General features: G+C 38.3%; 8 protein-coding genes and 2 pseudogenes across 9 annotated transcripts; 5 read left to right on the top strand and 5 right to left on the bottom strand.

The window, feature by feature from the left end:
- Window positions 1-19,773: 19,773 nt before the first annotated feature.
- On the bottom strand, window positions 19,774-47,969 carry LOC127646260 (coiled-coil domain-containing protein 85A-like). The gene is made up of 4 exons (XM_052129760.1): window positions 47,366-47,969; window positions 42,373-43,360; window positions 24,723-24,780; window positions 19,774-20,636 (listed from the first exon to the last, which is right to left on the bottom strand). The coding sequence occupies exons 1-4, from the start codon at window positions 47,600-47,602 to the stop codon at window positions 20,618-20,620; spliced, it is 1,302 nt and encodes a 433-aa protein (XP_051985720.1). The 5' UTR covers window positions 47,603-47,969; the 3' UTR covers window positions 19,774-20,617.
- Window positions 47,970-51,566: 3,597 nt separating this feature from the next.
- sec23b (SEC23 homolog B, coat complex II component) lies at window positions 51,567-62,691 on the top strand. The gene is made up of 19 exons (XM_052129755.1): window positions 51,567-51,702; window positions 53,053-53,284; window positions 54,947-55,004; window positions 55,108-55,194; window positions 55,707-55,943; window positions 56,064-56,146; window positions 56,238-56,382; window positions 56,870-57,028; window positions 57,136-57,251; window positions 57,593-57,716; window positions 57,824-57,904; window positions 58,043-58,132; window positions 58,244-58,350; window positions 58,814-58,967; window positions 59,536-59,613; window positions 60,236-60,397; window positions 60,484-60,570; window positions 60,738-60,959; window positions 61,071-62,691. Exons 2-19 carry the CDS (start codon window positions 53,064-53,066, stop codon window positions 61,158-61,160), a joined length of 2,301 nt encoding a protein of 766 aa, XP_051985715.1. The 5' UTR covers window positions 51,567-51,702; window positions 53,053-53,063; the 3' UTR covers window positions 61,161-62,691.
- A 13,194-nt stretch (window positions 62,692-75,885) lies between these two features.
- LOC127646127 (D-aminoacyl-tRNA deacylase 1-like) lies at window positions 75,886-78,882 on the top strand (annotated as a pseudogene).
- A 3,105-nt stretch (window positions 78,883-81,987) lies between these two features.
- Window positions 81,988-138,091, top strand: LOC127646253 (ras and Rab interactor 2-like). Its single transcript, XM_052129750.1, has 12 exons — window positions 81,988-82,131; window positions 93,038-93,120; window positions 97,098-97,210; window positions 104,203-104,374; window positions 104,911-105,022; window positions 108,504-108,576; window positions 109,578-109,669; window positions 123,785-124,993; window positions 130,648-130,956; window positions 131,610-131,741; window positions 134,190-134,353; window positions 136,360-138,091. The coding sequence occupies exons 2-12, from the start codon at window positions 93,061-93,063 to the stop codon at window positions 136,639-136,641; spliced, it is 2,718 nt and encodes a 905-aa protein (XP_051985710.1). The 5' UTR covers window positions 81,988-82,131; window positions 93,038-93,060; the 3' UTR covers window positions 136,642-138,091.
- Window positions 138,092-145,382: 7,291 nt separating this feature from the next.
- On the bottom strand, window positions 145,383-147,593 carry LOC127646272 (protein FAM186A-like). The gene is made up of 2 exons (XM_052129779.1): window positions 147,546-147,593; window positions 145,383-146,468 (listed from the first exon to the last, which is right to left on the bottom strand). The coding sequence occupies exon 2, from the start codon at window positions 146,131-146,133 to the stop codon at window positions 145,624-145,626; it is 510 nt and encodes a 169-aa protein (XP_051985739.1). The 5' UTR covers window positions 146,134-146,468; window positions 147,546-147,593; the 3' UTR covers window positions 145,383-145,623.
- A 2,351-nt stretch (window positions 147,594-149,944) lies between these two features.
- Window positions 149,945-202,116, top strand: LOC127646251 (rap guanine nucleotide exchange factor 4-like). Of its 2 annotated transcripts, XM_052129748.1 has the most exons (30): window positions 149,945-150,091; window positions 160,492-160,634; window positions 160,818-160,906; window positions 162,096-162,242; window positions 180,789-180,861; window positions 181,279-181,343; window positions 182,928-183,034; window positions 183,563-183,684; window positions 185,245-185,428; window positions 186,197-186,281; window positions 186,435-186,495; window positions 186,611-186,687; window positions 186,932-187,078; window positions 187,267-187,373; window positions 187,462-187,547; window positions 187,671-187,749; window positions 188,989-189,139; window positions 189,277-189,365; window positions 189,484-189,514; window positions 189,681-189,759; window positions 190,064-190,210; window positions 191,546-191,643; window positions 196,575-196,700; window positions 196,787-196,965; window positions 198,514-198,604; window positions 199,238-199,288; window positions 199,425-199,512; window positions 199,666-199,730; window positions 199,845-199,899; window positions 200,940-202,116. In XM_052129748.1, exons 1-30 carry the CDS (start codon window positions 150,024-150,026, stop codon window positions 201,065-201,067), a joined length of 3,018 nt encoding a protein of 1,005 aa, XP_051985708.1. In that variant the 5' UTR covers window positions 149,945-150,023; the 3' UTR covers window positions 201,068-202,116. The 2 variants fall into 2 exon arrangements, with proteins under 2 accessions (XP_051985708.1, XP_051985709.1); XM_052129749.1 differs by lacking the exons at window positions 149,945-150,091; window positions 160,492-160,634; window positions 160,818-160,906; window positions 162,096-162,242 and adding an exon at window positions 167,982-168,147.
- A 1,178-nt stretch (window positions 202,117-203,294) lies between these two features.
- On the top strand, window positions 203,295-230,029 carry LOC127646259 (mitogen-activated protein kinase kinase kinase 20-like). The gene is made up of 12 exons (XM_052129759.1): window positions 203,295-203,428; window positions 208,989-209,173; window positions 211,189-211,276; window positions 213,798-213,899; window positions 213,996-214,061; window positions 214,164-214,192; window positions 214,293-214,430; window positions 216,551-216,637; window positions 219,194-219,268; window positions 219,998-220,104; window positions 225,403-225,544; window positions 229,220-230,029. The coding sequence occupies exons 2-12, from the start codon at window positions 209,015-209,017 to the stop codon at window positions 229,565-229,567; spliced, it is 1,341 nt and encodes a 446-aa protein (XP_051985719.1). The 5' UTR covers window positions 203,295-203,428; window positions 208,989-209,014; the 3' UTR covers window positions 229,568-230,029.
- Window positions 230,030-233,393: 3,364 nt separating this feature from the next.
- Window positions 233,394-236,792, bottom strand: LOC127646258 (tubulin alpha chain-like). Its single transcript, XM_052129758.1, has 4 exons — window positions 236,650-236,792; window positions 235,129-235,351; window positions 234,794-234,942; window positions 233,394-234,541 (listed from the first exon to the last, which is right to left on the bottom strand). Exons 1-4 carry the CDS (start codon window positions 236,650-236,652, stop codon window positions 233,564-233,566), a joined length of 1,353 nt encoding a protein of 450 aa, XP_051985718.1. The 5' UTR covers window positions 236,653-236,792; the 3' UTR covers window positions 233,394-233,563.
- A 7,844-nt stretch (window positions 236,793-244,636) lies between these two features.
- On the bottom strand, window positions 244,637-247,131 carry LOC127646257 (tubulin alpha-1A chain-like). The gene is made up of 4 exons (XM_052129757.1): window positions 247,018-247,131; window positions 246,528-246,750; window positions 246,217-246,365; window positions 244,637-246,115 (listed from the first exon to the last, which is right to left on the bottom strand). Exons 1-4 carry the CDS (start codon window positions 247,018-247,020, stop codon window positions 245,135-245,137), a joined length of 1,356 nt encoding a protein of 451 aa, XP_051985717.1. The 5' UTR covers window positions 247,021-247,131; the 3' UTR covers window positions 244,637-245,134.
- Window positions 247,132-248,937: 1,806 nt separating this feature from the next.
- Window positions 248,938-287,187, bottom strand: LOC127646273 (myc box-dependent-interacting protein 1-like; annotated as a pseudogene).
- Between the last annotated feature and the right edge of the window lie 1,171 nt (window positions 287,188-288,358).

Genomic DNA, 288,358 nt, shown 5'->3' with positions numbered 1-288,358 from the left:
ACTATCAACATCTAATCTAAATATTACTTTCAGATAGTTTCAGTTTGAGCCAGAAAGTTAGCAATGCTCATCAGTTTTGGCTGGTAGCAACCTGGTTAACTCAAACTAATGTTACCTTACATCCATGGTTGAAAAATACTAATCTAAAAAGCAAATGTGCATTTTATTATCATCATAATAATAAAGCAATATTATCAGAATAGTGTAAATTAACAAGAAAAGATGAAAACTTTGATGTTGATCTCACCTTGCAACTTGCACGTTTTTGCAGAGCCGGTATTATTATTTTGTTTCTTGCAGGAATCAGCAGGGCTCTGGTTGATGACATCAAAAACGTTGACTGGCTGAGGCAGTTGTTGTCCCAGGGCTATCATTCAAAATGTTGGTCTCAGGACAACAACCACTTGGCAAAATCAGGACGTACGGTCCGGCAACACGCCCTTCAGAACACAGGTGGTTCAACTTCAGGTCTTCTTCCCTCCTCCATTTTATTTGGATGAGGAACAATCATTGCATTTGTTATGTGCTGTGTGGGTATTACACGCATACTTTGAGCATACACGCCAGTTCAGACTGTCTGATCAGATCTTTCTATGCTATGGAGGATGCACAAAAGGAATGTCCATCTCCAAGCAAAAGCTTTCTCACAATCTATGTCGATGCCATTGCTCTGGCTCATGAGTCACAGGGTAACACTTGCCCAATTTGTGTTAAAGCACACTCAACCAGAGGCAAGGCCTCCTCATGGGCATGGACGAATGGTGTGTCCTTACAAGACATATGTTTTGCACCAGGATGGTCCTCTCAAAACACATTCGCAAGGCTTTACAATCTAGATGTAACATATCTCTCTTCACAAGTCCTCTCTGTTTAGAGCACTTGCTATTCATTGGCCAAAAATATATACTTATGCTCCTCCCTTTTAGGATGAGCTCCCCATCTTTTACACAACCGCCTGCATAAGGCAGTTGTAATTTACCATAAGTCACAAGCACTTACTTTATAAATAAACTCCCTTCACAACTGGGTTCATGAAGGAATTTATTCACACTATATGACTATAGTTAATTTATTCGTCCAGAGCGCTCCCCTGCTGGCCAAACACAAGGGTCACTCACTGCGGCATACTCATGTCAGTCGCCGTCCCACGAGACTGCGGCATCATGCTTCCTTTCTGGGAAGTTATGTCATGTAGTACGGCGTGATGGGATTATTTTCCAAATATGCGTTAATAAACTCAATGTCAAGTGTACTGAGTTGTAAGGGAATGTCTCGATTATGCCTCGGTTACCTGAGACGAAGGGAACGAGACATTGCAAACGCTAGCCGCACAACAAGACTCAGAGTTCTTGAGTTACGAGTGATGCGCTCCTTGTTCTCAGTCAGAAATTCTGAGGAATGGTGTTTGTGCACCTGCTTTTATAGTGGACAGATTCGTGCCAAAACGGGCAGGGCTCAAACACCATAGCCAATATTAAAATATTGCCATTATTGCAGAGAGGTTTCAACTAGGTCGTGTGGAAGGCACTCCACATATGCGTTAATAAACGCAATGTCTCATTCTCTTCGTCTCTGGGAACCGAGGTTACGAATGTAACTGAGACGTTAAATGCTGCTGTTCACCACTGTTTTTTTTTTTGTGTTTTTTTACATGGGATTGTTAACATTAATACTCCTGTGTAGTTGGGCCCTTTTGTTACTAGCTTGTTGTGTAGTAACTATTTTTTAAAAGGGAAGCTTTAACTAAAAATTGCTAAGGGACACATTTAGTCAATATTTTAAACTTATACATTATACAATAATTTATATTATTATTTGAGTTAATTATATGCTGTTCATGTTCATTTCCATGGATTGTAAGCAAATTTTAAGAATAAAATGCCCTGTCCTCCAGCGACTGAGCATAACTTACAGTGAACAATCACTGATGATGTATTCAATATTACCTGTAAGAGACTAAATTATTAGACTTTAAAAATAACAACATGAACAAGTCACTTGTTTTTTTTTTTTTAAATGATCGGTTTTAATTTTGCAGTATTTAATTTTAAAACCAGGTACATTTTAGTATTTTAATGGATGGCTTTTACTTAATACATTTTACTTAAGGATGGAAATCTAGTAATTTTTCCACCACTGTTAAGAAGACCACTGGATTACTTTTGTGCCTCCTTAATGTGATTTTTGGAGCTTCAAAGGTTTGGCCACCATTCACTTGCATTTAAAGGACCTACAGAGCTTAATTATTATTTTAAGAATATTTGTTTGTGTTCTGCTGAAGAAAGAAAGTCATACACATCCGGGATAGAATGAGGGTGAGTAAATGATGAGAGGATAAAAAATGTGGGGTAAACTATTCCTTTCAATTCTGCATTGAAGTTTAAGCATCATTTTACACCGCCATATACTATAATTGACAGTTTAAACAAAACTGTCATTTCATTTGTGTGTGGAAGCTTACATTTTGGGTGGCATTTGCACACCCTGGCACATCCGTGGCTATGCCACTGGTCTATGTTCTCATGCATCAGACAGAATTTTTTTGGAGCGTCTCACTAGTTATCAGTGCCTCTAATGAATAACGTTCATTTTAAAATGACAGGGCTCTCTGCTAATGGGTGGGTGAAATGGCAATTACAGTGTTGCCAGATCTCGCAAGAGAAATAAGCAACCTGGACTGAAAAACAAAATCAAAATATGCCACTTGCCTCACCAAAATAAGCATTATTTTCCTGTGTGGTGGATTTATCGGCACAGAAATCATAACAAGCAGTTCATTGACAGTTCACTATAATTGTATATACAGATTTGCTTCTAGCCCTTACAAAAATCTAAACTAGCCAAAAAGTTGCTGCTCGTTATTTTCACCAGCATTTAAAAATAAAGTTTTCACTCCGGAAACAATTGAAACTCACTTTGTTCTGGTTTCGGTTACGTTCTGCTAAAATTTTTATTTGTTTTTGGTTTTTGTTCCTTGAACCGTTTTTAGTCCCTTGTTTAAACTTTGAAAAACACATCTCAGGATCCTAGCTCAGTCCTGTCTTTAAATGCAAAAGTACATTTGTGGAAGGCTGAGCCAAGTGTATCTGTCTGCGTTCCAAAAGAGGACAAGGAACACCCACTACACCACATGCCCACTCCTAGTAACGCCCCCTTGGATCGCAAAGCAATTGTATTGGCTGAAAGAACTTTTAAACTCAATTGCTGTATTTTTGATGTAAACATGACAAAGAATAACTTTTAATTTGTCTCATATCATAGTATTAAACTGGAGTTTTACATCAACATTTCTCTGTTCTGTTTTCTCCAGTTAGCCTTTTAGCTTAGCATAGCAGCATCGCAATGAATGCGTTAAATAGACAGCCTTAATAAAAATGTCTACCAAATGCATAAAAGTAATGTGAATTTACTGTTTTTCGTGCATTTGTACGTGCCAAGGGCCAAAATTATTGTCTGTGGTAATCAACAGCATGCAACAGATGTGATAGAGAAACATTAGGTTGTAAATTATCTGGAATATTCCTTTAACTGTGCTTCAAACAATCCCTGCAGCTCAGTCAATCAGCTCTGTTCCACAACCCTGCCAGCTCATCTGACTCTCATGATGTGCACTCAGGAAGTGCCAGAGGAAAAGGCCTGACACTCACACTCAGAATCAATCATTCACACTGACTCTGTCTGATTCAGATCAGCCCATGAAAGAGTCGTGTGACTCAATGTTTATGCATTATGCACACTTTACTCTGCAGACAGAACGCACAGCTGCATGTTTAATGAGTGAGCGGTTACTACTAATACATTTTGTAAGATATCGCTGCCTCCCTGATCTGTTTGTTGTACCTATCTACTACCTTATCTACGCATAACTGACACTAACACCAGTAAACTTCAGTAAAAGTAATTGCAAGCAATGGCTCAGAAAAGTTACGTTTTCTGTTGTTGTATTTGTAGATGCCACATACAGTAGTTTCATATTTTGGCTTAAATGAATAGAGGATAGTTCACCCAAAAATGTAAATTCTCTCATCATTTACTCACCCTCATGCCATCCCTTCTAATATTTTCTACATCTGAAAGTCACATGTGGTGCCTGTTTATTTTCACTTTCACATCTGAAAGTGAAAGTGGAGATTTAAGAGCAAAATAGGACTTTGGATAAAAGGATATTGGTTTGTTTCTCACACACACCTATCATATTGCTTCTGAAGATATGGATTTCCCCACTGGAGTCATATAGATTGCTTTTATGTTTCCTTTATGTGATTTTTGCAGCCATAAAGGTCTGGCCACCATTCAATTCATTTTAAGGACCTACAGAGCTGAGATATACTTCTGAAAAACTTTGTTTGCGTTCTGCTGAAGAAAGAAAGTCAAACACATCTGGCATGGCATAAAGGTGAGTAAACGATGAGAGAATTTTCATTTTTGCATGAACTATGCATTTAAGTGTCTACATACTCCTTGGAGCAACTGGATGCTTCTTTGTCTCATCCATTTCCTGTAATATTGCTGCTATAACATATGCATGAGAGCCATATGATTTAATGACATTCTGCTATTTCTTCCCATCAGAACTCAGAAGTCTCTTTGGCAGTGACTATAGTAACTCTCACCCTTTCTGTCTGATTGTGTGAATTACTGGCCAAGAAAATCCCTATGGATTCATTCATCGCACTAGCATAAAAAGCTGCATATTCAGAATCATTTACAGACAAGGGAGTTCAGTCTAATGTGTCATGTGAAGAGAGCGTATCTATTTCTATTTTGTAAGCTCACAGCACCTGGTATTCTTAGAAAAGTGTGCAATAGTAAAAGATACAGTGAAACGCATGGAACAGATTTCTATGATTCTATGACACTGTTTTTCTGGAACACCGTAAAGGGCATTATATCGATTGGCATTTATTGCATTTGTACTGATTTCTTGCACTTTTATTTTGTTTGGCAAGTTTTATGGCTTCCACTTGCATTTTGAGGACCTGCAGAGCTGAAATTTTCAGCAGAAGATAGAACGTAATACAGATCTGGGATGGCGTGAGGGCAAATTTACATATAAACATTATGAGAGGATTAGCATTTTTGGGTGAACTGTCCCTTTAATGCGCTATGAAGTCAAACGGCTAGACAGCCCGACATTCTAACCAGAAACTGACAATGAAAACAGCTACAACACTTTGCATATGTGTCTATGTTCTCATGCATCAGACAAAATAAAAGTTATTTTTTTAAATACACTTTATCACCCTTACTTAAATTTAGTTCTAATGATGTTTGATATTGGTGGAAAAAAAATTGCCATATTTGTCTACAGATATTCAAATATTCTCTACAGAGATGACTTTTAAGAGCCTAATGTGGTGTTTATTTTTGTTTGATATTTTAGTGTAAATAATACTTATGCATTATTTTCTTTGTTGCATTGCTTTTAGAAGATGTTGATTGCAGTATAGATAAAGTTTATTATAATAATAATAATCCAGCAAAATATCAGACTGAAATTTTGCGTTATGGAAAGGTTGATTTAAAACCAAGTTGAGGGTTTTGACTATGTTTGTCAATTTTCAAATAAAGTAGTTTTCATTTATAAAGTTTTTAATTAACTGACTGGATTATTTTTTTAAAAATTGGGTTACGATACAATTTAGAGAGGCAAGGACTCAAGTGCAGAGTTTCAATGGGCTTTATTAAGCTTTAAAAAATAATTTAAAAAAAACCTGGGAGAAACAGATATCCCAAAAACAGTCTGGAACCGGGTTGGCTGGACAGGAGAAGGGAGAGCCTCTGGATCCGGCTCATAACAGGATTCTCCTGAACCTGCAGCTCAGACAGAATACAAAACAAGACAGGTAGAACATCCACGTGAACATTAAACAATGAACTGGGACAGGACAGGGAGAACAGGGAGATTAAATAGGGATGGAAATAAAGTGGGTTATGAGGGAAGGCAGGTGAAGCAAATTAGCTAATAACCAGGTAAGGGGGGGGGGGGGGGGGTCATTTTTACAAATTTCCTATATCGTGATATATATCATTTTCGATATATATCATTAGAATTAGAAGATTTTGCTCATATCCAGTATTGGGTAAGTAATTAAAGTAATTAATTCCTAATTACATCTTCTACAGTGTAATTAGATTACTGTACTAATTACTCTGCCTGAAAAGTAATTGCATTACTTATTACTAATTACTTTCTAAAACCCATATCAACCTCGACCAGATGATGTCTGTCCTTGTATTGTTCTTAACTCTTTCAAAGTTATTTAACTCTAGACGTTAAATTTCGATTTTAAATTCACTATTGTTTTATGTTGAATTGTTCTATATTCTGTGCCGTATTTAATGCAATTACATCAGAAGTAACTGTAATTCAATTACTAAAAATCCCTTACTTTACTATTTCAAGGAAAAAGTCATTTAATTACCGTAATGCATTAGTTAGAACTCCACACTAATCCTTTTCTAGTTTGAAATCACCGTTTTGCAAAGTATACGGTTTTACGCACATTTTCGATCTGTTTTTGGTGGAGGAAAATGCTCTTCCAGTGTGAGGCATAAACACATAAAAATCAATGCATTTTCAAACAAAAACGAATTAGTTCGAACATATTGAAACAAAATGAGGGTGACTAAACAATGACAAATTATTTCTTTGGTGAACAATTCCTTAAAGGTCATTCACTAAAGTTGGAGTTAATATTCAGTTGGTGAACGAGTTGCATTCACATTCTGAGCTGTCTTTGCAGGTCACTGCACAGTCATGAAGTAGAACAAAGCTTTGTGTTGTACTCCTTTAAAGCTGTCAACATCTATCACAGTATACTTCAAAAACATTCACTACACCCTCTTAAACCTCTGCAAGAGCTTGCTATTTCCCAGTGGATGGAGACAGTTATCATTTAAAAAAGTTTAATTGGCTTATTACATAAACCTGTAATAAAACAATACTTGTTAGTTTTGCACTACATCTTTGAATGATAAGTGTGTTATTTCTCAGCCACTAGCAACAACACCAAATACGTATTTTCCTGTTCTATTTTTGGCTGCTTGGACAGAGCAGATAATATAAAGGCCGGTAGGGTATAAGGCTGAGAAATTAGAAAAGGTCTAATGGCTGATGCTATCTCTCTGCACAATTAGAGCTGGTAAATTAGACCCAATGCAGGCTAAAGACTTTCATTCACACAGTGTTTATGGAGCAGCTCCTAAGTGCCTTATCTCTGGTTTCTCTGATCTCAATCTAGACACTTTATTCACAATTATGATGCACTATGGTGCATAACCCCTGCATGGAAAATTCACTATGCTGTAATTTATATATATATATATATATATATATATATATATATATATATATATATATATATATATATATATACACTCACCTAAAGGATTATTAGGAACACCTGTTCAATTTCTCATTAATGCAATTATCTAATCAACCAATCACATGGCAGTTGCTTCAATGCATTTAGGGGTGTGGTCCTGGTCAAGACAATCTCCTGAACTCCAAACTGAATGTCAGAATGGGAAAGAAAGGTGATTTAAGCAATTTTGAGCGTGGCATGGTTGTTGGTGTCAGACGGGCCGGTCTGAGTATTTCACAATCTGCTCAGTTACTGGGATTTTCACGCACAACCATTTCTAGGGTTTACAAAGAATGGTGTGAAAAGGGAAAAACATCCAGTATGCGGCAGTCCTGTGGGCGAAAATGCCTTGTTGATGCTAGAGGTCAGAGGAGAATGGGCCGACTGATTCAAGCTGATAGAAGAGCAACTTTGACTGAAATAACCACTCGTTTCAACCGAGGTATGCAGCAAAGCATTTGTGAAGCCACAACACGCACAACCTTGAGGCGGATGGGCTACAACAGCAGAAGACCCCACCGGGTACCACTCATCTCCACTACAAATAGGAAAAAGAGGCTACAATTTGCAAGAGCTCACCAAAATTGGACCGTTGAAGACTGGAAAAATGTTGCCTGATCTGATGAGTCTCGATTTCTGTTGAGACATTCAGATGGTAGAGTCAGAATTTGGCGTAAACAGAATGAGAACATGGATCCATCATGCCTTGTTACCACTGTGCAGGCTGGTGGTGGTGGTGTAATGGTGTGGGGGATGTTTTCTTGGCACACTTTAGGCCCCTTAGTACCAATTGGGCATCGTTTAAATGCCACGGCCTACCTGAGCATTGTTTCTGACCATTTCCATCCCTTTATGGCCACCATGTACCCATCCTCTGATGGCTACTTCCAGCAGGATAATGCACCATGTCACAAAGCTCGAATCATTTCAAATTGGTTTCTTGAACATGACAATGAGTTCACTGTACTAAAATGGCCCCCACAGTCACCAGATCTCAACCCAATAGAGCATCTTTGGGATGTGGTGGAATGGGAGCTTCGTGCCCTGGATGTGCATCCCACAAATCTCCATCAACTGCAAGATGCTATCCTATCAATATGGGCCAACATTTCTAAAGAATGCTTTCAGCACCTTGTTGAATCAATGCCACGTAGAATTAAGGCAGTTCTGAAGGCGAAAGGGGGTCAAACACAGTATTAGTATGGTGTTCCTAATAATCCTTTAGGTGAGTGTATATATATATATATATATAGTCCCCAACAAATTTAAAGTCAGTTTTGGGCTTTGAGAGTGAAAACAACAAGTTTTATTCACTTTTACACAAATCACGAAAAAAATGGCAGATCATCAGTTCATAAACACTTACTATAGCAGATGACTTGTAAGGCGATGTATTTTATTGATTGCGTTTCATAACCAATTATATTTACAAGCTTGTTGCGAAATTGCGTGCTGGTGTAACGATAGAGCGTTGCACTTGCGAGTCCTGAAAAGCACAGTCGACAGGTGAGCAGAAAATGTCATAGAAATAATTGCGGTTTCATCTCACATTTGCCTTTATGCAGAGACTATTTAGCAGAGATGGGTCACTTATATTTAAATGAATGGGAGAAATTGGAACGCCCAACCAAGACTCTCTAGCGCCCAACAGTCAACGGATGTAGACCGGATGTAAAGGAAGTCCTGCCTTACATGTAAAAGAGCAAATAATCTTTTAGATACAGACATTGCCTGTCAATCAACTCGCTAATGCGCATCGCATTAGCTATACAAGCCGGGAAAATTGCATGACAATTTAGCATAATATGTGGTAAAGAAGCACAATTTATAATTTATAATTATAATTTGAAATGTTCTTTGATGGTAATCTTGACCAACATTTTTGGTGTCACCCAATTCAAGTAGATAGGAGCTGCACTTGCATGACTGGAAATGGCCTCCCGATAGCATTCCAAAGATGGCCGTCAATGGACTGACTTGCTAGAAAGACTTTGTCAGTTAGGTTTCAGTTTAAGGTTTAGAGTAAGTAGGTCGGTTTTGTTGATGTAAAACTCGATAGATCATTAAAGGTGCTGCAAGTGATTTTAGCCGTTCTAACTTCCACGAGACTGAGCTGTTGATTTAGCCACGGCTTCTCTTTCCAAAACACCACAACGATACCGTTGAGCCGGACACAAACCATGTTCCTGCTGTTGTCAAACACAACAGTTGCAAAATAGCACCTCAACTGACATATTGTAAATCAGAATATGGCATTAAGCCTCAATTCGCTACAACAACACTATGAGAACGTGCAAAATGATTGACAGGCAGAAGCGTCAGAGACCGTGGCCCCAGGACAAATTTTTGTTTGCCGCTTACAGAGTCTAGAGCTGTCACAGAGACTGGTGAGAAATCTCATGACACTTATTTCAGTGATATCTTTCAGGGAGAAGGACATTTTTTGCAAACCTTTCCATGAAAAAATCGCTTACAACACCTTTAACCTTAAAAACCTTAAGGTTAAAATTGTACTCGCTTTTAGCGCCACTTAGTGGACATTTCACCCTGGAACTGCCGCGATACGTGTAAGGAGCCACGTAATATTTTGCAAAAAGTTTGACATCAGACTGGGGGGAAAAGTGATGGCCTGTAATTGTTGCATCAAGGATCTATTTCTACTTGTTCTATCAATTCATTTAGACGTTATCACATGAAGCACATTTTTACTTGATAAAACATATTTTATATAACAAAAGTTTTTACAAGTCTGGCTAATTTGGCAAGCAGCATCAGACATTTCCACATCAATTCAAGTGTGAAGCATTTCACCCTAACAACCTCCAAGACATGGGTTCGCAGGAAGTAATTCCATTCACATAAACGATGAGTGCAATTCAAAGGTTGCATTTTTGCTCTAAAATTACATTTTTACACCTCTGACTGTTAGGTTTAGGGTTGGGGTTTGGGTTAAGGAGTAGGGTTACTAAAGTATGCATTCCTGTTGATTGTATTACATAACTTACAACAAAAAATACAACTCACTTTTTGCGCCACCCGGTGGTGATTTTACCCAGAAATTGGAGCTTACGCTAAATTTGTATCTGACAAAACATATTTTACAGTGTTGAATGCTATTAGACCTTTAATTTGAGTAGGTGAAAGGTGGGATGTTGAACTTCCTGTTGGACAGGATGTGACCATCTGAGATATATAATATTCCATGCGCTAAGCAATTCCCCACATTGCTGTATTGCTTGAGTTATATAACAACAGTTTTCACATGATGTCTGGCTAATTTGCATGACTAATTCATTTGTAATTTTTTTATATACGTTTTGTTTTTTGGTGCAACTTTTTGTTATTAATTACACAGGAACAGATAATTGAGGTACAGATGATTCTGACCTTAGGAAAGATTTATTTTTTTGTACATTTAATAAAAATGAGCTCTCTGCTGTAAAAATGTGACGTTTAAAACTTTTGTTAAAAATATTTTTGGAAAGTTTCATTGATATAGTAAAATGTATTGTTACATTTAACCCTTAAATAATAATAAAAAAAAAGTAATTATTCATGCGTTTGTCCCAGTTAAATTTCTAAATGTCTTTTTCACTTTTTAGTTCCCATAAAACAATCTGCCTTTTAAGAATTTGCCATATCTACTTAAATGTCACCATCTGATAGTGGTGTCTCTGCAGACTGTGACTTTTATCACACTTATTAAAGGGATAGTTCAACCAAAAATGCCATCCCAGATGTGTATGACTTGTTCTGCTGAACAACAGAGTATCTCTGCTCTGTAATTCCATACGATGCAAGTGAATGGTGACCAGAACTTTGAAGGTCCAAAAAGCATATAAAGGCAGTATAAAATAATCCATATGATGAATCCAGTTGTTAAATCCATATCTTCAGAAGAGATATGATAATTGTGGGTGAGAAACAGATAAATATTTAAGTAATTTATTTTTACTTTCACATTCTTCTGTTTTTGCCGATTTGTATTATTTTTACATATCGCCACCTACTTGTCACGATTCCCTTGTTGTCTGCCCCGTGTTTTCTGTTTCACTTGTCACTGATCACATTCCATGTCATGTTTTCCTTGTTGTCTGCCCCGTGTTTCACTTGTCTGTCTAAAAACTACACTTCCCACAATTCCCTGATCTCATCACTGCCATCTTTGCATCATTGTTCTCACCTGTGTCTCGTTTTGTCATCATCATGTCTCCTGTGTATTTAAACCCTGCTGTTTCTTCATTCCCCTGTCGACTGTTGATGTGTATGGATGTTTGTTCTTCGCCCTGTTCAACCTGTTCTCCCCGTTCGTGGTCCCTTGATGTTTTTGTGCTTTTATTTTTATTGTCCCATCGTGGCTGTTTCGTTTGTTCCTGTTTTTGTCTGTTTCCACGTTTAAAAAAAACCTACTGCATTTAGATCCTCACCCTCGTCTGCCTTTACCTACTCATCGTAACAGAACAGTCGACCAACAATGGATCTAGCAGGGTTCCTCACGGAGCTGACACAGGCGGACTTGTCTGTCCGGGAGTTCTCCCACTTCTTCACCAGCGTGGCCAGTTACACCGGCTCGGATGACCACACTCTGAAGGTGGCGTACCGGTTCGGTGTTCCCAAACACCGGTGATGGGAACTGCCGGAGACCGGAGACTGCACCTGGCGGGAGTATGTGGGACTCATCGTGGAGGAGTTCGCTGCCGGGGAGCCACCTCTCCTGATCCCGGCTCCCGCCTCTGGGATTTCCTCGCCAGCCACAGTGAGTGAGCCAACCCCCACGCCTGCCAGAGCAAGCGCATCTCGAGCCTTCCAGGGCTCCGCCTCCTGAGCCTTCTAGGGTGCTGCCTCCCGAGTCTTCCAGGGCTCTGCCTCTCAAGTCTCTCGAGCCTCCCAGGGCTCTGCCTCTCGAGCCTCCCAGGGCTCCGCCTTTCAAGTCTCTCGAGCCTCCCAGGGCTCCACCTCTCAAGTCTCTCGAGCCTCCCAGGGCTCCGCCTCCCGAGTCTTCCAGGGCTCCGCCTCTCAAGTCTCTCGAGCCTCCCAGGGCTCCGCCTCTCAAGTCTCTCGAGCCTCCCAGGGCTCCGCCTCTCGAGCCTCTCCAGCCTCCCAGGGCTCCGCCTCTCAAGTCTCTCGAGCCTCCCAGGGCTCCGCCTCTCAAGTCTCTCGAGCCTCCCAGGGCTCCTCCTCTCAAGTCTCTCGAGCCTCCTAGGGCTCCTCCTCTCGAGCCTCCCAGGGCTCCGCCTCTCGAGCCTCTCGAGCCTCCCAGGGCTCCGCCTCTCGAGTCTCTCGAGCCTCCCAGGGCTCCGCCTCTCGAGCCTTCCAGGGCTCTGCCTCTCGAGCCTCTCGAGCCTCTCGAGCCTTCCAGGGCTCCGCCTCTCGAGCCTTCCAGGGCTCCGCCTCTCGAGTCTCTCGAGCCTTCCAGGGCTCCGCCTCTCGAGACTTCCAGGACTCCACCTCTCGAGCCTTTCAGGGCTCCGCCATCTCCCTCGGTTCTGCCTCCCGAGCCTCCTACGGCTCCACCTCCCTCGGCTCCACCTCCAGAGCCTTCCAGGTCTCCGCCTACCGAGCCTCACTCTGCTCTGCCTCCTGAGCCTCCCATGGCTCCGCCCCCTGAGCCTTCCAGGGCTCCGCCTCTAAAGCCTCCTACGGCGCCACCTTCCTCAGCTCCGCCTCCTGAGCCTTCCAGGGCTCCGCCTCTAAAGCCTCCTACGGCACCGCCTTCCTCGGCTCCGCCTCCTGAGCCTTCCTCGGCCCAGCCTCCAGAGTCTCCCTCGGCTCTGTCTCCTGAGCCTCCCACGGCTCCGCCTCCTGATTCTTCCTTGGCTCCGCCTCCTGAGCCTCCAGGGCCTCCCTCAGCCCCGCCTCCTGAGCCTCCAGAACCTCCCTCAGCTCCGCCTCCAGAGCCTCCCTCAGCTCTGCCTCCAGAACCTCCCTCAGCTCCGCCTACTGAGCCTCCCTCAGCTCCGCCTCCGGAGCCTTCTACGATGTGGTCTCCTGAGCAGTCCACGGCTCCGCCTACCTCGGCTCCGCCCTCGGAGTCCCCCATGGCTGTGGTCCTGAGGCCGCCTCCCAGGCCTCCTGAACCTGTCTTTGCTCTGTGGCCAGCTTCCAGACCACCTGATCCAGTCCTCTTGTTTCATATAACACTACTGGACAAGGAGGAGAATTTATAGAAAAAAGGACTTAAATATTTATTTGTTTCTGTTATCATATCACTTCTGAAATATATGTATTTAACCACTGGAGTCGGATGGATTACTTTTTTGCTGCCTTTGTATGCTTTTTGGACCTTCAAAGTTCTGGCCACCATTCACTTGAATGATATGAACATTACATACAGATTGATGTCTACATCATGTCACAAAACCTTGATCAGTCTGTCCTTCTTCATCAAAACCAGACCCTGTGCTGCATCTCCTCAGTATTTATAGATTCTGTGCTGGACTGCTCGATGTTCAGATTGAGCAATTGACCTGGTCTAACCTTGTTAGGATGCCCAGACGGCACTGGTGCCCTTCCCTGGTGCAATGCCAGAGTGCCACTGCTTCACACCTGCGATATTCCATCTCCATTCTTCTGTCCTTCTTTATGGCTCGAATGCTATGCACCTCCTTTGCTCTTATAACAACTCCTCTATTGCAGATTATACCATATTATCCAACATGATCAAACAGGAAATCGACACCTTGCTTCCGAAAGTTCACTTAACCTGAAATCAACCCTATTCGGCCGAATTTCTGGCCAGCAGCATCACACATTTCTGCATCAATTCAAGTGTAAATGCATTTCAATCTAACAACCTCTAAGACATGAGTTGATAGGAAGTAATTGCATTCACATAAACAATGATTAGTGTTATTCAAAGCATAGGCATTGCTAGACCACATTTAGGAGGGCTTCAGCCCCCCCTTCATTTCATCTCAGCCCCCTAAAAATCTATTACTTTGCAATCAGCACACAACTGTGTGATTGCCTGTTGCAATCTCTTTAAACAGCAGCAGCACTGCACTAGACAATGGCACGAGCCAATAGCATTTGTGTATGAGCTGTGATGGAGCATATCATTGGTTTGACACACTAAAAACCCTTCATGAATTAGTTCCATAATTTAAGTTTCAATGAGACGATTCGTGACCAAGCGAGGATCAGTGTCTGTTCACTGACTGAAGGAAAGGAGGAATGTTGTTTATTTAATTCGGTAATCATGTTTAACATGTCTTCATAGCTTCATAGGCATACACAGCAGTTCATAGATTTGCTTTGTTGTCATTTCTGGAGAAAAGGCTTATGATGCTTAAAATCTGCTGAAGTCTTTGAGTAGATTTGTATACAGGCAAATTTTAATAAAGTATAATAAGTTTTGTTTCAGTCATGAATGACTCTGTGCTTCATCGATGGTTTAATGACTCACTCAAAACACATAGAATATGTGCATTTGTTGTCGTTTTTTCTAAACGTTACTGAACAAATTATGCCAAAAAGAACAAATAGTAACTAATCTTTTAAACAGATTCAAAAGAATAGTGTAATGTGCTAATGACAGACAGAGAAACATCTCTGGAGATAAGTCACTCCCCTATATAAAGAATAAGCTAAGTGTGACATTTATTGTAATAAAAGATTTTTGCGGTGTGTGAAATAACTTTAATCTATGGAAGTTGAGAAATTAATTAATGATCTATTATTTTTTGAGAATAAAGGAATGATTTGGACAGATGAAACATGTTGCCAATAATTAGACAATTACGACAATATATATATATTGTCTATGGCAATGTTTCTTTTATTTAATATAGAAAATGACAATGTTCTGAATGAATAGAAGCTGGCTAGCTTGAATGATGTAAACACAATTTAAGAAAATAAAACACTATTTAGCAACAGATTGGAATACATCCATCTTCTATAGCCACTTGTCCTATATATGGTCACAGGTAGTGCTGGAGCCTATCCCAACTGTCTCTGGCCAAAGGCAGGGAAACACCCTAGACAGGTGGCCAGTCCATCACAAGGACACACACAGACATACACATTCACACTCTCACTCACACCTGCGGGCAATTTAGGGTCTCCAATTAACTTAACCTGCATGTCTTTTTGGACTATGGGGGAAACCAGAGTACCCAGAGGAAACCCACGCAAAAACAGGGAGAACATGCAAACTCCACACAGAAAGGCTGTGACCAGTGCTACCAACTGAGCCACCAAGCCGCCCCACATAAAATGTGCAAATATTATAGTGTCATTGGGGGTTGAGACCAAGATTGAAATTCTAGAATCGCCCCTGATTTAAAGGTAACATTTTTTGCTCTAAAATTACATTTTTACGCCACTGACGGTTACGTTTAGGATTAGGGTTTGGGTTAAGGAGTAAGGTTACTAAAGTATGTATTCTTGTTGTATGCATCCCCAACTCGCTTTTAGCGCCACGCTGTGGTGATTTCACCTGGAAACTGAAGCTCACACAAACACTTCCAGCTTTGGCCACTGGGGGCAGGGTTTCGGTTAGCACAAACCATTTTCAGCTGCAAAACTTTCGACCTATTGTCACCGCATTCACAGTGATCAGTCTGTCTGATCATAACTCTACCTCACCTACTTCATTATAATTATAAATTATCTGCTCCTTATCCCACTTCTTCCCTCTGACTCATCACCTCCCCTGTCTTCCTCTCTGCCCTCTCTCATCCCTCCTTCTTCTCCTCAGTTCTCTACCATTCACTCTTTTCCTGGACTGTACTGCAATGCAGTAGAGCGGAACTAGGCGCAGCTCAGGGAACCTGAGAAACCAGTCCTCTGTCAACTCCCCTGCTCTGGCAAGGATGCATCTTATTCACACTGCACTGCCACTCTCTTACTCTCCACATCAGACAAACAGTCTGCACTGAATGAGTTTGTCTGAAACTAAGACTGATACTGATTCACAGTTTCTTCATTAACACGTCATTAAAAAAAAAGTTATTTAGCATCACTGAACCAACCTGAATACATTAGGTAACACCAACTAAATTAATATTAGTGGGATACTCCTTATGGTAACAATTGGTTGTTCCCACTATTTACAATGTAGTAGAGGTTATGCACAAAATGTATGAGCTTTTCTATATAAGCACAGAGGAATTTTCCACATTAGCACAGAAGAAGACATCTTTATGTTATTGAATATGTTGTGAAAAATGTGGCTGTAAAATGGGTGCAAGCCGCCGTGAATTACTCTCTATGAACTCTAAAAAAGCATAAATGTCTATGCAGCTTTGTGATAAAAGGCCTTTTTAAGTGCATCTTAAAGCACAGCACAGTTCTTATTTCTTGCATCGAAAAGAGGATCAATTGATTTCATAACTGGCAAATGCTTTGAGCTGACCTCCCCCTGCTTGATGAATGAGGAAACGGATTGAGGTCGGCCCAGAAGCTGGATCTCTGAACCAAAGCGAAAAGCTTCAGATTTCATAGTATAACAGCCGAAATTTTTTTAAAGATATCTATGAACCAAAAAACAACTATAAAGGCTTAAGGGCGCTCATTGATGTTATGCAATGATAAAGAACACAGATAGAGAGATGTATGAACATTTTAAAGGAATAGTTCACTGAAAAATGAAAATTCTGTCAACATTTACTCACCCAAATCCATAGGCTGGAACTGTATGTTTTCTGTGGAATATAAAAGGAGAGTTTTTCGAAGAATCTTCATACAGTTCTTTTTCATACAATTATAGTTCATAGTGGCCACAGTTGGCAAGCTCCTTTAAAAAAGTATCACGTCTGACAATATCGATGTCAAAAACCATTGGTTCTCGCATGTGTGGTAACTTAATGCTTTAGGGATATGCACGGCTAATTGACTAATCGTGTACTCTTTCTGCTCTAGTCGTTTAGTACTAGTCGACTATTAAAGACACTACTAGAATATCACAAACAGGTTTTTCTTTGCGCATTTGCCTGCCATGAGCAGTGCTGAATACTGTATTTTCCCTCTGAATCTCTCACCAAATCTGACAGTTACAATTGAGTCCACTGGGGGGCTCTCTGGATGTGTCATGGAGTTGTTGGTAGAGACAAGAAGATTTTTTTTTTTTTTAACTTTTTTTACATTTATGCATTTAGCAGATGCTTTTATCCAGAGCGACATCAGGGTTCCCACTCTTTTTTCAGGACATTTTTCAATATGTGTCCAACAAGTGTAATGCGTAATACTGCGTGTTTTTGATGGTAGATTCTCACCTCCTGATAAGGAGTTCGCCACATGGCCCAGTGCGATTAATAATCTCCATAAAGCTGTGATTTAATTAAATAAATACGTAGTCTGTATGTGCAGCACACTTTAGGGTGTTATGCTTTCTGTCACACACAAGAGTGCGCTTGATGATCATGATGAGGTGTTTTCAGTGTATGAGCATACATTTTGAAGCACGCATCACTTCCAGATGATATATTTATTCAATTAAATCACAGACTTTTGCAGTTTATATAACCATAACCCTGTCACTAGGACATGTCACAATTTTAATTTGAATAATTGTGCATTCACACATTCATTTTCATTCAAATACTGTATGTGACATTCCATGATATTCTGTGTTCTATAGCTAATGACATTTTTATGACAAGATTTTGTGATTCCGTCTGTGTTTTCTGCATACTACATGTGGTTACCGCGGTATAAACAGACTCCGATCATTGAATTGTTAAAAATTAATTCACATGTAAAGGCTGAATCACCATGCTACCAACTCAGGATGTGAATTCATAAAAATGTTAAAAAAAATTAAATCAGTTGTCCAACTGTTGTCTAAAGTTTATAACTCAAATGTTTTTGTGGTTGACACAACAGTAATGTCGTCTTTGGTACTCTATCAATCCTTAAACTACTTTGTCAGAGCAAAGCAGAGATGGCAGCAGATGAGCAGAGAAAGCACGTGACAAGGATTTGTTAATGACAGTTAACCGTTGATATTGTTTCACAATGCACAGCCGGCGGCAGTGAAACAATGATAAGAATTTGTGCGTTTGACCTAATTCCCAATCAAGTCCCAGTCATTACCGTGTTTTGTACATGTAAAAACAACCTCATTAGCACTTTATATACAGTTCTATTAAACTGAGATATTTTCAGTACAGATAATTTATTTTAGGTTTTTTTAAATTTTCCATGACTTTTCTATTACTAGAAAACTACAACTGAAATTTCCAGGACACATGGGAACCCTGGACATACATTGCATTCAAGGTATACATTTTCTAAGTTTGTGTGTTCCCTGGGAATCAAACCTGTGATCTTGGCATTGCAAGTGACATGCTCTACCAGTTCAGCTGCAGGAACCCATATATGATGGTGTCTGTGCTTTTGAAATCAAAGCCTAGTGTAGTGCTAGAAATACTTGTAATATTTTGATTCTCATTGAATTCTGTTCTATTGATATTCAGTTCTTGTTGGAGTCATGCAAACCAACAGACGAGGATCTGCTTTTATGAAGGAAAGAATCTGCGAAGCGGTACGAGAAACTCGGAAGATTATCAGACCAGTATGTGTGTATGTATGTGTATGTGTATGTTTTTCATTTTTTTTCCCCAAAAGAAAGCATAGTGGGTAGAATTTACCTTATTTTGAAATAGTTTTATTCACGTTTTTTAATAAAACAAAATATAAATTTCACATACATGTCATACTTGTTATTTTTAATGTACATTCTAATTTATGAGTAAACTTAATCGTTTATTTGCAGGTTGTAGTACTTGACTACAAAGTTATTTGAAAATGCCCATCCCTAAAATGCATACAGTTTGAATATGGAGAATGACTAATGACATTTGAGAGCAAAGAGAAGATTTTCTGTCTAATGTCATTCTGTATACAGTATATCTGAATATAGTGCACGAGTCACATGGTCTGCTTTTATTATGTTTTTGTTGTTGTTGTTGTTGTCACAATAAACTGTTGTTGTATAGAAAAGCGCTGTGTAATGCTTTCTTTTTTCTTTTTGTGTTCCACAGACACAATATCATCATACAAGTTTGGAACAACATGAGGGTGAGTAAATATTCACATAATTTTCCTTTTTGGGAGAACTATTCTTTTAAACTACTATTGGATGTTTTCACTCATCCTGTATTATCCTGATTCTGCTGAAAACATCTCATTTACATAAACAAACCAAATGAGCAACCTGGGAATCTAGCTGTACTTTGTTCCTTAAATTAAATCCTTATATTAGTGAAACAAACAATAAACACCATGAGTAAGTAATGAAAATCTTTTAATGTTTTGCACATAGATATTTTCATATTATTGTTGTTATAATAATAACTACCTCAAAAATAATAGTTATTATATGCATATAAAACTAATCCATTAATTTACTATATGTACTATGCTGTACTTCTTTATATAAAACAACATGAAGAAACACCTCATCAGCTTATATAGGAGCTTGAAGGGAGGGAATAATAATAAAGCCAATAAACACACATACATACACACACAGAATCAGTGCAAGACACTGATGAGGTTGTTCAGTCACTGACAACATGTACATAGTCCGTTTTGTATTCATTGATGTCCATAAAGCAGACACACACTGGCATCAGTCATGTAAAGAATGATCCAACATATTAAAAACCTAGCAAACATGATACTGATATGTCTTTGTAGAAGTCTGGATGAAAAATGAATATTGAGTTCCACAACATGGCCACTTGTATGTGAACACCCTTTTATTTAATGGGTTTGCCCATTTAATTCTATGCAATGAAATTCTAGATAATTGTGCATCTTGTGTAACTCCATATTAATGCCAGTGATTTTGGTCACATACTGTATTATAGATAGCTTTTGTGGAAAATGAACTGCATAAATAAACATCAAGGGCAGGTAAGCACCTTCAGAAAGCCACAGCATCTTGTTTCATGTGTCCTATTTCTACTTAGAATGACACAGAGAGATAGAGGAATACAGAGACACAGATATAAAGAAGGGATGGTTCTAGTGTTTGATTACCCAAATGCATTACTTTTAAGCCTCTGTAAACCACAGTGAACATTTAGATACTCATAGCTCTGTGTATGCGTATATGGGTATGTTTGTTTCTGTGGTTTGTGTGAGCGTCTTCTTACACCAGAACAGAACTGCAGAGAAAACCTCCTGTATCAGAAATGGGGCCCTGACTGCTCGGCCCGGCGTACGAGATGAAAGAATTGACTGGTGAGAGATGGGCCCTTAGGGCCCCTGTGTCACCGCTGACCGTCCAAGCAAATACGTCAAGAGGACCCATCAAAACTGTGAAGGAAACAAAACGTTTCACTGTCAGTGGTCACAATTAAAAACATTGAAAACCATGACCGTGTTTAAAGGAATAGTTCACCAAAAAGTTTCATTATTTATTCAACCCCACAACAGGATATCTATAGCAGAATGTCTGAGCTTCTATTTTCTATTCAAGGCAAGTGGATAGTGATTTGTAGGACTGGGTAAAAATATAGATTTTCTGATGCATAGCAATCATGCCTAGGCATAATTTACAGTTTGTACAGGTCTTTTTGCCATTGCTAATTTTGTTCCTACCACTTTATGAAATAGCGTTCATCAGATAAGTGTTTAATGCAGAATAAACATTTTCACAAGTTCTTGAGCAGGAGTTTGTCATTTTTTATGTTATGATGAGTGCTTCTTTTGGCTGTTATCTGTGCCGTTGTGTGACAGCAGGCAGCGATACTCTCTCGTGCATCCAGTCACGCAATCTACTTGCTCCGCAGCTCATGCCCCTTTCCAATTAAATCGCAAAACAAAATAGAAACAGATCTCATGAACCCGAACCTCCTTGTAATAGAGGCGAAAACTGTCAATCAGTCATATTGGCTAAAGTTTACTGATCCATGTATTTATCAACTGTCAGATGTACGAATCAAAATATTAAATCAGTTATGTGAAACAGTGCCGGCCTTACCTATTAAGCAACAAATGCCGCTGCATAGATTAACACAGGTTCACTATAGCCAAATAATTATTTGCAATAAGTGCAAATAGCACTTGGCACACATCCTGCAAACTATCAAAACTATTATAATTATTGCAAACGCTTCAAAGAAAAGACATAGAGAGATAAGTATATGAATTTGACATTCCTCAGCCTAAGATTTAATGTAGCGACACTGGTAAGATTTCACAATTCTCCCCTCATTAATCCATGTGCGTGAAGACAGACAGTGGCTATGCATGCCACCGGAAAGTCAATTATTTTAAATAATAATGAACACGAAGGTGTAAATGGGGGGGGGTGGGCGGGGTATTGATGTTGTGTGTGTTTGGATAGGTATACTTGTAGGTAGGGGGCCCCATTTTGAAAATCTTCTTAGGGCCCCCAGAACGCTAGGACCAGCCCTGAAATTAAATATTTATTGGAGCACTTGAATTGGACATTAATAATGACTTTATTAGAGCTGTCAAATTAAAGCATTAATGCATGCGATTCATTAAAAAAGTTCAACTTGTTAATATTCTTAATCGTGATTAACGCATTTACCGTTAATACAGCATAAACCAGCATAAACACATTTACATTTACATTTATGCATTTGGCAGACGCTTTTATCCAAAGCGACTTACAGTGCACTTATTACAGGGACAATCTCCCCGGAGCAACCTGGAGTTAAGTGCCTTGCTCAAGGACACAATGGTGGTGACTGTGGGGTTAGAACCTGTGACCTTCTGATTAACAGCCCTGTGCTTTAGCCACTACGCCGGAACCTTTTCAATGTGTCCATCCGGAGTCATTACACCCCAAACACACACATCAGTGATTCAATATCAGTGATGAAGTGATGGGAAAAGGAGCTCTTACCGCTGTTTGTTTGTACAAAACAAGCCTAGATGGAACTTGTGACAGAAATCAATAATTTTTCAGCTTAAGTAAGGTGTATTTTAATTGCCACAGAAGCACAGTAAACTTTACCTATTATCAAAATGCAGAATGAGAATTTTTTTTCTTAAAGCGCTTTTCATGTGGAGTTTAAAGCGGTGCTTGACGCTGGCACTCGCCCTATGACACAAATCATGAATGCAGCTTCACGATTGCTGTAACAAAGCAGAGAGCCACAGTCTGCCGGCTAATTCATATTATGGAGGATGAGCATTTAAGAAATGTAATGCCCAATACAGTGAATATGCAACCTATGTGGGGACTAGTTCTTTCAATTAGTCAAACTCCCACTTAAACATTTAATGTTATTGTGGCAGGGCGGAGGGCGGGGCAAGGTTGTGATTCCACACACCCAGCCCTAATCAGGCTAATCAATCCTCAGAGAGGGAGAAAGGCCGGCTGGAAGCTGCTGTGTGATAGAGAGAGAGATTTATGGGCAGCTGTCTGACACCTTTGTGTGCTTGTCTTTTTGTTTAAGTTTCAAATTAAAATATTATTTATATCGTCAAGCCGGTTCTCACTACCTCCTTTCCATTAATCCCTTCACACTGGTGCCGAAATCTGGGAAGGAGGAGGGATGTGCCGTAGTAGAGTCCTCAACACTACCATCCACCCCAATGGAGCAGCAGCGGCCATCTGCCAGAGGAGCCCAGCCGCTGGAATTGGAGGAACGGCCGCTGACCACGAGGGGAGGAGGGGCTCCCAACCAACCGCCTGGAGCGGTTACCGCTGCCAGGGGCGGGGGAGACCCCTACCATCCACAAAAAAAAACACTGCGGGGCATTCCGTCCACCAGGGGGCGTAGGTCTGCCTCCGATCTGTCCAGGATGACTGACAGCAGTACAATTTATCAAAATTATCTGGACATAACCAAAAGAATATTCATGAGTTTTGCCACTTTGTGACTCCACCGATCCAATAGTGAGAAAGTCCCCTCTATATTTAACAGCATTAACTGATAAATATACAGGGGTAATTTATAAACTGATAATTTAAGCAAAAGGGACAGTATAACTGAAATAAACCCATATGACTCAATATCGAATCAATAGGAATAGGAATCGAATCGGTAAATCAGTATCAATACAAGCCCTTATGATTCGTGCTGCCAAGCCCCAAAAATAAAAGCGCCATAAAAGTGCTATTAAAGTACCACATATGACTTGTTTACAGGAGTCAATATTTAGGTGAAGATTTATAATGAACAAGGAGTAACAAGTTTTATCAGTTTCTCACACCAAAAAGTTTGTATTACATCAGAAGACATTTATTAAACTACTCAAGTCACATGAGTTTAAGACGGTTTAAGGGAGAGTAAATGATGAGAGAATTATAATTTTTAGGTAAACTTTCACAGTGATTAAAGTAAAAGTTTACCTAAAAATTATAATTCTCTCATCATTTACTCTCCCTTAAACCGTCTTAAACTCATGTGACTCGAGTAGTTTAATAAATGTCTTCTGAATGATGAATGATTTCTGTAATCCTCTATTAAATCATTCATGAATGACATAGTAGTGGTTTCCCTGTCTCCTCAAAATAAATAAATGAATAAATAAAAGAAACTCAAAATGAGGGGGAAAATCAGCATCGGAATTGTTGATTATTCCTTGAGGATAAACGTCTGCCTTTGAGCTATTAAATATTAACAAAGCCATTTTCTACCCATGCTGGGAAGCTTTACGAGATCATGGATAGACAGGGTCACCTCTGCCTTTGTATTCACACACACACAGGGATACAATGACTGTACGTATCAAAGTTTCAAATGAGAGACAAACCAGAGCAGAGATTATGGCTTTGTTCCAAACCATAGTAAGCTGCCATGCTGTATGCTGTCTACATACTCAGTTCCCTTCTATAGCAGCATGTAACTGTAAATTTTATATGTGCAGGCAGCAACTCTATTAAAATACATTCATGTTGCCACAAAAATAGCACAAGGCAAACAAAACACCCACCTTGTGTGAAAATTCCTGGAAAAAGATACATTTACTTGAGAAGTTTTTTTTAGAATATGTTATTGCATTTTAGCTTAAAACAAGGAAAAACTATTTGCTAATGGGTTTAAGATAAATTAGCTTAGTTCAAAGGGAAAACAACATTTTTGTACTGTTGGCAAATTGCTTTTTTTTTGCCTGAATACAAGACTTGTATAATGTTATTTTGCTTCTCAAATTGTTATATATTGTTTTAATGATATTTTGATATTTTTACTGTAAAACAAGACAAAAATCCTTATTATGGGAATTCTTTTTTTGTAGTTTATATGATATCTCCAGCCATAAAAGCATTCAGTTGCCCGACGCCCAGAAGACGACATGTAAATAAACAAAATTAAGACTAGCAAGTACAACCCCACCCCTCACTTCATAATAAAAATGCTGTATAAGTAGCTATCACACTAGGGTTTGGACCAGAGCCAAGTAATTTTTTGCAGAACTCACCTGTCCCAGATCTTCACATTCCTGCAGTTGTTGCTGCAGCAGCCTGCTGATATCAAAGCTGTGAAGAAAAATAGAGAATGTTTGTGAAACAGAGAATAGTCGGTACATTTTGTGACGAATTAAAATAGGAATAACAGCACATTGTTTCAATACATACTTAAACAGCAGATACAGGATGTATTTTAATTTGGTGTGAGGTGTTTGCTGGAGGTGTGTGTTTGTTTGTTTGTTTGTTTGTTTGTTGGTTTGTTTTTTTGGATGTTCTCCCCTTTTCTCCCCAATATGGCATGCCCAATTCCCACTGCGCTCTAGGTGCTCATTGTGGCGTTGTGACTCCGGGTGGCAGAGGACGAATCTCAGTTGCCTCCGTGTCTGAGATAGTCAATCCGTGCATCTTATTACGTGGCTTGTTGAGCACATTACCGCGGAGACCGGGCATGTGTGGAGGCTTCACGCCAATCGCTGCGGCATCCACGCACAACTCACCACGCGTCCCACCGAGAGCGAGAACCGCAATATAGCGACCACGAGGAGGTTAACCCAACATGACTCTACATGGGAGTCACTCAGCATGCCCTAGATTAGAATTTGCGACTCCAGGTGTGGTAGTCAGCTTCTTTACTTGCTGAGCTACCCAAGCCACCTATAGAGGTGTTTGTTAAAGTTTTATTTGGTTTGTTCAAAGTAAAGTCAACCTGAAATGTAGCTTTTTTGCTTAAAACATGTTACTGGTCTTATTGTGCTCGATATAGAAATAGCTTGCTCCAGGTAGGCCTATTATAGACCTCATTGCTTGTTTAACTTGGAAATATGTCACATTACGAAAGTAAAATGGGTAACGGACAGTGTTTCATTTTGACTTTAGAATTTCTGTTGTGGTTTACAGCAAGCACTGCTACAGACATAATTGCTCCCCCAGCCTCACCGTGCTTGAGCAGTTGTTTTCTCTTTTTAAATGTCATAATGTTTAGTAGCACCCAAAGGAAGACCTTATTATTTGCCTGCAATATTGAGCCTGGTGCTAAAATGTTCTCCTGCGTGCCTGACGAGACTAACCAACTGTGAACTTGTCTGCTTTTCCCATATGCCATCCCATCAGACCACACACACACACACACACACACACACAGACAGAGAGACACAGACAGGCAGACATAGTGACAATCCTTCCCAGAGAAACCTCAAGCTGTGAAGGGTGTCATCTGTCAGAGTAAGAACATACTATTTCACAATATTGCGTCTACATTCTCAGGGGCATTTTCATTAATGGTTGCAGCACTTTTACTCATTTTTGAATTTCATTGCAAAAACCTGCGTCTTGTCCACTAACACCCCACCACAATTTTGGGATTCTATATAAAAATGCTGGATGGAAACACCAAGTCAAAATACACATAAAAATAACATCCCTTACGAAAATTGAGAGTTCACTGCAAATATACCAGAAACAAAATTGTCTATTTTTGCCAAAGATTTGCCAGAGGTTCACCACTACCGGTGAAGAGCTGCAAACATTAGTGGCGAATCAAAAGCTCATTTGCATGTGAAAATACCGAGCAGCAAATTTTGATTTCCAAAAGATTTATTTTGCAAGGCATAGCTTGAGGTGGATAAATGTTTTAATTGATAAGAAGACATGTGCATAAACTACAATGAAAACACATTTTCTGAAAAAAATTCTAAGATGTGCATCAAAACAATGTCATGTGACTGAATAATTCACTCATAACTGGAATAACCAGCAGACTTATATTGTCGCATGCCATCTCAAACGTTGCTCTGATCGTTCTGAAATGCCAGACATCAAAATTCCTGTCATCAAAATGATTGGCTATACAACCTCCCAGAACTGCCTGACATGCTTTTATTTCCAGATATAAGGCATTTGCTGCCAGTCGCAAGCAAACATGAGGTTTGTTAGAGCGTTTTTTCTGCATGCTCTAAAGGGCAAGTCATTTATTACATTGAATTAAGAAGCCACAGTTGCTTCCCCAGTGACAACATCCATTTTGTGCCAATTTCCCTGGTAGTGACGATTTGGTTCTCTTCAACAAACATTTGCAAATAGTTTTTGCAAAATTATTATTTTTTTTGCTAAAGATTCAACTTGGATGGAAGCATGATTATGTATTGAATTTCTTTTCAGAGCAAACATGCCTCCTTGTAGTAGTCTTGTTATTTCGATAAGGAAGACTTGCAGACTTGAGTGAGATTTAAGATGACATTTATTTGATGAATATAAAACAGAAAAGTAATGTCTCTCTTTGGCGTAGGCCCCTGCTAATAAAGGTGCAAGTGATTTAGAAGCACACATTAGCTCTGCGAAGCATAAAGTGTCAGCAAAAGGTGAAAGTTCATCAGTTCAATTCTGACTACTTTTAGCAAACCAGGTAAAATTGTTATCAAATTGCTCCATTTTCCATGGCCATTCAAAATAATAGTAATAGTAAATGAAAGTACACTCATGACATCAAATATTTTATTCAAATAGAATGTTGGGAATTGTCCTCTTTTTGGAAAACCAGAATATGTTTATCCTAAGAAACACTGCCACAGGAAATCAGGTTCTAAAACTGCATGTGCAAATAAACTATCAGTGGGAACAATTTAGTCTTTTGAATTCCCCCTTTTCCCCTGTTCTAACTAGAAAAAAACATGTGTGCGAGCACCTGTCATTGACAGGCTAATCTTGTTAACCAGCTTTCCTGCACTCTCACTGTTCATTCGATATTCATTCAGATAAGAGTGACCGCACATCCATTCTGTCTGAACTTGCGTCCATTAAGCTGGCATCAATAGTGCTGCATGTTTCATTCACTGATCCAGCATCCTGCTTCAGTTTTTTTCATCTCGTTATCACATTTGCTGCAGGCATGCACACGCAGTCAGCCATTAAAGATTCATGCCACTCAGTGGACTTCTAACAAACGTTTTAGAAGGCTTAAACAGACATGCCTGTTTATCCGCCAGCATTCAAAATTTAAACACAGATTAAACATGAAACAATGCAGGAACGAGAGAGTGATTTGATCCTACAGAAGATAATAAGAACGTCAAAGAGGTTTAAGAATCGGCTCCTCAAATGTTAAATGGATAAGCATCCGATTAGGGCTGTCTGGATTATGTAATATGACGATTAACTGTCAAACAAAAAATTCAGATTATGTCAATTAATTGTCTCGTTAAGGGCTTTCACGATTAATTGTCATAAAGTGTCATATTTTTTAAGGGGTGCTTTTTTCTGCATGTGTGCTTCATACACCTTAAGAGGTCATTTTTACATATTTAACTTCAAATATTATACAGTACATCAAATATTAAAATAGGAATAAACTATGATTTCCTTTCAAGGCTTTAAAAACTTTTGAATGATGTGAAAATAGTTTTAAATATCAAAATATCCCTTAATACTTAAAATATGTCTCTCCTTTTGGACAATTACATTTTTGGTACATTTTACATTTACACTTGTTTTTTTAACTCATATATTTATAATTTTTTTTAATAAAAAATTATATATACTTATATATATATATTTTTATTTATTTATTTATTTATTTATTTATTATTATTATTATTATATTTATATTATAATTTTATTATATTATTCAGTAGTAAAACATTCCTTTCCTAATTTCTTCACTTTCACACGTTATTTTAATGCTCTGATTAAACCCACAAGTCCTTATTTGTCATGAAGCAAAAGCTATGAGATATCCTTCAATCATTTTATCACTCCACAGAAATAGAGTAAGTGTGTGTATCCTCCTCTTTGTCACTGCGTGTCATTAACACAGCATGCATGAACCAAGAAAATTGGACATTACACGATCGTTTAAAGTGAAACCGGAGCACTTTGCGTTCACTATCAAAGTTTATGCTTTGGAGTTTGGCGCAGGCCGCTGCTGACAGTGCACGCATCAGAGTGCTTCAAACGCTCTTCAGGACAGGAGCTGGATGACGCTCGAACTCAGAGTTCAACTGAATGACACACAAATGTGCCATTCAAGGCATTCATATATACAGTGTATTCATTCTTTCATTAAAATGAGATAGGAGTTTGAATACCCAGTAATCGCGGTTGTCTCAAATAACCGCGGTTAGATAAAATAACCGAATTGCGACAGTCCTACATCACTTGGGGATGAAACAAATCTGAAAGCAAGGATTCCCAATAACACTCAAACAAGAGAGAGACCTATTACTTTACTACAACTAAATATTTGTAAAATGGTTTTTAAATGGCTATTTGTACATATCGTGGCAGTTTCCTGGTGAAATGAACACTAGAGTTACTACAACACCAATGACATAAACAAAAATCACAAGTAAAATGGCAGATAAACACTTTCTTTTCCCTGTTCCTCACTCGATGCTATTTTACGACATCAAAATACTTTTACTAAAGCATATGACTTTGATTTTAAACATGATCAAACACGGTCAAGTTGCGAGGTAGCTCAACTGATCGAGCATTGCCGTTGCGATGCGAAGGACTGGGGTATGAGTACTGAAGTGCACGCAAGTTGACACATGAGCCGAAAGTGTCATAGACGCACCACAAAATTATGTGGTTGCTTCAGCAATTGCATTTTTCATCTCACTTTTGCTTTTGTTATATTATCGGTTAGGTTTAGGGTAGGGAGTTTGGTTTTGTTGATTTAAAACTCAATAAAGCATAAACCTTAAAAACCTCATCTGTTTGGGCGAAATTTGAACTCACTTTTAGCACCACTCAGTGGACATTTCACTTAGGAATGAAGAGATTAGGTAGGGATTATCAGGGCTGCCACTTAAATTCTTGGGGCCTTGGACAAAATTATATGGTTTCAAGGATACCAGACTCACCTAAAATTCCAATTTAACACATGAAAGTATGTGTCTGACAGTTTAGAGCAGAACCGCCGCTCCCTATAAGCAGACTACGCAGTCTGCGTAAGGCACCAACTCCCTAGGGGGGCACCATCTTACCCTAGGAGGGCGCCAGAAAGTCCACCAGCTGCCCTTAATCGCACGTTATGCGTTATTTAAAGACCCGAAAGCAGTTGCGGAACACAGATGATCTCTTTGCGCTCATATCACGTGAACCCACCTGGAACTCTACGTAGGCCATCAATTTGGCCAACGCCGGCCCTGAGAACGAGTTGTTTTTGCAGCTTAGTTTCAATAAATTGTCTTTTTTTCACTGTGGACTGGGGAGGAAGTTTCGAGTTCTTAAAAGACACATAATATTTCCATAGTAGAATTTTTTTCTCAAAACATCAAGGAAAATTTGATATGACCCCTTTAAAAATCATTCTGCTAAGCATCACATTATTGTAATAACCTAAGTATGCATTTAGCTCTTGAGCTCTTGATATTGAAATTGCATTGTGTAGGCTTTTATGATCTCATGTAGATACAACATGCATTATGCAGCCCATCCTGAGAGAGGCGGTGTGGAGGTACAGATCTGTGATCTCGCATTTGTTCATGTTCAAAACTTCTGTGTACATCTCGGTCTCTGTCTAACAGACACAAACGCATCTACCACTCATGCAGAGAATTTACACGTTTCCATTATCGTAAAACAGGGATTACATTAAGATTCAACTTCATTGTCATTGTGCAGAGCCATATGTTTACACATATCCCAACTAAGCTGGGGTCAGACATTAAACAGCACCCCTGGAGAAGATAGGGTCAAGGGCCTTGCTCAAGGGCCCAACAGTGGTATCTTGGCAGTGCTGGGGCTTGAACCCCCAACCTTTCAGTCAGTAACCCAGAGCCTTAACCACTGAGCAACCACTGGCCTCTTATGGAACATGATATTTTCAGAGATCAAAGGAACGCTTCAGCTCTAGAGTGATGGAGGCAGGAATCTAGTTGCTCTCCTATGAATTATGCTGAAGAAATTAATAAATAAATAAAGTTATAAATAGACTGGCGTCGGCAAACATCCCTATGATGTAAACTCTCACACTACAACTAGGCACATTTTTTTACTTTCCATGAAAGAAGTAATTAGCTCAACACATCTGCTTGCATCATATTTGTAGTGTAATTTCATTATTAAAAGGCATAATTTCATGTAGGTTCATTCTGTTCTATAAAACAGATATGTTAGTTTGTCCTAATTTTTATTTTCATGTAACATCTGCATAAAATAAATGACAGATGGGGTTCTATATGCATTATAAACACTTAAAAGGTCCTATGAAATCACAATTGTAATGTTGTAGCTTTTAGTACATCACTGATAGCTTTAAAGGTAGCTTTTATGATATTGTACTCTTAAAAGGCAACAAAGTTAGCAAATGTATAAAATTTACACTTTAAAATGTTACCTGAACAAATATGTTTTTGACTAGCAACAAAGTCTTTCTAGAAAGTCAGTCCACAGGCGGCCATCTTTGGAATGCTCCCAGGGAAGCTATTCCCAGTCATGAAAGTGCAGCTCCTATCTACTTGAATTGGGAAATCTCCAAAAAGGTTGGTCAAGATTATGATCAAAGAACATACAGTATTTCAATTCAGCAGTAAAATCTGCCAACTTTGGTATCATAAATTGGGCTTCTTTACCTCAGATTACACAAATAAACAACATTTCCCAGTTTGTATAGGTGATATCTGTATCTATAAGGTTTCTTTCTCTTTTACTTGTAAGGTGGGACTTCCTTTCTACATCAGTTGACTGTTGGGCATTCCAATTTCTCCATGGCCCATATCTGCTAAATTGTCTATGCTAGCAATAGCACATTTCAAATTATGGTTCACAGCAGTGACATAAACCAAAGACTACTGGTCCTGCCCCAACTTCCTGTTTCAACACTGGAAAGAAAACTGTGATTTTCCATTTTGTGGGGTCTTTAAACAAAACATATCATGCCCTTATGCTGCCATACTCTACCATCCAACAATACCCACAATGCCCCTCACAGAGTGTGCTGAACTGGAGATCAATGCCTAATAAACCTCAATAAACATGCATGCATCTATGACTGTATTAACCCATATACCTTCATGCAGAGTCATGGTTAGTTCAGTCAGCTTCAGTCAGCTGCTGGATCTTTTATAGTGCAAATGTTGCTGTCTTAATCACGGACCGAATTCACTGTATTTAATAAACACAAAAACAAGAGCAGTAACTAATGATTCCAGGCAGTGTTGTGTAAGTTCCTCAAAAAAAGTAATTAAATACAATTTACTTATTACTACTTTAAAATTGTAATCAGATTACAGACTTTACTGATTTCTTCCTTCAAAAAGTAATCACATTATTAATTAAGTTTACGCTACTTTATAAAATACTTTTTAGAGAAAAGCTTTTTTCCCCACTCAATTAATTCATTAATTTTCCTCCTTGTTGCGCATGTCTTTAGCTGTAACAGGAATGCAAACAGACGTACATATTAATGTCATTCGTGTTTTGTATTCTCTACATATAATACTGTTTTAGAAATATGTGTAACCCAACTAAAGTAATTAAAGGCAATTAAATTATTTGAAGGTCAGTAACTGTAATCTTATTACAAAGAATTTGAAATGTAATTTGCTGCACCATTACTAAAAGTAATTAGATTACAGTAATTAATTACTTTGTAATTAGATTACACCCAACACTCTTTGCTTAGTTCATAAATTGTTCAAAGATGTCGTTTGCTGAATTCCATACAATGGCAGTTGATAGTGATTCAATGTAAAGTTTAAAAAAAGAAACAAAAAGTGTCATAGAAGAAGTCCATGCAACTCATGCATCTTATTTCAAATCTTCTTAAGTATACAACAGTCTTTGGTGAGAAACAATCATGAGGTAAGCTTGTTCATGTGTTTGAGCAACAACTTGCATTGTTCATGCAAGAACTTGTGCTGTTTATTCTTTCCCAAGGTGTCATGTCATAAGAAATAGCATTTTTCTTGATATTTTGACAAATAAGAGATCATTCTACAATAACAACATCTATAAATTTCAGAACTCAAAACGTAATCCCCAATGCAATAAAAGCATTTATTGAAACCAAGCAAAAACACCTAGTTCTCTACATCCAAAACTTCTTTAAGTCACTAGGGGGCCCATTAATTTATCTACAGTGACAAAACATCAATGCCTACTTTACATCACTGCACCCTTGGCCCCGCCCACTGGTGCTTCATATCGTAAATTGAGAGAGAGCAGGACAGACAGGTCCAAAGTGGACTCACTATGCCTGAACACCAAAAGGGAGCCCTCTGGACTATTTTGAATAATTTTTGTATATAAACATGCACTAGACAGACATCTTTGACCATTGCCATGTATCACACGCCACTTTTAAAAGACACAGAGCAAAGTTACAACTCTGAAAAGGAGACCCCATTCTATTTCATCAGCTGCTCTGGATCTTGCTCTTTTGAGCACAAACACGTTGTGGATGCTTTCTTGAGCTCATCTGACTATTTTTTATTTAAAGTGTATGTAAACATTCACTAGAAGGACGTCTTTGGGCATTTTGATGTGTTTCCAGCGATGTGATACTGTATGTGTGCATTGGACTATGTATGTGCATTAATATCAGCGTAGATTGTATGTTTTCTCGACTCATATCAGCGTGGATTGCTTGTAAACCAGTCATAATATGATTCAAGTTTTGCAAAGTTACTGTTATTGAAGGATGGGGCAGTTTAAAAACACTGGGAGCCAATTGCAAACCACTAAGTAAACCGTTTCATTCATTAATATTTCAAATGTCATAACTGTTTGATAGTTTATGGTGCTGAGTGTTAACAGTTCTGCTTGAGATGAACAGTTCAATATATTCAGATGCAATCTGTTGGATGTGCATTACGTGAAAACCCTGCAATTTTGTTTTATAATGTTGTGGAGCTTGTTCATTCTCTTCCAACTGTGTTTCAAAAATGGCTGTATTTAAGGGGCTGCGCGATGTTAGCCAATCATAACAGTGGGTGATTATGTTGAAGTTTTCAGGAGGTGCTTAGGACAAAAGAGAGCATTTCAGACAGGGGGCCAGAGACAGGGTGGAAAATGATCATACATTTCAAAATTATGACTGTTTTGGTGAAAAAATAAACTCTAATATTATCAGTGGACCTTAGAGAAGATAATACAATTATATATTTTTTTTTAAACAGTATGCCTGACCCCTTTAAGATAAGCTTTTTTCTCAATAAAACCTATCGTATACCTTCAGATGACTTGGAATATGATGCTTTCACGATACATTAAGTTTTAAAGTGAGTCACTACCAACTGGCAATGTATTGAAAAGACAGACATATGCATTTTTGTTCAAACCCATTTAAAGAAAATCAATTGGTTTGAAATAACATGAGACTGAGTAAATTATGACAGAATTAATATTTTGGGGGCAAAACCTTTTTGAATAGGAAACAAATTACATAGTGCTCTTTAAAGCGACATGTGTGGACAGAGCTGCAAAGCAGAGTTTTTCGTGAACACTCACAATCCTCTCATAACGCCATGACTCAATAGTCTGAGCTGAGCCCGCTAAATCCATTAGAGGACCCGTGATTAAGAGCTCACTGTAATATTCTTTCCCAGGGAAACAAAAATGCTCAAATATACTGTAGTACACAGGACAAAGGTTATTGGATATTTTGTTCACTTACCAGATCCTGTTTTTGTTCATTTAATTTAAACCTATTACACTCTATGGCATTTACATCTGTTTAACACTGCTATAGGTACCACAAAAATCATTGCATTAATTTTGAATTCTGGTAATTCTTTTTCCATTTCGCATATTTTATTTGGGTTACATTTTTGTGTTAACCTCATTATTTTCAGCCATTTTATTTTGGGTTTAATTCACTGGTTATTAAGACTATTAACAAAATAAATGATATATGTATACATTTGTGAGTTTTCTTGTTGGCAAAGTCACCATCACATTTCTGAAATGAGAAGATTGCCAGGTTGCTCGGTCTATCCTGAGACATTTCTGCTCTCATGTTAGTTTTAGAAAGTCTTAACTTGCTAACTGATATTTACACAGGGTCAAAAATGTCTGGCCTGGGTATTGTTACAGGTTTCCTGATTCTAGGTACAGTATATTTTGGTTACAATCTCCATTTAACTTAAATATAAAATGCATTATTTCTCAGCTCATACTGTTAACTACGAAGGGACCTTCTAACCTTCTAGGTACAGTTTGAAAATATTACTTGTATTATTTTGTCAATTTGTCATCATATTGGTTGCATTTTAGCTTTGATCAAAATGGTCAAATTCATTATATTACATCAATATATGTCTTGAAACTGCATTTATTATTTTGCATATATATTTGTTACATGTTTATTGTTTACATGCATAAATTGTCCCATTTACAATTATTTACATTGATACTCAGAACACATGCTAAATTGGTACTGTCTCTTTAAACAGACAAAAGCTGAGCACAACAACAGGTGATATTGTTCCTCGCATATTTTTGGGTGGCTTAACGTAAGGAAACTTTCACATGTATCTAATGGAGTTCTGGAAAAAATAACAGTTAGGCATCATAGATAAATATCTATTGGTAAATGTTGCAATGAAGTAAAATATGTTTATACAGTAAATGCGTGAGTCAGTTTGATTTGAATTGTGCACGTCACTTTATTAAGCAAGCATCTGATTGTTGTTCACTGTTTAATTAAAAGCGTGTAATGATGCAGTAATAATGTTACCTACCACCTGGTGAATATTTCCATTTTATTTCTCACCAAAAGCATTTATTTCTCACGTTTGGCGTGTGCTAAGTGTTAATTTTGGAACATGTTACATCAATATCAAACAAATATCCACCTAAGTAGCTATGTTGACATGTATGGCTCACTTCTCTTCTGTAAAAAAAAAACTCTTCTGGTTTCTTCTGGTGCCCCTGCACCTGTCTAGTGTGACTAATTTGGATTGAGGGAGTATTTGAGCATTTACTCACTCATTTAGGTTTTTGCCTACTGTATGTGTGGAGGTAAAACTGAGAAAGCCGGCAGCTTCAGAGCTAAATTTAGAACACGAGTCAGAGGGGGGTATCTCCCAAGGTCACCAAAGAGAGCACACAAAACATCATTTACACTGGCACACAAACACATGAGATACAGGTCTGCCTAAACCACTGGCTTCCTTGGGGACCGGAGAGTTTGAGTTTGAAGAGGTCTGACTTCTGTAGTATCAGGAAATGGCTTTTTTTTTCTTGAGTTGTGTAATGGCCCCTTTGTCTCCACTTTAAAAGCCTCGCTCTTATCTGTGGCAAGGTCTCGAATTTGCCTCGGCTTAAACCGAAGTGAATGTAGCTGAGAAAGAAGGCTCACATGCTTCTGAGTTTCAAGAGGTTTACTGCGCATTTAAAGGGACAGTAGGCTACCACCCAGCACCCCAAAATTAAATCTGCCTTTGTGTTCTCTCCCTCATATCGAAAACAACAGTACAAATTTTTGAAGAATCATTAAGCAGCTCTTTTCCATATAACAACAGTTTATAGTGACCACATTTGTCAAGCACGTAGTACACATGATTTGTTCTTTGTGCAGGTAAAAGACGCAAATTACGGTGTTATTTACTGATAAACTTCCCGTCACTGATGCTCTTAAATAATAACATTTTATTAAAAATTCTATGATCATTTACTCACCCTCATGCCATCCCAGATGTGTATGACTTTCTACTGCATTTTTTAGAGGAATATCTCTGCTCTATAGGTCCACACAATGCATAAAAGTGCAATGCACAATGCACTTCAGTGGTTAAATCCATATCTTCTGAAACAATCCAATCACAAGTTTTGTGAGATGACAGGTAAGAAAAGAACAAAAAACTACAAATCTGGACATCTGCAGTCTCCTTGGCAATCATGATTTCAAACTTGATTACACTTCCTAGCACCGTCTAGTGCTCTGTGCATGCGTCAAACATTAGGAGGTGTAATTGAGCTTGAAATCATAATCGTGTATTCGTCTCACCCAAAATAGATTAAATCACTTCAGAAGACATGGATTAAACCACAGGAGTCAAATGGATTACTTATATGCTGCCTTTATGTGTATTTTGGAGCTTCAGAGTTTGGGTCACCATTCACTTGCATTATATGGACCTACAGAGCTGAGATATTCTTCTAAAAACAACAACCACATTTCTGGCATGAGCTGACAGCATAGCTACACTACAACATGATTCCTTTAATTTATAGCAGCCCTGTGTCTTAATCAGAAAAGAAAAGAAAAAAACTAGTGACCAAATACAGTATTGAGATTAGTTTTTGGGAGGTCAAGAGGAGCTTGTCTTGATTTGGGATTTCTGCGAACAATGTAAAGGGATTTTGTTATGGGCAGTGCCAAGAGAGCATTATTTAGATGCTCATTTATATGAACTTTGTTGACTTAACCCACTGTGATGTTTATAACCCTGTGATTTGTTTCTCCGAATAAGAGTCAGTAGGAAGCAGAAAAATTATAATTCTCTGAAAACCTCTTATTGGATTATCCAGAGCTTTGGTTCGACTGCAGTACATCACTGCATCTATGCACAAGTTTAATTCCCACAACATATTTTACATTTTTTATTTTTAATGACTGCATGTACTGCTACACAATGCAATTTCTTTTGATACATGAGCTTAGATACAGTGAGCATTTTCATAATGCCAGTCTGCAAATAGACAACCAAAGCTCTTATGTCACAAACTGTGATATAAGACTGTGTGTCCTAACCAAGTGTGATGCAACAGTTTTCCAGCGACAAATAATTTGTCCACACTGAAAGTGAAACTATTGCACTATGTGACACAATCACAGCCAATCAGAAGATATTTCATGTTCAATATTTTGTGGAGCGTGATTTTGGACCAATTAAATTTGATGGAGTGTGGAACTACCGCAGTGTAAAGGCCACGATATACAGTAATTATGGAGAAGTTTGTCTTTGTTCTTTGTTCAGGGGTAAAAATTAATTTTAAACAGTCAAGCAACAGTTTACTGTTTGCAAACATTCAGACACCTGCCATACCGCTGTGGGAGGCGTTTAGAATTACATTTAAATGCCTCATTCTATGATTTGAATTCACATGAGGTCAGTAAAAGAAGCAGTTTTAACCACTCGATGATGATTTAAAGTAATATATATGCAGTAAAAAAAAAATGTCTTGTTTACATTCTGATTTCATGGAGCTATTGAGCTAAAATGCTATACGCGGGTATAACATACGCCGATTACACGGTTATTGTTACTGTTATAGTCATTTATGATGACATTGATACGGCTGCAAAGATGGATGTATAAAAGAGCGTCAATGGGCAGAATACAGACAAATAAATTATAAGAGAGGCATTTCTTACTTTAGGCAGATGTATAAATAGCTTTCGCTGCAGATGGCACATGAGTGAATACGCGCTTGATTAGTGATTAGTTACTAGATTTTATTCCTTTTGTAGACTAGTAATACGATCTTACTAATGTAGGTGTAACAGGGGATGTTAAAATGGGAAAGGAGGCGGCGGGAACCGGACTAACCTTCAAAGTAATATTTAATGAAAACTTAAACAAAAAGACACAAACATAAACACACACACGGCAGCTGCATGTGGCTCTCGCTCTCCCCATCTGCCGCATGCGGCTCGTCTTTATCCCTCTCCTCGACTGATTAGCCCGATTGGGGCCTGGGCATGCGCACTCAAGGCCTGGTCCCACCCTCCTCTTCGTCACAGTAGGTAAATAAGCACCAGCTTGCTAATAACTCTGCACGGCGATGTGTTCATGTTGACTGATCTTGACTGACTGAACAACTTAAACAGAATTAGCTGTTGGCCTCAAAGTAGGTGGGGCTTCAGGTCACACCTATTGATGATGTGGACCAGGGCCGGACTGGGACACAATTTCAGGCCGGGAAATCCTACACCCATCCAGGCCATCCTATGCACCCAAATAAAATTTAGAAACACGGACAACCTTGTTGTCAAAATTACATTTATTTCACAGTATGACCATAACATAAAAACATAAACAACCAACCTAGAAGTAAAGCAGTCCTAATATCAAATAGGTCTGCACATAACGTCCTGTGCACTGCAATTACAACTGCAATAAATAATGCTATGAGATTGATGTTTTAAATAAATGTTTGAATATAAAAAAAATGCAATACTTCAACATTAAACTAAACCGCCAATAGGTGGCGGCAAGTGACCGTCTTAATTAGTGAGTCATTCATACAAAAGATTTGTTCAAAACCCTGAATCATTCAGTAACAAAACACTGCTGTAGCTTTCCTTTGGAACTATTTTAGTCGGTGAAATAGAACAAAAACAGTTAATATGGTTTGAGTCTAAAATGTAAGTAACTTAATAATAAATATTAACTACGCTACTTGTTTATTGAACAATAAATTCAATGTAACATTTTCAATCGTGATAATATTCAGCAAAACAGCTCCCTTAGTTGTGTTATGTTAAACGAAATCATATGTTATAAATAAAAAAAAAAACAACAATTAGAATTTTTACCTCCGTACATTTCTTCTGTGAGTTTTCTGTGTGCACTCATTTGTTTTGATTTCTCCACGAATGTAACGTTAGACGGGTGCTGCTGGCATTTTCTGTTTAACCGTTTGTCTGAGCCGTAAAGTCGAATCGTAGCCTTGCCAGTCAAGACTAACAGATTCATGATTTAATTTTTATTGTTATTAATATTAATAATAATTTTATTGAATGACGAATTCAAAAATGATCACTGGTAAAGGTAGTAATATAAAATAATAATAATAAAAAAAATTGTTTTAAAAAAAACGCTGGCTGGCAGCAGGCCAATTTAGTCGCCAGGCCAGCGGGAATTGTCCCGGTGCTCCCGATGGCCAGTCCGGGCCTGATGTGGACCAAAGGCCGAAAATGTTTGGAGAGCTGTGACGAACCACCAAATAAAATAAAAAAAATTATCTTTGGACAGATTTTGTTCTAAATGGCGTCACTCCCATATTTGTTAGACAGACAGTTTGGTAGTGTGTTGGGTCTTTATGTCCAATGTAAAATCTGGGTGCCGAAGCAAGACACGTTTAGGAACACTGTTTTACAGACTCGGCTAGTTCATAAACACTATACTGAGCATTTCCGAGCTGCATTTTAATAGTCCAGGGGAAGGTAGTGATGTTCTGGAAGTGTGCATGGGTCAGTGGACATGCAGTTTCCCAGTGGGACCAACACCACAACAGGCTCTGACAGAGACAAATATTTACAGCATTATTACAGACATGCAGGACAATGCTGAAACCACAGTGTCCGACAACAACAGTTATCTTCTTAGCAATTACCTTTTATTGTTAGCATGACCTGAAAGGCATTCATGATAGAATTTGCCATTTCTAAAGCTAATATCTCGGCCATTATTGTCCAATAAACAACTATTATTGATTTCCGTTTGAGTTTGTCAAGTGAGAGGACATTATTCCGACAGCAGGGAGGTGCCACCACATTCTTAATTAATAAAATCTAACCACAAAGATTAGGCAAACCAATTCAACACTTCCTGGAGTAAGTATAAAAGTTCTTTGCTTGTTTTTTGAGTTATTTAAAACAGGGTATCACTCTTTCTTGTTTCTTATTTCATCTTAAGGCGGCATTTCTAGAAGCTAATGAATGCAAAGTGAGTCACATCTTTCACTTTGAGGTGAGAGTTTTATGGACGGTGTGCACTATAGGCTAGTCAACATGATCTCCTGTAGAAATCATTATCTGCTACTGTGGGATTTTCACATAGCTGCCTGGTGCCTAGTTTGATTTTCACCATTTGTCATAAGTAGTGTGTGTGTGTGTGTGTGTGTGTGTGTGTGTGTGTGTGTGTGTGTGTGTGTGTGTGTGTGTGTGTGTGTGTGTGTGTGTGTGTGTGTGTCCTTTCTAAAAAAAAAAGAAAATTATAAAAAAAAAAAAGTTAATACATTTTTTATGGGCCTGTAGCTTGATTAAAACGTCAATAACAGAAAAATAATCAGCTACATTTGTGATTTAACCCTGACCTAGTTCACTTATCAAAGTTCATATTCTTATTCTGCTGCTGAAAATAATATAGATTGTATAGGCTGCCGTATAGAGTGAAAGCCAGAGGTGTCTTTTGAACATGCAGGTTAAAACTAGTAGTCGCTTAGAAACAACAATGCCTTGCTTGACCAATCAGAATTCAGTTTGTCATTATATGCTTTTGTTCTCTCTGGACAATTAATATTTTAACTCAGACAAGTGAATCACCAATTTACATGACAATGCTTAATGTTGAGTACTTTCATCTAACAAGATTTGCTTTCAACCATGGACATTTCCCCGGAAAATGGAGCTCACATGTGCCCATACGCCCAACAACAGTTACCACTTTGGCCACTGGGGGCAGTGTTTCAAATTTCGGTAAACAGAACGATTGCAGCTAAAGAAAAGTCAACTTGCTGTTTCCAATTTCACTGTGTCTGGACCTACGCACAGCTGGTGCAACCGTACCCATGAAGCAGAAAGTTCTGTAAATTTTGTGAATTGTTTTGTAAATTAATTCATACACAAATTGTCATAAATTGAATCCAACAATTTATGTAAGAATATGCCTCACGCATGAAACATGAGCAGAACACATTTGTGAATAATTTTCGTGTGACAGTTTGCATAATAATGATTTAATTAGCAATTTGCATAGAAAATAATTCCACGCAATGGTATTCTAAACAATTAAAACTAATACATTGTTAATAACTAAAGTTAAATTGTTTTAATAATGATTTACATTTAAAAACTATATTTGCATGTTTTGCAATGTGTTTTACCATTCTTAAATCATTCATAACCATTCTATGTAAGAAGTACAGTTAGTTTAGCACAGAAATGTGTTATGCTTATTTTCATAAATAAGGCCAAATTTGTGGAAAATAGGATACTGTCTGTTTGGGGAAATCTTACACACTGTGTCCAGTCACTTAGGTTTGATTCTCAGCTATGGCATTCATAAGTCTTGTGTCACAAGGTAAATAATTAGCTGTTTTAGGATGGATGAGCCAATTATGAGTAACTTCTACAAATTTTATAGCAATCTGACTGTGGGTTGCAGAAAAGTGTGAAAATGCATGGAACTCTACAGGCTGAACATGTTCCATATGATATGACTTATTGGCTAATAATACATTGGTTGAAAATTGGATACAAATTGAAAAGGAGAAAGATCATAAAAAATATTTTTCTTTTTATTATCATTATGATTTTTCTCCCCTTTTCTCCCCAATTTTTGGAATGCCCAATTCCCACTACTAGGTCCTCGTGGCGGCACGGTTACTCACCTCAATCCGGGTGGTGGAGGACAAGTTTCAGTTGCCTCCGCTTCTGAGACCGTCAATCCGAGCATCTTATCACATGGCTTGCTGTGTGTGACACCGTGGAGACTCCCAGCATGTGGAGGCTCATGCTACTCTCCACGATCCATGCACAGCTTACCATGCACCACATTGAGAGTGATAACCATTTAATTGTGACCATGTGGAGGTTACCCCATGTGACTCTATCCTCCTTAGCAACCAGGCCAATTTGGTTGCTTAGAAGACCTGGCTGGAGTCGCTCAGCACCCCCTGGATTCAAACTCGCGACTCCGCGAGTCATAAACCATCATAAAATGTTCTTGAATGTTTTCAGAAATGTACCACTTTGTAATTCTGACCCACCATTCACGCCATTGTAGATGCTCCGATGGTGTGGCAAAAGCTCGTCTCCTGCCAGTCTCCGTGGTGACATCTCTCTACCAGGTTTGCCAAACTTCCCATGCTCTGGACTCATGCTGTACTGGTGCCTCAGCATCTCAGGACTACCTCCACCAAGCTTACTTTTTTCAAGATGGAGCTCAGACGCTCCTAGCAGCACCTGCCTAGGCTCTGGGCTTCCAGGCCCACTTCCTAAGCTGCCCCTGTGCCTCCGGATATAGAGCTCTGGACTCATTGCCTGCCCTGGAGCCAGATGGTGCTTTGGGTGAGTCTCGGGGCTCCGGTGGCCCAGCGACCTGCTGTACTTTTCTGGACTCAGCCCTCTAATCAGCCGATGATCAGGCACAGATATGGAGCCACAGCGAGGCCGGCAGGGTTGGGGTAGTACAAAGGGGTACTCCAGGCTGGTGCTTCTGTGTCGGACAGGAGGGTCAGGGCTGGAGATCTCCCCACGATCTCCTCTGCCTTCTTTCCCAGGACGAGACTTGTGGAGATCCGGGCTGCTACTCCCAGTTCCTCCACTAGATGGTGCCGGCTTATTTTGTGGATGCTCAGAGCTGTCAGCACTTCCTGCACTAGACGTGCTGCTTCCATCACCAATGTCCCGCATCAAGCCAGGTACCAGGAGCCCACTCTGGCTGTCAATGGAATTCCGACACCCAGCAGAACCTGTCCCACTGTGGCCTCCTCCGATGCCTCCCTTCTCCTCGTCCATCAGCACACAAAGCTCCCGAAGTTCCAGGTTCTCCCGAATCACTTCCTCTTGCCTGCGCTCTAGTTCGGTCAGCTTCTGGAGGTACAGTGCCACCTCCTTACGCATGACGCTGGCACTGAAACGGCCCAAACGCTGCCATTCACATGACACTCGTTTGCCCCTCTGCCTGTCATCGTCCAGGAAGCAGCACAAGTCTCGCAGTTCCCGATTGTCATCTTGCAACTTCTGGTTTACTTCCTTTGTCACCATAGGAAACACAAAGAAAAGCCAGGAGCTGGTGAATGCACTGGACTTGAATCATATTTTAAGCCAATATAATAAAAAGTATTCATAATATTAAATAAATATTATTATGTTGCTGCTATTCCAAGACGATGGAGACTAAAAGATGTTACATTTTACAATAAATGATTATAGACATTTTGAGGCCACACTAATTGAATGACAATTTCAGTGGCCAATGGTGATACCAATATCTAGAGATCAAGGTGGATAATGGACCAATTTTGGAGACAAAAATTGCAAAACACTTTATACTATGGTTTATTACATTACTAGAATAATTCACTACCAAACAAAATGTTTATTATTCATTGACTAAGCTATTGGTAGATCTTTGAACTAGCACAAGGGGAACTACCACTACCCTCTATCAACAGGGTCTTTGATGACAGTGAAGGGTTTATTTTGTGATAGTGGCTGTAAATGATCTCACTTATTACATGGATACTTACCAAATAAATTATTAAGTGGACATGAAATAATGATTTGAGTTGAAATTACGTTATTATGTGAGAAGAAAGAGACCTCGAAGTGTCCAGCCAGTGAATTAATTTTAAATGATAAGTTATAAACCTTTTAAGACAGACCTACTATAAGCTCCAAGGTTATTGATCAATAGTATATGCTTTCATTGAAGCTAAGCTATCAGTCTGACCCACCCACTTTTTCAGCCATCTGGGTTCTGGAAGAATATTTCCTATAAATATTTTGCATAGGCTTTTCAAAAAGATCCTCCATAAAAATGTTGTAAGCCATTAACCTAAGTAACCAGCTCCGAGGTGAATCACAACATTACAAACTTTGTTTTGAAGCAAAAAAGTATTTGAAAATCGGACAAAAGGACAAAGACTTACTTACCATCTTTCATGAAGGCACGAACTACAATCCCATGAAGTACTACGAAAGAGGACTTTATTAAGAACACCTGTACACCTACGTATTAATTTGATAATCTAATCAGCCAATCGTGTGGCAGTAGTGCAATGCATAAAATCATGCAGATACAGGTCAGGCGCTTCAATTAATGTTCACATCAACCATCAGAATGGGGAACAAATGTGATCTCAGTGATTTAGACCATGGCATGACTGTTGGTGCCAGACGGGCTGGTTTGAGTATTTCTGTAACTGCTGATCTCCTGGGATTATCACGCACCACAGCCTCTAGAGTTTACTCTGAATGGTGCCAAAAACAAAAAACATCCAGTCAGCGGCAGTTCTGCAGACGCAAATGCTTTGTTGGTGAAAGAGGTCAATGGAGAATGGCCAGATAGGTTTGAGCTGACAGTAAGTCTATGGTAACTCAGATAACCACTCTGTACTATTGTAGTGAGCAGAATAGCCTCTCCAAATGCACAACATGTCGAACCTTGAAGCTAATGGGCAACAACAGCAGAAATCCATGTTGGGCACTTTATTAGGACAAAGTGTTCCTAATAAAGAGCTCAGTGAGTGTACTTTAAGTTTTTTGGTAATTATTCCAATATGTACAAATATATAAGTAGCTTAAGTGTGAAAGGAGACCTACTCTATTGTGTCATCATGGGAGTGGGTGGTCTCTTCTGGGACTGTTTTGCAGGCTTTGTTGGCTGCTTTTCTCTGATTGGTGAAGCTTTTTCTGCTGAACCATGGGTAATGTAGTTGTTCACCAGGAATTCCGCAATCAAACATCATTTTTAAACAATGAAGTTGAAATAACGCAGACTGATAGCTTCATTGAAAGAATATACTATCGATGAACATCCTCAGAGCTCTGATTTAGAGCTACCTGGCTGCAACAACAGCCTGTACAATGTCAAAAAGAGTTGAATGAAATGCTGTATTTTAATAAAGTTCAACATTTAATTTATTTTATCCATAGGAGAATTAATTTTTAATGATAACTATAAAAACCTTTTAAAACAGACTATATGAGCTCCAAAGTTGTTAATCGATTGTATATGCTTCTTTAAAACCATCAGTTGGTGTTATTTCAACTTGAGAAATCGTGTTTAATAGTGGAATCACTGGTAAAGAACTACACTACCCATAATAATGAGCGCTCCACCAATCAGCGAATCACAACCAACAAATCGCACCAAACAATCGAGTAAGTCTTCTGATACTATCAAAACTATCTGAATAAATCATCAAAAATATATTGTTTCTTTACTTATGATCAACAACTTTAAATCTTAAAACTTAATGTTTTTCCATAGAGCGCAATTCATTTTTTCCATTGATTTTCAATGATAGCTTATAAACCTTTAAAGACAGACCTACTGTGAGCTCCAAGGTTCTTCAGCATTGGTATATGCTTCCGTTTAAGCCATCTGTCTATGTTATTTCAACTTCATTGTTTAAAAATAGTGTTTAATTGTGGAATTAAATGATGCAGTGTGAATGACGTAATATAGTCGTGTTTCTTCACACTTAAACTGCTTATCTATTTGTACATATTGGAATATTTTGCAATAAGCTTAAAATATATTGTGTCTTCACATTATCTACAAACTTGGATCAAAAATTGTATACATTCCCATACATTTTTTTTTTCAATAACATAATTCGCAATGCTTCATGGGATTGTAGTCCATTCCCTCATGAATTAAAGTAAGTACACAGTCTTGTACCTTTGTTTTTTTTTTTTTTTTTGGTTCAAAACAAAGTTTGTAATGTTGTGATTCATCTCAGTGCTGGTTTGTTTGGTTCATTGCTTACAACTCTTTTATGGAGGATTTTATGAAAAAATCTATGGGAAAATGAATGGGAAAAATACTTCCGGAACCTAGACGGCTGAATAAGTGGACGGGCACAGTTGCGCTCTATTGTTTAACGTCATTCTCAAGGCTCCATGGGATTGTAGTTCATGCCCTCAAGAAAGATGGTATGTACACAGTCTTGTACCCAGTTACTTAAGTTACTTAAAATAGTAATAAACTACAAATGACTAATTATTTATCTAAAAATTGTAATCAGATTACTTTACTAATTTCTTTATTGGACAATTAATCACATTACAATTTACTTTCCTTTTAAGTTACTTTCTAAAACACTTTTCCTCTCGACAAATTCTAAATAATGTCTAAATTTATGTCTTGTTCATTATTACACACATTGTCATACTCATCACCCCACATTTCTCCTTCACAATGGCTCATTACAGGGCCATAATTCATGTATTCTACATAAATAATATATTAGAAATATGCATATCCCTGTAATATACTTAAAAGTAATATCATTATTTGAAAGTCAGTAACTACTGATTACAATCATTTAAAATGTACTGCATTACACAAAAAAAATGTTTACTCAAAAGTAACTAATTACTTTGTAATTGGATCAAACCCAACACTGCTTGTGTCATTTTGTCCAATTTTCAAATAATTTTTTGCAAGTTTGTAATGTTGTGATTCACATCAGAGCTGGTTGGTTTGGCTCATGGCTTAGAACTCTTTTATGAAGGATTTTATGAAATGCCTACGGAAAGAAAAGGAATGAGGAAAAATACCAGACAGCTGTAAATGTGGGTGGGCACTGTTACGCTCTATTCTTATGCTGTATTTATGTATTTATTTTCATTTTTTAATTATTACACCTGTAATTGAGTTCAAATAGTTAGGCGAGGCTTAAAAAAAGATGTTTGGAAGGTTTAGATTGTCAAGTCCATACCACACAGTCAAACACACACTCACAACAGGTGTTTTAACAGACTGCCAGATATATGATATCATTCTTGCCGGGTATGAAAAAGCATACCAATGGAAAAGGTTCAATCCAAGAAGGAACCTAAAACTTACGATGTTTATTTTTCAGAAGCTTTATATTTTAATAAGAATATGAGCATATTATGAGACAAAAACTGTTCAAGGCGTTATTCCTATAGGACAAATTACGCGCACCGAAGTGCACATCCTATAGCGCATCCGCACTGAGCGCAGGTGCACTCCAGACACCCACGATCGCATCATCTGCTCACCTTCAGCCCCCGGATCTCGTTCAGATGCAGCTGTAGGCTGCGGTTTACTTCCCGAATCAGATTGCTGTGATCCACAATAACGCTTATTTTATCGGCTTCAGACGCCCGGAGTCGCCGCACCAGCTCCTCTTTGGTCCATTGGAGCAGCTCCTCGTCCGTGAGGTTGGAGATGTCTTCTGCAGGACTTTCTGATCCAGACAGCTGAGGCTGTACTTGTTGTGCGTGTGCTTTCTCCATCAGAAGAGACGAGTTGCTGCTGCTGTGATACCAGGTGCTGATTAAATATTAATGAGGCAGTCAGCATCCGCTGTGTTAGGAGGAGTCAGGGAGACAGAGGACGCATTGTGGTGTGATGCCCGTATCCGATGCCCGTAGAGTGGGAGTCGCCTTCACTTGTCCCAAAGCAACAGCTGATGCAGCTGACGAGTAGGAGGAACGGCGGCATACAGAAGAAGTCCGCGCAGGTATATTCAGCATCGACTCCCATGCATAGTTCTTGCAAGTTTAGAAAAGTGACAATGTAAAATATGGGTGGTTTCAGGCGGCCCGATGCGCTCGCCTCCGTCCGTCTGAGCGCGCTCCAGCATCCTCATGGAGGTGGACGAGAGACGGCAGCATCCTCAGCGAGAGCTCTAGAGAAATGAGCTTTACTGCAACGACTGAGTACATGCGCTCCTGCTCTCTCTCTCTCTCTCTCTCTCTCTCTAAGTTTGTAAAAAGCGCCATCTATGGACACAGTTCTATGAGATCCCTATAGGCTTCTACAGGTGAATTTACTTTTCCTTTAATCAATTTTTTTTTAAATACACATTGAAAATATTTGTATTGTAATGTGAATCTACCCAGTTAAACTTTTAAATTGTGTGTGTGTGTGTGTGTGTGTGTGTGTGTGTGTGTGTGTGTGTGTGTGTGTGTGTGTGTGTGTGTGTGTGTGTGTGTGTGTAAATGAACATACTTTTTTCCCCTTTTGGCCCAAATGGCAATTACCTGCAATATCATTTCAGAAGCAATTTCTAAAATGATCGGTCTGTACCTAAATGAAACATAAGATATTGCTTTTACTACCTGAGCAAAATGTGACTTTACAAAAGTGGCCTTAGAAAGATGCTTACCAATGCTAATGTCAAGTCAAGTTTATTGTCATTAATATTAATTGCAGGGCAACGGAGATAACAGACTGTTGTTGTTTCATGGATCTATAGCACAAACTATGACAAACAATCAAAACAGACCATAATAAAACAGTGTAGTGTCATGTAAATATATACAAATATGTAAACTTTTAAAAATGGAAATGTTTATAAATTCTGTTAGGCCAGTTTTAATCTTTTTTTTAAGTTTGTTTGTTGAAGTCAAAATTGGCAAACCCTTCCAAAAATGATCATTTATGCCTGTGATACTTCCCCTTAACCTCGTGAGACCCAAGCATGACTGCTGTGTGCATTTTCAATTCCCCTTTTTAATTTGTAACTAGTAGCACTTAATTCATATGCAAAAAATAGATACATTCCAGAGCAAAGAATTTTCCTAAAAATTGATGTCCACGTATGTGGACAGCGGGGATAAGTTGTGAAAATGTAAATAATGCCAAGCTATAGAAAGTAAAAAAAATGTTTAATCAAATTGTTTATTATGTTTCTAGGAGTGTTATTCATGCTTTTGTGACGTTACAGACATTACTTCAGAAAATAGCGTACTTGTTTCTGATTCATCGGCCAGCATCAAAATTTAATTTTGATACCTTATAAATTCTGAATCTACAGTATGTACTGATTACCACTGTCCCATGTCTGACAAACTTGTTGAGTGGTCCAAACATCATCTGCAGCCTGAAACTGAACATTTGGTCAGATTTAGCTGCATGGAAAGATATAGGATGCTCCCTTGCTCCCTTGCTCCTTTAGTGAATGACTTAACCTCCAGTAAGCTGTCTGTCTGCACTGGTCTCAGAACAGTTAGAAATGCACCTTATTTTCATCCTAACTCCATAAAGCCTCTGAAAGCTGATCATTTTCAGCTGTTGGATGAACCCATTGATTCTTAATGTGATAATGCACAGTAAATATAGGATTTATAAGGCAAAACATTTCACTTAAGTACACATTAGTGTACAATGTGTTCAGTAGTGAGGCGTTTTGCGATAAATTGCTAACATTTAAAAAATGTCATATTGAATTAAACTATAGACTCTAATCTCTCATCTAGGACAGGTTTCAATGTAAACCTTAATTAGGTTTCTTGCCAGATGTAGTTTTGTTGACATTTTTCAAAAAGAAAAACTCAGCTGTGATCAGCACCATGTTGTTTTGTCACATGACTCTGTACTTCGAATGTTGAACCCTTTACTGACAGCACAGAGTCTTCCAAACTGAGATCAGTCAGATTAAATTAATTTAAATTAAGTGTTGTGTATAGCAAAGCGAAAACAACAATATCCACGCATGTGTGCATGGGGTCGCACAAGGTTAAAGGAATATTCCAGGTTCAATAGAAATGAAAGGTGCTGTAGGCGATTTTTTTCAAGGTGTCCAAAAAATATTCTACTCCCGTAAAGATATTAATGAAATAAGTGTTGTAAGATATCTCACCTGACAGCAGATTTGACTAGATTCGGTAAAAAGCAAAGAAAAATTTGTCCGCAGACTGTGGAATGACGCTTTCAACCTGACAATCATTTTGTGCGTTCTCATAGTGTTGTAGTTGCAGCGAATTATTGAAGCTTACTGCCAATTTTAAGTTATGTTGTTCATAACAGTTGTCTGATGAGGGTGCTGTTTTGCTGCTGTTGATTTAGACAACCATTTCTGCATGATGTAGGTCTCAATAAAGCTAATTTGTTATCTTTGTAGTGCAGGGTTTTGGAAAGAAGGGGCATGGGTAATACAAAGACTCAGTCTCATGGAACTAGAATGGCTGAAATAGCTTACAGCACCATTAAGATCAATCGATAGTGGCATAATGTTGATTACCACAAAAAAATATAAGAAGCAAATATCAAGGCTACAGTGAGGCACTTACAATGGATGGGGTCAATTTTTGCAAGGTTAAAACACAGAAATGTGAAGCTTATGATTTTGGATATAACTTTTTGTAAAGTTTAGTAAGCAGTTTAATCACAATAAAATTATGATATTGATTATTTTTTGTGGCAATACATTTAAACGTTTACAGACTGGCCCCATTAACTTCCATTGTTAGTGCCTCACTGTAACCAGAGAGTCTTTAGCAGAGATGGGCCACTTCTAATAAAATGAATGGGAGAAATTGGAACGCTCAACCAAGAAGTTCCGTACGGTCAACGGATGTGGAAAGGAACTCCCGCCTTACAGTTAAAATAGCCAATCACCTTTTAGATAAAGACATCACCTGTCAATCAACTTTAGAACGCGCATGCGCATTAGCTACACAAGCCGGGAAAGTGGCGTTCATTTGCATAAAATTAGATAAAGAATCCCAATTTATTATTCAAGTATTGTCAGATTTTATTGCTGATTTGAAATATGTTTTTGATCGTAATCTTGACCAACCATTTTTGAGATTTTGGTCTTTCTTCATTCAAGTAGATAGTAGCTGCACTAAAATGGACGACAGTGGACTGACTTGCTAGAGAGACTTTGCTGTGGCTCTGAACTTATTAATTTTATTTATTTTTTAATATTATTAAAAACAAAAATTAAATAAGAGGGACATTCCACAAATACTCTCAATTGAGTTGAATTGGTATTTAACCTGGAATATTCCTTGAAAATCTAACAGGTTAGAACACTTAGAACACTTTTACATTTACAAAGCTTTAAAAACTTTCAGAAATTCAGTTAATGAATATACATGAATTGTGAATGTCAGCAATATTCATACATTTAGTATGAATATTTATTTCCATCATTCATTCTTATATGACAATACAAAACAATAATATAATACAATAATAAATAAAAAAAACATTCTATAAACAACCATACAACACACTACCCGTCAAAACATTGTTTAGCCCATTTTTGTATTTTTTTCATATGGCACGAAGGTATATCAGAAATGAGGTCACGCAAGAATTTACGCAGAACGCTTATTTGCATCAGGTGCTACCATGGAAATAGCTAGGCACGTCTACGCACAGAAATTCGACACTGCGACGGAACTTTCTCATGACGTCAGAACGCAGCAGCCAATCGTCTTGCACGGAGTGTATAGTAACACGTCACTCTTCGGAGCTACAGGAACCGGGCCGGGGCGAAGCCTTCTCGACGGACAGATCTTCAATTTCCAATGCGGCTGTGATCGCTGGTCATATTTATTATTTTTTTTACGGTTTGGATTAAAAGTCTTCTAGTAAGAAGGTATGCCTAGTTGGTTTTTTTTGGAATACAAAGCAACGACCGTTCGTTTTAAACCGCAGACCCCAGATTATGTCGGCGGAAGTCAGTCATGTTACTGTGCAAACGGGTCATTATGTTTTCACATTGATTATCAGGATATTATGTACTATAAATGGCGCCTCTGATTTATATCTTGTCTGTCTCCCGTTTTCCTGTTTTTAAGCAATTAAATGGCATGAAATACGTGTGTTGGAATTGTTCAGCGCGAGTTTGAAAACTATAATGTAGTATTCGTGACGTCACAGTTTACATTTTTTTCATTATTATAAATACCTGAACTCTACCATGCATTATATGCCAAGATATTGTATTTTATAAGCATTAACTAGTGTTTATGAAGCTATACGGATTGCTGGCCATTTATAAATAATTTATTTTACTAATTTTTTACACTGTGGTAAAAGTTTTCTGTAATATTATTACTCGGAGCACACACGTACATTATAATAATTCCTTTACGTTTACTATGAATTTATAACAATGCAATATAATTTATAAGTGTTAGACCGTTTTTATTAAGTTATAATATATTACCAATTAAAAGCAATTTGTTGTACTCGTTTTTGTTCATGCGATTTTGCCATGTATCGATAAATTATATCTTGTGAGTGTAAACCAGTTGCTTTCAAATGATTCTGTATTCTGACAATTTATTAAGCAGTATGTTGTCCTGTTAGTTTACTGTTATTTTGTGAGTTGTGTCTCTAGAACTATTTAAAATGGTGAATTATATTGTGTAATCAAACTATCAATACAGGTATTGGACCATGATTTAGCCTGTAGCATTGCTATATTTCCAGGGATCCCTTTGGTTCAGCCCAGGTTTATAAGAGGTCAAAGTCTCATCTTTGTCTAATATTTTGGAGTTGTTTGTGTTTAGGCAGCATGTTTGTGTCTTGAGGTGAGTAGGTGTTCTGTACCAGGTGTGTCCTAGCTTTGGTACAGGAGGCTTAAAAATAGCATTGTGTTTGACTCGACACTTCTACGCATATCTCCGTTCAACAAGTTATTTCTGACGTGTTAAGTGTGTGCATGAGAATTGCTCATGTAAAGCGGCTTTGTTCAAATATGACAGCTGCGTAAAGAACTCACTTAGCCAGAACAAAAATCATAGAACACCATTTCCGCCTGCGTTGCTGATTTGTGCGATATTGTCCCTCACACTCAGGTATTCGCATTTAATTTTAGGCTGTGGAATGTATCTTGCTCTTCCAGTTTGGAGACGCAACTCATAAGGTGTGGTTTAGGTTTAAAAAGTCTTCTCTACTCATTGTTTACTCATTTTGCCTCTCTCTCTCTGGCCTGTCACAGTTCTGACTGTCATGGCGACCTACCAAGAGTTCATCCAACAGAACGAAGATCGTGATGGGATACGATGCAGTTGGAACCTCTGGCCTTCCAGCCGCCTGGAGGCCACACGGCTAGTGGTTCCTGTTTCCTGCCTCTACACACCTCTCAAAGAAAGACCAGATCTGCCTCCGGTCCAGTACGAACCGGTACTGTGTAGCCGGGCCAGCTGCAAAGCCGTACTCAACCCACTCTGGTAAGGACTGAATACATTTTTCGAATGTAATGTAGTGTGGAATCAGTGTAGGTGAATATCATCAGAGGACTTTTGGAGTTAACCCAGGATTGTGATTCAGACAGATTTGTTGATGGACTTGATATGAAATGAGCCTTTGATAATACAATTTCTGTAGCTAGACAGGTAGAGCATGGAACTAGAAATGGCAAGGAAATGGGTTCGGTTTCCTGAGAACACACGTACTGATAACATCTATTTGGATTGCCAAATGGATAAATGTAAATATTCCTCTAGTAAAAAGCTTGTTATAAAATTGATACTATAAATTCCAAGCCGACACACACACACACACACACACACACACACACACACACACACCTATGTTGCTTGAGCATAAGCAGCTTACAATTGGGCTAAATTGGGAAAAATATATATATTTGTAATTTTTTTTGGCACCAAATTTTAGGGACTGAAGTTATGGAGGTTTTGCGCATTTCACATGCTAAAATTATTGCAACTTAGGCCTCTTGTTGCTTATAGTTTGTTTTGATTTGATAACCTATTTTTGCTTGAATTGGATGTATTCTGGTTTCTTTTGTTTTTAATTTGGGGTTAGTAAAATGGAGATTTGGTGTTTGATCTTTCGCTTCCTAATTATATTATTTCAAAGCTTTTATATGATATAGACCTCTTTATTCACATTGTCACTGTGTTTGTTAATAATGGTGCATTCACGTCATGTATGAATTACTGTAATTTCTAGATTGCTCGAAACTCGAAGATTCTACTTGGAGCTATTCACGTCCTCAGACCTTGTCAATTATTATTCTATGGCAAAACTTAATGCACAAACAGCTTTGTTGTTTAAAACAGCTAAATGTTTATCATGATATAATTCATCTGTTTCTATGTTCATGTAACGAAAATGCTACAGACATCAATGAGCGTGTTTACATGCATGTTCCTACACCGACCATGCCTAATAAGTCAACAACGTGTGTGGTCATGTAAACGCATTAACTTAAATGGCATTCCTTTATCGGTGTATGGTCATAAACAGCGTAAGAATTAACCGATCGACACAGGTCGATTTTTGCCCATTACCCCAATTTCATGTTGCATGTAAACACCTTTTACCGGCATTCTTACTGGCTTATCCAATGTGCGGAAGTGTTGTGCGCCTGCCTCTTCACATATTGACGTCAAAAGTAGAGAATAACTCCATTATTTCCAATCTTATGTAAATTTTAGTTTCTTGCTTTGTCTGATTTTTTTTAAATAAGCTAATTTTTCGGAGTTAACTGTGTATTGGTGTGCATGTAAACTGACACAGTAGCTTAATAAAATGGCATATCAAATCAAAATATTGGTTTACTACCTTCAACTGTTGAGGCCACTGCCATATTGGTTCTTTTTACATGTCACGATTGTCAAGTCAAGAGCTTGCATAGAATTCAGAGTTTACTACTTTCAATTACGAGTTCAACAAAGACTCAAACACTTTTTTAGAAGTCGGAATATCGTTATTCCGGCATGAAGTGAGCGCAGCAATAAATCAGGATGGTTAATATTATAAATACTGTTTCAGTTCATTCGCTAATGACCGAATCTCCTCAAGTTAGAGAAAGGCATCTTCTTAGATGACTGTTGCACTTTTAACACTTTTATTTCCTTTTGTAGTCAAGTGGACTTCAGAGCAAAGATATGGGCCTGCAACTTTTGTTTCCAGAGAAACTCTGTGAGTTTATATGACTGAATAAACATACTTTAAGACTTGGCTTTATACAGTAACATCAACCACACCTGTCACTGTAAATAAATATCAATCTCTTCGTTTACAGTTTCCTCCATCATATGCTGGCATTTCAGATGTGAATCAGCCAGCAGAACTAATGCCTCAGTTCTCCACCATTGAGTACATAGTGCAGGTAAATACATTTACTCTGTGTACTCGGTACTGTGCACAGACAAACCGTACTGTACATACTCATAGATTACCTGCAACTCCCTTAGCTCACAGATAACATCTTGTTAAAAGCCACGTTGACATTTTTTTCTGATTATACTATTAGTGTATTTTAATGAGACATTTCAAGTTGCTTTACATTTCAGGCCACATCCGCAATAATGTTTTGGAAAATGCATGAATTTTGATGAGTTTTGGCCTCATGTACAGTAGAACTCATTTTCCTACACCAAAAACAAAGTTTCTAAAATACAATCCTTTACTGCATACTTTGGAAAATTATGACGTTAGTGAAAACAGAGTAGTGTGGATCTGGGCTCGGATCAAATAAGCTCAGTTTAATTGAGATTTGATTAAAAATAATCTAAAACTTAATGAATTTAACAATAAAAATCACTGATGTTCATTTATTCATTATTTATAACAATATTTAATATGATCAATAACAAATTAATCTGATTTATTCTGACTCAGCGTGGACCTTCAACCTCTCTCATCTTCCTGTACGTGGTGGACACATGTTTGGAAGAAGAAGACCTACAGGCCCTGAAAGAGTCTCTGCAGATGTCCCTTAGCCTCCTGCCGCCCAACGCCCTGGTGGGTCTCATCACATTCGGCCGCATGGTTCAGGTCCATGAGCTCAGCTGTGAAGGCATCGCCAAGAGCTACGTCTTCCGGGGTACAAAAGAGCTCACGCCGAAACAGATACAGGTCAGTGGTGAGATCTTTCAGTACTGTTCTAGAAACCGCTTGCATACCATACCTTAAAAGCCAGCTAAGAAGATGGTAAGTGTTTAAGTGTTAATTTATCTGGGCTCTATCTGTTTTCAGGAGATGCTGGGCCTGATGAAACCAGCCACCTCTGGACAACAAGGGAAACCACTAGCCCCACATGACACTGCAGCTTCCTGCAGGTAAGAAATTGTTGTAAAGTTAAGAAAGGTGTATCAGCACTTTTGACTTTTTATACTAACTCATTTGCTATTTTGTTTGCATCTGTTTTAGATTTCTGCAGCCTGTGCACAAAGTGGATATGAACCTAACAGACCTGCTCGGGGAGCTTCAGAGAGACCCCTGGCCTGTTCCCCAAGGAAAGAGACCTCTCCGCTCCACAGGCATCGCCCTCTCCATTGCTGTTGGACTGCTGGAGGTACAGCCTGTAAATTATTCATTTAAAAAGCTGATCTTGAAAGTATGTCACAATAGAAGTCCGTTTTGGGCAGAAAAGCGAGCTAGAAGCATGATTGACATTTAAAAAGCTAGTTTCTTGTTCCACAATTGGCCACGTGTCTGTAATGCTGGCTGTGAGAGTCAAAGTCCACTTCTGCTGTCATGTCATATCAGAACAGTTGTACATTCTTACATAACTCTATAGAGATAACAGTCAGACCACCTACTGCACTCTTGAGTTTAATAACAAGTCTAGGATGACACATTTAACTTTTAACGTGTTGTTTATTTAAAATCTAAAAGTTGTAATTTCATCCCACTCCCACAAAGAGTTCATAATATCAGGAAAAAGGTCATTTCTTTACAAATGGTTTAGATTTTCACTGCCCTTGCATTGCAATTCACTTTTGAAAATGTTGAATGCGGGTTTGCTTTTCATTAATCATTGGTCTCCATTCGACTCCTAGGGTACTTTTCCAAATACTGGAGCTCGTGTGATGCTGTTTACCGGTGGCCCCCCAACTCAGGGTCCTGGCATGGTGGTGGGAGATGAATTGAAGACTCCCATTCGCTCCTGGCACGACATCCAGAAAGACAACGCCCGGCATCTGAAGAAGGCTACCAAGGTGAGCGAAAACATTAGCCAGGGGGTGGAATTGTTTTGTTACCCATTTTTGTGCAGTTCCTTTAAATCTAATAAAGGTTAAACTAATTTCTGTTGAATTCTATTCAGTATTACGAGGCTCTGTCAAATCGTGCCGCAGTTAACGGACATGCCGTTGACATCTACGCCTGTGCACTGGATCAAACGGGACTACTGGAGATGAAATGTCTGTCCAACCTCACAGGGTAAGAATTGCTTAAGAATAATTGATCTTGTTATGTCTTGCATGACAATTAAAACTTGTGCTCGACCGATATGTGGTTATTAATTACCGATATTGTTATTATGAGCAAGCAGGTTGATATAATGCTGATATACACATAATACAATTAATGACAGCAAAATACTTATTCATAATATTATATTTATATATATATTTAGGCCTATTTGGACTATGAGGACACCGTTATCAGCCGATAATCTAAAAATGGCCAAATATTGGCCGATATATCGGCCTGTTACTATTTAAATGCCACTGGGATCAGTCCAATGTAATATGTTACTTACAAATAATGTCTTGTTTTAGTGGACACATTGTCATGGGCGATTCCTTCAACACATCTCTGTTCAAGCAGACCTTCCAAAGAGTCTTCACCAAAGACTACAATGGAGAGTTCCGCATGGCTTTTGGCGGCACTTTAGAAGTTAAGGTATTACAGGCGGACTTAACCATACACCGTAACACCGTAGACCCAGATTGATGTATCTGAGAGTTTTCTATGTGTATTCAAACCCCTTCTGTTGTCATTCTTACCAGACATCAAGGGAGCTGAAGGTCTCTGGTGCAATCGGCCCATGTGTGTCGCTCAACACCAAAGGAGCATGTGTTTCAGAAAATGTAAGTTTCAACACATTTCATGCTGAGTTTATCTAAAATGAAGACGATAGTCCATCTGGAACAATGGATTCCAATTAGGCTTCGAAGATCGCCCGTGTGTACAGATATCTGAATTTTTGTTTTAATATTTGTCTGTAGGAAATGGGTGTCGGAGGAACATGCCAATGGAAGATTTGTAGTCTTACGCCTTCCACCACCCTGGCCATGTATTTTGAAGTAGTTAATCAGGTATGTTGTTTATATAATTAGCTGACTTGATCTATTGTACATGTGCTTGGGTGTGAGATACTATATTCACATAGACATTACTATAAGAATGGTATTTTTGGGTTTTTGTAGCACAACGCCCCGATCCCTCAGGGTGGACGAGGAGCTGTTCAGTTTGTAACTCAGTACCAGCACTCGAACACACAGCGACGGATCCGTGTCACCACCATCGCCAGAAAGTGAGTCTTGGTTTATAGCTTTGGACTTGTAAAATTATCTTTTAAATGGATAGTTCACCCCAAACTTCAAATTTGTTCATGAGATGAGGGTGAGTAAATATGTTTTGGGGTGAACTTTCCCTTTTATCTGTAAACATTCGACATATCATTCTTCTAGGAAAACCCCTTTGTTTCTTTTTTGTTACCGTAAGGTTGCTCCTTCTGTTGCTATTCACCTTAATGTAGATCAAGGCTATTGTGTTATCTAAAATCAAAATAAATCTCTCTCTCTCTCTATTTATATATATGTATGTGTCATGTTTCCACCTACAATTTGATTGTTTGCTTTAGCTCAAAATAGGTCTTGCTGCGTAAATTGCGTGTAGTTTAAGCCCTTAATATCTCTTAAATAGCCAAAATTCTTGTGTGCAATTTGTGCGTCACTAGTCCTTGACAAACCGGTTTTATCTCTTGTCACACCTAGTTGGGCTGATGCACAGTCCCAGATCCAGCATATTGAGTCATCATTCGATCAGGAAGCCTCTGCCGTTCTTATGGCCCGGCTTGGCGTATTCAGGGCGGAGTCAGAGGAGGGGCCTGATGTCCTCCGCTGGCTGGACAGGCAGCTCATTCGATTGGTAAGTATCAGATCCTGGAGCTAGTAGGAGGAAATATGGGTCAAATGCTTCCATTCATAACCACCGATACAACAAATAGTTTAGACAATCATCACTATTTATATTGCTCCTATTTAAATTTAGCTACTTGTACAAACCCCTTACCCTCTCACACAGGGATATGAGCATAAATCTTACCTCAAATCGTGTTACTTGTTGAGAAGAGGTGTTCTATCCCTTTTCTAAGCAATTCGATAAAACAGGAATAAAATCCTAGAGACTCAAATTAAAGTAGGAACCCAAGCCATATGTAGGGATCAGCATATCATAGAGAGATGGACTCTTTTACTGCAGCGCACTCAAAGAGTATTTTAGCAACCCAATAGCAAAGCCCTGGCAACCACCCAGAACACCTAGTGTATTGTGATGCCTGGTTGTGTACAGGAAAACACCACTCATATTTTCATTAGAAAATGTAAAAAATCTAGTTTAACCATGCAAGGCTGCTTTGCAAAGCTCTAGTGCAATTTTAGTTTATGAATTTAAATGTTGCTGTACATTTAAAGTTGTGTCTTCTGTTCGGTTTCAGTGTCAGAAGTTTGGACAGTTCAATAAAGAGGATCCAAACTCCTTCAAACTCTCTGAATCACTCTCACTCTACCCACAGGTAAAACACAGACTCCTAAAGTAACACTCTTGAAAACCTAAGCACTAATCTATAATTTCATATTATTGATTCTTTAATATTCATATTACATTTAGTGATTGGCCGCTATTTGGCCATTTTACGATTATCAGTTTTGGCCGATAACTGTGTTCGCTTGGCCGATTAACAGTAGTGTTAGCTTTCCCTTGTGTCAGTTCCAAAATCTACCAATAGATTTGTCAATGGATAGTCAACACTTTCTGTTGTCAAGGTTTTTTCTTTTCAAGTTTATGCAAATTTTAGTAAATACTGTATAAAATAACCTTGCCACAACTCTTGCTGCAAATTTGCCACTCTTTATTTTCACATGCAAATGAGCTTGTTATTTGCTGCAAATGTTTGCCAGAAGTTTGTACCTTTTCGGTAGTGGTGAACCTGCATCAAACCTTTGGCAACAATGGACAATTTGCCACAAGTTTGTTTCACTTTTAGAAATTTTGAGTACACCTGATTTGCTGATGTTAAATTGTATTCTGTTTATCTGCATTTATAACGGCAATCCTGCTCTCTAGATATCAGCATCAGGCATTGAAAAACCCATATTGGTTAACCACTAATTACATTATGCTAATTTTCTTTACAGTTTATGTTCCATTTGAGAAGATCACCATTCCTGCAGGTGTTCAATAACAGTCCGGATGAATCATCCTACTACAGACATCATTTTGTGAGACAGGATCTGACACAGTCACTCATTATGGTACAACCCATCCTCTACTCCTACTCTTTCTACGGACCACCAGAGGTGAATATACCATTCATCCGTATTTAAAGAGCTGAATGTCATTTAATTGCATTTTACTCATCCCACATCTTCATTTGGTTTTGTAGCCTGTGCTTCTGGACAGCAGCAGCATTCTTCCAGATCGCATTCTGTTGATGGACACCTTCTTCCAGTTGGTGATCTACCATGGAGAGGTAAATACATTTTCATATTCAAAAATACCAGTATAGCATCCAAAACAAGCAATAGCATTTCTTAAATTTGTGGAATGCAACAGGGTTACAGAGGAAATCAGTATTTTCAGTTAGCATCCTTAAATGTTGTGTTAATGTTAGTAAAGGTCATCTTTTTGTCTTCACAGACCATTGCACAGTGGAGGAAAGCAGGTTATCAGGAGATGCCCGAGTATGAGAACTTTAAGCAGCTGCTTCAAGCTCCTCTGGATGATGCTCAGGAGATCCTGCAGACACGCTTTCCCATGCCCAGATACATCGACACCGAGCATGGAGGTTCTCAAGCCCGTTTCCTCCTCTCTAAAGTCAACCCATCCCAGACCCACAATAACCTCTATGCCTGGGGCCAGGTATGAACCCACAAATACTTTTAGGCACAAGACAATAAGATCAAACATTTCTATTGAGCTATTGATCTCTCAAGAATGAGTAAATGCTAACATTTTAAATCTGGTTTGTAGGAGTCAGGAGCACCAATCCTCACTGATGATGTCAGTCTGCAAGTTTTCATGGACCATCTCAAGAAACTGGCCGTTACCAGCTCAGCCTAAATCTTCCATGTACGAACAAAGGATGTAAATTTAGAGTGGAAAGAACTTTTGATATTCCGTTCTGGAAAACGTAACATTTCCATACCCAACCCCGGCCTTGACACAACCAAATGCATCTCCATGTTTCCATCCTCCAGCTAAATGGTTGTTAGATGTTCGCAAATTATTACTCTCATAAGTAATTATGATTGTTTAATTTAAGTGTTTGTCTTTATTTTCTATATTTTAGATTTGTCTAACATGTTTGTTTGCTTATTTAATTATATTAGGTTTTGTTTTCGTCTAAAAGAATGTATTACTTTTCATGTTAAACCAAGAGAAAGTCTTCTGCCCTCATGTTGCATTTGTAATTCTATCCCAGGCGTGTTTAGACTGAAATTTCAATTAAGACTTGTTTGTGAATATCCTATTTTTGTCTTTTTTGTTTTGTATTACACAGGCCAGCAGTCTTCTCTTACTCTCATCATAAACTGTTAACTGCTATTAGTTTAAGTCGGGTGGGAGAAAAAGTGTTTTTCATTCCAGTTCCTCTGGATTTGTAATTTAACCATTGTTGTATGTAAAGAATTAATTTGAAAGAAACTCACATTCCAGTTGATTTTTACTATTATGAACTAATGCAATGCATAATATTTATAGTGAGGAATCTCTTTTAGGTTTATTTCATTTCAAAAGATGAAGATGAGCACATGTGTGTGCAAACTCTGAACTTAATCTTAAATAAAACGTAACAAATCAACATGATAAAAAGCATTTGTACATATGATGAAATGGTGGTGTCATCAGAATTTCAAAAAGAATATCTTTAAACTCAGTGCATCTCATTTATTTCTAAGGACTCACAATGTTTTATAACTTTCTATCTATTGATAGATAACTTGGGAACATATGTTAGACAATGACGAAGACGAACGTGCTGAAGAAACCTGTGTTCTGAGTGCTATCTTAGCACATAAAGGTCAGGAGTCAGGCGCACTCTAGTGGCCGTGACCAGAACCCTTCTACATAGTGGAGCCTGCAAGCTTGGCATAAAATATCATAATGCGGCGTTGCCATAGACATTATATGGGCGGTACACTGGCAAGGAGACAAGTGGCCGTACTTTTTGAATGCAACCAGGGGAGTATTTAAACCTTTATTTTATTTACTTATTTGAGCTTGAAATTTTTTTTTTTTTTTTTTTTTACTTTTCATATGAATATTTTCTCAAATACTGAACCAATCTTCATAAATTATATACCGTTTGAAACCTTAAAGTCTCAATAATCAAACTGTGCTGTCCAGTTAAAAAAATAAACAAAGACTATTTTTGTCAAAGTTTAGCATTTTGTTTGAGGTTATTTTTGTCAGTTTACATACCTGAAATGAATAGAACAAGTAATAACCTAATTTATCCCTAGTTGCAACAAGCTGTGTGTGAGTATGTGTATTCAACATTGCAGATATGTTGTGTTACCAATTCGTTTTGGTGTGTGTTTGTTCTGCATTGATTTATTTATTTTGTTGGCAAATAATAAAAATAAAAATAAAATCTGATTTATAGTCTGACCAGTTTGTTCATTGTGGCACCAGTTTTTTAGATTTAATACAATAAATGATGAAAAAAAAAAAGAATAATCATATATGATATTTAGTGTTTCCTATTTATTTACTATGGTGGTCACATGTGACCGGAAACAGTACAAGTGTTAACTATTCAACTATTTTCCCACTATTTTGACTGATCGAATCAACTCCAATTTCTTTGTGTTCAGATATCATATGGAAGTCTCGTACCCGTCAGATAAAGGAACCCAGTTTTCTTGAAGAAACCAAATTGATTTAGATAAAAAAAATAAAAATACCAAACAGTGCATGGGTTAAAACCAGCGACTAAAAACAAAACGTTTGTGTGTGTGTTCCGTTTCAAAAGTTACACAGCCTCCTTTTCAAATGGTTACCGGTTAGAACAAAATAAAAGAATGCTTAATAGCGTTATTTTATAATGCCAGTATTCTGCGCTAAGAAGGGGCAGTTCTGGGGGAGGTAAATTTGAGTGGTAGAATGGTAATAGTGGTATTCTCATTTTCCATCCCACTGAGAGTTCAGTGACCAATCCAGTAAATGAATACTTGGACACGTACCTCCGACATTTTTGTGCTGTTGGTGAAATTTTCAGATGGCCAATTGTTAATGAATGCTCATCGGAAAATTTTTAGGCATAGTTTTCCAGCTACAACAAGCGTTGACCGCCTGTATGATATAGTCATATTCATTAACCTAATTGTGCTAATGACATCATTGTAAAATGCAGGCGCGTGCAGAGGGGTTGGCTCTAGTGGCTTGAGCCCCTGCCCTTTTGCTGAGGTGCCCCTCCGACAGAGCAGTGTTCCAGGGTGTGCAAATGCCACCCAAAATGAAAGCTTGCACACTCAAATGAAATGACTTTTTTAAAGCTTTACAAAAGTATGTAGGGGTGCAAAAAATCATCAGCATTATGCTGAAACTTTGATGTATCGATTACAGAGTATAATAATAAATTATAAGGCAATAATTCGTATTGATAATTCGTAACAACAGTATTATATTTGTTTTTTAATTATAGACCAAATTTCCTTGTAATATTTTGATACATTAACAGGCCTTCCTACTTCATTGATAAAAGTGTTGTTAATGATGTTATTAAAAAAAAAGTCAATATAGCATAGCCTACAAGAAATTGAGGTTGCGCATGTGCACCCCTAAAGCCCCTCTAAAAGGTTTAGAACCCCTGCCCCTCAAAATGTCTGCGCATGTCCCTGGCTGTTAAGGATGAATGCTGAGTTGACTTGAGAATCTCCTGTGGACATGCCTATGTTAAATTTATGAACTATTCTAAAGACTGTATCCTGTTTGCCCTGTTGTCTTGCACTCTTTGAATAAAGCTCCCACACCTGGGACCTAATCTCCTCTCTCATTACAGCCTGAAAGTTTTTTGCCATCCTTTTGCTACTGTTTAAGTAATAATAAAAGGTCCTTAAACAGGTCCTTTTGAAGTTACTGACAGCTCCTTATCACTGCTTTCTGAGACATTATGAAATAATTATTCCTGTGCCACTGCTGAATCTGACAGTGAGGCTACCATCCATAATATACCTATTATAAAATTATTTATAATATTACCCCCAGATCGGGTTGGTCGTAACACGCTAGTTGCTGTCTCCTATGGTAAAAGCACGGAGGTTGATATCTCAGTGATATCTTACTAGCTAAATAAACGCAAAGTTATCTTTCTCCATAGGCGCCTTGTGGCTCAGAAAGCCTACATTGATCCATATTCAAATTTTATGATGTTTTGTATTACTGCAGATATTTGAACGTAATTCAAATCTTTTAAATTAGTACATTTCAACAGTTGATACATGACACAAACACACATGAAAACCAGCCGCAAGTAGTCGGTATAAAATAATGAAATGCCTCGTAATCATGAACTACTGTAATCCATTGAGCCCAGCGCTGAGAATAGGAACAAGTATCACATGACAATTGCGTTTACTAAGTAACTTTAGCTAGCGAACAATTAAAAATACACGTGCAACTTGAGAAGTTTAAAATAGTAAGGGAATTTATAGAACTACAAGGAATAGTTAAAGTATTTATTATTTAGATTTACCGCACTCTATCCCCCGCCCATTCCAGACAATGTTTCGTTCTGATTGGCCGATGTATTCAAAGGAAGTGGTGACAAACAACGTGCGCTAGTATGGCAGAGTCCTTGTGAATGTGAAATAATTTTATATTATATTGCAATTTATGACGATGGATGCTGTAAAATGGAATAAGCGTGCGTCACTGGTCTATGCTGTTGGTGTTTGGACCATGTTTGGTTGTTACGGATATTACAGATACACGCACAAATACGACCCTCCAGGTGAATCATAAAAAGTATAAACTGTCATTTGTCTAATGTGCATCGATATTATTCCACTGATTGGTTTATCTACAAATATTCTGACTTGAAAAATGTTTTATATCAGTAATATATGCTGTTAGCAATAAGTGAGCTTAATTCTTTTAGTGCATCAAAACATCATAAAAATGATTGGGTTATTATGTTAAGGGAAATATGACGTCATTATTTCAAATGGAAAAAGTATTAGCTCAGCAACGAAATAATAAAATGCGTTAATGTGCTGCTGTACATAATTTGCTGTTGGTTTTCTTTATTTCTTTTAGTTCAAATGCCAATGGACGAAGACAACAGGCCTAATATGAAGAAATTAGAAACAACACACTCGAAAACCACAATTGTCTATAAGGAGAATTTTGTGCCATATTCCACAAGGCTTTTAAACCTCTTCAGATCTACGAGTGAAAGTTCTCCCGACAGTCAAAATCATGAAGGACAGAAATAAATAGATTTTTTTTGCTCTGAAAAGAAGATGGACTCTCACATTTAAAAAAATTAAGTAAAACAAAAAATTGTTTTGGAACAATGAACTCATGACACTCATTACATAAGGGGAATCAAGCCGCTTGACCTGGATGGCTTACATCTTGATTGTCATCGACTGAGCTGTGCAACACCTTATGGAGAAAAAATAAGAATGTTTTGTGTTACGTTCTAGAACGTTACTTGTTTTGTGATATGTTGGGTGCATATATGTTTGTCTGTCTGTGCTGTGTTCTGCTCCTCTAGGATGAGTAGCGGCACCTGTTGCAAATCAACATGCTTGAGTCTTCTGATTGGCGCCTGTGGCCGTGTGCTCCGTTATAAAGGCTATCCAATTTGGAGTTATGGGAGAGACATTTACTACCATCGCTCTTGGCGAGTTCCTTTCCCCATGTCCCAGACGCTGGATAATTTCTCCCTGCGTTATATTCCATGTGAGGTATTGTAGTTTTTTGTAAAGCTTTTGTAAGGGAGTCATGTTGCACTGATTGCAGATGGACATTCACTGTTACTCCTGAGTGCAGGGTGTGTTAAAACCTTGTGGTTGTTTATTTCATTAGTTATTTTAGGGAGGTGTGCACAAATTATTTTACAAACCTTTTTTATTTAGAACTAGCTGAAAATATGGTATTTTGAAACCGCTTTTAACAGTGTAAAGCCCTTATACAGTAAATGCCTCTAAAATGTTGTTTTTCCCAGGGGTTGTGCCTGAATCTATTGTTGAATAGCCTTCACAATAAATCTAAACTGAAACAAAATTACTTTTACTCCATTTGTATATTAAATGTCTTTGTTAGATTTTAATATTGTGTGTTTGTTTTGTACTTTGTGCTGTTGAATATTGAAGAGTTCAGGGGTGTTATGGTCTCATTACATTCAGAGAGGTTTATTGCTAGGATTTGATGTTATTTTATAGATACTCATTGCTTAGACATATCCATTCTATTATCCAAACATTCTAAACCCCTCTCTCATCTAAGGGGTTAGGGTGTTTAAATAATTATAGAATCAATAATCAAAATTGCAGTGAATCACATGCAGTTAACGATATTAATACTGCATTTTTTTATCTTGTTTTGTCACACATTTGACAGTAAAGTATTGAGTTGGGATGCAGAAGTAAATTGACTGATATAAAGCAAATTAGCATCTAATTTATGTAGGGCTATGTTTAAACATTCTGACAGTAGGATGTCTATTCATTATTGAAGTAACTTTTTATTAAAGTTCATTAGAACTGAACACTTGCAGAGAAGAAAATATCGTAGCCATGTCCATAATTCAAGGGGGTCCAGGCTTTAAAGTTTTTTTTTTTTGTTAATTTCTCTGTTTGTGAAAAAATGTCCCGGTGTTCCCAAAACCAGTCTATCCCTTGTGCTGATAATGAGTCTGAAAAGGGGCAGTAGAAAAAGTAGTTGAAGAGTGTTTTCTTCAAAACATCAGTGCAGCTTGGTGTCAGGCAGGGCCAGCCCAAGCCTTTATGGGGCCCTAAGCAGAATTTGATTTGGGGGCCCCTCAGTGCAGCCAATATGATTGAATATTGTCAATGCTTGATTATTCACACGCTATATCAATTTTCAATTTGATTAGTTGTAGCTGTGTTGCTTACAACATACCAATGTCTGCCTGGCATGATTTTACCCTTCTACGGTTTTAAATGTTACAGTAGCACACCTATATTTACCCAATCCTGTTGTCCCTCTGTTACCAGTTTTGTGGACTTCCTAGAGAAGCCGTAGACGGTATAATTTCTTTATGAATAAGTGAGCAGCTCCACTTAAAGTTTTTTTCCCCATTAATTAACTTTCTGTAGGTGTAGTGGAAGCTTCGGCCATCAGGTTTTTCAGGGAATGTGAAGTTTTCCTTTATAGGCAGTGGCCCTCTGCTTACCAGATCAGTCCTTTCTGAGTCAGACAGGATAGATGACCACATCAGTGGATGCACATGCTGGGAAGTGCTCCTCGCATGCAGAGGATGGACCTGATGAAAGATAGCTATGTTAGATGTCATATTAGAAGGTAATGCAACTGTCTGTCAAAAACAAAGGCATGTTTTATCCATATAAATATAATGATCTGGGATTGTTGAAAACTCATCATCATCATCAGCTGTAGCACTGGCACTTTGGGCAGGTGGCGTTGGTTGTGCCCCACGTCCAAAATATTTCAACAGTGCTCCTAGGGAAGTTTCATAAGAGTACATATTTAACATATTTTGTAAAATATTCTGTCATCTCAACACAAATTATTATACACAGCAGCAAGCCATCTGTACACCTAAACAACAACTCTTAATCTAAAACTAGCTAACTGAGGCATAATGATATTGGAATATAATTGCAAAGACCCCAAAATGGTAGACTAATGTAAATAATGTTAAGTTGTTATCAGTACAAAGTTTATGGAACAGAAGCTTATTTTTATTACAAAAATATATACCCAGGAAAGTTATTTTTACACAGAAGACAAAAACTTTTTAATCTACAACTTGCTAAGTAATATGTTGTACTAATAATATATTAAGATGTCAAGGCTATTTATGGATGTTTAATCAAACTTTCCTACAAAAGAAGATATGCTACATAGGCTATGTTAACTAACTAGCCAGCTAATGTTAGCTCGTAACTTAGCCTAGCTACTTAACTTGGCTGTTTTTTTTCTTCCTCCGTTTTCTTCTTTTTCCTTTTCTTTGCACCAGAGGATATGTAGTTTGTGACATCGCTGTTTTGCTGTCTGAATGTGCTTGCATCCTGCAGCCCGTTAACATAATATTGCATTTAATATTGCGTTTTTGTATAATTACAATTGTCCATTTTTGTATAATCACAAAAAAACAAGCTATCATTTCATGTGCTCTTGGGGGGCCCCCTGGTGGCCACCGGGGCCCTAAGCAGCCGCTTAGTTCGCTTATGTCTTGGGCCGGCTCTGGTGTCAGGAATGGGGCGAGGGTGAGAAGGACTTTTTGTTTTTTTTTTGTCAAAATATGTTCTATCCCAGTTTATTGTTCATTGACGAAGTAAGCCATTCATGGGTTTACCTCCCAAAATTAAAAAAAAATGGAGCCATCCAGGCATGATCAAAACATTGATGTTTATATTTTTAGCGGCCTGCTCAACTCCACCCTTCCCTTTCTACCTTGACCTAAAGTGTGAGTTTGGGGCATATGAACATCCAAGGCACTCTCACAGCAAAATCATATGATATTGTACTGCTGCACTTGTATGACTTCGTACGACTTTCACAACAGCAAGTGACGTCGCTGGACATTTTTTTCCATCTAATACGTGACAATTACTTTGTTCTGTCACACACAACAGCTTCCTATCATTGTTATCTCTTTGTACTGATTGGTTAGGTTTAGATAAGGGGTTTGGGTAGGGGCATAGTATTAATAAGCATGTCCTTGACTCCTTGCGTGCAAAACTCACTTCCACGTTACACATCCAGGCATTTGCACATGATGAAATCGTATGAATTCATAACTCGTAAAATAAGTTATGCGATCGGGTTGGAACATCCATAGCAGACGTGTACAGAGGAAAATAAATGTAGCTTCGCCTACAGATGATAAAGCACAAATCTTTGCTAAAACTTTGGTACATTTGAACATTGGCATCACATGGAGTGGTGGTGGTGTAGTGGTCTAAGCACCATAACTGGTAATCTGATAATCAGAAAGATGCTGGTTCGAGCCCAACTCCAGGTTGCTCCGGGGGGATTGTCCTTGTAATAAGTGCTCTGTAAGTCGCTTTGGATAAAAGCGTCTGCCAAATGCATAAATGTAAATTTACAAGTGGACGCCATCCCACTCAAGGTATTGCAGGTCACCTCTGTCCCAAGTGACCTGCCATCGGATTATGATGAGCCACCTGGAATAACATTTCCCAACGGCTCTTTGGTATCAACAACTGGGTTGCATTTTCATTTGTCCGAGTGTTCGGTGTCTCACTATACAATCGATCTTTTGTCATTGGAAAAATATGGATAATTGAGTGTGATGCTCGGCTGAAGACGTTGACCATCAATCCCTTTCACTTGTGCTAGAAGGAAATCCCCTAAGGGGTCATCCTGCCCCTAAGGGCGGGGCAGGATGACACCTCCCCTTCCCCAGCGTCAGCCTGATGCGGAACAGATACAGTTGGCACATGCCATGGCTTCACAGCCACAGGACTCATCCACACACAACCCCTTCGATAATGATTGAAAAGCCACCCAATTAGTTCCCAAAATTAAAGGATGGGTGAGGCGAGGACTAACCACCAATATTATGCTTTTGTCCCCGGGTTATTTCTATGACGGTCAAGAATCATGAATATCCCCATGCATACACCTCACCTTCACCCAATTATTAGCCTCCAATGCCCCATTTTTGAACCAAGTATTGATGAATGGAGGTTTGATTACAACCTGAATCCACCCAGGCTTGGTATGTACCCCCTTAATACTCGGTCTGTGGGGTGTCTGTGATCTAGGTCAAGGCCCCCACCTCCATTACCGGGCACTGCTCTCAAACATGACCTGGCTCACCGCAACTCCAGCAGACCGGCCCAAGCATTCCGCCCACACTCGTGGCAGCTGACTCCTTCACTTGGGACAAAGAGAGGGGTAAAGAAGGGTAAAGCTTCATATAAACACTCAAAACGCTCTATTTAGTGGGACTGCCAGCACACTCAAAGCTATAGCTGGGCTCTCTCCCCCTCATTCTGAGGTCTGGCCCCTTTTATTTGCTCCGTCTCTCACTGTGAACAAAGAAACAGCAATTACCAGCAATTCATCTCAGGTGAAAATCATTACCACTTCATCTTTCCCTAGACGAACACTCAACCACCCCCTCGCCTCCACAGCCACCCTAGAGGTTTCTGTCATGGTTTCCCCATAGCTGTCACTCAAGACCACTTTGTCACGGAGCTCCTTGTCTCTGATGCCACAGATGTCCCTGTCAATGTTCTAGAGCCCGCTGCAGCCCCAGATCCTGCTGCAGTCCAAACTAAACCCTAGAAGTTCCTGTAATGGTCACCTTAGAGGTTTCTGTCATGGATGCCACAGAGGTTTTTGTCATGGCCTCCCCTGAGCTGGTACCCAAGTTCATTTAGTCCTGTTGGTTCCTGTCACAGTTCCAAAGCCGGCTGCAGCCCCAGAACCTATTGATGTCCAAACAGTTCCTGCGGTCCTGCCATGGCCGCCTCAGAGATTCCTGTCATGACTTCCCAAGAGCTGCACACAGCCACCTGGTACCAAAGCTTCTTGTCTCTGCTGCCACAGATGTTCCTTTGAATGCAGCCTAAGAACTCAAACATGAGTTGAGAAATGAGCTCATTCAAAATGAAAAAAATTTAATAAATAACTGTATCCTTTAAATCTTAAAATACTCAAAATAAACTTGTTTATTTCAGTGTGTAGACATTTCAAGCAGTCATTCTAAAGATTGCCCTCTGGTGTGACATAAATTATATAATTGACAAAATTATTCCTAATTGAGAAAATTATAGATTTTTTCCTGATTATAATTCAACAAGAATAGTAGATAATCATGTAATCTAATCATTCTCCCTCTAACTGAAGCTCATGTAGAGACTTTTAACACAAGTTTGAGTTTATTTTTTATTTGTAGTTCTTTCCATGTGTGCAATGAAGATATGAATTCATATCTAACAAAAAAATAAAAAATTGCACACTTATAATTTTTATTTCGATATTTTTCAATTTGTCACACTGCAGTGCATTGTGTCACAAGTGGACATTATAAACAACATAAGGCAAGTTACAGTTTTGAACAAGATCATTTTCTTTAGTCTTTGAAACTAGTTGAAGGCAGAGGTAATGCATTTTATGCCTCTGATCCCATGCTGCTGTAAAAGAGGTCGAAGAATATGGTATAGCAGGGGCACAAGTACCCATTTATTAGGGAGTATACAATATTAAAAAAAATTCTGAGCCATATTTGCAATTACTGTCAGTTGATACCAAGCACATTTTTTAGTGGTTGCATGAAGCCAATTCCTCTCAAGTTCATCACATTAACTATGGACATTCATGTGCCACTTGTTTGTAAAGCAGAAACTATGGACATATTAATTGATTATAATTTTTTTAAAACGTTTTGCTTGAACATTTTATTTCACTATAATTGTATTTATTTTAAAATGGTTTTCATATTTTTGTGCAGTACAATTAAATGTGTACATTTATGTGAAGGTTTAAGAGCGTGTGAATACCTTTTGGCACTGTAGCTGTTAATTATATTTCACCTTGAAAATCATGGTAGTCGGGATATATTTGAATTAAATTAGAAGTTCAAGAACAAATTATGCTTTGCTAACAGCTTTCATCTGTTAGCATACATCTGAATATGTGGTCTGCTCTTTTAGTCCACAAGGGAGCAGCATCGTAGAAACCGGAAGTCGTGTGGGACACATGATTGAAGACCAAACCATGAAAACGATCATTCAAAGAGTTACCAAGGCAAGCGTATCAGGTACAACACAAATTTCTTGTTTTCATAATGAAGACTGTTGACAGTCCCTTTAATTATTTCTTTGGAATTATTTAAATGAACATTTTATACAGCTGTGCGTCTCTCGCTTCTGTCATATTTGCTGCATGCTTCAGCGCATTCGCAATCATATTAACGTTATTGCAAGTTATAAACACAGTTTTTTAAAATGTACCTTTTAAATTGCACACGCATAACTGATCATACAGCCATCAAGGGCCATTTGTTTAATGAATTACCTTTATTGTATACAATTTCTTCTGACGTCATGGTGACGTCATCCGTGCATATTCAAGCGATTATGTTCTTGCAAAATTCTGAAACAGTTGGAGAGAAGCAGATCAGTTCAATAGGCAGAGGACTCTGTGTGTTGATTGGCTTCTCAGTTGAGGACACACAGAAAGATGTTGACTACATGTGAGTACTGATGTCTGCCCAAGATTGACAGTTTTGTGGAAATGTTTCTAGCAATCTATCAAGTACTAATAAATAATATGCATTTATTAGTCTCCCTTCTTGGTAGATTAGTCAGATCATTTCATTCATCTTTAGAATGTGAGGTAACACATTAAGTTATGGGTCTTTGAAAAGTTAAAATTATCTCCCAAAGAGATTGCTATTTCTGTAAATGAGGAATACTGTCAGCATTTACAAACCCTTCCAAACCTAAACTGTTTCTTCTGTGGAACGCAAGATATATTTGAAGCATGTTCACACAGCTCTTTTTACAGAGCCTCTTAGAGGACAGGGTGGATTTTATTTTTCTAAAATAGTTTTGCATGGTTTTTACATTTGTCGCAATAGTTTGAATTACCTTGCAGTATGTTTAGCTTTCCCACAATATAAATAAACTATGATTTTAACCTTGATATTCGTAGTAAAAGCATAGTAATAATATAGGAAAATGAAAACTGTGGTAATAAAAATAATAATTTTGTGGTTATTATGGTTTTACTATGAAGTTGTAAAAAATGGCACCTCCAGTGCCATTTTAAATGCACATAAGTGAACTGAAATATTGAGCATCTACTTCTGAGATGTTGTTCATGAGTAGCGCTCAAATATTGCGCTCTGCGTGAAGACTAAAAAGAGCCGCAAGTGTGTAAACAGAGCAGCCCCCATTCACTGACGCGCTGGAGCTGCGTGTGCATTTTATATATTTACTTATTAAACACAGCCTTTTGTGATTCACAGAGATGTTGCATGTCTTCAAGTGGCTTTGAATAAAATGCACGAGTCATATGAACTACTGTAACTGTGTTTTTATGGTTCGTTAATGTAATTTTTTTTAACTTGACTGTAACGAATATGACTAACACACAGATTTGGATCGGGCTCGTCGGACCGATACCAGATCTGTCTAAAAGCTTCAGTATTGGAGCTGATACCGATCCAGGTATCATCCCTACTTTTCGCCCTGTTTGACATTGCCATTTGTATAGCCTGGGCCTTAGAGTAGTAAATTCCCTTGCTCGCACAACAGAGCCTCTGATCGGGCTAATAATAGCCCATCATAGAGGTAGTTCAAAATGCGCACACCGCTCAGTTTCAACAGAGCGAGCGCTGCATTGATACACTTGAGAGTGAAAAAGTTTTGAAAGTTTTACACCTTTTTCGAGTGAGAGTAAGGAGAGCCAAGGAAAGGAATCTGAATTAATAAGCTTTTCCATCAAATGTGAATCTTAAAATAGCCTGAGACGATGTGCAACTCGTATACTGTATGAAAGTATGCTTGCGTCCTTAAGATCTATTGACACAAATCAGACCGAGGGCGGATGTGCGGTAAGATCTGTTTTTGAGATCCTGTTTTTAATGGGCACTTTGCGAGCATGCGATTCAAGCATCTCAGATCTAAAGTGGGCCAAAGCCCGCCTTCTTACTTAGAAACGGAAGACATCGGCTGCAGAACCTTTGTGTACCCCACGGTTCAGAACAAGCTCTATTGTGTTCTCTGCAAGGAGATTGTGAGTTCCTGCGTGCAACATAGGCACATCCCGAGCCGGGATCATAGATGACCGAACGGCGTAAGCGAGATAATGGGTGCACTGGTAAAAGAAGTGTGGTGGGCTTCTTCGAGTGTGTGTGTTTCATGCAGTGCAACAAGCGCTTTTGTCTTATGAGAACATCCTTTATTTAAACAACACACAGAAGCAACATTCTGTTTAATATCCCATCCCCAACAAACACCAGCAGGGAGAGGGAGAGAAAAGAGAAGGTTTGTGTGTCTCATGAAGGCATTATGGGTGCTTTTCTCTTTTTGTAAGAATCATTCTTTATTTAACACATAACATGGAAACAATATTTAGTGTAACATCCCGGCAAACTCTGGTGTGTGTGTGTGTGTGTGTGTGTGTCATACAGCGAATGCTTTGTTCTTATGTAAGAGAGATTCTTATGTGAACACCACACAGAAACATATCTGTGTATCATCTCAGTGACCTACAGCGGGGAATGAGCAGTGAATGAATGTGTGCATCTCAATATTTGTGACATTTCTAATTTTTTATGAAAACATAGTTTATGTGAACACCATACACAGAAACAGCCTGCGTGAAGCCTCCCGGTGAACACCAGAGGGGAGGGGAAGTGTGTAAATTTGCGGAGTCAGATCAGCAGGGGCAGGGTTCTCTGCCTGGTGCTGATCTGAAATAGTGTTGAGTCATCAGACTGAGGCAACCATGAAATATGGGCTGCGTCTGAAACCAAGAAAATGCTACCTTTTGGAGGCTGTAAAGGGTGGTAGGATGAGGTATAAATAAGGTGCTTAACTGTGCAGAGACCAGTTTCCTTAAGATTTCCATTCATTCAAAACTGCTGTCAGTTAAGTCATTTACTGATCAGGCAGCAAGTCAGCTGCCTATGTTTTTGGATGCAGCCTTTGACTATGTCATGGCATGTATCAACTTGAATCGATGGCTTTTTTTGAACTGCGGTCCTCTGACTTTAAGGCCAGCACTTAATGAGGCAAGTTAACATGCAATCAAGGAAGAGTCTTTTGATGGCGGCCATACTGCAGGACCGCTCATCCAGGTGAAATATTTCCGGCTCAGCTGGAGGGGGCCACTGTAAACCGAGCTCCTCAACCACCCACGAAGGGACACAAGTCAGCTCTTATCAGTGGCATGTGCACGCTCCTCACCCTCACTGGGGGAAGGGACAGTGACATCCTCCATGGACCACTCGCTCATATTTGATGCTCCGAGGTACGTGATGTCATCCCCATCGTCAGAACAGCCAACGTGATCAGGCCATGTACTCCGATAGAGGGCCGGCGCTCATCACACGTATACTGTACTGGCACGGATGCTACATCAGAAGATCAAAAGGATCATGGGGCTTGCACCAGTGTGGGACTGTCAACTTCGACTTCATCCAACTCAACCTCACAGCCGTGCCTCCCTGTGTGAACCCTTGGGATCTAACACCGAGGTGGTGGGTGGGAGGGTGTGGGAGGCAGGATCGTCCCTCAGAACGAGGGTGATCCTTGAGCAGAGCGTCTGGAGACTCAAGTCTCACAGTTTGTCTCTTTGAGAGCCTTTTTGGCGTGGCCGCGGCCCAGGCAGTGAACGCAGCTCTCATGTTCTGATGGTGGGATGTGTCGCTCGCATGCGGAACACTTGTGGAACGACATTTAGAAAAATATGCATTGCACACAAGCGGCTCTTTATGTGATACATCAACATATTAATATGTATATATGAAAAGTATACAATATCTCCTGCCAGAAAGCTGCGGGAAGCGGGGGTGTCTCGCTGAACTGCTGCATTGTTCAATGGCGAGCATCTGAATCGAAGAACCCATTCACGAGAAGTGTCTTCGATGGCGAGGTGGAGAAAATCTTCACCGGAACACTGCAGGATGCGCTGAGTGGTACAGGTGATGAGTAGTCCTGTCCATGTCTGCAGGGAAGTCACGTCTGCTGGAGGGTGTCCGTTGACTGTGAAGAGAGGGCTGTTCAAGATGAGATTATGTCCTAGTCAAGTTGAGACTATGCTGGTCTTGAAGGAAGATTTTGAAGAAATGGTGTTCGCGTACATGCTTATATAGGCCAACTGTGCGCCTAAAGGCTCCGGGGCTTAAACACCATTGCCAATCTCAGGATTGGCGTTATTGTACAAGGGCTTCAACTAAGTCGTGTGTGTGTCAGTTCACTCTGCAGTGTATTCTTAAGGGAAATAAGCCTGACTTCCACTCCGCCATGCCTGCTGAACTGGCCCAGCCCTTCTACAACAACTTATTGGAGCAGCTGTGAGAAGCATATAAACCAGAGCTGATCAAAGGTTAGAGCAGACCAGCAAAAGTGCAATTCCTCTGATGCTGAAATAGCAGCAGTTAAACCCTTTTGAAATAGCTGCTTGCTTGAAAAGCATAAGATTTTGTGACCGTTTAAAGGTATTTACTGCACCAATACAATGTAGTAAGTAACCTATGGTGCGTTTACATCATGTCTGAAACTATTTTCTGTTGCAGTCAGTTTATGCTGCGTGCCATATTTAGTCAGATAGCAACTAAACTGTAGTGTTTGTATTAACTACTCAATGTCATTGTAGAAAGTGAGTTAGGCAATTGGAGAACACATAGGCCCTGATTTTACACCTTTTTGAACCTTTGTACTTTGTAATTATGTGTTGTAGATGGGCAGTTTGGTGCATATATGCAGTTACACATTCAAAATGATGGACCTGTGTCTATTCAGCTAGAGTCTCCTTCTGGTCCCATCGATCCTAAACAGGTATCCATCTTTACTTTTGAGAAACAGTTGATGGTTTCTAAGTGTTCTTAAACTTAGCTTGGGTAAAATACATTTTGTCATATCAAAAAGTTATCTTAAGCTATAGAAGTTGCTTGATAGTACATTTTAAAGCTGAAGTATGTATACTTTCTCATATCCCAGCTTTATATGCAGAGACAGCCATAAGATGTTTGGAGCAAACTGGTATAATAACAGTCATAAGCCTTTTTACTGTGCTGTGGTGCTAGCATGTAAGTTTCTTCAACACCGCTAGGGGTGCTAGAGTGCCTTAATCATTGCATTAATAGTGGTGCTGTAGTAGAGGAAGGTAGTACATCATGTGGAGATGGAAGTATGGCTTGCTAGCTGTGCTCATATAATCTTGAATCTTTTCAAGTCCTTGTTGAGAAACACCTGTTTTAATCTAAAAAAATATATATATTTTTGTGATTTGTAGAAGACATATTGCCAAGGGATTGTAAAGCTATATAATTGTCTTGGATTTTGAGAATGCACAATATAGCTAGCCATCCAGGGATGAAGTTCATGATCAGATGTTCCCACTCTTGTCTACCGAATCTTCTTCCAGACATTCATTACACTTCTACCTTGCCATACCTACTCCAGAATTACAAGATGAAACCTTACAATACATCTGCCAACTAACCCTAAAAACAGACACCACAGATTAGTTCAAAACACAGCTGGAGAATCTGTTGAGAGATTGGCCAACTGTCTGTACTCAGGAAATTGGACATTCCAAAATAGTAAGACACAGTATAATCACCACAGACGAATTACCTGTCAGAAAGATGATACAGAGTGTCAGTAGACAAACAACAGTTTGACAAAGAAATTCTAGATCTGTGAAATTTGTCCTTCAATTTCCCCATGGACTTAACCAGTCATCATTGTACCAAAAAAAAAAAAAAAGGTTCAATACTGTGTGTAGACTAGGGTTGTCAAGCAGGTCCTAATCTGAATCTTAAGAAGTTTAACCATGTACAGAGATCCCTCATGTTCTTAGGCCATTGTATCTAGGGAAGGAGTCAAACAGATCCTTCCAAGGTAGCAGCAATCTGTGATTTTCCCAGTACCAAATCACTCAAGGATGTTCAAAGATTTTTGGGATTGACAGGTTGGTATCACAGATTCATACAAAATTTCTCAGAGAAAGCAGAAACCGACCACTTGGACATGGAATGAGGCTGTCAAGATGCTTTTGAGAAGATCAAAAACTGGGTTTTCCAACATCCCAAACCTTCAAGGCTGACACGAGGGACTGTTCATCTGCCTGGATTTTAGTTCGGTGTCACATACAGAAAGGGACAGTGCAACGTTGTGCCAGACACCTTAACACGGAGCCTATACCCTACACCACCTCATATGATAGTCATGGTCAAAGCTACCAGTTCTTCTGTAACTCCATCCAACTTACCTGTAGACCTTGTTAAAAGGCCTTTCATGGATTAGCGCCCTTATATTTGACAGAAATAATACATCCGTATGTTCCCGTCCACGCTCTTAGATCTCGTGCTAGACTTTCTTGTCGTACCGAAGTTCAGACTGCCCGTTGGTAGGGCTTTCAGTATTTCAGCACCAAAGCTTTGGAACCAATTGCCCCAAAACCTTTGTAAATCTACATCACTCCAGACCCTTCAAGACAGAAATAAAAATGTATTTATAAAAATGTAAGTTATTCAATTAAGAACTCTTCCTACAGCTCATGTCTCATCACTCTCTGTTGGGACTGGTTTGTGGCTCGCTCTTAAAGTCCATCTCCACTCTAACTGCAATGACAAACAGCTGTTAGAGACAATCATTGCCAGGTGAAGATCCTTACCATTCTCATCTCACTCCATTCACAAACCAATGCTTAACCACACCTCCAACATCACACTTCTTTCTTTTTTTTTGTCTTTTGCTTCAGCTGTCCAAAAAAGAGAAGCAATTGCAGCGGAAATAGAAAACCCGATCGAAAGGTCCCTCCAGAGTCCAGAGAGAAAGGTGCACTGCGCAATAAAGGAGATCCTATTGCGAGCAGTGGAGCAGAGGGAGATGTGTCATCTGAACGGGAATCATAGAGTGCATAATGGTGAACTTCACTGCCACTGTTATACCTTATTTTCACTTATTTTCCATGTTAAATTTGTTTAATTTCATTCCGCTAGTGACCTGCTGTCTGTATCGGTTGCTATATCCTTAGGCAGCAACACTGCATACTATACAGATAGCACTTTGAACAGGAGACTCTAATGGCATAAGTTTAAAAATGCATAGCAGACATGCATATATTGGGTTGAATAAATAATTTATCTATAGTTTTTCCATATTGGATGAATTGGACGTTTATTATGATCAATGGGAATGTGCCTATGATGTCTTAATATGCTGCCTGTTGGAAGCTTACTAGAACAGAACAAGTGATGGATGAATACACTCATGATTTACTGGAGCCTTTTACCCATTTTTATTCATAGGAATCAAGCATCAGGGGTTGGTCGGTGTTGACGGTGGGTGTTTAGGCTTCTAACAGTGTTTTTCTTTGTTCTTGTTTGTTTAATAGGATTTTGCAGCACACAGATGTGTCCAGCTTCCAGAGGAATTCTGTCTTCAAGGGACATCTGTCTCATTACTGTCTCTGTCAACTGTCTGACATTGTGCCCAGCCTTATTTTCTTCTGAAACTTTGATTGTATATAAACACCAGAACAAGTGCTCCACAATTACCAGTTGAAAAAAAAAAAAAAAGACTCGGGCACACTTTCAGTGGTATAATAGTGCCACGTTTGGACATTAAATCTGAATAATTAGTGTGCCATCTTATTTAAGTATATACATCTCTGTGATGTGTTTTAATAAAAAAAAATTGCAAAGTAAAATATGCCCTATCTTAATATAGTCAGGAAAGTAGTATCATATTTCAATATTTTTCCCATTACATTTAAATGATTAACAGGTGATGCAATGGAGCCAGTTGCATTAGACCCATAATTTGAAATTGGGTGGTTTACAGATTGTCACACTTGAGTTCATACTCAGACTTCAGTGTGAACAGCTAACAGAGCACAAAGGAGCTTTTGTGAGGTAGCCAACTTGCATAAAAGTTTAAGTAGACAAATGCAAATGATTATCCTTAAATTTGAAATAGGGCTGTGTTTTCCTCCACTTTTGCAAATGTGAAAATTTACCTTTGGACAATTAGAGTTAAAGGGTATTGAAACGTATGTGATCAGACAGGGATTTGATGTGCTTGCAATTTTTCTTTTTTTTTATGGAAATAATAATAGACATTAGATCTACAACATCAATGACATCCAGATCAAAGATGTCCATAATAAAGTAAAATAAATGTAGAGGTTACAATTTAAAGTATAACAGTTACAGCTATACAGATTTATAGAAATACTGGCTAAAATAAGGAACAGACAAAATTTAAATCATTCATAATAATTCAATCATACCAAATTATATTAAAAAATGTTTAATGTTCTAAATTCAGGTGTGTGTGTGTGTGTATTCCATTGGAAGGCGGAGGCGAGAACCGGCTTGACAATATAAATAATAGTTTTAATGACAAACTTAAAAGACAAACACACATAACGGACATCTCTCTCTCGTCTCACCACCGTCTGTCATTGGCCTTTATCCCTCTCAGAGGCTTAATTTGCCTGATAAGGGACCGGGTGTGTATGATCACGACCCGGCCCCGCCCTCCACCCTGCCACAAATATATATATATATATATATATATAAGGTTTATGGGGATCCTGAAATATGACATTTGATTTCCTTATAAAAATAAATAAATTCTGTTTGAAAAAGTTTTGCAGGATCACAAAGTGAAATATACTTGGTAAAGTATACAACATTTTATTTTATGAATATAAAATGGATAAATTCAAGACTGTTGCCTCCTTTGGTTTAACAAAATAATAATATGATATGGCGACTATTTTAATATAAATGTATGATTAACATTCATAGTGCTAAATACATTCTACCCAAAATTTATTAAAAACACTGCAGTCAAATACGTCACTTGGACTTCTTTTCATCATTACAGAAAGTAGAGTTGAGATGGTAGATAAAATACAGCTCTAGAAAAAATTCAAAGACCACTGCTAAATTATCGGTCTTTCTGAATTTACTATTTATAGGTATGTGTTTGAGTAAAATTAACATTTTTGTTTTATTCTATAGAGTACTGTCAACATTTCTCCCAAATTCCAAATACAAATATTGTCAATTAGAGCAATTATTTGCAGAAAATGACAACTGGTCCTCCATCAAATTTCACAGTGAGTGCAAGACCCTGTGGCTTGAAGGCCTCTCCAGGTCTCCGTCTAAACATTAGACGACCAGGTTGAGGATTGTGATGATCTGGTGGCGCTTCAACAAGGTTGGAATCGGGCAGATTCGTCTTTGTGAAGGACACATGAATCAAGCCACATATTCCAGTTATCCTGGAAGAAAACTTGCTTCCTTCTGCTCTGACAATGTTCCCCAACTCTGAGGATTGGTTCAGCAGGACAATGCTCCATGCCACACAGCCAGGGCAATGTGTGGATGGAGGACCATCGGATCAATACCTGGTCATGGCCAGCCCAATCTCCAGACCTGAACCATTGAAAACCTGTGGAATGTGATCAAGAGGAAGATGGATGACCATCAAAAAAAGCTGAGCTGCTTGCATTTTTTCATCAGGAGTGGCATAAATCACCCAACAGCAATGTGAAAGACTGGCAGAGAGATGCCAAGACACATTAAAGCTGTGATTTGAAAATCAGGGTTATTCCACCAAATATTGATTTCTGAACTCTTCCTAAATTAAAACATTAGCACTGTGTTGTTTAAAAATTAATACAAACTTGTTTTCTTTGCATTTTCGAGGTCTGAAAACACTGCATCTTTTTTGTTATTTTGACCAGTTGTCATTTTCTGCAAATAAATGCTCTAAATGAGAATATTTTTATTTGGATGGCTTTCTAGAATAAAACATAAATTGTCATTTTAGTCAAACACGTACCTATAAAGAGTAAACCCTGAGAAACTGATAATTTTGTCAAACAAAAACATGTCAAATCTTGGACTATCTTTTCCTTTTCTGTCAATGGCGCGCCTGCCTTTGTCACGTGATCACGAGGAAGACGAACGCAGCGCTCAGATGTGACTCGTGTCTGGCAAACCAAGGAACTCTAGAATGTGTCAAACTTTCAAAACTATCGGACTCTAACAGAATACTTTCATTCTCTTATCTTTTTAGCAAGCCACATGTGTTGACGGAACCTGTACAGTATCGCCAGTGGTGACAGTTGCAGAGGAGCACACACGGTATGTTTATAAATGTTCTTAAGCCGTAATTGTATTGCGTATATAATTAGTTCGATACTAAAGCGCGTTAACCTCAAATGTTTTTGTAAATGTATTTATGTCTGTCTCGCTTTGATTTACACACTGATCTGCATTTTCAGCTGTTACTTAGAATTTAAGATATGTGCATGCTGTTCATATTTTCTATGTTCACTTAGAGTAACACCTGCATAAACACAGTATCCAATAATATATTGTTATAAACATGAGTCCTACTAAACAGAGCAGAACAGAAGTCCTACAGACATTTTTATAAAAGCATTTATTGTTTTTATTTTTATTTAACCTTGATTTAACCAGGCAAGTTATTAAAGAACAAAATTAAGCGAGGTTAAGTTAGTTTTGTTTTTTGATATTCCAGACACATTCGGCGATAACTCTTAAACAGCTTAGAACATGGAAAGCTAATAATATTCCCCAAGCTTGTTTTCATTATTTTTACTCGATATTATAAGCATTTGCCTGCAAAAGTAAGACGTCCTCTTGTCGCAGCGGCAAGTAAGGGACCGTGGAGAAAGGCCTTTTTTTTCTTTTTTTTTTTTTTTTTTTAATTAGCTTGGTGTGTGTGAATTGCACGTCCAACATAAACCTTCTTTTCGCAATAGCTTTTTTGTTAAAGGAGATAGAGACACAAAAACAACGTATTTCAATGGAGGAGGACAGTGCACAAGTTTCACAATCATTAGTTTTACCCCTAGTGACTGAATAGGAAACTGCATGTCCAAAATCACATTTCTTTTTGTAATAGCTTCTTTGTTGAAAAACATAGAGGCACGAAACCAACATAATTCAGTAGAGATGTCATTGCGCAACTTTCACAACCATTAATTTTACCCCTAGTTGTTGAATAGGGAACTGCATGTCCAAAATCACCTTTCTTTTTGTAATAGTTTTTTGTTGAAGGAGATAGAGGCACTAAACCAATGTAATTTAGAGGAGGACTGTGTGCAACAATCACAACCATTCGTTTTACCCCTAGTGGTTGATTAAGGAACTGCACACCCCAAATTTACATTCTTTTTGTAATAGCTTTTTTGCTGGTGCAGATAGAGATATGAAACCAATGTCATGACCCTGTCCATTCTGAGTCAGACAGTGATTAGGAAGATGAGGATGAGATTGACCCTCAGTCAGCCCCAGGACCTGCCCGTCAGCAGCCAGGACCAGCCTGTCTACAACAAGCTCATCAGCAGCCTGCAGGAACAGGAATATGAATGGTGAAATTGAAGTTTTCATCCCAAACACCATAGAAAATATTCTGGACTGCACTGTCTTTTAGAGAAGTTGTGTTTTTGGAGAGAGTTGGAAGGAGATGGACTAAATTCATTTCTCTGCCCGTGAATGCTTCGTGAGCTCATCCACCTTAACTAAACTTGACGGCGGGGCAACCAAGGTCGAGCTTCCCCATGTTGAGCATGCCGTGGCAGTGCACCTGTGCCCGCAGGGAGCAGCCACCTGGAGTAACTATCCAAGGCCCCTTCCCAGGCATGTACGTTTTCTTCATCATTAGTGGCAAAGGCTTACAATGCCGTGGGTCAGGCCACCTCACCCCTGCACGCCATGACCATCCTGCAGCAATACCAGGCCAAGGCGCTTAAAGATCTGCAGGAGGTTAGAACCAACCCAGGGCTTATGCAGGAACTGCGCACCACAACAGACCTGGGTTGGACGATGTCCACTTTTGTGGTCAGAGCAACATCTGTTGGACTCAACCTTGTGGAGATGTGTGATGCCGAGAAGGTCTGCTTTCTCGATACGCCCGTCTCCCAAGGGGGGCTCTTTGGCGACACTGTCGAGGCCTTCACCCATCAGTTCTTGACAGTGAAGAAGCAGACTGAAGCCATTAAACACATCCTGCTGCAGCGAGACTTGGCCGCCTACTGGCCTCCGAAGTCCTGCACCCTGTCAGCTTCTCACCAAGGCTTCGGCATCTCGACCAACTGGGGCTTCTGGTCAACTGGGAAAAGAGCAAGCTCTCCCCTGTGCAGAGCATCTCTTTTCTCGGTATGGAGTTAGACTCGGTCACCATGATGGCACGCCTTACAAACGAGCATGCACAGTCGGTGCTCTCCTGCCTGAGAACCTTCAGGCAGAAGGTAGTGGCCCCGCTGAAACCATTTCAGAGGCTCCTGGGGCATATGGCATCCTCGGTGGCAGTATTTCCTCTCGGGTTGATGCATATGAGACCGCTCCATCACTGGCTACAGACTCGAGTCCAGAGTTGGGCATGTGCCATGGTACTTGGCGTGTGACTATCACACCACGGTGCAGTCAAACCTTCAGAGTTCCCTTAGAGCATATCTCGAGGCGCATCGTGGTCATGATGTATGCCTCGAATTCAGGCTGGGCGCCAAGTGAAATAGGCAGGCAGTATCGGGGCTTTGGACAGGGCCCCGTCTGCAATTGCACATCAACTGCCTAGAGTTGCTGGCAGTATCGCTGGCCCTGCAGGGGCTTTGGCCGTTGATTCAGGACAAGCATGTGTTGGTACGGACAGACAACACAGTGACTGTGGTGTACATAAACCGCTAGGAAGGTGTACGTATAGCAGCATATCACGGTAAACTGGATGGGAGACCCTCACGGCAGCACAACCTTATCACCAGGTTCCTCAAAGGTTTGAGGAGATTGAATCCCCCTAGACCACACCTGGTTCCCTCCTGGGATTTATCTGTGGTCCTTCCTGCTTTACAGAGAGCCCCGTTTGAGCCCATGGAGCAGGCTGAACTCAGCACTTTGTCACTGAAGATGGCCCTCCTGGTGGCGGTTACTTCTATCAAGAGGGTTAGGGGCCTGCAGGAGCCGGCACATTCTCATGTGATCCTGAGACCCCGGTTCAGTTACGTGCCCAAAGTTCCCACCACTTTCTTCCGGGATCAGGTGGTGAACCTGCAAGTGATCCCTTCAGAAGAGGAAGACCCAGCCTTGTCTTTGCTGTGACCAGTTCGCAGACTGCACGCAGAGGTTTTAGATGCTCAGAGTAGCTCTTTGTCTGGTTTGGAGGGCAGCAGAAGGGGAAAGTTGTCTCCAAGCAAGGTTGCCTTGTTGGATTGTGGATGCAATTTCTCTGGCTTACAAATCACAAGGCCTGCTGTGCCCTTTGGGAGTCTGGGTGACCTCCACCAGAGGTGTTGCATCCTCTTGGGCACTGGCAAGGGGCGCCTCTCTTGCAGAACAGGTTTTGACCTGAGTTTTACGAGGTGACAACAGGTAGGCCGGGCAGCCGGTCAGGTGTATCACTTGCATTGCGCCTTTCCCTTTTTTAAGGTGAAAATGTGCGCTATGTTGTCCACAACAGTTCGCCGCAAATGGTGAACACTGGACACCTCTATTATTCTTTAAGCACTATTCGGTGGCGAACTCTGCGGAGGAGTAACGCCGCCTATCCCAGTACACGTGGTATACCCCTTTTCAGGTGAGGCCATGTACTTGGGCTCAGTGCTCCATACGTGGTGATCCCTTATGATGCTTTTCCACTTTTCGGTTTCCTCTCGGGTGAACCCTGTGTTTCAGATCTCTGCTCTGCCTCGGCAACTGTTGCAGTGTACCCTCTCCATAGATCGGGTCCTTCCCAGTGGCATCATTCCATATGTGAACTTTCCCATCGGTAAGTCCATGTGAGGTATTCTCCACATGTTAATCTCCCTCTGGTTGGATGTGGTCTCCGTAGTGCTCTCCCTCGTGTAGAGGAAACAGCACTTCCCCAGCACTATTCTAGCAGGTACTTGGTGGGAAATTGCTTAATGCAAAAATCAGGAAAGGCCACCGCCTGTAGCCTCCTTGGTTAAGTGCCTCCTCCCACCCTTATCGGGACCAGGGAGACACCTTACCTAATTCGCTGGAAGGTCACGACCTGGTTGAACATTGTCCACTCCTCCGTACATTGTGACATGGTTCAGCACCTGCTGCGTTTCGTATATGAACCTCTAGTGTCACTACATCGACACAACGTCAAGTGAGTGACAGACAGAGAACTTCTTGGTGACTGATGTAACCTCTGTTCTGTGATGGAAGGCGCTGCGCTGAACCGACCGCTGACATGGCCGTGACTCCCTCGGTTCCTCAGCACAACTATGAATGAGTGGTGCATGCCATCTTCTTTTATAGCTGTAAGTCCGGGGGGGAGAGTGGCATGCAAATTCCACTTGCAAATTTTCATTGGCCTTTTCTGAATAAAGCAAAGGTGATTGGGACCCTCAAGAGTGAACCCCTAATGTCACTACATTGACACAATAATACATGAAAACACACTACGACACAAAAAGAGATCATTAAAATATCTTTGTGTAAAGCATTGAGTGTCTTGCAAAGTTTTTATTCCAAACTATGTTGGAATATACTTGTTATAAGGGTTTGTGAAAAGAGGATTGTAACGTTTGTTCTCATCATCTTGCAATAGATGAAATCACTTACACCTAAGGAAACCACACTTCTGGGTTATTTTGAGCAGCAGATTTCAAAGATGGAAATAGGCAGCTCTGCAGTTTTAATAATCTTTTAAGTTTTATAGAATATAATACTGTCTTTTAATGTAAAAAAAAAAAAGCTATTATAAATGTTTTATCTATGGTTTACAGTGAAGAAATGATGTCAGTTCTTTCCTGAAATATCAGCAAAGCAAGTTTAAAATTGATTCAATGAGCTTCTATGATTATGTCAGACATGTAACAGGTTGATGAATACACATCCTCACATCTAACACTTCTAAAGCTTAAGAAATGTGATATATAAAAATAAACCAAAAATTACCACTAGACTAGCAATATGTGTCTTTACTGCTTAAATTATTTACCCACATACAATACATAGTAATATTCTTATTTCAGTATTGTAATATTCCATATCAAAACTTAATAACATCTGTTTTTGATTGATTGAACAATATTATTTACTGCATTCAAAATAAATGCAAATATTGCATTATTTTAGCAGTATGAAATTATTTTTATTCACTTAACCTTTCACAAACAGTAGTCCATGTGCTGCGGTGGTGGAGACGGGATCTGTTCCTCCTGTTATATCTTATATGGTGGTCTTAATAATATAATATTATTGTTAGATTATATTTAACCTCATATCTGTCTCAGCGACAGCATTTTGGAAATTAAAAAAAGCAGTTTGCGATCAGAGTTTACGTAAATTCTTTGTAAGTTAATATCCACAAACAGCTGCTGCGGGTCAATTGTGTCTAATAGAGCAGACGCGATAACAATGACGGTGACCTGTGAATTATCATAATTTATGTAAAATCCTGTGGTTTACCTGATGCAACGATCTGGTGGTAATTTAAAAAAAGTCCTTATCTCCAATACTAAAAGGGCCGTTTCAACCCCACAAACAGCACTTTTTGGGCAGTTTGAGCACAATTTGAGCGAAGCACCAATAGACAGCAGTTCTTTTCCGGGAAACCAAAAGAGCCCGGAAAGGGTAGGGTGGAGCGTTTGTTTGTAAATAGTAACTTCATCTATACAAAATGAGTGGAGCATTTGAATATTTATTTACCAAGTCTATTAGCAAGATTCAGAAGAACTGTTCAAAAGTTGGGCAAGGGATGATAGTTTATTTTGTGTTATCTTCAGCCTTTGATGGCACCAGTATGCACCTGGTGACTGGAGTTTTACTGAAGACTGAGCCAATTAGGTGGTAGCTTCATCTTTGCCAGGGTCGTTTAAACATGCATCACATAAAATCGCATACTCTATCATACACTCAAGTGACTTTAAAAATTGAAAGATATATATGTGCTTGTGTGCAGAAAGAGGGTGTCTGAGGGTAGGGAGCTGTAGTGCATTCACCTGTAGTGCATTGTAGATGTTTAGCCTTAGACCACGTTGCATAGTAATGCATGTTTGTGTGAAGTATGCATGCTTTGTCCTGTGTGGAAATACTATTAATGGTATGGTTGGCTTACATTTACAAGGAACTTATCTTACAATAGATATGAGAACTAAGCTTATAATTGTATTCCTCTTGTATGAATGTCATGTGAAATGGAGTATGTAAAATAAGAAATACTTCCTTTTTTTGGGAAGAAGTCTTTGTTAAAATGTTAAAATATAGAACTGGAAGTCCAAAAGTCTGAGACCACAATTTTATGCTCTCTTTATAAAAGCCTCTATAGCTCTTTCAGATTCAGTGTATTGTTTTTAAGTCATGTGTCTTTTTCTGCGTGCAGCTGTGTTCCTGACAAACATACACACTTTAGTTACACTTCAGACTATTGGCAGACAGTAGACATTGGCACAGACAGAATCTATAGTGTAAAGAACTCAACAATACTCCACTGACATTGACTGCATTTACATGCACAAGAATATTCAGAAGTTAATCTGAATTTGGTTTTAAATTCAGATCATGCTAGCATCATGCAAACATATGAACCTGACTGCCATAACCAGATTAAGAGAATATTCCCTTTAAATTGTAATAGTTCTCTAAAATTGTAAAAAGAAAAAAGAAAACAAATGGTTTACTCTACTTAAGCTTTATATTTTACTATTCTTACTAGTTTGAATTAAGTTACCTTTACTCTCTAAACCATAAAGTTGCCAATAATAAAAACATCTAAGTTGTCCTAATTAAACAGTACTTGAAATGTCACATTTTGGAATCATAACTCAAATATATACACTGGCGGCCAAAAGTTTGGAATAATGTACATATTTTGCTCTTATGGAATGAAATTGGTATTTTTATTCACCAAAGTGGCATTCAAATGTTCACAAAGTATAGTCAGGACATTAATAACGTTAAAAATTACTATTACAATTTGAAAAACATTTTCAGAACTTCTTAAATTACTTCAAAGAGTTATCATCCAAAAATCTACCACAGACAGCGGGTAGAATTCAATGAAGCTGTCAGCTGTCAGCTGAGGATATGTGAGGTGTCTATTTCTCAAACTAGAGACTCTGATGTACTTATCCTCTTGTTTAGTTGTACATCTGGCCTTCCACATCTCTTTCTGTCCTTGCTAGAGCCATTTGTCCTTTGTCTTTGAAGACTGTAATGTACACCTTTGTATAAAATCGTTTTTTGCAATTTCAAGCATTGTATAACCATTCCTCAAAACAATTATTGACTGACAAGTTTCTAGAGAAAACTGTTACTTTTTTGCCATTTTTGACCTAATAATGATCTTAAGGCATGCCAGTTTATTTCATACTGTGGCAACTGAAAAACAAACACAATGTTAAGCTTCATTTAAAGGGCACCTATTATGGCATTTAAAATGTTCCTAATATTGTTTTGGGAGTCCCCAACAACAGTTTTACATGCATGCAATGACAAAAAACACTTTTGTTGTCTTATAATATGCATTTATGTGTACCTGATTTGCTCTCCGACTCCCAAATGATTCGCTCAACGACTCATTTTTCCAAACCCTCCTTTGCGTGGACGCTAATCTGCGGTGATTGGTCAGATGACCCAGTCAGTTGTGATTGGTATACTCTGTGCAGAGATTGTCGGAAACGGAACGCTCATCACCGCTTTGTAGTAAAAAATCTAAATCAGAGAAGGAATTTGAGTTGATTTATGTTAGCGATCATAGCCCAAAGTTCGGTGGTAAACACCCAATCAGTTATTGTTTGCGTCAGCCCAACGCATAAACATATTGGTAAAGCACTGCATTACTACAAGTTATTGCTCTATTCTTTATGACAACTCCAATAACATCGACAAACATTTCACATATTTCATAAAAATTGACATTGGAGACCTAGAAGCTGCGCTGAGCGTAACTTACACAACACACACAAATACTTATTAAGCATGCTAAAAAACACATAAAAGCAACAATTATTAATAATACTTACAGGTTGTGATTCGGAGGAGGAAGCTGATCCAAATAAACTTGGTACTGAACCTTCCTTCAATATCAACCGGCTAGCGAAGCATTCATGTTCGTAAAGCAATCGTCATTAAAATGAGGCGAACACAGCACAAGGTTCGGGCTATACTTGTGTGGTATAGTTGTAAATATAAACTCTAGCCACTGATTCTTCACATGCTCGTCCCTGGGCAGTGAAAAAAAGGTCGCTTTTGATATGCACTTCAGAACACAGCGTCTTGTTGTCGACATGATGTTTTCAAGTTTCCCCTGGTGTCTGCACGCGCAATGAGTGGGCACGGCCAATTTGATCATTTTTCGTCTTGACGTCACAACGAAAAGGAAAATGACTCATTGGAAAAACGATTCATTACATTGACTCAGAGTCGACTCCTAATTTTGAGAGACAATAACTTTTTTTACGGTGAATTTTCATATATAAAACTTTTGCAGGATGTTTTTGTTCACTTAAATCTATGTTACACACTACATGAAAGGTAATTTTAAAAATTCCATAATAGGTGCCCTTTAATGAACCAAATATCGTTCAACTGTGTTTGATATAATGGCAAGTGATGTTCTAGTACCAAATAAGCAGTTTAGCATGATTACTCAAGGATAAGGTGTTGGAGTGATGGCTGCTGGAAATGGGGACTGTCTAGATTTGACAAAACATTTTTTTTTTCTTCAAATAGTGATGATGCTGTTTTTTTACATCAGTAATGTCCTGACTACAGTATATACTTTGTGATCAGTTGAATGTCACTTTGGTGAATTAAAGTACCAATTTCCTTTCAAAAGTGCAAAATCAGTACATTATTCCAAACTTTTGCTATGTTCTTTAAATTTTGACTTCTTGTAACTAGTTAACGTTGCTTTAAAGAAATCTTGACTTTAAAGCATGCAACTTTAAAGCCTGGGTAGCTCAGCAAGTAAAGATGCTGACTAGCACACCTGAAGTCGCAAGTTCGAATCCAGGGCATGCTGAGTGACTCCAGTCAGGCCTCTTAAGCAACCAATTGGCTCGGTTGCTAGGGTGGGTAGAGTCACGTTGGGTTAACCTCCTCGTGGTCGCTATAATGTGGTTTGTGTGGCGAGTTGTGCGTGGATGTCGTGGAGAATACCGTGAGCCTCCACGCCTGCTAGGTCTCTGCGGTAACGCGCTCAACTAGCCACGTGATAAGATGTGCGGATTGACTGTCTCAGGCAACTGAGATTCCTCCTCCACCACCTGGAGTCACTACGCCACCACGAGGACCTAGAGCGCATTGGGAATTGGGCATACCAAATTGGGGAGAAAAGGGGAACAGTTTAAAAATCTGGCATATTATTACTCTAAATGTTTGGCAATGTAAACACCTAATTCAGAATTTCAACTGTAATATTAATTTATTTCTTGAATAGTGCTGTCAGTCGATTCAAATGCTTAATCACAATTAATCGCATTATTTGTTTTTTGTAGTTAATCTCGATTAATCACAGATTTTAAAAATACTGAAATTTGACACTATATATACTTCTTTTCTTGTCAAAATGTATTTAGAAATGCACTAAAATATCATCAATTCAAGTAACATTAAACGTTTCCCTAAAGTCTTAAGTGGGAGTTTGACTAATTGAAAGAACTAGTCCCTACATAGGTTGCATATTCATTGCAATAGGCAATACATCCCTTAAACTCTCATCCTCCAGGATATTAATCTGCTGGTAGACTGTGGCTATCCACATTCCTACAGCAATCTTGAATCTGTGTTCATGATTTGTGTCAGCGCCAGCCTTGAGTGCCACTTTGAACTCAATACTTGATTTCTATCACAACTCACATCTAGGCTTGTTTTGTACATCAAATAGCGCCAAGAGCTCCTTTCTCCATCATTTTATCACTGACAGGGAAGCACTTTCAGAGATTATATACTGAGTTAACAACCTCAGTAGCTCTATCATACGAGAGAATGTAACAGTCAACAAGCGTGTTACGGCAGTACCCCAATAGAATATCTATGGGACTGCTGCACTATGCTAAGCTTGTAGGATGCTTTTGGTAGGTGAGCTCTGGCACTGTTATGTGTGTTTGTGGTGTGACAGAGCTCACCTACCAAAAGCATCCTGCAAGCTTAGCATAGTGCAGCGGTCCCATAGATATTCTATTTGCTGTACTGTCTTTGCCATTAACGTTTGACAACCAGAAAGTGTATAAAATAATTTTGTCTACTTTTTGAACAGTATATACATTTGCATCATTAAAACAACACATTTCTTTGTAAAACATTTAGCAGGGAAGAGTGTGCTAGTACTATCTTTAAAATGAATGCCACTTTCATATGTTGATAGTGTGACTTAGTGCCCCAATACCTTTTGATGCCACTAATTGCATATTTCTGTGGTAAGTGTCCCAGCTATGGGTCATGTAAAGGATTAACTTCTCTGATCTGTAATTAAGGAGCCAGTCTATGCAGTAAAGCTGTTGTTCAGGTGAACTGGAGTGTGTATAATCTCATTATACTGTCATTTTAGATCTAAGGTCGACACTAACCACAAACTTCTCCACATGTTATGAACCTGCCCTGATCTGACCACTGACCCCTCCTTTGCTGTATGTTTCTATGAATAACTTCTGCAAATTGCATTCCAAACAGCTTTCAGGAAATGCTGTGCAATCTACTGAAGATCTTGTGCTTGCATTTTCTTTTTGTGTGTAAGTGCGTGTGTGAAGGTCTGTTTTTGCTTTATCGCAGTGCTGTAGACTAATTAAAGCAAACATTACTTTAAATGATGTCTTTTTGATAGACTTTAGACTTTCAGTGTGTAATTGTCTCTTTTCACTAAATGATTACAGTCTAGAGTCTAAATTCAGACTCACAAAGACATTTTTCATCTATAATACTCAACACACGCATGCACGGAGTGCAACTGAATACAAAGTTAGCTAATAGAGCAGGATATACAACTGCCAGTAGGAACTAAATCACACCGACAACATACAAATTAATAATTTTTCTTTTATCTAAGTGTTTCTCATGTCTATTGGACTTCCAGGACTTTAAAACAGCAAGAACAGTATGGCAACGGACTTGGCTTTACAGCCTAATCGGATTGACCGAAGTGACAGCTTCCTTCAGGTAATATCGGTGATTCTTATTTATTTGATTATATTTGCTTATTTTAAGTTACTTAAATTGGTAGTTCACCCAAAAATTTAAATTCTGTCATTTACAAACTTTTTTTTTTTTTTTCAAAGATTCTTGCTTTAGCAAGAACCACAAATTACGAGTAGTTGTATTATGACACTTGTTGCAAATAAAGATGATTTCTATTAAATGTAGATGATTCCATTGATAATTTATACATCCAAACAATATTCAGTTTGTAAAAATTCTGCTTTTCTGGTCCTTGCTGCTCTGCCTGTGTGTTTAATCATTTGCCATTTTTGGAACTTTTGTGGGGGGGGGAATCAACGAAATTCAAACACTTTAATAAGTGCAGCACATGTAGATGCTGAAAACTGTCATTAGCTAATGCGCTCATGTACTGGGTGTTTTTGGATCAGTATAAACATTGCCATTCTCATACAAAGCATTTTCTGTTCCACTGAGTTGATTTACTGGCTTTCTGGTGTTCCTTGTAAAAATCACTGCACAGAATGAGTGGGTGGGTGGGTGACTGCAGTTGGGCTTGTTGCCCAGACAGGACAATTCAAGCGTTCCATAATATTTCTGTCCTCTTTTGCAGCTCATCACTCTCTCTCTCTCTCTCTCCTTAATTAGTCCTCTATCCTTTCTTCTCCCTTGGCAATTTGTTATTTATTTTTCAGGTTGAACAATTCCTATCTCTTTTTCTTTCCTGTACCCTTATCCCTGTCTTCTAAAGTTTACTTTATATTTTAAAGGAATAGTTAACACAAAAATACAAATGTTGTCATCATATATTCATCCTCATATTGTTTAGCAGAATGTATGAGTTGCATACAATGGAAGTGGATGGGGACCAAGGACTGTCAAACTCTGAAAGGACAAAAAAACACAATAAAAGCATCATAAAAGTAATTAATATGACTTGTGCACTATATTTCAAGTTTCCTGAAGCTATACAATAGCTTCATGTGAGAAACAGACTGAAATTGAAGTCATTATTTAGGTATTTTGATATTTATTTTCTGGGGCTTAAAGTCAGAAATGTCATTTGTTGTAACTGTCCAGAGATTTTTTGTAATAAAAAAAAATCAATGTCTCATTAAAAGTGAAAGTTCTTGAAAAAAGAAACATTGGCATGAGTAGTGTGGAATAATCAAATTATTGGTACAATGTTGTGACATGAAAGCATAAAACAGAGAGGACCCCTTTAGACCCTCAAGACCATAAGTCATTTATTTGGTATCAATATTATTCCATTTTTATTAAAAGGCACATTTTGTTCAGATTCTTTGGCTTTACATTGAAAAAACGTTTTGATATTCCTTGACTCGAAAATTCATATTTGTAAAAAAAAATCAATTTGAAATGTATTATGTATGGAAACTCTTTAAAGAAATTATTTAGTTGTGTACACAAGTATTCAAGGTGCAAGAAAATGATTTAAATACAGGGATACAAATTATTCACCTTTATGCTAAAGTCACCTATTCTGGTGCTAATTTGCCCAAATTGTTAGTTTAAAATGTCCTTATTAAACTTGGAAAGGGTTACTTTAAGATTAAAAATAAAACAAAAAAGCTTTTAATATGACAAAATGCTTTAAATACAACAAAAACAAAAAAATCTACAGAAATTATATATATGGAGCACCTGCTATGAATTTACTTAAATATTTACAGCTCAAGAGTTTCCATCTTTTTCATCACCTCAGACAATCCTTTACTTATTTGTCATTGACCCATCTGCTAAAAATCTTGCTTGATAGCCATAGTAACCATTCACTTTCATTGTATGGAAAAGAGCAGCTTGGACATTCTGTTTAAAATAAAAAGAATTTTGTTCCACAAAAGAAAGAAATCCATACTGGGTTTTGAAAGACAAGATAACAGAATTTTAATTTTGGGTGAGCTATTTAAGATTTGAAGAAACAATCTCACACAGAAATTAATCCATATTAATAATTATAACAGAAAAATAATTGTTGTCTTTTGGGTCCTTTATTTAAAAATGCATTTAATGGCTTCATCCAAAATCATCCATAATTGCAGGGCAGCAGTGTTAAAAGCACAGGAAGTTGGTATAGTGATTCAAAATATTTACATGTTGTCAACATAGTTCACTCACCATAGTGACTTAAAATATTAAAAAAATCTTGTTTTAAAAACAAAATCCTCTTAATCTTTAAACTAGAGGTAGATGAAATCTCATTATTACCGATAGTTGCTTTTAGAAACTATCGGTTATCTGCAGAAATCTCTGCCGATAGTTGATGATAGTTTTTTTAATTAATATTATTATTATTTTATTGCTCATAAATAAACCTCATCTGGTGAAATTATATATATACAGGGTTGGGGAGTAACAGAATACATGTAACGGGATAATGTATTTAAAATACAAAATATAAGTAACTGTATTCCACTACAGTTACAATTTAAATAATTGGTAATTAGAATACAGTTACATTCAAAAATTATTTTGATTACTGAAGAGATTACTTTGCCTTTTATTGTAATTTGTTCTATTTAATATTTAGTCCTTTTAGATGGAAAACATTTATACATATAAATGATGTGATCCAAAGTGCATTTGAACAGCGGTGAAACATTTTCTTATGATGTGTTACATTCATACGAACAGACAGAGAAGTAAGTTTGAAATAAGTTTGGAGCAGAAGAAATAAAAATAAACCGTGTGTAAATTGTCAGCTTTACACTAAGCTAAAATGCTATTTCTATGTTACTAGGCACGATCATGTTTTGCTTACAAGAAAATTCACGTTGGATCATAATTTCTTTTTTTCTAGTAATATTATTACTATATATTAGGGCAAAAATCTTATTCTTGCTAATAATTATTGTAGGCCTATTGTTTTCCAGTAAATACAATACAAAAAAATAAATAGCTAAAAATCATTCAAACAAGATCAATTTGATTTATCTTGTTTTAGAAACAACACTGCATAAGATATTTAGGTTTTTCAAAGAATGTATTTTTAACATGTATTTTGTCTTACTGTACTTTATAGTCAAAACCTGTGAAAAATCTACCAGTACTGAAGATGTATTGCAAAGTATTTAGAATACGTTACTGACCTTGAGTAATCTAATGACAAATTACATTTTACAGCATGTATTCTGTTATTTGTAGTGGAACACATTTCAAAAGTAACCCTCCCAACCCTGTATATATATATAAAGGTGGAAAGGCTTGATTTTTGCCACCAAACCACTTAAGCACAAGCAACGCCCCAAGTCATGACTACCGTCAGGCTTATCTTACTGTTGGTCTTTGTCAGATCCATTCACGATCTTTCTGGAGTCTGTACTAATCACATGTGACAGAATGATTGAGATGACCAATGAAAACGTTCCTGAGGGTTTAGATACGACTGCAGGGTGTGATTTCTGCTTAAGTGATTTGGGGGAATCACACTAAGGAAAGACTAAGAAATGTTTCATCATTCTATAAATTGATTACAGAAAAAACAAATATTGGCTGATTAATCGAATTGTCTTACAATGGAGCAGTCATATTTCTTTACGTGTGCATGAGAGGCGTGTTTTTGTGCAACATATCGTCACCATACATTTTTAAAAAGCATCCCAGGTGGCACCTCATGAAGTTGATTGAGAGAATGCTCAGAGTGTGCAGAGCTGTAATCAAGGCAAAGGGTGGCTACTTTGAAAAAGCTAAAATATATAGATAGATTTGATTTGTTTAACATTTTTGGTCACTACATAATTCCAATATTTAAATTTGTGTTGAATATTTTTGATGACTTCAGTATAATTTTAAAAAGTGTGGAATAAAGTAAATAAGAAATAATGCGCAGGTGTATCCAACTTTTGACTGTTTATGTGGATGATACAGATAACATGATGTATTTGAAATTTACACCTAATTGCAAATTAAAAATGCAGGATCCAAGAATACAACCAAGATCTTTTTTTCTCCATGTGCAGTTGTTGGATGCATTTGCATTGGCGTTGGGTACTTTGGAGCAGCAAATGGTTAATTGTGCTCACGAAACAGAAAGTGATCCAGACAGAGATCCAGACTCGTCTATGCTCATAGAGTGAGTACCACCTTTTATTGTTATAAATTGTTTATCAGAAGTATAAACAAGCTTAAACCAGCCTAAGATGTTAGCTTGTTTCCCAGCTTGGCCCAGCTGAATTATTTGTCTGTTTTACTGGCTTTAGGGGAGTTTTGTGCACTTGTCAGCTGCTCAGGCTAAAGTGGGAAACCAGCATAAACTAGCTTCTGTTTTCTGTGAGCAGTAATAGCAAGACGTTAATTGTGCCAGACAAACATGAGTTTTGTGAATAAAGTTAAATCTATAATGAGCCGAATTAACATAAAAAGGAGCCATGTTTATGCTGAAAAAACTGAGCGGAGATGTGTCATTTTAAAAAAAAATTCTTTCTCGAAGTTAAAATCCTGGCTTAAACCTCTGGGGCCGGCGCGTCCTGCTGGATATTTTCGTCATTACAGCAGAAACAACTTAAAATACTCATTTTTGGGTATACAGATAAGTGTAAGACATCATTAGAGACTATAAAGGGTCTACTTTTATTTGTGTACACTCACAATAACAACAAAATCTTTTGCTTTTGTAAAAAAATAAAAAGGATGAGCTTTCAGCAGTCTCTGTGTTCACAAGCATATTTCAGAAACGCGTCACAAAAATGAACTGAAACTCTGCGAATACTTATGTATGAATACTTATGAATATGTCTAAAGAAAGCTTAAGATTTCTACTTTTAAATAAAACAATTCAAATTTAATACAAATATTCTCCTGCAATGCAATCTGTTTGAAACAAAGCGATGTACAGTTTTTACTTGGATATCTAATTATCTGTAATGTGATCACACCCACCAGCAGAGCGCGCCATTCATATGCTAATGTGCTGAGACAATCAATGCAATTGGTAAACGCCCCCGACAGTGAGGTTTGATCTAAACACATTTCATTCATTTTTCTGCTCGTTTGCAACGATACACTCACGATACACAGGCGAGAAAGCTCCAGGATATTAAGGAAGAGTTAACATTTTCTTCAGAAGAAGAGCGGGACTCCGATGAATGTTTGTATTTTGAAGAGAGACTTGATCCAGCCGAGGATACAATTTCAGACGAGTAAGTCATTTAGTTTTCATTAGCTGACATGCTATTTTATATAAACATGTACATATTTTACTAATGGGACTGTTTCCAGACTTGCCAGACAGGATTCAGAGTTTTGACATTTGTCAATATGTCCTAATAAGCAAGTTTTAGTTACATTTAAATGCTGTTTCGGCTAAAGCAGGTATTTAAATTTTATGCTTTATAATATAAATATGATATGTAATATGATATAAAAATAAGGATGGTTTCCACATCATTTTGTAGCAAAAATTCTAGGCTACAAGATCTAGTTCTCAAAAGTCTTGTGAACAAATATTTAGTATGTGTTATATGACCTTATTTCAGTAACTTAAAATTTTTGTTTTTTCAAAAACCCCGCATAAACATTATTTTCTCAAAAATACAAACCTGTACATACATGTTGCTCACATATTATTGTAGCCCAGTTTGTGCTGAATACAGTGTTATCAGACTTTAGCCATTAATATGTTTTTAAGCAACTGAAAAAAGCAAAAATGTTAAGGCATGTCAAAGCTTCTTCTAGTACTTCTAGTTCTAAATTCAAGTCTCTCTCCCATAACTTCTTAAGAGATGGACTCTGACTCTGAATTAGCCAGGAATAGTACACTGAAGCTTCATGACCTTTTATAAAAGCAGCAAGCACTATCTCAAGAGTTTTAGGGGGCTGCGTACTACACCCAAAGGTTGTACAGTGTAGATGACGTAGCTGTAAGTACCTGAAGAATTGAGATCTGGTAATCCCAAACCGCTGTATAATATTTTCAAAGGATATAAATTCTCCATTTTCATACAGATCACCCAGCGTTGCAACTTGACTTGTTAATACACAATTTAGGGTTTAACCAAATACTTTCAGCAACATTCAGGTAAATGTCCGAATTGAGCATGCAGGAAAAATTTGTCCACACTAACTGCATTTGTGAGATAACGCAATGTTTCTTTACTTCTCAAGAAAGTTTGGTAGAAAAACATTGCAAAATTAAGATAGGGGCTTGCTGTTCAATAAAGAGCCAGGGAGGAGTCTGAGATAATATTAATAATATTAATATTAAAACAAAAAGCATAATATTAAAACAAAATCTCTGGAGACCCAATCCACCTTTGTAAATTAACCTGTTTTAATTGTTAGAATGCATTCGAGGATGTTTACCATTCCAGATAAAGAATTTAGCTATACTATCAAATTGTTTAAAATAAAAGAGGGGAACTTCATTGGGGAGAGACTGTAATAGGTAGTTCAATTTTGGAAAACCATTAATTATTATAACATTAACCTTCCCAATCATAGATAAATGTAATGAGGCCAACCTGCCCACATTGCTCGAAAAACTTTTTATTAAAGGGTCAAAATTAACTCTGACCAAATCACATAAATTTGCTGGGAATAAAATGCCCAAATACTTAATGCTCTGTTTGGGCCATTGAAAGGCGCCCGGCTGAAATGCTGTTACTGGGCAGTACGCTGTCAGAGCCAAAGCTTTGGATTTAGACCAATTAACTCTGTATCCCGAAAAGTTTGTAAAGGAATTGATAGTCCTGTGGAGGCAAGGCATAGATCTAATTGGGTCTGAGACGAATAATAAAATATCATCCACGTAAAGCGAAAGCTCCATGCTCCACACCTTCAGCCATCACCCCTGGAAAATCATCCTCCTTTCTTATTGTGGCTGATAATGGTTCCAGGGCAAGACAGAACAATAATGGCGAAAAAATATGTAAAATAATCTGAAATCAATCCATTTATTTGTACCGCCGATACAGGGTGTCTATAAAGTAGCTTAATCCATCCAATAAAAGTATTTCCGAACCCATATATTTCCAAAATCTTAAAAAGATAATCCCATTCTACCATATCAAATGCCTTTTCGGTGTCAAGTGAGATAGCAGCGACTGGAGACTGATCACTCGCTACTGACCACATGATATTGATGAAACGCCTACTGTTATCAGAAGAGCTATGGCCCCGAATAAACCCCAACCTGATCTATATGTTTAAGAGATGTCATAAGTTTACTTAATCGGTTAGCCAAAATTTTGGTCAAAATGTTTACATCTAGCTGGATCAGGGAAATTGGTCTGTAACTTTTACACTCGCTTGGATCTCTGTACTTTTTTAAAGAATCAGACTGACAAAAGCTTCCCTGCTTTGTCCCCGACTCAAAGTATGACTGTCTTGATCTGAACAACCAAAACTCCACTTTTCGTGACAAAATAGTATGATATCTGTATGTCAATCGGGTCAATTCTCTGAGGCCATCAGATTACAATTGGCACTTCGGCTCTGCCTCTGCACTTTTAATTTCCCCTTCCAACTCCACGAGTTCGCTGTGGATTTTTTTAGTGAAAGAGGCATACTTTATGATCCGACCCCTAAGAACCACCTTAAGTGCCTCCTGAGGACCAGTTGGTCTCCATATAAACATCGATTTCAGTCTTTAACATTTGTTGGAAATCAGGATTTTGCAAAAGTGATACACGCCCAACTATATGATTTATTTTTCTCTGTATGTGGCAACGTCTCTTAACTCACCAGGGCGTGAACTGAGAATAAGATGTTTCCAATTGAGCTATCTAAAACAGATGAAATGAGGGATTTAGATATTTTAAAAAAAACTATTCTAGAATAATCTTATGAATTGATGAAAAAAATGTATAGTCCCTACCAGATGGGTTCAAAGGTGCCAGATATCTGCAAGACCAACATTTTTACACATCCTGTGAAACGTCAATGTTGCTCTAGGGAAACACTTTTGCTTCACTATGATCGAGTACTGAGTCCATCAATAGATTAAAGTCTCCTCTAGGGTTGCAGCGGTATACAGGTTTCACGGTATACCGCTGGAATATACATGGCCAGAGTGATAGACTATTTAAGACTGCTGAGGCAGATTTAATGATAATCTCGCAAACAGCTAAAGCAGACATGGGCAATTTAAGGCCTCATTTATTGTAAAAGCGTTTTTATTTTTTATTAGATATTTAAGTTAACTTGCATTGGGACATAACACGTCTCCACAAGCATTTACCATGCTCATGGTTGCCAGATAAGAGACGAAACGCCCCCAGTTTGAGATTTATACTTGCGCAAATTGGAAATATTCTGCCTAATGTAATACTTATTTTGTGCAATCTGGCAACAATGAACGTGAGTGCGCTATTTATATCTGGCTTTCCCCTTTGATCAAACTTAGCGATCTGTAAAAAGAAACAAAACACGCATCTGGTACATCGGATGATCAAGAGCCAAACTCACTCGGAGAACGTGCAAAAAAAATTATAAATACACCATGACTTACTCATCCCATCAACTTTATAAAAAAAGTCCTTTATGTGAGCATGTCAATATTTTGTGGTCATCCATAGTGTCCACTCTCAATCTGGCCGGGAACTTCAGTGTAAAAGCAATCTTCCGTCAATGCAAAATTTTCTTGAAGGAAGTGTCAGTCCACAAAACAAACTCCAGCCGCTAGGCAGAGCAACGCAAAAAGAAACAAAAATGGTGCCCAGCTTCCTCAGACAATCGAGTAACTGAACAGCAAGTCAGTCCACTAAAATAAGAAACGTCAAATGGCTTGCTCACTCCAATGTATTTATGAAGGAGAGTGCCAGATTGGGACATGTAAATACTTTGCTGCCATCCTTGTTGTTTATTCTCAGTTTGGCCAGAACTGTTTTTGGTGCAAAAGCGATCTTCCGTTGATGTAAGAGTTTCTTACATTCCTTGAACCGATCGCATTTCTCTCTTGTCGAATTTTCAATGTCCTGGAACAAGAAAATATTGTGATTTCCTTTGCTCCTCACCTGGATCTTTATCGGATTATCTCAAAAATTTGGCCATAATTGATCGGGGCCTGTCTCCCTCAGCAGATCTGCGAGCTGGGAGCTCACTCAATTTCCAGTTTATGTCCTGTTATGTCTAGCAGCTCGGGAAGAGCTCATCAAGGTATTTCACAACATCTCTGCCTTCTTCATGCTCAGGAATTCCAACAATCCGTATGTTATTCCTTCGGCGCATATTTTCGAAATATTCGAGTTTTTCCAAAATGTGTTCCAAGTCTGTTTTGGACACAGGCAGATTAGCAGATAATTCCTTTTCCAATGATTCCAGATAATCGATCCACTTCTCAACATTTGCCACTCTTGTGACCAACTCAGAGAATTTTGTTTCCATCATCTCAATCGATGGACGTATTACATCGAGATCCTCCAAGTCAGCAACAACCTTGGTCAGCATCACCGAGATGTTGGACTGTTGATGCTGACTTTCTTCTCACGACGTGCCTTCCAAATCAAGTCCCTGGTCCGCAGGGCCACCAAAGGCCTCAACTTGAACACGTAAGTGTCTTTTTTAGAGTCTGAGGAATTTTACTTCTTTCCATGTTTACCTCAAAGAGCAAGTATGTAAATGGGTGTATCGAATCTCACCGAATATAACAGGAAAATAAAAAAAAAACTAGCAAAGTGCGCAGAGCTTGTCTCTCACACGTCTGCTTCTCGCACATGGTGTCACGTCTCCAATTCCAGTACCATAATGTTCTTAATAAAGTGCTCAGTGAGTTTATATGCCATAGGGCTGCACGATTAATAGTCGATTCAGACACCTGCAATCTCGATTCAGACAATGTCGCAATCTAATTTCTAAATGACAATAATTCTGCAATGTATATTAAAGTTCCAGTGGCATGCATTTGTCAGGCGTTCAAATTAAATTTTTTCAACAAAACACAGCTCTCCTGCACAAGACGCTGAATAAATTTACACGCAACGGCCAAAGATGTTTGTCCAGCACTGTGCTTTTCAAACTTCAGGGTGCAGCCAAGATTAGCTTGGAGTGTGACATAATCTCTGTTCAGTTTAATATTTTAATAGCCGCCAATGCAACAAAAATACTGGCATTATCAAGATCTGACTAAATTCCTTACACATGCGCTGTTTAATTGACTGCTCTAAAACGTGTGCCTGAGTGTGTCTGCCCATGCACTTGTGTCTTGTGATGAATGCAGTGCTAATGAGGTATTAAAGCAAACACAGCCATTAATGTATGAGTAGAAATTCTTCAAAATGTTAGATCTGTGCGATCTCTAAATGTATATAACCTGCATGCTGTCTGTTATAGGTATTCAGGCATTCTTACTGCATCAAATCTGTATTAATGTATATCTATAACACAGTAAAGAGTGTCAAGTTGGTTAGCATTAAAGTACCCTTTTTAATGTTTTATATTATAATTTTGTAAATATTTAATTGCTATTGTTGTTGAAAAACTTTTTACTCTGTTCTCTAATTAATTCCTTTACAAGCTTGAAGCAATTTCTCATTGTTTCTAAAAAAAAAAAATCTTTATGCAGTGTTTTATTGCATATTTGCTTACAATTGCAATACCAAGTTGACATAGAACTGTTAATAAAGCTTTTTTACTGTTCATTTTGCTTTTTACTTAGCATGTGATAAACAGGTTAAATAGTTTTTTGTTTTGTTTTTATGCATTTTTCTTACAGCACCCCCAAATGCTGTTTGATTTATAATGTATTCGTTCTGCCTTATTGTGGACTTTTTAAATGTACATACATTTTAAATCTGATTTACGTCTTTATTGCATTTTTGCATAGATTGAAGTAGAGAACATATGTGTCATAATCTCATGTTACATTGTTTAGAACTCTAATGTCCAGGTTTTGTAAGTCACTGAAATAAGAATTGTTCTTTAGACTCATGAGAGAATCATGATCTTTATTATAAGCTAAAAATTGTAATGCTAAATTTATCCAGAATCGTGCAGCTCTAATATGGCAATTAAGATTCCGAAGAACCCCTATACAGTACTTCTTACAGTGACCAGCAAGGGGCGCCAATGTTTTATCATTCTGTGTCTTAAACATGCCACTACAACCATGCCCTGTTTGCCTCGCTGTAGGATAGAGGGAGAGATGAACAGTGTATGTCTACAGTATCCTGCAGTCATTGATGATGATGTGAGCACAAGTGTGAGTGTGTTGGACAAACTAATATACACTCACCCCATCTGGCTTCTGCTTTCCATCAACCAGCAAGAGGCCACCGACATTCTACTGCAGCAACCACCAGGGGTAAAGAGATGGGGTCATGATTTTAGTGTGATAAAATCGCTTACTAACCTTTTCTGTGTAAAGTTGTAGCCAATTTTACAACTTTGTTGCCATGACGATGTAATGTCAACAAACCCAAAAATAACTGTGAAAATTACAATTTAAACAACTTAACAGCTCAAATAATACAGGAGTTTTAACTTAAGAATTAATGCAAGTGCTTTTATAAAATTCTAAGCTTCACAAACCATTAAAAAATTGGCCACATTCACTTACATTCACACCGTTCACTTCCATTGCAAGTGCCTCACAAACCTCGATATTTGCTTTTATTAAAGAAAAGGAGGAACGAGTCAAAATAAATGTTTGTGGTACTCAACATTATGTGTGTGTGGAGTCTAAGAATATAAAAGCAATACTGTAAATGATACTTTGTTCATAAATGCATTGCAAGAGATGCGTGACTCATACAAGCAAATGCACAAAGTATATTTATTGGCATTGAAGTCCTGAAGGTAAAACATTGAAAGAAACATCCTATCTTGCTTCCTCTCCAGGTGTTTTTGCTGTGGAGGTCATCTGTCCTACAGAAGAAGGTCTTGTCATGTCATACAGATGATGCCTCAGACTCAGCGATGATTCACATCCCTTTAAAGGAGAGCCAGTACAGTATGTTGTGTCCCTATCCACTAAGCTGTAACTAACAGGCTTTCTGTTGTCCCATCTATTCATTTCTGCTTCTGTTTACTGCATCACAAAGTGTCTCTATTGGTCCAGAGAGTTTGCCTGTGAAAGATGAATGTTTTTTTTTGTTTTATGGTTGCGCAGTCTAACAAGTCAAAGGTTGCATGGCAATGACTTTGCGCACATGCACACATAGAACAAATATTAGTCTTAATTTTATGGCTTCACATGTAGGCAAGGCAAGTTTATTTATATAGCACATTTCATACACAATGGCAATTCAAAGTTCTTTACATAAAAATTATTATGAAAAACAAGATATAATAAATGTAAAAACCAATTAAGAACAGGAAATATTAATAAAAATAAATTTAAAAAAGTAAAAATTATTATAAAAAATAAATACAATACAGAAATAAAATGATGCAGTGCAATAAGTAAGTGCAGCACAATGCTCAGTGAATAAATGCACATCTAAACAAATGTGTTGTCAGTCTGGACTTGAATGTGGCTACTGTTGGAGCATACCTGACTCCTGGAAGCCGGTTCCAGCTGCAAGTGGCATAAAAGCTGAACACTGTCTCACCTTGTTTTGAGAGAACCCTTGTAATTTCTAACTGACTTCTAATTGTCTCTGTGCTGTAATGTGGTCAGAAACCAGACTGGAGATTGTCCAAGTAGCCGTATATCACATAATGAGGTTCACTGTAGTTTTTCCCTCACAGACCTTAACACAGTAGTTAAAGGAATATTCTGGGTAAAATGATCACAGATGCTTGTGATTGTCCCTCACTTATGTAAAAACAAGTAAAAATAGGGTTTACAGTAATGAACTTACAATGTACACTAGCGGCCGGTAGTTTGGAATAAGTACCGATTTTGCTGTTTCGGAAGGAAATTGTTAATTGTTAATTCACCAAAATGGCATTCAACTGATCACAAAGTATATTCAGGACATTACTGATAAACAGCACCATCATCACTATTTGAAAAAAAATATTTTTGATCAAATCTAGACAGTCCCCATTTCCAGCAGTCATCACTCCAACATCATTATCCTTGATTAATCATGTTAAATTGCTAATTTGGTTCTAGTAAATCACTTGCTCTTATATCAAACACTGCTGAAAGCTGATTGGTTTGTTAAATGAAGCTTAACATTGTCTTTGTGTTTGTTTATGATTTGCCACAGTATGCAATAGACTGGTATGTCTTTAGGTCATTATAAGGTCAAAAATGGCAAAAAAGAAACAGCTTTCTCTAGAAACTCATCAGTCAATCATTATTTTTAAGAAAGAATGCTATACAATGCTTGAAATTGAAAAAACACAACAGAAGATTTCATACAAAGGTTTACAGTCAGGACAACTGGCTCTAACAAGGACAGAAAGAGATGTGGAAGGCCAGATGTACAACTAAACAAGAGGATAAGTACATCAGAGTCTCTAGTTTGTGAAATAGACACCTCTCACATGTCCTCAGCTGACAGCTTCATTGAATTCTACCTGCTCAACACCAGTTTGATGTAAAACAGTAAAGAGAAGACTCAGGGGTGCAGGCCTTATGGGAAGAATTGCAAAGAATACAAAACAAACATACAAAAAGAAAAAGTTAGATTGGGCAAAGAAACACAGACATTGGACAACAGATTATTGGAAAAGAGTGTTATGGATCTTAACCCCATTGAGCTTTTTTGGGTTCAGTTAGACTGTAAGGTGCATGAGAAGTGGTTCTCACAGAAGCCACATCTATGGCAAGTGCTACAGGAAGTGTGGAGTATCTGGACAAACTGACAGCTAGAATGCCAAGGATCTGCAAAACTGTCATTGCTGCACATGGAGGATTTTTTGATGAGAACACTTTGAAGAAGTTTAAGAAGTTCTGAAAAAAATAATTTTTCACGTTATTCATGTCCTGACAATACGTTGTGATCAGTTGAATGCCATTTTGGTGAATAAAGGACCAATTTATTTCCATAAGAGCAAAATCTGTGCATTATTCCAAACTTGTGGCCGCCAGTGTGTCTATATAGGACAAGGTTTTATGAATTTTATGAGACTTGTATGATAGAATCACTTACCAACGATAAAAATTATATCCAATATTTAAACTGTTGTCATGACAATATTAAACCGTTAAAGGCCCTTCCACACTAAATGCAATTCGACAAAGCAGGGGGAATTACATACAAAACCTGGTAACTTTCACATAATATGCATTATATCCAATCTTTCAACTCCTGTTGTGACCATGTTAAACCAGTAAAGGCCTTTTCACTCAAAAGGTCACATAAAAAGCAAGACAAATTGCCAAAAAAAACTTGGTAACAATCAATCAATATGTTCAGGGAAACAGAAAGGGCTGTCACTAACTATCCACAAAGTTCACATTGTGTTTACATTGAGCAAACTTGTATATGAATAATGTTGCGGTTAAAAGTCAAATCACTTAGAAATCTTGTCCTGCTTTACTGCTCAACTAACAAACGTTTTGGTCTGTAGGATGTAATATAAGTGCTTTTAAAAAAAAATACAAGCTTCACATTTCTGCTTTAAACCTTCCAAAATAGTTTGCCCCATAGACATCTATTGTAAGTGCATTACTGTAAAAAATTATTTGCTGTTGAAAGAGCTAAAGTTGTATAAAATGCAGGACATTCCTTTAATCTGTCATAATAAAAAATTGGTCTGTTAACATCTGACTTGGATTGAAATAGAGACTAAAGTAAACGTTGTAGCTAAACATCACAACAGTAGCCTGGCAGAGTTTCAGGCATTTATAGCAGTGCAGTTCCAAGACATTCTCCATGTGAATATCAGGCACACCCTAGTGTTTTTGGCCTGGGCACAATCCAGCATATATATCCTCTGTGCTTTGGAAAAGGATGTGTTCTGAAAGGCTTACAAACATTCGACCTGCCAAAGTCAAAATATCTTGGAAATTTCCCACAAAACATTTAGAAGGGCATATCAAACACCCCAATGCTATAATGATGGATTGAATTGTGGAAGTGCTTGTAGATTAAATATACACTACGAAACTTTGAACACAACTACTTATTTTTAATTATTTCTACATATTCTTTATTATTCCATATTTAAGGAGTTTCTACGTATGCTTCTACGGACACTTATTGGTTGCTTTTCCTTCACTCTCCACTCCAACTCATCTATTTTGTAAAAACATTTATATGTACAATAAATATATATTATAATTTTATCAAATGCAATTGCAATTTTTTAAATTAAAGGCACAATTTCTTTGTCTACATTCAGTTTTAATTAATTTCAAGCATTTAAGCACAAGCCTTGAGATCTAAACGTTTTTGAGAAACATTATTTTTTTATGAGAAACATTCGTAAATTCAGTCAATTGTGACAAAAGTTTGGATTGGTGCTGTACAGTATATTTACAGATGCTGATCTCTGTAACTTCCCTGTTTAATGTTATGTTATTTTTTCCCTAGCATTTTCTCTGGAGGGATCAGGAATCAGTTTTGCTGACCTCTTTCACCTCGTTGCCTTTTATTGCATTAGCAGGTAGCACTTTTCATATTATTGATAATTATTAAACTGACGCTGGTTAGATTAAACAGTATTAAATGCATAACATTTAATAAACAACACTTTTACAGTTTGATAACATACACTTGTCACTAAAGTTTGACCCATAGTGGATTTTGCAGATACCGATAACTACGGTGTTGGAAAAATCGATTCATAGAATGTTAGATCATTTTCTTAGTTGGCACAGACATAGAGGCCAGAGCTCCAAATGAATAAGTGTATGTTCATCAGTGTATGAAGTTGGAGACACGATGTATGTTTTTTATTTAAAAAAAAATAATTATTATCAGAGGAACACAGAGGAATAAATACTATCGGCATAGATTTTTGCAGATAATAATAGTTCCAAAAATGCAACTATTTTAACAGATTAATCAGTAAAACTGATATATCGGTTTACCTCTATGTAGCACCTTGTCAAAATGGACAAAATATGTCATCGCTGCAATGCTAAAGAGTAGTTAGAACATAAAATACAGGATATGAAAGATTTATGAGCAAAGACTGAGTCATTACGCTCTACTCATAAAACCCAATGATATCCATCGGCTTGTCAGCAACATGATAAACTAATATATGGCCCTGTATACAAATGATTCATTTGGTACTATCCATAAACTAGGAGGTTGCTACAGTTCATGTGATGTTTGTTTTTATATTTCGAGCCACATGTGGAAACCAGAAATTAAAGTCTGATGACCTCCGATCAATACTAATATTCCAGACTGTGTGACTGTGTTCTCCTTTATCTGTCTCACTTTAAGAACGATTTAACTTGATGTTGTGAACTACTTGTTAATTCTGTGAACTATATGTCATTTTGACCTGTCACCAAAAATGTATATTATAAAAGAATGAATAATAGTGTGGTTGTTGAAATATGTCCTTTCTCCTTATCTTTCCCCTCTTTGTCCTGTTGTTTGTATTTTTGTCCTATTTCTAACACTATTTGTCTGTCTGGTTTTCTTTATTAGGGACATTTTGCCATCTACCCTGAAGCTTCCTGAAGCCATTCGCTCAGCTGAGACCCTGTCAGATCTGCATGAGGTGGCCCAGCTTGGGGCAGGTACTGACCTATCTAGTCTGAGCCACTTATATAAAAAGATGAACAATATCTCACCCAACTTGAACAGTCTATATGGTATTTTATTTATGGGTGACCAAAAAGGAAATAATTAATATTGAAATTGAGTTATTAGTTTACATTAATATGCTAGGGAATAACATAATATTTATATATTCAGAGATCAGTTCTGGGATGATTACTTGTGAATTGTAATCAGGTACTGATTACAAATTACATTAAAAATGCTATCAGTAACATAATCTCATAGATTACATTTTTGGTTTACTCTAATCCGATTACTTTTGGATAAAAATGGTTTTATTTTATGTCATGTTAACATAACAGTATAAAGAGGAAAAAATGTATTCCATTCTTTATTACTAACAAAAAAAGCCCTAAAAAAAAGAGCTCCGTATGACATTTTTAAAAAGTGCATTCAACATTACATGACAGCAGTGGCAGAGCATGGCTAAAGTTTATAATTCAAAATATTGAGACGTCAAGTTCATTTTAAGTGCATAAAACAGTAGCAGTATTAAGAACATTAATGACCATAAAATAAACATAGAATGATCATAAATAAACTAAAATTAATGAAAATAAAATCAACAGGAATGGTGTTGCGTTGGTCAAAATTTCCATCTAAAAACACTGAAAAACTTCTAACCCCTACTGCTCCATTGCCTATTCTAAAGGTGAGGTGTAAGATATTATCTTTTGAATAGCAAGAATATTCATATATATACAGGTGAAACTCGAAAAATTAGAATATCGTGCAAAAGTTCATTAATTTCAGTAATTCAACTTAAAAGGTGAAACTAATATATTATATAGACTCATCAAGAAAAGTAAGATATTTCAAGCCTTTATTTGATATAATTTTGATGATTATGGCTTACAGCTTATGAAAACCCCAAATTCAGAATCTCAGAAAATTAGAATATTGTGAAAAGGTTCAGTATTGTAGGCTCAAAGTGTCACACTCTAATCAGCTAAACACCTGCAAAGGGTTCCTGAGCCTTTAAATGGTCTCTCAGTCTGGTTCAGTTGAATTCACAATCATGGGGAAGACTGCTGACCTGACAGTTGTGCAGAAAACCATCATTGATACCCTCCACAAGGAGGGAAAGCCTCAAAAGGTAATTGCAAAAGAAGTTGGATGTTCTCAAAGTGCTGTATCAAAGCACATTAATAGAAAGTTAAGTGGAAGGGAAAAGTGTGGAAGAAAAAGGTGCACAAGCAGCAGGGATGACCGTAGCCTGGAGAGGATTGTCAGGAAAAGGCCATTCAAATGTGTGGGGAGCTTCACAAGGAGTGGACTGAGGCTGGAGTTACTGCATCAAGAGCCACCACACACAGACGGGTCCTGGACATGGGCTTCAAATGTCAAACGTCTTACCTGGGCTAAAGAAAAAAGAACTGGTCTGTTGCTCAGTGGTCCAAAGTCCTCTTTTCTGATGAGAGCAAATTTTGCATCTCATTTGGAAACCAAGGTCCCAGAGTCTGGAGGAAGAATGGAGAGGCACACAATCCAAGATGCTTGAAGTCCAGTGTGAAGTTTCCACAGTCTGTGTTGGTTTGGGGAGCCATGTCATCTGCTGGTGTTGGTCCACTGTGCTTTATTAAGTCCAGAGTCAACGCAGCCGTCTACCGGGACATTTTAGAGCACTTCATGCTTCCTTCAGCAGACAAGCTTTATGGAGATGCTGACTTCATTTTCCAGCAGGACTTGGCACCTGCCCACACTGCCAAAAGTACCAAAACCTGGTTCAATGACCATGGTATTACTGTGCTTGATTGGCCAGCAAACTCGCCTGACCTGAACCCCATAGAGAATCTATGGGGCATTGCCAAGAGAAAGATGAGAGACATGAGACCAAACAATGCAGAAGAGCTGAAGGCCGCTATTGAAGCATCTTGGTCTTCCATAACACCTCAGCAGTGCCACAGGCTGATAGCATCCATGCCACGCCGCATTGAGGCAGTAATTAATGCAAAAGGGGCCCAAACCAAGTACTGAGTACATATGCATGATTATACTTTTCAGAGGGCCGACATTTCTGTATTTAAAATACTTTTTTTTTATTGATTTCATGTAATATTCTAATTTTCTGAGATTCTGAATTTGGGGTTTTCATAAGCTGTAAGCCATAATCATCAAAATTATATCAAATAAAGGCTTGAAATATCTTACTTTGCTTGTAATGAGTCTATATAATATATTAGTTTCACCTTTTAAGTTGAATTACTGAAATTAATGAACTTTTGCACGATATTCTAATTTATCGAGTTTCACCTGTATATATATATATATATATATATATATATATATATATATATGACAACTATATGCATTGAAACATTAGCACAGGTCTTGTAACTACAGTCTCCCTCTAGTAACTTTAGCTACTATACTGTCATTATTAATGTCTAGGTTGGTGTCTTTATTTCCGTTGTTACTGTTATTGTTAGTTTTATTATTTTTTTGTATTATTTTATTATTGTCAGTACCCGACTTTAGTTATCATGCTGTCATTATTAATGATAGGTGTATTATTATCAGTGTTAACCACTGTGTCTACCCTGGCCTATACACCCCCCCCACCACCACCCATACCCCCCCCATTCCCCATTCTTTCTCACACTAACCTTTGCTTTCACAATACAGATAACTCACGTTTCTATGCACTCACAATCACTTATTAATAACATTTCATACACCCTCATCCATTCATGCTCATCTGTACATTACATTCAATTAGACAGAAATTATTACAGTTAAAATATGTCCAAACTGTCTTTCCTAACATGGAATATCCGTGGTATTGGGTCTCAGGCAAAGAGGGCCAAGGTGTTTGACCATTTAAATAAATTGCAGGCAGACATTTGTCTCCTTCAAGAAACTCATCTGTCAAAATCCAATTGTAACAGAATCCAATCATCTCAATATAATCAGGTATTTTCTGCAAATTATAATACAAAACAAAGAGGAGTCTGTATACTGATTCATAAAAAGATTTCATTTATTCATAATACTACAATCGCTGACACTGAAGGGCGCTATATTATCATCAATATCTCAATAGATAACCCAATCACAATTGGAAATATATATGGTCCAAACTCAGACGATTCAACGTTTTTTCAGTCTTTTTTCTCTGCCATATCAGACCTCACTGATTGCCCAGTAATAATTGCCGGAGATTTTAATACAGTCCTTGACCCTTCAATAGACCGTTCTGGTAACTCAAGAAATAAACCAATATGGCAATCCACATCAACAATAAAACAATTCATGACTGATTATGGTCTTGCTGACAGCTGGCGCTTACAACACCCAAGCAGTAGAGAATACTCATTCTTCTCTCCAGTCCATCACTCATATTCCCGCCTGGATTTTTTTCTCACAAGTAACTCTATGATTTCTAATATATCTCAATCATCAATTCATCCGATTATCATTAGTGACCACGCCCCGTCACAATTAATTGGACAATGACTCGTACACACAAAACAACACCTAGATGGCGTTTTAATACCTCTCTCCTCCAAGATTCACAATTTGACACCCTCATCAAGAAAGAGTGGGCATTCTTTCTAGAAACAAATGATTCTCCGGAGTTATCGCCCTCTCTTCTATGGGAAACAGGGAAAACAGTACTTAGAGGAATTATTATATCATTCTCAGTTCACAAAAAAAAAATAGAACAGGAAAAAGAATCGCATTTAGAACAAAAAATTAAACATCTTGAAAATATTAACATAACTAAACCAACATTTGAAACTAAGAATAAGTTAGAGTTATATAAATCAGAACTCGATGAAATAATTAACAAACAAACTCAATTTCTAATACACAGGTTAAGACAGGAACAATTTTATCATAGCAATAAATCTGGTAAATATTTGGCAAATCAAATAAAAAGAAACAAAGAAAAAACTATGATAACAGCTATACAGGACTCAGCAGGGAAGCTTACCCACTCATCAATCGAAATCAATCAAATCTTCTATCAGTTTTACAACCAGCTCTACTCATCAGAAAAAGATCCAGACAATAAAGAAATTAACCACTTTCTCAAAAACATTATTTTACCTAAAATTAACGAGGACCAAAAAAATAAGTTAGAAACCCCAATATCTCAAGTTGAATTTCAGGCTGCTCTTATTTCAATGCCAAACAATAAAGCACCTGGTCCAGATGGCTTCCCTTCCGAGTTCTATAAACACTTTTGGTTAATTTTGGCCCCATTTTTCATCCGAATGATAACCGAATCAAAACTCATTTCTAGGCTTCCGGAAACCTCTAACACAGCATCAGTTTCGCTTCTACTCAAACCCAATAAGGATCCGACTCTACCATCGAATTATAGACCAATTTCATTAATAAATGTAGACACCAAAATCATGGCAAAGGCTCTAGCAATTTGTTAAAGGCAGACTAGCCGCAAGCAATACACGCAGAATGTTCAATATTATGCATCAATGTACAATTCAAGAAAATAACACAGTCATTGTCACATTAGATGCCGAGAAGGCATTTGATAGTCAATTGGAAATTCTTGTTTTCCACATTAGAGCGATTTGGCTTTGGGGAATCATTTATTAAATGGGTTAAACTATTATACACTTCACCGACAGCCACTATCACTACTAATGGACTATCCTCACAAAAATTCACATTGCACAGGGGGACTAGACAAGGATGCCCACTATCACCTCAACTGTTCACTATTTTCATTGAACCTCTAGCAGCCGCCATACGCGAAGACACACTCATTACAGGCATCAGGACGAAAAGTATGCATCATAAAATTAGCCTCTATGCAGATGACATACTACTATTTTTGGAGAATCCTCTAATTTCAATACAAGAAACAATCAAAATCATACACTCATTTGCCAACATATCAGAATACTCGATTAACTGGGATAAATCATCTGTTCTCCCACTACAACCCAAAAGCTGGGATGTTGCAGCCATCACATTACCTATACCCTTATGCACGGATAGTATCACTTACCTGGGTGTAAGAGTTTCCCCCAGGCTGTCAGATCTATTTACATTAAATTTCACCCCACTTCTAAAATCAATTCAGGAAGACCTCCATTGCTGGGTAAACCTACCACTTTCCATTATGGGCAGGATAGCCACAATCAAAATGACAATATTACCCAAAGTAATCTATCTACTTTCAATGACCCCAATACAACCAACCACCGCCTGGTTTAAATCCCTAGATTCAGCAATTACAAAATTCTATTGGAAAAATAAAACTCCAAGAATAAAATTATCCACCTTCAGAAATCTAAGAGCCTAGGAGGATTAGAAGCACCAAATTTTGCATTATACTGTTTGGCAAATCATCTGCAATATGTACACAGATGGACTCACCCCAACCAATCCGATATCACCTGGCTAGACTTGGAACATAATATATGTGATAACATTCAGATCGCAGACCTGCCTTTTTTTTTTACCCAGACAATTATAAAACACTTCTGTTTCAAAGCACCCACAATTAGCTCAAGTCTGACAGCCTGGTGGAAATTCCACAATATTACTAACACAAAGCTTTCGCATCTGAAACTCACCCAATTTGGAATAACCCTGATTTCACTTGCAATAATAAAACACTTAACTTCAGTTCCTGGAAAGATAAAGGTATTACTCACCTGCAACATATTTTCGTCAATGGCAATTTCGCTACATTTGAGGACTTGGTCCAGAAACTTGGCATCACCGACAAACAATTCCTACAATACCTACAGATTAAATCATTAATTAAATAATTAATTAAACCAACCACTAACACTCCAATGGTCAATTTAGAAGTCGCCCCAACTATCTCACAACTAATTAATATTCCATCCTCCAAAAAACTACTATCCAAAATCTACAAAATAGTGATACAAACCGACATTATCATAAGTCTCCCCACTGCTAACTGGGAATCGGATTTATCTATTCACACTGATGCCGATTACTGGACTCAAGTCTGCAAAAATACTTTTCTCATGACCAAAAATACTAACTTACAGCTAATACAATACAAGACTATCCACAGGACTCACCTCACTGGACGGAAATTATTTCATATGGGCTCCACCTCAGACATCTGTCCACACTGCACTCAAAACTGCAGGGACACATATATTCATGCACTTTGGCACTGCACCCCTATAAAACAACTCTGGGAAAAGGTTACAAGGATTTTATCTGCCTTTTTCGGCTGCCCCATCCCATCGTCCCCATCTCTCTGTCTACTTGTAGACATCTCCACAATCAACCTGAATCACATGAACAGTAAAATTCTGCTGGTCGCGCTAGTTGTCGCCAAGAAAACCATCTTCATGAATTGGAAAACAAAAAACAAAATCGATATCACTATTTGGAAAAACTTACTTTTGGATCACATCTCAATAGAAATATCAAATAACCCCTCTAGAAAGAACTCAAATGATTCCCCATCCACTTGGCTAGTACTGTCCAAATTTCTAAATTCTAAGCTCCGCTGGCCCCTTTGCCCGAGATTCAGTTTTCGCGATTTCATTTATTAATCAACAACCTTAGCAAACCTGCTTTATTATCGTCTGCCATACCCCTTCACCACTTAGATAACTCATCTCTCACAACATTACATATTTACAGCATTAGGGACAAATCAGCAGGATGTGGATAACTCCTTCACCGTCTACTACAAGCCTCAAAACGCTCACCTATATGTTCTCTCCAGAATGGCTCTCCGCCAACCTGCAATTTTATTCTGTGCTGCTTTTTGCCTCCAAGGGCCTGAGACTGGCTCCCTTGTGTGTGTGTGTGTGTGTGTGTGTGTGTGGGTGTGGGGGGGGGGGATGGGGATGGTGCTTACCCTGAGGGAGAATATGCCTCCCCTCTTCATCGTGCCTCCACAGACCTGCTCCTCCACTACAACTGCTGGGGCCGGCTCTACTCTGTACACCTCACTTTTTAATGCTCCTCATGTTAGATGGCCAACATTCACACTCCTACTTAAGAATTAGGGTGTGCTGAGTGGAGGGCCTGAAGAGGTCCTGCACTGTTGCCCCCCACTTCTTTTTAATGCATCTCATATCATTCACTTAATCACACAATCAGTCAATAGGTAGGGAAATGGGTGGTGCTAGAGGTGGTTCTGAATAAGTTCTACCCCTTGCGCCGCACCTCTTTTAATGCACTTAGACTTAATTTAGACCCTAGAAGACATAACACAGGGATAGTGAGGTGGGTAGATGAGCTGGCCCGTCAATAGAATAGCAACTGACGGCGGGGACAGAGGAGAGCAGAAGTGGAGAGGGGTTCTGGCACTGTGTGCCTCTGGATCGGGTCCCCAGCCCCCCACCCCACCCCCATGCGTTCGAAGCCTCACTCCCCCTATCTCCTAGGATTAATATGCTCCTTGGCCCCGGTGAGGGCTGGAGCAGTCAGAGGAAAGATCCGTTGAGCCTGACCCAACCCAACCCATTCCCTCTTATAACTAGGACACAGTACTTTAATTACAATTCATACTATACCAATCCTGCTGATTCCAACATTTCAATACAAAATACTCAATCATACACAAACTTACACGCATGGTAATGTCCATTCTAGCGCGCACACACACACACACACACACACACACACACAAACAGCCTTCCTTCTCTACCCTCTTGGTAATCTATCCAAAAAAAAACAAAAAAAGGGCGCTATTTTTTTTTTTTATTGTCCTGTCAGTTACTGTTCTTATTTGTTTTATGTTGAATGTGTGAAGGAAATAATAAAAATTATGAAAAAAAAAAAAAAAAAAAGAATATTCTAAAAGAGCAGAACATTTTAAAATAGCAGAGTTCCACTGAGTCACACAAGGAACAATTGTGTCAAGTTTCAGGACAAGGAGGAGGGCGTGGCTGGGCCGTGACAGAGCACGGCCGGCACTGAATCAGCTGATCAGTGGGAGAGTGAGACAAGCAGTGGGCAGAGACGCCGGTTCGAGAGAGACGCATGTGGCCGCATTGCATGTTTGTTTATGTTGGTTTTAAATGCATTTATATCATTAAACTTTACGTTGACCGTTCAGCCGGTTCCCACCTCCTCCTTGCCCAACCTTAAACTGTTGCAGTGGTACCAAAACCCTGGAGGGAGGAGGGATGCGCTGTCGCAGAGTCCTCGCTGCTGCCATCCGCCAGGGTAGCAGCTGTGGCCATCTGCCTAGAGATGGAGGGGTCGCTGCCAGCCGCCGAGAGACGGAGGAACCGTGGCCGTCTGCCGAGAAGGGGAGGAGCGGTTCCGTCTGCCAGGGTCCGGAGAACACACTGCTGTCCACCGGGGGAGGAGCGAGTTGGTGTCCACCAGAGGGCAGAGGAGCGGTTGGGGACCGGGCGACAAGTTCTTCTGTCTCCGCTCTCTCTCTCTGTGTCTCCGCTCGCCCTTTCCCTCTCCCCATGCCTCCCCTCGTCTCTCCCCCCAGGTTCACTGGAGGCAGTGTGGACCACTGGCTGACAGAACAGCCGGATGGGCAGTGTCCTATCCCGGTTAATCAGACTGGTGGCACCCCGGCCTGAATCGGGTGGGGGAGGAGTGTGACAACGAGGAGGGCATGGCCGGGCTGTGATGGAGCACAGCCGGCGCTGAATCAGCTGATCAGCGGGAGATCGAGATGAGGGGCGGCCGGAGATGCCGGTTCAAGTGAGAGAGAGAAAGAGAGATGCATGTGGCCACGTTGCATGTTTGTTTATGTTGGTTTTAAGTTAATTTATATCATTAAACTTTACGTTGCCTCCTCCTTGCCCAACCTTTTACTGTTACAACAATTTATTCATTCTGTCTGTACGGTAACATAAGCTGTGCCCCAAATGGCATACTATACACTATGCACTTACATTACACAATGCACTGGCTATCTTGTGTATGAATTTTAAAGATGTAGTGTAGTCTCAAATGGACCACTAAACTTTTTTTACTACACAGAAGCAGTCGCTGTTTTTTTTAGTGGACAGAAGTTATGTTTCAAATGTACACAATGTGTTGCCACTAGCTTTAGCGCGTTCACAAAACTAAAACCGGCTCCTCGGTCATGGGGTTTCTCTGCTTCCACAAACCCCATCTCTCCCCTCTCTTCATCCCAGGTGAAGGAGTCCGCTGCCACGAGTGTGGTGGAAGGCTTGGGCCGGTCTGCTTGACTAGCGGGGAGCCGGGTCATGTTCAAGAGCAGTGCCCTTTAAATGGAGGTGGGGGCTTTGATACAGATCCCGACTCTCCACAGACCGCCCTCAATCAGGTAGGGATGTACCAAATACCAGTGAGTACGGGGTACATACCAATCTCTGGTGGATTCAGGTTGTAATCAAACCTCCATTCATGAATGCTTGGTGAAAATGGGGCATTGGAGGCAAATAATCAGGTGAAGGTAAGGGCATGGGGATATTCATGATTATTTAATAGTGACCATCACGGTAATATTCTGGTGACAAATTGTGGATGGGTCCTGAGAGAAAGTAAATAGTGTGGGATGTGCAAAATGCTGGCTGGGGAGGCGTGGCCTGGGCCGTCTTTGGCTGCTCTGCATCAGGCTGACGCAAGCTGTACGAATTATTGGGTATTAAATCGATTCTGACAAGCGTGTACCATCCCCAAAAGGATGGTTTAGTTGAATTATTTAATAAGACTTTAAAGAATATGATTCGTAAGTTCATGCACGAAGCGACCAGTTAAAAATGTCAGTGAATACTGGGGCAAGGGGGTAAACACACCACTTTATGTTTGCAGCTGAAATTAAGTTTGGGCCGGCTGCTTTCCTGCTGTTCTGTCTTCGCAGTAGATTTCTGACTTCATATTCTTCTATTTTAAAGAAGGGAGTCATGAGACCCGGCCTGATGGGCAGTTTTAGCCAACCCACTGTGCCATTGGTGTATATTAAAAAAATTTGCCAATTTTTTTAATATAAAAAAGAACATATTGATATCATCAGGCAATGACAAGCTATCCTAAATAACTGATCAATGGCTCAATCCAGTTCTGTGTGGATTATAGAGAAATTTGATGCTTATCCGATATCTCGTGTTGACAAATTTTTGATCAGTTGTTCACGGGTTGCTTTTATTCAACATTGGATTTAACAAAGGGATATTGACAGATGTCCTGTGAAAAAATGCCTTCTCCACACCATTTGGGTTACACCAATTTTTTACCCTTCCGTTCGGTTTGTTTGGGGCTCCAGCTACGTTGCAGCATCTTATGGCCAGGGTCCTCAGATCGCACCGTATGTAGCTGCCTATTTGGATGAGATCATTATTTATAGTAATGATTGGCAGTGGCACATGCAGCATCTGGTGGCAGTTGTGAGGTTGCTGTGACAAGCAGGGCTAAGGAAAATTCGAAAAAGTGCGCATTTGGGCGGGTGGAGGTACGGTATCTGGGGTTCCACTTGGGTCATGGTCAGGTGCGGCCCCAAATTGATAAAACCTCAGGAATTGCTATCTGCCCTAGACCCAAGACCATAAAAGAGGTGAGACAGTTCCTGGGGCTGCTGGCTATTATCGATGGCTTGTCCCTAATTATTTGGAGGTCACCAGCCTGATCTCACTAAAAAGGGAGCTCCAGACCCGGTCCAGTGGATGGAGCTGTGCCAACTAGCATTCACACAGGTAAAAGCTGCACTCTGTGGCAGGATGCTTCTGCATTCCCCTGACTTCTCTCTCCCTTTTGATTTGCAGATGGACACATCGGACATGGGGCTGGATGCATTACTCTCCCAAGTGGTGGAGGGGGAGGAGCGCCCAGTGCTATACATTAGTCAGAAGCTCTCTCTGAGAGAGACGAAGTACAGCACCATAGTAAATGAGTGCTTGGCCATAAAGTGGGCGGTCCTCACGCTCCACTACTATTTGATGGGACGAGCATTCACCCTCTGTTCGGACCATGCCCCGCTCCAATGGCTCCACCGCATGAAGGATGCCAACACCCAGATCACCCTTTTGGTATCTGGCACTGCCGTTTAAATTTGAGGTGTTCTACAGGCCAGGGGCACAGATGGCCCACAGATGGGGGGGGGGGGCAGGCCGGATAGTTCCCCCGGCCTGAGTAGGGTGGTGGGGGTATGTGGAGGCGAGGGTGTGGTCGAGCCTTTGTCTAGGGAGAGAGGAGGTGGTAATGGTTTTCACCTGAGATTAATTGCTGGTAATTGCTGTTTTCATGTTTGCAGTGAGAGGGGGGAAATAAAAAGGGGGCCAGACCTTAGAGTGAGAGAGAGAATCCAGCTGACAAGTTCTGTCTGTTGGTGGCTGCCATTCACAGAGCATTTGAGTGTTTATATGTGAAGCTTACCATTACGATGTTAAGCAAATGTGTTTTGTGTTAATAATAAATGTACCTTTGAGTTGTCTCCCGCTTCGTCATTCCTCGAACCTTGTTACAATATATTATTGGCTAATCTAGGATAAAGGATTTAGATTGCGGAATCATAGGGAGGTTCTTATAACAAACTGAAAAAAATCATAGATGCTCATTTTATTATTCAAATCTATTTTAATAAAATCTTGTTGAAAAATGTTTGGTGGTGATAATTCACATTATATATCAGAGCTTTGAAGTATATTTTTGGGTGTTGTTTAAACACAATTCAAGTGAAACTGCTGTGTCGTTGAGGAATATAGCTGATACAATGGGTCTGATCAGAAGGTAAAAGTTAGGGGCAGAGGTTACTTTTTGTAAAATGAATAAAAAAGTAATCTGTTAAATTGCATTGTTAAACTTTGACGTTTTACTTCTGTATACAGTATATACAGGGTTCGGGATTAACGGAATACATGTAACGGCATTACGTATTTAAAATACAAAATATTTGTAACTTTTTCCCACTGCAGTTACAATTTAAATCATTGGTAATTAGAATACAGTTACATTCAAAAAGTATTTTGATTACTGAAGAGATTACTTTGCATTTTATTGTTATTTGTTACATTTAATATTTAGTCCTTTCAGATGGAAAACATTTATACATATAAATGATGTAATCCAAAGTGCATTTGAACAGCGGTGAAACACTTTTTTTAAAATGTGTTACATTCATACAAGCAGACAGAGAAGTAAGCTTGAAAAAAGTTTGGAGCAGAAGAAATAGAAATAAACCTTGTGTAAATTGTCAGCTTTACACTAAGCTAAAATGCTATTTCTAGCCATTTTACATGCACATGTTACCAGGCACGGTAATATTTGTTATCAAGAAAATTCACGTTGGATCATAATTTCTTTTTTCTACTAAGACCTTTTGATATTAGGGGAAAAGTGGTATTCTTGGTAATAATTTTTTATTTCTTGTAAAAATATCTAAAAATTCTTAAAACAAATTCAATTTGATTAACACTGCATAAGATATTTAGGTTTTTCAGAGAATGTATTTTGAACGTGTATTTTGTCTTACTGTACTGGCAGAGTTTTTATAGTCAAAACAAGTAAAAAAAATCTACCAGTGCTGAAGAAGTAATCCATAGTATTTAGAATACGTTACTGACCTTGAGTAATCTAAAGGAATATGTTACAAATTACATTTTACAGCATGTATTCTGTAATATGTAGTGGAATACATTTAAAAAGTAACCCTCCCAACCTTGTGTATGTATGACTGTTCTTGTGCTCCCTAGGCATTTACATTTAGAGAGTAATCTGATGACATTGTATATATATATATATATATATATATATATATATATATATATATCCTTTAACATGTTCTAAGAGGCTTTAGTTCCTCTTGAGCAAGTGTTAAAAGACTTGCACTATTGGATATAAAAAGCAATGTTTATAGAGAAAGATTGCACTCTTGTCACTGATTTCCTCAGCAATAACTGTGTATTTGGCTACAGATTTGGTCTCTCAGCTTGTCACAGCTGTGGCTGTGGTTATGTTGCCTTACTATCCAGTTCAATGCTATTATTAGTCCAGCTGACATTCCAGTGTGTGAGATTACGTGTTGAGTCGATTAGACCATAGAGGTTACTAAGGGAAGGACTATAGTGTTTGTGTGTGTGTGTGTGTGTGTGTGTTTGCAGACAGTCATTTTCACAGAAAAAAAGAATAGGTATGGGATTCCTCTCTTTCTCTCTTCCTTTACAGAGATAGTTCCACTCTGCTCTAGTAAGAGCCACTTTAATGCCAAGTGTTCTCACGTGCGCAAAGTTATAAACCATGATTCTGACCCTTCTTTATTTTTAAAACCATCATGAAAGTAAAATTGTCTTAATACATGTTCCTGGTCTTACTGTGCATAATCCATCAGTGCATGTTATTCCAACAGAAATAGTTTTTAATCTTAGCCATCTTTCTTAAAAAGTAATAACTTGCTCCTCTGTTGAAATGGTCCAAGCATTTCCTGATGGATTAAAATCAAGTTCTGCTTCTACATTTTTCTTGTTTAAGATCCTGTTACTCAGAAATACATACAATTACAGAATTATAATAGATTGTGAATGCTGTTTCAAATTGATTTTAAAGTACATGATAATCTTGATGCTGTCATCTGTGTATTGCATTTGTTATAGAATTTGAAAAGTACACTAATGATTGCCACAGAATAACTGAGTATTTGATATAGTAATCTGAGAAAAGGGGAAGTCTTATATGGAAGAGGCTGACTATCTAACTGTCTAGTCCAACTAGAAACTAGCTCAACAAAGCAACAAAGAGAAACCAGATTCAAATGGGCGGAGAGAGGCACAGAAACACGGGGAGGAGAAAGGAGGGGTTCTGCATGCTCTGTGAAGTCTGTTTGGATAAAGACTCACTGAGGTTTTGGGCGTCTATTCGTTGGGTATGTTTGTATGTACGACATTTGTGAATCAGCATTCTGAAACACAGGACTGAGTTTGCTGCATTTCTTCTTGAACTGCAGTGGACTAAGTAATGACAGACTTGAGCGGACACGGTAGCATGACTGTAACGAGATATAGCTACACACACTTTTTCTCCAATTCACGTGTGCACTAACAACGAGTGCTGTATACCGTTTCTTTGGTAGGCAGCTGGACTTGGTTGTTTGCTGGGTTTGCGCTTATGTTTGTGCAATGATTGTAGCTGTACGTTGATAATCATTAACCAAATTCTCTCTTTTTTCCCTCCAGCATTCTGGATATCTTCTCTCAACAAAGACCAGGGGGCACTTTCTGTCCCAGACAAGACTCTGTTTCAGGACAGTCCACTAATTTCTCTGCATGCCAACTGCTCTGACGTCTTACAGGTAGAGGATCACACCTGCACTTCAACTGGGCAGATAAATACCCCGCTACCTGTCACTGAAACCTGCCTTAACACCTTCAAAGATGAGGGAAGTTGCTCCAGCAGTGCTTTGTCCTTCATCAACCCTGTCTTCAGCCAACCACTGGAATATCTGTCTGGAAACGCTACAACAGTGATCGCAAAAGACCAAACAGCAGCCAACGGAAAATCCTGTCCCCCACCCAGACCTCCTTCACCCCAGCATTTAGTACGTAACCTAACTGTACCCCCAGATCCAAAGACTATGCCTTTGTGCAAAGGCTTCAACAGACTGAGCCAGAGATCCAAATCTACTGCGGCTGCCAAGAAATCTGCTCCTCATCCTCCACCAAGACCTCCACAGCTACCAGACATAGACAGCTACCGCTGCACCATTGCTTTAGAGGAAGAAACCATCTCAAGGGCCCTTTCTCGAGCCAAACTTCCCCATACATCTCCTGTAAAGCAGACCAGCTGCACTTACCTGCAACAATGGACTGGACCAGACGAGAAAGAAAGAAACTCAAGTGGGACAAGTTTGTCCAATTCATCATCTGACTCTATGGACTGTCATCCACGCCCTATCCCTTTGGGCCATTCCCAGAGTGTGGGCCAAGGTCTCTACATGGATGACAGCAGTGATGAGGATAATGTTGAGGAGGAAGACTACGGTGTGAGACTCGAGAGGGACCTGCATCTTCGACTTCGGGCTTCTCGCAAGTCACATAGACTACAGGCGGTTGAGTTAACAGGGGCTCGTCCAGGATCACTTGATATATTCCCACGGGCACTAAGGGGACACTTCCGTAAGGTGCGAGGTGTTCTCCATGTTCTTGCGACCCCAGAGAAACGCATATTGATGCAGATACTTGAGCTGGCCCAAAACAAAGACTCCTACTTTGGGTGTCTGGTGCAGGACTATGTGAGCTTTGTGCAGGAGAACAAAAACTGCCACTCATCCAGCCAGGATCTTCTGCAGACACTACGCCAGTTCATGACTCAAATGAAGGCTTACCTCATACAGAGTTCAGAGATTAACCCACCTGTAGAGTCTTATATACCCGAAGACCAAATTGGTAAGAAGATTTTAGTTCCAGTCTGTTTTAATGTCTATATTAGATTCACCTGTTTCAAAGTTGTGGGGCAAAACAAACCACCTATAAAACATTCTTCTATATTTCGAGGTGAAGTGTGTGATTTCTGCACCTCTAACAATGGCAAATGGAATTTCAAAAATAATATTTTCAAACCGGTTACCCAAATGCTCCACCCTTCTTCAGTTGTTGGGCAGACAGGTAGTCCCACCCTAAACTCACACCATAGGTTGAGTCATATATTTGATACTGTATGTCAGAACACTCAAACAGAATCATAATTATCATGAGCTTTATTGGCAAGTGTTCTCAAATAAAAAAAAATTTGGTGATAGGAGAAACAAGTGCACACAGAACATTACATTGAGACACAGAATATAAAACTAGGTAAGAGTATAAATGGACATAGACAATGGCGAATGTACAAGGGCATAGATTTGGCTTGAACATTGGGGGGATTGCATGAAGCATTTACATGTTTCCATTGATCATGCTATAATAATGGGGGGAGGGGGTTGTATTTGCTTGTTTTGATAATTGGGGGGGGGGTTACCTCCCCCCATCCCCACTGGAATCTACACCCCGCATATGTACATGTGCAAGTGGTAATGTATGTGTAAGATAGGGGTATGTACAGTTATGTACAGTTTAAACAAACAGTGCAAAGTTGAAAGTGCCACAGTGTTTAAATTTTTTTAAATCAACCTACAGATTTCGCAAATTTACAGTTGGCTCTGCACATTACTGCAATAGAAGGAAGTATGGATTTTAGCATTGAAAATATGACACATCACTTTAAAATAATTGTTCATGGTGACATTTTGTCCATAATACATTGGTTAATTTAAAAATATATATATTATTATCCCCTTTCCCAATTTAGAATGCCCAATTGCCACTACTTAGTAGGTTCTCGTGGTGGCACGGTTACTCACCTCAATCCAGGTGCCTCCGCTTCTGAGACTGTCAATCCGCACATTTTATCACATGGCTCGTTGTGCATGACACCTCAGAGAATCCACATGTGGAGGCTCATGCTACTCTCCGCGATCCACGCGCAACTTAACACGCTCCCCATTGAGAGTCAATACCACTAATCGCAACCACAAGGAGGTTACCCCATGACTCTACCATCCCTAGCAACCAGGCCAATTTTGATGCTTAGGAGACCTGGCTGGAGTCACTCAGCACACCCTGGATTTGAACTCACGACTCCAGGGTTGGTAGTCAGTAGGGTTGGGCGATGTCCCCTAAATTGGCAGTTGACGATGTTGACAGTAAAACATCGGGATGGACGATGATATCGTCGGCGGGGTGGGACGGTTATTATATAATTTCATATAATTTTCAAAAATTATATGAAAAATTATAATTTCGTTATTTTAATATATCTCTTTACATAAATACTATTTTCCACTTTAAAACTATAATTTCGTTATTTTACTCACTGATGAGCAAAAGGTCGAGGCAGAAATGACCATGTACCTGCAGGAAATGGCCATTGATGGGGAAGAGGACCCGCTGACTTGGTGGAAAACGAACGACAAAAGGTTTCTGTTCATGGCAAGATTAGCACGGAAATATCTGTGCATGTGCTACCAGTACTCCATCAGAGCGGGTCTTCAGCACAGCGGGTAGTGTAGTTACTCCAATCCGCAGCTTATTAAAACCAGATAAAGTGAATATGTTGGTATTTCTGGCCAGAAACATCGAAATATAAACATGGTCTATGGTGAATGATATTAGAATTCTTTACGCGTTTTTCGCCATCCGTTGCGGAGCTATTCGATTTTGCATATTATTTTTTAAGTGTTCATTTGTGTAGTTCATATGACCACTTTACAATATTTCAATAACATAATTTATTTTGTAGCCTGTGCTGAAGTTAGTTGTGCTGCTAATTATAAGTGAAATGTTAATGCCGAGTTTCGGTCTGAGTGTTGTTCCCGTTTTCTTGTTTTATTTTTTGTTCTTCTATGTTTTAATAAATGTGTGTTATTCATATTCACCTTGTTTCTTTCATTTGATTTGACATTATGGATTTATGGTCAAGAAAATTTTTCTCTAAAAGTATTAACCAGACAAAAGTTATTTGACGTTCGCTGGTCTGGGTTTATCTTAAACTGCCGCTTCAGTGTATACAAGAGCTATGTGACAATGAGCAAGATTTTCTGAGACACTACAACTACTAATAATTAATTAATAAAGGCTATTTTCTCGTAGCCTACAACATCTATCTAAATGTACAGTGTAAGACAAGAAGCTAACAATGTCAAGATCAATATTTGTGTAGCCTGCCTGACACGGTATTTTCACAGACTAACACGTCACGTCTCTGGCATATACTACAATATTTAAAATAGCATATATGCATTAGTTATATTCTCAATTTAATTTACAGAGCAATCCCTGCAAAGTTTTTAGGTTAACTATAGAAGAGACTAGGATTAGTGAGTCACACTAGCAAGACTCGCAAAAGGGGGCGTGACATCACGATGGTGGCTCTACATTGTGATGTTGGTCAGCCATCATGATGGACGATGATATCGTCCATCGGCACAACCCTAGTAGTCAGTGTCAGTTCTCGCTGAGCCACCCAGTCCCCATTCATTGTTTAATTTTAACAGCATCTGGAAATTGTTAGTTGTGACATTTGGAAATCTTTGCTTTTTTTTCTCTCAGATATATATCGTCAGATTGCCTTTTTTGTTTTCTGGTCTGTGCAATCTGCAAACTAGTTTTGCTCAAGGTCTGATTCTTCAGTTTACACCCTTGATGAAGCAATGGCATTCAAAATTATTTGAAAAGAGTTTCTGTGTTGTTGTTGTTTTTTTTTTTTTCATCTTTAAATATTCCAATGCTTGACATCAGAAACATGTTTTGTTTTGAATACGAGTCTGCTCTTATCAATGTAGAGGCCTTTGCTACATTATTCCTAGCTGTAGGGAGAAATGCAGTCAAGGTTAAAAGGTTTGTTGATGGTGCTATTGGAATAAAACAGAGAAAACCTTTCCTCACAATCTGTCTGTGGAGGATTGAACTGATATTATGACTGTGGTTTTTGGCCCAACAGTGAATCCCCACAATTCTTTGAATATTTGTGATAAAAGTCCAATGAATGTAATTGTTGTGTATACGATACCAGTAATATTGTAATATTTTTCATTGCCTCTAGATATAATGTCTCGTTCTTTTTCGATGGTACATCTGTGGTTTCGTTTACAGAAAAGTAAAAACAAAAATGTATTCTCATGGTACATAAGTCAAAAACATAGTAATACCATGGTTTATTTCTGTTACTGTTGTTTAGGGAGTTCGTTATTATCGTCATGTTACAGCTTAATGTCCTTAGAATATGTATATGTATCACTAAAGATTAACATTTTGAACATTATCAAATAACAAGAGCAACTGAGCTGTGAAATTCAAGTACCATATACATAAACCGATATTTGAAAGTATTTTAGATAGCTCATAGAGTATTCAAGGAAAGTGAAGTGCCAAATAGATCTTTTATACTTAGTTTGGTTTCTATAAACAGGTTCAGACCTGTCTGTTGTTGTGGAATTAAATATTGAGCTGAAAAGGGAGGCATATTTCACAACTCGCTAATCCTTTTGAAATCAGATTAAATTTGATGTTGTCAAACTTGCAGTAATCCTGTCCAACTGTGCATAATATCTCAAGAATGTTTAAAGACATTTGTCAGCATTTTATAGGTCTTAACTTTCCTGAAGATTAACCTGCTCTTTGGTTGGCATTTTATGTAGGACCAATAAACAGAACTTGAAGGCCACTGGTAAAAGTAAGATTAAAACAAATGGTTTAAAATACTTTTATTGAACTATGCATAACCTTTTAAAATATAACATGAGTTAAATTAATGCAAAATCAAATGTAGTTGCCTTTCCATTTACCAAACTGTATAAACCGAAATAAACTTGTTTAAAAATTCAAACTTGTAATGTAAAAATTCATAAAAGATTACTGAATTCAGTTTGAAGGACATTTGTCTTATGATTGAAAGGTTTAAATGTTAAAAACAGACAGAATTTTTTTGTGCTAGAATTTCAAGAAACAAGTAATATATATATATATATATATATATATATATATATATATATATATATATATATATATATATATATACACACACACACCACCCACACACACATACAGTACATACTGGCAATTTATTAAGTTTAGCAGTTTAAAGATAATCTAATTCCAGATTTCTTAAAACTAAAATATGAAGGGATTCCAATGATGTAGTACCATGATTACAGAATAGTTTATTAGGGGTTGTAACCGTAAATCAGCAACGACAATATCTTTCAACATTATTATGTACAATCATTAGTTTATACAGCTGTGTGTGTAACTGGAAAGATGTTTAACCTTAATATCTTAAAAAACCAAGGCTACATACATTTTTTGAGTAAGATAATCTGAGGGAAGAGATAAAGAGTTCTGCTTTAGGAGTGACAGTCCATGGTCTTAAACTACTGTTATTATATTTTTCATCACGTGATTGTTGTATCACCCTTTGTTATTTATCTTAGAAGCCATAAAGATGACAAGCTTCAATGGCAACCACTTCAAACATTTAACACAGAGAGTAAATTATTTGTGTGTGTTTGTATGAGTGAATGAGTCTGTATACGTTTTTAATGTCTAATTTCAAGTATGATATTTTATCTTTTCCTTAGGTTTGCTTTTGTTCTAATTTGACTTCTCTGCTGAGTCTGAAAAGCCCTGTGTAAAAACCCCTTTATTTCACAGCAAGGCCATATACTAACAGCTCAATGCATCATCTACCCCTACTGTCAGCTTTTCCATAAACTCAGCAGACACTGTATGCTTCGTTAGCATTTTTTGTCTGACTGCAGAACAGAACATTATCTAGAATCAGGAAAAGTAGCATGTGGTTGTTTGTATTAATTCTCCCTTGTTGCTTTGGATAAAAGCGTCTGCTACATTTAATTTAAAAGTTAGTTCAAATATGGGTCAAGCTTTCTGAGCTTTCTATCACGGAGACTATTATTGTCTGAATCTCATTAATCTGCTCTCATTTGAAATGATCTGGATGTTTAATGAAAACACAAATGCAACAGATGTACTAAAGATGTACTAAAGGAACAGTTCACTCCAAAGTGACAATTTTGTCATCATTTACTCACCCTCATGTCATGCCAAACTGATATTATGTTCTTTCTCCTGGGAAACACAAAAGGCTAATCTTTTCCATGCAATGACGTTGGACCACTTTTATCTTTAAAAAAATCAAACAAGCTTGAAACAATATGAGGGTGAATAAATGATGACACTATTTTCACTGGGTAACTGCAGTGTAGTTTTAACAGGAATTGTAAACAGACAGTCCTAGAGCAACTAGTGAGAAGGAATTGAAGAGGCAATATTTTATTTTTTACTTTTTTCAATACTGAAGGTTAAAGAAAGAATAGACATTTAGGACATTTTCCACCAAAAATATTAAAATTAGAGAAAAAAATCACACATTTGGCGACCCTTTCCATTCCCCTCCATGACGATAATTAGTAGAATACATTAACAGTATCAATATTGTCAATATAGTGTCATTATATTAAATATTATAATATCTCTCTCTGTGTCAGATCCAGTGTTGGAGAAGGCAATGCATAAGTGTGTGCTGAAACCTCTGTATGGTACAGTGCAGTCAGCGCTGTATGAATTCCAGGTGGCCAGCGGGACGTGGCAGAGGCTGCAGGATAATCTGGCCCAGGCCAAGGCCAAACAGCCCTGTGAGCTGGGCGCGAACAGAGCCAGGCCACCGGATGGCCACGCCATCCACAGGATCCGCCGAAATCTCCGCGCCATGTGCAGGATGTACTCACCTGAGAGGAAGATCGTGGTGTTGTTGAAAGTGTGCAAACTCATCTACGATATTATGCAAGAGCATACAGGTGTGTCATAGAATAATACACACATAAATGAAAATTCTGTCATTATTTAATCACCCTCATGTCGCTCCTTACCTGACTTCCGTGAGACACAAAAGGAGAACTTTTCAAAAACCTTAACACTGCTCTTTTGTAATGTCAAGCTCCAAAAAGCACCATAAAGTATCATATAAGTGGTCCATATGACTTGTGCGCTACTTTCCAAGTCTTATGAAGCCATATGATAGCTTTGTGTGAGGAATAGACCCAAATTTAAGTTGTTATTTGATGAAAATATCCCCTCCACCACATGAATGAGATTTGAGAGCTATGTCAACTTCGAATGTGTTGTATGAACTACTTTTATTGTGCTATTATGCTCTCTTTAGAGCTTGACCACCATTTGGTCACTAACTAGGAACTATAACATTCTTAAACATTTCCTCCACTAAAAAAAGAAAATCAGTGGCTTGGAATGGCATGATGGTGAGTAAATGATTACAGAATTATCATTTTGGGTGACTGTTACTGTTTAAATGTTGTAACAATGTGTGCATAAGTGTTTGTGGAATTAGTAAGAGGGGTGAAAATATTTGCACCTCAATCAAGTGGAGGATACTTCCTGTTGGGGTAAAGGTCACTAATAAAGGTTTCCTTTCTGCCTCTGTCTGTGCCAGTGCGGATGTTCGGAGCGGATGATTTCCTGCCCATGTTGACATATGTGTTGGTCCAGTGTGACATGCCTCAACTGGACACAGAGATCCTGTATATGATGGAGCTGATAGATCCACTACTGCTACATGGAGAAGGTCCTTTCATATGTTCTCATTCGCACGTATTTATATTAAATTATGTACAGTAAATACACATGTGCACTAATTGCATTAGGCATATTGTTTGTCTGGTGTTGCTAGCTACTAATATAACCTATTTTAAATAAGGTATATTGGCCCAAACAATTTCTTTACTTTGGGTGGTGGAGTTAACATATTATGGTTGTGAGAGGAAATACGGTTTAAGCACAATTACTGGTACAAAAAAAAACTATGGAACTTATGGTTGGCCTTGATATTAGATGCATTTTAAAAGTTTTCATACATTCTTGACAAATAGAGAAGAGGGCAACATCTAACTTTTCTTTCCATTCATGGTTTGTATTTACTGAATCAGTACCCGCCGTAATGATTATGAAAAGTTGTGCAGAGTTCCAAAACAGTACTTGATTAAAGGGCACCTATTATGGAATTTTGAAAATTACCTTTTCATGTAGTGTGTAACATAGATTTAAGTGAACAAAAACATCCTGCAAAGTTTTATATATGAAAGTTCACCGTAAAAAAAAGTTATTGTCTCTCAAAAGTAGGAGTCGACTCTGAGTCAATGTAATGAATCGTTTTTCCAACGAGTCATTTTCCTTTTCGTTGTGACGTCAAGACGAAAAATGATCAAATTGGCCGTGCCCACTCATTGCGCGTGCAGACACCAGGGGAAACTTGAAAACATCATGTCGACAACAAGACGCTGTGTTCTGAAGTGCATATCAAAAGCGACCTTTTTTTCACTGCCCAGGGACGAGCATGTGAAGAATCAGTGGCTAGAGTTTATATTTACAACTATACCACACAAGTATAGCCCGAACCTTGTGCTGTGTTCGCGTCATTTACGAACATGAATGCTTTCAAGTGTGGATTCACGAGCCGGTTGATACTGAAGGAAGGTTCAGTACCAAGTTTATTTGGATCAGCTTCCTCCTCCGAATCACAACCTGTAAGTATTATTAATAATTGTTGCTTTTATGTGTTTTTTAGCATGCTTAATAAGTATTTGTGTGTGTTGTGTAAGTTATGCTCAGCGCAGCTTCTAGGACTCCAATGTCAATTTTTTGGAAATATGTGAAATGTTTGTCGATGTTATTGGAGTTGTCATAAAGAATAGAGCAATAACTTGTAGTAATGCAGTGCTTTACCAATATGTTTATGCGTTGGGCTAACGCAAACAATAACTGATTGGGTGTTTACCACCGAACTTTGGGCTATGATCGTTAACATATATCAACTCAAATTCCTTCTCTGATTTTGATTTTTTTACTACAAAGCGGTGATGGGCGTTCCGTTTCCGACAATCTCTGCACAGAGTATACCAATCACAACTGACTGGGTCATCTGACCAATCACCGCAGATTAGCGTCACGCAAAGGAGAGGTTTGGAAAAATGAGTCGTTGAACGAATCATTTGGGAGTCGGTGAGCAAATCAGGTACACATAAATGCATATTATAAGACAACAAAACTGTTTTTTGTCATTGCATGCATGTAAAACTGTTGTTGGGGACTCCCAAAACAATATTAGGAACATTTTAAATGCCATAATAGGTGCCCTTTAACTTCCCAAGTCCTTCACCCAACAGAGTCAATTCCTCCTGGGTGTGTGTGTCCTGTTCAGTACCGCCGCTTCCTATAAGCAGTCTACGCAGTCTGCGTAGGGTACCACCTCCCTAGGGGGGCACCAGAAAGTCCACCAGCTGTTATATGTAACCATTCATGGAAAAGATAAATTGTGTAGCATTTACACAATGAGATCACTGACAGTAGAGAGCATCAACTTATTATAGGCTCTAGTGAATGTAAAATGTAATAGTCATTTTATGTCTAAAAGGCTGCCCGAAGAAAGCTGTTTGAAAACATATTGGGAGAATATTAATAGAAGTATATAAAACAGCATTTAAGGGGCTTTTCACATCGAACGTGTTGATGAATCTAAAAAAAAGCTAGACTCAAGAATAACAGAACACAGGTGTCTCGAGGTGTATTTTTAAATGCTGAAGTTCTTTTTATCTTGACACGGCGTATAAAAAATGTAAGCGTGAGATGTGGCACAGTGGTCAGACATGTCCATTTGTGCATGTTTTCATAGAAATATTAAATACAAAATAGCACAGATGGATGCAAAAATGCATTTGTTGTTAACGGCCCCTAAGGCCAACACTATGACATTCACAGCCACCAGGAGTTTAAAAGATCAAATTTGAGGATGCACAAAACACCTTTGCTTTATACTATTCTATTCTGCTTCTGACATTTTGTATTGTGGCACTGCTAATATTGTTAGTTCCTTAAGATAAATAGCTTGTGGTTGCATTTGTAAGTCATTTAGGGAAATGAACATACATACGTATATTGTAACCTCGAAGGCCTCAAAGATTGTAAACCTTGTACAAAATATTACAGTGCTCACTTCTTTTCTTGTGTTTCTGCTTAGGAGGTTATTACCTAACCAGTGCGTATGGAGCATTGTCACTGATTAAGAACTTCCAGGAAGAGCAGGCGGCTCAAATGCTCCGTTCTGCAACACGTGACACACTCCGCCAGTGGCACCAACGTTGCACCATGCAGAGGAACCTGCCCTCTGTGGATGACTTCCAGGTACCATTCTGACCTCCAAACAGTAAAGGACGATTTATACTTCTGTCAAGCCTACACCGTAGGTTCCGCTTGTTGGCCAACTCTATGGTTTGCATTTATAGTTCTGCGTTGGTATGTCTGCATTTTTCGTTGAGTACACAGTCAAAGTGCTTGTGTATTGAGAGAAAATGCCTTAATTTCTTAAATAACTTTAATACAATTCATAAATAAACAAAAGCAGTGTAATTCATGAATTCAAAAGTATTTATTAAATTATTGCAGACTAAATAACAAAACAAAAACTAATTGTAGACTAGTTTCATAAAAGTATGTGAAAATATTGAGATTTAGGTAGCATACATATTATTTATTATACATGCTCTCTCTCTCATGCAGAGAGGAGATAAATCATGCAAACTTTGACCCTGTGCAAAAAAATCTTTAAATGAAATAATAACCACTTGATTGACCAACACAAATTGGATGTCATTTTAAAGCTAAGAAGCTTGACTGTACAATGCAAATTTGCAATATAACCAACTCTTAACAGGTGATTTTTAATTTGCTGACAAATGAGAAGTGTTCTGTTTTCATAACTTATGAAATATGATTATTTAATGTAAACAATTCTGTCAAACATACGGTCAAAGATCTTACAAGTCGGAAAGGTCTTGAGTAAAATACAACAAATATCCTTTCACTTGCATACCAAATATATAACGAGCCTCAAGAAAAAAAGTAAAGAGTTTTCAGTTGTAAACAGATGTCTTATTATTGCATTTTCACTGGTAAATATAAAAACAGCAGATGCTGCCGATTAAGCTACCTTGGAAATCTTTTTTATTATCCTGGTGGAGGGTCTCTCGTTACAAAACAAACCAGTCACAGCTGTTGTAGTCTGTGTTGACGCAATGCGTTGTTAAATTTTTGAAGAGGTGCCTGTCAGGGTATGTCATAAGCTATGCCATTACATTGTCAAGGTTCGATGCAGAAGTATAAATCAGCCTTAAAGAGATAGTACAACCAAAAATGTAAATTCGCTCATCATTTACTCATCTTCATGCCATCCCAGATCTGTTTGACTTTCTTTCTTCTGCTGAACACAATGATTTTTAGAAGAATATCTCAGCTCTGTAGGTCCATACAATGCAAGTGAATGGTGGACAGAACTTTGAAAGTTCCTAAAAGCACATAAAGACAGCATTAAAATAATCCATATGACTACAGTGTTTAAATCTATATCTTCAGAATTTATAGTGAAAAAGGACTTAAATCTTTATCTGTTTCTCACACTTATCATATCGCTTCTGAAGATATGGATTTAACCACTGATGTCATATGGATTACATTTATGCTGCCTTTATGTGCTTTTTTGAGCTTCAAAGGTTTGGCCACCATTCACTTGATTGTATGGACCTACAGAGCTGAGATATTCTTCTAAAAAATATTTGTTTGTGTTCATCTTAGATGGCATGAGAGTGAGTAAATGATGAGATCATTTTCATTTTTGGGTGAACTATCCCTTTAAGACCTTCTATTTGTCATCAACGTTTGCATAACAAACTCCTGTTTAAGGGATAGTTCACCCTTATATTGTTTAAAACCTTTTTGAACCTATCTGTCTTTCATGGAGCACAAAAGATACATTTAGCAGAATGTCCCAGATGCTCTTTTCCATACAATGAAAGTAAATGTTGATTTATGCCTCCAACTTCCCAAAGAGATTAAAACAGAACCATAAAACTACCATAAGCCCATATGACTTGTTCTTCAGTGGAAGATACATTTTGATCTGTTCCTCACACAAAGCTATCGTATGGCTTCAGAGTACTTAAAATATCATCTAACTCATGCAGACTACTTTTTTGGTTTGTATGGAAAACAGCAGCTTGGACATTCTCTTATTGTGTCCCACAGAAAAAAGTAAATCATATCAACTTCGACAGACATCTGGGTGAGTAAATGATTACGTCCCTTTTAATGTCCTTTTTAAAATCCTCTTTAAATTGTGTTTGTTTTTGCTTTAGAATTACTTACGAGTGGCTTTGAAGAAGGCAGATAGCGGCTGTACGGCTAAAACCCTGCAGGTGGGGCCCTACGCCACCACGGAAGAGGTGTGTCACCTTTGTGCCCTCAAATTCCACGTGTCAGATCCCGAAAATTACGGGCTCTTTCTCATGATGGGCGACAGCAGTCAGCAATTGTCTGCAGACACACACCCTCAGTGGATAAAGGCAGAGTTACATAGTCGACCGCAACCTCAGCCATTTTATTTTGTCTACAGGAAGATACCCAACATAAATGACTGAACTCTTAACAACAGCATTAGAGCTGCAAAGCAGATTTAAGAGGGATTTTGCTTTTCTGCAAAACAAGACTTTGATTAAATTATGGCCCTTCATTGTACACACAGTTCCACTGCTTTGTCTGGAAAGCAAAATATTGTCTGAACGCTCAATTGTAGGAACTTGTTAAATGAGGGTGTGACTTAAATTAATGTGTATAAAGATCAAAGAATGAAAGATTTGCTGTTGAGGAGCATGCTGCCAAAAAATAAGCCTGTAGCCAATGCAATAGTGTCTGTTACCTGACACGAGCCCGATGGAAACTGTTGGGTTTCAGGCCAAGTTCGCTGCAAAAAAATTATTTTCTTAAAGGTGCACTCTTCATCTCACATAAGTGGTCATGATTTTATGCATATGTTTCAAAATTACTATTAATTTCTTTAGAAGTAAACCTTTTAATCAGTTTTTTTTTATTATTATTATTTTTTTTCTGTAAAAACATCTAAATGTACTTAAGACAAGATGTACACTCACCGGCCACTTTATTATGTACACCTGTACACCTACATATACATGCGATTATCTAATCAGCCAGTCGTGTGGCAGCAGTGTAATGCATAAAATAAGCAGATATGGGTCAGGAGCTTCATTTAATGTTCACATCAACCATCAGAATGGGGAAATATGTGATCACAGAGATTTAGATTGTGGCATGATTGTTGGTGCATGACGGACTGGTTTGAGTATTTCTGTTACTGCTGATCTCCTGGGATTTTCAAGCACAACAGTCTCTAGACATTAAAGAGAATGGTGCGAAAAACAAAATCAACCAGTGAGCAGTGACTAAACACCTTGTTGATGAGAGAGGTCATCGGAGAATGGCCAGACTGGTTCGAGCTGACAGAAAAGCTACAGTAACTCAAATAATCGCTCTGTACAATTGTAGTGAGCAGAATAGCATCTCAGAATGCACATGTCGAACCTTTAGGTGGATGGGCTACATCGGCAGAAGAACATGTCGGCTTCCACTTCTATCAGCCAAAAACAGAAAACTACAGTTGGCCTACCATTTGTGTACCTCAGCAGAAATCCAGATTTGTCAGACCAGGCGATGTTTTTCCAATGGTCTTCTCTCCAGTTTTGGTGAGCCTGTGTCCACTGCAGCCTCAGTTTCCTGTTCTAAGCTGACAAGAGTGGTACCCGTGGGGACTTTGCTGATCCGCCTCAATGTTTGATGTATTGAAATTATTTTCTGCATAGCGCTGTTGTAACGTGTGTTTATTTGGGTTACTGTAAACTTCCTGTCAGCTTGGACCAGTCTGGCCATTCTCCACTGTCATTAACAGGCCATTTTCACCCACAGAACTGCTGCTCACTGGATGTTTTTTTGCACCATTCTCTTGGCACTCTAAGGACTGTTGTGCATGAAAATCCCAGGAGATCAGCATTACAGAAATACTCAAACCAGCTCATATGGCACCAACAATCATGCCGGTCTAAATCACTGTGATCACATTTTCCCCCATTCTAATGGTTGATGTGAACATTAACTGAAGCTCCTGACCTGTATCTGTGTGATTTTATGCATTACACTGCTGCCACATGATTGGCTGGTTAGATAATTGCATGTATATGTACTGTAGATTTACAAATGCGCCTAATAAAGTTCCCGGTGAGTGTATTTACATGTCAAGCAAAATAACATAAGTCTTTTTTTCAATTGTGAATATATCTATAGATATCTGTTAGATTTGTCTGAAAATAATACTTATTTATATGACTTAAAAGTCATTTTGCTTGTCATGTAAATGTGCCTAGTTTTAAGGACGTTTAGATATTTTTACTGGAAAACAAGACCAAAATACTGATGTAAGACTTTAGTAAGTTTATTTGTTTGTTTTTTGGCAGTGTTCCAATTGGTCTTACTTTGGGTTCAGGTCAGGTTTGGGTTTGTAATGAATGAAAAGTCCTTAAATTCCTATAAATTATAAGGCTGTCAAAGATAACACATACAGTATGTTAACATAAATTAAATACCGTTATCTGGTGTCTTTACATATATTTTACTATGACTTTTATCCAAATTAATTGCTGAAAGCAACACTTGTACATAGTTTTTTTCTGGAGTTTTTGCAAGTTAACTGCAAAAAGATATTAAGCAAATTATTATTTTAATCAATTGACAGCCCTTATAATTTATTATAATAAATACTTTGGGACCCACTTGATATTAGGTGTCATTAATTACTATGTACTGAAGCATTTGCTACAATGTACTTATTATGTACATATATGTGTTGTTGCATTGTACTTACATTTAAAATACCTGCATTTAATTGCATCTGTAGTTACACTGTTAACCTCACCCCTAAACCTGATCTAAACCCTAACCCTACCCCTAAACATTCCATAACCTCCACCTCAGTAGCAACAGATGTTAATTTTTTGAAACTTTTGCAGAACAACATGTAGTTACACAACATATACTATTATGTATTGTAATGTTTGTACATATTAGATAAAGACACTTAATAGAAAGTGAGACTATACGTTGTTTAAATTAGAAAATTCCTGTGAGAATATGGAAAGAAAGATAGCAAAATTTTGGGTTTGGTATTAAAATTTGACAGTACCAGTCAGGGGTGCGTTTCCCATACAACTATGTAATTTACTGCATAGCCACCATAGTAGGATGCATCGTTTGAGTCACGACCTTAGTAACTTTGTCGCACATCCATTGTTTGAACCATGTTGGTTTGACAATACAGAGCTGTTGTTAATGATGTTATTAAGGGGCTGGAGTAATAATGTCATTAACGACAGCTCTGTATTTTTAAACCAACTGGAGTAAAGCGAATAATGCTCATCATCTCCTAACGAGGCCACATGTCAAGGTCTGGGTAGATTAGATGGTAAGCAAACAATTGGTTCTCGTAGTCAACGTGTTGAATGCAGGTGAAATGGGCAGGAGTAAAGACCTAAGCGATCTTGACAAGGGTAAAATTGTTATGGCTAGAGGACTGGGTCAGAGCATCTCTGAAATGGCAAGGCTTGTGGGGTCCTCCCTGTCAGCAGTGGTGAGTACCTACCGAAAGTGGTCCAAGGAGGGACAAACCTCAAACCGGCAGGCACCCAAGGCTTAAATGAAGGCTATCCTGTCTGGTCGAAACTGACTGAAGGTCTACTGTGGCACAAATCAAAGACATTTTTAATGATAGTTACAAGAGGACTGTATCACAACATACAGTGCATTACACCCTTCTGTGTATGGGGCTGCATAGCCACAGACCATTCAGAGTGCCAATGATGATCCCTGTCCACTGTCGAATGCGCCTACAATGCGCATTCAAGTCTCAGATCTGGACGTTGGGGGCAGTGGAAGGAGGTCGCTTGGTTCGATGAGTCCCGTTTTCTTTTACATCACGTGGATGGCCATGTACATGTGTGCTGTTTACCTGGGGAAGTGATGGTGCCAGGATGCACTGTGGGAAGACGACAAGCCGGTGGAGGGAGTGTGATGCTCTGGTCAATGTTCTGCTGGGAAATCCTGGGACTGACCATTCATGTGGATGCCAATTTAACACATGCCACCTACCTAAACATCGTTGCAGACCAGGTACACCCCTTCATGGCAATGGTATTTCCTGATGGTAGTGGCCTCTTTCAGCAAGATAATGCGCCCTGCCATATTGCACACATTGTCCGGGAATGGTTTGAGGAACATGATGATAAGTTGAAGGTGTTGCCATGGCCTCCAATCTCCCCTATCTATATATATATATATATAATGGAATAAAAGATAGAGAAGCCTCAGCGAAGTCAAATGATGTCCACATAGCAAACTTATAAGGAACTAAGTTTGTAACCACAGGTGACGGGAAAGAAAAAAGTGGTGAACTATGTTGGTAACGAAGCAACTTGCGACCGTAGTAGGCTAACAATGGTTTTGGGAAACGCACCCAAGTTCGGGTTTGGCCACAAGGTCTTGGGTTTAGACTTCAACTAATGTCTACCCAGACCTCTAAGTATTATACATAAAATATTTTTCCTTAAATGTACATTTATATTTTAAATAGAAATGTTTATTACAGATTATCTATATTAGGCATTGGTTTGTCTCATGGGCATCATCATGCACATAAAGAGAATTAGGCTACCGTATACATGTTATTTCTTTGAGTCCATATTTGTTCCTGCTTTGTGTATACTACCGAAAATGGAAGCACTGCATTGACAGCCATATTGTAACATTTTGTTTGTAAATACAAAAGGATCAGGGATTCACTCCTGTTAAAGTTTGTAGAGTTCTCTATATAATCTATAAGCTAATTTGTAATCAGGCTGAAGAGCTTTGAGAGCTTTTTCATTCTTGGAAGGATCACCTCTGACTGTCATGGGACTTTCAAATCTTCTGAATAGTGTGAAACTTCTCTAGACACTGTGAGGGAGGCAACTTTTAAAATGTTAACTTTAAAAGAGATGGTGCAAAGAGATCATGTGGGTTTTTTTCTTTATCAAAAACACTGTGGCTATTATAGCATCAAAGTATATCAGGTTTTTTCAGCTGTAGATATTTCTACACTTACTTCTTGTGAAATTATACTTATTATGCTCCTTATACATCAGCCTAAAGTCTGGTAGTGCTCTACTGTAAACATTTTATAAAAATGTTTTTGCCAAAACATGTATGATGCACCAAGTGCTGAGAATGTGAATGATTTTGACCTGTTTTCTGAACTTTTAATGATCATTTAAATCCTATTTGTTTTGAATTTACTGGATTTATATTTCTCATGGTCTTACAAAATATTATGCTTAAATGCAATAATAATAATAATAATAATTTTGTAGATGAATAAAAATGTATATGAAGTTCTTTACAAAACTATAACATTTTATTGATTTATTTGTTTGTTTTTTTAAAAGGATGATTTGGACCAGATAGTGAAGGAAAATCAGCCAACAAGTGTCCAGCATACATGGGAATACTGTTTATAAAGCATAGGTCGATGCACCTCATGAAGTCAGTTGAGAGTGTGCAGAGCTGTAATCTATGTAAAGGTGTCTACTTTAAAGGTCACTGCATAATTCCCATACATCCATTTGTGTTATTTCATACTTTTATTACATTGCTATAATGCTAAAAAGTTGAACATAGAAATAGTAAAGAATGAGTAGGTGTGTCCAAACCTTTGACTGGTAATGTAGGTCTAAGAGGTGGTTATTGAGAAATGTACAACAATTACTGGTGACCTTTTTCAAGTTAGTTTCAGTCAGAGTGCAACATTAAAAGAGCTTTTTGCACTATCAGTATCTGGAGAAGAACACCACTGATGCTGTACGCTACTACAATGTTTATCAACAAATCTGGATAATCATCTAGTCCCCGTCTCTCTTTACTCACTGTGCTGTGTCACCCCCAGGGATTAGGACAATGTGCCTGACAGCTCCTCACACCGCCTACTCACAGTGCAGATGCATCATCTGTGCTGACTGCGTGCCTGTCACCATAGCGACAGTGCAGCATCAGCACCACCGCTGTCAGAACTCCTCATTGATATGATGCGGCATCTTCAAAACATTTACAGAGCATCGCACAATTTTAGCATACTCTCACCTCAGTTCCTACATGAAGGTGCAGCTCTGTGGGACTATCATAATATATCTAGGAATGTGGACATTGTGCCGTGACTCGAGTATATGGCATAGTAACAAGAACTGTGAAAATAATGTACTCTGATTTACTCTGACTATAATAAGCCATAATATATATATATATATATATATATATATATATATATATGACATATATATATGTCATATCAAACAGAAATGTTCACTACCTTTAATTGTTGAGGCCATGTTGGTTCTTTTTACAAGTCACAACTATCAAGCCTGAGCTTTCATAGAATTATAAGCTTATAACTTGTAATTAAAAGTTCTACAAAGACGTGAATGCTTTTTACAAGTCATAAACTCGTAATTACGTGAATGCACCATATGTGCTTAATAGACCCTGAAAGTTACTCCTTAAGGTTAAATTGTACTTGTTCAACCAAACCCAAGTAAATCATTTTCACGTTTTTTGTTTCTACATGATGTATTTGGGCCACTGGACAATCCAAAAGTACTGTCGGCCATCTTTGGAATGCTCTCGGGAGGCTATTTTCAGTCATGCCAGTGCAGCTACTACCTACTTGAATCGAGAAAGACCAAAATCTCAAAAACGGTTGGTCAAGATTACGATTAAAGAACACATTTCTAATCAGCAATATAATGTGACAATACTGGTATCATAAATTGTGATTCTTTACCACATATTACACAAAAAAAAAAAACGAAATTTCCCCCGATTGTTTAGCTAATGTGCATGCGCGTTCTAGAGTTGATTGACAGGTGATGTCTGTATCTTAAAGGCGATTGGCTCTTTTAACTGTAAGGTGGGAGTTCCTTGTCAAGTCATTTTTATTTGTATAGCGCGTTTCACAAAACATATATTTTCAAAGCAGTTTTACAGAAGATCATGCATTAACAGAAAATGAAACTGTAATATCTATAATGTCTTAGAGTCATCATTGTGTAGTTTGATACAATACAATTGTGAATTGTGTTTAAAAATAAGAAATTAAATAATAATTGTATTTATAACCCCAGTGAGCAAGCCGAAGGCGACTGTGGCAAGGAACAAAAAGCTCCATAAGTTAATGGAGAAAAAGAGCAAGTCATGGTATAAAATTATTAAACTAAGTAAGTGTTAAGAGTCGGTGTTAAAACAAAGATTTTGTATGAACTGTAAGATTAATGACTAATGTCTCTGAAGTCCCTCCTGGATTAACTGAAGAAGTTCACATAGATGCAATTGTTGCAGTTAATTGGCTGATGAGGGTTTTTGCTGGCAATTAATTGATAGTCTATGTATTCCATTTCAAGAGTGTAGTGTAGGCCTGTGAAGAGTTGCTTATTATCTTTAAGCCATCATTAGAATGAGATGATGCAAGCAGAGATCAGTTAGGTGCATCGCAGTTCAACCTGGCCGGTAATTGGTCTATCCAAGGTTCAGGCAATGGCATATGAAGAATCCAATGTCTTATGGTTGGAGTTGGCATCAGTTCATCCTCTGAAGTCCAATCTAATAAACTGAAGTGATGTTTGGCTAGCACCGGCTGCTATTAGTCATCATCACTCAGCAACACATAGCAGTGGGGTCCAACATGAAGCAGGAATGGAGCTGGATCCAGCAAATGCTGGCGACCTCAGTATAGCAGTCCCGAGGTTGAGACAGGGAAACAAATAGAAAGAGATGTTTCTGGTTCCGGCAGACTTATCTAAAGTAGCAATTGTGAGTTGAAGGATAAATTAGGTGTATGCCTCACTAAATAGATGAGTTTTTAGTCTAGACTTAAACTGAGTGAGTGTGTCTGCATCTCAAACAGTGTTAGGGAGACTATTCCAGAGTCTAGGAGCCAAATAAGAAAAGGATCTACCTCCTTTTGTGGATTTTGATATTTTAGGATCTATTAACAGGCCAGAATTTTGCGATCATAATGAACATGATGGAATATAGCGTGGTAGAAGGTCACTTAAGTACTGCAGAGCAACTCGATTCAAAGCTTTGCCAGAAATTGAACACGTTGCCAAAATAACGACGATAAAATGGGGCTAATATGATCATATTTCTTGGCTCTAGTCAGCACTCTGGCTGCTTTGAACTAATTGAAGTTTATTTCTTGATCTTGCTGGACATCCTCCAGTAATGTGTTACAATAATCTAGTCTTGAGGTCATGAACGCATTCGTTTTTCGGCAACTATGTGTCAAATTTAGCAATATTTATTAGGTGGAAGAATGCTGTTCTAAAAACATTGGTAATTTGATTTTCAAAGACAGATTGGTATCAAATATAACACCTAAGTTCTTCGCTGTTGAAGACGACTTAACAGTACATTCATCGAGAGTCAAATTATATTTTAGCAGCTTATTTTTTGAGGTTTTTGGTCCAATAATTAGTACCTCTGTTTTGTCGGAATTGAGTAGAAGGAAATTTCTGGCCATCCAATCTTTTATTTAATTGATACACTCTGCTAATTTTGAGAATTGTGAAATCTCATTAGGTTTTGAAGAAATATAAAGTTGGGTATCGTCAGCATAACAGTGGAAACTTATTCCACGATTCCTGATAATATCTCCCAGGGGAAGCATATACAAGGAGAAAAGCAGAGGCCCTAAAACTGATCCCTGTGACACTCCATACTTTACTTTTGTTTGGTTTCACAATTCCTCATTTACATACACAGCTAAATAGGACCTAAACCATGCTAATGCAACTCCACAATTGCCAACATAATTCTCTTGCCTATTTAAGAGAATGACGTGATCTATCTAAAAGCACTAGAATTGAATAAAGCCACGATCAGATGATAAGAGGAAGTCATTTGTAACTCTGATAAGTGCAGTCTCTGTACTGTGATGAGGCCTAAATACTTAATTGTTTAACTATAACTATTTCTCTGTAGAAACATATTTAGGAGGAAACTACCTTTTCTAGTATTTTTGACAAAAACTGAAAATTTGAAATCGGTCTATAATTACTCAGTTCTCCAGGATTGTAATGAGTGGCTGCTGGCAATGACAATGGCGAAGACGATGAAGTAAGAACCCAAGTGCAATTTATTTACATAAGTGATCTCCAAAACTACACACGTGAACACCATGGAACTTAGTATGCAGAGAATAGCTGAAGACTCAAAGGGCCAGGGTGGAGCCGATGGCAGGGAGGACCAAGGTGGCGCTGGAGGCTCGGATGAGCAAGACGGAGCTGTGGGATTGGAAGACTGAGGCAGAGCCGTAGGGATGGAGATCCCAGGTGGAACTGACATATCGGAGGAATCGGAGAGCCAAGACGGAGCCAGGTGACCGACTGACCAAGGAGGAGCTGGGGGGATGATGGACCCCAGCAAAGCCGACAGGCTGAAGGACCACAGCGGAGCCGAGGAAACACTGAACCGAGTCAATGTCGAAGGACTGACAGGCCAAGGTGGAGTACAGGGCTCGGAGTGTCCAGGCGGGTCGGAATGTTGAAAGTTCCCCTTGCCTGCTCAGGAGAATTAAGGGTGGGTTCAAGGGCAGGAACCATCTCCAGGTCCAACTGCTCAGATGTGGCCATGAAATGGAGCGGAACAGACTCAGGCATGGCAGTGACGTGGCATGGAGAAGGCTCAGGCGTAGCTGTGACGTGGTATGGAGTAGGCTCAGGCACGGCTGTGACGTGGCATGGAGCAGGCTCCGGCACGGCTGTGACGTGGCATGGAGCAGGCTCTGGCACGGCTGTGACATGGCATGGAGCAGGCTGAGGCGTTGCTGTGACATGGCATGGAGCAGACTGAGGCGTTGCTGTGACATGGCATGGAGCAGACTGAGGCGTTGCTGTGACATGGCATGGAGCAGGCTGAGGCATTGCTGTGACATGGCATGGAGCAGGCTGAGGGTCCATTACGTGAAACTCTGGCTCGGTGGCCATGACGTGGAACTATAGCTTGGCGGCCATGACGTGGAACTCTGGCTTGGCAGCCATGTCGTAGATCTCTGGCTCGGCATCTGCCTCCACCACAGTTAACGTGGAACCAATGATCTGCAGGGAGAGGTCGATATATTGAGCCAGATTGAGGGGACTGCGACCACCAGGCATCAAGGAGGATATTGGCTCACTCAAAAATGTCCTTTAGGGTGACCACACTAAAATCCACCTGGCTGGCCAGATCGCAGAAGTCCTCAACATAGTCCTACAGGGGACGATTCCACTGATGTAGGTGCAGAAGCCAAACTGCTGGGTTCATTATGGGCGGACAAGTATTTCTGTAACGAGAAATGATGAAGAACCCAAGTGCAATTTATTTACATAAGTGATTGCCAAAACTACACAAGTGAAATCCTTTTCTATTCTACAGACACCATTCAGACATCCAGGCTGTCACAGTCTGTCTTCCTCATGTCTTCCTAGGACTCTTATTTTGAAATCTCCCCCAGACTACATCTCCTATAGTTCACTGCCCTCATCACTTCCATCTGTTCCTTATCATCCTCACCTGTCTTCCATTCCCTCATTTAGCTCCTTTTGTATAAATATCCTCTAGTTTTGCCCATTCCTTTGTCAGTCCTTTAAGTGTTGCATTGTGTTGATGAAGAGTTTCGTTATTTTGTGATGTCTAGCTTTATTGTTTGTTCCAATCCAGCATTTATAATTAAAAGATTGAAAGTATCTACTCTTGTGTCTCCTCTCTTCCTCTCCGAGAACCCAACATTACACAGACATTCAGTGACATTAATCTACTATAAACCTTGCCACCATGATGAGCAGGGAGGGGGCCAGAGCATACAGTATTACAGTGTCTGACATAATTTTTCCTAATTCACACACCTCTTTAACATTATCTCTAGTGCTTCCGACTGGCGAAGCCGGACATCATTAGTGCCGACATGAATAATAATTTTAGAAAATCTACGTTTAGCATTAGCCAGCACTTATACATTTGATCTGATGTCAGATTCTCTGGCACATGAAATGCATTTAACAATAGTGGCTGGAGTCTCTATTTCCACATTCCTTACAATAGAATCGATTAGAAACCCTAACAGGAATGGGAGAGTGGTGTCGCTTTGCTGAGCGAGTATACAGTATATAAAGCCAGATTCAAATTGTGTGTGTTGCTTTCTGTACTGCCCACATCCAAAACAGTATCTACTGGCTTCTCTTTCTCACTGAACTCCACTAGCATTCGGATGCGTGTCTCTAATTAATTAACCTTCTCAGTCAGCCTGACTAATTCCTTACATTTCTCACATGTGAATCCCTCACTGCTGATGGAAGAAGATATTGTAAACATGTGACATGCAATGCAGGAAGAAATAACATGGACGGATGCCATGACTTACCGCAATTGATTGTTGTTGTTCCTGAGCGGTGAGGGATTGAGATCGATGTGAATCCCTCACACAATTGTTTGTTGTTATGGTTGTTCTTGATAGGTTGTGCTTTGAGATTGATGCAATAATACATAACACAGAGGAGAAAAATGGTTGCACGCTGTAACACAACTGTGTTACACACAGTTTCATAGCGATAAAAATAGAAACCTGATGCGCACTGAAAATATAGCTATGTGATGCTAAAAAAAGCTAGCAGGCTACAAACACAGACGCGAGCTAGGCGCAAGCAGCAACAGGTAAAATATACACAGATGAAACAGAAGAAAAGTGGAAAAATTAAACACCCAGTAAAATGACAAAGGATAAAATGACGAACGTATGAGAATAAGAATAAGCAATATTAAGCAGGATAGCAGGCTACAAACACAAACCAGGAACAGGAAGTCCAGTCATCCGTTGACTGTTTGGGACTCAAAGCTCCTTGGTTGTGCATTCCAATTTCTCCCATTCATTTCAATAGAAGTAGCCCATCTCTGCTAAATAATCTCTGACAATACCCACACCATGAATGCATTTTACTCACCAACCTAAAGAACATACTTTATTAACAGCCAAGAAGTTCGTTCTTCATTAAATGGAGTACATACTCTGACAAAACCATCCCAAGCGTCTGATATCGTGTACTGCCAGAATATGTGCTGTATTTGATGAAGGACGCACTTCATGGCTCGTAAAACAGTACGTTCTTGAATGCAAGTAGTATGAATAGATTCCAGACATATTTCTTCCAGGAATATGGGCATTGTCCCATGACACAGAATGTAATAAATACAACCGCAAAAATCATCCACTATAGTTTTGTTAAACAAGCACCATTTAAGCACAAGGAACAACTTTCTTGATATATATACATCTTCACAGCAGTCTCCTTAGTGATCATGATTTCAAGCTCGATTACATTTCCTAAAGCAACATCTAGCGCTCTGCCTTTGTGTCAAGCACTAGGAAGTGTAATCGAACTTGAAATCATGATCATGCCTAGAGACTGCTATGGCAAGATGTGCAGTGTAAAACAAATTATATTTTTGGCTGTTCTCACCCACAACCAACTTGATAGCTTCAGAAGACATTGATTAACCCACTGTGGTCATATGGATACTTTATACTGATATTTTCTCCTATTTGGAGCTTCAAAGGCCTGATCTCCATTCACTTGCATTGTAAATTCGTCTAAAAATATATATTAAAGTAAGTCATACAAATCTGGGATGGCATGAGGGTGAGTAAATGATGAGAGAATTTTCATTTTTGGGTGAATTGTTTCTTAGGTTCACTGCTGCTTGTTTAAATCCAGCATTTTGAACCTGATATGTCTTATCAGCTCCCAAGGCATTATGGGATAGTAAAGTGTCAAGTCCATCCACACTTCAGAATCTCACAGGAAATTGTATGTCATCCGGATATTTCTCACATAATACTGAGAATCTGTACATATAACTCCACTGGCATACTGTTTTTGGCATCCTATATAGTTGGGAAGTGGATGCAGCGCATGACTGAAGTAACCACTGTTTTTGGCAGACACCATGGTTTTACTATAGTATTGTAGTAACCATGATGGTAATCATGGTTTTACCACAGTAATACTGTAATATCCAAAAATTAACCATGGTTTTACTATAGTAGCCTAATGATGTAGTAACCATGATGGTAATCATTTTACCACATTAACACTGTAATATCCATATATTAACCATGGATTTACTATAGTAGCCTAATGTTGTAGTAACCATTACTGTAGAAACCATAGTTAGTTTTGTTTTTACTATTAGTTCAGATCAATTTGTGACAACATTTGTAGCATAACGTTGATTACCAAAAAAAACAAAAAAGGTGTCATTTTTGCAGTTGTTTTAGGGTTTGTTGACATTACATCGTAATGGCAATGAAGTTGTAAAATTGGCTATAACTTTACACAGAAAAGAAAGCGATTTTATTACACTAAAATCATGTTAATAGTCATTGTTTATGTCATGTGGATACACTTTTGAATTGTGGGATTAACCCGCTCACTTCCATTGTAAGTTCCTCGCGGAAACCCAGATTTGTGCTATTTTAAAAGAAACGTCCCAATTATTTGTTTGTGGTAAGCAATATTATGCCACAAATGCCGTCGATTGAGCTTAACTACGAACCTGGATTATTCCTTTAATGTTCGTAAGTCGCGAATTCGAACGGGTTGTTTAAACCAAAGTAAATTGAACCATCTTGCAAAGGGTAACTTAAAATGAATGTGACTAGTTCTTTATCACAGTAGACAGTCTCTCGCATGGTCATTGTGCGTGGACGTGGTGACGATGAGTCCACGCCACGGAGATCCAGTTGACGACAGAGGTGGGGAGGGGGGACGAACCCCGATGCTGATGCGCTCGTGCTGAGGAAACTGTGATCCGCGACGCACGATCCACACCGGTCGAGGCGAAGATGGTAGCGGTGCACGCCTCAGCGCACTCCGTGGCCTCCTCAGAGTGGATCATCTGCCTGGACAAGAGGTGAGAGAGACCAAATCCGTTCCGAACGCGAATTCACGGTCTATTCATTTAAATATCCGGAGGGTCTGCAACAAGGTGACAGCGGAATGCGTGAATCTCGCATCCCTGATGCATCACCTGCTTCTAGATTCGTTTTATTTTCTGTGGACAAGAGGAGAAGAAATGTGTAGAGGTTCTTTCTTATTTTCGTAGTCTAGGTCAACCAGCGACAATGAATGACATAGAACGCATTTGCCGGTGTCAATACACTTCAATATCATGTGCATCCTTTAAAAGCTCCTGGAATATTTTTGTGTTTTATCTTTTGTCTACTAAATATATTTGTTAGGCAGAAGGTTCGCAGCATGTTGCAGATTGAATGGGACTCTCCTTTGTGTGTGTGTGTGTGTGTGTGTGTGTGTGTGTGTGTGTGTGTGTGTGTGTGTGTGTGTGTGTGTGTGTGTGTGTGTCGCCCAATGTGCCGCAGGTTATTTAAACCAGATGAGTTAACCTGTCAGGATACTTTGAAATTAGCCTACTCTTGGATGCTTACTTTTTTTCTTTTTTTTTCGTACTAAACATACACAACTTTTGGTTTATTACACATTAGCTAATGAAAGTGAATGTATTGATAATTACTAAGAATATCTGATACATTCCCTGCATCACAGCCCCTCCTTGCCCAAACCCATCCCTGCAGGTTACCATGGCGATGGGAGGGAAAAAGTGAGATCACCTTACCGGGTGTGATGGGTTTTCAGAGGCTGATGTTTTTAATGGACTCTTTAAACCTCATTGAGCAGATCATCTTTAAGCAAATCAATGTAATGGTTCTTTAAAGGACATCTATTGTCTTATTGCCTTGCATTTAAAAAAAGACTATCTAACACCAGGATGCACACTTGAGATTGATATATGTAAGCACAGAAATAGAATGCATTCAATAGGATGTTGGATGACACAGGCCAGCTTTATGCTGTCCGAGCAGTTTCAAAGCCACCACTAATAGTGTATTGTGATTTAAAAAATTGCCAATTAAATAAAGGTGCACTCAGTAATTTTTATCTATGTTGTCTTGGACCTAATTGCATGGATGTAGCTTTATTAAAACAATGGTTTTCAGTTGCTGATGCCATTGTAGAAATTCCCTATTCACAGTCAGCCATTATTTATTTTACCCTCCTATGGCCTTCATAAATGAACCCTACCTTTGGTCCTCCCGGTCTTTTTTGACCATAAAGAGCATAGTACGTAATATTTACTAGGTAAATATAAATTTTCAATTATATGTGACAATTATAGCCAGTAGATGGCTGCAGCGTTCTACTGTTTGATGTAACCTCACTTTATATTGTATCTCAAGTTATGCATTTGGATGTGTATTAAGACATTATGAAACTATTATTAAGTTTAGCATTTTAAAATTGATTTGAAGTGTCAGTTTTTGCAGTTAACAGAAATGATTTGCAAATTTCTGTAAATTCAATTAGAGTTTAAAACAGAAGAATCAGAGTAAACATTTTGCAATTTCAAACTTTCTATAGTAAAAATTTATTTTGCAAACATTTTCAAGACAGTGAGGGGAACAGCAATAATGAACAACAAAAAATGCATAAAAAAGCACAAACAGTAAATAATAAAAAACAGTAAGAACAGTAAAGAGTGATGCAATGTCTTTATGCATTCGTGCATCCGTTGCAGCGTGTAGTTGTGATGGCATGTACCTTGCATATGGATTTTTTAAATGTTTTTGCACACCATGCTGGATTCAATGCCTCTTTGGAGACAGTCCACACACCTTTATTCACATGTGTGTATGTTTTGTGTTCTGCCTCCTGGCTGTTTTAGTCTCACCCATTTATTTCTGTGTGTGTTTGCTGCGTGTGTGCGTGCGCGTGTGTGTGCGCGCGTGTGTGTGTGTGTGTGCGCGTGTGTACGCACGCATGTTCTGCATTGTGGGTGATTCATTGGTTTTATTTGACAATTAAAAAAAATGCTTTGTGCTATAGTCACACTAGTTAATTTGTGTGTGTGGGAGTGTATGTTTTGCAGTCTGGATATTTTATAGTCTCACCCTTTTTTTTTGCATTGTGGCTGATTTATTGATTATATTTTACAGATCAAAAAACTATTTTGCTCTGTGTTATGGTCTTTCCCATTCATTTTCAATGGGCGGTCAGTTTTGACCAGTTTTTTTTATTTTTAGGATTACTTAGACTTATCAAATCATGCCCAATTTGTTTTTGTATGTTCAGATGGCAAGTGGGGGACAAGTCACAAAGTATTTTACCGCTCAGATAAACAGTTTTTATTACATCAGAAATATTGATTTTGGTCAAAAATGACAAATGACCATATGAGGTTTAATTTCTGAGTAAAATTGTCAAATATCAGGGCGGTTACTGAGAGTAGTATTCGGCTGGTCATGTGAATCCAACATGGCAGCCCCCATAGGGGACCCCCTCCATGTAGAATTAAACATCTTTTATAAGGTCACTGGTCTTACATGAGTAGTCATGATTTTATACATATGTTTTAATTTCTTTAGGTGTAAAACTCTTTAAATTAGGTAAAAATTACTAAGTGTACCTTTAAAGACATGTTGCAAAAGGCATCTTACTATACTGAAAATTACAGTTAGAGCTTTATATTGCTGATCTTGATACGTCAGAGTGAATGTTCCTTCTTCCAGTGTCCGTGATATGTTTTAAGAATATGCTTGCCAATTAAAGGGTTAAGTATTCCTGTGAAGGCGGGGATTGTTAAACTGCCACTTGATCTGTTAACTTCCCCTGCATTGATATTCATATTGTGCAAAGGATTAAGCCACCTGTCAGAACAATTGTTCCCCTAGTGTACTGATGCCAAAGGGTGAAAAGAGTGCATTTCTGTGTCTCCTTGCTCACAGAAGAAATATAAATGGTAAATGGTCTGCACTTGTTTAGCACTTTTTTTAAACTTAGAGATTACAAAGCGTTTTACACTGTTTCCCAATCATCCATTCACACACACACACATACACACACTCATACACCAATGGCGGCAGAGCTGCCATGCAAGGTGCTAGCCTGCCATTGGGAGCAACTTGGGGTTCAGTGTCTTGCCCAAGGACACTTCGGCATGTGGGACCGACTTTAATGAGATTGCCCTCAAGGACTGTTTCTGTTGGGATGAATGAGCTGGTAAATGGTAAAATGGTAAATGGTCTGCACTTATATAGCGCCATTTTAAGCCTTAACAGTATTCAAAGTGCTTTACACTGCGTCTCATTCACACACCAATGGTGGAAGAGCTGCTATGTAAGGTGCTAGCCTGCCATTGGGAGCAACTTGGGGTTCAGTGTCTTGCCCAAGGACACTTTGGCATGTGGAGTCATGTGGGCCGGTATTCGAACCACCAACCTTGCGATTAGTGGCCGGCTCACTCTACCAACTGAGCCACAGCCACCCCACATGGTCTCCTCCCTGATGCCTGGAGTACCTACAGACTGACTCAGTATATCGACCTTGCCCTACTGATAAGTGATTCACCGTTCACTGTGGGGGAGGCGGATCACATCCTACATCTTGGCCGCCAAGACAGCATCCTACGTCATGTCCGCCGAGCCAGCGTCCCACGTCATGGCCACCGAGCGAGCATCCCACGTCATGGTTGACGAGCCAGTGTAACCGGCCCTGCTTGCCCGGCTCCGAACGGGACTCGAACGGCAACCGTGGGAGGCGGGTGTGCTAACAAGGAGGCTAAAGGCTACAGCCTCTAGCGTCAGTCGCTAGTGCACCTCTTGAGGTCAGGAGAGTGAGGTGGCTCCCGTTACACTCACCCCCCTAAACCTCACTCGCATCCGGCCACGCCAGAGTCTGCTCCATGCCATGTCACTGCCACGCCTGAGTCTGCTCCATGCCATGTCACAGCAACTCCTCAGCCTGCTCCATGCAATGTCACTGCCACGCCTGAGTCTGCTCCATGCTATGTCACAGCGACACCTGAGTCTGCTCCATGCCATGTCACAGCAACTCCTCAGCCTGCTCCATGCCATGTCACAGCCACGCCCGATTCTGCTCTATGCCGTGTCACCACCACGCCTGAGTCTGCTCCATGCCATGTCACAGCAACTCCTCAGCCTGCTCCATGCCATGTCACTGCCATGCCTGAGTCTGCTCCATGCCATGTCACAGCCACGCCTGAGTCTGCTCCATGCCATGTCACAGCCACGCCTGAGTCTGCTCCATGCCATGTCACAGCCACGCCCGATTCTGCTCCATGCCGTGTCACCACCACGCCTGAGTCTGCTCCATGCCATGTCACATCAATGCCTCAGCCTGCTCCATACCATTTCACAGCAACTCCTTTGCCTGATCAATGCCATGTCACAACAACATTTGAGCCCGTCACAATAACGCCTCAGTCTGCTTCATGCCAAGTTACAGCCAAGCTTCAGTCTGCTCCATGCCATGTCACAGCCCAGCTTCAGTCTGCTCCATGCCAGGTCTCAGCCAAGCCCCAGACTGCTCCATGCCATGTCACAAGCAAGCCTTTGCTCCATGGTCCAGGCCCACCTCTGCTCCACTGTCCTGGCCCGCCTCTGCTCCACTGTCCTGGCCCGCTCCTGCTCCATAGTCCAGACCTGCCTCTGCTCCACAGTCCAGCGCTCACGGCTGCCACGGCCAATGAGTCAGCATTCACACCTACCACGCCCAAGTCAGGATCCTGCCGTACCATGTTACCATGTCATGCCATGTAACCACATCAAGTCACCACACAAGTCAAGTGTAGTTTAGTCAAGTTTATGTTAATATTTTGTTTCACATTTTGATTTACGGTTGTTGGATTTCATTTATGTAAATAAACTGCTTCTGGGTTCTAACTTCATCATCGTCTATGTTACAAGATTAAAGAGTGACAGCATTTTCAAATGCTCTTGTTCTGTGAGACACACTCGTGCTGTGTGCGTGAGCAGCAGAGCTCCACTGGACACAGCGAATCAGACACCAAAGCTTTTCTTTATTCTGTTCTTCTAAATAAAATCAGGTGTGTTTCTTGAAGCACACGTCTTTATAACTAACAACATTACTTGTCACTCTGAAAGGTTTTACAGGTAGGGTTGCCACTGTTGAAGTTATAAAATATGGGACACTCTCTCTAGAGTTTTTGACAGGGGGAGGGTGTGGTGCTACTGGTTGAAGTTTTCAGACAGTCCCATACCCACAATAGGCACAATTTCCAATTAGTATCAAGGTTAAATTAATGATCTTGAATGATTTTGTGGTGTTGCCATTGGACCAGCTTATTGGTAAAATACGGGATTATCCATGTTTTAAAAATGAAATGATGCATCCTGTATGGAATCAATATGGGAATATTAAACTATTCTTTATATTGTCAAGCCAGTTCTCGCCTCCTCCTTTCCATTAATGCCTTTACACTGTGCAAGCCTTTTCAAAGACAGAGAAGATAAAGAGATAGATAGATGGAGACAAAGAGGAAAGTGCTTTTTCAAAAGACTCTTTGGAGAGCTGCGGGGAAGCATCATAATGTGCTGGAGCTGTAGCTGACAGGCATGACTTTGCACTAGTTGCCACTGTAATCCAGTGTCCATTCTGTGCCTGTTGGAAAAATGCTGGCAATGCATATCCACTCTTGTGAATCTCTGCACATTAAAGTCAGCCTCGCTCTCGGCCTCTCACATTCATCAGAGCACAGACTGACTGGATCGCATGAAATCTGTGTGTTGCAGCTTAGAACCTGCAGGCAAAGACATAAATATAGAACAAGTTCATTTAAATAAAGCTCATCTGGTCTAACTGTATCTCAATCATGTACAGTACTGGATGCATAGTGGGTAGTAGAGTATGTGATGCTGTTCCTGTAAACTATTGACACATTTCTTCAAATCGCTGTCTGCCCGATTTTACAACATATTTTTTTATTAGATTCACAACTCACAGGAGTTTAACTGCACAACTAAATTCAACTGTCAGAACTTTGTGATTGGCCCAAAGCAGACTTATTACATCAGCATGTCCTTCATGCTCAAACATTTAATCTAAAGGCTTTGTTTACACATTGCCTCAAAACTGAAACTTCTCATTCTGGGAAATTGACAGCACTGATTTTGTTTTATTTCCCAATGGGTCCCATTTACACATGAAAAATTACATTAATATATGGTCCACCTTAACACTTCAATGGTATTCAGTAATTTTTTACCTAAATACATTTTAAAAATATAATACATATGGTATCCTTTATCTGACCAGTACAAGACTTGGCGACTTTTCCTCCATTTGCCATCTGAACATACCAAAAAAACTGGGCTTGAAGTCTTATTCTTAGTGGTCATAAACCTTTGGTATTCACGGTCAAAATTGACTGACCTGTCACAATCCCCTGTTGTCTGCCCTGTGTTTCTCACTTGTCACCTGTCCCAAACTACACTTCCCATAATTCCCTGCCCTCATCACTGCCAGCAGTCATTCATTGTTCTCACCTGTGTGTCGTTTATTCATTATCCTTGTGTATTTAAACCCTGTTGTTTCACCATTCGTAGTCAGTTGTTAAATGTAGATGGCATGTCTGTTCCTGTATGTGTTTTTCTGGAACGAATGAAGAAGGGAAGTCAAGAAGGCTATATCCAGGTGCGGCTAGTGGTTTTAATGAAACTATAAATAAATACAAATAACAGGTAGACACAGGAACAAATCAAACATCCACGATGGGAAACTTTTAACAAGAGCAAACATTAACACGGGTGAGGCACAGGGTCAAAACACGTACAGGAACAGACATGCCATCTTTATTTAACAACTGACTTCAAATGGTGAAACAACAGGGTTTAAATACACAAGGATAATGAATAAATGACACACAGGTGAGAACAATGAATGACTGCTGGCAGTGATGAGGGCAGGGAATTATGGGAAGTGTAGTTTAGGACAGGTGACAAGTGAGAAACACAGGGCAGACAACAGGGGATTGTGACATGACCATTGAAAATGAAAAAAACAGAGCAATATTTTTAATCTGTCAAATACATTTAGTAAATCAGCCACAATGCAGAAAAAATACAGAGAGAAATTACAGGGTGAGACTCTAAAACATCCTCAGTGCAAAACATAAACACCCACTCACTCACACACACACTTACACATTTACAAAGGATGGACTGATGAGACTTTTGTTTACAATTGTCAAATAAAACTAATAAATCAGCCACAATGCTAAACATACATACTCAGAAATGAAGGGTTGAGACGATAACACACTCACAATGCAGAACACATACAAACACACACTTTTTCTATATACATTTTTACTATAGATAATGTGAAATTGCAAAGTGTTTACTATGATTCTTCTATTTTATACTAAATTTTGCAGTCCAATTCTGTTTTTATCTATTATTATACATTTACTTTGAGTTATTACATTTTTATGTTTAAAATAAATTATTGGTGGAAAAATGCTTATGTTGTGTCTTCTTTTTTTAACACCATGGTCAGGTTTGATGACAAGCATAATGACATAAACTGCAAAAAGTTTCACTAAAAAAATCTATTTTAAAATGCTACATTTTTTATTTAACCAAGCTGAAACCTTTTTATGGAATGTAGTTAACTGGATTAGTTTCCTTATGAAATACACTCAAAGAAAATTCGTTACTGATTAAGTTTTGTCTTTAGAAAGTCTTAATTTCCCTACGTTATTATCTCCATAGCAACGAGGTGTTCCTGTAAGAAAGGAGTCCTAATTACAATGCACTGACTTCGTTAAGTGAAGCAATTTATCAGCACAAGTGTACTCACACACACTCACACATGTTCATGTCAAACTAACAAGCTAAGACGTGTGAAGCATTGCTATATTTTCACAAAATGGAAGGGGACCTTTATATGGCTGCATTTGTCTCAATCTGTCATAACCCATGAAAGCAAAATAGTGCTGCATGACTCAACATAAAACTGTTAGAAATTCTACTCTCTTTTGAGGATTAAATGGGCTATGTTTGCTCATAATGGCCAGAAATGAGTGCAAATGTTTTTCGGGCTTCTACTACAATCAATGTTGCCACAATAACTTATTGGACATAGCTAACCACATATTAAGTTCTAAAGCTGCAACCAGCTGTATTAATTTCCCTACTCATCTAACTTGTTAGTTAAATGAAATGTAAGAAAAGACCATTTATTTTGTTAATTTTGGCGAAGACGTAAGGCTTTTCTTTATAGTTAGGTATAGGCTTATTGCCCTCTGTTTTGACAGTACTGTGAAGCAACAGACGGATTTCACAGGAAAATCACACTGTGAATTCAGCGATAGGAGGTTGAAAATTCTGAGAAGAGTATAGCTGCAGGCATTGATCCAAAAAGGGGCGTGAGTTCCAAATCGCCATTGAAGATATAGGGAGTCCCCTAACCTAACCCTTTCCCTAACCTTAACCATGAGTGGAAGTGACGCACCCTTTTGGAGTTGGTGCAACTCCCTTTTGGAGTAACCCCGCACTCTTTTGGAGATTTCGCCCCCATTTGAAGGTCTCCGGCCTGCAGCTATAACTACTTGAAAAATCTGCTACTGAAATTGATCTTTGTGAAAATGTCCAAATTGGGCCCAAAGTGTCAATATTTTGTGTGGCCACCATTATTTTCAAGCACTGCTTTAACCCTCTTGGGCATGGAGTTCACCAGAGCTTCACAGGTTGCCACTGGAGTCCTCTTCCACTCCTCAATGACAACATCACAGAGCTTGTGGATGTTAGAGAACTTGTGCTCCTCCACCTTCTGTTTGAGGATTCCCCACAGATGCGCAATAAGGTTTATTTCTGGAGACATGCTTGGCCAGTCCATCACCTTCACCCTCAGCTTCTTTAGCAAGGCAGTGGTTGTCTTGGAGGTGTGTTTGGGGTCGTTATCATGCTGGAATACTGCCCTGCGGCCCAGTCTCCGAAGGGAGGGAATCATGCTCTGCTTCAGTATGTCACAGTACATGTTGGCATTCATGGTTCCCTCAATGAACTGTAGCACCCCAGTGCCAGAAGCACTCATGCAGCCCCAGACCATGACACTCCCAACACCATGCTTGACTGTAGGAAGACACACTTGTCTTTGTACTCCTCACCTGGTTGCCACCACACAGGCTTGACACCATCTAAATCAAATAAGTTTATCTTGGTCTCATCAGACCACAGGACATGGTTCCAGTAATCCATGTCCTTAGTCTGCTTGTCTTCAGCAAACTGTTTGCGGGCTTTCTTGTGCATCATCTTTAGAAGAGGCTTCCTTCTGGGATGACAGCCATGCAGACCAATTTGATGCAGTGTGCGGCGTATGGTCTGAGCACTGACAGGCTGACCCCCCAACCCTTTAACCTCTGCAGCAATGCTGGCAGCACTCAAAAGTCTATTTCCCAAAGACAACCTCTGGATATGACGCTGAGCATGTGCACTCAACTTCTTTGGTCGACCATGGCAAGGCCTGTTCTGAGTGGGACCTGTCCTGTTAAACCGCTGTATGGTCTTGGCCACCGTGCTGCAGCTCAGTATCAGGGTCTTGACAATCTTCTTATAGATTAGGCCATCTTTATGTAGAGCAACTACTCTTTTATTCAGATCCTCAGAGAGTTCTTTGCCATGAGGTGCCATGTTGAACTTCCAGTGACCAGTATGAGGGAGTGTGAGGGGGATGACACCAAATTTAACACACCTGCTCCCCAGTCACACCTGAGACCTTGTAACACTAACGAGTCACATGACACCGGGGAGGGAGAATGGCTAATTGGGCCCAATTTGACATTTTCACTTAGGGGTGTACTCACTTTTGTTGTCAGCAGTTTAGACATTAATAGCTGTGTGTTGAGTTATTTTGAGGGGACAACAAATTTACATTGTTATACGAGCTGTACACGCACTACTTTACATTGTAGCAAAGTGTCATTTCTTCAGTGTTGTCACATGAAAAGATATAATCAATTATTTACAAAAATGTGAGGGATGTACTCACTTTTGTGAGATACTGTATATATATACATATACGACCCAATATATAACCCAAACCCTGAACCTAATCCTAACGCTAATATTGATACCAAAACAATATTCTTTCTCTTCTTTGCAAATATAGAATCTCAGTAGCTGGAAGTATAGGCATGAGACTAGAACCTACGTTCCCACACCAGAGCTTTTAAAATCTACATTTGATGAAACTGTTCACAAAAATACTGAGACAAATACTTTTCTTACCCTACAGAGCACAATGTCCTCCTTATTGGGCCATTCCAACTGGCACGGCTTTCTTTGTCCTCTGTTTGTTTTCTCAGCAACCTAGTCACATAATTGTCACATGCCTTGTTGCAGTGTCAGGATTTTTTTGTAGGTCACATTGGTAAATGTGTCTTCTCAGACCATAACGTCTATTTGTCTGTTTTTGTAGGCCAGCAGAACGCACGGGAGAAGATGTGGACATAATTCTGGCTCGGCTGAAGGGTGTGAAGGCATTTGAGAAGTTCCACCCCAACCTTCTGCAGCAGATCTGCTTTTGTGGCTTCTATGAGTACCTGGAGAAAGGCATCACCTGTAAGAAAAGCAGATTTGGAATTATTTTTGTTATGATGCTTCTAGATGTTGTCAATTGATGTTTTATTGTCATTTGAGATGAATAGGGTCCTTAGGCTAAATGGTTCTTTGGAGATTACAAAAAGTTATATTAACAAATCAAGATCTACAGTATATTCATAGAATGTGTTTGTCTGCCTGTAGTGTATCGGCAGGGTGACATTGGTACCAGCTGGTACGCTGTTCTGTCTGGATCCCTGGATGTGAAAGTGTCTGAGACAGCCAACCATCAGGTGAGGAAAACCATGATCAAGATAATTTGAACCCTCAATCTGCTAGAGTCAGCAGAGATAAGTATGACTTGAGCATAGCAGACATCTTTTGCATCCATCAGCATACACAAAGATATAAAGTGCCCTGCTGTGAGTGGGTGGATGGACCTTGTTAATAGTCTGATATATGAGGAATAACTGAAGGCACTGCTGTAGTGCTGTTGGGGATAGAAGCATCTCTCTAAGAATCCACTGGGAATACAATGACTCACTCTCAGATGTGTTCACTGGCCCTAAAACACGCAGCACTCCCACTCGGAAGAAGAGGGGTTCCCAAACATTCTAGAAGCTTCTATATTCTGTGTATTAGAGTTAAAAAAATAGATGGGGCATTTGCATGCCATATTGTTTATGTACAGTAATGTTTTAATAGCACCACAGAGTACTTGTGTGCACTTTTCAGAGGAATCAACCTACGAATGGCTTGCTTAAAGTTTCAAGTATACTGTATATAAAAATGGTAGATGACAAGACTGTTTGGAAAACCGGTTTGAAAACAGTCATTAACTTTTGCAATTGATGCTGGTGGCACAGAACCGACACACTTTAGCTTTAAGTCTCCTGAACTATGAAAGAGCAACATCTGAACAATAAATCTGTCCTCTTTGTCTGTATGCAACATAGCGTTCATACGCAAAGCAGTCAAGGTTCTACATGCTTGATTACATGCAGAATTTTGCACAGAACTGACACAAGGCATCATGTTATTTTCCACTTTCACACTTCTGATCTAACTTGTCCAGCAGCTTTGAATGTTCTGCATGCAGCTGAAGTGTGTGTGTGGTTTTGTCAGTATCTGTGTATGCTAGAATTGCTAGTTTCCATGTGTGATCCATTGGGCAGTCTGCCATTATCTTGCTGCTCTGATCAAATGAGTGTAAATCTCAGGACAGGCTGCAAGAAACAAGTGTATGCATGTGTGTAAGTACAGTATGTGTGCTTGTGTCTGATCTTAGACTTGTCATGTTCAGTGATCTTGTTAAACCTCTGCGACCACATGCTTTAACAGTGTGCATACTGTATGTTTAGATCAATTTGAAGAATCATTAAGATTCTATCATTAGCTCACAAAAATGTGATGGATCTTAATAATGACCTGGTGAAACGATTGTCTCCTCTCCCTTATATCTTTCCTTTTATCTCTCGGTAGGATGCTGTAACGATCTGTACTTTGGGAGTCGGGACAGCGTTTGGGGAGTCAATCTTGGATAACACACCTCGACATGCCACGATTGTCAGCCGAGAGAACAGTGAACTTTTGCGCATCGAGCAGAGGGAGTTCAAAACCCTGTGGGAGGTTTGTGTGGATGTTTTCATGATTTCATTTAATAGGCTGCACAAAGGGTTAGCGCCATGACGATACAATTGAACTCAAATAATGAATAAAGAAAGAGTTGCTATTGCTTCCAGTTAATTCATTAATTTGAAAAATGGAAGGTTAAGCCAAGCACTGTGGAATAAAGTTTTCTGTACATATTCTCTGTTTTATACAGCACATTTTGGCAAATTAGGTAGTAGGTTATCCGAGTATTCCATGCATAAAGAAAGTATGCTTTGTACAGACATTTATGCTAATATGCTAGAAGTATGCTAATTCAAAGGTAGCCACACTTTTTATTGAGCATTAGGACCACTGGAGGGCACTCTCTGATCTGCTAACAGCTCGGCTGGTTCCTCTGGTTTGTTCAGCCAAATCTCTGGTGGTTTGCCCTCAAACTGTCATTGAACCTTCAAGAAAGCTGGTTTCTGAAACCATTAAATAGAGAATGTGAATGTGCATATGTATGTATATACTGCATGTTGTCCTCAGAAAAAGACTTGAACTGTAGTCAGCCCGTCGTCTCAGTGATAATCGTTCATGCATTGGTCTTTGAAGTTTTGTATGTAAATATGGGGTGTACTGGGATGTTGAGAACAAGGCAAAATGGCTGTATTAAATGGCATAAATGGATTTGGCACAGCTGTTAATTCTTCAGAACTGTATGTCACAAGCTTTTCAGTGTGTTTTTGGGACCCTATGGATGATATGCTTTACAGAGACACTTTGATGTTGTCTTTTGTGCATGATTCCTCTCTTGTTGAGTGTGCTTTCTTGCTAAAGTCTTACTCCCATGGGAGAAATAGACAGAGATGATAGATATATATATATATATATATATATATATATATATATATATATATATATATATATATATATACTGGATATACTGTATTGTAATGCAGTGTTTTTGATATGACTGAGAGCTTGTATCTTCTGCTTCCTATACCTGAAAAAGATCATATTGGTAGCTTTAAAAAGTAAACCGGAAGTGATTGTGACTCATTGTGTGTGTGGGACTGTCTGGCTTCTGTTGTTGACACTGCTTGTGCAAATAGTATCACCCATGTCTCACAGCTTGACAATGACCATATGTGCTTTATTTATATCTCACACACCCAATCACGCACGCACACACACACACACACACACACACAGCCTGATACTGTGTTCTTTTCACCTACAGTACTGAGTGTTTCAAAAGTGCTGGTGTGTAATTGTACTAGAAGGACTAAAGCAAACAGACGACATGAATTATGTATCAGTCTCTACTGAATCAATAGAACAATGTGAGCTCTCTCTCTCTCTCTTTCTCTTGCTTTCTTCCAATTTCCTCTACTCTCTTTGTAAACCTCTCATTCAGACCTATTCAGACAAAGAGTTTATGAAAGAATGTTTTTGTGTGTGTGAATGAGAGAAAAGGTATTAGAGTTTATATATCTGTGTACGTGTGTGGTCCTTCGTTTCAAATAGTTTCAGTTGAGTTTTAAAGGGGTCATGACATGTTTTTTTTTATTGTATTATTATGTTCCCTTAGGTGCAATTATAGTATTAATATATATTTTTTTAAGAAAAACTTTTAAAATCTAGTGATTTATGACCTTTTCCCACCCTGTTTCTCATCCTCTGATTCAAACAGTCTGTTTTGGGGGCGTTTTCCATTTAAGACTTCAGTGTTAACGCCCACTGTTATGATTGGCTAACGTCAGTGCCTATGTATCAATTATTGACGCCCCCAGCCAGAACAATATGCAAGTAAACTAAGTAAAAACACTGTGATTATTCATAATGAATGAAATTGCGCTTTAAAAAGTAGTTTAAAGTTTAAAATAGATTACTTACAGTTTGGCGTCGCCGTTGTTCCCAGAATAGTCGGCACGGACTTATCTTTGAGCAACAGTTTTCTGGCAAAGAAAGCATCATATTGAGATTTGTTCTCAAAACAGTCATCCTTAAAATGTACAGAACAAACGCTTAAGTTAACACTGCCGTGACTGGAACGTCCGCAAAAAATAAAGTGCATCCATTTTTCCCTGACGCCTGGATCTTTCGCAGCTTATTCAGAGGTTTTGTTTGACCACAGCCAGGAACAGCACATCTGTGTGGCATCGTAATTTTCCTGTGCACAAGTCTCTGTCAGAGCTCGCTGTCCATCGACTGAACACTTGTGAGGCGACGGCGATACTGAAATGAGCGTAGCTGTCTTGCGCTTAAAGCGTAGTTATCTTGTGCTGGAGGCGGTCATATGCAAACGCTGTTACGTCACTTCTAACTGACACGTCACTTCTAACCATGAATCCAGAACCAGCTGTATTTTGAGCTTGATTAAATAAATGATTCGTTTAGAATGGGGAGGACGTCTTAAAATATTAAACTTGCAGGACGTTTTAATGATACAAAGACCTCTTATATACCAAAAGATCAAGGCAAATTTGGTTTCTCATGTCATGACCCCTTTAAACATTACCAATAAACTTACCAGTCTCATTCATGATATGTGTGCACAGCCCCGGACAATCAAAGAGGCATCATGTATTTTTATAGTCATTGCCAAAGCATAGTCTGTAGACTTCATTGTTATTAAATCCTTTAAAAATGCCAAATGAAGAGATATCATCTTTTATTAGTGGGGCTTTTAAAGCAAACATCACTATTACTATTGCTTATATATTTGATGAGAGTTCTTTTTTTTAAACCCCTAAGCCAAAGTATTAAACTTTGATGTGTAACTCATCCCGCATCATTTGTGTTCACTTGTGCCACTTTTTGAGGAAAGCTGTGCTGTTACTATTTTAATTGATCAGACTTGCAGACAATAAATCAATAAGGCATAATGTACAGCCCTGCCAGGGTGGGTCTTGTTTCAACCTGCAGGGTTTTATTTTGCAATAAAAACCGCATAACTGTATATTATCCCATTTAATACACACCTACTAACCAAATAAATATAGAAGTGGACATTAAATCTTGATTTGTGTTCAAATTATGTTATTATGTTGAAAATCACTGAAGATTTGGTTGTGTTGGTTTGGCAAAAATGACAATCTGACTCTTCATTATCCAGTTTATTACAAGACTACTTGCCAAATAAATAAGTAAACATTGAAATTAGTTTAAATTATTTTATTAGCTTACTTGTAGAGATCGCAGAGTGATAAAAGAATTAGGAAAGATGACTCAGTTGGATAAGTGTTAATCCCCAGATGTGCGGTTGTTACTCTGAAAAATCAGACAGCTAGATGTCGCCATTGACCAATCAGAATCAAGTATTCCAGAAACCTGTGTAATAAATCAGAATATCATAGAGACTTGGGGGTGGGCTCTTTTAGTAACATGTTCACACTGGAAGTCGACATATCTTGTAATAAACTGGATAATGACCAGTCAGATGGTCATTTTTGCAAAATAAAACTGAATGTTCAGGAACCCTGACGTTCTGGCGAATTACTGACAAGCGGCTTCTCCCGTCAGATATTTTCAAGTCAATTCAAGTGGGTTATCCTTTTCCTGTGGTGCTTCTGATAGCACATTTTGCTAGCAGCTCCAGAGACAAGGGTTCTGGTCACATGTAAACCAGAAGTAATTGTGTTGGCATAAAAGTTTAGGGTTGGTGTTTGGGTGTCTTTAAAAAAAAATGTAATAGTGAATGTAATACATCATTACAACTAAAATCAACTGGCTTTAGAACTTACTTTTGGCACCACTCTTTAGAAATTTAATCTGGAAATAGGACCTCACAACAACACTTCCATCTTTGGCCACTGGGGGCAGTAGTTAGAATTTCAGTAAACACCGACTGATTTCAGCAGCAGAACTTTCGACCTACTGTTGCCGAATTCACAGTGAAAAACATGATTTAAAATTATGCTTTAAAAATATTTGTCTTTAGGCCCCAGTGAGCAAGAAACCTAAAATTTCATTTTTTGGCAATCACCTATCAACCACCCAGAACAGCCTAGCAACTACCTAGAAACACTATAGCAAACACGCAAAACACCTTAATAAATGTATAGCAATTCTCTGGCATTCACCCACTACACCATAGCATCGTGGATTGTTTTGCACGGGTAAGCACCACTCACAATTTCTTTGGAAAATGTTTTGTGCAGCATCTGCTACTCTGTAGGCCTATATCGTTTTGAAGAATCCTAACATTAGAAACGTGCGGCCTAAGTTTGTTTTTGATAGTCTCCCTGGGCCTCGTTTCCTAATGCATTGCAAGTCTTAGTAGCTCATAGAATCCATCTTATGATTCATCGGGCCCATTTAACAAAGCCATCGTAATTGAAGAAATACTTGAAAATGGTCGTAGATTTACGAGTGCTCTGGGGTAACCATAGAGCTCTAAGAACATCGTAAGGAGAGAGACTTATGCCGCCACCTGCAGGACATTCGAAAAATTACATGTTATACAATTGTATCCAGTTAATGTCAGGATGATTATACTTTATGCAGCATACAAAGAGAATTTAATATCAGCTACTTTTAATTTGTATTTATTTTTATTAATCAGCTATTAAAAATGACAAATAGATTCAACAAATAAATTGTCAAATATATATAAATTGTCAAATAGAAATAAATTACAGGTACACTGAATTGTGTGGATTGCCACGTAGTTACCAACAAAGGTAACAACAAACCAGCCATAGGCTACACTGCACATGTCTTGGCTCATCATCCTCCCTGACACCCATAGGTGCTCTCGCCCACACCACAATGCTGTGCAACATTGACCTCCTCATCAATTTGGAGTGCAAAGAACAGACCTCCGCTTGAATGGTGAATGTTGAATGGCGCAGTTTCCAGCCTCCTATACTTTGCTTCATTATATTCAATATGTGCTTGATCATTGGCAGAATTATTCACAGGGCCTCAGTTGCTAACCGTAGTCCATTAAAATATGTCTTCACTGACCCTGGAAGCCACTCCCCCTCCCCTTACAGAATTTGTGAAATAGAGTCTAATGAATGAAGCAGTGATTGTCTAAAGGTAATAGATCGTTTTGCACAAAATAATCACAAAACGATATTTCATTGTGTAGTTTTTTTAGGTTGAGTATTTAAAAATAAATAATTAGCTATATAACCTTGACTAATGGGGAAAAAAAATAAAAATAAGTGATATGATCCTTAAGTTGCATTTTCACAGAATTCCTCTCTTAAATTGAGTAATCTGCCTCAAACCTGATCACAGAGAATATTGATAGTTTTTATGGGGGTACTTCTGATTGGTCAGATTCATAGATTAAGTTTATAAAAATAAAGTGCAAGTCATAATGTTGTATTAGTGTTTACCGAACTAGGAAAGATTTACTAACAGCCCAATGAACTGATCTACAAAGAAAGACTACCTTCCTTTCTAATGTAATAAAGTTGATTTCACTACAGTTGTAGGACACACACACACACACACACACACACACATACACACACACACACACACACACACACACACACACATACACACATACACACACAGCTGTCTGGTGACTGTAAATACAATTTAACAATCTTAATAATTGATGAGGCTGTGAGCTTTTAGCAGGCCGTATGTCTCTCTCTCTATCTCTCTCAGAACTAGTTCTGTGATACAGGGTGAATTGAGTGAATTCAGCTCTCTGATTGGCTGCAGCTATTGCCTGGCAACGGCCAGTGAAGTCGAGTCAGATGCTCGGCCAGAGAGATCCAAAGAGCAGACACTGAAACACATCATCCATATGCCGGTGTGTGTAATTGGAGCATCATGGTTTTTGTGCTTGTATTAATGTGAGTGTGCATCTGGCTGGAAAAGATAGGAGGGTTCCCGGCTTTTGCTGGACAATGCTGGGCAGTTGGTTGCGTTTTGGAAGTAGTTGGACTAAACTCCAAAAACTTTAACCAGGGTAAGTCATATTGGCTCAATATCTTAAAATTTGTTTTATGTATTTGTTATAAGTTTTTTTTTTTTTTCATAATTTATAATCAAGAAGCCACTTTTACTGCTATATAAACTCTAATTGCTTTAATCAGTAAACAGTTGTAATCTGCAAAGGAGTTATTTTTACCTGAACTAACCCTTAAAATGAGTTTTGTTGGTGTTTGATGTTTTCAGTGTAATTAAATAAAATAAAAAATCTTGAATAAAACAATTAATTTAGATATTACTACATGAAGCACATTTTTGGGTAAATAACTTATTTCAGTGTATAGGATTGTGGCAGGGTGGAGGGTGGGGCTGGGTCGGGATTCCGCACACCTGGGCCCTAATCAGGCTAATTAGCCCTCGAGAGGGATAAAGGTCGACCGAAGATGGCAGTGCGACAGAGAGAGAGATTTACGGACAGCTGTCCGACACCTGTGTGTGGGTGTGTTTGTGTTTTTGGTTTAGTTTTATATTAAAATATTATTTATATTGTAATCTCTTTACAAGGATCAATAGCACTTCAAAAACATAATTTTTTTTCTCAGTATTTTTGTCTTGTTTTCCAGTAAACATATTAAAACATCCTAAAAACAACAAGATTTACTTTTACTAAAATTGTGTGAGATAATAAGATTACGTCCACATTAATCCAGATAAATTTGGATATGGAGTTTTCATTTTCAAAACTCTCTCCGTCCACACTGCCATTTTCAAACGTTTTCTAAAAGTTGCTCATCCACATTGAAACGTGTGAAAGCGCCCCTTGTTCTGCTGCCGAACAGCAATTCCAAGTCTGTGAGGTGAACATCAGCTGTTGAAAGCTGAGGGGTCTCTCTCTCTCTCTCTCACTGGGTCAGGTTTGTGCCAGGCTACAGGGGGCACCGCTGACCTGACTCCAAGAGAGAGGAAATACACTTGCTCTGTGTGCTTATATGCTGTTAATTACAAAATCCTGTCTGAATTACTTAACCTATGTGAGAGTAGCCAGCTGGAAAGACAAACAATGTATTATTTTGTTGAATGAGACTGAATGTGTGTGTGAGTTTGTGTTGGTCTGCAAGTCTGGGGGATGGGAGATGTTAAGTTAACTGAAGTTAGCTTTTGTTTAAGCTTCAGGAAGCAGGAAGGAAACAGGATATACAAAGTGCTTTTCTGTGAAGCTTAAGACTTCAAATCAGTGGCCAAATAATCTGCAATTCAGAACAAAGTTGTAACCCTCTCTGTTTTGCTCTTTCGAGGAATAGTTCAGTCAATTAAAAACATTTTGCCGTCATTTACTCACCCCTGAATCTTTCTAAACTTGACTTTTTGACATGGAATACAAAAGAAGTTATTTATAATGTCTAAGTTGCACTTCTTTATACAATGACATAAATACATTAAAGGGTTAGTTCACCCAAAAATGTAAATCATCCCATAATTTACTCACCCTCAAGCCATCCTAGGTGTATATGACTTTCTTCTTTCAGCCAAACACAATTGGAGTTATATTTAAAAATATCCTTGCTCTTCCAAGCTTTATAATGGGAGTGAATGGTACCTCAGATTTTGAAGCCCAAAAAAAGCACATCCATCCATCAAAAAGTAATCCATATGGCTCCAGGGGGTTAATAAAGGCCTTCTAACTTGATGCGATGCATTTTTGTAAGAAAAATATCCATATTTATAACTTTATAAACTATAATCACTGGCTTCCAATAACGGCTTCCAGTCACATGCGTTCACAAGAGAGTCGAGTTCCGGCGTATGACGTAGGCGTATTAAGCTCTGGTGAGAAGTGACGAACAGCAATATGCCTCTTCTGGCTATAAGGTAAGCAAAAGCAATAATGTCAGCCTGTCTCCTGGTGCTGAATCCTTCCATAGGTGACACTCCAAAAATTGCCAATAGGCAAGGTCTAAGAGAGATTTTGAGAGACTTTGAGAGCATGCTGAAGAAGGTTGACCAATATGAATGCAATTTAGGACATGTATAGAACGTATGTGTGTGGTCTGCTGGGGATTGTTAGCATCTGGTGCAAATGTCATCATCTACTAATGACTCAATTTTACCTTGGTATAATGAATACATGTGGAATTAATGCAGGTGGAATTAATTTTAATTAGGGCATTCTTCCACAAATCCTCCTCAATTTTAGCTTTTAACTCCTTTTCCCAGGCTTCCTTAAGTGGGGAAAGAGAGGGTAGTTGTGCGGAAAGTAAAAGCATATATATTGAAGAGCTACAACAAAGAGATCTTGGAATTGACATTACTTCTTCTATCAGTGTTTTCTTTGGCTGATGGCGGAAAACAGTTGAAGTGAGTTCTCGTGAAATTTAGACACTAAGTCATTAAATGTTATAAATGTATTGTTAGAAAACAATAGCCCTTTTCTAATGTGTCATTAAAAAGATCCAATATTAAGGTGGATAGCTGTGCAGATAATTTTTGTAAAGATTCTACGTGGAAGCCTATTAGGGCCGGGAGCTTTATTATTCCGCATAGCAGCAATACAGGAAGTAATCTCCTTCAAGCAAATAGGCTTGTCCAAGTGCTTAGCCATATCTGAATTTATTTCAGGGATATAATTGGGAAAGAAAAGACTGCATGACTGTGGCATCTAAAGGTGGTTCAGATTTGTAATATTAGCGTAGAAGAGATTAGAAAGAAGAGATTCCGAATTAATTTTAACTGGGTCCGTTATAATCCTGTGTGAGGAAACATATATCTGTGAGATAAGGTGGGATGCAGATTGGTGCCTAAACTAAGAGGCTAGTAGATGGCTAGCTCTATCTCTATGCTCATAATAAGTAGCTTTTGTTAGTTTCAGTAAATACTCAGCTTTATTGGTTGATAGTAAGTAATATTCTGTTTGTAATTTTAAGCATTGGAATTCTAAATTGGGGCTTGATGTGCTTGTGTTTTATTGTGTCTATTTCTAATATTGCATCAATGAGTTCCTGCTCTTTCAGTTTCTAGCTTTGACCCGGTATGCATTATAAGAGATAATGACACGTATAAATGCTTTAAATGTTTCCCACAAGAGAGTTGGTGATACTGTGTCTGATTTGTTAGTTTCCAGAAAGAAATCAATGTTCTTAGAGATTAAATAACAGAACGCTTTATTAGCCAACAACCCATTATTAAGCTTTCAGCTGCTAGAATGTCATTATGAATTTAAGGAGAAAGAAAGGTCTATAATATGTGGGGCATGATCCAAAATTACAATAGCTGAGTATTCTGTAGACCTAACTAGAGGTAAAAGAGCTTTATTAATAAAAAATAATTGATACGCGAGTAGACCCGGTGGACATTCGAGAAAAAAGAAAAATCTTTAGAAGTTGGATGAGAAAAGCGGCAGGGATCCACACATCCTATTTGGTCCATAAGAGATAAAAATGTCTTAGACATAGAAATGGGAGATATTGGCCTGAACTGACAGCGACCCAAGACTGTGTCAATCGTACAATTTAAATTTCCTCCTAATATAAAACTGTGAGTGTCTAAATTTGGGAAATGCAAAAACAGCATAGTCGCAAAACGTCTCAGTTACGTACGTAACCTCGGTTCCCTGATACGAAGGGAATGAGACATTGCATGCTAACGCATATGGGGAGTTGTCCTTCCATATGACCTAGTTGAAACCTCTCTATAATAATGCCATTATTCTAATATTGGCTATGGTGTTTGAGCCCTGCCCATTTAGGCACAAAGCTGTCCGCTATAAAAGCAGGGGCACAAACACCATTCCTCAGAGTTTTATGACTGAGGGACAAGGAGCGCATCGCTTGCACCTCAGAAGAACTCTGGGTCTTGTAGTGCGGCCAACGTTTGCAATGTCTCGTTCCCTTCGTCTCAGAAAACCGAGGTTACATACATAATCGAGACATTCCCTTACAACTCATTACACTTAACATTGCGTGCTAACGCATATGGGGAACAGAATCCCATCATGCTGCACTGCATTACATCGCCTTCCAGAGAGGAAACATGACGCTGCAGTCCCATGGGAAGGCGACCGACATGAGTATGCTGCAAGTGAGTGACCCTCATGTTAGACCAGGAGGGGAGCATTCAGAATGAATATACCCCTTCACAAACCCAGTTAGGAAGGGAGTTTATTTATGATGAAAGTGCTTGTGACTTTATGGTAAACAGCCTGATACAGGCAGTTGTATAAAATGATGGGGAGCCCATACTTAAGGGGAGGGGCAAGTATATGTTTGGCAAATGATGTAGCAAGTGTTCTCAACACAGAGAAATCCAGGGCAATCACATAAACAATCCAGTAAGAAAGTCTTTGCTTGGAGATGGACATTCCTTTCGTGTGTCCTACATAGCACACAAAGAGCTGATCAGACAGTCTGAACTGGCAGGTACACTCAACGTATATGTGGCGCTCTGGCCTGTAAAATGGTGTTCATGAATGAATGCGTCAGTTCTAGCGCGTTTAGCGTACTCCATTCAGGGGCCACACATGCAGATCCACATCTTGGGCTGGGGAAGGCAGATTCTGCCTTGTGCCTGAGAGAGGAGATCCCTCCTCAGATGTATTTCCCATGGCTGACTGTATAACATCTCTATCATTTCGGTGCGGGTGAGCGCCACATCAATACATTCTTGAATGTGAATCTAAAAAGCCGCCTGTAAAACAGTGCGGTTGGTACATGAGTACACGTTCTTCAGATCTATTGACGCATATCAGTCCTGAGGACAGATGTTCGATAAGATCTGTTTCTGAGTTAACATTTTGAATGAACGTGTCGCAAGGGAACGATTCAAGCGTTTCAGTACTAGAATGGACCGAAGTCCGCCATCCCAGAAAGAGGAATTAATGGCTGTAAATCCCACTGAGCGTGTGTGCATGCAACACCGGCATATCGTGTGGTCAGACCACAGATAGATCGTGCAGCGAGATAGCAGCCTTATTCATTCATATGAAACAACCTCTATCGCGTTTTTCGTGAGATGATTGTGTATTTTGGCTCGTAACACTGGCGAGTCTTTGGACGGAACTGTGGAAGACAGAACACCATTGGAACGGGGTGGCTGACATGCAAACTGGATCGTATAACCATGTCCAATTGTTTTTTAGCACCCTGTCGGAATGCCAGTAAGAGCATGCTTCCGCGTTATGGCCTAGAGGGCAATTTGGTATGTTCATAACATGATATAATGCACCTCTCACCATTGGGAAGCGTTTTCACGTAATGTGAGGCTTTAAAGTGGGAAAGCCCTTTATTGAAAAAGTGTGAGCATCTCATGCATTTGCAACAAGCGCTGTAGTGGGGTATAACCGTTTTCTTCCCTGTGATCCAGTGACGCGGTCACTTGATGCCGTATGGACTGCAGGAACCATTCATCAACGCGAGATTGTGTAGGTTACTCTGGAGAAGACCTCTCAATATCGAGCTCCTCGACCGCCCTTCAAAGGATACAAAGCATCTCCTTGTCAGTGGCGCGTACATTGATCATCCACTGACCACTCACCTGATGCAGCATAAATGTAAATATATATATTTACTGTATATTTCACACAGTATACAATATGCAATTGCTTTGTAGGGATACACAACACCTGCTGAAGGGCTTCGGGGAATCAGGATGCAGAAGCGGCCCATTCACCAGCGAAGCGGCAAGGCGGCGTAATGTTTGCTGCAGGGGAGTGGAGAGTCTTCTCTTTGTCGTGAAGATTCTGCCCGCTGACTCGTGTTGAAGCAGTATGGGGCTTCCAGGGCTCTACAGTATGAGCATTTCACTCGCATTGGCCCCTAAAAATAGATATGTGCGAATTGGAAAAATTATTTAGGAGCACAGTGTGCGATTAAAGATTCCAAAGTTTTTTTTTTTTTTTTTAAGATAATTGTTTAAAAATGACAAAACCCACATTCCACAAGCGGAGTTTTCTGTGATGACGTGGTCCAGTCAGAGAGAGAAAGGTGAACAATGGAAAAAGTATCGGTATAGGCGACATCGCATTTTATTTTAAGCGAAAAAGGAAGAGAAAGAGGAATTTGGTGAGGGGGATTCGCAAGGTTCAACTAATGAAGTCTCTTCACAAGGTTTACCTGAGACGGCTAACGTTAGGGATGCTGAGAACAACATTAGCGATGCTACCGTGACCACAGCTGTCACTTCAACATCCACTGTAGCCGGTGAAGGGAGAACATATAGATTCAATGCAAATTGGCTCAAAATGTTCCCATGGCTAGAGTTCGAAAACAACGTCATGTTCTGGGCAGAAACAGGTGGGCATCTCGTCCTTCGTGTCAGGAAACCCGCATCTGAAATAGTGATGGGTCATTTGGAAACGAGTCGGCTCTTGTAAACGTTGGGAGCCGGCTCGCATATCAGAATCTATTTATACAAATATTTAAAAACAAATTAAGATACGAATAATCAAAAGATTTAAAAATAACGAAAAAAACAAATAAAATAATATAGACCTAAATGCTCCAGCACACACATTAGTTCTGACTGTCTGCTCAGACTAAAATCCTCCCCTGTTGTTCCTGTCAATCAGACACGCAGTGTCAACCAATGAACAAAAGATGCGTGAGGGAGGGCGGAGCCAACTTATGTTGTTCAGATTGTATTTGAATTGTAACATTTATATGCACTTTGTTATGTACATTGAACGTGAAATAACATCCTTCTTTTTTTACATTTATTTCAATTTGTGGGATGCTGCAGTTTTGCAAATTATTTATTTTTCTTTGATATGGTGCATTATTCTATTATCAGTACCGCCGCTACCTACATGCATACTGCGCAGTTTGCGTAGGGCATCAACTCCCTAGGGGGGCACCATCTTACCCTAGGATGGCACCAGAAAGTCCACCGGCTGCGTTATACGTTATTCAAAGACCCGAAAGCAGTTGTGAAACACAGATGATCGCTTCACGCTCATATCACGTGTAAGGCATCAATTTGGCCAGCGGTGGCCCTGTCTATTATGCTGTTCAGACTGTATTCGTTTTGAATGGTTAGATTTGCACTTTGTTTATATACAATAAGTTATACTTTAAATGCAAATGTTTAATAGCATTATTTTTCATAACAAATCAATGCATTTTTAAATAAATTGTGGTTAAAGGGTAACTAAACCCTAAACCAACTTTTTTTAGTTAATGATCTGTAAGCATGGGGCTTTATTAGTACTGGTCATTGATTCAAGTAATTTTTTTGACATTTGTGTATAAAGTGTTTAATTCTTTAATTCTTAGTGCTGCCCTCTTCAGGTTGAACGGTGGCTACTGCAGTTGAATTTTCCTATTGGCTGTTGCGGTACTTCGTGACGTAAGCAGGTTCCAGCTCACCACGCCAGATTCATGTACATGTCGTCTTGCGACCGTGTGAGGAATAATAATAACATAGAGTCTGACAGCAGCTGTCAATTAATCCGTCACTACGAGTCTCAGGTGCCCCCGCTCAGCCCCTGACTCGGTTCGTTCCCTCTATCCCCGCCGGGGTCTGCCCACTTTTCCAGCATTTTCAAATATTTCTAGTGGGTGGAGTCAGACTCTGAGCAGGTGTTTAGTTACCCTTTAAGGTAGAGTATAATTACATTTAATAATTTAATTTGAATTGTTTTAACACCAATTATGAAAAGAGCCAGAATGCCCATTGCTAATCTGAAAAGAGATAGTGTAGCGAAACATCTCATGGCGGCATATCCAGTGCTCTGGATGAGACCGGAGAAACCATCAAGCTCTGTGTCAGCAGCCTTGAGGAGGCAAGTGCTGCAGTCTGAGGAGGAGAAGTGGAAGCAGCTGAAAATAAAGATAAACATTGCATACTTCATTGTGAAAGAACAAACTTTGTCAAATTTGAGCCGCTTATCAGACTCCACCACAAAAACTGAGTTTACATGAATCCCACATACGACAATGTGCGGAGATGATCGGTCAAATTGCTGACATAATGAGAGATCGCTGGCTGACCTCTCAACATACAAAAGCAGCTGGACTACTGATATCCTTTGATTCTAGTAGGCATGGGTTCAATGTGTGATTTGGGAGGTATGTGCTGTTCCACAGATGTGTGTCCCTTAGCACACGCACACACACTCATACACGCAGTATAAATATGTATGTAATAAATTGTTTGTTAATAAACTCTGTATTTAATTTTCACTGTGCTCCTAAATTTCTTTGTGTGCTCTTAAATTTTTTCATTTAGGAGCGCATGTACTCCTTGGGGAAAAAGTTAGCGTAGAGCCCTGGGCTTCTAGATGAGAGATGATAAAGGGTGGATTTCAAATACCATAGCTAATATTAGAATATTGGCTTTATCGAAGAGAGGTTTCAACTAGGTCATGTGCAAGGGCAACTCCCCATATTTGTTAGCATGCAATGTCGAGTGTACTGAGTCTAGGAAACTAGGATTATAAAATAAACTATAATAGATAAAATTCTGAAATGGCTATGTAACAGTTTGTTTTAAGATGCGTATGTAGAGCGGTTACCACTCATTCAAGATAAACTCTGAGCAACCATTAAGTAAGCTTACGGTTATTCATGTTCAATGATTTTCACATCCAGCGACTTTTGCTTCAAAGGTATAGCAACATCAGTCTGTTCCCTCAGGAAAGGTCTGATTGTAGAATGTCTCAGCTGCCTTGGGGGAGTCAAAAAAGTCGAGCAGGGTATACTGCACATCTTGCTTCAACTTGATTTTATGGCCATTGTAGGAAATGTCCTTGTGCATTTTAGCCCATTTCAAAACCTTCACAATGTATCGATGAAATCTGATAATAACTGGTCATGGATTTTCCTCAGGCCAGGATTTGGGCTTCAGGCTGCAATGAGTGCGATCCAGCTCAGGTCATTCAGAGAGGGAGTCACCGTGTAATTTGTGGAACAAGTTAGACATGAACTCCCTCATGTCCTTCCCTTCAATGCCCTCAGGCAAGCCTAACACCCAAATGTTCTGACGTTTCGAGTGGGATACCAGGTCTTCCACATTGGCATTGGCATTGAAAGACTTCTTTCCTTTTGGAATGACATGAAGGTGAATAAAGTATGACAGAATTTTAATATTTGGGTGAACTATCCCTTTAGGAATAAACAGGCACACATCCTTCAATGTGTCACTTTATCATACTGAACGTCCTACAGACATGTTGTCACCACTATTCTATAGAGACTCAATCCTCTGGGCCGTACCAGAGTACTTAGAGTACAAAGGCTCGGTGCATCTGTATCAGTCTGCTCATATGCTCTTAATCTCTCAGTTTGTGGTGAAGGATCCTGCTGCGGGTACAAAAATATTCATGTTCTTAGGGGCCGGGCCTGACATAATGTTTCAAAGGATGAAAGCACAACTATTTGTACTGTTTTAAATACTGCTTTTTAATATTATGTCTCACTTTGTTTTATTGAATGGGACAGAAATAGATTATATTCTGTTCTGCACTGGATTTGAAATATGTTATTAGTGGTGCTTGCTCATACTTACTGCAAGTATTAAACTTTGAAGCAGACATGAATGAAGGCCTATTCACACCAAATCGTTCTAAAGGAACGTTCTAAACGTTCCGTTAGGAAGGGTCTTAATATATGATATGAATGATTATGTGAAGGAATCCTTTATGTGAAGGAATGTTCGTTCTAAATGAGCTTTTGATTTTCAAACAATGGATTCCTATGGCGCTATTCACAGGGGGTCCAAAAAAATTGTCTGCCTACAATCTTAAGGGTTTTTACGGAGTACGTTCAATTTTGTTTTTCCGGAGTGCAAGGAAAACTGACTGACCAATGAGATAAAAAAAGCTTTTTGTCACTATTCCAGAGTCGCTGCAGCTGCTCAATCCAGCATGCTGGTGGCATTAATCAATAGACAAACACAGGTGCTGTGCTCTTTTACTCGTCTCACGCATAAAAACTCTTATAAAGACTTACATGCAATTTTTTACTACAAGTTTAGACCAATGAATTGCAGAACCTCACTCCTATTTATATTGCATGGATAATATAACAAAGTATTCCTGTAAAGGTGCTCTATTTCTCAGCATGCACAAGACACCCTGAATTCAATAAAAATATGCAATAATTAAATAAAGAAAAGATACCCACAACATGATGCTGCCACCCCCATGCTTCACGGTTGGGATGGTGTTCTTTGGCTCACAAGCCTTACCCTTTTTCCTCCAAAAAAAACAATGGTCATTATGGCCAAACAGCTAAATATTTGTTTCATCAGATCCTTGTGCATTTACAAACTGTAGTCAGACTTTTTTATGGCAGATTTGGATCAGTGGCTTCTTCCTTGCTGAGCAGCCTTTCAGGTTATGTCGATATAGGACTCGTTTTACTGTGGATATAGATACTTGTCTACCTGTTTGTTCCAGCATCTACACAAGGTCTTTTGCTGTTGTTCTGGGATTCATTTTCACTTTTCGCTCCAAACTACGTTCATCTCTAGGAGACAACCTAGATACCTGAGTGGTATGATGACTGCGTGATCCCATGTTGTTTATACTTGCGTACTAAAGTACAGATGTTTGTACAGATCCTTTTGTCCTTCTTCAAAATGCATTAAAAACATGGAAAAACATGAACATAAAAAAAGTTATGCCAAATTAGGTAAATAAATGCTTTAACAGCATTCAATATCTAAATATTAAAAACGCTTACAGCTGAAGGGTCCTGGAAACTAGTATAAATATTGTAGATAGTTTGTAGAACAGCAAGAGTGCCGTCTACTGTATTGTGGTCTCAGTGTGAATTTCGTCAGAGATTAGTTTTGCAGATTCGTCACAAATTTGGTGTGAACAGCGCTCAGACTTACAATATTCACTAAATCCCATAGACTTGCAATGAAGGAGTGACCAAAGCATTTTTAGGGTCATGAATATAATGTAAGAATATAATATTATGTTGTTCCAGGAACATTGCTGTAAAGGACGATAAACGAATAATTAGGCCAGGAGTAATTTAAGAGGAAACAGACTGATAACACTGAATTAGGAGATAGTTTGAAAGTTGTGCTGTTGAAATCGGTCTGTGCTTACCGAAATTCAAAATACTGCCCCCAGTGGATAAAGCTGAAAGTGTTGCTGAACAGTTTCCAGTTGAAATGTCCACACAGTGGTGCCAAAAGCGAGTTGTATTTTGAGTTGTAAATTATGTAATGAAGTCAACAGGAATGCAGATTTTAAGAACTCTACTCCCTAGCCCATACCCCAACCCTAAAAAAATGCATCCTCTGAATCACACACCATTGTTTATGTGAATGCTATTACTTCCTGGTTTCCATGGGACCAGAATCCATGTTTTGGTGGCTCATATAGAGCAACAGAGATAATGCAGGAAGAGCCAGATACATTTGAATTTATGAAAAGTGTCTGATTGGGGATAGCACTTGTCAGTAACTCGGCTGAATGAGGTTGATTTCAGTATACATGAACATTCGGAAGCAACATGTCAATTTTCCGTGTTGGCTGTAAACTCACACAGACTGAATAAATCAACTTTTCAACCATTTTAAGATTGTCTTAAAAAGCTCAAAAGATTTGCAGGTGCAGGATAATGTGTGTGTTTGTACTCCAGGTGAGTTTGGGATGGTATTTGTGTTTCATTCATCGCCTGCTGTTCCTCCAGCTGCATGTCTCACACCGGCAATGAAAGAAAGAAGCATCTGAATATTCATGTTGATCGTTACCGAGCCACAAAAGGCTTGATTGGTGGAGCTTGCCGGTCTTACTACAGAGCTTTCATGATGTAAAGGCAGTTCATCTGTATGAAAATGACTCCACAGTTATCTGTGGTTTTGAGTCAAGTCAAGTCAAGTCAAGTGGTTTTTATTGTCGTTTCAACCATATACAGTTAGTACAGTACACAGCAAAACGAGACAACGTTCCTCCAGGACCATGGTGCTACATAAAAACAACAAAGGACCAACATAGGACCACATGAGACTACACAACGAAATAAAATACCTATATAAACTACCTATATATACCTATATAAAGTGCACATGCAAACATGTGCAAAAAGTACAGGACAGTACAACAAATTACTGACAATGAACAGGACAATAGACAGTGCAGCGCCGACCAGTACTCAGTAGTGCAAAAAGATGACAGTTTCTAAAAATGTAAACATAACATACTATGAGATAGTGTTCTATGCACATAGCAGTTATTGAGGTAGCAGACAGTTATAAAGTGACAGTAATTAAAGTGCAACTCTGGACACGTGTGTGTCAAACCAGTCTCTGAGTATTGAGAAGTCTGATGGCTTGGGGGAAGAAGCTGTTACACAGTCTGGCCGTGAGGGCCCGAATGCTTCGGTACCTCTTGCCAGACGGCAGGAGGGTTAAGAGTTTGTGTGAGGGGTGTGTGGGGTCGTCCACAATGCTGGTTGCTTTGCGGATACAGTGTTTTTTGTAAATGTCTTTGATGGAGGGAAGAGAGACCCCAATGATCTTCTCAGCTGTCCTCACTATCCTCTGCAGGGCTTTGCGGTCCGAAACGGTGCAAGTCCCAAACCAGGCAGTGATGCAGCTGCTCAGGATGCTCTCAATAGTCCCTCTATAGAATGTAGTGAGGATGGGGGTTGGGAGATGTGCTTTCCTCAGCCTTCGAAGAAAGTAGAGACGCTGGAATAAATTATTATTGTGTTGTTTTGTATGTTGCAGAAATACAGGCAGTGCATGGCAGGGCTTCTCGCCCCGCCGTACGGAGTGATGGACAGTGGAACTACTAATGACAGTGAGTATCATCAGTGATTACTTATCAGCATGAATGTAAAGCAAACATGCATGTATTTTCATGCTGTAAATCCTGTGTGCTATTGTGTGTTGAAGGAATAGTTCACATGAAAAGAAAATTATGACGTAATTTACTCACCCTCATGTTGTTTCAAACCGGTATGATGATCTTTCTTCCATAATACGCAAAAGGTGATGTTCGGCAGAATGTTAGTCTCAGTCACCATTCACTTTCATTGTTTGGAAAAAAGGTTGAAAGTGACTGAGGCTGTCATTCTACTTAACATCTCTTTTTGTTTTCCATGGAAGAAAGAAAGTCATATGGGTTTGGAGCAACATGAGGGTGAGTAACTGATGACAGAATTTTCATTTTATGGTGAACTATCCCTTTAATGAAAATTGTTTTTGTTTGATGCAGGAAAGCCTGACAAAGATAACCTCAACAACGACCCCCTCAATTTTATGTCAAAAAGTCTAAACAAGGTACGAAAGTCCCTCATTAATGTCTGTTTGGACTTACACATCTATAGTGATTACAACTTGATATGATCAATAGGATACTGAACTTAGTCACATGATCTGATAAATTTGGTTTCATACAAAGGAACTTTTAAAATATAAATGTTATTTTTAAATGGTTGATTTCAGCCAATTTTCAGCCTTTTCATCAACATTATGATTTAATGGGTTATATGGAATAAGAATAAAAATAAACATCTTCTAAATTTTGTTTTTAGTGAAATTTTATTATCATGCTTTCACTGTCTACTGTATGTAGTTATTTGTAAAATCATATATGCATTTTCTGAGAAAATATACAATTTGACTTTGTCCCTCACTTTCTGTTCAATCCTGTTATATTGTGACATTCCCACCCTTTTAAAATAATAATTTGCTATTTCCTATATAATATATTTCACAAAATTAAAATGTTTGAGCATATGGCTCATATTAATTAGTTATTATATTGTTTAGTAAACTTTACATATACATTTATTCATTTGGCAGATGCTTTTATCCAAAGCGACTTACAAAAGAGGAAAGCATTATAAGTGAATCATCTTAAGGAGACTGTGGTACGAAAAGTGCCGTATTACAAAGTTTCACTAGCATCAGAGTAGTAGTATTCAAGACACAGTAAAGTGCACCAATAATTTTTTATTTATTTATTAGTGACTGATTAAGTGCTCTTGGAAATAAATAGTTTTTAGCCATTTTTTTAAGACAGAAAGTGAGTCAGCTTCACGGATGGAGTTGGAAAGGTCATTCCACTATCGTGGTATGATGAAACCGAAAGTCCGGGAAAGTTTTTTGGTGCCTCTTTGTGTTGGTACAATAAGGTGCCGTTCCGAAGCCGACCGCAGGCTTCTGGTGGGAACATAGCTCTGCAGAAATTATTTTAGATATGCTGGAGCAGACCCAGTGACTGTTCTGTATGCCAGCATCAAAGCCTTGAACTTGAAACGTGCATCAACCGGCAGCCAGTGAAGAGAGACAAGGAGTGGTGTAACATGTGCTCTCTTTGGTTAATTAAAAACCAGACATGCTGATGCATTCTGGATCATTTGCAGGGGTCTAATTGTGAATGCAGGAAGGCCTGCAATGAGAGCGTTACAGTAGTCCAGTCTAGTTATGACAAGTGACTGAACAAGAAGTTTTGTGGCATGTTCTGTTAGGAAGGGTCTTAATATATGATATGAATGATTAACTCTTAAATTGAGCATTAATTGCATTCATTTCTACACAAAAATAAGACATTTAATATATTGTAAATTATGCCTAAGATAGCCTTACTCTACATTTAGTTATGTATTAATTACTGTCTTATTATTGCTTTACAAGTGCATTATTATGGACCATTGTAATTAAGTGATACCAAACTTTCTTTAACACTTTATAGTAAGGTTCTATTTGTTTAGTAAATGCATTAGGTTTCATAAAATAACAATAAACAATATTTAACAAAATAACAGCATTTATTAATCTTCTTTAAAATTATGTGTGTGTGTGCTTATATAAATATCTCTCTTCTATCTAACTTCTGTCTCTTTGTGCTTTCGGCTTCAGGCCCCATCAGAAAAGATTTTGAGGGCAGAAAAAGTCTTACGTAACGCTATTCTGGCCAGAGCACCCCACATGATCAGAGATAGAAAGTATCATCTGAAAACCTACAGGTGTGTGTGTGAGTGTGTGTGTGTGTGTGTGTGTGTGTGTGTGTGTGTGTGTGTGTGTGTGTGTGTGTGTGAGAAACGTCTTGCTTCTGACAAATGCACATTTTATTTATACATTACAAACTATATATAAAATTATATTCCATATCAAGATTATGCCATTTTAATTTATATGATTGTACAGTGGGTTTCAAAAGTATAACGAATATACTTCTATTTTGAATTCTTTACTGATTTAAAGCACTTTAAAATATATATATATATATATCGTCAGCATATATATTTTAGTGAAAAATTATATTTAAAAATGAATGTGAGTTTGACCATTTCTAGTATTTGGTATGTCACTTGTTGCATCCACTGGAGCACTTTCAAAATGCTAAAATACAGTACATAAATGTATATATTCATGTTTAAATAAATAAATCCCAGCTTTTCAATGTTGTTTCAGACTTTTGGACCCCATTTCGTAGAACACACACTGATTGTGTACAGCATGATCTGTATATGTGTGTGTGTGTGTGTTTACAGGCAGTGTTGTGTCGGCACAGAGCTGGTCGACTGGCTGCTTCAGCAGAGTTCATGTGTTCACAGTCGAGGTCATGCTGTAGGAATGTGGCAGGTGCTCTTGGAGGAAGGGGTCCTAAACCATGGTAAACAACATACACATGTCCCACTCTTGTACTGACAGCTACATTATGTAAAAATAAAGGGGTCATATAATAAGAAATCAGTTTTCATTGATTTTTCAATGGACATTTACATAGAAATCTTAAAAGGAAGTCATAATTTAAAGTTCCAAACAATTTTGTTAGGCAGAATGTTAGATTCAGTCACCATATACTTTCATTGCAATGCTTTTATTACTGATTGTGAATGGTGATTGAGACTAACATTCTGCCTTACATCTTTTGTGTTCCACTGAAGAAAAAAGTAAAACAGGTTTGGAACCACATAATGGTGAGTAAATGATGACTGAATTTTCATTTTTGAGTGATCTATCCCTGTAAATCCTTGTGCCATGTTCCTCATTGGCTACCACTCCTTGTGGTCAAAATGACCAACCCATTTAAGTGATTTATGAATCTGATATAATCCATATACAGTATTTTCATTAAATACTGCATTAGAGTTTTTTCAACTCAATTTATAATGACTACAACAGGTTTTGAATCTCTTTTTGGAATTTATTGAAAATAAGCTAAATTGTAAGCTAATTGTATTAGCTAAATTACCTGAGCTAATACAACAAAAGTTTTGTGTTAAAAAAGCGTTTTTATTTTGGATATTTTTACGATATTAAATGCCATACATACACCTTTCTGTCCTGTTTGTTACACTACTTTGTTTTAATGTTTAACCAGAAATTTTTTGTTTAACTCTTTTATTTATAAAAGAAATGGTGTTCCCGGTCAAAAATGACCGGCCCATTAAAATGTATATAAATCTCTCATTATGAATCTATTTTCACTAGATATTGCATTAGATCTTTTTGTTAACTTATATCTAGTAATTAGAACAGGTTTGGTACTTATTTGTCATTGTAGGCGTTATTGACCTGATCTAATACAACTTTTTTTCCCCGAGTTAATCTAACATTATTTATTGATTATTTTGACTATATTAAATAATTATTATGAAGTTATTATTTTAATGTTGTTTTAATATTTAACTAAGAAATTAGCTTTGACATGATTTTGTTTGTGTATAAGTATGAGTATGGGGTGTGTGTATGAGTGTGTACACATGTCTGAGGACTTTATGTGTGCAAGTCAGATGGTTGGACAGGCTCCTGAACACATTTTTTTCTTTTTTTGTAGCCCCGGCCATTCATTTCCAATTGTCGGTCATTTTTGACCGGGAAACAACAGGTGTAACAAAGTGAAATAAAACCAATAAAACGTAAAGAAAATGGTCAAATGTTTTTTGTGTTTTCAGAAACTATATGTGAACAAAGTCAAGGAATTTTATTCCAACTTGATTTAGTAAAAAAAAAAAAACATGTTTAAAATACAAACTGACCCACAAAACAGAGAAACAGCCTGTTTAATTCTAAGAGTCTGAGAAAGGGTGAAAACTGATTATAAAAAACTTATTTATGACTGATGTTATTGCCGTAAAAATAAAATAAAACAATAATTTATTCCTCAAAATGTTGAAATACATTTGTGTTTTATCTCTTTCCTGATGTGTCCTTTCTGTTGCATCAACAGTTGACCATGAGATGAACTTTCAGGATAAGTACCTCTTTTACCGTTTCCTTGATGATGAGGAGGAGGATGCGGTGTTGCCTAGCGACGATGAGAAACGTGAGGCAGAGGAAGAGCTGCAGGAGACCCTCCTCTTCCTCTCTCAGATCGGTCCTGATGCACACATGCGAATGATCCTCAGGAAACCGTGAGTGACCAAGAGCAGTATATCACATATATTTGTATGCATTAAAGAGATATGTCACCCAAAAATATTGTCATTATCTACTCACCCTCATGCCATCCCAGATATGTATGGCTTTCTTTCCTCTGCTGAACACAAACAAAGAATTTGTAGGTCAATTTAGTGCAGGGTGCAAAACTTTGAAACTCAAAAAGCACATAAAAGAAACATAAAAGTATTACATAAGACTGTTTCTCACCTACACTTATCATATCACTTCTTAAGATTTTGATTTAACCACTGGAGTTGTATGGATTACTTTTATGCTGCCTTTATGTGCTTTTTTGAGCTTCAAAGTTTTGGTCACCATTCACTTGCATTGTATGAACCTACAGAGCTGAGATATTCTTCTAAAAACCTTCAGTTGTGTTCAGCAGAAGAAAGAAAGTCATACACATCTGGAATGGAATGAGTGTGAGTAAATGATGAGAGGATAAAAAACATTTTGGTGAACTATTCCATTAAAAGCTTTAATAAGTAGTCCATGTGACTGAATACATTTATTGGTATAAATTATGGCAGAATGTTCATTTTAATGTGAACTATTCCCTTAATTCTCTACTGTTCCATTTGGAAAGGCATATTTGATACTGTAAAATATTATTACAAGATTTGTTTCTCTATGTTATAGGATTTACCAAAGTAGACACCTTGTGATGTGCACAGTCCATTATTGGCTTCCAATTTTGTCCTCTCCTTTCTTTGTTTCTTTCTACCTCACTCTGTCACCAGGCCAGGTCAAAGAACGGCTGAAGACCTGGAGATCATTTATGATGAGCTGCTGCATATCAAAGCTCTCTCCCATCTCTCGAACACTGTAAGCATACAGACCTCCGTTTCTATTAAACTCTATATTCATATTGACCTGTATGTTTTCAGCTCAGCAGATGCATAAAGTTCATAATTTGATATCAGCACTGAAATAAAACATTCCTGATTCCATGAGCTGTGGTTGTGCTGCCCCCTGCAGGTGAAGAGAGAGCTCGCTGGAGTCCTTATCTTTGAGTCACATGCCAAAGCAGGCACTGTCTGTAGGTTTGAATGTGAATCTACTGCTTTAAAGTTTGTGATCAAGTTTATTAATTTATTCTTTTCCAGTTGTAATCGCCTTATTCATGTTCTGTATGTTTGTTTTCTGTATTTCAGTGTTTAATCAAGGAGAGGAAGGCACCTCTTGGTATATAATCCAGAAGGGGTCTGTTAATGTTGTTATCTATGGCAAGGTGATGTCAGCAGTTATGAAGGACTGAACTGAATTGGGCTTTTCACACTTGTGATTGTTTCCCCAGTGTCATTTTTAATCCTGGGCTATCTTGTTCCGTGTTTCACACTGTTCATACTTAATGCTGGTTACTCATTCAAACTGTTTACCAGTTCTTCTGAGCAGGCTTTATAACCCAGGGTTAAAAGCGGCCTTAATCCGGGGTTAAAAAGATGCCAAGTATTCTAAAATCTGCCTGTGTGTAGGGTGTGGTGTGCACACTGCATGAAGGAGATGATTTTGGCAAACTGGCCCTGGTGAACGACGCCCCCCGTGCTGCTTCCATCGTCCTGAGAGAGGACAACTGCCACTTCCTGAGAGTGGACAAAGAGGATTTTAACCGTATTCTCAGGGTACAGACACACACTTGCACACTAGTCGGCTTGGGCAATGCTGAAACACACAACACTAAATAAAGAAAATGATTATTTTAATTAGATATAGAGTCTTTGATTTTGCTCTGGTAGCTAAATATAATGCTATATTTCTTGATCACATGTCATTTGACTTGTGCATACTATGTGTGTGTTTGCGTGTGTAGGATGTTGAAGCAAACACAGTGCGTCTGAAGGAGCATGAGCAGGATGTTTTGGTGCTTCAGAAGAGTCTTCGGCCCTACAGCCATGGAAACATCCCAGCTCACTTCAAGTATATAATCAAATCATCAATAATAAATTCATCCATCCTTGCATTCGTTCATCAGAGTAATTTTCCTGTGTCTGTGTGTGTTGGACAGGTACACTGTGATGTCAGGGACCCCAGAGAAGATTCTGGAGCATCTGCTGGAGACAATGCGACTGGACATTCATTTCTCTGACCCAGGTAATGCCCCTTAATAACGAGTTCATCTCTAAATAAATTTCAATTTATGATTTTATTTATCTGTCTAAATGTATTCCTAATATGAATAATTTAATTGAATTTTTTATTTTTTTATCTCCACAGATCCTGCTCTGGATGACTTTGTGCTAATGCACTGTGTTTTCATGCCGAACAGCCAGCTGTGCCCTGCCTTCCTGGCCCAATATCCTGCAATTAATCAATCCATCCATCCTTCCATCCATCATTTATTCTATCTATCCATCATTATATCCATCCATCTTTTATCCTTCATTCCATCCATCCATCCATCCCTTATTCTATGAATCCATCCATCCATCCATCCATCCAGCTATTCTATCATCCATCATTCTACCCATCTATCCATCCATCCATTCTATCCATCTATCATCCATCTATCTATCATCCATCCATCATCCATCTATCTATCATCCATCCAACATCCATCATAATTCTATCCATCCATCATCCATCCATCATTCTATCATCTATCCATTCATCATCCATCCATCATTCCATCCCTCATTCCATCCTTTCATCATCTATCATCTGTCATCCATCCATCCTTCCATTATTCTATCCATTCATCCATCCATCATTCTATCCATTCATCCATCATTCTATCCATCTATCTATCTATCTATCCATCCATCCATCTATCTATTTATCCATCCATCCATCCATCCATCATCCATCCATCATTTAATTCATCTATACATCATTCCATCCATCCATCATTCTATCCATCTATCTATCTATTTATCCATCCATCTATTCTATCATCCACCCATTTATCCATCATTCATTCTATCCATCCATCCATTCATCCATCCATCATTCTATCCATCCATCCATCCATGCATCCATCCATCCATCATTCTATCATCTATCCATTCATCATCCATCCATCATTCCATCCAGCCATGATTCTATCCATCTATTATCCATAGATCATTCTATCTATCCATTCTATTCATCTGTCCATCATTCTACCCATCCGTGATCCATCATCCATGTGTCATTCTATCTATCCATCCATCCATCCATCCATTCTATTCATCCATCCATTCTATCCACTCATCATTCTGTCCATCCATCCATCCATCATTCTATCTATCTATATCTGTCTGTCTGTCTGTCTGTCTGTCTGTCTGTCTATCTATCTATCTATCTATCCATCCTTCATTCTATCTATTTGTCCATCCATCATTCTATCTATTTGTTCATCCATCATTCTATCTATTTGTCCATCCATCATTCTATCTATCCATCCATCCATCCATCCATCATTCTATCATTTCATTCATCCATCCATCCATCCATCATTCTATAATTTCATCCATCCATCCATTAGTCATTCATCAGTAACAGCATAGGTGTGTATTTTGTAAGTATGTGAATGTTCCTTAGCATGTGTGTGTACCTACCACTCTCAAGCGTCTCAGGGCTCCGAGCAGGAGCGTCTAGACTACGCTGTGGCCAGCAAGAGACGGACGCTCAGTCTGGCTTTGCGTTGGGCCACACTGCAAGCCCACCATCTGCTGGAGGATGACACTGCACTCGGCTTTCTGGAGGTTACAAACACACACATGCTGGCACACACTCACTTACCACCTGTCTGCACTGAGACATTGTAGTCACATTGCAGACACAAGTCAAAACACTATTAACATAATTCTGTTTGTGTGTGTGTGTTGATGTGTGTGTGCAGGAGCTGCACGGATTTGTGTCTAATGATGCAAGGGTTTTGCGTCCACTGAAGGATCTACTGCCAGAACTGGAGAGAATCGTGAAGCAGTAGTAGGTTTTTAATTTAATTGTGTGTGTCCATTTTGGGCTAATATTAGTGCATTTATGTGAATGAGTCATGTAATGTTAATGGTCCACATTTATATTACTTTTCCTATCTCTGTCTTAGTCCAGATGATGCACGGACCTCGCAAAAAAAGGTAATGCAACTCTGCTTACTAACAAACATTTTAAGATGATTGTTTTTCTGTTTTAGGTGGATTTTTAACAATAACCCATAAATATCTCATTGTTTAAGAATAGTTCATATGTATATAGTTATATTTCACTCAGTATCTATGATACATTTTCTTTGTGATCTCTCAGAATAAAGTTCTCCTGCGACAATTCAGTTCTGGAGAGGAGAGGCTTGCGAAAAAGCAGCCGATCAGAAGCTTTGATGACAGTGAGTATCTAAATATGTAAAGTGGGTTCCAAAAGTTGTTGTTTTTTCTTATTTAAACCTTGAAATCAAATTTAAGGAAAGAAAAGTAATGGCAAAATGAAGCCAGCTCGAGTGCATGCTGTCATTAAAGCAAAAGGGGGACGTACCACATACTAAGATAGTCTCACATTCATGCACTCTTTCAATTAAACTTTGTTATGCTTATAATAGTATGCTTATGGAATTGTGCTTAAAAACCTGTCAAACAGCTAATAATCTGTTTCTCACTTCTCTTTGTCCTCATTTCATCTTTTTCTTTCTGTAGTACTGTTGAAGGTGTACTGCAGCGATCACACCTACACTACTATCCGTGTTTCTGTGCTTGCCACCGGGAGAGAGGTGACCGCAGCTATAGCAGATAAACTGGGATCCGCTGAAGAACTGATTCTGATAAACCTCAGCGCATCTGGAGGTGATCCACAAACACACCAGCACAAGCAATTACACGCACTGATTTGAGATTACATTTGAGTTGCACTTGGAGATCCCACACTAACAAATACACTCAAAACTTTGTAGATTTTCAGTGTGTGTTTTGTTGCTGTAGCAACATTGTCCATTGAAGGCCTTTTTTCTGCATTTTATAATCCCTCTCCAGATCAGCCATCCAATTAAGCCTTTAAAAACTCTTTGAAAAGCACCAGTATACATGTAAATCCTATAATAGGTGGAAGTTTATGTATTAGGCTATAAAGATTAAACTCCTGAAACCTGAGCTTGACTTTTTTTAATCAAATTGTTTATTATGTTTCCAGGAGTGTTGGTTATTCATGTTTTCGAGACATTACAGACATTACTGCTGATTCTCTATAAGGCTGAATAAATCATTCTGATTTAAAATCAGACCAAATGTTCAGTTTCAAGCTGCAGATGATGTTTGGACCACTCGACATGTTTAGCAGACATGGGACAATGGTAATCAGTACATAGATTTAGAATTTATACAGCTAAATTTATTTTAACACGGTTGGTAGTGATTGGAAGATTACAATTAAAGTAATTGTAAGTGAACTGTCTGTCTGCACTGGTCTCAAAACAGTTCGAAATGCACCTTATTTTCATCTTAACTCCAAATAAAGCCTCTGAAAGCAAAACTTTTCAGCTTTTGGATGAATAGATTTATTTTCACTGTGAAAATGCAAATCCTTAAGCCTTTATCATGTCAGTTTTGTCAAAAAATACAGGAAATCAAATCTAAAATGTTATCCGATTAATCGATAAATCGTAGAATAATCGAAGATTGATCGATGATCAAAATAATCGTTAGTTGCAGCCCTAATGCGGACATCGTGTTTATCATCGCGCCAAAATGTGAAAAATGAATTCATATGTTAAAGTGTCATATCAAACGAAACTAGAGATGCTACTCTTTACACCCCAACAGTTTTCAATGAAAAAACAGAGATTTCTTACCAGAGGAACTTTTGTTGGCTCTACGCCCATAGAAGTGCTTCACAGAAATCAGCGTCATGTTGTTGTGTCACGTGACTTGGTGCGGCAGAAGTTTAACACTTAAATTACAGTCTAGAGTCTTGTGTACAGTATTTAGTCTGTTTAAATTAATTTAAATTATGTGTTGCATATAGCGAAGCCAAAATACAGCATCTACATACAGTATGTGATGTGGGGGTTGCACAATAAAGGTAGTAAATAAAGATACTGTGATTGTTTATTAGGTGTTGATCTTGTACAGCTAAAAAAAGGACTTTGTTTGTGATTTGTGATTCTGTGTTTTATTTCTGTGCAGAAAAGCAGATTTTAAAGCCCAACGATGTATCAGTGTTCCAGTCCCTGGGAGTGAACGGACGGATGTTTGTCTGTTCCAGAGAACAGCTCGACTCACTGGTGAGGTCAAATGTCAATGTAAGCGCTTGTGTTTTTGAGTGCTCTTATATTCAGAAGGGTCATGCCCATTCAAACTGAGCATATGCCAAGTGGATTTTGAATTTTTATACTTCTTAAAAACAAGTGTAAATGTATCTAAAATTGTCTAAAAATATGTCTAAAATTGTAAAAATATATATTTGTTTTATGCTTGATTACCAAACGTGTATAGGGTCATTTAAAACCAGAGATATGTAATAGTGTCGCTTTTTTTTGCGCTTCCATAAATAATACTTTGAGATTATTTCTTATCTATATAAGTTTACTATCACAGGATATATGTTTATTACAAGACCAACTAGTACATTAATACATATAAATATTATGTCACGTAAATGTTCTGGGTGACAATGGAGAATTATCATTATTCCATATGCGTGTACACATAATTATTATACATGCAATTTTTTACTCAAGGTGGCGCTGTTGTTGCAGTGATTGACTTGATTTGCATTTGACATTGCTATTTGATGAAGAAGCAATGTGGAAGTAAACTATAGCAAGTAAAACACAAGAACAGTATAATTTGGCTTTTGAAATTTGGTTGTACGTCTATTTAGACTCAAAATGTGCCTGAGAATATAAATATGTGTAGCTTATGTGTTATGTGTTGCTAAATATGTGTTTGACAGCAAGTTGCATCTCATGAAAATTCAGTGTGGAAGTAATGAATCCTGTTCCATATTTGTTGTATTATGTCTTTGATATATGAAAATTAAATATATTCTATATTCGAATAGAATAATAATTAGGGCTGTCAATCGATTAACATTTTTAATCGAATTAATTACATGGTGTCCCGATTAATTAATCGCAATTAATCGCATTTAACGCATATACAAATATTTGCTGAGAAAGCCCCTCATATAACAATAATTCAATATATAATGATTAAATTATTATACATAGTTATCTTTAAATATTAAAAAAATATACTCACCTAAAGGATTATTAGGAACACCTGTTCAATTTCTCATTAATGCAATTATCTAATCAACCAATCACATGGCAGTTGCTTCAATGCATTTAGGGGTGTGGTCCTGGTCAAGACAATCTCCTGAACTCCAAACTGAATTTCAGAATGGGAAAGAAAGGTGATTTAAGCAATTTTGAGCGTGGCATGGTTGTTGGTGCCAGACGGGCCGGTCTGAGTATTTCACATTCTGCTCAGTTACTGGGATTTTCACGCACAACCATTTCTAGGGTTTACAAAGAATGGTGTGAAAAGGGAAAAACATCCAGTATGCAGCAGTCCTGTGGGCGAAAATGCCTTGTTGATGCTAGAGGTCAGAGGAGAATGGGCCGACTGATTCAAGCTGATAGAAGAGCAACTTTGCCTGAAATAACCACTCGTTACAACCGAGGTATGCAGCAAAGCATTTGTGAAGCCACAACACGCACAACCTTGAGGCGGATGGGCTACAACAGCAGAAGACCCCACCGGGTACCACTCATCTCCACTACAAATAGGAAAAAGAGGCTACAATTTGCAAGAGCTCACCAAAATTGGACCGTAGGAAGACTGGAAAAATGTTGCCTGGTCTGATGAGTCTCGATTTCTGTTGAGACATTCAGATGGTAGAGTCAGAATTTGGCGTAAACAGAATGAGATCATGGATCCATCATGCCTTGTTACCACTGTGCAGGCTGGTGGTGGTGGTGTAATGGTGTGGGGGATGTTTTCTTGGCACACTTTAGGCCCCTTAGTGCCAATTGGGCATCGTTTAAATGCCACGGCCTACCTGAGCATTGCTGGAAGTAGCCTCTGATGGCTACTTCCAGCAGGATAATGCACCATGTCACAAAGCTCGAATCATTTCAAATTGGTTTCTTGAACATGACAATGAGTTCACTGTACTAAAATGGCCCCCACAGTCACCAGATCTCAATCCAATAGAGCATCTTTGGGATGTGGTGGAACGGGAGCTTCGTGCCTTGGATGTGCATCCCACAAATCTCCATCAACTGCAAGATGCTATCCTATCAATATGGGCCAACATTTCTAAAGAATGCTTTCAGCACCTTGTTGAATCAATGCCACGTAGAATTAAGGCAGTTCTGAAGGCGAAAGGGGGTCAAACACAGTATTAGTATGGTGTTCCTAATAATCCTTTAGGTGAGTGTAATATAAATATGATAATATAACATATATATATATATATATATATATATATATATATACAGGTGAAACTCGAAAAATTTGAATATCGTGCAAAAGTTCATTCATTTCAGTAATTCAACTTAAAAGGTGAAACTAATATATTATATAGACTCATTACAAGCAAAGTAAGATATTTCAAGCCTTTATTTGATATAATTTTGATGATTATGGCTTACAGCTTATGAAAACCCCAAATTCAGAATCTCAGAAAATTTGAATATTACATGAAATCAATAAAAAAAGGATTTTAAATACAGAAATGTCGGCCCTCTGAAAAGTATAATCATGCATATGTACTCAGTACTTGGTTTGGGCCCCTTTTGCATTAATTACTGCCTCAATGCGGCGTGGCATGGATGCTATCAGCCTGTGGCACTGCTGAGGTGTTATGGAAGACCAAGATGCTTCAATAGCGGCCTTCAGCTCTTCTGCATTGTTTGGTCTCATGTCTCTCATCTTTCTCTTGGCAATGCCCCATAGATTCTCTATGGGGTTCAGGTCAGGCGAGTTTGCTGGCCAATCAAGCACAGTAATACCATGGTCATTTGAACCAGGTTTTGGTACTTTTGGCAGTGTGGGCAGGTGCCAAGTCCTGCTGGAAAATGAAGTCAGCATCTCCATAAAGCTTGTCTGCTGAAGGAAGCATGAAGTGCTCTAAAATGTCCCGGTAGACGGCTGCGTTGACTCTGGACTTAATAAAGCACAGTGGACCAACACCAGCCGATGACATGGCTCCCCAAACCAACACAGACTGTGGAAACTTCACACTGGACTTCAAGCATCTTGGATTGTGTGCCTCTCCATTCTTCCTCCAGACTCTGGGACCTTGGTTTCCAAATGAGATGCAAAATTTGCTCTCATCAGAAAAGAGGACTTTGGACCACTGAGCAACAGACCAGTTCTTTTTTTTCTTTAGCCCAGGTAAGACGTTTGACATTTGAAGCCCATGTCCAGGACCCGTCTGTGTGTGGTGGCTCTTGATGCAGTAACTCCAGCCTCAGTCCACTTCTTGTGAAGCTCCCCACACATTTGAATGGCCTTTTCCTGACAATCCTCTCCAGGCTATGGTCATCCCTGCTGCTTGTGCACCTTTTTCTTCCACACTTTTCCCTTCCACTTAACTTTCTATTAATGTGCTTTGATACAGCACTTTGAGAACATCTAACTTCTTTTGCAATTACCTTTTGAGGCTTTCCCTCCTTGTGGAGGGTGTCAATGATGGTTTTCTGCACAACTGTCAGGTCAGCAGTCTTCCCCATGATTGTGAATTCAACTGAACCAGACTGAGAGACCATTTAAAGGCTCAGGAACCCTTTGCAGGTGTTTAGCTGATTAGAGTGTGACACTTTGAGCCTACAATACTGAACCTTTTCACAATATTCTAATTTTCTGAGATTCTGAATTTGGGTTTTCATAAGCTGTAAGCCATAATCATCAAAATTATATCAAATAAAGGCTTGAAATGTCTTATTTGCTTGTAATGAGTCTATATAATATATTAGTTTCACCTTTTAAGTTGAATTACTGAAATTAATGAACTTTTGCACGATATTCGAATTTTTCGAGTTTCACCTGTATATATATATATATATATATATATATATATATATATATAAAATATTCAGATAATTAAAATGTATTACATTCTTGTGACAGAAGAGTTATTCATCGATAAGACAATATAAAAAGCAGCTTTAGAATACAATGTATTGTTTACTACCATATTATTGATCATAAGACAATCATTGGCCTACAGTTCACAGGAATCCATTTCACAAGTGAATTTGTCAATCAGTTGGAGATTTATTGATGCATCAGACATGCTTGTGTAGCGTCTCGTGTGCGTTGCGTCATAAACATAAAATGTTTAGGACACTCTGTCAAGTTAAATATAGTTCAATACTTAGAACACATCTTGAGATCCCTTAGTTTGAATTTGTGCTCCATCAAGTGTTTTGAACGCAAGAACGTAACGCATGTTTGTGTTGTGCTGTCTGCTGAAGGGTGGTTTTGTTCACTGTATAAACTGCGCATTGCCACACAGCTGAAGTTTCACTTACTGCCCTCTGGAGTAAACAGGTGGTACTACAAGCTTGCATTTCTCAGGAATCTTCCTTATTACTGTCCGGGGTCACAGCGATTAATTGCATTAATTTTTTTAACGTGTTATTTTTAATAAAATTAATCGCACTGAATTAACGTGTTAAATCGACAGCCCTAATAATAATAGATATTAATAGAATACATTCTGTTGTATTATTTTCTAATTTACTATTTCACTTTCTGGATATTTTGTAGAAACATTTGTGATAGATATACACGTGCCGGGTCACTAAAGAACCGAGTACATACCGGTAATAATGTTTGGCAAAACACCCATGCATTTAAGGGTTAATCAGAAAATTATGTCATCTTCCCACCCTCTTGTTGCCAAAAACTCCCAGTCCTGTGCTCGAGCCCCTCTGTTATGGACAGCACTTTAAAATCTGTTTACCTTAGTGAGCTCCAGGACTAACAAACCGGTGAAGTTGTGAATGATATATTATGTCAGGATTAGAACCCAGGTCTGCTTGAATGCTGGACGAGATCTGTAACACTAACACATATTAGATTTATGTAAAGGAAGAGGTTTTTTTTCTATTGGTCACATCACGTGTTATCTCACATAGGACACAAAAACTGAGCCCTGCTTATGTTACAGGACTGTCTCTGTGTTTGTATGTGTGTGTAGAATCCTCTTCCGGAGCAGGAAGGTCCCTCTACAGGTTCAATGTCCAGTTTCGAGCTGATGAGCTCTAAGGATCTGGCCTTCCAAATGACCCAGTATGACTGGGAGCTTTTCAGCTGTGTGCATGAGGTGAAGATGCTCACACATTGATATACACAAACAAATGAGGTTTTGAACGCAGATTGCAACTTGACTGTTTGTGTGATTGTATGCAGTATGAGCTGGTGTATCATACATTTGGTCGTCAGGCGTACAGACGCTCCACAGCGAATCTGGAGTTGTTCCTGAGACGCTTTAATCAGGTTCAGCTGTGGGTGGTCACTGAGGTCTGTCTGTGTGGAACGCTCAGCAAACGAGTCCAACTGCTTAAGAAGTTCATCAAGATCGCTGCCCAGTGAGTTCTCCACCACAATTACATATACAAACTAGGGCTGGCCGATATTTCTAATATTTACGATATGATCTTGATGATTTTGATGATTTTGCTGACATATACATTTAAGCAACATCGTGAATATTGCAGTGATTTTAATGTGCTTTTATTTGGCTATTAGGTTTTACAAAGTGCACATCAGTAGACTAATTTCATGATCCTACAGGGCTGCACAATTAATAACACCAAAATGGTGAGATAGCCATATGTGATTATAAATCTGCAAAAGGGTGTGATTAAAGACAGATAAACATGGTCTGTGTGCGGGAGACATGCTGTTCTGTGTACGCGCAGGTCTCATGCGCTTGTGTTTTTAGCACTTTAAGAGCTGTTTACATGCATTGTGGAAGAAAAGTACTGCATGTTCAAGCATTCAGCATTCATTAGTTACCACTAGAAGTTAATCAAATCTACAAAATGCGGCACAGTATAATGAAAAGGAGGAGATGTCAAAATAAAAGCTCCATGTGTAGTAAATAGGACAGAAAGATATTACTTTTATTCATATATACATATATACCAGTGGTTCCCAACCTGGAGTCCCCTTAAGGGGGTGTCAGAGATCACGCATGGGGGCATGATCTCATTTGCTTTGAGGTCAAACGTGCATAAAATATTACACTATAATTTCATTGTAAAATTAACACATTTTAAAATGTTATTAAAAATCATATGCTTGCAATGCCAAGGCCAATCTAAAAAATAATAATAATAGCAGAGAAACGTAAAAACGTGACCTGCGCTCAATCAGTTTCAGCTAGCACCTCATTTGACCTGCAGTCAGAGCATCATTATTTTATTAATAAAACAACATGTCTAAGAAACATAAGTGCTGATGACTCATTGTCAAAAAAGAAAGTACGGCTATATCACGAGAGTTACCTTCACTTCAGTTTTATTGAAGGACAGGACAGGACTCGTCCAGAATGTGTCATCTGAGGCAAGAAGCTAGCTAATGACAGCATGGAGCCAAGCAAAATGAACAACACCATGAAACAAAACACCAGGAGACTATTGGTGAAGGTCAGGATTTTTTTGAGAGGAAGAAGCCGTTGGCACTATTAAAAAGATCTACAGCAAATCCATTAATATTGAAATACACTCACCAACCGCTTTATTAGCTACACCTGTACACATACTTATTCATGCGATTATCTAATCAGAAATGTGTGTGGCAGCAGTGTGATCACGCAGATAAGGGTCAGGAGCTTCAGTTAATGTTCACATCAACCATCAGAATGGGTAAAAATGTGGTTGAAGTTGGTATATATATATATATGTATATGTATATGTATATGTATATGTGTATATATATATATATATATATATGTATATATATATATATATATATATATATATATATATATATATATATATAGAATATTGTCAATAGGAGGACACATTTTGAGATATACTTTTTGTAGTCATATCGCCCAGCCCTAAATGTTGTATTGCCATGTTTTGAGACTTGAAATACCCTGTATATGTGTGTGTGCATTATTCCCTCAGTTGTAGAGAGTTTAAGAATTTGAACTCTTTCTTCGCCATTATCATGGGCATGTGCAACCCAGCCGTGAGCAGACTCAGCCAAACATGGGAGGTCAGTGCCGTATCGCATTACTGTTATACTGTACAAGGGTCAATGACAAATGAGAATGCCAAGTTCTTAGAAATACAATATTGGTATTCTTGCTTGTTTAATACATTTCTGATAACGTTTCTAGCCAGATTTCAACTTTATTTTTTTAATCATGAATAGGATTTACTGTTTGACATTTTGACAACCTGAACTAAACTTTTCATGACATAAAATGTCAAAATATCTGATATTTATAAGGAGTCCTCTCTGTGATTTAATTTCCTGTTTTATGTTTTTCTTATCACATGACAACAATATGACCCCTGCATGTTGGTTACTCTACACTGACTTTGATTTGTCAAATTAACAATATTTTTGTAATATTTTAAAACAAAACTGCTTTCAACCTTTTAATGAAACTCCTTAATTATGATATCAGAATGGTTACACCACCTTGACATTTTTTACTTTAATCCCCACAAAAAATATCAAAATAAATTCTGATTCAGAAATTCAACACATGTATATCATAGAAGAGATTCAAGTCATTGTTTGTATAAATTGCATTTTAATGTGTTTTGATGAATAGATCAATATATCCTGACAAATAAAAGTCATGTCATTGACCCATATATACTTCTTCCTTGTTTTTAGAAACTGCCTAGTAAATTTAAGAAGTTCTACTCTGAGTTTGAGAGTTTGCTAGTAAGTCTATTTCAAACATTTTCAATATCCTATAAAGAAATATATTTATTTCTACATGTCTCTTCCTATATAGACATATTTATTTCCATTAAGACTTTCAGTGCTCATTAAACTTTAACTATTCTGTTGCACTCAGGATCCATCCAGGAATCACCGTGCCTACCGCCTCACTGTGGCTAAGATGGAACCGCCAATCATTCCCTTTATGCCCCTCCTCATTAAAGGTGGGGGTGTGGCCTATTCGAAATATTCTTAATTCAGTGGTTGACACAAGTCAAATGAGAATGAATAATAAGAATATCAAATACATATCTAAATTGCACATTACTCTAAGTTGTTCTGCGGCACACCAAATCTCTTGTCTCTTCTCTTTTTAGACATGACATTCACTCATGAGGGGAACAAGACCTTCGTTGGTGGACTGGTGAACTTTGAAAAGATGGTGTGTGTTTTACCATTTGTCTGTGACCACTGATCTGAAAAGAGGTTTTGGATTAGGAAATATCTGACTGGCTAGAGTATTTGTTTATATAATTTTTCTCTTGCTTCTCCTCAGCGACTGATTGCGAACACAGTCCGGGCGGTGAGGCATTGCAGGAGTCAGCCCTTCAGTGAGTCACCTACACACTAATGTACTATTGGGTCTCTGCAGTCCTAATTGATTTATCATAGTCTGCCAATGTGTCATACCTTCAGCTAGTAATATGGAGTTGAAAAGCTACACCCCAGTTCTCAAAGATCTGAGGATCAAATCTTAGTCATAACAATCTGAGATTGGGTATTTCAAGAATCATAACTGGCCATGTCCAGAGAAAGAAGAGCAGGAGTGGTGAATGTCAAATTGATCACAACAATTGTATAATTGTGTGGGTTTTCCATACAAAACCAAGGGAAATAGTGTGAAGCTCCTACACATGTTCAAAAATATATAGGAACAAAGTACGGGTACTTCGTTACTGTACTTAAAGTGATAAATTACCTAAACATTCTAAATCTGTCATAATTTACTTACCCTCATGCCATCCCAGATGTGTATGACTTTCTTTCTTCTGCTGATTTTTAGAAGAATATCTCAGCTCTGTAGGTCCTCACAATGCAAGAGAATGGGTACCAAAATCGTGAAGCTCCAAAAGCACATTAAGGCTGCATAAAAGTAATTTATAAGACCTTAGTGGTTAAATACATATCTTCAGAAGCAATATGATAGGTGTGGGTGAGAAACTGATCAATATTTAAGTCCTTTTTTTACTATCAATCTCCACTTTCACTTTCACAATCTTCTTCTTTTGTTTTTGGTGATTTGCTTTCTTCAGGCATATCGCCACCTACTGGTCAGGGAGCAGAATTTATAGTAAAAAAGGAGAGAATTTTCTTTTTTGGGTGAACTGTGCCTTTAAGTAATATTTGTTTTGTTTTTGTTGAATATTTCTAGTTGACTCGAGGATAAATATTTCTGTTGACTATAATTTTTACTTAACTAAATTTTTGAGAGAAATGTTTTACTCCATTGATACATTTAAAAAAAAATCACTAAAAAAGTTGCTAAAAATTTCACCTACAATGATGGGGCATGTGAACATTGTTATTATTGACTGTAGTAGCTGACCAAAGCATTTGTTGCAGTAACATGTTCACCTTTGTCCTCCATCAGATGCTGAGGCTTCTCCAGCCAGTAAGAATCCACAGGAAGTGAGGAATTACACGCGTCAGTTGAGTGTGATTGACAACCAGAGAACCTTATCACAGCTGTCCTTCAGACTGGAGCCGAGGCGGGGCTAAACCCAAATGCTCAATCTTTCTGTCTTTCTCTCCCGCTCTTCAAAATACACACTGTATGTCCAGTTTACAACCGTAAAACTCAATTTAACCTGTTATCTGTCGACTGCCAGAGCAGTTGAATGCCGACTATATGTGCTATCACTGCCAACTGAACAATGTGTACAAGATGCATTCTCATATGTTTGCTTGATTGTGTGTGTGAGAGTTGCATGTCAATGACTCCTGCTAGTCTTAAGATTTGAAGTGTAATTGACCCTTTACTAAGTTTTACAGTATTTTTGGATAATTTCTCTACAGTTCTGTTTAAAACCATCTAAACACACAGAACATTCATAGAGGCTTAGCAAAGGGTCAGTTGGCTTTGATGGCGTGTGTTTGACTGTGTCCGTCCTTATATTCGGTCTGTGCAAAGATAACGTGAGGCCCTTTGTCATGTTCATTGCTCTCATAATACAATGTTTTAGAACACTGTAAACCTGCTCCCTGTGCATTTCTATTATCCTCAAATACATTCTGAACAATCTAAAATGAGAGGTTAGTAAAAGTTACATATTATACATACTGTACGATAACAGTGACACTATGGTCTTGTTGCCGACCACATAATCATTTATTATTGATACCCTGTTAAACCCCCAGGCCTCAGTATCTTGTTGTGTGTTTTGTTAAGTCAGATAAAAATGTCAGTATTCTGGCTAAAGGACTATTTTTTACCACCGGTAACATTATGTGCTGGAAGCGTACCTCTCGCCATAGCCTGTAGCATTATTGATGTCATTATGTATATTGAGTTTTATTTGTATACTTTTGGGTTGGACCCATTTTGCTAAGTTATCATAATTGGCCGAGAAGGCCTTTGTTTGTTCTCATGCTGCCTTTTGGAAAGTCAGATTCTGTTTGCGTATAGGGCACATGCTTTCTTTTAGGAACATTTCTACTCCTACCTTGTAAATAGTATAATCTAAATAAATGTACCATTGAACACTTTCTGTTGATGTGATTAGACTTTTTACTCCAAATTTCTCTTGCTCTTTTTTTTATTTCCTGTATCTCCTGCCTCTATTCTGTTATCCAAATGGCATTTTTGCACCCTTGAAGGGCACTTTGGGAAGGGGACATCACTAAAAAGTTGTTCTAAACAAAATAAATAAAGTTTATTTTTTCACAAAGAGCCCTTTTACTGGACTTTTAGTGAAGGGTGCATTCAAACTGTAATGCCATGCTCTCTTTAAAGAGCACACATCAAGAGTTTTGTCTTTTGTAGAGAGTAGGGCAAAGGGATGGTCACTTTCAATTGAAATTAGTCCATTAATTAACATTATTTAATGATATATCAGTCATGCATTATATATATATATATATATATATATATATATATATATATATATATATATATATATATATATATAAATATTGAATAAAAACATTTTATAATGTCATTATATGTGTGTGTGTGTGTGTGTGTGTGTGTGTGTGTGTGTGTGTGTGTGTGTGTAAAATGAAATTATAAAATGTATTTTAGTATTCAATATTTTTTTTATTATTTATTTCTATTTTTTTAATGTTTCATTATTTGTTACTTTTGAGGCTAACAAATAAATATTTATTGTTGTTTATTATTAATTCATTTCTTATTAATATATATAATTTAAAGACTAATGTTATGTATATTGTTAACAGGTAAAGTTAAGTAAAAAAAAAAATAGACATGGAAATTGAAAAAGCATCAAATTTTGTTAAAACAACCATGGTTTTGTGGACAAATTAAATGTAGCAAAAAAAAAAATTAACTTTTTTTTTATTTATGTATTTGTATACTATTTGTTAATGGTATTAATGACGGTTATTATAAAGCCTTAACCTATCTTTTAAAAAGTTTCTTGTTTTGTTTGGCGTACCCTTGTGTGGCTGGTCCAGTTTGTGCCCGTATAGAGGCGCTATTGTCGTTTTCATTACACTTGTGGTTCAGTTGTCTGTCACACTGGTCTAAGAATTTGCGAATGTTACTATGGCGAAGGTTACACTCATGAATATTAATTACATTACGTGCCGTTGGTGGATAACCGGCGAATCCTGTGGCGAAGTGGTTTGTTTGATGAATATTAATCAAGCCTAAGGAACTTGGTCGCTCATAAGAGTTTGTTATCATGTAATACCAACTTGTAGTATTTAATATTCATGAGCAAAGTCTTTACCATAGTAGGATTCGTAATTTGTCCAGCTGCCTCAGGCGAGTGTCCTCTTATGGAAGTGCAGTAACATGAGACAATGAGGCTCCGCACATTATCTTATGTCTGGGATTGTACAGAGAGCGACAGGCCAACCCGCTTCACCGGACCGCACGGAAAACACGACTTACAGGTATAAACGTATGTTTTAATGCTTAGACACACTGCGTCAATATCGGAATACAGTTTATATGGATGTGTTAATTATATCAATTATATTTGTTAAAGAATTTGTTTTAGCTCTGCAGCTGATTTTGTGTTTGGCGACTTCATAAGAGTGTGACATATATGCTAGTCACTTGTTTACCCGTAGGCCTATGTTTTTTACATCGTGTTAATAGTAGACATTTGTAGAACTTCTCCAAAAGTGCGTTTAAAGAGAACCTCAATTATGTGGACACATTAAAACGATTAAACAATCTTAATAATAATAATAAGCTTTCTTTATATAACATGTTTTAAAATAATGTTTACAAAGTGAAATAAGTGCACATATGCAGCCTATAGCCGAGCCTAATCTTTGCATAGTCTGCACAGTCTATATAATTATGTTACAGATGTTATCGTTATACAGCACATTAATGTTATATATAGTTTAATGTAATTTCTTTATTAACAATTTTCTTTTCCATTTGCTAACTTTGCATGGTTGAAATATTTGGAAGTTTTTTTTTGTTATTTCTATTGGTAATAGTATGAATGGTCATAGGTATGAATGGGCTGCTTAAGAATAGTTTAAGGTGTGATGCATTCTTAAATTGGTACCTGATGTCACACTGATGATATGTGGGTTGTTTTTAGAGACTGAGTGCTTGTTATATGATAGATTGCATGTGTGGAGGACACAGGTTGGTCACTTTTAAATGGGGAAGCCACTTTGAGGTCAGAAATTTCAGGGAAAGGTGTCACATGTCCTAGTGATGAAGAATAAACCAGACCCCGTTTCCACTAATTACAACAACATCACAATTTACTAAAAGCTAAGTGAAAGCAAACACAATAGAGATTGTGTACTTGTGATTAATCCGCACAAGATAATATAATAATAATAATAATAATAATAATAATAATAATAATAAAAAGCCAAATCAATTCACATTAAGATCAGTTTCCCCATTAGTATGTATCAATTTGTGTGCACTTTTGAGACAGACTTCCATTCAGTACCAGCAGTTAGTGGGTAGTCCCATGACATTTCAATCAGTGACTTTTAGACTATTTTAAATAACTTTTCCTAGCAATCAAACTTAAGGGTTTTACCTGGCAGAGAATAAAACAGGCATACAAATCCCAATGTTCAGTCTCTAAATCAAAATAAGACAGAGGCTCTTTTGACTTTGGGCAGTGTACACACACAGCCAAATCTAAGCAGCAGAATGTCATATATACATGGGAAATCATGGAAAAATAGTAGGCCAACTTCCACATTGTGGCAGCAGTGTCCCTGCGCACATGTTTTGCTCAGCAAGAAACACTAAAAATGTACCTTTGTCAACTACCCTAGTGCTCTTTAGCAGCAATTGATGGCTCAAATAATCATATAAACAAGTGCACTTTCATTGCCACATACATAAATATATATATATGTAAATACTAACTAAATATCCATATAATTCATATCAGAAAACGTTTTCGGTTACACATGTAACTTCGGTTCCCTGAAATATGGGGAACGCAACATTGCAGTTAACGCTTTTGGCGAATTCCTTCTCCAAATAACTAATTGAAGCCCTTGTATAATAATGCCAATCCTATGATTGTCAGTGGTGTTTGAGCCCCGCCCCTTTAGGCACGCAGTTGGCCTATATAAGCGAGCGCTCAATCACCATTTCTTCAGAATTTTCTGCCTAAACACTGAAGTAGTACTGCGGCCATCTTTCGCAATGTTTAGTTCCCTTCATCTCAGGGAACCGAGGTTACATGTGTTACCTGAGACGTTCCCTTTCGATTACAGTTCACTTGACAGTCCCATCTCGTTACACTACATGACGTCATACCCCGAGAGATACACCAAGGTATAAACACTTGTAAAAGAATATGTGGTCATGGCCTGCAACATATTTCAGGTGTATAGAATAATGAATAACCCCACATGATGACTAGGGCTAAAAAAATTAGTCGTCAAAAATTACTGTTGTCAAATAGTCGCTTGATACAATTTAACGTAACATGAGCTCAAATTAAACTCTAATAATGACACGCGAGAGCAGTCAACATGCACTCTAAACTTTCCAAACAGCTTCAGGTGACGAAGATCGCAAAGAGCAGTGGTGGCTCAGTGGTTGAGGCTCAGGGTTACTGACCAGAAGGTCGGGGGTTCAAGCCCCAGCAATACCAAGATGCCACTGTTGGGCCCTTGAGCAAGGCGCTTAACTCCAGGTTGCTCCGGGGGGATTGTCCCTGTAATAAGTGCACTGTAAGTCGCTTTGGATAAAAGCGTCTGCCAAATGCATAAATGTAAATGGGGTGTTTCCTTTTAATAACGCATTTTATATAACTGCATTTAAGATGTAACGCCGGGGTGTTTCCTTTTAAGACGCTTGACATACAAGTTTTGATTCAGTGGAGTGGCAGCTCCACTTATTCCACAACGAGAGTGCTTCTGTATTTACATTTTACATTTACATTTACGCATTTGGCAGAAGCTTTTATCCAAAGCGACATTGCACTTATTACAGGGACAATTATATATAACTGCATTTAAACTGCAGTTATAGCTTTTTTAAAGTTCACTTAATACGGAAGCAGATTATGTAAATAACTACAAACTCCGAAACTGGCATTTTTCTGTGCGGTTAGCGGCTCTTCTATGAGTTGCGCAAATGTCCCGATCTAAGGGGGAGAGATTGAAACTTAACCCTGCGGAGGCACACTCTGCCTCTGATGCTCATCCCTCGAGTGTGCACGCTTAATGCAGCTAGATTATAACATGATGGCTTGTGACTTATTAAATCATAATATATGTCACTGTGCATATATTATCGTGAAGACAATTGGCAATACACATTCTTATCGTGAAGACAATTGGCAATACACAGCTTTATTAAGAGAAGTGAGTTTATTTTTTGTGTGAGTTAAAGATTGATCAAGGTGAACAAAATCTGAAATCCTATTGTTATCAAGTGTTTTTGTCTTGTTTTCCATTTAAAATGATCTAATAATCCTTAAACACAATGCATTTACTTGAGAAACAACATATAAGATATTTAGACTTGCGTTAAGAGAATATATCTTAAATATTAGTGTATTTTTTCACATGTTCATACTTCTGCCAGTGCAGTAAAGAAAAAAAATACTCACATTCAAACTAAATGCTCTAAAAGCAAGTCTAAATATCTTATATGTTGCTTCTCAGGTATATGTATCTTGTTTTAAGGATTATTCGATTTTTTTTAAATATTTAAATATTAAAATTAATTAAATATTATATTCAAAATCCTCCGATAACAGTTTTTTCTTCTGCAGTATAGCTGTTAAAGTAAATGTGCATAAGGAGTTTTAGAGATTTATTTTGGAAAACAAACCAAATGGGCTAAGCTACACCCTCTCACATTTTTGTTCACTTGATTTCGATCCATTTTTAACTCACAAAAAAACGAACTCATAAGATACACCATAAAATACACACCGTGACACTCATATTATAATTTGCTATGTCACGAGCAATCACTATAAACAAAGTCTAGCTACAGCAAGCGTGCTCCAGTGATGAGCGTCTCCACGTGAGACAGTGTATCAGCCACGAGAATTTTGAAACTCTTTCGCGCTGTTTTTCACGCGACTCATATAAGCGGCTCTGACCTCACAGACAAATGCCAGTTTCAGAGTTTGTGCTCATTTATACAGCCCTCTTCCTTATTATTTGAACTTTAATAAAGGATGCTTTAAATACAGTAGCTATATAACGGCACATTGTTTCCTTTTTAGACGCTCTGAGCTCTCTCCTTTTTTTGTTGTCGACTAAGCATTTCAGCCCTACCTGCTTCCTTATTATTTGAACTTTAAAAGAGCTATAACACATTAAATATAACTGCATTAAAGATGTAATGTCGGGGTGTTTCCTTTAAAGACACGCGGCACACAATTTTGCTTCAGCAGAGCAACAGATCCGGCTCCGCTTATTCCACAACGAGAGTGCTTCTGTATTTACTTATTTGGTATTTTTGTATAATTCCCTCATACTTTGCGTTCTACATCACCTGAAGCCGTTTGGAAAGTTTAGAGTGCATCTAGACTGTGAGCTGTGTAATTCTTCCTCTCCTCAGTCAGGCGCAAACTGCAGCGCTCATCTTGCACCATCATTAGAGTTTCATATGATCTTATGTTACGTTAAATGAGATCAAACGACTATTCGACAATGAAAATGTTTTATTGTCGGCGTTGTCGATAACGTCGACTAATCGCTTCAGTCTCAACAAGGTCGTCTGAGAAGGAATCCCATAGTGCTTTCAGCAATGTCAAGTGAACTGAATCGAAAGGGAAGCAAAACTTCAGAGGACATCTCAGACGTATAAGAAACAATCACAGTTAAGGCTTTTCTTTTAAAGCCGCTGTCTATGCATGACTGTGTGTTTTTTCTTTCTTTCTGTTTATTTTCACTGGAATAGTTCACCAAAAAATTAAAACACTGACATTATTTTCTCACCCTCATGTTGTTCTAGACCTTTATGCTTTTATTTGTTATTGTTTTTTTTGAGCTTGACAGCAGTGGTCATTATATGGAATCATTGTATGGAAAAGAGCTGCATAAAGATTCTTCAGAATTTCTCATTTAGCATTTGGAAAATCCAGAACAACAGCATACAGGTTTGAAATGACAGTTCCAGAGGGTAAGATAATAATTTTAGAATTTTTTTATTTTGGGTGAGTAAGGATTTTTTCTTTTCGGAACTATCGTTTATCGGCAAAAATCTATCCCAAGTTAAAAAAATATATTTTTTTATATTACTTCAATGCAAGTTTGGTTGTTTTTGATTAGATCGCTTTAGATAAATGGAACAAAAAATGTGACTATATGGAAACTGCTGCATTAGCATATCTTGTCTCAAACAATTACTTATACAAAATCCTTAATCTGGTGAATATACACCAGATCATATTTCATATTTCCTCATTATGCTCCAAATCTCTTTTTTTCTGGTTATTCTTAGGATTTTGGTTACACAATCAAATTAATCTGGGATTTTATTCATTTTGGATTCTTGTAGCCATTTAATCTGTCCCTGTAATAAAGTTTTCTAACAATTAAAAAAATATCAACCGATTAATCGATTACTGACCTTTTCCACCACATTAGTGTAGTTATCAGTATTGGTAAAATCCCCTATTGGTCGACCACTTGGGTAAAGTATTCCTTCAATAGTTGCTAGGTTTTCACAATAACTATTGCTGATAATTTGTGTGTGTGTGTGTGTGTGTGTGTGTGTGTGTGTGTGTGTGTGTGTGCGTGTGTGCGTGTGTGCGTGTGGTTTCATTTAAAGGTAATAAATTATATGTACTCAAAACATTTACTCATTTAGTCATGCAAAAATATTTTAAAACAGAAAAATACAAAAATAAATTACGATCTACTGACTAAGCTGCTAGTTTATTTTTGAACCATTATTATTATTGAAATTATTATTATTCTGGCCAGTTATTAGACGATACATCAATCTACCACTAATTTGCTCTTGATCATTCTCTCACTATAGTTTGCCACAGTATATGTCAGTATGAGATGTCGTCCCTCAGTGCTAGCTTCGTTCATATCCGATTCGATGACATCCACTTCCATGAGAACTGCGGTGGAGGGAGCTTTGGTAGCGTCTACCGGGCGCATTGGATCTCTCAGGACAAAGAGGTGGCAGTCAAAAAACTGCTGAAGATCGATGCTGAGGTGTGATCAAATACAAACACACAATGTGATGCTTTGCGAGATATTTGATCTTTTATGAATTTATTGTTATTTTGGGAGATAAGAGACCCACCGCATTCTATTGAAGGCAACAGTCAGGCTCCAGCTGTAAAAATCTCAGTCATTTTCTCCAGAGAGAAACAGATTTTTTTAAACAATAACATATCAAGAGTTACCTACCATGAGTTCAGAGACTGTAGAAGCTACAAATCAGTTAAAACTTAAATATAGCACAACTGAGCTCTTTATTAGGAACACTATGGCCCTAATAAATTGCCCAATATGGTCTTCTGCTGTTGTAACCCATCCACCTGAAGGTTCAACTTATGTTCTGCTTACTACAATTGTACAGACTGGTTATCTGAGTTTCCGTGGCCTTTCTGTCAGCTCGAACCTGTCTGGCCGTTCTCTGTTGACCTCTCTCATCAATAAGGTGTTTCTGTCTGCAGAACTTCCACTCATTAGATGTTTTTTTATTTTTGAAACCATTCTGAGTAAACACTAGAGACTGTTGTGTCTGAAAACCCCAGAAGATCAGCAGTTACAGAAATATTCAAACCAGCTCGTCTGGCACCAACAATCTTGCCACGGTCGAAATCACTGAGATCACATTTTTCCTCATTCTGATGGTTAATGTGAACATTAACTGAAGCTCCTGGCCCGTATCTGCATGATTTTATGCATTGCACTGCTGCTGCACGATTGGCGGATTAGATAATTGCATGAATGAGTAGGTGTACAGATGTTCCTAATAAAATGCTCAGTCAGTGTATGTAGAGTGCATTGCAGAATATCCAGATATATACAAATAATTAAGTAATTTAAGAGTTTAGTGAGACCAACACGGTTGTGTCATTGGATCATGGGTAGTGTAGTTCTTAATGAGGAATTCTGCTACTAAACGCTATTTGTAAAAATTGAAATAAGGCAAACTGCTGACTTCAACAAAAGCACATACATCTGAGCTCATGGTATGTCTGTATTTAAAGGTTTACAAGTTATAATGGTTTATAATCAAGTCCCTTATGGAATAAATTAATGGGATTTTTATTTATGTAAACAGACTTTTGCGCTCTGTAGCCAAATTCCCAGAGAAGAACTACACTGCCCATAATCTTGAAGAGAAGTTAACCAATCAGAGAATTCGCTGTTACCATAAAAACAGAATTTGTGAGAAAATAGCTCAGCAGCGACCACCCACTCCCATGAAGCATTGCAAATGACTCAGTCGATTCAGGCTCCCTATACACTATCAAACTAATTTTATATGTATACATCAAAATATTTGCAGTAAACTTGTATTTTGCAATATTCAAAATGTTTAAGGCTTAACTTTTTATTTATGTTTTTGTTTTTTTTAATGCCTGTATTGGATAAATACTGACAGGACATGTGGGTGGTCCCTGTTGAGCTCTATTGTTGTTGCTTAATATTCTTTGTTCCATCGTCTCCATCTATCAGATTTATTATTGCTTAAACCTAAGGCATGAGAGAGGGGGAGTTAACATGGAATAACATGACTGCTAGTGCTGTTTTCCATGACATCTCCCACCGCCCATTTGTCTTTCTCGATTTCTCTTTGTCTAAAGCGAATTTTATATACTGCAGGTGTAAAATGTAACACATAAATGAGGTCTTGCAGGCAGTGCACGACACATCACTGTCAATATTAATGCTTGCTCAGCAGCATTGCTAGAGTCTGTTGCACTATTTACAGAATCAACTGCGGATGTCTTCCAGCAAAGCTGTTGAGCTATGCGCTTTCCTGGCCTAAGCCATTCAGTTTGAGTCCCTATGGACATCTCCCACAATACTGCTAATGGCTCCCTGTTCACGCACATTTCTTCTGCAATAATTGGACCTCGCCATACTGTAATGAAAAAATAGTTTAATGACATTGACGTATCACTAATTTGAGCCTGAGTGTGTGACCGTGTTCTAGTATTGGGGTATTTGTCTTTCACCTCTGCATCTGTTTTTTCCTTCGTCCCATTCAGGCTGAGATTCTCAGTGTCCTGAGCCACAAAAACATTATTCAGTTCTATGGAGCCATTCTGGAAGCACCCAACTATGGCATTGTTACAGGTAACGTATAGTGAGTGCACTTGTGAGTGTCAGCGTCTAGTGATTGTCATGTCCATTTTGGTCTGGTGCTAATGTGCATGGAAGAATATGTATATATCTATGAAGACATGATCATCATGTCAGCCGGTAAACAGAATTCCCTTTAAAAGAGAGTTTTGTACATTTTCGAAAGATCATGGCAGCTGTAATTCATCAAATGATGATCAAATAATGGAAAAGAGCATTACATTTAAAGAGTGAGTGCAGACCTTGAAGAGGATGCACACACACACACACACACACACTCACACACATGGCTGTATTGCCATTTTTTAAACATCCTATTGTGATCTGTCTCGAGGGATGTAAATTTGCTTTTGAGTAGATTTATGTGGCCTAATCATTTCTCAAGAACATGTGTTTCACCAGATCTACAGACAGCATAGTGTGTATGTGTATGGGTGTGTAAATGGGAATCCCTGAGGGTGTTAAGCAGTGTTTGACTCCAATCGAGGGTTGGTGATATATGAGCTCATGTGTTTGATTGACATCTCGACATGAGACGTTCGCACTTTTGCTCGTTCACTCCTTCCTGTCTCTGTTTCTCTTTTAAAATGATTTGCATTGACATGCAATAATACACATTAAAGCATTATCATAAGGGCAAGAGAGCTGTATGTCCAGCTATCAGCACGGCTGTGATTTGGCCGTATAGGCTGAGTGCCGCAGGTAATCACAGACGTGCTGATATATGGACAATTCAGCATGATTGCGAGTGTGATATTGCTTTAGTGTATATTATCATAAAAGTAACAGTTAAATAAACAATTAAATATATATGTAAGGAAAAACTAATGACTGTCTCAAAAAATAAATGTGTGTTGAACTACTTTCTTACGACACAGATTCAGAATGTGCCATTGCTAATTCAAAAGATGTGTTCAAGCCTTCGTTATTAATTCGAAAACCACAGCTTAGAACTACTAATGACAGCTTTTGCTGTTTCTAACAAGTTATTAGAGAAACAAGGATGTGTGTGTGTATGAAATAGAGCGAATGAGCATTTAGTTTAGTTTAACTCTATTCCTCAGCCTTAGTGTTGTAGTAATCCGCTTTGATCTTGTGATGCTGCCATACATGCTATCGGAATTATCCTACGAGTATTTCAATCTTGTACAAGTGTTTTGTTGTCAGAGGATGCCAGTTTCATTCTTGTATATTTCTTGAGGAACTCTTATTTTCACACCGACACAGAAAGTGTACTCTCCTCTGCCATGCTAAAAGTTTATCTTCTCTCAACTCGGAAACTTGGATCAGGTAGCCACCGTGAGCTTGTTTGATTACACCATCTGTCGCCACTGTCAGCTGTGATCGGCAGTAATGCTGAAGCTGTTTAACTCTTATTTCTCAGCTATAGTGTAGTAGTAATCTGAGCGATCATGGAGTGAGAGACAGTTTCTTGTGACTGCAAAGAAATTGATGCGCTGTCTGATAAAACACAGTTTGTCAACGTCAGCTCAACTCACTCATAACACAGCCACCTGCTGGCACAAATCTTTTATGTTGAAGGGATAAATGAAAATGCACACACCTGCTCTGCTCTTACACATTAGTTTGAAATGCCACAAACACATGGGGAGTGATGCAAACTGGAAAGTGTCCCAGTGCTGATGGTCTGAGCTATCAGCACTCTTGGAACGCCTCTTGTCCAATCAGATTCGAGGACCAGAACTAACTGTTGTACAATAATAAATATCATATACAGGGTCCAAAATTATTATTATTATTATTATATTTTTTTTTTATGTGATAATGGCCAGCTGACTGTACTTAATCCCTTAACTATATTTTGTTGTTCCTATGACAAAGGAATTATTAAGCTGTTTTAACATGCATATTTAATAAATAACAAATATCACTGTGTCATGCATTCGCCAGTATTATATGAATCTGTCTCTCTGTGTATTATTATTTATCAGGCATCACTTGTCAATTTAAAATGATTGTGATTTTGTTTCACCTATTTTCATTTTGTGTGCTCAATGGCAGGAATACGTTGCCAAGTAGAGTTCTGGAGTTATGACAATAAAAGAAATGTAAAAACTTTTGAATTCCTAGCTCAAGTTCTGATGGTAAAAGATCATTTTCAACAGCCACTTTATTATACACCTCTATGATTTAATTCACTGTTGTCAGTATGGGTCAGATCATCATTCTTATATTGCAATTTAAAGATTTTTTTTTTTTTTGTCACAATTCCAAAGAAAGTTAACAACAAATGGCCAAAAACTCCCTCACATTCGGTGCTTAGCGAGTGTTAATTTGGATTATATATGATACATACATACATATATATATATATATATATATATATATACAGGATAAGCACAAAGGGCCTCATTCTTGGAACAAGAGCAGAACAAATTCTTATTTAATTGTTGAATTCAAGAAGGAATTCTTGGTATGGTGTGAAGGGAATAAATATTGGCCTCACAAAAATTTGTATGATGAGACCTATGAAGTGTGTGTTTTTTTGTTGTAGAATATGCCAGCGGAGGATCACTATATGAATATTTGTCCAGTGTTGACAGTGAGGAGATGGATATGGGTAGAGTAATGACCTGGGCGATGGACATTGCTAAAGGTATGTGCTAGTATGAGTCATATGTGTTTGTGTAATGAGCTCAGTCACATTTTCATTATGATAAAATGGCTGTATGTGTGAATTGTGTCACTGTAGGAATGCATTATTTACATGCCGAGGCCCCAGTAAAAGTCATTCATAGAGATCTAAAGTCGAGAAATGGTGAGTTCAAATCTTAACTGTACTGTGTGCAATTTCACAGATTAGGAAAATGCAAACATTTTATAACTATTTTGGTCCTTTTTTTTTTTTTATCTCCGTTAGTTGTGTTAACTGCAGACAATGTATTAAAGGTATATATCCTATATATTCATCCAAATCTATTAGCATGTAAACTGTGCTCTAAATATCACTGACTGTGACTGCCTCTGTGTAACGTATCGTCTGTGTCAGATCTGTGATTTTGGGGCATCCAAGTTGGTTTCTCACACAACACACATGTCTCTGGTGGGAACCTTCCCTTGGATGGCCCCTGAAGTGATCCAGAGCTTGCCAGTCTCAGAAACCTGTGACACCTACTCTTATGGTGTGGTCAGTACTTTTTTTTTTTCATCTGTATCTGAATGTATGTATTTGTGTGAGTGTGTGAGCAATTTTGTAGGGTTATTCCAACAGGGGAAAAGGGATAATAAATGGACTAAATGTCTTAATTTATATCTTTTGACTTGATCAAACTGTGTGACTTTACTTAAATTGCAGGGTTTGGGTCAGTTGATTCAAGTCTACATTAAAAGCCATTTGCAATCTAATGTAATTAAAAACTGTGGATTATCACCTCTATGTTGACCTTAATTAGTACATAAATGAATTCACATTAAGTTGAGACAATTTAGTCCAAGACAGAGCACTTGTAATACAATGATTGGGAAAAATAAGAATGCCCAATATGGCAGATGTAGTTCAGGAAGTTCCGCCTTACAGGTAAAAGAACCAATCGCATTTAAGAGACAAGACATCTCCTGTCAGTCAACTCGAGAGCGCGCATGTGCTTTAGCTCGATCAGTCAATAGCGTAAAAATAGCATTTTTATCATGATTTGAGCTAAAGAAGCACAATTTATGATACCATTTTTGTCAGATTTTTCTGCTGATTTGAAATAAGTAGTGATGTGCACTTTCGAAACACGCTTCATGAAGCTTCGAAACCTTTACGAAACATTTGTTTCAAACCAATGGTTCAGAGTCACCAAGTCACATTTTCAGCAAACGAGGCTTCGTTACATAATTTTGTTTTGAAACAGTTTCGAAATGTTTTGAAATGTTAGCGGTTACGCTAGGGGGCATTGATCCCACAGTGAAACCCTGAATCAATGTTAAATGCAGGCTGTAACTGATCTCGAGTCAGTTCAGCAATAACTTAGATCCATAAATCAGAATGATTTATCCTCACTGTCGCCAACTGGTGATACAGCATTATAATTTCATTCTAAATAACTTTTATTGTGGTATATTTAATAATTGTATAAAATTTAATTGTTTAATCTTTGTGGGTAGGATTAGGTTTAGGGGTAGTGGGAGGGATAGTTTAGGGTTGCTACGGGACTCGGGTATGAAAAGTGCATGAATGTGAATCCAGCATTTTCGCCGGTTATTTGAAATTGGGGCATCATTTGTAGTGGACATATCTTGTAGTAGTCTTGCAGGATGCAAACAGGCCATTCTTGACTGACTTGACATGAAAGGGACTTATTAGCTTTAATTTACCATGGAGCAAATGTAGGTGTCCTTGCTGATGTTGTAAATGCTTATTTGGGAATGAGAACACATTCAATAATGTTTAATCCACAGCATTTACTTCAAAAGATTTTTAGAGATTACAAAAGGGAATAAATACTGCCTGTATCCTCTCTGGGTACCATCCATCCATCCATCCATCCATCGTCAACCGCTTATCCTGTGTACAGGGTCGCGGGGGGCTGGAGCCTATCCCAGCTAACATTGGGCGGAAGGCGGGGGACACCCTGGACAGGTCGCCAGCCTCTCTGGGTACCTTGTGTCACTATTACAAGTGTTCCAGCAACAACGATTTTTCCATATTTTTTTATAATTTCTATAAAATTCTGCTTAAATCTCCTCAAAAACATATGACTTCCATAGATTCTCATTAGAAAATGTGAATGCTTGTCAGATTAAAATGGCGTATGGCAATAGTTGCTAAAATAGGATTGGTCATTTACACTTTTAAGGCAGGACTTGGCGAAATATCAATTGATCGGATTGTGAAAAATGGGTGTTCTGTAGCAGAACAGAGCCAGGTGATTGAAGGGGAGGAGTTAAAAAAGTAAGAGATTTGGAGACATTAACTGAAAAGGAAAATTGATTTAGAGGTTGAGCAAATTTCTACATTTTAATGAAAGATTGCAAAGACATAACTTTTTTTTTAGAACGTTCACAGATGAATCATGCAGAACAAGAATGTGCATTAAGAAAGTAAATGGGTCAAGTTTGATTTCATGTTCACTTTATAAACAGTAGATGTAAATGTCAAGTCCCTTTATGGTTATATATGCATAGCTGAGTTTAATTAATTGATGTTACAAACAGTCTGCATAGCATATATTCCAGTAAGAGTCATATACACTATACAGTATGTTTGTCTTGTGGAAAGTGATGCGTTGAGGTATGTGCATTTATTTGTGGTTTGTCTTGCAGGTATTGTGGGAGTTGCTGACCAGAGAAGTGCCATTTAAAGGTTTTGAGGGATTGCAGGTGGCCTGGTTGGTTGTAGAAAAGAATGAGGTACTGCAGAGTCCCACATCCCACAGTTCACCTGTGTTCTTAAATGAATGGTTCACCCAAAAAAGAATAATTTGTCACAGGGTTTATTTGTAAATAGTGCCTCCGATCTGTCAAACTCATCAAAAAATGAATAAACAAACATAATAAAACCACACAGTAAAAGTAATCAACACAAGCAGTTTATTTCCAAGACTTCAGAAGCAATACGATCACTTTGTGCGATGAACAGAACTAAATTGAAATTGTTATTCAGTCTCAAATCATTAATAAAGCACTTAAATCAAATATGGTTACAGTTAAATGATCTTTTATGGCTATGGTTAAATATGTTGATAACATCAAACCTCTTTGGTTCTCATTGCGTCTTTTGATCAAACGTGTGACATGGCGGCAACAATAGACAGGACAAACACATATTGTGTAAAATAGACCATTTTAATGAGATGCAACTATTTTGATCCATTCTTATTGGTATTGAATTAATTATAAGTTTATTTATCATTAGCATTTCTCTCATTTCATCTGCCATGTTGGAAGAATTTTTTTCATTGATCTCATGTCAATGTGGTTGCCTTTGCGAAGTTTACATGCCATACTGCGTTGGGCCCAAAGCATACTTTGTGGAAGTACATAAAAGCAGACTAGCAATGCAAACTTGATTTTGTGCATCTAAAATATGTCAGACCACAATTTATAATGCAACGCAAGTACGTTTAGCATTATTAGCGTTGCCGCAAGGAGAGTTAATGTGGACATTAGGACCAGGTATTGATACAGATTTCCCAATTCGATTCCAATTTTGATTCGATATCGATTCATATTAGTATACTTTAGTTATAATGTCCCTTTTAATTGTACTGGGGACTTCTAAGTAGGAACATTATGAAAATATTAGTATTTCATCATTTTTCTCACATTTTACGTTTTTAAAAATGAACAAATCCATGTATTCAATCAATAAATATGATATTGTATTGAATATATTTTGTTACATGTTTATTGCATAATTTGTAGTATTAACAAGTATTTACATTGCTTTGTTGAAAACATGTTGTTAAATCAAAGAGAGAGTACTCGAATAGCTTTATGATTATTATCTGTGCTATGATTGATTAGAATTAAATATTTATTTTTAGTCGTTTTTGGTCAACAATGAGATTTCCTCTCATTGTATGAGAGGGCTGCACATAAAGGAAAAGATCGATCTTGGTATTTAAGAACAGATATCGAGATCGTTCAAATGAAGATTGTGATGCATCAGAAAATCAATATTTTTAGCCATCCCTAGTGCACATGTTTTCTCTTTCAGGTCAATTACTTTCATAGTGGAGCAACAGTTTGAAAATAATCTTGCTGAGCAAACTAACTGAATAATAATACATTTCTGGTTTTATGGTATTTGAAGGTAACTCTATCACCCCCCTTGAGTTTTGTTACAGCCAGAGCAATGCTGTTTAACTAGACCGCGCACTTTGAAACATCAAGCATTTGCGTATGGGTTTGTGTACTTTCGTAAAGTATGTTTCTGGCCTAAGATTTTGACAAAAAATATTTTTAGAAGGAAGCATATTTATGCTGCCTACCTTTTGGAACAGCTTTCAAATCTGGAGTTTGCTTCAAAATGTTGCCTATGTAGTCAACTCAGTAGCTTTTGGAGCAGTACCTCTTTCTCGTTCTTTCTCTGGGTAACGGAACAGTTTGATCATGGATTCCAAGGCTAGCTCTTGTTGGTTATTTATAGTGGGCTGATCTAAAGGCATTGCTCTGCACATGTATAAGAACCCCTGCAACTTTTATTGAAAGTAAAAAGATATATTACAGCTGTGTTTGCCAAGGGGCCATAAGCTAAGTATCAGATTAGACAACAGAGGTTTTAGTGCTGTAGGGAGTTGTCAGGAAAACGTTTTAGATAAACATCCCAAGGAGAGAGAGAGAGACAAATAAGATGAAATGATGGTGAGGGGGAGAGGTCAGTGGATGAAAATCAATTTTGGTTTATGTAAAATTCTCATGGGGAAGTATAGTTTCCATGATATTGTTGGCTCATGATTATGGAGATGTGGCAGTGCTGTTTGTTAGATCTAATACTGAGTGAAATATATACAGTATTTATATGTCTATAAGCCGATCTCCTATTGGATGAGCCACTTGGCCGTTTCAGATTAGCACATGTATGGCTTGTCAAATGGTCGCCATTACCAACATCTCACCTCACATGCTCTCAATGTTCCATTATCTTGAGTGAGAGCTAAATTTTATCACTCCGTAGTGTATCCAGTGCTCATGTAATAGCCCTTTGTTAAACTTTATATACTAGTTATTATATATCAGCATGCCAGACTCTTTTGGACGTGGAAATATACACACTTCATTTGAGATGTGATTTAAACTTTAAACTTAGCCCAGTGCAGCACTTTACAACAGTTGCATTTGGAGCTTATACTAGGCGCGTGCTAAAATTAGCGTTTTATGTAATGGCGGCTGTAATGACTTTTTGAAATGGATTCTAATGTGTGTGCATTTGTCTGTGGTATTTGTGTGGGTTATGTGTTCCAGAGGCCGACCATTCCCAGCAGCTGCCCGGCCAGCTTCGCAGATCTGATGAGATCCTGCTGGATCGCGGAACCGAAGGTGCATGCTGAGATAGTCAACATTTAGCTCAGGGAGAACATCACTCGAAATTTATGTTTATGAAAAACATGCATAAATGTGTTTTTCTTGTTTGTTTTTTTTTCACATTTTCTTTTTAAAATATTTTAGAATTAAACTATACATTTTTTTGAGAATTTTCTCTGAAAATTCTCTGAAACCTCATACTACAAATATCAGGTTAGGTCATTTTATGTTGTGGATCATGGACAATTCATTCAGGTGTCTGAACTTTGTTTAGAGAATGATACAAATGCAAAATGTAAATATGTAAGTAGTTTTGGTGCAAAAATATTTGCATATTTATATTGTATAATACTGGCATATTTAAATAAACTATTATTAAGTACATTTATATATACAGTATATTAAAATGTATATAAGTATAGATATTTTATATTTACTGTCTCTTAGTCACACCAAACTTGATGTGAAAAGGATATTCACCTTTTAAAGTGTACAGTATGCATTTTTAAGACGTTAGCATATATCTTAAATATTTAGTTAATAAATTGGTATGTAAATAGAAATGTTAAGGTTTATGATCTATAATGACTAGAGCTTCAACAGAAAGGACGATGGCCACTTTTTTGTTCTAAAATGTAAGACATCTGACAATTGCTCAGAAACAAACACACTTTCAGTTAATTGACGTGCTGAATTGTGTTAAATATTTACCGTAATAAATATTAAATGATTTGTCCTCCTTAGGAAAGGCCGCAGTTTAAACGGGTCCTGAGCACCTTGGAGACCATGAAAAATGACAGCAAGCTGCCCGACCAGTGTAACTCTTTCTTACATAACAAAGCTGAGTGGAGGTACGTACAGTTTAGAAATACAAACTACTAAAAGTAGTTTTTTTACAATTCCACTGCCATAAAAGTAAACTGTGTTAATTTGAAGCATTAATAATGATTAGAATAGAAATTAATAGATTTCTACTGGAAAAACAACTAGAAATTTCAATAGATTTCTCCAGAAAGTTTGTGCATGTTTTTTGCACTTCAAATAAAGCCAAAAATAAATAATAATAATAATAATAATAATAAAACAGAACTTATGTTTTTCTCCAGCTAGCTGAGATTAATTTTTTACAAATGTTTTTTTTTTTAGACAAAAATGTTAATATGTGTGATGTTTAAACATACTTCTCTCATCATCTTGTCTCTGAATTGCTTGCATTCACACTAGTTTTCTTTTAGCCTATTTTTATTCCATTGGCTGGCAAAAAAAAAAAAAACATTCTGGATTTATATATATATATATCATATCTGCAAACTAGTTGCCAATCTGCGAAATTCGCTGTTTTGAATCCAAAATAGATCATTCACGTGATTTTGGTGTTGTATCCTATACATGCATGTGAACGATTTGGTAAATTTCAGTGTTAGGTGAACAAGCATTTTTTTGCGGCCGATCGCGTCCGTGATAAGAGCAGCACTGGTGGACGCGTGCATACACACCGCCTCTTTGTTTGACAGGCACGGTGCGTCTCTGAAGGGCTACGGGCAACAAGCTCTAATAATCGAATATCCAAACCAGGGGGAAGTTATCCTTACTGTTGCAGACAGTGTATGGTACAAAACTCTTTAAATACTCCACAGAATTCCTTGAATACATGACTTAAAAACTTGTAAAATGTCCACAATATTTGGTTATTAGCAATGCACGAACTTGATTTCTGATGTCTATTTGAATATCTATTATTTTCTTTACTGACACATTAATATCAATCAAATATAGCGCAGAACCGGCAAAGAAACAGTGCAGCGACTCTCTCGTCTATAGTTCCTAGTTCTATAGCATCCTGTCAGCTCCTATTAGGATACAAGGAAAGGAAACAAGGATGGAGGAATCTAAGTGGAATGTATTTGTAAAATGAAATTTCCCGCTCATTCAAGCGTCAGTTTATAGCCGTTATGTTGTTCATATTTCATTAATTGTTATATTGAGAATAAATATTAATAATTCAAGATTCACTGTCGAAGTATGTAACAATGAATTTGTTAAAACCGCAGTGAAACATGAATTGCAACTATTGTGTCAGATGTGAAGGAGAATTGATGCGATCGACGAGTCTATTTCAATAGTTTTTCATATAAACATGCGCTAGCTTCATGATTTTGATGCATTTTGCTGTGTTTTAGAACTTGAACTGATATAAACGCGCCTCGATACACCGGTGTTCTGCATTATTCATTGCGCAACATTTTGCATTTTTAGCGCAAGAATGCATTTAGTCTGAACCAGGGTCAGAAATTAACAAGGGCTCAGTGCAAAAATTACCCAGAAATTGAAAATGTGGGGTCAGAATAATTAAATAAAAATGCCACTTATGATTCATGCCGACATCACCGTGCAAATCTGTGTATTTGTCAGGCAGAAACAGCAGCTTTAAGTTTAACAGCCAAAAACAAAAAAACGACAATGTAAGAATTCCGTGATTACATGAGATTTATAATCTAGTTTTGATTTTGAAATGTAAACATCTTTGAGATCAACACTTGTGCACATGATATAAGCCGTAATAATGCTGGTAAAGTTTACATGCAAAGTGAAACTGGGGAAGAGGGCAAAAAACATTACTTATGGTGATCAGTTTTTGCTCAGGCCGCTAAACAATTTTAGATTATGTACATATATCGTAAAACCAGAGGTCAAGTTCCTCTTGAGTTTTTTTTTCACAACTAAATAACATTTGTTCCTTGCTACAGTCACTTCAGCTTATTCACAGGGGGCTTTCAGACAAAAAGGCATGATTTTCTATAAAGCTGCTGTGAAACTATGTGTATTGTGAAAAGTGATATACAAATATAAGTGACTAGAGTGTAGAAAAACGTATTTTCTCAAGAAAAACATGAACATTTTGAGTTTATATTAGTTATTCTCAACAATCAAACAAAATAAATTCAGTACTATTGTTTAAGTTATTTAGAGCTCTGCTTTTTGTTGCCAATATCAGACACTTTTATGGCATTTATGATTTTAGAGACATTTATGTTGAGTCCTTAAATAAGTTTGAGCGAAACATTTGTGGGTGCTCGTATTGTATTGTATTGCATAGTATAGTAAGTCTATGCATCATATCGTGAAATGTGTGTGTGTGTGTGTGTGTGTGTGTGTGTGTGTATATATATATATACTGGTGACCAAAAGTTTGGAATAATGTACAGATTTTGCTCTTATGGAAAGAAATTGGTACTTTAATTCACCAAAGTGTCATTCAACTGATCACAATGTATAGTCAGGACATTACAAAAGTGAAAGATTACTATTACAATTTGAAAAAGATTTTTCAGAATTTCTTAAACTACTTCAAAGAGTTCTCATCAAAAAATCCTCAATGTGCAGCAATGACAGCTTTGCAGATCCTTGGCATTCTAGCTGTCAGTTTGTCCAGTTACTCAGGTGACATTTGACCCCACACTTCCTGTAGGGCACTTCTCACGCACCTTACAGTCTAGCTGATCCCACAAAAACTCAATGGGGTTAAGAGCCAAAACACTCTTTTCCAATTATCTGTTGTCCAATGTCTGTGATTCTTTGCCCACTCTAACATTTTCTTTTTTTATGTTTGTTTTGTATTCTTTGCAATTCTTCCCATAAGGCCTAAAGTCTGCTCTTTACTATTGTACATGTAACTGATGTTGAGCATGTAGAATTCAATGAAGCTGTCAGCTGAGGACATGTGAGGTGTCTATTTCTCAAACTAGAGACTCTGATGTACTTATCCTCTTGTTTAGTTGTACATCTGGCCTTCCACATCTATTTCTGTCCTTGTTAGAGCCAGTTGTCCTTTGTCTTTGAAGACTGTAGTGTACACCTTTGTATGAAATCTTCAGTTTTTTGGCAACTTCAAGCATTGTATATATATATATGTGTCTTTATTCCTCATAACAATGATTCACTGACGAGTTTCTAAAGAAAGCGGTTTCTTTTTTGCCATTTTTGACCTAATATTGACCTTAAGAAATGCAAGTCTATTGCATACTCTGGCAACTCAAAGACAATGTTAAGCTTAATTTAACGAATCAAATAACTTTCAGCAGTGTTTGATATAATGGCAAGTGATTTTCTAGAACCAAATTAGCAATTTAGCATGATTACTCAAGGATAAGGTGTTGGAGTGATGACTGCTGGAAATGGTGCCTGGAAAAAGATATTTTTTTAAATAGTGATGGTGCAGTTTTTTACATCAGTAATGTCCTGACTATACTTTGTGATCAGTTGAATGCCACTTTGGTGAATTAAAATACCAGTTTCCTTCCAAAACAGCAATATCTGAACATTATTCCAAACTTTTGGCTGCCTGTGTGTGTGTGTGTGTGTGTGTGTGTGTGTGTGTGTGTGTGTGTGTGTGTGTGCGTGTGTGTGTGTATATATATATATAAAGCAAAACCAACACAAAAACTTTTTGTTGAGTTTATCCTCTTAAAAATAGCCAAATCTATTATATATTTTATTATGATATCTGTTTGGAGGGACTTAAATGGTTGCACATTATGTCACAAATTAAACTGTTCAAGTTAAATATACACATATTACATAACCAAAAGCCAACGTCACACAATTTTGAACATGTAACAACAGGTAAACAAAGCACATAACCAGTAAGGAAACTGAATGCATTCAAATTAATTCTGAAAATAACTGCGTAAAAAAAGGTAAGAACAAAAATACACTTGAGTGGAATTTGTGATTTTAAGCTGGTTTATTTTGGTCACAACTGGTTTATCTCTTTTGTGTAACAAGTTGTAAGAGCAAAGAAACAGATAGAGAGGAAGAAAGAAATATGAGAAGAGCTCCACTTCAACATAGCTGCACTACATGAAGAGAGAGAGAGAGAGCGTGAGAGATCTCAAAAATGAACTGAGAGAAATGGAAAAAGATAGATAGACAGAAGGGGGGAGGAAGGGTGGGTGAGAAATTCTGGAAACTCTCATCATGAGAGTGGTAGAGAAATAAATTCCAGGAGGAGGGAAGTTTTGAGAGTGTGTGTGGAGAAATTTTGGCAGGGGCTGATGTTGCTTTTGGGGGTAGAGGAGTTGAGGGGGGCATTTTGGCTCTCAATCACATATCTGTTTATAAATAGCCACACTAAAGTCTTTGTCTGTGGAGTTAAATTGTTTAGAGCACAGTACCACCTGTTGGCATAGATAGAAATTGCAGGCAGTGATGTTTCCATGTCAAAGAGCATCGATAATTTAGCAACAAACCATTCTCTGTGACCTTTCAGAAATGAGAAATACTTTACATTTCCATAATAAAAATAATTTTAGATAGTTGACGTGTTCTGCAGTGTGACATGCTATACTCTGTCTAAAAATATTTTAAAGGAAGATTCCAGGTTCAATACATGTTAAACGCATGTTATAAGCAAAAATGTAAGTTAAGTGAGGCACTTACAATGGAAGTGAACGGGATCCATTTTTGGAGGGTTTAACGGCAGAAATGTGAAGCTTATAATTTTATAAATGCACTTGCATTAATTCTTCTGTAAAAACTCATTATTTGAGCTGTAAAGTTTAGGGTTTTATGTATTGTTGACATTAAATCATCATGAAGTTGTAAAATTGGATATAACTTTACACAGAAAAGGTTAGTAAGCGATTTTATCACACTCAAATCATGTATACATGCATATTGTTTACGTCTTGTGACTATACATTTGAAACAGAGTATTTTAACATTTACAGACTGGCCCCATTCGCTCCCATTTTAAGTGCCTCACTGTAACCCCGACTGTTGCTTTAAGAAAAGTCCAAAAAAAAATTGTGGTAATCAATATTATGCCACAAATGCTGTTGGCTGGTCTTAAATTCTATTGAACCCAAAATATACCTTTAAAAAGCATTTTGCATGCAGCTTTATGAACGACTACATGGAATATTTGTACTTTGTATTTGTCACAGCACATAATAGAAGAAAAGGAACTAAAATATGACTTTCTCTTCATTTAAATTCTTACCTCGGATCTTGACATTGATTGAAAACAAAGTCAATGGATATGCTATAACCCAATTACCCATATATTTTTATATTCTAATGTAAATGTATTGTATTTTAGTACACAAGTAAGTGTGTTGTTTAAATGTCCTGTTTCCTCTCTCTGTAAGGTGTGAGATAGAGGAGACGCTGGAACGCTTGAAACAGCTGGAGAGAGAGTTGAGCTGTAAGGAGCAGGAGCTGGCCGAGAGAGAAAGGAGACTGACAGAGTGGGAGAACAGACTCATGGAAAGATCTCGATCCTGCACTCCGGTGAGTCTACACCATACTGAATTCAAAGTAACACTTCATATGATTGCAATCACACTTCAAACACTGTACAACATAGTATGTACTGTTACAACATACTTTACACACACTGTGCACTTTATTAGGAACACCTGTACACCTTATCTAATCAGCCAATCGTGTGGCAGCAGTGCAATGCATAAAATCATGCAGATACAGGTCAGGAGCTTCAGTTAATATTCACATCAAACATCAGAATGAGGAAAACATTTGATCTCAGTGAGTTCGACTGTGTCATGATTGTTGGTGCTAGATGGGCTGGTTTGAGTATTTCTGTAACTGATGTTTCAAATAAAATCAATCAAATCAAATCATTTTATTGTCACACTACCATGTACACAAGTGCAACAGTGGGTGAAAGTCTTGTGTGCAGTTCCGAGCATCATAGCAGTCATGACAGTGACGAGACATATACCAATTTACAATAAACAACATATTTACACAACACAATTTACATATCAAATGTACCCATACTTACCCAACACAATAATAATATATAATGTACAGTAAACAATACACACAATATAGAATACACATACAATACAAATTTAAAATAAAGAGTATATAAAATAATATATACAGTAGATGTATTGTGGAGAATATAATTATGACAGTCCAGTGTGAGATATAAGATTAATAAAGTGCAGTGCTGATTATTGATCATGAGAGATCAAGTGTTCAAAAGTCTTATTGCTTGGGGGAAGAAGCTGACATGTAGTCGGCTGGTGCGGGTCCTGATGCTGCGATACCGCCTTCCTGATGGTAGCAGTGAGAGCAGCCCATGACTCGGGCGACTCCAAGCTTTTTTTACACACCGCCTGTTATATATGTCCTGGAGGGAGGGAAGCTCACCTCCGATGATGTGTCTGGCAGTTCGCACCACCCTTTGCAGTTGTGGGCGGTGCTATTGCCGTACCAGGACACAGAAGAACACAGCCCTGCGGGGCTCCAGTGTTGAGGGTCAGTGATGAGGAGATGTTGCTGCCCATTCTAACCACCTGACGTCTGCCTGACAGGAAGTCCAGGATCCAGCTGCACAGCGAGCTGTTTAAGCCCAGAGCCCGGAGTTTCACACCAAGCTTGGAGGGCACTATGGTGTTGAATGCTGAGCTGTAGGCTACAAACAGCATTCTCACATATGTATTCCATTTTTCCAGGTGGGAGAGAGCAGTGTGTATTGTAGATGCAATGGCATCATCAGTGGAGCGGTTGTTGCGGTAGGCAAACTGCAATGGGTCCAAAGAGGTGGGCAGCACAGAGCAGATGTGATCTCTGATTAGCCTCTCAAAGCATTTGCTGATGATGTGGGTCAGAGCAACAGGACGCCAGTCATTTAAGCAAGTGATTTTTGATTGCTTTTGTACAGGCACAATGGTGGACATTTTGAAGCATGTGGGGACTACAGACAGGGAGAGAGACAGGTTGAAAATGTCCGTAAAAATACCAGCCAGTTGGTTCGCACACGCTCTGATGACGTGGCCCGGAATGCCGTCTGGACCTGCGGCTTTACGGATGTTCACCCGTCGGAAGGATCGGGTTACATCTGCAACAGAGACGGAGAGTGAACCAACCTCTGTAGCGTCAGCTGCGAGTGCTCTCTCCACGAGAGCAGTGTTGTTGTCCTCGAAACGAGCATAAAATGTATTAAGCTCATCCGGGAGAGATGCAGCGGTTGTTCCCTTTGTAGTTTGTGATTATATGAATTGCCTGCCACATACTTCTTGAGTCGGTGGTGTTGAACTGTCCTTCAATTTTGTGCCTGTACTGGCAGTTGGCTGCTCTGATAGAGTTACGGCATGCATAACTGGCTTGTTTATGCTCCTCTGCGTTCCCGGAATTAAAAGCTGAGGTCCGCGCATTAAGTGCCGCGCGAACATCAGCGTTAACCCATGGTCTCTGGTTGGGGTAGATCCATATTGTTTTGGTCGGAACAATGTCCTCTACGCACTTCCTGATGAAACACGTTACGCTATCAGCATAAACCTCAATGTCGTCATCAGAGGCGGACCGGAACATCTCCCAGTCCGCGTGATCAAAACAGTCTTGTAGCATAGTCTGATTGGTCCGAACAGCACTGGATCGTTCTGAGGGTGGGTGCATCCTGTTTCAGTTTCTGCCTGTAAGCGGGCAGAAGCAGAACGGAAGAGTGGTCTGATTTGCCAAATGGTGGGCGGGGGAGGGATTTGTAGCCATCCCGGAAAGGAGAATAGCAATGATCCAAAACCCGGTCCCCTCATGTGTTGAAGCTGATGTGTTGGTGGTATTTTGGTGCGATTGTTTTAAAATTGGCTTCGTTAAAGTCCCCGGTAACAAGTGTGTGCGGTTTCCTGCTCACTTATACTCCCATACAGTTCCTTGATTGCCCGGTCTGTGTTGGCTTGTGGGGGGATGTACACAGCTGTGATAATGACCGCTGTGAATTCCCTCGGTAGCCAGAATGGTCGACACAGAAGCATGAGATATTCTAGATCAGGAGAGCAGAAAGACTTGATAAAATGTATGTTCCTCTGATCACACCTTGATTTGTTGATCATAAAACATACACCACCACCTCTGCTTTTACCTGAGAGGTCTTTCGCTCTGTCCGCTCGGTGCACGGAGAACCCCGCGGGTTTGATGGCCGAGTCTGGAATCTCCGCAGACATCCAGGTTTCTGTAAGGAAGATAATGCAGCAATCCCTCATCTCTCGTTGGAAAGAGATCCACGCTCTCAGCTCCAGAGACTGAACATTTGCCAGTAGTATACTGGGTAGCGGGGGTCGATTTGCGCGACGTGTTACTCTGATGAGTACGCCGGCTCTTTTTCCCCTTTTCCTTCTACGTTTCCGCGGCAGGGCAGCCCAGACAAAAGGCTCCACTGGCGTATTTGTAAACAGCGGGTCGGCGTTGAGGAATTTGAAGTTTGGTTTTCGGTGTGTAATTTCATGTGAACAGGTGTTGCTTATAACTTCACAAAAATAAACAGAACATAAAATATCACATATCATTACTTAGGGAAGGCGGTTATACAAACGAGCCCACACACAAGGTAATCGGAAATATAGATCAGTACATAACAGGAAGCAAAATGTGCACACAGCATCTGGGTATCTGGCAGCTTGCAATCTGAATGAAAACACGTTGACCAGATGGCATCATTGAAAATTATGTAGCATCATGGAAAGCTAAACTAATTGGACTGGGTTCAGATCGGTGAAAAAATCATCCATATTTGGGCAGAGAAATTGGTGACCATTACATGTGACCACCAGGAGATGGCGCCAAGTACATGACACAGACTCCATAACAACTCAAACGAAACCCATTCTGTAAAATGCCATAGAGTGCCGAAACTAGGAAGAGAACTTTGGGGGGCATTTTGAACTTTAAGGTGGGCAATAAGTTCTCAAGTTTCACTGATCGATTAGGCAAGGGGTGCTTGGTCATTTTGCCATAGGGTGTGACAGAAGTTTCAAATACCTGTTGAAGCTCAATTATAACTACACTTGTAAACATACTGATTGTGGCTCCTTTTTTAAAATGAAAGATTAAAAACGTTGGCATCCAGTTAGTCTAAATATAAGTATAAATATAAATTCTAATGATTATTTCTGAATGTGTTTCTTTGTTCTAACATTCAACTTCCTGTTATTTCCACAGCGGTTTTCGCCCATATCGCCCATGGCGGCCACTCTCAGTGCCGAGTCCTACTATGAGGCTCACATGGAGGAGAGCAAAAGCTCGGAGGTCAGCTGCCAGATCTCATCAACTTGCAGCAATGGAGATCTGGGTCAGGCCAGCCTGCAGAAGCTCATGCTGGGGTTCGGTGGCGTGTTTGACCTGGATGGGAATGTTCCCGGCGGTGACCTCGTTCGCCAGTCAGGGATGCAGGTGAACATACAAGCCAAGAAGAACTCCTCCAAGTCCTGCAGTGTCCGTGAGGGACGCAAACTGAACATGGCCATCACCATGGATGACTTTGGCTGGTCAGACGATGATAGCGATTAGTGGAGGGCAAAGGGGGACGGTATCTAGAGTCAGAGCTCGTAAAAATAAATTTTAAAGTGTCCAACATCTGGAATTATTAGTTTGTTAAAGGAATAGTTCACACAATCTGTCATTATTTACTTGTGTGTTGTTCTAAACTAGTATGAATTACTTCTGTGGAACTCAAAAGGAGAACATTTGAATTAAGTCATAGGGGTTTGGAACACCATTTTTGGACTTCAGTGATTTTTGCACCCAACTGTGATACGTATCATTGCAAAACAATGTTATTTGATTCAGAGCAGAGGGTCACAATTCCCTGTTAGAAGTAGTGCTATTGAATATATTGTCTAACCAGTACAAATACTGAGTGTGAGAGAACTTTAGTGGGATTTCTGAAGCTACGTTTTTGTAAAGCCCTGAAGTTTTTATAAAATAAAGAAAATACCAAAGAGCTTGCGTGAAATTAGTCAACACTATCCAGTTTTACATACACTACCGGTCAAAACACTTGACTGAAATGTTTCTCGTGATTTAAAAATAGTTTGATCTGAAGGCGTATTATTAATGTTTTAAATTATTTTTGTTGACAAAAATATAATTGTGCCACCATATTAATTTAATTATAAAACTAAAATTGTATTAAAAAAAAAACAGTTTTTGAAATTGATGACTTGGACCAAATAATAAAGAAAAGGAGAATATATAGATGGGAACTCCTTCAATACTGTTTAAAAAGCATCCCAGGGTGATACCTCAAGAAGTTGGTTGTGAACATGTCAAGAGTGCATGTCTGCAAATTCTAGGGAAAGGGTGACTACTTTGAAGATGCTAAAATATAACACAGTTTAAAAACAAACAAACAAAAAAACAACTATAATAAAGAACCTTGTAGCAACTGCTGATTTATTCTGCTTTCATGTATACAAAGGATCATGGCTGTGCCCAGACATAGAGGCCTGTTTTGTGTCTCTTGTGGCATATGTAAACTGTAGGCAGGGGCGGAGCCAGGAGTTTTTCAGAAGAGTGGACAGGCAGGGCCAAGCTACCAGTCTGTGATGGCACAGAAATGTTAGGTCCATGGTGGCCACAGCCACCCCCTAACTCCGCCACTGACTGTAGGGTCATGTGTGAGTGTACGTTTTGTTCCCAGCACACAGATCTGGCTCACCCAAAGACAAACACACAACCTTTTCATTGTCAGCACATGTTTAATCAGTAAACTATTTCCAAAACACAAGGGATTGGATAAGTAGATTAGCCTCCTTGCGGAAAGAATATTTCTTTGGTTCGATGGCAGTCAGTCAGTGTACATATACAGGACCAGTCAAAAGTTTGCACTTGATAATTGACTGAATTTATCTCACGATTTTAGAAACCTTTTTAACAAAGGCGTATGCTTGAAATTGTAAACAATTAATAAAAAAGGAGGCACTTGTAGTGGAATTTAATGGGGTAAGTCCATAAAATTTAAAATAAGTGTTGATTTTGGTGTGATAAAATTACTGAGTAACCATATATGTGTAAAGTTACTTACAGTATTACAATACTGATATTGGAAATAACTTTACACACAGGGTTAGTAATCAATTATCACACTAATAATGTTAACACATAGGCTTGTTGTTATGTCTTATGCTTTTCAGACAATGCATCTTTTAACGTTTACAGACTTGCCCCATTCACTTCCATTGTTAGTGCTTCATTATCATAACCTCAGTTTGACTATTTCTGAAATGGCTCTTATATTTTTTTGTGACATTTACACCCCGCCCACCCGCCAAATGCGGGTAGCAATCTGGGCAGTGTTGCATCAACTGTGCGTAAAGTTAACTCTAAGGGCTTAGTAACTAATAGTTTGTATCTCAGTGCTTAATTATTTTGCACCACCTGTTCTTAAGGCATGACTTAACTAGTAGGTTGTAAACTCTCCTTAAAGTAATGCGTAGTCGCATAATATGACGTTTACCTGTATTGATCCAATAAGCAGCCTTCAAATTTGTACACAGACATTGTAAAAAAAAAAAAAAAAAGTGCACCGTTATAATTCTTTTGCTGTTCTAAAAGTGTATGAGCAGCAAAAACTGAGTAGGGGGCTTTCACACTTGGTTCGATTGCCTGTTCCGAACCCGAGTTCGATTGCTCCCCGATGGACTGTGTTCACATTATATATTTGTATCCGAACCGCGGTACGCTTGCGTCATCAAGCTGCAGCTGGTGCGTAATCGTGTTGCTTGATAACCGCGAAATGAAAAGGCGTCAAAATTCAATGAATAGACGTGCTCGGTTCACATTTGTTCTTTTTTTTTAACCTTTGGTTTTGTTTTCAACATCAAGATACAGAAACACACTTGCGTCTGTCTGCCGCAAAAATACTGAAATCGTTCAAAAGACAGCGAGCTGTCCGCCGAAGACAATTTTTGCGAAGGTAAGCAGAAATCATCTCTCTGCTTGCAGTGCGTGTGCGTCAATCCCGCTTTTCGTCAAGGTAAATGTATACGCACGCACGCACGCACGCAAAGTAAACCCTTTCCGCTCTTTTTGAAAGTGACGCGTGTGAGACTGACGACCACATTATACGTCATCAATAGCGGTTTGGTTCGATTGCGTTCATATCAGCAGCGAACCGTACCCCAGACCACCTTTTTAAGCGGACTCGAGTACCCGAGTTCGGAAGACAGCGTTCACATCATCCAAACGAACCGAACTCTGACGTCATTCGAACCGGGGTGCGCACCAAAAGTGCTAGTGTGAAAGCACAACAAACTTGGCAGGATGGTCCCAAATCCCCCAACTACTCAGGCGTATAAGTACTTTTACGTCTTGGCCCATATCTTCGCAGCTGAGGTCAGGATAAAAAAAACTTCCCTATTCCACTGGTCAAGACGAAAAAAATGTACCACATCTCTATTTTATTATAATTATTGTCATCATTCAGTCACCTTTATCTTGAATTAAACCCCTTAAATTAATGTATTTTACCATTTATGAAAAATCTGCAATGAAAGTTAGTATAATCTACCTAACATATCAATTGTATTGTCCATTTTGTACTCCATAGAATTAAGTTTTTTCTAAACATGTTTAGGATCTTAGTTTTTCATAATAGTTTTGCTGATTTTTTTAAGACTGTATTTGCCAAACCACAGTAATGTGGAGCCATCCATAGTCTTACCTGTGGCAATGGCTTTATCATTACAAATGCTGCTGTTAAAAAATGAAAGACCAATGCTAAACTTTCATAAAGGCAAGTAGATTTTATAATGGTTTAAGGGGTTCAAATCTGGACTTCTATGGACATATTGACAAATTCCTTCTGTTCCATCCTACTCACTTGCCTTCAGATTTTATAGACGTGTGAAATCTATAGGTTCATGTCCTGCTGATCTCGCATCATTCTTGTCTAAATAAATGATATGTCCAAAACAAAATGCATGCAGTTAAGTTTCATCACTGGCATTAGTGACTTTGAAATACACCTAGCAACAGTGGCCAGTTAGCAAAAAAAAAAAAAATAATTCAAGTCCTGCATTTCACAAAACCTTTTTTCAAAATAAAGCGCTTACAAGTTTCCAGTAAGGCAAAGTTAAATTAAAACACTCCCCAGCGGTGTATGTGGTGAACACATATGCCAATTTATCAGCATTTCACAAACCCTTCCACTTTCTCTTAACAACACTAATGTGAACCTAATTACTTCAGTTGGCAAGAGATTGAGTAATATCTTTTCAACATCTTTTATGCCTGCTAAATTTTGACAAGGCTTATTGTCCCACCTTGTCTATCTGGATCATCATGGTTACAATGTCTGACTTGTTTTTAGACAACAATGCAAATCAATAAAGTGTAGGTGACAATTGGTGGCATTTTATTAAACACTTTAAACCAATAAAAAGGAAATTTTAATTTAATTGCATGGAATGTTGCTTGAACACAGAACTCCTACACTTTTAAAACTAGGCATGAGTAGGCTTGATTGGTTGAGCAAGGGTCAACAAGCCAGACAGTGACATCAACTTAATACTCCTCTCCTTCTTCATCCTCCTCTCCAACGCTGTCTGTGCCCACCTCTTCATAATCCTTCTCCAGGGCAGCCATGTCTTCTCTGGCCTCTGAGAACTCACCTTCCTCCATACCTTCACCCACATACCAGTGAACAAAAGCCCTCTTTGCGTACATCAGATCAAACTTGTGATCCAGACGGGCCCAAGCTTCAGCAATGGCTGTAGTGTTGCTCAGCATACACACGGCTCGCTGCACTTTAGCCAGATCTCCTCCAGGAACCACAGTTGGGGGCTGGTAGTTGATGCCCACCTTGAAGCCAGTGGGACACCAGTCCACAAACTGGATGGTACGCTTTGTCTTGATGGTGGCGATGGCGGAGTTGACATCTTTTGGAACGACATCACCACGGTACAGCAGACAGCACGCCATGTACTTGCCATGACGAGGGTCGCACTTCACCATCTGGTTGGCTGGCTCGAAGCAAGCATTGGTGATGTCAGCAACGGACAGCTGCTCATGGTAGGCTTTCTCCGCAGAGATCACTGGGGCATAGGTGGCCAGAGGGAAGTGGATACGTGGATAGGGCACCAGGTTGGTTTGGAACTCAGTCAGATCTACATTCAGGGCTCCATCGAAACGCAGAGATGCTGTGATGGAGGACACAATCTGCCCGATCAGCCTGTTGAGGTTTGTGTATGTGGGGCGCTCGATGTCGAGGTTTCTGCGGCAAATATCGTAGATGGCCTCATTGTCCACCATGAAGGCACAGTCAGAGTGCTCTAGTGTGGTGTGGGTGGTCAGAATGGAGTTGTAGGGCTCTACCACAGCTGTGGACACTTGGGGAGCTGGATAAACAGCAAACTCAAGCTTTGACTTCTTGCCGTAGTCAACTGAGAGTCGTTCCATGAGCAGGGAGGTGAAGCCAGAGCCAGTGCCACCACCAAAACTGTGAAAGATCAGAAAGCCCTGGAGCCCAGTGCACTGATCAGCCTAGAGGGAGCAGATAAAAAGAGAGAGAGAGAAAAAAAAAAAAAAAGTCAGCACTATGCAGAATTAATTTCATTAGATGGGACATTTATCTAACAAATTGCACCTAAATTACTGATATCACTTTGCAATTATTTAATGCCTAGTGACATGCTCGATCTCAAAAATATTTCGGTTATTAACATGCATGTGAAAACCAGCACATTTACAATTTATGGGTAAAAAAATACATGGGTTGCAACATGGGTGTCTCACCAGTTTGCGAGTCCTGTCCAGCACCAGGTCAATTATCTCCTTACCAATGGTGTAGTGACCACGGGCATAATTGTTGGCAGCATCTTCCTTACCAGTAATCAGCTGTTCAGGATGGAACAGCTGACGGTAGGTTCCTGTGCGCACCTCATCTGAAAAAAAAATAAGAATAAACTTTTAGAATTGCAAACCAACAGAGACACTTAAATGGTGATCCAAAGCTAAACACTTGTGATTTTAAAAACATTAAAATTGTATTGTTGTTGGCTACTAAAATTATATAAGTGATATATATATTATATAAGATTATATATATACACACAGGGAATAAAAATTACCAATGACAGTGGGCTCAAGGTCGACGAAGACAGCTCTTGGGACATGTTTTCCAGCACCAGTCTCACTGAAGAAGGTATTGAAGGAATCATCTCCACCGCCAATGGTTTTGTCACTGGGCATTTGACCATCTGGCTGGATGCCATGCTCTAGGCAATACAACTCCCAGCATGCATTGCCCATCTGGGCTCCTGCTTGGCCAACGTGCATGGAAATACATTCACGCTAGGGGGAGGCAGAAAACAAAAGATGGTTAGCTTCAGCAACTCAAACCCCTTGATGCAAAATCAAGAGAGCAAATAGATGATGTCCAGTAGAGATTTTTAATCTTGCGTTTTCAAGTGTAGACAAGACTTATTTCCCCAGAAAAAGACATTGAATAGAATATCCAGACATTAAATTGTCTGGAACATAAGGGCAGGGGGTTTACCCAGAGCACAGTTTTTGTGTGGAAAGCTGTTATACATGCATCTGAATGACGCATTTGTTTAAATGCAGATGTGACTGCATTAGTGCCGTTTTTACGGTTCTTGAAATTATAAAGCAATTTAAAGGCAGGGAACTTCCTTTTGCTTACCCGAATGTCACATGTCAGAAACACGCCCGGCACTTATACAGTAAGTATTTCCCCCAGATGGCCGATTTCAGAGGATCAATCGTCTGCATCTGGATCAATATCCATTACCAGCTCAACCAGTTACACTATAACAGTCCTGAAGCTTTATCTGCAGTGGCGGATGTTTGCTCGAATGCTGACTAAGCTCAAATCCAAAAGATACAGTATAATTTGCACTGTCAGCCTCAATCCTGCTCTTTTGATGTCTAGATATATTTTTGAAATCCTTACACTAGGGAATTAATTATGAATGCGATTAAGAGAAAGAAAACCACTGGGCAGGGCAAGTCCCTTCCCCCACACCGCGTGTCCCACCCAGCCTTCTGTATTATTCACGGTGACAACAGTAAAATCGGGTGGAGCACAAAAAATACAACCGATATCTGTCGCGCCCCAAATTAAGACTTTTATCCTCGTCTGCGGCATTTTGACACACCTGATCCACGCCCTAATCATCTTACAACAAAAAAAATATATATATATATAAACACATTTATGACCTTTAATAGCTTAATGGCGTCGGTTTGCCACCCCGAATGTATAACATATGCATGCCGGGATTTCTTACATTTTACATAAATCTTTTTCGTTTACACACTTTTCTCTTTGTCCTACGTGTCTTCAGAAAGTGCGCCATGCTGTTGCGCGTCCGCGCTCGATTGTCTCGGGGCCGCCTTATCGTTTATTCAAAACACGACTAAATAATTAGTTCAAACGAATACAATATTCATGTATCTAACAACAGAAATGTACTTCAATATGACAGATCATTAAAAAGCATAGCAAACATAATCACCTCGGAGTCTAAATTACAATTTGACAGAGAAAAATAAACATCAGCAGTATTTTCCTGAAAATATGTTTATTTAAAAAAAAAAAAAAAAAAAACGATATAAACATGACTCACCATTTTGTTAGATTTTTTTTGTTTTTTTTTTCCTTCAGACCGACGTCAAGGATTCGGAGGATGAAGAGGATTGTCGAGAAAGGCGCCAAGATCTGTTTATATATCACCGCGCGACCGGATGGAGGAAAGGCGGGACTATTGCGTCACACAGGCGGGAGCGAGCTCCATGAGCGACCGTTACCGCGAGAGAGAGGAGGGAACATTTGGGCGGGTCTTTATGTAAACTGACCCCCCCATTCAGACACAAAAGATCTGAGAAAGGAAGGAAAGAAAGAAAAAGCACTGAGTACCGGTAAGTTAAAACGAAGGAGGTGACTCTTCATTTAATGTTTTAAACAACACATCAGAGGAAAATGACGCTATACACACTACACAAATAGAGGACTCTGATGAGGACGTTTGATAGATTCTTGAATAACCAATAACCAACAATTAACAACCACAGTTACCACAGAGTTAGTATACTGTTTAAAGTCAACAGCTGACTTAAAAATTAAAGTACGACAAAGTTTTGTTGGGGGAATTATTTTTAGACTGCGAAGTAAATGACCCAGCTATTTCCTCAGAGGGATGACAAGCCATCTGTTTTGATGCAATCTATTGCTATCTATATCTGGGTAGTTGACGTGACGTGGCTTTTTCACCGTCACAGAAGAAAAAAAATAATAATATTTCACATTTTCATAATTTAGAATACTGTAAATGGTTAAACATTTTCTTGTTTTACATGAATTTGTTGTTTTAATATCAGAGTTATTTTAATTTTTTTACAACTTTGAGCCAAATCTCAAAATCGTCCTATGGTGTGACGGTAGACAAAATTATTTCATAAATATTAACTTTTATAAATAAAGTGTATGTTTAAAATTATGTTTAAAATCTTAATGGACACTCCTGGCATAATTGTGCAAGTGTCTATTTCACTAAGTGGCCATCACTTTTCCTATACATACATTTTTTTAAAGTGTAGGAATTTCATAAAGTTTGTCACAGAAAAAAATGTCCTTTGTTATGCAATAACCTGATATTAAGTTGGGCAATATCATGGACAACTACATTTATTTGAAAGACCCCATTCAAGGTCATGTGACTGAATACCCCTATGAAGCCCATGAGCAGTCACATGGTAAGTATTTCTCTCAGAATTGTTCAAATATTTAACTATGTTTTCAGACCACTGAAGTTGTTAAGTTTTTTTTATTCAAATTTGTATTTTTAAAAGCAGGACTATATAATATTATGCAAATGTATCATGCCAATTGCTAATGACAGTTCAGCTAGCATTAGCATGGTTATTAACATGCCACAAAAGCTCAAATGTCCTTTGGTGTGACAGGAAATGTCCATTGGTGTGACACTTTGGCCTGTCACACCATAGGGCACAGATGTCACACAATAGGACAAGACCACCTTAAGAAGCTATTAAAACAAATAGATAAAGTTTGTTAACATACTTTTCATTCTTTTTTGACCAGTTTTGATGATTTTAAATTCAATAATGACTTACATTTTAATGTTTATTGCCATTTTTTTGAGACTACATAACATTTTCTGAAGTGTTACTAAAACAACTATAATGTATAATGTAACAACTATAAACAAATATAAAGTACATAAATACAGTGCTACTACTTATAATGCTACTTAACTTTTTTTTAGAACTGAGGGAGAGATGAGTGCAAAAGAGAGGATGCGATCCTAAGAGAATGACAGAGAAAGTAAATCAAACTGAAATGTTGCCATATACATCATATACATATACATATACATCATAAAATAATACAGGGCTCTTGCTGAGTGACTGAATGACTGCTTATTATTCAGTATCAGAATAGACCTGTGTGAGGTTCAGGTTCAACAATAGTTACATAATAAGCTTGTTATTACAGAATAATAATCTATATTGTGTTTTATAAGATATTGATAAGTGGTTACATTTGTAGGGAAATCACAGTAGGTCATGAGTTCATAATTAAGTATACATTACATAAATTTCTCTGTTGATCCATTCATCTATATTCTATCATTATTTCAATGTGTTAAGTATTATTAAAAACTGTTCTAAGAATATGTTTTAGATGGAATGGAGTTCATGAATGTTATGCAATGTTTTTAGGGATTTTATTTTCATGTCACTGTTACTGTTTAACTGATGAATTTTGCAGTTTGACAATGTCACAGTATTGTTTTGAAATGGCATTTTACTGAATTTCTCAAAGATATTATAAGCATCAATGTTTTCTTATTGATGGATCTATAAGTATCAAAGTTACTTTTGGTGTGATATGTTTTGCACAGTTTATATTGCTGAAAAATAAAAACAAATGTCCTCCTTTATAATTGTTACAATAAACACTATATATTCTGACTCTTTTTATGCAATGACTATCTTTGTCCTTTGGTGTGACGTTTTGGCCTATGGTATGACAAACATAAAACAACAGAAAAATATACTTATTTTAAAATATATTTAAAAAAAAGAGTCAAGTTTGGCATTAGGGGAGTTACAATAATATCTCCTCTTAGATACAATTTCAAACAGTATTGTAAGGTTGGAGAAAAAGTTTTATTGACATTCGTAGGGAAAAGTTTATCAAGTTCATCTATTCATGGTGAAAATTATTCTAATTAGTACTTTCATGTAAAATAAATATCACTTTAATAAAAAAAGTTTTAATAATGTGAACAATTCTCTCAAGTATTTTTTTTAATGTTATTTAATATAATTTCTTAGTACTTTTTAAATGTCACACCATAGGACACATTTACAGTACTGTCGAGTGAAAACGTGAAAATAATATGTGAAGTCACTGACAAAATGAGTGACCAGTACTATTTTCTGAAACTACAGTTTTCATACTCCATAAATATATGTATTTTTTTCTTAAAAGAAATGTCTTGGCCATTTGTCTACTACCCATCTACCATAGACATTGACCCAATAGAATGTGGGTTTAATGACTTGTTGTTTTTATACAGGTAAGATTTATTTATTTTTACAGAGGTGCAATTTTCTAAAAAAATTTTTACATCCAGTCTCAGAACATATAATTTTCACAGAACCATATACTCACCGTAGTCTGTAGGTTGATGTCAGGTTATGAATATTAGCGCCATCAATTTTGCACTCTGATAGTCTACCTTCTTTGCAGGAGGCCTCTTCACTGAAGGTGTGTGTGTTGTACAATATGTTAAAATGTAAACATTCAGTTCTAAAATTATTAAAGCTCCCTAAGTCTTGAGGCCTGGATACGGGCAAGTATAGTCGTTGACTACCACACCTGAAGTCGCAAGTTCGAATCCAGGGCTTGCTGAGTGACTCCAGTCAGGACTTAGATCACACCGGGCATTCCAAAGTGAGGAGAAAAGGGTAGAAAAGAATATCGTGCTTAAGGATTTGCGACTTGGTTAAGTCAAAATGTTTAGAGAAGGACTTAATGGAAAATGTCTGGAATGCCAGGTAGTGATGTTTTTGTGTAAGTGGAGAGCAGTGTGTAAATGTGAGTATGAATGAGGGAAGAAACGGTATGAATTTCGGTATAAACGGTATAAAAGTGTATGAATTTAATATATTATTGTTATTGTGTAAAAAAAACAACATAAAAGCCATCTGGTTTCACAGGAAATGTACTGTATGGCGTTGCCGCGTCAGACTGGGTGGGGCAAAGCAAAGTGTAATAAGAATCTTTGCATCTAATTAGACTATCTTCAGTGTAAATTAGACCATTGTTTGTGGAGTTCACCTTTTTTTTTTTTTTTAAACAACCCTCTTAAAATAGAATGCTGAGCTATCACTTCACTGTAAGAGAAAAATGCTATGTTCCCTTTTTACTATACTTCCCCAATTTGTTTAAAGTTTTATTTCTTAGAATGTTAGGAGCTTTTTTGGAGGGTTTAAAGGCAGAAATTTGAAGCTTATAATTTTATAAAAGCACTTACATTAATTAATATTTTTAAATTCATGGTTTTTGTTTTAGCTGTTATGTTGTATAAATCGTAATTTATACAGTCGTTTTAGGGTTCGTTGACATTACATCATCATGGCAATTCGTGGCTATAACTTTACACAGAAAAGGTTAGTAAGCAATTGAATCACACTAAAATCATGTTAACACGCATATTGTTTATGTCTTGAGGCTATACTTTTGAAACAGTGACTATTTTAATATTGACTGATTGGCCCCATTCACTTCCATTGTAAGTGCCTCACTGTAACCCAGTATTTTGCTTCTTTCTTTTTTAAAGAACAGGGCTCTTATTCACAGATAAATCTTAAGGCTAAAAGCAGCCTCTAATGTGGAAATTTAGGAGAAAATTTGGGGCACGTCAATCCTAATTTTAGCACTCGTAAATTGTAAAAAGTAATTCTTGAAGCAAGTAGCTCCTAAGCCAATTACAGCTTAGAAGTCCTCCTGAGGAATTCTAAAACCCTAAGAGTGACTCACAAACGCTCCAAAGTACGGCTGCTATCGTCAATCCACATTAAAAAACGATTTAAACCACGGGTCTGTTGAATGCTTGATTCTGAATGGTTCAAGGATTTTCTAAGGTGTGCACTTATTTTTCAAGTAAATGCATGGCTATAAAATATTTCTAGGTTTTGACCACATAATGGTTCCGTATTATTTTTCCAAATTATTTAAGTTATTTCAAAGAGCCGTACAGGTTACCAATGAACAAAATAACCAATTCCCTCCTCTTCCCTGCACATATATGCGCGCGCACACACACACACACACACACACACACGCACTACCTTGTTACTCCAATACCAAAAAGCAGCACATCCTCCGTTGCTAGTTCTGAAGTGATGTTTTCGAACTAGAAATGAAGGCTTGAGCTGTATCAAAGCTAGAAACACTTGATCAATACAACAGTTTCTACATTATCTGAAATATCTGGGGGAAACACCCTCGTGCAATGTTACTTCTGAGGAGAGCAATCCCAGAAGCAATCTATCTCATTTTCTGTTTCTCTCTTTTGATCCCTCAAACACAAACTCACTCACACATGCACAAACGCATTAGCTCCAGTAAGTCCTCGAGTAAAGTAGTGAAGCCTCGCAATCCTCGGTTGCTAGTTTGAAAATGTAATTTTAGAACTCGCCTGTTTCGAAGCAATATGCTGAATCTGTGGCGGAAGAAAGTAATTCCTATCACAAAAGTATTTTAGGGATGAAAACAAGAAAATGTCTTGAGATGAAACCCTGAATGATGTATTATGGAGTGATAACTGTGGTATAAGTGGAATAATTGACTCTGGCCTGTTGAATTGTTTAAAAATAATGCACACCCAATGTGTAACATTACCACCTCAGGTGTGCATTATTTTAAATAATTTAATGGTCCATCGTCAATTATTCCTTACGTATTAGAATATTATTATGACACTGACAGATCAAAAAGTAATCACCTCAATCACAACTGAGTCAAAGTATTTTAATAATATAATATTATAAATATTATAATGTTGACACTGACCTTTAAAATGTATCACTTGAATTGCGAGGGTGTTTTCATTATTGTAAACTTATATGCAGTTACCTGTCCCACAAATGAAACAACCAATTACACTGGAGATAAAAGTTGACAACTTTGCGCTCCCTGGCCACATCAAAATGAAACTGTGTAGCGTGGATGAATTGGGAATTTCTGTCATCCGTCAGCAGAATAATAACTTAATATGCCCTCTATCTATCTATCTATCTATCTATCTATCTATCTATCTATCTATCTATCTATCTATCTATCTATCTATCTATCTATCTATCTATCTAATTTGGAATACAGTACAGATTTTGCTGTTTCGGAAGGAAATTGGTATTTTAATTCACCAAAGTGTCATTCAACTGATCACAAAGTATATTCAGAACATTACTGATGTAAAAAACAGCACCATCACTATTTGAATAAAGTAAATTTTAATTCGTAAAATGAAGCTTAACATTGTCTTTGTGTTTGTTTTTGAGTTGCCACAGTATGCAATAGACTTGCATGTCTTAAGGTTAATATTAGGTTTAAAAATATAAAAACATAAACAGCTTTCTCTGGAAACTCATCAGTCAATCATTGACTGAAGGCTATACAATGTTTGAAATTGTCAAAATAAAAAATACAAAAAGGTATACACTACAGTCTTCAAAGACAAAGGACAACTGGCTCTAACAAGGACAGAAAGAGATGTGAAGGCCAGATGTACAACTAAACAAGAGGATAAGTACATCAGAGTCTCTAGTTTGAGAAATAGACACCTCACATGTCCTCAGCTGACAGCTTCATTGAATTCTACCCGCTCAACACCAGTTTCATGTACAACAGTAAAGAGAAGACTCAGGGGTGCAGGCCTTATGGGAAGAATTGCAAAGAAAAAGCCACTTTTGAAACAGAAATTAAAATGAAAAAGTTAGATTGGGCAAAGAAACACAGACATTGGACAACAGATTATTGGAAAAGAGTGTTATGGATCTTAACACCATTGAGCTTTTGTGGGATCAGCTAGACTGTAAGGTGCGTGAGAAGTGCCCGACAAGACAGCCACATCTATTGCAAGTGCTACAGGAAGTGTGGGGTGAAATGTCACCTGAGTATCTGTCAAACTGACAGCTAGAATGCCAAGGATCTGCAAAGCTGTCATTGCTGCACATTGAGGATTTTTTGATGAGAACTCTTTGAAGTAGTTTAAGAAATTCTGAAAATAAAAATTCAAATTGTAATAGTAATTTTTCAAGTTATTAATGTCCTGACTATACATTGTGATCAGTTGAATGCCACTTTGGTGAATAAAAGTACCAATTTCATTCCATAAGAGCAAAATCTGTACATTATTCCAAACTGCCAGTGTGTATATATATATATATATATATATATATATATACACACACACACACACACACACACAGTACTATGCAAAAGCACATCAGATGTTTCACAAAAACGTTTGTCTTTAGATGGCTATTTTTATCTTCTGCTTTAGTGTGTTAATAAAAAATATAGATGTTAGAGTCTCAAACATTTATTTTGCGAATAGAAGAACAGGGAGCCCTCCAGCAGATGGCATGGGCCCCCACAGAGTCCCCACTGAACATTGAGTCAGTCTGGGTTTACATGAAGAGACAGAAGCAATTGAGAAAGCCTAAACACAGAAGATCTGTGGTAAATTATTTAAGATGCTTGAAACATCCTATCTGCCAAGAACCTTAAAAAACTGTGTCCAAGTGTACCCAGGAGAACTGGTGCTGTTTTGATGACAAGGGTGTTTACACAAAATATAAATTTAGCTATTTTTATGTTTACTACACTTTGTACGACGTTAATTAATCAATGAAAACTATTTATATCATTACTTTTGAAAAAACATTTTCACAAGTGCCTAAAACGTTTGCACAGTACTGTATGTATATATGTATGTATGTGTGTGTGTATATATATCTCATTGTCTGTCATAGCTGACAAATAGTGGTTCCCTGTCTACCAATCACATCATCATCATCCATAGCAACGAAGTCAACTCCGCCTTAGTCTTATCTTAAGATTTCCTTACTAAAACTTGCTCTTAGCAGTTTTGTGAATAGGTTTAAAATGCCTAGCTAGGAACGCTTTGGAGAACTTGTAGTGGTAAGATAAAAAATCAATTTAGGTGGTAATCAATATTATACCACAAAAGCTGTCGTTTGAGCTAAACTTGTATTGAATCTGGAATATTCCTTTAACAGATGCTCAAAAAACAAGAATTGGTTTGTTTTAAATGTAACTTTTTGGTTAGAAATGGATATAAAATTATTCTAAACTTAAAGTCTGTACAAGGACATCTCACACATACTTTACTCATGATCTCTAAAGTCATGCAAATTGTGATATAATAAATGTAAAAGTGTTTTGCGTGTTTCCGTAGCAACCATTTAAGGCAACACTCCTTAATTTGCATTCCCTGGCTTTAGTCTGCAAGCAATTGAATTACGTAGACAAAACACAAGAAGTCTGCAGGTGGCTCAGCAACACTCAATCTTTTATTCTTTCCCCAGAACAGTTAAACCGAGAAACAAAAGCTTTTTTCACTTTAGTACAACACTGCTGCTTGTTATCATGTTTGCATTAATTGTTATTTTATTAACTGATAATAATTTTTTTATGTAATCTTTTAGCCAAGTGACAACCAATTCAGTGAAACAGATAAACAGCTAAAATGTCAGTTTTAGGTATTTAGAAGATAATGCCTTAACACTTGTGGTCTGTCACATGTGCTTATGATGCTGGCCTGTCTGAGTCATGTGGAAGATTTGTTCATACTCATGGATTAAACAAACACAAAACAGACTGTCACCTTCAAATCAAAACGCAATATCAGGAAAACATGGACATAAAAATAACACATGGCATTCATGTAAAATACAGCTTTCAAATAAACATAGGAAACTTAAAACAATATTTTGTTAATCTGAAAATACTATATCTATGGTGTTTCTTGCCATATCTTTTCAGGGATTTCTTTAGTACTCCTCCCCTTCTTCCTCCCCCTCTTCTCCGACACTGTCTGTGCCCACCTCTTCATAATCCTTTTCTAGGGCAGCCATGTCTTCTCTGGCCTCTGAGAACTCACCCTCCTCCATACCTTCACCCACATACCAGTGGACAAAAGCCCTCTTGGCGTACATCAGATCAAACTTGTGATCTAGACGGGCCCAAGCTTCAGCAATGGCTGTAGTGTTGCTCAGCATACACACGGCTCGCTGCACTTTAGCCAGATCTCCTCCAGGAACCACAGTTGGGGGCTGGTAGTTGATGCCCACCTTGAAGCCAGTGGGACACCAATCCACAAACTGGATGGTACGCTTCGTCTTGATGGTGGCGATGGCGGAGTTGACATCTTTGGGTACGACATCACCACGGTAGAGTAGACAGCATGCCATGTACTTGCCATGACGAGGGTCGCACTTCACCATCTGATTGGCTGGCTCGAAGCAAGCATTGGTGATCTCGGCAACAGATAGCTGCTCATGGTATGCTTTCTCTGCGGAGATCACTGGGGCATAGGTGGCCAGAGGAAAGTGGATACGGGGGTAGGGCACCAGGTTGGTTTGGAACTCAGTTAGATCTACATTCAGGGCTCCATCAAAACGCAGAGATGCTGTGATGGAGGACACAATCTGCCCGATCAGCCTGTTGAGGTTTGTGTAGGTGGGGCGCTCAATGTCGAGGTTTCTGCGGCATATATCATAGATGGCCTCGTTGTCCACCATGAAGGCACAGTCAGAGTGCTCTAGTGTGGTGTGGGTGGTAAGGATGGAGTTGTAGGGCTCTACCACCGCAGTTGAGACTTGAGGAGCTGGATAAATGGCAAATTCAAGTTTCGACTTCTTCCCGTAGTCAACAGAGAGTCGTTCCATGAGCAGGGATGTGAAGCCAGAGCCAGTGCCACCACCAAAACTGTGGAAGATCAAGAAGCCCTGGAGCCCAGTGCACTGATCAGCCTGCAGGAAAAAAATCATGAGGAAGTAATATTGCTACCCCAGAATCAATTTTCTCTTTTGTCAGGTTATGTCAATTGTTCTAGACCCCTAGTGTGTTTTACCAGCTTGCGAGTCCTGTCCAGCACCAGGTCAATGATCTCCTTGCCAATGGTGTAATGCCCACGGGCGTAATTGTTGGCAGCGTCTTCCTTACCAGTGATCAGCTGCTCAGGGTGGAACAGTTGACGGTAGGTACCTGTGCGTACCTCATCTGGAAAGCCAGTGTACTTTGTTATAAACCTTAAGAGATAAATGTTTTGCGCTACATATTTTTATATTTTTGTGGAAAATGTAAGGCAGTCTTCTTCAGAATAGAACTAAATTGTACAAACATTGACATGAAACAGTATTAGGCATAATTTAATTTCAGTACCAATGACAGTGGGCTCCAGGTCAACAAAGACAGCTCTAGGAACATGTTTTCCGGCTCCGGTTTCACTGAAAAAGGTGTTGAAGGAGTCATCTCCCCCTCCGATAGTTTTATCACTTGGCATCTGACCATCCGGCTGGATCCCATGCTCCAGGCAATACAACTCCCAGCATGCATTGCCCATTTGCACACCCGCCTGGCCGACGTGGACTGAGATGCACTCACGCTAGGGAGCAAATTAGAGGCATTTTTAAAATAGCTTAAAGTCAGGCTAATCTTACATTCTCTTGGCAAGAGCTTTGCTAAGAGTTTTTTCTTTTCATTTTTATATATACATATTATACCAACATTTAATCAGACTATCAAAATACATTGAAAAAAATGAATTGCAAACAAAATTATCCATGAAGGCTACTAACATTTAGTCAAGCACAATAATTTCATGTTATAAATAATGGGTCAGAAAGATGATGATTAGTTTCAAAAGTCCTACCATTGTAGAAGTTTCCTCTGGCCAACGTCAGGAGTTCGGGTGAGAAATCTTGTGTACAGTCTCTGTGACAATACCACCGTTATATAAAGGGAAAGCTGATACCATGGTAACAGGGTTTGTTGTTGGCAACAAAGGGGTTAAGTCTAATTATGTGAACAGCTGCCCTGCTGATTTCAACGTGAGCCAATCACAGATGTCCGGAGTGCACTGAACAAACAGGGCTAGTCACATCCCAGTGCTTCTTGTTTCCTGCAAGGAACACACACTGACAGGCAAACACTCATCCATGCACCCACATTAATTCATTTTTAACGCTGCACTGGAGGGTCATATCTTAAGAGAATTTGGACATTTTTTTAAATAATTTTAAAACAAATTTGTTGGAAAGAGGAGTTTAGTTTCCTTATCTCTTAAGAAGAATGTTAAAAGCTCTTTAAGACACATTTTATGATCACCTCAGTGTTGAACCTAAAGCTTAGGATATACTTAATTTTTCCAGTTTTTTTTACTGTGAGCCCGTACGGGCGTGTTCAACACATACAAACTATAAATGCTTGGTGATACTGTTTTATAGTCAACTGATTAAGCATATACTGCTGTGTCTTGCGCATGATGCAAATTTCTTCATCAGCACTGAATGTGGACAATCCATGTGCTTCGTCTGCACATGCATTTGTTGTTGTCTGTACTTAATAGTATCACATAGCAATTTTAGTGTGCATATGTTGAACATGTCCGTACGGGTCCGTACGGGTTTCAGGTAAAAAAAAGAAAAAAAAAAAAAAAAAGAGTATACTTTGAAAGTCTGAGCATTCGACTGTCCACAAGATGGAATGTCACGTGGAAAAACTAAGTATACTCTAGCCTTCAGACAACAAAAAAAAAGTATTAAACTTCGGAATGTAAATCCTCCCACATCGTTTGTGCTAGTAACATGAATGATACCTCAAATTGTGTGGCTTGTTGAGGAGAGGTACATATTTACTTTTCTAAGCAATCAGAGATTTGTATTTTTGCTTGGTAGATGATAAAGCGGTTGAATAAATCCTATATACTTACATTGAAGGAGGGACCCAAGCTATATCTATGGACTATAAAATCAAAGAGACTTGTGGGTGGTCTTTACATTAGAAACACCCTAGTAACGTCCCAGAACACTCTAGAAACTGCACAACAGTGCCCTGGCATTGTGGCGGCAATTTTTGCACAGAGAAGTGCCTCTCACAATTTTTGAGGAAATGTGAAAATCTAGTATTGAATCCTCTCCTTCTCCTCCATATATTTCCTGCTTATAACTTTCATTTCTGCACAATTTTCTCTCTTTTTCTATGTTCAGCATTTTGTTTGTGTTTATGCTTAAAATCAAAAGAGTATGCACTCAGAGGAGCTACTAACAGCCAGGTCTACAGTACATCTCTAAAAGCCCCCTCTTTGTTTCTTTTTAGTACATAAGGTGAGTGCAAACTGACCTGGGAACTCACCTTAAGCACTTACTAGGCCATAGTTGTACCCTAATTAAGTCTGTAAACTATGTTTTTGTTAACAGAATAGGTGGCCATGGAGCCCAGGAACAAACATTTCTCATCTGTGCCCACAAAGTTTCCATGACAATAAATGCAAATAGGAATCCAGGGGAGGTTGGGGGTTTGTTCTATCTGTTAGTAGTTTTTGATATTGGTCTTTTGTATACTGCAGATATAGGCCTGAAATATATGTTGGACAAGGAATAAAATGGTACTGAAAGTTTTGTCAATAGTTTGCTGTTTTCAGCCAAACCTTTGGAGCCACCAGTGAAATCACAGTAGAAGTATTAAGAAACAAAAAAGGTTTTATTTAGGGCCCTTGAAATGTGAATGGATCCTTGTGATCCTGTCAAAAAGTACATTACTTTTTACATGAAATGAATGAAAAGATGCTAGATTATTGTTCAGTATGATTTTAATTTGAATATGCTTTTCAAAGGCTGCCAGACAGGTTTCAGTTTCTCACAGAGTTACAGCATGTTAAGGGCATAATAAACTACCAAAACACTCCAGGACACATTTTTTCCTTCTTGGTAAAACATGGTTATAGTTCATGTGGTATATCAGAATTTTCACAAATTGTCAAATGGGATGTTTTGAGATGAATAAAGTCCTTTAATCTGTAATGTATTGTGGGGTGGATCTTAAAGAGATAATAAATATGATTTTATATTTATTAGCCTTAAGTGTAGGATTCGATAGAACTAATGTCAGTAGTGATTTTCTAATGAATATTCTCCTCTGTGCGAACAATCTGCCATTAACATAAAAAAACACTTCTCTTTAACTAATTTCCTTTCCCAATCTTAGAGTCTTCATCATTTAGACCTTCAAAGAATTGAAGAACATTCACATATTTTTGTTAGGAGGAAAAATATATAGACACCATCTGCAGCTGGTTGTTCATTTCAAATGCCTGATTTCAATTTCAATATTCAAATCTGATTCAAATAGAGCGCTGAGGTAAGAAAATGATTGCTCTGGTATGTAAACAGGTAGGAGACAGAAGAGGATATATACTCCAGATTTACACGGTATAGAATGACAATGTCAGAACTCACAATGTAAGTAAAATTCACAAGTTCACATATTAGAAGCAAAATCTTTGGTGGAAAACATGACCTTTTTGAAATGGGAGATCTATACTTGTTTGGCAAAGAAGTTCTTCAGCATATTTTCCATTAGATTACATCATCAGACAGTAAAACCAAATATAACCTGCCATCAGTGTATCACAGAATACATTTTCACAGGTAAATACCCCCCCCACACACTTTAAATAAGAGTAAAACATTTATGCACCAATCTAAAACATCAATAAGATATCCATGCAACCATGACAAAATATTTAAATGCTCGTCTGTTTTACAATACATTGCAAAACATTTTCAAGCAAACTGTTGTTCATACAGTCTACAGACAGTGGTTTGTCCCATACAATTTTCTCTAATCTTTGGTGTCTTATACTTGAAGACTTACACAACAAAACCAAGAAAGAACATAAATATCATTAAAGTATTGATCATAAAAGCACTGTGATATGTTGTGGAAGAGACAGGTTGAGAAGAGCCCTCCACATACAGTTAAAAAAAACCACATTGCTGGCGAACAAAGTTTTTGAAATACATTTTTAAAGTAATGATGGTGTGAAGGGACAGATCATCTTAATATTCAGTAGACAAGAAAATGAAATAATGAAAAAAACAGGAAAAAGGGTGCATTTTCGGTTTTACAGTAAACATGAAACTGCATTAGCGACCCATTTAGCTTCTGTATTGTGACAATTTTGTGGGAAACAGGATTTTCAACAAGAAAATATGAACAGAAACACATGTCATTTATGTATCGGTCAGTTGATTAAAAATAATCTAGGGGACACTTCATGTACTTAAACTTCCCAAAATGGCCCATAAGCCCAAAGACAAAGATCAATAAAGTCTTCATGCTTATCTGGGATCATTTTTGTTGCATCCACATCACGTGGTAAAAATGGCATTTAGAGCAACATATCGTTGTACATAAACCTTTTTTAATGTATTTTTGCAGCAATTCTACTAAAGGCACCAAAGTAGAACATAGCTGGTTTACTTTGCATGAGAAGCCCTTATTTTTTAAATATATTTAATATATTTCTCAGTAGACTGGTGAGAAAACAGTGTCTGAGAGGGTTGTTCGCTCACAGTCTCTGAGTGAAGTTTTCAGGAAAGACCCCTTTCACTAGGAGGTTTTTATTCTGAAGCCAGTAGGACTCTTTTACGCCCAGTAACCAGCCATCATCCTGCACACACACACACACACACACACACACACACACACACAGAGAGAGAGAGAAAGAGCAGAATTAATTGTCTGATTGGCATGAGTGTGCATTTATGTTTGAGCATGTGTGCCAGTGCTGACCTGTTCGTCTAGATTGGCAAAGGGAATCACCAGCACAATGTCACCAGCCTTCAGATCAAGTTCATCATTGTCTGTTGCTTCGTAGTCATGCACTGCTTTCACCTACCAAGAATAAAACACCATGTAAGTCTAAACCTGTCTAAGGCACTACAACTATATACTTACTTTACAAATAAAACAATAGCTCTGTCCTAAAACATGGTGAACTGCCAACCTATAAAACAGTTTAACCCGTTTCAACTCTGGTGCATTTTTTAAAATGCTGACCTTACACACATACAGTGGACTAAAAGCTTGAGGTTGTTACAATAAACTGCCATTGTATGACGTCACTAAGCACCAAATTGTTTTCACAATTTCTCCCTTTGTGTTAAGAAAAAATAGAGAAAGTCATATAGGGTTATAATAACACAGGGGTGAGTAAAAGATGATTGAATTTTCATTTTTGGGTGAACTATCCCTTTAAGAAAACAGCCTAAGGTAAGAGCTGATGTGGAGTTTTTGGCTAATTTGGGGCTTACAAAAGCAGTGATCGGAGCAGACATGAAATGTTTGTCTTTGTTGTCTTAGATACAAAATAAACTGTACAGTCCCATTGCTGAGAATGAGAGCTTTCATTTGATCTATGAGTTTTTCCATTTAAATGCAGTGAAAAATTGTTCATATGCATATTTCTACATCCATACATCTAGGTCGCACTCATTTTCTAAGGCTTTATTTTGTTATTTTCTGTAACATAAATGCAAAAGTGATGGTATTCTTTGAAAAGTTCAGATTCTAAGCTTTCAAATGGTTCCACATATGGGTGGCTTTTGTTTTTGGGACTTTTACAATTTAGGGATAGTTGAAGGGATAAAGGCATAATTTTAAGACAATATCCTGACATGAGGGTTGTTCCAAAAATTAAGCAACAATAAAAGGCCTTCTGGCCAAATTAAAAAGGCAGCATCAAATCTAACCTGCATGGACAAGCCAACTGATAGAAATCTTGATTATAAATGCACTTCTATTTCATTTAATACAAAAAAGTATAAATAAATATAGTTAATTGTAAATCAAACCTAATTTTACCCAATATTTGTTCATTTTTATGTATTTTTTAGGCAATTATGAATTGAGTCTCCTGCGTGTTTCATGTGAGTAATTTTGCAATAATGTGCTGCATATATAAAGTATTTCAAATGAGTCACTTCCATTTTGGTTAGATGGCTTGAAAGCAGTAGTCAGTCAGCATGGCAGCTCACAAAGTTTTGGAAAAGAGCTAATGAGTTGGGTTCCTAACACGACTCACCTTAAACAGTAAAGAGGGAGGGAGCTCTGCATTTGATGAGCCATTTGTCACTGTTGGAGCTTCATTCTAAATACAAACAATAAAGACAAACCGTTTATGACAACTGAGCAACTATATCTTTATCAAAAACTGAAAAACAAAGCAAACCTGTTATAATCTGCCGAAAAGACAGCATTGCTGGTCACTAGCTTATGTAGCAAGGTTATGCAAGACCAGCACTAACCAGCCAAGACCAGAATGGAAATTCATACTGGTCTTTTCAAGCTGGGTATATAGGAAGCACGCAGTATGCCGAAAATCACATAGACCCACAGAATAACAATATCTGCTTCTAAACCATCCCAATACTACCACAATACTCCCCAAATACACCCAGAATTCATCTGGATTCTTGCTCCTCTTACACTCTCTGAATCTCCTCCCATTGAGGCTGCTCAGACTCCCAAGTCTGGGCAGTGCCACAGGCCCAGTTTGTATCTTCATCCTGCTTTTGCCCTACCTGGGACCCTTCCTTGCCCCAGTGCTTTACACCCATCCTCCCAGTGTGGCTGCGTAGGTTCAGACTCTGCAGGCACAGCTGTTTCATTGACCCAGCCTGGTTGCACAGATGCACTTTCCTGCTCATCCCAGCTGGGTTGTTCATACGGCTGCACAGCAGGCGTGATCTGATCATTCCAGTTTGGAGGCTCATCCGGCTGCCCGTAATTCTGCACAGGAGCTTTGTTGTCTGAGTTCCACTGTTGAGATGGGTCTGCAGCTGGGATTTGCTCAGGCTGGGGCAGGGTGGAGGGGGTAGGCCAGGATTGTTTGTTGAATTTTGGGCAAATATATTGGATTTTGGGTAGAAAATCGGGGGGGAAGAGGCAGGACAAAATGGCAAGAAACACCAAAGGTTCACGGAACAAAGTGAATCAAGGCAGGGATGGGAAGACACATCAATTATTGTTAAAGTGTGTAGTTGCTGTGCCACTAGCACCACCCAATGGAATTGCACAAATAATGACTGTTTCAAAACAAGTTTCCCAAACTATTGGTTGGGCAAACTGATGATCCCACCCCAAACTCATGCCATTGGTTGAGCCAGTGTTGCTATTTAGGGCTGGGGTGCGTCTTCCGTAAAATGGCGTAACTCACTGCTTAACTGCCATAGTACAACGCATCGTTGGAGAAATTAACTAGCCAGTCATAACAGTTTCCCAATACCATAGTAACAATGTCGCACATCCGTCTTTCGAAACACGTTGGTTCAAAAATATAGAGCTGTCTAATTGGCATTATGCAGGGGGTGGAGTAATCATTTCTGAGAAGATTGAATGAATGTCAAATTATAGCATGTAATTAAGACATGAAAGAAGTGTCCGTGTTTTTATGCACTGTATAATCAGTAAGGATGTCAAAACTTTTTGATACATCGATTATTGATTGGCACGTTATTTGATCGATATATTACAATTAGCAGACATTTGAATTAGAATCCTAATTTGCATGCTTTACAATTCACTCAGTTGGCCTCTGTTTAACAATTTGGTGTAATAGTGCTGGGAGACCACAAGAGGGTGATATAACATTTACTGAATCCGGATTGCGAATTGGAAAAGCACCAGTAGTGATGGGAAGTTCTAAATTTTTCCATGAACGTTTTCTTTCGGACAGTTCAATTCAATGAACTGGTTAAAAAAACGATTCACCAGTTTCTTTACGTCATCACGTAATGACGTCACTATATATAATGCTAATATGCCGGCGTCGTAGAATACACACACAAACACATTTAATAAATCCATATGTAAGGGCATATTGCTGATTATAACATTTTATTTAATTAAGTTATAATAAGTGTGTTTATTGTCATCAGTGTTTCATTCAGTGATCTTACACCGATATACAAATGTTCTACACATGTTTAAAGCATAAAAAGTGATTAAACTAGTCTTAATTAACTCATGTTTTTTTACAGAAACTATGATCCAGCTCATCACAACATCAAATATAATCCGAATGCACAATACTCAATAGTAAAATTTGTTTACACCTCTCGACTGAAATGTTTCACCCCCTCATTCAAGTCCTCGGTTCACGCATGCTCATCAGCTTCTCACTGATCAGCAGTTCTCAGCATTGTGTCTGAAAGAGGCGATACTCAGTTCAATGTACTGGTGACTCGCAAACTGCTGTGATTAACTCAATGTACTGCTGACGCAAGAGCTGCTGTCCTAGGATCAGTGTATTGTTGACTCGAGAACTAATGTCCTCGGATCAGTGTACTGTTGATTCGAGAACTGCTGTCCTCGGATCAGTGTACTGTTGACTCGAGAAATGCTGTCCTCAGATCAGTGTACTGTTGACTCGAGAACTGCTGTCCTCGGACCAGTGTACTGTTGACTCGAGAACTGCTGTCCTCGGACCAGTGTACTGTTGACTCGAGAACTGCTGTCCTCGGATCAGTGTACTGTTGATTCGAGAACTGCTGTCCTCGGACCAGTGTAATGTTGACTCGAGAACTGCTGTCCTCGGATCAGTGTACTGTTGACTCGAGAACTGCTGTCCTCGGACCAGTGTACTGTTGACTCGAGAACTGCTGTCCTCGGACCAGTGTACTGTTGACTCGAGAACTGCTGTCCTCGGACCAGTGTACTGTTGACTCGAGAACTGCTGTCCTCGGACCAGTGTACTGTTGACTCGAGAACTGCTGTCCTCGGACCAGTGTACTGTTGACTCGAGAACTGCTGTCCTCGGACCAGTGTACTGTTGACTCGAGAACTGCTGTCCTCGGACCAGTGTACTGTTGACTCGAGAACTGCTGTCCTCGGACCAGTTTACTGTTGACCGAGAACTGTTATGAGCGACTCATTTTACTGTTGACTCGAGAGCTGTTGTGACCAGAGCATTCAGTCCGATTTGTGAACTAGTTGTAGAGGTTAATTGCAAAGAAAAAGATATCACCAGTTCTAGGATCATATTACTGCCGGTTTTGTCAGGCACATCCGATAGACAGGTTAAGATAGAGTAACTTGCGGATCAGTGTTGACTCGAGACGCAAACCGTTTCAAACAATTCATTCCGATTTTGTGAACTAGTTCATCTCATTCACTAAAAAGAACCGGTTCAAAAGAACAATTCGTTCATGAACTGGACATCACTAAGCACCGGTATCACACACAGATGACGAGTTGATGCAACACTGCAGAAGTCAGTCCAAAGTTACGAAGGTTTTGTACTTCAAGAATGAACAAAGTGATGTTGATGTGTAGTTTAGTATTTGAAACTGGAGTGACTGCGCAAACTGAACGATTAGAAATGGTGACATTTATTATGCAATTTCTCTGTATGTAGCCTTGAATAGCTTTCATTCAAGCTGTCAAACCACAAAACATACTTGTAACTGAAAATATATTGTATAGGCTCTATGAAAGATACATATACACAATATAACATCCAGTAATGACTTGAGTAAATAATTTGAATTAGGACTTGATGGAAAACTATGCGAGTTGTGCTCCGTGGCACTCCAGAATGTTGATGCTGAGCTTTGCCGGTGTCTGCTTACCTTCATAGAAAATAATGTTTGAAAACACAAAGACTATTGTGCATTGAGCAGCCCTACTTATATAAAAAAATTTATAATCTTTGGGAAAATATTCTGATTACTGATGTGTGAAAAAGGCATCGATCCCTAGCCTAGTAATCAGCGTTCTCCATACCCCAAATGCAGCTAGGTAAGTTTCACCAATTAAGTCAAGAAACTATGCTTCTAACCAGTAACCACAGGAGGAGAGCTGTAGTTTCAACCACACAACTTCGCAATTGTTTGGAACCAGTGGTGCCTGCAGCTGTATGGATGGCAGATGTATGGCACTGTGCGTACCATTTCCAACTGACATGAGAAATATTTACTCTCAGAATATGTAATCAATCATAAAGTGTGTCCTATGGCAGTTTAAAAGAAGTAACGATGACCAATTTGTGAATCATTCTTTTGAGTAGTTTTGTTTTCAGTAAATTGGCCAAACGGGCTTACAAATCTGTCTGAATCGATTCGTGATTCGGTATAATAAGTTCGGTCCGCTCTCTCACGGAATCATTTGGAGTGGTTTCTCACACAGTAAAATAGAATCAACTGAGACAAAAGTCTGTCTTTTTGAGAGGTTTTTCAATCGTTTTCCATGTAAACATTCGCTAGATGGATGTCTTTTGACAACTGCATCAAGCCGCTTTAACGTCAACTGATAAAAACACGTCTCGAGACACCTGCATTCTACTCTATTTCTTGTGGTGCATTTTGCTTTTTTAGCATGAGAACATGTCTGTTCTGAACGATTACTGGAAGAAATGCTTTTGCCAATAATTACATGAACGCTACTCATACTCAAGAAAAAAATGCTTTCTCAAAGTCACCAGAATTGAACACTTTGGTGTTGTTTTTGCAAAAAAAAAATCCCGGGGGAGCATGCCCTCGGACTCATACTGTTGTACAAGGCAGATTTCTGAGCGTACCCTCAGATGAAATCCTGCAGGCGCCCATGGTTGGAACTATGGTTACGGGAAACATCAAATCGTTGAACTATGTTGGTAACGATGGAACATGCGACTATAGTTGGCTAGCGATGCTTTTGGGAAATGCACCCATGGTCGGGATGCTCAAACAATCATTGCAATATTTTGATAGTGCCACAGAGCCACAGTTTTTACACTTTTTGGGGGAATCAACCTACAAATGGCTTATCGTTGTCTATGTATATTAGGCTGGCATAGGAGAAAGTATTTTAACATGGAAAAAATTACATATTGGGCCTTTTTCATGATATGAGCAGAATTAATTTTGGTATAAATCGTACATTAAACCATTCTTACATACATTTTGATCTTACAAAATGGAATGGATTTATGTATGGAGGGCCAAGTTACTAAAAATGTAATATTTACATAAATATTTATATATTTAAACAAATAATTTAATGCATAATTAAATCATTAAAACAACTATAAAATCATTGCATCATTATATAAATAAATAAATAAATAAATAACTTGCATTTCATTTTGTACTTCACTCCTCTGTTTTTTAGTGATGTGCAGATTACCGTAACCCTGAAAATGACACAGTTCACACTTAAATAAAAAAATCAACCAAAAGGTTATGCTTAAATGAAATAAAAGGGGCATTTATTGGTTTGTTTTAATGATTAATTGAATAATTTTATAGTTTTGGTTTTTAAATGTCTTTTATGTATTCAGTTATTTATTTAAATATTTATCGAATGATTTAATTTGAGTAATTTGACCCACGATACAATATTTATTAACAATTTACAAAAAAAATTATGTCTGCTCGTTTCATGAATAAGGCCCATTACCTTCAAGTTTTATCCTGAGTCGCAAAAGGTTATGATGTTGTGTTCACTGTTGTTTATGACTTACTTTCTAGATCTGATCATTAATTTGAGTAATTTAATCTAAGATAAATTTGAGATGAACCCACGAGGGGAACTACACAATATTAGGCAGGTGGTTTTAATTTTGTGTCTGATCGGTGTAAATATACACAACATTATACAATTTAAGGCATTTTTTGCTGGTTTTCGGTTGTTTCCACCTCACAAACAATGTACTGTGAATAATCGTGCAAAACATCCGGCAACTGTTGCTTTGATTGTAATTAGTTGACTTAAAATGTATAAGTGTCAAACCCGTTGCCACGATTAATTCGACTCTCATGGCTTATCATAAAGTTTATGCCAAGAGTGATCTAATAATCCATCAAAATTGAGCGAACACAGCAACAACTTCTTACCTCCCATGAATCCCATGAAGCCCCCTTCCATTATGCAGCACAGAATGAAAGAGTTAAGTGTGATACATCTGATACATTCTGTAAATACATCTGTCAACATGTCAAAGAGTACTGGAGAAAGCTCCCATAAACAGCCATTCATTCTGATACAAACATGAGAGAGAAACATCTGTTTCAGTGGAAATGACGAGATCTTATTGTGGACAATGGAATACCATTCATAAGAGAATGAAGTAAGAAAACAGATAATTACAAAAAAAAAATAAATAAAATGGATGCACAGCCAAGATTTTCACTGTAAAATACATTTATGGTTGTTGTTTGTCACTAAAACATATTGTATGCCTTCAGTCACATAAATGACACTTCATGACACTTCATACAGGTTTGGAACAGTGGCATTTCGAGGGGGGGTGGGGGGTGGGGCGTTTGAGCCCCTGATGTTTTGGCCCAAGCCCCTAATTTGGCCCAAGCCCCTCTGGGGAATAAGCCCTTTATCTCTTCCTACCCTAGAAAAACCACTGGTTTGGAATGACGTACGGGTGAGTAAATTATGACTTTTCATTTTCATTTTGGGGTGAGCAATTCCTTTAATATGCATCACATGCATGCCGTAAATGGGATACATGCACAGACGGAGTAGCGGAACCAAGAGGAAGTCATTTCAGTCCCCCAAAACTTAAATTGACAGAAAAAATCTTAGCAAAGAGGAAGGATGTCTCCTTATAAAAAAGAAAATGTACACAGACATACAAATACGAATGACTCATATTTAAACATTTGTGGAAATGCACTGAAATGTCTTCTCTGGTTTGTCTGTAGAGCTATATCCAAGATGCCAACTTGTTGCATGCGTCTGAAGTGCCATCTTGATTTCCTTGACCCTAAACTCTGACCTTTTCCGACCTGACCTCTCCTGTCCTCTGACACCCACCTGGTGGGTCGGAGCATTAACAATGACAAATGAGAAGTTCTCACATGCAAGCCTCAAAATGAAAGAGCTTCTCTCGTAGCGCTCATGAACATGCAATGGACAGATTTTCACTGAAATTTTACTTACATTTCATATTTGCATAATCGTATGCCTTCAGAAGACTTGGAATTTGATACACAAGCCACATGAACTATTTTTATGATATGATATGGTATTGGTTCCTGCTTAATGCTTTAAAAAGAGATGGACTACAATATTCATTCAAATGTAGCCTTTTGTGATCTGCATGTCAGACAGAAATTCAAACAGGTTTGGATGACATGAGTGTGAGTAAATGATAACAACATTTTCATTTGAGAGCTTATATGAAAAGGGGCTGTAGTTTGACCTCTGACCTGTGAGGGGGTTGTAAGGTTAATGTCAGGCACCAGTGCATCCTCAAACAGGTTAATGATGTTGTCCTGTTTAACCTCTTGAGATGAGGCCGGCCTGGGGGACCGTATGGCCGGCGGTCCTTCTCTGGACTGCCGCAAAAACACACATAAACACACACATGCATGTCAGCTGTGAAGCAATGGGCTTTGCAGATTCTCAGGATATACACTGCAAAAAAAATATTTTTCCTAATAAGTATTTTTCTCTTGTTTTCCAGTAAAAAATATCTAAATATTCGTTCAGAGAAATTGGACTAAAATGAGCAAACTTTATGCTTAAAACGAGAAATAAGTCTGCCAATGGGGTAAGAAAAATGAACTTGTTTTCCTGATGAATTAAGCTTATTTGTATTACCCCTTTGGCAAATAGGCATAAAAGTCACTACATTTTATTAGATTTCTCTGAAAACAATACAAGCAATGCCATTTTGCTTGTCAAGTCAATTGATCTTTTTTTTTAAGAATGTTTAGATATTTTTACAAGAAAATAAGACATAAATAATTTTGCAGTGTAAGAGCGGTTTGCTCAAGGTGGGTCATGTCCCGATCCTGCTGCTACTCTTTCAGCCCTACTTCCCTATCTACACTAAAGGTAAAAAGCCCCAAAACAAACAAATAAATAAAAACATTACACAGCACACTGCCGATTAATACACCAATTCAGCATTGCTCATGATTTAGATTTTCTGCGTAACATGCTTTACGTTTGATTGGAAGTAAAATGACCAAAAATGAAAATGTTGTCATTATTTACTCATTCCTATGTCATTCCAAACCTGCTTGCTGTTATTTTTTTTGCAGTGGACTACAAAAGTAGAATTTTTGCTAAATAATTTTCATGCAGCTCTTTTCCACACAACAAGAATTCCTAGTGATCACATCTGTAATTCTCCAAACTAGCTCAAAAAGGCCATAAAAGTGATCAGTTCACATGACTTGTGCACTATATCTAGTCTTCTAAAGTAATTAGATACCGTGTTTTCCTCTCTGTTGCAGCTCTCAAATCTCATTCTCCATCATGCATATTCAAACTGGTTCATCATGCTCCGTGCGATACACGTAAGACCCAATGCCGTTTTGCCATCATGCGATGATGCACCATATTTGAATATTTGCATATGCGCACAAATGAGATTTTAGAGCTTTGTCAGAGGGGAAGATTATCAGAATTAGTGACTTAAATTCATATGGCTTCAAATTCATATGCACAAGATGTATGGACTTCTTTTATGGTGGTTATTTAGTCTTTTTTGTAGCTTGCTATGAACTGTATTTGTATGGGAAAGAGCCATGTAAAGATTCTTTAAGATTTCACCTTTTGTGTTCCACGGGGGAAAAAATAATACATGGCTTTTGAGTGAGGTTGAGTAAATGATGACAGTATTTTAATTCTTGGATGAACTATCCCTTTAACACAAAGACAAGATCAAACCTCTATTGTCTGCTTAAAGTTAGTGACCTCATTGAGAGTAAAGCATAACGAGCCAGCACCATTTTTATTATATTCACTTTATCAGGATATGCCGCACTGAGGCCAATTACACATTATTAAAGTGTCATATCAACAAACTAAATTTAGGGGCTTGTTTTCATCTCTGCTTCTTTAGTTTCACACACATTCAAAGATACAGTACACTCCATAAGCACAGACAATGTGTCAAACATACAGTCGAATGACGGTGCAATACCTTTGATGGTGATATAGGGATGTCGGACCCAGACTCTGAGAGATTGTGGTTGGCTGCATCTTCACTGCATAGAAAAGCACATAGGTAAAGACACAGAACACTACACTGCACATAGACTATCAAGAGTGTACTGTCCGCAATTCACCTCTAGGTGGCAGCACAGATCAACATTAATACTGAAGCCAGACAGTGTTTAAATTACTCCCATGCAACAGCACACATGTACTGCATTTCAAAGACATTCCAATCATGTAGTTATTTTTCATATCAGCATGTGCACATGGTCTCATGCATACTTAAACAAGTTTGTGTTAAGTTTCCCAAGAATCTAAGTGTTAGCATGTCTTGTGAAAAATGAATGCAACAAATGTTGAAGAAAACTAATCAAAACACACACACACACACACACACACACACACACACACACACACACACACACACACACACAAACACACAACACACACACACACACACACACAACATTTGTGTTGTTACCTCTTCTCAGTGCTGGCTGTCTTGACACAGTCTTTTCTGTGGGTTTTTGGGGGAGGGTTGGTTTAGTTTATAGGGTAAACGAAAACTCAAAAAAGCTGTGTGCTAGTCTAGTGGTTGCTAGTCACAGAGAGCAGAGACAAAGCTATGCTAAATGCATATAATAAAATGCAACTGTATATAACCATGCATATTAATGATAGGAATAAATACAAGGGAATACAACAATATTTGTTTAACATTAAGGCTGTGCATCAAACTCTACAATATTTTGGTGCAAATTCATCTGACACTTGGTTGAAATATTTAGGCAGATCCCAGCATGGACAGGTTGCATGACATCTTTGAAAACCACAAACAAAACTTTGCATAGCTATGCTACGTAAATACATTAAAAAACATTTGTGTGTGAATTATTTGCTGCTGAGATGAATCTTATTTTAATTGCTTAGTAATTTAACATTATATCATGATAAGTAATATTAATTCATTTCAATGTTTGATTGTAAGGACATTTTTGTTTATTTTCTGCAGTAAACCATTTTATATAGGCCCTCATTTCAAGTCCAATGTAAAATGTGGGTCCTGAAGCAAAACCAGTTGAGAACCACTGTGCTAAACAAAGTTAAGGAAAATCAGATCTCCCAAATAAATGCACTCACTTGACTAGACGCTGCTCATCAAGTTTGGTCATTATATCACACAGGTTCTTATTCAGCTGTGAATGAGAGTAGGATTTTTTAATTTAATTTAATTTTTTCATTTAAAGTGGGACATAGTGTAGTGACTAACAACATTAATCTTATTAGTTTCTTGTTAATCAGTCTTAATATTGTCTCACCTTGCTCATCTCCCTGTGAAATTTTTCCTCCAGGCCAGCGACGCTCTGGAATGTGTTAACATAGAAGCCAACACGACTGAGGAGAGAGAGAGAGAGAGAGAGAGAGAGAGAGAGACAGAAAACTCAAAATTACTAATCAAATCATTTAAAAGACAATTTAAAAGATACAACACATACAGGTTGCAGAGAACCTTAAAGGGATAGTTCAACCAAAAATGAAAATTCTGTCATCATTTACTCAATCGCATGTCATTCCAAAACATGTTTTATTATTATTTTTATTATTATTATAATGACCACTGTATTAAGCTCTAAAAAGTGCATAAAACAGTACAGTAGTCCATGTAACTTTTGCACTATGTTCTAAATCTAAAATTTAAGTAATTATTCACAGATTTTCCCCTCCGCCATAGCTCTCAAATCAAATATGATGCAAGTACATTTTTAGGAAACGATTTGCTCTAGAAAAAAATATGATTTATTATTATTTGTATTTATTTATTTATTGCTTGTTTATTAAGTGCTACTAATTACAAATCAAACAGGGAAATGGAAAATGCACACAGCAGTCACGCGGGCGTCTCAGGAGGTTAAGGGTCATATTTGATTTGAGAGCTGAGCGGAAGGGAAGGGAAGATTTTCAGTGCATAATGACTTACATTTCAATCTATTCATCACACAAGGCTATCATTTGGCTTCAGAAGTCTTGGAATATAGCATTTGAGCTGTATGAACTTCTTTTACGGTGCTTTTTTTGTGTGTGTTTTTTGGAGCACAATAGACGTGGTCACTATGAACTGTTGTTGTATGTTAAAGAGATTTGAAAAGATTCTTCTAAATTCTCCTTTTATTGTCAACAGAAAAAAACACCATATGGTCAACTTTTTCATTTATGGGTGAACTATTCCTTAGGGGACGGAATATAAGAGAGATAGTGAGATGAAGAGGTGATTGTTACCTGTTCCACAGAGTTGGAAGTTCCTCCTGGAGATCGTAATTGATCTCCTCAAATACCTTTTGAGCTTTTCCCAACTCTTCCTCAGCCTAAACACACACAAACACGCCAACACACACAGTCATTAAGGTAAAGACACTGTCATTTATGAAAATATATATACAAAGAGCTATACAGCCAATTTTGTACCAAGTGGACTCTTTACTAAAATCTGCAGTAAAACAGATGTCAGTTCATTTAAAGTCTGGTGTATAAAAAAAACATGCAAAAATATTAAAGGAAAAGTTCACCCAAAAATGAAAATGTTCTTATTATTCACTTATTATGCCATCCCAGATGTGGGTGACTGTCTTTCTTCAGCAGAACACAAATCAAGATTTTTACATGTCCTAATAATGGAAGTACAAGTTTTTTATAATTATCGTTAATAACTAATGAAAAATAATAAACAAAAATAATAATAAAAGCCTGCCAGCAGCTGACACATTACGTTGCAGTCACTTGATATAAGCGCGTTGGCGAGTTCATGCGAGAATTCAACAGTGGCGCTTATTTACAACAGAAGAAGGAACGTCAGTCGAGAGAATCAGAGCCCTGGATGGATGCACCGATTTAAAGTTAAAAACATTTTAATTATCGACTTGTTTCTTACATAAACTTAGCGATTCACTTCATAAGCCATTCATTGATCGACTGGAGTCACATGGATTACTTTTATGCTGCCTAAATGTGACTTTTGGACCCTCAAAGTGCTGGCACACGTGTACTTCCATTATAAGGGCCTGACAGAGCTTTATTTTCTTCTAAAAATCTTAATTTGTGTTCTGACATACACATCTGAGATGGCATCAGGGTAAGTGAATAATGAGAGAATTTTCCTTTTTGGGTGAACTATTCCTTTAATAAAAAGTAACAGAATCATTCAAATTATGCAACTAAAGGAAAACTTTATCTACAAATGAAAATCTTGTAATCATTAACTCACCCTCATGTAGTTCCAAACCAATGACTTTCTGTTTTTAAGCACAGAAGACATTTTGTAGAATGTCCAAGCTGCTCTTTTCCATACATTAAAAGCAGGGGGTTATTTAAACTGCCAAGCTCCAAAAAGGAAAAAATAAAATTCAATAAAAGTATAAAAAAAAAGGACTCCATATTACTTGTGTGCAACTTTTATTAAGTCTTCTGAAGCCATATGATAGCTTTGAATAGAGAAAAAAAACCAGACATGCAAGTCATTATTTTTTAAAAATGTTACCTCGCTTCATTGATTGGAAAAGAGTAGCTTGGACATTTTGCTAAATATCTCCTCTTCCATGGAAGAAAGATTGAGTTCAAAATCAACATGGGGGTGGGCAAATTATGTCAAAATTTTTGTCAAAAAATATATTATGTCCAAATATAATTTGAAGCCATACCTAAAAACACATAGTAAAGTGTTGCATATATAGTAATGCTACATAAAGAAGCCATTAGACATCACGCTGTTGTGAGTGGGTGTGGTGTGTGTGTGTGTGTGTGTGTGTGTGTGTGTGTGTGTGTGTGTGTAGGTGGGCGGGGTTAGGCAGGTTAAGGGAAGGTTCACAGCTGATTGACAGGTGAGTCACCTGGTTTCTTGAGAGGTTAGTTTGAGCAATTTGGTGGGCTGAGATTATTCCCTGAGCCCAACCGGGAGCAGCCTTCTCCACCAGAGCCAATGGCTAGACATGCAGGGGAAAAAAGGAGAGCAATCCAGTGAAAAGGGCAAAGAGAAAAACAAAAACAAAGATGAACGCACTCAAGTGTTTTAGTTAGCTTGCAGAAATGTTATCAAGCATGATAATGCAAAAAGGAGAGAGTTTAAAGAGCAAAAACACACATGTACATCCTCAAGCATGTAAAAAAGACTGCAATGCATTACTTACAATCTTGTTATAGATTAAGTTGGTTAGTTAACATGATGTGCAGACAAAAAGGCAGACAGTATAGTATTACAGCAGGAAAACATAAGTAACAGCAGGCTAGAATGCTACTACCTTGGCAATTTTGGCCTCATCCTTTTTCTTGCCTTTCTGTATAGAGGCAAAGTGATGTCTGGCACTGTCGAAATCTACCAGCTTCCTGTCGCGTTTAGCGATGCGAGCCTGCAGGGTGAGCCAGAGAGTCAGGACAAAATGAAGACAGCAGTAACTACAGACTAGATTTTTACATTTGTTTTGCCCATGCAAAACTCACTTTCTCTATGCTTGGTACTATGATTGGTTGCCAGGGACCTGATAAGTGTTCTAGGTGGTTTCTAAGGTGTTAAGGTAGTTGCTAGGTAGATGTTTACAGACTCAAATCAAAAGTGACAAGTATCTTGGATATTCTTGTCCCAAGAATTCATTCAGGTCCCTTCTTCAATGAAAGTCTACGCAATTTTTTTTTTTGTCTGTTTTATCATCTGCAAGACGAAAAGTGTAACTGCTTAGAAAAATAATAGCAATGTTTAACCTCTTAACCAGCACCCCTATTTTTGAGAATTTTCGGAAAATGACATACCCAAATACAAATGTCTGTAACTCCTAAACCATATGCTCCACATTCATAACTCTGATATTTTTTTAAACTAGACACTTTAAACTTTGTTACCCAAGAGTCATATTAATTCAAAAGTAGCATAGGAACAGAGTAAAACAAGGTCAAATTTACATGAAAGTGACTCACGATTTCTATGAATGAACTTCATTTAGGGAAAAATGTATCAGACTTTTATGTTAAAGCAGTTCAATATTTAGGGTTAGGGGTTTGTTCAAATTATTAACCTGGGTTAGCACTACTAATTTACAGTTTTTGTTGATCGCTTTGATAGTATTATTGCAAGTATTTTGTAAAACCTCACAACGGTTAGTACAAAACTCAAAGCAGACCATCAAAAAGGCTGTTTTTCAGTGTTTAATTGACTAAGTACAACAGTAACTTTTTCACCACACCTAATCAGTGAGTCAAAAGAAATACCTGTCATATGAAGTAATTGTCTTTCACAATGCAATGCTCATAATACTTTTGATAAGCTTCTCTTCTGATTTGTGTGAATACATTTGACCAACACTTAATCCAACTGCTCTTAATGGTTAATCACTGAACCGTTTGGTAAACCTATAGATTTGAAATTGGCTTGTCAGCTATTTACAGTATATGGATTTCGAGAACTACACAAATAAAATGTGTGTTTGAATGAACATCTAAATTACATGTAACCACACATAATGAATACTCGTTATTGCTAATTGATTTCACATAGTGGTAACCACAATTGGTCACCATGTACTGTATGGGGGGGCATTTCTTTCAACACGGAGCAAGATAGACAGCGATAATAGGAAGAGCTTGTGGACAAGGGATCCGTCAGAGAGGTGGGCATGGGCACCAACAGAGAGGTCAGAGAGGTGGGCATGGGGCCCGTTAAAGGGCTGGTCGTCAGAGAGAGGGAGGCAGAACTGTTGTCTCTAATGATGTCTGGGCCATCGTCGTTGATCATGTGGTGAACCGAGGCCTTACTGTGGCAGAGGCTGCCAGATTAATTGATCCAAATCTAAAAAGATCAACTGTCAACCAAGAAAACCAAGTCTGGAGGATATACTACTATGCTTTACCATTACATTTATAGTAAATTGTAATGCATGTAAATTCATAAAACATGTTACAGTATTCTTACAGTATGATCTATTGACAGTATATTCTGCTCTATGCTTAGAATTGACAGAAAATCCCATAGTGGTGAGCGTGGCTGTGTGCTGACCAACCAGCAGGAGTGGGCAGTGGTGGAAATTGCGAGGGCCAGGAATGATATATGGCTGTCGGAAATAAAGCAGGCAATTGAGGAGAACAATGACACCTTTACCAATGTGGCATCCATCAACCTATACAGTAGCCCGCCATTTGAAGAGGCACCAGGTATCAATTGATCACATTTTCCTGGTGCCTTTTGAGAGAAACAATGACCAGGTAAAACAACTGAGGGCTGAGTATGTTCAGGTACAGCACTTTATACTGTATTACGGTTACTATTTGATGCATCGCCAACTTCATATGTAAACTGGAACTACACTGTAAAAAGAACGAACCAAAATATATTTTTAGAGGGTGATGGTGCTTGATGCTGATGACAACCATCACAAGTACATTTTTGTTGATGAAGCGGGCTTTAACCTGGCCAAATCTTGTCACAGTGGACGGAACCTCATCGGTCAATGGGCCACTGTCCAAGTGCCTGGACAACGCGGAGGAAACATCTCCATGTGCGCAGCTATCTCTGAAGATGGTGTGGAAGGACGTAGGCCATTACTTGACTCCTACAACGCTGTGCATCTCATTGAGTTTCTCAATAAAATTGAGCCGGCCTGTAAAGGTGAATGGGTCACCTTTGTAATTGTGTGGGACAAGGTCAGGTTCCACCATGCAGGTGGGTCAAGCATGTTTTCAGGCCCATCCCTGATTCATGACCCTCTACCTGCGCCTATACTCTGCTTTCCTCAACCCTATTGAGGAATTGTTTTCAGCATGGAGGTGGAAGGTTTATGATCGTCAACCCCTTGAGGCCATGGATGAGGCATGTGATGACATCAGAGTAGACCAATGTCATGCATGTATTCGCCAAGCCAAAAGGTTTTTCCCAAGGTGCATGAACAATGATGACATTCATTGTTATGTGGAGTAGAATCTATGGCCAAATGCTCAAGACAGGCTTGATCCAATTTAATGTAATGTGTCCTAAATGTAATGTTTTGTTTTCATTTATTTAACTGTATACATTTGATTATAGAGAGTATACCTATGTTACAATTATATCTGAAAAACACAATTTGCCCAAATGATTGTAGAGGATGTCTTCATTGATCACAACTTGATTACACATAGGATAGATATTATGGAAATGATAGATTCTGTAAAGGTTGGGTAATGTGAAACATTGGGTAATGTGAAAACTGTGTAATCTGTCTTTTACATTACTGTAAGCATATTACTTTCAGCACTTCTAAGGGCGATCTGAATCATGTACAGTATTTTGCATAGTTTGTTATTGGATTTACTGGTAGTTAACAAGACTAAACTGAAAAGATATCATTATGTTGGGTTTTGGTGATTAAACCATATGTTCTCATGACATTTCACAAGAAATGTATATTTCGAAACAATGGTTGTATGGTGAGAGATGTCTACTATCCAAATGAATGCACAATGGCAAGTTTTGAATGCAAGAATGGCTGCATTACAACTGTGATGAATTTGGATTTATGTACTAAGAGTTGTGAGGATATAACACATATTTGCGATAATAGTACCAAAGCCATCAACAAAAACTGTAAGCTTAAACAAACCTTTATGTCTGGAAACTGAGTCAAGTATGTATCAATGGAAATTAGGGTATTGTCCATGAGCTTCTCGTGAAAATCTTGCCACAGAAGGTCAGTGTCCTGTAAAAAACTTTTTTATAAGACATTCATTGAAACTGAGACACATGCTTATAATGCTCTCACGTGCACAAACCCACATACTTTCAAACCACAGATGACAAATAATTCTAAATATGTATTTGAAAAAGATACAGAGTTCTACTGCAAAAGGATCAGTTACATAACTCTATTTAGCACCTCTACCACTATGACTAGACTATGTGTGTCCCCTTCCCTCCCAGGGTCAGTCTGGAGGAGGCGACTCTCATGTTTACCTCCAGATTATTATCCATTTCTCTTTCTATTATCTCCTTTGGTCGAGGAGAGATTGAGTAGCAGAAGGAAGGAACCAAAAAAGAGATTCAAAACTTGACATACATCATCAAATCTTCAAATGCACACAATTTTAAGATTTGGGTCCAAAATGTAGGTTGAACCACCCCAGAGGATGTTTTTTTGCTTTTGTTTTTTTTGCTAAAAGATTAGGTACTTTTGATTTGATTTTCTCGCAAAACACTAAACAGCAACAAAAACTACCACAGTGCTTTCCTTAATATCTGTTAAAGCCCCCCATAAAACACGGGAATAGATTTGTTGTGAAAAATGCTTAAAGTGGGCTCACACTGACTGATCCAATCACAGATTGGAGATTATTTTGTTTATAGAATACTTAAGATGTTAAGAAATGCCAAATGTGAATGTAAATAACAGGAAATGGTTAACCATTTTCTGAAGTGGTTATTCATGAATAAGTATTATCTTTATAAATGTATTACTCAAAAAAAGCATCTTAACGAGCCAGTTGATGTGGTTTGGGCATCTGGTAAGGATGCCCCCTGGGCGCCTCCCTAGGGAGGTGCTTCATGGCACGTCCAGCTGGGAGGAGGCTTCGGGGAAGACCCAGGTCTAGGTGGAGAGATTACATCTCCACACTGCCCTGGGAACGCCTCGGCATCCCCCAGTCAGAGCTGGTTAATGTGGCTCGGGATAGGGAAGTTTGGGGTCGCATGCTGGAGCTGCTGCCCCCGCGACCCGACTTCGGATAAGCGGTTGAAGATGGATGGATGGAAAAATTGCTCTTTCAAAAGTATTTGACCAAGTTGACAAATTTTGCACTATAACTATTGTCCCTATATTTATAACCCCACTGGGGGCCTTTTACCACAAGTGTGGGGTATATAGTATATGTAGAAAATAGCAAATAATGGTGAGACATCTGTGACGTAAACTAAAGCCTATTACCTATTAACCATTTTAAAAAAAGGGACAAGCCTTTCAAGTCCTGCTCAAACTTACTGTTTTAATAGGAAATGCATCCACACAGGACAGAAAAATGTGCTCATAAAGCCATTTCATGGGGTTTTAAAATTGTGATTTGTCTTTTCCGTTGGTATTTTCACATTGAAAGCACCAATCTCACACAATCCAGACAGTCTCGTCACCTCACCTCACCTCATGACAAGCTTACACACCTCTGCGATGGAGTCCACCTCCTCTTTGCCAAACCACTCGGGGTCGTATATTTCTGCCAGACAGTCGTGCAGACGCTTTGTACACTCGTGCATGGCTGCAGAAACAGACAGTGGGTCAGCTAAATAGATACATTGACGCATTCACACAGATGACCAAGCCAATGTTACTGGCTTTACCGGCTTTATATGGTCATGACAGGAAAGATTTGATATAACTTTACACAGATGTGGTTAGTAGGTGATTTTACAACACTAGTGATATATTATGTTTAAGTTTTACAGCTATACTTTTGAATAATTTTGTATTTTAACATTTATTTCAGAGCAGTGCCTAGACTTGCATTGCAAAAGCACTGCTGTAAATGCCATTTTTGTTTGTTCTTAAGTTCTTATCTAAGAGACAATGAACATTCATTTAACATTATTTTGGGGCTTAGTTGTGTTGGTTTAGTATTTTCTATAAAATTAACTAAATTTGTGTTTGTTTCCTGTAAGTGATGTGATAGCTGGTCTAAATTCTGCCTTTTTAACCCTTTAAGATTTGAGGGTGCTTTTAAAAGATTTCTTGATACAGTGGCATATGCTAAATTAAAGCCGTATAACTTGACAAAAAAAACACGGCGGGTCAAGTGTTTGGTATAATTTTAAAGAAAACTTCAAACATTTCCAAAATATAGATTATTATAAATACTTTCACTCTCAAAATTTGTTTAAAACTGTTGAAAATTGGGGCCTGGGTAGCTCAGCGAATATTGATGCTGACTACCATACCTGGAGTCATGAGTTTGAATCCAGGGCGTGCTGAGTGACTTCAGCCAGGTCTACTAAGCAACCAAATTGGCCCAGTTGCTAGGGAGGGTAGTCACATGGGATAACCACCTCGTGGATGAGATTAGGGGTTCTCGCTCTCAATGGGGCATGTGGTAAGTTGTGCAGGGTAAGATCGCGGAGTGTAGCATGAGCCTCCGCATGCGGAGTCTCCGTGGTGTCATGCACAACGAGCCACGTGATAAGATGCACAGATTGACGGTCTCAGAAGTGGAGGAAACTGAGACTTGTCCTCCGCCACCTGGATTGAGGTGAGTAACCGTGCCACCATGAGGATCTACTAAGTAGTGGGAATTGGGCATTCCAAATTGAGAGAAAAGGGGATAAAAAAAAAAAAAGCACCGAAAAGGTTTTTCTTTTTTTTTGTCACATGTAACTGAGTACAATTTTGTGTTGATATGACAAAGCAATCAAAAGTCCTTACCAAAGTGGAACACTTCTGATTTGTCTTCAAATTTCAAAGTACTTGTTCAGTTTTGGTCATAATGAATCATTTGTGTTGGTCAAGACTAAAGTTATTAATACTTTAATAATTTCTGTTTCTCGGCGGGCCCTTCCGAGCTTAAAGTGTTAAACATGACCCAAGTAAAATCTTTTATTAATGCAATCAAGACATCAATAAATTCTATATCTGATTGTGATCAGCCACTACAAAGGCCTTAAAATCTATTTTTCTCTCTTGTTATTATACATGCACACATACAGTACACACAGGTAGAGTTCAGTCTTTCTTACTATTGGCTGCAGCAAAATATGCCTTTAAGTCTTTCTGCAGTTTGGTTCCCTCAGCCTATGGATAGAGACCAGAGAGATACAGAAGAAAACATCACCAGATATTCAAGATGTAGATGGATAAGGGTCAAAGATCAAATGTCAAGGCAAGCAGTATATTAAGGATGGAGGTCAGAGTTGATGACAGAGATGGCCAAGGGTTAAGGTTTGAGGGTCTTACCAGCTGCTTGTTAAAGTTTGCAACTCCCTCCTCAAAGGCGGTGTCCTTCGTTTCATCAGCTTTACCCAACTTCTGCATCACCTACCAGAGAGTGACACAAAACACTCAACATCATACTTCCATACTGGTAAATTACCAGTGTGAGATCAAAGCAAAGTTTTTGATGTTGGCTTGAAAAAGATACACATGTCTGTGTGTCTGTGCATCTATGTTTCATTGTACTGTTTAAATTTGAGTTTGAAATTAAAGTTCTGTTGATTGTTCACTCCGGTTCCTGCTTCCTCCTTGGTAGGGAAGGCAGAGTCCGCCACACACACTATTCCAGAAAAGTCTGAAGGTGATGGATGTAGCTTGAAATATCAGAATTGGTATAGGGATTTTGAAAAAAATAACAAGTTTGTAGGGTTTGTTTTTTGGCTTTGTCATATCATAAAACGGATAGTTCCAGCTCTAAAATTTGATTGGATGAGGCATGTATGAAGTTGTTATAATACAGTCAATACATCTATAAATGCAAATCAGTTGATATTAATGCGTCAAGTTAATAAAAATAACAATGTTTATAGAATAATCTTTGATCGTTACATTGCTTGACAACCAATGTATATTATATTTGGAAAGAATCATTTTTGGAATTGTTATGACTAATGCATATTTATTGAAAACTGATTTTAGGTTGAACAGCATCCTGTAAGATATAGTAAAAAAACAAAATAATAATAAAAAACTTATAAGCCTTTATTGCTTTCAACGGTTCAATTGTCCCAAATGTTGAAAATCTGCACATACAGTGCATTCAGATTATTTTCAGATCCCTTCATTTGTTCACATTTTGTTATGCAGCATTCTTATGCTAAAATGCTTTTAAAAAAAATATTCACATCATCTACAGTCCATACCCCATAAAGCAAAAACCACATTTTTGATAACTTGAAATATCACATTGACAACTATTCAGCCCCATTATTATTACACAAATTTAGCTCAGGTGCATCCCATTTCTCTGGATCATCTTTAAGATGTTTCTACATGTTGATTGGAGTCCACCGTTGGCAAATTCAATTGATTGGACATGGAAAGGCACTCACCTATCTATACGTCTCATCGCTGAAAATGCATATCAGAGAAAAAACCAAGCCATGAGGTCAAACGAAATGCCTGCAGAGCTCAGAGACAGAATTGTGTAGAGGCACAGATCTGGGGAAGGCTTAAAAAAAATAAAATATATATATATATATATATATATATTTGGCTGCATTGAATGTTCCCAAGTTAGATCAAGATTATGTGTGGAGATGGGAGAAACTTGCAGAAGGACAACCATCACTGCAACACCGCACCGATCTGGGCTTTATGGTAGAGTTGTCAGACGGAAACATCTCCTCAAGACATGCAAAAAAGACTCAGATTCTTTGGTCTGATGAACTGTCTGGAAGAAACAAGGCACCCCTAAACACCTGCTCAATCCCATCCCAATGGTGAAGCACGGTGGTGGCAGCATCATGCTGTGTTTTTCAGCGGCAGGGACTTGGGGACTGGTCAGGGTTGAAGGAAAGCTGAACGCAGCAAAATACAGAGATATCTTATTGAAAACCTGGTCCACAGCACTCAGGACCTCAGACTGGGCCGAAGGTTCACCTTCCAACAGGACAATGACCATAAGCACACTGCAAAGACATCGCAAGAGTGGCTTATAGACAACTCTGTGAATGTCCTTGAGTGGCTGAATGTCCTTGAGTGGCTCAGTCAAAGCCTGAACTTGAACCCAATTGAACATCTCTGGAGAGATCTGAAAATGGCTGTCCACCGATGGTCCCCATCCAACCTGACAGAGCTGGAGAGGATCTGCAGAGAAGAATGGCAGAAAATCCCCAAATCCAGGTGTACAAGGCTTGTCGAATCATACACAAAAAGACTTGAGGCTGTAATCACTGCCAAAGGTGCTTCAACTAAGTACTGAGTTAAGGGTCTGAATACTCAATATGATATTTCATTTTTTTCTTTTTAATAAATTTGCAAATGTATAAAACAATCTGTTTTTTGCTGTCATTCTGGGGTATGGAGTGTAGATTGATGTGAAATAAAAATAATAATAATATAAAGCATTTTAGCATAAGGCTGCAACATAACAAAATGTGAAAAAATTAAGGGGTCTGAACACTTTCTGAATGCACTGTATCTGAATACCTAACTGATTTCCACAGAAAGGAGAAATGATGACCATTTTTAAGTGAACTATTCCTTAAATCACCACTTATTGAACACTGTTCAGTAGAAACATGTTGCATAGATGTTTTATTAAAGGAATATTCCAGGTTCAATATAGGTTAAGCTCCATTTACAGGATTTGTGGCATAATAATGAATTTTTATTTTTCATAAAAAAAAAAAAAAAAGCAAAAATCTGGGTTGAGTGAGGCATTTACAATGGGGCAATCATTAAACGTTAAAATAATTACTGTTTCAAAAGTACAGACACAAGATGTAAACAATATGAATGTTAACGTGATTTTAAAGATATACCAATTTTACAACTTCGTTGCCATGACGACTGTAGAAATGACAATTTAAACATTGAAAATTTAAATAGAATAATAAATGCAAATGCTTTTATAAAATTATAAGCTTCACATTTCTTCCTTTAAACCCTCCACAAATCAGCCCCATTCACTTTCATTGTCCCCATTCACTTCCATTGTAAGTGCCTCACAGTAACCTCCATTTTTCCTTTTTTTAAAGGAGGGACGAGTCGTAATTAATTTGTGTGGTAATCAACATTATGCCACAAATGGCATAATGTTGATTATTGAGCTTAACTGGTATTGAACTCGGAATATTCTTTTACCCTCTATTTTACACTTTCTTAATGCCAAAAATGCTGACTTCAGTGTGTATGTATTGATGTGTGTATGTCTTAAGAATGTGACAAGGAGAAATAATGTCCACTGTGGTGGTTGCTGGCCACCACAGTGGTGCTTTCAGTATCAGTTCCATGTTTCTCTTCCTATGAACCCTGATACAACTTTTCATAGCAAAAGAAACTTAACAGAGGTGGTTGGCAAGAAAATAAATGACAGTATCTGAGGCATGATTGTTGAGTGTTGTGTCATTTACACTTAAATTTTTTCACCAAATTAAACACTCAAAGCCATTCTGAAAAATAGGAGAACACTTGGCTTTGAGTGTTTAATTTGCGAGTGTTTGTATTTGTTGCAAATTAAATTGTTGTAAAAGTGTATTTTTACGTATTTTCTCGCCAACCACCACCATTTGTTTTTTATTATTATTATTTTTATCCCCTTTTCTCCCAATTTGGAATTCCCAATTCCCACTACTTAGTAATTTGTCTCATAGTGTGCGTTATTCACCTCAATTTGGGTGGTGGAGGACAAGCATGACACCGTGAAGACTCCGCATGCGGAGGTTTATGCTACTCTCCGCAATCCACGCACAACTTACCACATGCCCCATTGAGAGCGAGAACCCCTAATCGTGACCACGAGGAGGTTACCCCATGTGACTCTACCCTCCCTAGCAACCAAGCCAATTTGGTTGTTTAGGAGACCTGGCCGGAGTCTCTCAGCACACCCTGGATTCAAACTCACGACTCCAGGGATGGTAGTCAGCGTCAATACTCGCTGAGCTATCCAGGCCCCCCGACAACCACCTCCAATAAGTTTCATTTGCTATGAACATTTATAACAGGGTTCATAGGAAGAGAAACAAGGAACTGATACTGAAAGCACCCACTGTGGTGGCCAGCAATCTCAGACTTTATTTCTCATTGTCATTCTTAAGACATCCACTATTAAAGATAGAACTCGCTTTCCAGACAGATTTAATTATGCACATTTCCTTTAGTACAGAATATTGCTCTACATCCTGTTCAGTGTGTATGAGGTAGTGCTTGTATCCAGTTCTGTATACAATATGTTTCCTTTTCCTGCTGCTCCCCCATATCAACTCCTAATGGCATATTAAACATGTCATGCATTCGGACCCACAGAATATTGGTCTCCACCGGACAGACATCAGCAACAAAACAGAACAGCATATCCTGTGATCATTTCATGATGTCATACAAAAGGATTCAAGATGAAAGAAGTTCACAGGATGGTGTGTCCCTGAACAGTCTTACATAAAAGCCCAGAATGAAAACACATTCATGTTATTCCAAAACTATTTGCTATTCGTTATTTTTTCTATGTATCAGAAAACGATACATTTTGAGTCTGTCATGCTCCAAAAAGAAAAACTAAAGGTTGTCAATATGACTAGTATGCTATATTCCAAGTCTACTATAGTCATATGATAGTTTGATATTCACAATAGATGGGTCATAGGTTTGTGTGAGGAACAGACTTAAATAAATGTATTCTTTGAAAATCTTCCCTGCTCATGTTCAAATTCAAATACGGCGCTTTTTCGAAATGACACACCAGGTTTGACATCAATGATGCCAAAAGCCATTGGTTCATGCAGGTGTAATATCTGAATGCTCCATGCATTCAAGACATTTGGAATGGCATTTGAGAGCTACAGCGGAGAGGAAGATTTTCAGTGAATAATAATTTCTTTAAAAATGTTATCAAATATAACAAAAAAGCTATCAAATGTCTTCAGAAGACATGGAATATAGGACACAAGTAATAAAGAGTATCATTTTATGATTTTTAAAGGTGACTTTTGTCTTTTTTAGAGCTTGACAGCTGTGGTCACAATGAACTGTCATTGAATGGAATAGAGCTGTACGTACATTTTGACAAATGTTTAATTTTTTTTGTATTACACTGAAATAAGCAAGCATACGAGCTTGAAACAGCATGGGAGTTAGAAAATAATGAAACGTTTGTGACAAATCTTTTTTGGCTAATATATATATTTAAATTCATCTAAATTTCCAAGACGAGGGTTTTCAACTTAAAATATGGCTTTTCATAACAGGAAGATTTCTGTTAAGTGTATTCTGTATATACATGCAACTAAATAGCAAAATATATTACGTTCTAGAAAAATCCTGTTCGAAAGAGCAAAGTAAGCTAGAGAGATCATCCCAGTATAATCCCACACTGATTTTCTCTTGGACTATATTAATAAGGGCCATGTCAGCTGTGCTCTTCTTGAGGAATGTATGAATGTGTGTTGCTGGGAGTGTCTGAAAGCTGATCCCAAATGAATTGTAGCCCTCCAGTGCCCCAACATCTTAAAATACAGTGGTATGGATCTGTGTCACGATGACCTGTGCTCCCTGTGCAGTAGGGCGAGATCTGGGGTAGGGGGGAAGGGGTAAGAGCAATTTCTCTGACTCAGAGGTCTTCCAGGAACTGGCTATGATTGTACACCTAGACTGCCATGGACTGATCTAATGGTGGACCGACAATGGCCGAAATCTCAACGGCCCATGCCGATATTGAGAAAGCAGATTAGGCACTGCCGATAATAGACATATTAATTATTATATCAATAATTGTAACAAGAATTTACACTTTTGGAAGAAAATGTGAGTGGTGCTCGTCCACGCAAAGCTTGCCAAAATATTGAGTATTTTGAGTTGTTACCAGGACATTGCTATGAAGTGTTCTAAATGTTTTTTAACACTTTGCTATGTGGTCGCTAGGGCATTGCTAGCAGGGCTGGACTGGGAAGAGATGGCAACATGGCCCCAAACTTATAGATGGGGGGGGGGGGTGATGGTGATCTGAAAGATGTATCGTGGCGCCGTTTTGGGGTGTATCTTGTTTCATAGATATTTAAATATTTTTCCTTAAAAATTGGTCAAAAATAAAATTATTTAATTTAATAATAAAACAACAATATTGGCTGATTAATCGGCTTTGGCACTCTGCATATCTCTCTCATTTAACAGCACTGTGTCACATGACCTCTCTGCCCCTAATTGTATATAATAGGTCTAGGGGCTGTAACCACCATGGGCATTGGGGGGTAGCCTTCAATGGGTACAGTGATGATGAGTGATGATATTAACTAGAAATAGAACAGATTCAAACCCCTTCAGTCTGAATATAGTTCATAAAACTGAAATTTAAGGCTGTGTAAGCTTCCTCTTAGTTGTGTGGTTTAAAGTAATAGTATTGAGCTCAGGATAAACAACTTCCTGAGTCAGCTATGTTTAATTTAGCCTGCTCTGATCACACAAGCGCTAACCATTTGTTCAGCAGTTGAAAGATTCTTCAGTGTGAGTGTGTGTGAGCATTGTAGGCAGAACCTGATCCACGCGTGCGCGCGTGCGCAACTGCTGTCTCTTAGGAGAGGCAAGCAGAAAGGCTCAATTAATCTACCTGTGGAGTTTAAGATAAGGAAGATTTACAGTAGACACACAGACTTACTATCTCTTTTGTGTGTGTGAGAGTGTCTGACAGCAGTCTCCAAATGTTATGTTATATGTATAATGTTGATGTATAAAGTTATAAATTATATGTATATGTTGATGTATAAGTTAAATGCCTGTTTATCTGTGTTTTATAAAAGCTCTGGTCTTTACTTCTGATGGATAGGTGCTGGTGTTCAGTTACAGACCCCAAAATATCCCGGAACACAGTTGTTGACATTCACACACATCACAGTTTGTCACACAAGGGGTTTGAGGGGATTAGCTCACAGCTACAGCCTGTTTGCTATTCATAGGCCCAAACACACACTGCTCAGTTGCTCTACTGGGAGGAACAGGTGTGTGGGTGGAGTGCGGAAGAGGGGGTGTGGCTACAGAATAGTTCATGTTTGATTGAAAGCAGAGGTCAGGGGAAGGCTGAGGTCACTTCCTTTGGGTTCCTAATTTGAGAATTGCTGTAACTCGACACCCAGGTCTTACCCTCCGAGGCCACGATGACATATTGTCTCCCTAGCAACTGGCCATGCTCACTTTTTGGAATCTTTTTGGATAGATATGTGGATGAGGGAAAAACGATGTATGGAAAATGTAAGGGGAGAGTGCAGAGATGCGTGGATAACTCTCCTCTACCTGGCTGAGTTTCAGGATGGAAGAGAAGACCTTCCCTCAAAGCGGTCACACTGATGGCCTGTGTATCACTATGAAGATAAGTATATACACACACACACGTATACTGGGTGACCCCAGCTTTCACACCCTAAAAAAGTAGAGGCAGCTTAACACTTGAGCCAGACTAGACGAGGCACATAATGCAACTAAAACAACCATTAGTGGTGATACGAAATATCTAGACATGTTGTAAAGTCTGGCAGACAAAAGCAATACAAAGTAAAATAAAAAAAAAAAACACTGAAGATCATTAAAGAAACAGTTCACCCAAAAATGGAAATTAGGTCATTATTTACTTGTCCTTATTTCATACAAATGACGTAGGCTGTGACTAGTGGCCAACGAGCTCCCAAAAAAAAAGCACCAAAAAGCGCTATTATGGACTATCAAGCCTTCTGATATTATTCGATATTCAGTGAAAATCTCCCCTTCTGCCATTGCCCTCGAATCAAAATATATTAGGGCTGGGTGTTGATACAGATTTCCCGATTCAATTCGAATCTGATTTTGATAAAATTCTGACTCATATGGGAATATTTCAGTAATAATATTTTGCATACATATGAAAGAAACGAGCGAGACATATTTTAAGTATTTAGAAATATTTAGATTTTTGTATATATTATTTTTGAAGTCATTCATATGTTTTTAAAGCCATAAAGGAAATCATATTTCCCTATTTTATAATAAGATTCCAAGTTAAAGCTACACTGCATAACTTTGTGTTCTCTAGCGACATCTTTGGTTGAAAATGTAATTGCGGTGTCGCTGTCCTTTTCTGCATATCGCGGCCCCTTTCGGCATACCGCGGCTCTCTTCAGCCACTCGTGGCTCGTTCGGCATAACGCGGCAGACAGTTTTAACTTATCGCTGCCTGTTCTGCCTTCTTATGCGGCCGGCCCACCGGGAAAAGTCCTGGTCCTCCCTATGGCCAGTCCGCCCCTGCCTGACACCTGTGCATCAATGAGCCATAGGTGCCCAGCAACCTGTTGCCGAATTGTGGTTTGTCCCTCCTCAGACCACTGGCGGTAGGTTCTCACCACTGCTGACCGGGAGCACCCCATAAGCCTTGCCATTTCAGAGATGCTCTGACCCAGTCGTCTGTCCATAACAATTGGGCCATAGTCAAAGTCGCTAAGGTCTTTACAGCAGTCCATTTCTCCTGCATTCAACATGTTAACTATGAGAACTGATTGTTCGCTTACCATCTAATCTACCCAGTCCTTGACATGTGGCCTTGATAGGTGATGATCAACGTTATTCGCTACACTTGTGAGTGGTCATAATGTTTTGGCACCGATGAGCACACATACACTTTAATAAGTATGACAATTTGTATGACAATGAATCGTCATAATCGTGAAAGCCCTGAAACAATGAATAGCCACAATCGTGAAAGCCCTAAAGCAGACAGTTAATCGTCATAATCGCAATTATTTGTTTGACACTTATTTGTCAGCCAAATTTCATAATCGTGACAGCCCTAGTCAATATACTTCTAATTCAATGGTGAGTGAAATCTGAAAATGTACCAGCCAGTGGATAATCACAGACATATAAGTTGCATAGCATGAAATCTGGTTGCATATGAGTGATTTACTTGCATTGTAGGGGGTTGCCACATAAAGTAAAATGTCAATGTCGAAATTAAGATTGCGATGCATCTGAAAATTTATATTTTTACCCATTCTTTTTTGTAATTTTTGGAGCTCGAGAGCCCTTGGTTACTGTTAACTCTCATTGTAGGGGACAGAGCATCTTGGAACCTTCTGCAAAACATCTCCTTTTGGGTTCTATGCAAGAAAGTCAGATTTGAAACATTAGGGCAAGTAGTTTAACCCTATTTCTTTAAGTTGTCACACATCAGATCTCAGAATACCTATAAAATTAAAAGACCTTTGGTCTGTTTCTCACCCAAAGAGATCTTATCACTTCAGCAGACATAGATTAAACCACTCGAGTGGTATGGATTACTTTTATGCTGCCCTTTATGTGATTTTTAGAGCTTGAATGTTTTTTGGACCCCATAGATTTACACTGTATGGATATAAACACATCAAACATTCTTCATAATATCTTAGTTTTTTTCTGCAGAAGAAAGAAAATCAGAGTTTTGATGAGAGAATTACAACTTTTCAGTGAGCTATCCCTTTAAGATAAGTTAATTGCCTTATTGCCTTACCAGTGCATTTTGATTCATATGTGTACACACATGGTTGAACAACAATAAAGTCTGTCTTGATGATTTTCTCCATTGTTACAGAGTTAGAAAATTTAACACTTAATGATGGTTGAACAATATTCTGGAAAAACACATTTCTCTGTGCATGAATCACTGGCCTTCAGAGAAACTCCTGGAAGATCAGCATTGCAGGACAGATTACAAATCATACAGGAAGAGGAACAAACAAACACAGACGCCGGGGCGTAGATTCCAGGGGGGATGGTGTGTGTGTGTGTGTGTGTGTGGGGGGTATTATGAAGGATTTCCTATTACCCTGGTCTTGCACGTATAATTATTATGAGTCACTCAAATCAAATGTGTGTGACCAGTGTCCCCATGGACTGGGCGCAGGGCTCTGGTGTCCAACTGCGCACTCTGCGATTGGTCATTTGGAGTGCTTAGTGTGGAAATGGCACTTCCTGAGTGGGACCTCCTGTGCTCAGCTGTGGGTTTGTTTGTGATTATGCACTGTTACTATAAGGTGACCAGATTTCTGAAATGAAAAACAGGGCCATTTCATGTTCAGTGTTCAATAGGTAATTTAAATTTCATGTTACTTATTAAAAAGGGGAAAAATCGGATTTTATGTATTTTGACCATGGTGAATGTGGTAATGAGCTGAACTATGCACTGTAAGAAATTATTTTGATTAAACTTAAAAAAATGAAGTAACCTGGTTGCCTTAAAATTTTGAGTTCTTTTAAAATAAAATGTGATAATAAAATAAAATAAATAATAATTTGAATTAAAAAGGTCTAGTAAACTAACAATTAATGGATTGTATTTTTACATTATATCAGTTCATTGACATTGTGCCATTATTTTAATCAATAAAAACAGACTCTTATGTTATCTGAAGAACTTAGTCAATCTAAGTTCATCTGGCAAAAATATAAAGTTAACAATTCATGGAAATAGTTTTTTACAGTGTGGTATATTATGCTCTATTGAATAATGTAGGAAATTCAAACAAGGAGGTAAAGTTGATCATTTTTAGTGGTCTTCTGTTTCATCTTTAATGAGTTCATTCTTTTCTTTGCTGTACAGATGTCACTGTGACATAAAAGTGAACTAAACAAACATGTATAAACAATGAGGAACTATTTGTCTATTGCAAAGAGGTCCTGTCCTTTGAGCATCTTAATAATTTAATGGAATACAGTGAAGTATGTAAATATTTAGCATCTAAAAACAAATTTCATATGACAAATACATTCAATATTATTTAATAATGATAATAATTATTATTATAATGCTGTTTTACCTAACTGTTTGCGTATCTCATATGGACCTGTTTTTCTTAATTATTACCTTTTATTTTGATCAAGTCATATGTATTATGGTGCTCCTTTTCACTCACTTGTTACCTTTCAAGATGCAAATCTATGCTGTAATGTACTGACTTATTGTACATTTCGTTGCAGTTATTTTATTATACATTTTTATTTATTTTTCCATGTTATTAATATCATATTCTTATTTAACATTTATTTTGGGTATATGTTAATACAACAAATGAGTAAATACACTCACCTAAAGGATTATTAGGAACACCATACTAATACTGTGTTTGACCCCCTTTCGCCTTCAGAACTGCCTTAATTCTACGTGGCATTGATTCAACAAGGTGCTGAAAGCATTCTTTAGAAATGTTGGCCCATATTGATAGGATAGCATCTTGCAGTTGATGGAGATTTGTGGGATGCACATCCAGGGCACGAAGCTCCCGTTCCACCACATCCCAAAACAGATGCTCTATTGGGTTGAGATCTGGTGAATGTGGGAGCCATTTTAGTACAGTGAACTCATTGTCATGTTCAAGAAACCAATTTGAAATGATTCGAGCTTTGTGACATGGTGCATTATCCTGCTGGAAGTAGCCATCAGAGGATGGGTACATGGTGGCCATAAAGGGATGGACATGGTCAGAAACAATGCTCAGGTAGGCCGTGGCATTTAAAAGATGCCCAATTGGCACTAAGGGCCTAAAGTGTGCCAAGAAAACATCCCCCACACCATTACACCACCACCACCAGCAGCCTGCACAGTGGTAACAAGGCATGATGGATCCATGTTCTCATTCTGTTTATGCCAAATTCTGACTCTACCATCTGAATGTCTCAACAGAAATCGAGACTCATCAGACCAGGCAACATTTTTCCAGTCTTCAACTGTCCAATTTTGGTGAGCTCTTGCAAATTGTAGCCTCTTTTTCCTATTTGTAGTGGTGATGAGTGGTACCCGGTGGGGTCTTCTGCTGTTGTAGCCCATCCGCCTCAAGGTTGTGCATAATGTGGCTTCACAAATGCTTTGCTGCATACCTCGGTTGTAACGAGTGGTTATTTCAGGCAAAGTTGCTCTTCTATCAGCTTGAATCAGTCGGCCCATTCTCCTCTGACCTCTAGCATCAACAAGGCATTTTCGCCCACAGGACTGCCGCATACTGGATGTTTTTCCCTTTTCACACCATTCTTTGTAAACCCTAGAAATGGCTGTGCGTGAAAATCCCAGTAACTGAGCAGATTGTGAAATACACAGACCGGCCCGTCTGGCACCAACAACCATGCCACGCTCAAAATTGCTTAAATCACCTTTCTTTCCCATTCTGACATTCAGTTTGGAGTTCAGGAGATTGTCTTGACCAGGACCACACCCCTAAATGCATTGAAGCAACTGTCATGTGATTGGTTGATTAGATAATTGCATTAATGAGAAATTGAACAGGTGCTCCTAATAATCCTTTAGGTGAGTGTATGTGAGAAGTTGCTTCCTTTATTCAGTGTGTTAATATTACAAGTGCGAGAGGGAGGGAGAGGGGGTGGTGGGCAGATAGAGGGTGACAAGAAATCCCAGTTTTCCGGGGACAGTCCCGGTTTTTAACGGTCTGTCCCCAGAAATATCCTCTTTTTTACTGCACATTCAAAACAGTCAGCAAAGCGAAAATACATGGCAAGAAAGCCGCTATTGAAGCCTACCGGCAACAAGGTATTCCATGTGCTGTTTATTTTGATCAACAGAGGGGGCTGCTCGCTAAAGCAGCTTTAAGTCATTCGTCTTCCTTTAATGATTACTTGTTCGCACCAGTTTTGCCATTAAGAACTGGATCAGGGAGCAAGCGCAATTGAAAAGAAACATCATCATCATCGTCGTCATCTGCTTCGAGGTGAGGCACATACAGTACAAGCTATGTTATAAAGAAGTTATATTGTTAAGTGTTTTATATATAATTAATGCATTTAAAATAGGAATACAACATTAATATATTAAAACACATTAAATGTATAATAAAGTATCTTCAGAGATCAACAATAAAAGTAAGTCTGCACATTACAGTATAGATTACACTTGGGAAAGAAGTGGGGAAAGATTTGTTGGGAAAGAAGTGACTGAAAAGAAGCAGCGTATTCGAGCGTGTACCCAGAACAACATGTCACCCCTCAAGCATTTTTTGCGGAGCTTTCCTACCTCTGTAAGTGTTTTTTGTGACCCAATCACGAAAAGTTTTTAGACCCTGTTTACAACTGTATTTAGTGCTGACCACTTGGGATCGGATCACCCGAAACGCATCTTAATACCAGGTGTAAACATGGTCTTAGTTCCAGTTTTCGAAACTGATTGCATTGGAACACCTCACTATTTGTAACACTCCATTTCTCCGTGTTCATGGCTTTCCAAACAGTGGTGGAGATTTGTATTAATTGTTCATTTTGATTTAATTCACTGATTTGTTCAGTTACCATGTCTAGAGACTGCATATTTACGGCAGTAGGTGGCGACAAATGAGCATCTTTTATGATTAATTAGTGAATCGTTGAAGCATTAGGTGCATCCCAAACAGCACACTACAGCACTATTCTACGCCGGTAGCGCAAGCAGTGCGAGTTGCATGCTAACAATGAAAATGCAATGAAATGAATTGTACTGCGAGTACCAGTATGTTCGACACATCAAGCACTCAGAGCTCGTGGCTTACCGTACGTAGCGGAAGGCTTCATTGCTTGTCTGACAAAACTATTTTAAATAATGGAGATTGTAGCTACTTGTGAAACTTCAGTGAAGATAGCACCTTACAAATGTGAGTTGAATGCTTTACCATCACCCCACACTGTGTAATATATTCATTATTTGAGATATTGTCACATTAAACTGAGTTTGGCTAATGCCCTAAAGCAAGCGGCAACACTTCACATGCGCTTGAAACGTCACATCCATCAGCTGTTAAGCGGCAAATGATTCCATGTAGTTAAAACATTTTAAGTGTTCCATTTGGGACGATACTACAATTTGAAAATCCAAACACTACATGGCTGAGTGCATAGTATACTGTGTAAGTGCGTAGTGTATAGTGCATCATTTTGGACACAGCTATTGTCTCAGCTGATTTGATCAAAAACACTGATTCGTTTACATACAAACTGTACTTTTGGCTTCTTTTGGAACTATTTTCACTGGTGGGCAACCAACGGCCAATTTTTGTCTGAAACAGTAAATTATACAGAACATATTGATATATGTCAGCCAGGGCCGTAGCAAGGTAATCTGGGCCCCCTGACGGTCTCTTGCTCTGGGGCCCTTTCCTATAAAAAGGTCAAGGGCCCCCTGGAACTTTGGGCCCCTGGAATCGTTACCACCTTTCACCCTACTAGCTATGGCCCTGACATCAGTAGTGTGTGCTTTCTTTAAAGTATTAGTAGAGAAAAAAATTATGGATTATGGGAATAGCGTCACAAATATACATAAGGCACAAACAATGTGTGTTCACCCACACAATTCTTGTAAAATGACCAAAGTCAGTTTGTTAAAATAACTTTTCCTGTCCCAGCTTAATATGCATAGACAACAATCAGTTATCCATTCTTAGGTTGATTCTCCTGAAAAGTGTAAATACTGGGGCTCTGTGGCACAATCAAAACATTGCTCTCTTTGTTTGAGCCTCCCGACCAGCCCGACACACCGACATTGGCTCTACCAATGCCATGAGATTGGGGGTGGGCCAATCTGTTAGGTCACCAAATAGAAGTTAGGGGAATAGTGTTTTGTGAAACCTGTTGGGTTTTTTTTTGGTGGAATTACTAAATTCACCTTTAAAGTCCTGCTTTTGGTTCTCATTTTGTCTTATCCCCACAGTATCCCCATAGTCAAAACCCTGAGCTTTCAACAAAGTATTTCCTTACTCTGACTGAAAAAACATTCACAACCAGCTGGTGCTCCAAATATACCAAAGAGAACTTCAAAAAGAGAGTTTAAAACACGAATTTTAACAGGATCCGTTCTGAGTCTGGGAAAGCCATCATTTCACAGACACCTACTCAGACAGTGAACTTCCCCACGCATCAGGCAACTGAGCAGGCGAGCAAACATAACATGCAGCGAGTAAAGGACAGTATTTATCAGTGTTTCAATGTGTTTCAACTTTCAGCTGTTGGATGCGTTTAAGTCCTGTAGTAAACAGTTTCAGACCATTTGACCATCTGTAGCGCTCTACATAGACCCGCTTTAATAAATAATTTAAATATGAGCCATTTAAAGCAAGCTTACCTTCTCTTGTGCTCGCGTTATCCTTTTCTGCACATTACTCGCCAGTTTACCGGCGTTGACCCCTTTCCCTGTCTCTGCCATGTTTGAGTTTCTTCAAGGTTCCCAAGTGAATAAATAAATAACCTGTTACGAATGAACTAAAGCGCAGAGTGAGCAGAGACAGAGGCAGAAGAGAGGTAATGTATGGGGAAATACTGTCTGACCGACAGGAGGTCAGTGGTCAAGCCCTTCTTAAAGAGACAGTACGTGGCGTCAGACTCGTAAAGGTGGACACGGAGTGTTGATATTAATAAGCTAAACCGTTACAAACTGAGTCGAAAGTCTTATCAAAAAGGTCTGACGGATTCCGCTATAAGCTCTGGCGACATAGGGACTGGAAAACGACACAGAGTGAGAGAGAGCTACTTCTCTAAATGTGCGGATTAGGTTTCCATTCTTATTATAGAAGCTCTCTTAAAGGCGCAGGTGAAAGCAACCACATTATAAAACTATGTTTATCAACGCTAGACATATACTGTATATAATATATTGCTCCCACCATGTGCACTGAAATATATGTTATCCTGAAATGTTGCTTTATATGGTAACATCTAAATTACCTGGTTCCATTCAACTCAGATCCCCAGCTATCCCAGATGTGTAAGAAAGAACAAATTCTTTCTTCTTGTTTACTCTGAATCTCCACTTTTACCTGCTCTCCTATGTGCGTTCACAAGAGGACTTCTGTTTTTTTGGTGATTCACATTCTTCATGCATTCTAAACAGTGAGGTGACTTAAAAATGTATTTGTTTCTCAACCACACCTATTATATCACTTCTAAAAACATTATTCTTATAAATTAAATTATTATAATGTTGAAAACAAGCAATGATAAAATATTTTTAAATTGGTATATTTGGCAGATGCATTTATTCAAAATAACTTGAGGAAAATTTTGACTTGAGTGATTCATACAGGAGTCCCACATCTTTTGACCAATCAATTCCCATTCATTGTGCATGCATTCGTGATTGTTGAATATTTTATAATATTATTAATAATAATTGTATAGAGATCATGCTCACAAAGTACAATTTTAGCCCTAAAGCATACATAAGCATTCATAAAAATTTATTTTCACTATAGAAATTTCCATGACTTTTAATTTTTTTCTCCATATTTTCCACAAGTTTTCCAAATCACAATTTTAAAATTCCCTGATATTCCCTGATTTTAAATCTCCATGACTGTTGGAACACTGTTCATCATAAGGAGTCAATAACATTAGGAGTACTGCAATATAAAGTTAATAATTTGAGAATCTTCCTGAATTTCGACCTTGAATTAAGCAGAATAAAGTTATGCTAATTAAGGTCAGGGAAATGTATAACTTGTGACTACACTGTGAAAAAAAAATCTGTAATTGTAATGGTACAGAAATACAATGTTAATTGATTAAGGAATATTAACTGTAAAATGTACAGTCAAAATTTGTAATATATTTTAAGACAATTCAGTAGTTTTTAAAAGAAAATTTTGTTTAGATGTAAAAAGTATGATTTTCCTG

This window comes from Xyrauchen texanus, chromosome 7, assembly GCF_025860055.1.
Source record: "Xyrauchen texanus isolate HMW12.3.18 chromosome 7, RBS_HiC_50CHRs, whole genome shotgun sequence".
In the NCBI taxonomy this organism is placed as follows: Eukaryota; Metazoa; Chordata; class Actinopteri; order Cypriniformes; family Catostomidae; genus Xyrauchen; species Xyrauchen texanus.
This window is presented reverse-complemented; position numbering and strand designations above follow the sequence as displayed.

Excerpts from the sequence above, each read along its gene's own strand:
- LOC127646260 (XM_052129760.1), bottom strand. The coding sequence starts at position 47,602 with ATGGAGAAAGCACACGCACAACAAGTACAGCCTCAGCTGTCTGGATCA. Across the intron at positions 43,361-47,365 it reads ACGAGATCCGGGGGCTGAAG|GAAGTAAACCAGAAGTTGCA; the intron begins GTGAGCAGATGA and ends ATGGTGACAAAG. Across the intron at positions 24,781-42,372 it reads CATCTACAATGGCGTGAATG|CTTTGATATCAGCAGGCTGC; the intron begins GTGGGTCAGAAT and ends TTTTCTTCACAG.
- sec23b (XM_052129755.1), top strand. The coding sequence starts at position 53,064 with ATGGCGACCTACCAAGAGTTCATCCAACAGAACGAAGATCGTGATGGG. Across the intron at positions 55,195-55,706 it reads CCATTGAGTACATAGTGCAG|CGTGGACCTTCAACCTCTCT; the intron begins GTAAATACATTT and ends ATTCTGACTCAG. Across the intron at positions 58,968-59,535 it reads ACAGGCAGCTCATTCGATTG|TGTCAGAAGTTTGGACAGTT; the intron begins GTAAGTATCAGA and ends GTTCGGTTTCAG.
- LOC127646253 (XM_052129750.1), top strand. The coding sequence starts at position 93,061 with ATGGCAACGGACTTGGCTTTACAGCCTAATCGGATTGACCGAAGTGAC. Across the intron at positions 97,211-104,202 it reads GACTCGTCTATGCTCATAGA|GATAGAGGGAGAGATGAACA; the intron begins GTGAGTACCACC and ends GCCTCGCTGTAG. Across the intron at positions 109,670-123,784 it reads GGTGGCCCAGCTTGGGGCAG|CATTCTGGATATCTTCTCTC; the intron begins GTACTGACCTAT and ends TTTTCCCTCCAG.
- LOC127646272 (XM_052129779.1), bottom strand. The coding sequence starts at position 146,133 with ATGGCCACCGAGCCAGAGTTTCACGTAATGGACCCTCAGCCTGCTCCA.
- LOC127646251 (XM_052129748.1), top strand. The coding sequence starts at position 150,024 with ATGGTAGCGGTGCACGCCTCAGCGCACTCCGTGGCCTCCTCAGAGTGG. Across the intron at positions 196,966-198,513 it reads TTCATCAAGATCGCTGCCCA|TTGTAGAGAGTTTAAGAATT; the intron begins GTGAGTTCTCCA and ends TTATTCCCTCAG. Across the intron at positions 199,900-200,939 it reads TTGCAGGAGTCAGCCCTTCA|ATGCTGAGGCTTCTCCAGCC; the intron begins GTGAGTCACCTA and ends GTCCTCCATCAG.
- LOC127646259 (XM_052129759.1), top strand. The coding sequence starts at position 209,015 with ATGTCGTCCCTCAGTGCTAGCTTCGTTCATATCCGATTCGATGACATC. Across the intron at positions 213,900-213,995 it reads GGCGATGGACATTGCTAAAG|GAATGCATTATTTACATGCC; the intron begins GTATGTGCTAGT and ends GTGTCACTGTAG. Across the intron at positions 220,105-225,402 it reads CATAACAAAGCTGAGTGGAG|GTGTGAGATAGAGGAGACGC; the intron begins GTACGTACAGTT and ends TCTCTCTGTAAG.
- LOC127646258 (XM_052129758.1), bottom strand. Across the intron at positions 234,943-235,128 it reads CCTTGAGCCCACTGTCATTG|ATGAGGTGCGCACAGGAACC; the intron begins GTAATTTTTATT and ends TTTTTTTTTCAG. Across the intron at positions 234,542-234,793 it reads TGGACAGGACTCGCAAACTG|GCTGATCAGTGCACTGGGCT; the intron begins GTGAGACACCCA and ends TGCTCCCTCTAG.
- LOC127646257 (XM_052129757.1), bottom strand. Across the intron at positions 246,366-246,527 it reads CCTGGAGCCCACTGTCATTG|ATGAGGTACGCACAGGTACC; the intron begins GTACTGAAATTA and ends CTGGCTTTCCAG. Across the intron at positions 246,116-246,216 it reads TGGACAGGACTCGCAAGCTG|GCTGATCAGTGCACTGGGCT; the intron begins GTAAAACACACT and ends TTTTTCCTGCAG.